Source organism: Acinonyx jubatus, chromosome A2 (assembly GCF_027475565.1).
Source record: "Acinonyx jubatus isolate Ajub_Pintada_27869175 chromosome A2, VMU_Ajub_asm_v1.0, whole genome shotgun sequence".
NCBI classification, from domain to species: Eukaryota; Metazoa; Chordata; class Mammalia; order Carnivora; family Felidae; genus Acinonyx; species Acinonyx jubatus.
This window is the reverse complement of record NC_069383.1, coordinates 102,548,114-102,836,471: the sequence shown is the minus strand read 5'-3', so window position 1 is coordinate 102,836,471 and position 288,358 is coordinate 102,548,114. Positions and strand designations below refer to the sequence as shown.

Here is a 288,358-nt window from a genome sequence, read left to right as displayed (position 1 = left end):
TGTTCCTTCTCTTTGTGAGAAAACATCTAATTTCTTCACAGTAACTATAGTATTAGCTGTACATTTTTGTAGATACTCTTCACCAAGTTCGAGGAAGGTTTTCTCAAGTTCTGTTTTGCTGAGAGTTTTTGTGATAATTGGGTATTGAATTCTGTCCAAGGCTTTTTCTTCGTCTATCGATATAATCGTGTGATATTTCCTCTTTAGTCTGGCGAAGTGGTGGGTGAAACTGACTGAATTTCAAATATTGAGCCAGCCTAATCAGGACACGTCATAGTTGGTAGAATTATTGTACAATTCTTTTTGGACAATAATAGATCTGATTGGTCAACAGTTTGTTCAGGGTTTTTTTGTTTGCTTTTCACGAAAAATAGTCATCGACAGATTTCTTTTCTCATAATGTCTTTATTTGGTTTTAGTATTAGTGCGATGCTGGCCTCATGCAATGAGCTAAAAAGTGATCTTTCTGCTTCTGTTTTCTGGACGTGATTGTGGAGAAGTGGTATTGTTCCTTAAAAGTGTGGTAATAGCAGTGAAACCATCTGGACCGTGTTATTTCTTCAACCTGTTAGAAGGTGAGTCATTTCTAATTTAAATTATTTTATACACTTAGCCCTTTTCTGATCATCTCTTTCTCCTTGCGTGGCTTTTGGAAACGTATACATTGCAAGAAATGATCCCATTTCAGGTAAGTAATCAAATTTATAGGCAGAGAGTTGTTTATAGTATTTCTTTATTAGCCTTTCAATGTCCATGGGATCAGTAGTGATGACATCTCTTTCATTTCCGCTATTAAAAATCTGCGTCAGCTCTCTTTGTCTCTTGGTAACCTGACTAGAAGTTTCTCATTTTATTGATCTTTACAAAGAGCCAGCTTTTGGGTCTCTTGATTTTCTCCAGTGTTTTCCTGTTTTTAATTTCATTGATTTTTGCTTTAATTTACATTTTTATTTTCTTTTCCTTCCTTTACCTTAAATTGCTCTACTCTTTCACTACTTCCCTAAAATGAAAGCTTAGATGATTGATTTTATATGTTTCTTCTTTTCTCATAAATGCCCTCGATACTATAAAATCCTAAGCACTGTTTTCCCTGTCTCCCACAAATTCTGATACGTTGTGTATTCATTTCATTTAGTTCAAGGTACTTTTTAACTTCTCTTGAGACTTCTTTGACCCATGTGTTATTCAGAAGTGTGTTCTGTAATCCCCAATGAATTGTGGACTTTCCAGCCATTATTATGTTAGCGATTTCAAGTTGAATTTCACCATGGTCTGAAAACATAGTTACTGTGATCTTCATTCTTTTACATTAGTTAGGGTGTCTTTTATGGCCCAGGGTATTGGCTGTTTGGATGACTGGTTTATGCATTCTGCTCTGATTCTCTGATTGGCTGGAGTATTCTATAAATATGAGTTAGATCAGGCTGATTGATGTACTGCTCATGTCCACTCTGCCCTTACTGATTTCCTCTCTGTTCGCTCTATCCATTACTTAAGAAAAGTGTTGAAATCTGTTACTTTAATACTGGATTCATCTATTTCCCCTGTTTTTTTTTTTTTTTTCCTTTCCTAGTAATTGCCTCATGCTCTGTGGTCAGGCTCACGCACAGTTAACGCCTGGTCTGCCTTAGAGAAGCAGTCCATACATCATTATGAAACGCTTTCTTTGTCTCTGGTCATTTTCATTCTTTGAAGTGTTCTGTGTATGAGATTAATACAGCACTCCAGCCCCCTTTGATTTCTGTAATCAAGGTATGTCTTCCCCCTCACTTTACTTCAGCGTAACTGAATCTTAACATTTAAAATTGGTCTCTCCCTGGGTGGTTCAGTCAGTTAAGCGTCTGATTCTTGATTTCCACTAAGGTCAGGATCTGTCGGTTCGTGGGTTCAAGCCCCGCATTGGGCTCTGCACTGAGTGTGGAGCCTGCTTGCGATCCTCTCTCTCTGGCTCTTCCCCTCCCCTTCTTGCAGTCTCTCTCTCTCAAAATAAATAAATAAACATTATACACACACACACACATATATATCTTATACATCTTATATACATATGTATATGTATATGTATATGTATATATGTATATACATATGTGTATATGTATATATGTATATATGTATATATGTATATACATATGTATATGTGTATATGTGTATATGCATATGTATATGTATATGTATATATGTATACATGTATATGTACATGTATATGTATACATGTACATATGTATATAAGATGTATAAGATATATATGTGAAATATGTATATATATAAAATAAATATACAAAATTCTTTAAAATTAGTTTCTCGGGCACCTGGCTGGCTCAGTCAGAAGAGCATATGACTCTTGATCTCAGGGTCATGAGTTCAAGCCCCACACTGGGTGTACAGATTGCTCAAAGAAATAAAACTTTAAAAAAAAAACATGGGGCACCTGGGTGGCTTGGTCGGTTAAGCGTCCGACTTCAGCTCAGGTCATGATCTCACCGTCTGTGAGTTCGAGCCCCGCGTCGGGCTCTGTGCTGACCGCTCAGAGCCTGCAGCCTGTTTCAGATTCTGTGTCTCCCTCTCTCTCTGCCCCTCCCCTGTTCATGCTCTGTCTCTCTCTGTCTCAAAAATAAATAAACGTTAAAAAAAATTAAAAAAAAGAAAAAAAACAAAATGAAAATAAAATTGGTTCCTTCTACACAATGTATATTTCTGTCTAATCTGTCTGCTTGTTTCCTTTTAACTGGTACACTGTTTAATGTGTGTATTCAGGACATCTATATATAAAGTAATTATTGATGTGGGTGGGTGAATATCTACCATGTTTCCAGTTCCTTCCTATTCATTGCATTTATTGTTTGGTTCGTTTCCCCACCCTCTTCTCTGCTTTCCGTGGTTGTCATTTAACTTCTCATACGCTTTCATTTTATCTCCTCTATTAGCATACCAACTGTATTTTAGTTTTCCTTTTTTCGTGGTTGCCCTAGAGTTTACAATATACAGCTTTAGCTAATCTAAGTCCCTATTCAGGGGCGCCTGGGTGGCTGAGTCAGTTGAGCATCCGACTTCGGCTTGGGTCATGATCTTGTGGTTCATGGTTCACGGTTCAGGAGTTCGAGCCCCACATCTGCCTCTGTGCTGACAGCTGGGAGTCTGGAGCCTGTGTCTCCCTCTCTCTCTGCTGCTCCCCAACTTGTGCTCTGTCTCTCTCTCTGTCTCTCAAAAATAAAAACATTTTTAAAAGTTAAAAAAAAAGAAAATTCTACATCACATCAGATGTAGCACTGTTACCTTATACAGAATATTCCCAATTCCTCCCATCCTTTATGGCATCATTGTGATTCATTTCACTTATCTATGTGCTATGGAGCCCCCATATCTTGTTACTATCATTACTTTAAACAGGTATCTCTACGTCAATTAAGACGTTTTAAATTACAGATTTTATTTTACCTTCTGACATTCCTTCCTTAATGACCTTCCTTTGTTTACATAGTTCAAGTTTCTGATCTATATCGTTTTCCTTTGCACTGAAGAATTTCTTTAATTTAACATATCTTGTAAAAACAGGTCTGCTGGTGATGAGTTGTGTTGGTGTATGATTACCTGAGGGATTCTTACTTTTCTCCTCACTGTGAAGGATTCACTACATGTAGAATTCTGGAGTGATAGGATGTCCCTTTCAACAATTTAGTATTTACGCCACTCATCTTTTGCTTGCATGGTTTCTAAGGAGAATTCCTGATAATTCTCACCTTTGTTGCTCTATAGGTTTTTCCTCCCCACTCTACTCTCCTTCAAGATTTTCCTTTAGTCTGTTGTTTCATTTGGTTTGGGTTTGGTTTTTGTCTTTGTTTTTGCTTTTTAAATTTTGAACATGCTAAGACTAGGGGTGGAGTTTTGGTTACTTATATATCCTGTTCGGTGTTCTCTGAGCTTCCTAGATCTTTGTGTTCACGTCGATCACTAGTTCTGGAACGTTCTTGGCCATTATTATTTTCAAATTTTTTCAACTATGCTCTCTCTTATCTCTCCTCATACATTCCAATGGCACCTATGGTACCCCTTTTGAAATCATCCCACACTTTTTAAATATTTTGCTCTTTTTTTCACCCTCTTTTTCTCTTTATTTCAGCGGATAGCTTACTCGTCAAAACTCAACAAAACTCATCAAAAGCATTCTTCATTAATGTTCCAAAGTTTGGGATTTTAGCCTTTCCTTTTGATTCTTTCTTAGAATTCCCATCCCTACGCTTGAGTTATCCATCTTTTCTTGAATGTTGTCTACATTCTTCATTAGCATCCTCTATGTATTAATAATATGTATCTTAAATTCCCTATCTTACTATTCCAACATCCACCTCATATTTGAGTCCGCTTCTGATGCTTGCTCTTCCTCTTCAGATTGTGTTTTTTCTTGCCTTTTGGCATGCCTTAGAATCTTCCACTGAAAGTGGAATATGTTGCACTGCGTAACAGAGATTGAGGCAAGTGTTTGATTTACGTTAATCAGGCCAAGAGTTCAGCTGGCTTACTGCTTGCTGTAGGTGTAGATGTCCGAAACTTCCGTTCACTTAGCATCCTTGTTTGTACGTCCTCTGTCATTGCTGAACTTCCCTGAGAATTCCTCCTTGGATTACATGTGTCTATTTCAGCTCTTTCTGATACGATCCATGTTACAACGGTCGGGGCTTGGTGTGGTGGTGATGAGCGGGGAAGGGAAAAGTCCTACAACCTGAGGATTAAATCTCACTATTATGGGAGAATGTGTCCCTGGGCTCTGACTTCATACGTGTCTCTCAGCTCTTTGTTTGCCCTCTGAATTGAGAAGGGAAGGGTAAGGGGACTAGAGCAGGAGAAATGTCGTTCCTCCAGGCGGGATAAATCTCTGATGAAGCCTTCCTCCCTGGAGTCCAGGTCTCTGTTATGCAGCATGCTCTGGGGATGTTCCAGAATGTATGTTTGCCCTCCCTCTGCCAAAGCAACAGTACTTGGGTCTTTGTAGGTCTGGGATGGAACATGGTGGGGTTCCTGGAGGCTAAACCCATGACACGTGGGGACCCAGGGGTTCTCACTCTCATGTTGGTCTACACTCAGCCTCCAGGAGCTTATTGAAATAACCATTTAAGCACACCTATGAGTTTATGGCTCCCTGAAGCACATCTCAGCTCTGGTCTCTGGATTTACCTATCTCCCAAAATTGTGGGGTGGGTATTTGTCCTGCAATTTCTAGGTTGTTGTTTTTTTTTATGGGTCCAAGAAAAATTTTTGATTTTCAATTTTCTTTAGCTTTTTCTTATTATAAGGATCCAAGATCTTTGCAAGTTGAAGCAGAAACCAGAAATCCTCTAAACTTCCCTTCCAGCCCCAAATACTTCCCAAACACATTGATATGCCATTCCTCATCTCCGTTTCTAAAATCCTAAGAACAGTCTGCATCTTTCTTACCTGGAACCTTGCAGTGGTCCCCTCACTGATCTCCACACTCTTACGCATCTCCTCCCAGCTCCAATCAATTCTACGTGCCACCCAGAGAAATGTAAAATGCAAATTAAATCAGTTCCCTCCTCTTCCTAAAGCTCATCAGAGGTGGTCGTGGAAACTGAATTGTGAGCTCGTCCATGTACGCTTTTAAAATTTTGCACATGCAAAACATGATGAAATGATAGCTAAGGAATATAAGATCCTTCCTATGGAAAGAACAGAGATGTGGAGACACAACCATGGTTAGAGATGTCATAAAATTAAAAAAAAAAAAAAAAAAAGATGGGAAACACCTGGATGCATGACAACAGTGCAAGAAGCGCGGAAAATGCTGGAAGATGGGTTTGAGGAAAAAAGGACCCTGATCACTTTTACAGGTGCCGGGATACCCAGAAAATGGGAGCCCCATGTACTCCGTGGACGATGCCAGGGTTATCAGATGGGGGTGAACACGGGAAGATTAACTGGAAGTCTACCTTAGGAACAGTTAGATACTCAGATATACTCTGCCAGTGTGAGCACCAACACAGCTACCACATCTGTGCTCTAGAGCATAAAAATAAATGTGGAAGAAATCTGATTCACTGAAGAGAATAAAGCAAAACAACATAGAATGCAGACACCCGTCAGAGCTAAAGGCAAGAATGGGGTTCCACAGAGACAAAAAGGGATTGGAGAAAAGATGTACAAACTGAGGGTCGCCTGGGTGGCTCAGTCGATTAAGCAACCGACTTAGGCTCTGATCATGATCTCCCGGTTTGTGAGTTCGAGCCCCGCATCAGGCTCTGTGTTGACAGCTCGGAGCCTGGAGCCTCCTTTAGATTCTGTGTCTCCCTCTCTCTCTGTCCCTCCCGCTCCCTCTCTCTTTCAAAAATAAATAAACATTCAAACAACAACAAAAAGATGTGCAAACTGAATTGTCTGCATACCATGTGTCTATAGGAAGAAGTAACTGAATGAATGAGGGAAAGATTTAAGTAGTCAACCTCTAAATATTTTGTGGTTTTGAGATCTTTAAAAGATTTTTAACATGTATTTATTTTTGAGAGAGAGGAGAGGGAGAGAGTGCCCGCATGAGCATGAGTGGGGGAGGAGCAGAGGGAGGGAGACAGAGGATCCCAAGCAGGCTCCGCATTGACAGCACAGAGACTGAGGCAGGGCTCGAACTCACGACCCTCGAGATCATGACCTGCATCAAAATGAAGAGAAATGAAGAGTCAGCCGCTTATGCGACTGAGCCACCCAGGTGCCCCCAGGTGGCTTTGACATTTATAATTTACCATATATTTCCCTAGAAGGAACAATTCTAAAAGTTAACTGCTACATGGAGGGCACGTCAGCAGAGGCTGTATGATAAGCAGGCAGTGAAAGACAATCACCAGGGTCCCCATCACTGTAAGGAGGTCTGTTACCACCCTGTGCATCTCCTGCAGGGTACCTGCAGTGGAGACGTGGATTAGCCCACCCCCCGGAGCCTGGCTCTCAGTGACGCCCCGCATCTGAGCTCCTCCTGCACATGCAGAAGTCAGTGATGACTCTAATAGGAGTGGCAGTTTTGTGCAGACCTTCCGCAGCCCCAGGAAGTCGTAATTCAAATGATATTCACTAGTTCAAGACACATGCTTGTCCTTCTGCCAGCACTCACGCCGCAGGCTTAATGCACTAGTTATTGCTGAGATGCTCCCATATGTCTATTAATCTCTCAAATTAATGAAGGCCAAGTACTGCTTGAGTCATTTACCTCTACCCACGTTGAACTTATTTTTAGCAGTCGCGGCATAAATCAGGGCCGGTGAACGGGATAAATAAAACACGGTTCAAGAAAGGGCCAACAGCACTTACGAATATGGATACAAAATCCTATACCTAATATTAACAAACCAAACAGTGAATAAAAAGGATGATGCATCATAATCGAGGTTTACTCCAGAAAAGTAATATGGATTTGACATTTTAAAAAGTCAATTAATATTATCAACACTAACAGAGTAAGGTCTCAAAATTTTTGTGTCATCTCAATGGATTAAATAAAAGCTTTCCATCAAACACAAACTTCACTTGAGATTAAACAGACACAAATTAATGACTCAGCAAACCAAATTAAAAAATAAAGTGCTTCCTTGACCTGATAAAGGCTATCAACCAAAAAAACTAATTGAGATTAAGGAGCAGAGTAAGAGTGCCCACTGATCTCTGCCATGAAAGATGTACTGAATGTTTTAGCCAGTGCTATAGGGCACAAAAAAGAAATTTTTGTGTTTGTGGATCAGAAAGAAAAAAAGAACTCTTTTCTACAGATGATGTGGTTATATAATAGAAAATGTAAAAGTCACCAGATAAAATATTAGAGTGAATAAAAAGATACAATAAGACAACTTAAATATAAAAGTAATATTCAAAAATCTTTTGCATTCTTACATCTCAGGAAAAAAAAGGTTTAAAAGAGATACCATTTAAATAACATCAAAAACATGAAGTGTCTAGAAATAAACCCAACAAAATATTTGCAAGATTTTTAGGGAGACCTTTACTGCTAATACTAAATGTTATTATAAAGGGTATATAAATCTATATAAATGAGACCACATAAATGTAGTAGAAGATCATGTTCATGCATTGGAAGACTCAATGTTCTAAAAACTCTATGTTTTTATGATTTGATCTATGGAGTCAATGCCACCTTCATCAAAACCCTGAGGGTTTTGGTTTTATTTTGCTTTTCTATCGCTTATTTATTAGAAGGTTTTCTTTGGGAGGGGGTGAGAGAGGTCGGGGAGAGCGTGACCAAATGAGTCCAAAATTCCTCTGCACTCCTAAAACACCACAGTTGAAAATACAGGACAAGGTGACGAGATTAGCCTTACCTAACACTAAGGTTTATTTTGAAGTGATGAGAGAACACTGTGGGTTTGGAATGAGCTCGGAGGGATTAGACATCCCAGAAACACACAGCATAGATAATAAGACACATTGGGGGAAAAAGTAGGCACGTGATCAGTTGCGATGAGACAACATGTGTCCACAGTAAGTCGAAGATCTTTCTTACACTGATTCCAGGCGGGTTAAAGACCTAATTGAAGGCAATATTTTAAAGCTTGTAGACAAAAATATTGGAAAATGTCAAGACTTTGGGGAATACTCTCTTAAGACACTAAAAGAAAACATTGTAAAACATTTGGCCACAATAAAAGTAAGAAGTTGTCTGTATCAAGATATATTATTAAGACTGTGAATGGGGCACCTGGGTGGCTCATTCAGCTAAGTGTCCAACTCTTGGTTTCAGCTCAAGTCATGATCTCACGGTTCATGGGTTCAAGCCCCATGTCGGGCTCTGTGCTGACAGTGTGGAGCCTGCTTAGGATTCTCTCTGTTCCCCTCTCTCTTTGCCCCTCCCCCGCTGGCTCTCTCTCAAAGTAAAAAAATACACTTAAAAAAAAAGACTGTGGAAAGATAAACCACCCGTGTATCCAGAACATATAAATAAGCATATGAATTAATAAGAGAAAAGGCAAAATACCCATTTGAAAGTGGGTAAAAGACTTGAATACTCACTACACAAAGAGAATATGCAAATGGCCAGTGAATAAAGGAAAATATGCTTAACATTATTGATAAGCATGAAAACACAATTTAAAACTGCAGTAAGATATTGTTATAGCCCAACTGGTTGGCAAAAATTAAGATCTCTTACAGGAATAATTGTTAGAATATAGAGCAATGGAAACTATCATATGTGGCTGGGAAATATGTAAATTGTGTAACTGCATTTTGGCAGAAACTGACACTTACATGTTCTTAAATGAAGAAAATTGCCCCCAGGCATATTTCTTGCATTCGTGCACCAGAAGAACGCTACAGCATTGTTTGTACCAGCCAAAAACTAGAAACAGCTTAAATCTCCTTCAACAGTACGTTAAACAAATTGAGGCATACTCTACGATGGAATGTTGCAAAGCAAGGAAAAGATTGGTAATGACAACCATGGGCATCGACATAGATACACCTCAGACGTGTCGAGCAAAATACACAAGTCAGGAGGATATCTGTGTATGATTTGCATTCATAGGAATTTCAAAACCACGGGAGATCAAACGTCACATCTTCAGACATTCGTGCACAGGGGATAAAATTGTATTTACAAGTGGTAAGGGACTACTTGCTAAAAATGTCAAAATATCTCTCCAGAAGAGGTAGGAATAGCATGCTGTGGGTGGTGTACCATTGGTAGCAACTGTCTTATTTTAACCTTGATAGTAGTTACATGGATTTCAGTTTATTGTTCTTTTATGTATGTCTTTTTTTTTTCCCTAGACTCTTTGGTCCCCTGTGGTCTTTCTGATGAGTGGGATCCTTATCAGATGATATAGTAGAGGGTGATATTGCATGAGTAGTATTGTCAAGGCATAAACAGTGGAATGTGGTGATGAAGGCACATGCTGATTAGGATCATTCAAGGAGACAGTGAGTTATAAAAGTGGAGGAAGGAGGTGGGACTTGATTTTGCAAAGGAACATTGCCAGCAGTGGTGAGGGCCTTCGTCGTCATCCAAGGAAACTGGACTCATGCCGTGGTCAGCTAAGAGATATCACAAGTTTCTGAAAAGAGGTGTGATGTGAAGTTATAAACTCGTCACAAATCCTTAGAGTATACACACGTGCACACACACACGTGCACACACACACACACACACATGAACATGGAACACATGGCCCTTTAGGAAGAGAATATAGAAGGTTCTTAGGTGACTCACTGGGCAGAAGGAGTCCATGAACTCTAAGCTGTCTGGTCATTAGGATAATGGAAATACATGCTCCTACAGGAACGTGTGCTAGTTTTTGACATGGCTACATTAGAGGAGCCTGAAAGATGCCCAAATGTGGCCTGTCAGGTGGTTGGAAATCCAGGCGAGGAGATGACCGAAGGTGAGAGAGAACAATGTAGACTGAGGGTACCCCTTCGTGAATGCTCAGAGAATAGGGTCCTTGAGGAATTCACGTGGTTGCGAAGGATGGAGGGACAGAGGCAGGAACCCAGCAAAACCCTAGTCATATGAAAGACGGGAGAGAAGCAGGACCCATAATGGGGCAGAGAAAGGCTGAGGCGTGGTAGGAAAATAAGTAAAATAGATTAATGACCGGACGTTGAGGAAGGCGAGAAGTCCGGGGGGAGATCCCAAAGACCATTGGGTGTTCGTTTGTTGACTGGCTGAATTATTTTCAGGAAGTTTATTTCTCCGGTAGCAGGAAGCCTCTGAAGTTGCTTCTCAGAGGGTTCACCCCTAGGCTCATGCGCAGTCACTCTAGGAAGAGAGTGGTTTTATCAGGGTTTTCTCTGTCTCTTTCCATGGTTACCTGCCTTAGATGGGCTGCATTTCCTGGCTGGAGACCCGCGCCTTATGAACGAGCCAAGGTGAGAACGAGGGTTCTCAGTGCTCCCTGGCAGGCATAGAGCCTCAGCCCCCACGTGGCCGTGGGGTGGAAGAGGAATCTGTGACATCTCAGCTGCGGTCGCCCAGAATGTAGCTTGTGCAACAAGTAGCTAGGGGACAGATGAGAAAGGCTGGTGTCTGGCCCCTCCCAGTCCCGGAAAGATTCTATAGCCCTTGACATGGAACTGGGGAATCTTTCCGGGTCATCTATTCCGGGGAATAGGAGCCAGCAGCTTTAGTCTGCACCTTGCACCAGCTGGAGTGGAGCTTCTTTTTCTTTTTCTGTTTCTTTTTCTTTTCTTTTTTTCTTTTTTTTTTTTTTTTGAGAGAGAGAGTGAGCACGAGAGAGAGCGAGAGCGTGTGCGCACAAGTGGGGGGAGGGGCAGAGGGAAAGAGAAAGAGAATCTTGAGAATCTTAAGAAGACTGCACACTCAGAGCAAGCCCAACACAGGGCTAGATCCCACGACCCTGGAATCATGAACTGAGCCGAAATCAAGAGCCAGATGCTCAACCCAGGCACCCCTGGAGCTTCTTTTACAGGAGTCCGGAGGGCAAGGGAGGGAGGAGTCACGGTCCAAAAGTAAGACTCACTGTCGTTACCGAACTGTAGTAGGTTTTCTTGGATAATTGTTTCTTCAGTTATCGTACGTCCTTAGGATGATTTCTAGAAACATCAAATGGTTGAATTTTTTTATGCTTCCCACCAATTTCATTAAGGATTTTGTCTGCCGAGATATCCTCATGTTGCCACTCTGGAAGGGGAACTCACCACCACCCTACTTTGAAAAAAAAATTTTGTCCTTATTTTTTACTAACTCTGTTAAGATTGCCATAAACTTTTGGTCTTCACCTCAAGTCCATTTGACGTGGCTGACTCTGTCCTGGGCATGAATAGGCAGCCATGTACAAGAGAATAAAGTTCAATCCCTACCTCCCACCGTATACAAAAATTAACCCCAAATGGATCATAGATCTAACATAAAACTAACAAATCCTTTGAAGGAAATAGAGGGGACAAATCTTTATGATCTTGGTCCACCAAAGATTTCTTAGATATGACAGCAAAAGCACAAGCAACCAAAGAAAAAAAGGTAAATTGTACATAGTCAAAATAAAAACTCTTTGCACTTGAAAGGACGTTATCAAGAAGATTATAAGACAACTCCCAGAACTGAAAATATTTGAAAATCATACGTCTGATGAAGACTTGCATCGAGAATACATAAAATTATTTTTGAAATTCTATCATATAAAGCCAAATAACCCGATTAAAATATGCAAAGGATCTGCGTAGATGGCTCTCCAAATAATATATACAAATAGCCAACAGGCACAAGAAAATGTGCTCAACATCATTAGTCATCAAAGAACTGCAAATCAAAACCACAATGGAATACCATTTCATACCCACTCGCATAGCTACAAGCAAAAAAACATGAACAATGGCTGTGAGGACGCGGAGAAGTCAGAACATTCATACACTGCGGATGGGAATATAAAATGTTGCAGCCACTTTGGAAAACAGTGTGGCCATTTTCTCAAAGTGTTGAACATAGAGTTACCTGTTGATCTGACAATTCCGTTACTTGGCACGGACCCAGGAGAAGTAAAAACACAGCTACATGAAAACTTGTACACAAATGTTCATAGCGACTGTCTTCATAATAGCGAAAACATGGGAACGACTCGAATATAAAACGACTTTAAAACCATGTTGTTCGGCCAGAAAAGGAGAGAGTTACTGACAAGTGCTACAGCATGGGTCAAGCTTGAAGATGTTGTGCTGAGTGATGGAAGTCACAAGGGGACACAAATTAGAGGATTCCATTTATATGAAATGTCTGTAAAAGGCAAATCTTTAGAGACAGAAAAAAGAGATTCGTGGCTGTCGAGGGCTGGGAAGATGGTGGGATTGAGGGCTGACAGCTGAATGGTATGGTGTTTCTTTCTGGAATGATGATAATGTTCTAAAATTGATTTTGCTGATGGTTGCACAACTCTGAATATACTAGAATTATTTAATTTGGTTTTCTTTTTTCTTTTAAACAGGGGCAAATAGAAATTTAACAGGGAGACAGGGTCAAATGAGGATTTGGTGTGTTTTTCTAGCAACAGTGAGCATCAGTTGATGGAGAAATATTTCTTTTTTTACATATTGGCACTCCATTCATTTCCTTGCACCAAAGGAAAGCCTCCATTCTTTATTTTTATGTCTTTTGATTCATTGCCTTTCTTCTTCCAATTTATCTATGTTCTCTTAATTTTTCTTGCATAAGATCTTAGACAATGACCATGAGGTGGGGAAAAAGAGAGACAAGTATGGAGTTTGGGGCTTCTTTTGAAAAGACATACTACCCTGGGGGTGCCTGGGTGGCTCAGTTGGTTAAGCATCCAACTTCAGCTCAGGTCATGATCTCACAGTTCGTGGGTTCGAGCCCCTCAATGGGCTCTGTGCAAACAGCTCAGAGCCTGGTGCCTGCTTTGGATTCTGTGTCTCTGTCTCTCTGCCTCTCCCCCACTCAGGCTTTTTCTCTCCCTCTCAAAAATAAGTAAACATTAAAAAAAATTTTTTTAAAGGCATACTACCCCTCTATTTAACATTCTGTGGAATCTGTTGACAGTTTACATACATACAGCTCTACGATAGTACAAACGAAGCTGAAATTGTCATTTCCTCTGCACCACATGAGTTGTTACACTTCATTTTTTTTTTAGGTTTATTTATTTATTTTGAGAGAAAGTGCACACACACAGGGGAGGGACACAGAGAGAGAGAGAGGAAGAAAGAAAACTTCAAGCAGGCTCCACACTCAGCACAGAGCCTGACGCCGGGCTCAATTCCACGTCTGTGAGATCATGACCTTAGTGGAATCAAGAGTGGAATCAACACTTAACTGACTGAGCCCCCCAGGCGCTCTGAGGTGCTACACTTCTAAGTGAAAAGATGCAGCCCCACCCACCCACCTTCTGTGTCCCCCACATGCTTCTCCGCGAGTGTCACTCCAGCGCATGCAGGGTACCTCCTGGTAACGTGCGTGGATCTCAGCTCTCCACTCTGGAGACAGTACTGCAAAAGCCATATCTACGTACTCCTCCAAATTCTCTGATGTCAGTCCCTATAGATCGCCGTGCTATTTGCTCAAGTCCCACAGCGAGAAACCTATGAGCCAACCTTGACCTTCTCCTGTCCGTATCTTTGAGGAGATCTCCATTGGCTTAACCCGTCTATCCTGCCGTCAGTGCCCCTCACATGTCATCACCTGCCTTACCATCCCAGCCTCCTCTGCAGGCTCCGCTCTGGCCACGGCCGTCTGGCTCCAGCAAGATCAGGGCGTCCACGGCACTCCTTGCTCTTTCCGCACCTGTGGGCTCCATTCCCTGGGATCTCTTTCCTCTGCCATTCCCCCACCCCTCCCCGGGTTTCCTAGAGCAGTCCTCTCCATTTTCTTTTTTTAGTTTATTTATTTATTTTTGAGAGAGAATGAGAGTGGGGAGGGGCCTAGAGGGAGAGAGAGAATCCCAAGCAGGCTCCACACTTTTGACACAGAGCCCGACATGGGGCTCCCACTCAAGAACTGTGAGATAATGACTTGAACGGAAATTGAGAGTCGGACGCTTAACTGACTGAGTCACCCAGGTGCCCCAACTGCCCAGTTTTCGAAAGCCAGCTTCCAGCTCAGAAGCCATCACCTCCTCTGATGGCTCATGGCACCCAATCTCATTGATGGTTTGTTTTGTTTTATCTTCAGCTGCTAGCATATACTAAGGCTCAAATATTTTATTATTGGAGTAAACTTGTGTTTCTCTTTCAAACTACTGCCAGGCCAGAATATCACTTCCTTAACTCATGAACAGGATCCATTGTAACAACTGTCTTAGTGAAACAACCTGAAGCATTTAAAATCATTGGGTAATCCAGGATGTACTGGATGTTTTCACTTGCTTATTTTTTAAACGTTTATTTATTTATTTTGGGAGAGAGACAGAGGTGAGGAGGGGCAGAGAGAGAGAAAGAGAGTCTGTGGACAGCACAGAGCCCCACTTGGGGCTCACTCTCACCACAGTGAGATCGTGACCTGAGCCGAAATCAAGATTTGGACACTTAACTGACTGAGCTACCCAGGCGCCCCAATGTTTTCACTTATTTAAAATCTGTGTTTTGGCACATGTATGTGCATTATGTACAGAAAGAGAAAGAGTATGAAGGATGCTAAGAGTTGTCATCCTTGAGTTACAGAATTTAGGGGGGGATTTAGCTATACTTTATACTTGGGTAAAAATGACAATTTTTGAAACGTGTATATAGCAACCTTTTCAATGTATTCTAAAGCTATTTAGAATTTAGAAAGGAACAGGTATTAACTGATGATGATTTAAAATTTCACTTAGAAGAAATGGACCGAGTACAATCCAGCGGCTTGAGTCCCTTGTCTTGTGCCAGATTTCAGCTGAAAATTTGTCCATACAAAGTAAATTTAAATCTATATTTGGGAGGAAGCTCAGGGAGATGGCGGGAGAGGAGTACCCAGAGCTCACCCCGCTCCCGTGTTTCCAGCTAGACATGGTCCACATCCAAGTCAACCACCCAGAGAGGGAGAGTGATCTGAAGACTGGCAGAGAGGGGCGCCTGGGTGGCTTGGTCAGTTAAGCGTCCGACTTCGGCTCAGGTCATGATCTCACAGTCTGTGAGTTCGAGCCCTGCGTCGGGCTCTGTGCTGACAGCTCAGAGTCTGGAGCCTGTTTCAGATTCTGTGTCTCCCTCCCTCTCTGCCCCTCCCCTGTTCATGCTCTGTTTCTCTCTGTCTCAAAAATAAATAAACGTTAAAAAAAAAAATTAAAAAAAAAAAAAAAAGACTGGCAGAGAAACTCCACCAGTAAAAATAGGGAGGAAGCTGCATCTGAAAGTGAAGGAAGGTTAGAAGAGTGGAGGGAGACTGCCCACAGCAGGGGGGAAGCTGCTTGTGGGGGAAGGGCAGGGAAACAGGAGGTCTTCACCCCAGGGAGCTCACACAGGAAGACTAATCCCCACAGCCTTTGGCCTTAAAAACCAGAGGGGCTGAATTCTGTTGAGTTTGTAAAACCAGTGGTCCTGGGAGCCTGGAGCTGGCAGACTCAGCTGATACATGGTCCTGGGCCAGCTGGGAACGTGAGCCACAGCTGGGTCACCACCCTGAAAGAGAGGGCAGCCTGCGCAGAGAGGCAGCATAAAAAATGGCAGTTTATACGATGCTGGGGGCAAGATCTGTTCTTGGTGATTTCAGAGCATGCTGGGGGACTTCTTCAAACACAAGGGAGCTGGCAGTCACCATTTTCCTCCCCTAGTCCCCAGCATAAACACAGGGCCACCAGCAGGGGACGTGCCTGCACAGACACTTGCTACATAACCTGCTGGCAGCACACCACACGCGTGAGTTCTGAGGGCTCCCTGCCTCAGCCCTGGTCTCCGGGCAACTTTCCTTCAAGAGGCACCTGCACCTGAGCGGCCACCAAGCGTATAGCCGCGACAGCACGTCATGCACATCCACCGCGGTGCCGGGCCCCACACCCCCAGCCACCATCATGTGCTGGGCCCAGCCACGCCCAGCCTTGCCCCCTCTGCAGCCCCAGCACGAAGCCCCCCCAGCCACTGCACTGTTTCGAGGGATCCAGCAGAGGAACAGTGGTCTCGTGCACATCTTCCTAACACCACTGCCACACTCCCACGTTCCCTGGCGGGCACAGCTCCATCCCCCACCAAAGCTGGCCTGCCTGGGCCCCGTTAACACCCCTGAGAGCAAGCACAACCCACGACAGGCAGAGAGTCAATGCGGACAACTTCACTGACAGGAAAGGTGACTCAGACCCAACAGCGGGACGTTAGGTAACATACCACAGGATACTCTCCGAAAGTGGCAGGAGCTGGTGGACGGGGGACACTGGACTTAGGTCTTCTTCATAAAACCACGACTTTCAAGAGCAGAAGACACAGCTGGCTTTCTTAACGCGGAGAAACATACACAGAGATACAGACAAAATAAGGCCACAGAGAGATTTATCCCAAATGAAAGAACAGGATAAGCCCACAGCCAGAGATCTAAAGGGAACAGATATAAGCAACATGTGTGATGGTGTGCTGAAAGCAAGGATCGTAAGAATACTCACTCGACTTGAGAAAAAAAGTGGGAGACATGAATGAGACCTTTAACACAGAGATAAGGAATACTATAGCAGAGATAAGGGGCACAGTAAATGAAATGAGAAATGACGTCTCTGGAATGAACATCAGAATAGAAGAAGCAGAGGAAGGAAATGATGACCTAGAAGACAGAGTAATGGCAAGTAATCAAGCTGAACAAAAGAGAGAAAAAAGAAGCATGCAAAATGAGAATAAGACTTAGGAAAATAAGTGACTCCATCAAATGTAATGACGTTCTCAGAAGAAGGAGAGAGAGCAAAGCGGGTAGAAAATTTATTTGCAGAAATAATTGCTGAAAATGTCCCTAATCTGGGGAAGGAAATGGATATCCAGATCCAGGAGGCACAGGACACTCCTATCAAAATCAATACAAGCAGAACCACATCAAAACATACAATTTACCAAAAAAAAAAAAAAAAAAAAGACATATAATTTGCAAAATATAGTGATAAGGAAAAAATTCTTAAAAGTAGCCAGACAGAAGAAGTAATTAACTTACAAGGGAAAACCCATAAGGCTAGCTGGAGACTCTTCAACAGAAACTTGGCAAGCCACAAGGTAGTGGCATGATATACTCCAAGTGCTGAATGGGAAAAGTCTGCAGCCAAGAATACTGTATCCAACAAGACTATCATTCAGAAAAAAAAAAGGAGAGATAAAGAGTTTCCAGGACAAACAAAACTAAAGGAGTTCGTGACCACTAAACCAGCCTTACGAGAAATACTAAAAGGGACCCTGAGCGGAAAGGAGAGAACAAAAGTGACAGTATAGAGGTAGGAAACACAAAAGCATCAAAAGTGAATATTTCTGTAAAAAATCAGTGAAGGAACTCACAAAAAAGGGATAGAAAATATAAAAATATATACTTAAAATTTGGGGAGGACAGGAGTAAGAATGGGTTCAAATTTAAATGGCCATCAACTTAATACAGACTGCTATATGTAGAGGAGGTTACATACAAACCTAATGGAAAACATATATCAAAAAAACAATAATAAACATGCAAAGAGAAAGAGAAAGAAATGCAGGGGAGCCTGGATGGCTCAGTCGGTTGAGCATCTGACTTTGGCTCAGGTCATGATCTCCCGGTTTGTGAGTTCCAGCCCTGCTGTGCTGACAGCTCAGAGCCTGGAGCCTGTTTCGGATTCTGTTTCTCTCCCTCTCTCTCTCTCTCTCTCTCTCTCTTTCTCTCTCTCTGCCCCTCCCCTGCTTGTGCTCTGTCCGTCTGTCTCTCTCAAAAATAAAACATTAAAAAAAAAGAAATCCAAATATATCTCTTAAGAAAATCAGCAAAACATGAAACAAAAGCAAAAACAAAAACAAAAATCATAAGAAAGGATCACAGAAAATCTTCAGAAATAACTACAAAACAAGTAATGGCAATAAATACGGATCTATCAATAATTATTCTGAATGTAAATGAACTAAATGCTCCAATCAAAGTCATAGGGTGTCAGAATGAATTAAAAAAAAAAAAAGACCCATCTATATTCTTCCTACAAGAGACTCATTTTAGACCTAATGACACCTACAGATTGAAAGTGAGGGGATGGGGAAACGTATCATGCAAATGGATGTCAAAAGAAAGCCAGAGTAGCAATTCTTATATCAGATGAAATAGACTTTAAACAAAGAGCATAACAAGAGACAAAGTAAGACACTATTTAATAATAAAAAGGACAATTCAACAAGAAGATATAACAACAGCAAACATTTATGCCCCCACCTTGAAAGCACCAAATACATAAAACAGTTAATAACAAACATAAAGGAACTAATTGACAATAACACAATAATAGTAGGGGACTTTCACATCCCACTTACATCAATGGATAGATCATTTAAACAGAAAAATCAAGAAGGAAACCATAGCTTTGAATGACACTCTGGAAGAGACGGATTTAGCAGATATAGTCAGAACATTCCATCCTAAAACAGCAGAAAATACATTCTTTTCAAGTGCACATGGAACATTCTCCAGAATAGATTACATGTTAGCCCACAAAACTAGCCTCAACGAATTCCAGAAAACTGAAGTTATACCAGGCATCTTTTCTGACCACCACACTATGAATCAAGAAGTCAACCTCAAGAAAAAGTCTGGGAAGACACAAATACATGGAGATTAAGTAACATGTTACTAAACAATGAATGGGTCAACCAGGAAATAAAAGGACAAATAAAAAGGTCCATGGAGACAAAAAAAAAAAAATTAAAACATGAAGGTCCAAAACCTTTGGGGTATACCAAAACTTCTGGGATATAGCAAAAGCAGTTCTAAGAAGGAAGTCTATAGAAATACAGGCCTACCACAAGAATCATAAAAAATCTCAAATAAATAACCTAACTTTGCACCTAAGGAACCTAGAGAAAGAAGAATAAATAAAACCTAAAACTAGCAGAAGAAAGGAAATAAAAAAGATTGGAGCAGAAATAAATGATATAGAAACTAAAAACAAAACAAACAATAGAACAGATCAAAAAAGCCAGGAGATGGTTCTTTGAAAAAAAATAATAAAACTGATAAACCTCTGGCCAGACTTAACAAGAAAAAAGAAAAGACTTAAATACATTTTAAAAGATGAGAAAGGAGAAATAACTAACACCACATAAATACAAACACTTAGAATATTATGAAAAATTATATGCCAACAAATTGGGCAATCTAGAAGAAATGGATGAATTCTTAGAAACATATAAACTATCAAAACTGAAACAGGAAAATGGGGCACCTAGGTGGCTTAGTTGGTTAAGTGTCCAACTTCAGCTCAGGTCATGATCTCATAGTTTGTGAGTTTGAGCCCTGCCTCAGGCTCTGCGCTGACAGCTCAGTGCCTAGAGCCTGCTTCAGATTCTGTGTCTCCCTCTCTCTCTGCCCCTCCCTTGCTCACACTCTGTCTCTCTCTCTCTCTGTCAAAAATAAACATTAAAATTTGTTTTAACTGAAACAGGAAGACATAGAAAATTTAAACAGACCAATAGCCATCAAAGAAATTAAATAAGTAATCAAAAAACTCCCAAAAAACAAAAATCCAGGACCAGATGGCTTCCCAGGCAAATTTTACCAAACATTTAAAGGTTAATGAATACCTATTCTTAAACTTTTCCAAAAAAAATAGAAAAGGAAGTAAAACTCCCAAATTCATTATATGAGGCCAGACTTACCCTGACACCAAAACCAGATAAAGACACCACTAAAAAAGAGAACTACAGGCCAATATTCCTGAAGAACACAAATGTAAAAATTCTCAACACAATACTAGCACAAGAAAATCAATAACAGTTAAAAACAAATCATTCACCATGATCAAGTGGGATTTATTTCTGGGTTGCAAGGATGCTTCAATATTTGCATCCACTAACATGATACATCACATCAATAAGAGAAAGGATAAGGACCATCTGATCATTTCAATAGATGCAGAAGAAGCATTTGACAAAGTATAACATCTATGCATGATATAAAAAAAAACTCTCAACAAAATAGGTATTTAACATGCATGATAAAGGCCATGTATGAAAAACCCACAGCTAACATTGTCCTTGATGGAGAAAAACTGAGGGCTTTTCCCCTAAGATCAGGAACAAGACAAGGATGTCCATTCTCGTTACTTTTATTCATCAAAGAACTGTAAGTCCTAGCTACAGCAATCAGGCAAAGAAAAATAAAAGTCACTCAAATCAGTAAGGAAGAAGTAAAATTTTCAATATTTGCAGATGATATGACACTATATATAGGAAACCTGAAAGACTCCACCAAAAAAATTGCTAGAATTGATAAACAAATGCAGTGAAGTCCCAGGACACAAAATCAATGTACAGAAATCTGTTTCATTTCTGTACAGCAATAATGAAGCAGCAGAAAGAGAAATTAAGGAAACAATCCCATTTACAATTGCACCAAAAACAGTAAGATGCCTAGGAATAAACTTAACCAAATGATGAAAGACCTGTACTCTGAAAACTATAAAGCACTGATGAAAGAAATCGAAGATGACACAAAAAAATGGAAAGACATTCCATACTCATGGATTGGAAGAATAAACATTGTTAAAAAGTCCATACTACCCAAAGCAATCCTTATGCATATACCATTAGCATTTTTCACAGAACTAGACCAAACAATCCTGAAATTTTTTTGGAACCACAAAAGACCCTGAAGAGTCAAAGTAACCTTGAAAAGGAAAAACAAAGGTGGAGGTATCACAATTCCCAACTTCAAGCTGTATTACAAGCTGTAGTGATCAAGACAGTATGGTCCTGGCACAAAAACAGACACATAGATCAGTGGAACAGAATAGAAAATCCAGAAATAAACCCACAACATTAGGGTTATTTAATCTTTAACAATATCCAATGGGAAAGACTAACAAATGGGAAAAAGACAGTCTCTTCAACAAATGGTGTTGGGAAAACTAGACGGAAGCATAAAAAAGAATGAAACTGGACCACTTTCTTACACCATACACAAAAATAAACTCAAAATGGATTGAGGACCTAAACATAGGAAACCATAAAAATCCTAGAAGAGAACACACACAGTAACTTTTTTGAAACCAGCTTAGCAACACTTTTCTAGATATGCCTCTGAGGCAAGGAAAATAAAAGCAAAAATAAACTATTGGGACTCCATCAAAATAAAAAACTTCTGCACAGTGAAGGAAATAATCAACAAAACAACCAATGAACAGAAGATAGTTGCAAATGACATATCTGATAAAGGGTTAGTATCCAAAATATGTAAAGAATTTATACAACTCAACACCCAAAAGACAAATAATCCAACTTAAAAATGGGCAAAAGACATGAACAGACATTTCTCTAAAGAAGACATACAGATGGCCCATTAACACATGAAAAGATGCTCCACATCACTCATCATTAGGGAAATGCAAATCAAAACAAGGAGATACCACCTCATACCTGTCAGAATGGCCAAAATCAACAATGCAAGAAGCAACATGTGTTGGTGAGGATGTGGAGAAAGGGGAACCCTCTTGCACTTTTGATGGGAATGTAAACTGGTGTAGTCACTGTGGAAAACAGTATGGAGGTTCCTCAAAAAGTTAAAAATAGAACTACCTTATAATCCAACAATTGCACTACTAGGTATTCATCCAAAGAATACAAGAACACTAACTGAAAGGGATCCAGGCACCCCTATTTTACTGTAGCATTATTTATAACTACCAAGATATGGAAGCAGCCCAAGCGTCAATCAACTGATGAGCGTATAAAGAAGATGTGAGATATACATATACACACATATATGTATACACATATATATATGTATACACATATATGTATATATGTATACACACATATATATGTGTATATATATATGTGTGTATATGTATATCTCACATCTTCTGTATATATATATATATATATATATACACACATACATACATATATTTAATGGAATATTAGTTGTGAAAATGAATTAAATCTCGCCATTTGCAAGTTTGTGCATAGAGCTAGAGTGTATTATGCTAAGCAAAATAAGTCAGTCAAAGGAAGACAAATACTACATGATTTCACTCATATGTGGAATTTAAGAAACAAAACAAACAAGCAAAGGGGAAAAAAAGAGGTGCAAACCAAGAAACAGACTCTAAACAATAGAGAGCACACTGATGGTTACCAGAGGGGAGGTGGGTGGGGATGAAGGAAGTAGGTCATGGAGATACAGAGTGCACTTGCCGTTATGAGCTCTGGGTGTTGTCTGCAAGTGTTGAATCACCATATTGTACACCTGCAACTAATATAACACTATACATTAGCTAACTAGAATTCAAATTAAAAACTTAAAGGTAGAAAGAAGGAAATAAATAAAATAAAATAAAATAATTAAAAAATAAAATTAAATTAAATTAAATTAAATTAAATTAAATTAAATTAAAAAGTGCCCACATCCTGGAAAAAGAGACTTATATTTGAAAATAGGGGGATTTTTCTTTTTGTTTTAATCTAAATGGATGGTACACACGAAAGTAAAGGAACTAGCAAGCATCAGTGGCTGTCTGTCTAGGACTAGGTGTTCTCATGGTCATTACATTATTTCATACTCCCAATAGTCTCATGAGGGAAGAAGTGACAATTCTGTACTACAGACAGGAAATGGCCACTTCTGGAAGGAGGAAGGATCACCATGAAAGTGGTCAAAGAAACTTCACCTCAAAATGTATATATATATATATGCTGTTTATATGTATTTGTTTATATGTATATTCATTTTACTTCTCAAAGAATTTTCAATTATTTTTAGCACTCCACCTTTCAAAGTGAGAGTTTTAAAAACTAGGTAGATGGATAGAGGATGATGATAGATAATAGGGAGAGATGATGATAGAGAGATGATTGATGGATAGATAGGTAGATACAGAGATGCATAGATACATAGATACATAGAGATGGATACATAAATACATAGATGATAGATAGATAGATAGATAGATAGATAATTGATTGACAGATTGATAGATGATAGAGATAGATAACAGATAGATAGATTAATTGATTGATAGATTGATAGATGATAGGTATAGATAATAGATAGATGATAGATAGATTGATAGATGATAGAGACAGATAACAGATAGATAGATTAATTGATTGATAGATTGATAGATGATAGGTATAGATAATAGATAGATGACAGATAGATTGATAGATGATAGATATAGATAATAGATAGATAGACTAATGGTAGACTGAATTGTGTGCCCCCTAAAATTAATAATCAAAGTCCTAACCCCTAGTATCTCAAAATGTGTCTGTGTATGGAGATCAGGCCTTGAAAGAGGTGATTAGTTGAAATGAGGCCGTTAGGCAACCCTAAACCAGTCTGACTGGTGCCCTCATAAACAGAGGTTTGGACACACAAAAGGACACCAAGGATGTGCACACACACAGGAAGAGACCACGTGAGGACACAGCAAAAAGGCAGCCATTTGCAAGCCAAGGAGACAGGCCTCAGGAGAAACAAAATCTGCTGTCACCTTGATCTTGGACTTCTGGCTTTCCGAACTGTGAGAAAATAAATTCAGGTTATTTAAGCCAACTAGCCTGTGGTGTTTTATTACAGCAGCCCCAGCAAACTGAAAGAACACGTGAGAGAGAGAGAGAGCAAGAGAAAGACATTTCAATTTTTCTGGACTCTAATTTTGCAGTTCCAATTATTTTTTGAAAAATACTATAAGGTAGGCACTCAGGGAAAGTATATTTTTAGAAGTTATCTTCTCATTTCGCTCCTAACAGCACAAATAATCCTTATTGACACATCGCCAAAGTAATTTTTGTCAGCGGCTGATTCGTCTGGAAATAATTGAGCTTACACACAAATTGTACCTACTTGCCGTATCATCCTGCTTAGGGTCTCATCTCCTGAAAACAAAGGTTTCATTCTGGTAATGTGGGAATAACAGATGTTATTGTGAATGAACCACCCTTGGGGCAGAAAGAGTTTCCCCTTAGCAAGAATCACCAGGAAAATCTCACATTCCACAATCACAGGGCAGAGGTGACCAGTAATGGCCCGGCATGCATTTAGATTTTATGAACCCGTTCGCCAATAACAAGACTTCCTCCATGGCAATTCTAGTCTAATGTATCCATTTAATGTGTATTCTTATGAAAACTTTTTTCTTACATGAATTGTTTGTGCCTGCTTTGATGGCTGTTTCTTCGTTCATCGCATTGCATTTAACCTCCTAATCCCATTACTGTTTATGGGAACTGCCACGTTAAAACCCACGAAAGCAAATTAATGTGCCCTGCGGTCCTTGGACATGACTTTGATACATTTCATACTGTTAGCCTCACTCTCAGACACATTTTACATTGTTATAAATGGACATAAGGAGACGGGATGCCTTCAGCAGGAGGGGAATGAGGGGGCTAGTCCTTAGGGGGTTAACTTGGGAGATAGCCAATCTGGAAAATTCAGGAAGGACTTTCAAAGAACGTTAGGAGTGAGTCAGTGTGGTTGTTAAAAGTCAGGCCTCCCGCCTTCGATACAGGCACGGTCTGCTGCACCTGCATGAACTATGGGCCGCTTCTGGGTGATTTCAAAGGAACCAGTGGCTGAGATCCCTTCTGTAGTAAAGTGACCTGAGCCCTCTTCCATTTCCCCAAGGAGGAAGAGAGCCCCTCAGGGGTCTTCAGAGCTGCTTTCTTTTTCAATTTTTTTAAGTTTATTTATTTTGAGAGAGAGAAAGAGCACGAGCGTGGAAGGGGCAGAGAGAGAGATGGAGAGAGAGAATCCCGAACACACTCCCCACTGTCAGCACAAAGCCCAGTGCGGGGCTCGAACTCACAAACCACAAGATCATGACCTGAGCGGAAATCAAGAGTCTGATGTTTCCCTGACAGCCACCCAGGTGCCCCCATGCTGCTCTAATCAATTTTATACACTCCTAGATCTTGCACTCAACCATGACACGCAGGCCCCTTCTGCAGGCAAAGAATTCGTGGACTTTCCGAGCGATGATTTTGGGCCTTTTTCAATGACATTCGGAAAGGAGACTTGAGGAGGAAAGCGGAAGCAGCCACCGTGGCCACCTCTCACCCGCACACCCCATCAACCACAGACACAGAACAAGCCCTGGAGGAACTGTCTACTCAGAAGGCCCTGTAGCGACGGGTCAAGGTCATTGCCAGAGCATTCCTTGGGGAGCTGCCCAGGAGCGCTTCCCACCCACCTGTGCTCCTCGGCTGTGCGGGGTCTTCTCAAGAGCACCACCGGCTCCTGTCCTGCTTCTCTACAATCTTCTTCCCCTCTCTTTCATTTTGTTGCATTGCACTTATCCGGGAGGTGAGGTAAAGACCCTTCCAGGGAAACAGAAGAGGCAGAGCCCCAGATACAGCACCGTCGACCAAGACGCCAGAATCCAGCAGGCACAGCCCTCTACGGCGTGCTGAGTGCATCGCTGCTTTGTCCTACCGGACCCCAAGAAAGGGATTATTTTCCCATGTGAAAGCTCAGAGCAGAGTGTCGCCGGTCATTTCCCGCTGTGATGTGAGATGGGCTGAAAGAGAAGTTAAATTTGCACCGTAGCCATGGGGTGATGTCTCGCCGTTGCGTCTCCAGCTGCAAATATGAGGACCAAGTCAGAGCAGCAAGACTGTGAAGGAAGGACAGGACCTTTACAGCAACGTGTCCCTTTTCCCTCAGGCGCTGTCTCGTGTACCAGTAACCGTTAATTAAGCTCCAAACACAAGCTGTCAACTTTCCTCTAAATTCGTGGAAATAAGTTCACTTTAGGACTTGTTTGAGTTTCAAAGTCACCAATAATACATGGTACTCACTGTGTGCCAGGCAGTATTCTAAGTGCATTTCATAGATGATCTAATTTAATGTTTCCTGTAATCTTTGAGGTAGATGTCATCATACATGTATTTCACCCAGGAGAAACAGAAACACGGGGAGGTGAAGAGCCAAGGTCATTGGATAAGAGGCAGGAGAGCTGGGTCTCTGCCCCAGACATTCCAGCCCCACGACCACTCCCTGAGGTACTGTCCTGCCCTCCCCACCCTGAAGGACTTCCCCAGGAGCACACGCTGTCTGGTCCACTGTGGTGTCTTCTTAAGGACTTTCTTGCTAAGTTTCACTAGCTCAAATCCTTGAAAAGGAGAGACAAATTTGGGTAAAATATATTAAACACAATGAAAAAACTGTGTGAAAGAATATTTAGGTACGGTAAGACCTTGGTGTGCGAGCATAATTTGTTTCAGGAATGTGCTCGTCATCCAAAGCGCTCATAGATCCAAGTGAATTTCAAGAACCATTGGCTCAGTTGTGATCATGTGACGTTCAGCATCATGTAGGACTCATTGCAAGACATTGCTTGTTTACCAAGTTAAAATGTATCGGGAACGTTTGTTGGTCAAGCGGAACACTCACAGAACAAGTTACTCACAATCCAAGGTTTTACTGTATTTGTCCTGGTCTCTGCCCTAGTTCCTGGCACAGAGCTCCTAAGTCACTTGGATTGTCCTGGGTGACAGTAGTGTTTTCTGTTCTGATGAGGTGACTCTTGGATGGATCCTGAATGGGGGCTTGTCACCAGAAAGACCAAGCCATGATTAGAAGTTTGCCATCTTCTCTCCCATTCCCCATCCTTCAGCAAGAGAGAGGGGTTGGAAATGGAGTCAGGAACCAATCATGTCTGCGTGAGGAAGCCTCCATAAAAATCTCAAAAGTGTGGAGTTTGGGGACTTTCTGGGCTGGTGAACACATCTATGTGCTAGGAAGGTGGTGCGCCCCAACTGCAGACCTTTCCAGACTTTGCCCTTCATATCCCTCCATCTGGCCCCCCATCTGTGTCCTTTATTGCATCCTTTGTCATACATCAGTAAACATAAGTAAGTGGTTCCCTGAGCTCTATGAGCCATCCTGAGAAACTATAGAACCCAAGCAGGGGGTCATGCGAATCCTGATTTATAGCCGATGGATCAGAAGGACGAGGACAACCTGGTACTAACTGGTGCCTGAACTGGATGGGGGCAGTCTTGTGGGACTGAGCCCTTAACCCGCAGGGTGTGACCCTAGCTGCAGGAAGACCGTGTCAGAACTGAGCTGGTGTCCAGAAGAATCACTCGATGTATGGAAACCCATGCATGTGGAGCCTGAAGTCTTGTGAGTGCCGTAGCCATAGAGAGAAGAGAAAACACACACAGGACACGTGGTTTTCCTGTACGAACTATGAAATGGAAAGCCTTGTTTATTACGCACTGATTATGTCTTCAACTTGGTACAGAAGACACATTTATGTATCTCCTAAGCATGTAAGTATATATGTATATACATAATACTTGATAGGATATATATCACATGATATGCTATACATTATTCATAAAATACATAATAATCACAATAATTATTAAAAATGGGTATATTCACCTCCATTTATTTATTTCATATCCTTTAATATGAAATATTTTTAACTTACAGAAATAGGAAAAAATCCTTGCTTACACCACCCAGATTTTTTATTTTTATATTTTTTAATGCTTTTTTTTTTTTTTTTTTTGAAACAGAGGGAGAGAGTGTGTGTGAGAGCAGGGCAGTGGCAGAGAGAGAGGGAGAGACAGGATCCCACGCAGGTTTTGCATTGTCAGTGCAGAGCCTGATGCGGGGACCCACAAACCATGAGCTTATAACCTGAGCCAAAGTCGGGCACTTAACCCACTGAGCCACCCAGGTGCCCCACAGATTCTTTAAATGTTAGCCTTATACCGTATTTCCTTTTAGATCTTTCCTTTTTTCCCTGTTCCTCTCTTCTTCCCTTCCTTTATAAATTCTTTCTTTACTTTATTTTTCCATTGGAAAATTCAAATATTACATATATAGTTGAGTTCCATCCCTGAACTGATTCACAGTCCCTAGAGTTTCTGAAGGTGGCATGTTTGTTTTCTGTACATTCGATGCTTGTGCCCTTAATAACATAGAATATTACTCTTTACTGTGATTTTTAAATTATCCCAGGATCGGATTAGCAGATCTTTATTTATTTATATGTATGAAACTTATATATATGTATGTGTGTGTGTATATATATATATATATAATTTATATACGCATATATAAAATTATTATTATGTATTATATAACATTCATCATATATATATATATTATTACACACATAATTTTATTACTGTGTGACTTTTTAAATTTTCCGAGGATCAGATTAGCAGATCTTTATTTATTTATATGTATGAAACTTATATACATGTGTGTGTGTGTATATAATTTATATACACATATATAAAATTATTATTATATATTATATAACATTCATCATATATATTATTACACACATAATTTTGTATCCATTGTGGTCCCCATTATGTACAGTTTTTTTGGTCCCCATTTTGTACAGGGAGTCATATGCACAGTGGGTCATTTTAGACACCTCTCACCAAGGTAGCCCCACTCTTGATGGGTCCCCTTCCACAAGCTGTAAGATCAAGCCCCCATTCCCATGGGCATGTGCTGGTCCCTCTCTGGCAACAGCACCCTGTGAGCTCTTGATTCTGGTTTTTAAACAATTTTTTTAAGTTTATGTATTTATTTTGAGAGAAAGAGAGAGCATGCCTGAGCAGGGTAGAGGCAGAAAGAGGGGAAGAGGGAGAATCCCAAGCAGACTCCATACTGTCAGCACAGAGCTTGATGCAGGGCTCAAACCCGCATGAACCTTGAGATCACGACCTGAGCTGAAACCAAGAGTTGGATGCTTAACTGACTGAGCCCCCCAAGGCACCCTTCTTGACTCTGGTTTTAAACTTCCTCATCTCTGGAATCTCAATACTTTCTTTCTCTCTAGCCCAGCTATGGATTTTGGTTTTGTTTCTGCTGGTATATTGTATCCTTTGTGTGTGTTTTGAACTAGAGAGATTTTGAACTAGCTCAATTTACTCTGCTGTTAGAAACAAAGTCACAGTTCCATTTTATGGATGTGAAAACGGACACTTGGTGATTTGCCAACTTTCCCCAAAAGCACTCCGACAAGCTTCTCCGGAGCTTAGAACTGGAGCCCAGCTCTGCCTCCAAAGCCCATATTCTGTCCTTGCTCCCTGTACCTGCTATAGATCACCTCCTCTTTGGGGAGGTTAAATACTGATGGTTTATTCAAAGCCGATCACTTTTTCCAAAGCTACATAAATGAGAATACTTAATTTTGGCTTTTCCAGGGCAATTGCTGAAAATGTAAATGGATATAGGCCAGATAATTACTTTTATTTGCATTCCTATCTGGGGTTTAATGGTGTGGCAATACTTCCCTCACAGACACTCATCCACAAAGAGACAAAAGCTGGGGATCCACGTCCGGGGCTATTTCTGCCACGTCACCCCCCAGAGGCCCAGGTCCTGGGGTCCTTTGCGTTCTTCTGTTCCTCCCTGATCTGCACTGCACACATCACCAACGTGTCACATCTTCCCAAACTGGAGCTGCGATTTTCATGTGAGCATTTACAGCTTCCTGGGTAAGTTTCAGGGTGCCTTGACTCTGATTTCAGCTTTTCCTTCGTAGCCACAGAATGTGACTCACTTCTTCCTGTTTCTGAGTCTTGACTGTCAAAGAAACTGAAGAAAACCCACAGGGATGGGTGAGGAGAGTCAGACTCATTAACTTGATTTTGTTAGGGCAGCCCTAACAAAATGCCTGTCTTTGAAAAATACAAAAGTGGGGCGGGCGCCTGGGTGGTTCAGTCGGTTGAACATCTGACTCTTGCTTTCAGCTCAGGTCATGATCTCACGGGTTGTGAGTTTAAGCCCCACATTGGCCCCCGGGCTGACAGCATGGAGCCTGCTTGGGACGCCGTCCCCCCTCTCTCTGCCCCTCCCCTCCTTGTTCTCCCTCTCTCCCAAGAATACATAAATAAACATTGAAAAAATAAAAGGAAAATAGAAAAGTACATATTCAGAAGAGAAAAGAATATATTCAGAGTAAGCTCACCTGTAGTGATTATCTACAAAGTACCAGGTACCGTGTTAATTAGAAAACCCACTACCCTTTTATTTTTTGAAGGAAAGCATGTCACGTGATACCTGGAGCGAGCCTTTCCACCTTAGAACAATTCGTGTCCAAGTAATTCGTTCATCCATCCAAATATGCATCCCCCAACCCCCCTCAAGCGTCTACTGTGTATCAGGCATTGTGTCTTTTGTGTCCTCTGGTGTTAGGATGGCTGGTTCAGGCATATGCCTCCTGCTCAAGGGTCCATTCCAGAAGTATATGGGTTTGCTTGGCTGCTGTGAAAAATGCCACAGACCAGGTGGCTTAAAAACAACAGATCATTCCACAGTTTGGGGGCTAGAAGTCCAAGATCAAGGCACCTGAGGCCCCTTTCTTTGGCAAATATATGGCCGCCTTCTCGTGTCCTCGTGTGGCCTTTTCTCTGTGCACCCTTCTGGTATCTCTTCCTCTTTTTTTTTTTTTTTTTATTTTTTTAACATTTATTTCTTTTTTGAAAAACAGAGAGAGACAGAGCATGAGCCGGGGAGGGGCCGAGAGAGAGAGTGAGTTACAGAATCCAAAGCAGGCTCCAGGCTCTGAGCTGTCAGCACAGAGCCCGACGTGGGGCTCGAATTCACGAGCTGTGAGATCATGACCCGAGCTGAAGTGGGACGCTTAACCAACTGAGTCCCCCAGGCACCCCATCTCTTCCTCTTCTTCTAGGGACACCTGTACCATTGGATGAGGGCCTCCCCCACTTATGGCTTCATTTAATCTTTTTTTAAGTTTATTTATTTATCTTGAGAGAGACAGAGCGCTAGCAAGTGGGGGAGGGGCAGAGCAAAGGGGACAGAGGATCAGAGTGGATTCAGCACTGACAGCAGAGCCTGATGTGGGACTTGAACTCACGAACCTCGAGATCACGACCTGAGCACAGCTCGGATGCTTAACCGACTGAGCCACCCAGGCACCCCTGGGTTCTTTTAATCTTAGTTACCTCTGGAAAGGCCCCATCTCCAAATACGGTCACATTGGGGATTATGGCCTAAACGCAAGCATTTTGAAGGGACACAATACAGTCCACAGCAATGGGTTTCTATTTCCGTTTTGTCTTGTTTCCTCCTCAATGCAAACTCAACAAACTCAACTTGGATACAGCTTGGCACATTAGAGCCCCTGGATCTCCACAGGCCCCACTGCCTACAGGCAACCTTATACCCCACCCCCCACCCCCCACCCTGCACCTCTCGGTGGGAAATCAAATAGCTAGGTCCTGGTTAAGGAGATTATAGGGAACTACTTTCTGGCCCTGCTGAAAACAGCTGACCAGTATCCAGTGAATGTATATTTAGGGGATGGGTCCTGCTTGTGCTCATGAAAGCAATTTACAGGGCTGATACTGGCACAAATATCTCTCTTATCTCTTCCATGAATGGCCTACACAATGGGAAAAAAGACCTAGCCTCTTAGCTGTTACCACAGCGGGAGGCACTCACCTACGGTTGCAAAGCCAAAGGCCCCTCATGTGCCTCGGGCCAGAAGGACAAACAGGTTCCATTCAACCCTTTTTTCTACCTGTTCCTATGTCTTTGTGGTTAAGGGACTTACTTAAGCAATGGATAGATAGTAGTCAGTCAGTCTTTTTAATAAGAGCCACTGTTAAAATTTCTCCACTTTCCATGGCATGGAAATCTTCCACACCCATTGGGCTAAAGCAATGGCCCCGAAAAGGGGAGCAATTAAAGCAAGCATTTTAAACACATTGTAGCTGCCTTCCCTGATTGTCAACAGCCACCAGGAGGACCGAAACAAGGTGTTCCCAAGACGACAGGAGAGCAGACACTGAAAGCAGGGTGGAGAACAAGAAAAGATATTCCACTGATAATAGGGTCTAAGGAATTCATGAGCACAGGCAGGACCCAAGCCCTGAATACGCTTTAACTAGATGCTGGTCAGCTGTTTTCTGCAGGGCCAGAAAGCAGTGTAATGCGTTCCCTATGACCTCCTTAACCAGGACGAAGTTGTTTGATTTCCCACCCCTCTGCTCCTAGAATTTGCCACTGTGGATGCTTACAGCTTCCTTGAGCAGGACAACAAACATGAAATTAATTTTAGAGGTGGAAAAGTGCCACTGGTCCTGAGTGTGAGACTGGAGCGGAGAGGGGGAGGGGAAGGGGAAGGAAGGTCCTAACAGACAACACCTGCATGAACAACAGGATGGCCTCAGCATGCATACATCCAGGCCAAGAGAAGTGGGCACAGACGGTGGAGACAGTCGTCACCACCAGCCCCAGTGGCCCCAGCACGGCCTGGAGTGGGGGGCTGCCACAGGCCTCAGGGCGATGGAGACCGGCAGTCTGTTTATGGATAGTGAGTCATTATAACAGACCCAGGGTCCAAACTTAATCACAGTCAACCTTTCTGTGCTTTTTGGTTGAGAGCTTGTTAAAAGGATGCAGACCAGGGGCACCTGGGTGGCTCGGTCAGTTAAGCGTCTGACTTCAGCTCAGGTCACGATCTCGTGGTTCATGAGGTTTGAGTCCTGCATCGGGCTCTGCACTGACAGAGTGGAGCCTCCTTGGGATTCTTCCTTGCCCTCTCTCTCTGCCCCTCTCCTGCTCTCTCTCTCAAAATTAAATAAACATTAAAAAAATTAAAAGGCTGCAGACTGAGCCCTCAGTCTCCTTAGTTGCAGACATGAAGGGCAGGGGCCTGAAGAGTAATGTTCTTAAGTCACATGGTAACTGTGGAAGGCCCCCGTGTCTGTGCCGTGCAAGTTCAAGGACACAGGCTTACACGTACTTGGTCCGTATCTCCAACAGAGTCATTAGCAAGTGCAACAGGGAACCAGGCAAAGGGGTATCTGTTCTGACAATCTTTGTCCAGTGATGCAAGGGCAGAGTTGGGAGGGTTTGGGAAGAGGAAGGCATAGTAGGATGAAATCTCTGTATCCCTCCAAATGCATGTGATTATTCCAAATCCCAGGATCATCCCAGCAGCTGCTTGCTAATTGCAGTAAGTTTGTGGAAAATAATTCATTGGCGCGCATGTGCGTTTTCTTGTTCCCTCAACAGAATTAAAAAAAAAACAAAAACAAAAACTCAAAGCTCTTCGACGCTGAATTGCAGGCCTGTCTGAGGTCAGCAAGACCAGAGAAATGGGAATGAGTCCAGAGCTGAGAAAGCCACTGGCAGCAGACAGGAGGCAGATGAAGAGATGGGACGATGGCAGGGAACTGGAGTCAGGTGAACAGCTCCGGGAGATAGAAGTCACTGAGGATGCCCGAGGAGTAGGGAGGCAGACGGATGGCGGGGACAGAGAAACACATTCCAGGGGACGCCAGCCTCCCCCAAAGGACCAAGAAAGGGGTGCCACACACGAGGCTGAGTCATGTGTTCCCGGTTCTCCAACAGCAAGCCCTTCCTTGAGGCTAATGAGACTTCTCAAAGACTCCGAGGCGATCTCAGGGAGGGGCAGATGTGCCCCCACTTGCAGTCTCTCCTTCCTAGGGCCTGAGCCCCGTATGGGCTGTGGAGTCAATGTTACTTCCAAGGACAAGTGCTCTGGTCCCTGCGCTGAGCTCCCTACGAGTCTGCCCAGCAAGGAGACACCCTCAGCTGCCGGAGAGCTGAATCTTTCTAGCTGTTGTCTGCGCCCCCCGCAGTTAGTAATGTGACACACTGGGAACTCCCCCCACATAGCAATCCAGGGTGGCACCTAGCATTCAAACCACCCCACTCACCTCCCTCACCACCCCCCATGAGTTGAAGTTTACCAAGGCAACTGTGCGAGCTGCCACCGACTACACCTGCTGTCCTAAGCATCCTTGGCTCCTCCCGGGGCTGGACAGGTCTCCAAGGACACACCACTTAGCCCAGTGGAGCATAAGGGAAGGAGCATGAGTTTCACATTCACTCCTGAGTGTCAGTGAAGTCCTCTCCGACCCTCAGGGCAGGGAGAAGCCCCTTAGTGATACAGGATCTCAGTAAGGGATCTTCCTCTTGATATGTAATGTAAATCAATCACTCTTATGCTTATTTCCAGCCAGTTTTCCCCAAAATTGAATTCTGATGCCCCCCCCCCCAACAAGGTAAATTTTGACGGGGTCCCTGCTTTGTTTCTAAAAGTCTCTGGTCCTCCTACCAACAAAGCGGACTTGCCTTTGTATACGTATATCCTTGCACACAGACCCCACACGCAGACCCGCTTTGGCACAGACCCCTCCCAGCAGACCTCATCACACACAGACCCAACACACCCCCTTATGCACAGACACCATATGCAAGCCTCTTTAGGCATAGACCCCTCCATGCAGACCTCCTTATGCACAGATACCCAACGCAGACCTGCTTATGCAAAGACACCCCCCATGAAGACCTGCTTACACACAGACACCCACATGCAGACCTCATTGTGCATAGACACCCCTCATGCACACACACCCCCACACACACCCTTATGCACAGACCCCCCTATGTAGACCTGCTTATGCATGGAGCACCCCCACACACACACACACACAGACCTCCTTCTACACAATATTGTCTGAATGGACATGACCCCCAGTGGAGAGCACCCCCTTCAGCTTAGCCTATACCCCGAACACCACTGTATCCTGGCATCTGGGAAGGTGACGCGGAGCCCCAGCATCTCAGATCACTAAAATGATTACAGAGTTTCATAAAACCCGTAATTGAGCCTAGTGTTCTGCTGAAAACAGGAAAATGATCGCAATCAAGCGGAAACAGCAGCTATCTGGAAGGCAGAGAGTAAAGTTTTCACTTCTCCCAAACCCCACTGAGCCCCACAATCAACAGAAGCTTCACAGAAATGTGTTTGAGTGAAAATTTTCATAACATCACAGGATCCTGTATTAATTTGTTTTCGACAGATATAAATAGAAATGAACATGTTTTTAAATCAAACCAGACCTGTCTTCAAGGATTTGAAGACTTGTTCCTCCACAGCCTAATTGGTGGCTCTTAGGAACCTGGTTCCTCATCTAGAAAATGCAAATTAGGATCAGTGCTTTGCAGAAGACTGTGACCCAAAATCGAGAGCATGTACGTGAAATTATCTCTGCAGCTGCTGTTAAAGAGGAAGCAATTACTCAACCCCAATTCCCTTCTTTCTTTCTTGGGGACACAAAGGAAAGAGAACACTCAAGTTCACTCTCTCTCCTCCAGCAGGATGTCTTTTACTGTATGGTCTCTTTTTGGAATGAGACTGCCCATAATTAAAAAAAAAAAAAACCTCAGACCAACTAATTAGTTTTTCTTCTGAGGAAAATCCATACTGTCAGATTTCTGAGGCAATAAATGGAAACTGTACCGCGGCAAAGGAATTCAATTATTTAAAGGAATGTCTCTTTCCAAATCCTAGCTTAGGAAAGATTTAGGTAAATCACAAACAGGAGAGAGAGTCTACGCAGAGGAAGTAATCTGAAAAATACAAGGACCCCCAAGAAATGTTATTGAGGTCAGGAGCTACATCACAAAGGGAACCAGATTTTTTTTTTCTTTTTTTTTTTTTTTTGCTTTTTGGCTTTTCTAATTGGAACTTGTGACCAGGCACAGAAGTTTCTCGGAGGTCTTGCCTGCTGTCCTCCGAAGGATGGCATTCTATGGCTGCTGTTCACAGTTGAACTTGACTGAGGGGGAGTTCCAAGAAGCAGCAGAAGGACGTGTTAGAAGAGGTGTGTGTAAGTATCTGGAACCATGTTCTGACCTGCAACGCGGTTCAGGAGACGTAGTCCCCCAAGGCCAAGGGGAGAGTCCGCCCAAGCAGGCATGCATTCTGATTTTCTGCTCCAGTACCCAGACTCATACGTCCAGCCAAGTCCACGTGGTGCTACCAGTGATTCTTACCATGGTTTTGAGCCTCGGCAATGTGCCAATAGCCATTCTAGGTGCCTCGCGTGCATTATCTCATTTAATCTTCAAGACAGTCCTGTGTATTGGAGATTTATCCCCATGTAATAGAGGAAGCTGAAGCTCAGAAAATTCAAGTCACTTGGGTTGACCTCGGGCTGTCTGACTTAGAAAAACCCATCTGTTTTTTGTTTTTTTTTCAATGTTTATTTATTTTTGAGAGAGAGAGATAGAGCATGAGCAGGGGAGGGGCAGAGAGAGGGAGACACAAAATCTGAGCTGTCAGCACAGAGCCCGACGCTGGGCTCAAACCCATGATCTGTGAGATCATGACCTGAGCTGAAGTCAGACGCTTAACCAATGGAGCTACCCAAACACCCCAAAACCCCTGTGTTTTTTACCACTCAGTCTTGCATCAATTTCAGAGCCCAAGTCTTTCTATTTCCCTCCATGACTGAGTGTTCCTTGATTTCTCTCCAGTAACCACGTTGCTTTGGGGCCGTGGCCCCCACCTCCCCGTCCCCAGCAACTGTAAAGAGATATCTGGACACCTGGGTCTCTCTGCATGTACCTCCCACCTTGCCCCAAACTGCCAGCTTCTAGACACCCGTCTCCAGCTGACTTCTTACAACTCAAATGGAACCCATGTTACCTAGTAAACAACATCCTCAACAATATCTCAACTGTGAACCTAGCAGTGGGCTCCATGCAGTGCCCTATTTCAGTGATCTGCAGTTCCGTCAGCGGATACAAAGCAAAGGGGCAAATAGAACTATCCAGTTTGAGGGGCACCTCACGGTTCGTGGGTTGGAGCCCCTCTGTGCTGACAGCTCGGAGCCTGGAGCCTGCTTTGGATTCTGTGTCTCCCCCTCTCTCTGCCCCTCCCTGCTCACGCTCTGTCTCTCAAAAGTGAAAAAATGTTTAAAAAAAAAAATAATAATAATAAAGAACTATCCAGTGTGAGAGAGGAGCCACTTCCTGTGTCCAGACCATGCCATCCTCTGGTGTTCTGGATGAAGCCAACAGTCAACTGGAAGTAGCTGGAGGAACGGGGCACGGAATATTCTGCAGACCACTGTCCACTAACGCGGACACGTACACTTGCTATTTCACAGAATGGGAAACACATGGCAGGGAGTTGGGGCTTACGTTCCCTGTCAAGAATCTGGGGAAAAGAAATCCCATATGGCCAGTTAAGCCTATATCTGCCTGTTGAAAGAGAGGCAGGAACAGTACTTGAATCTTCTCTTCACCTGCGTTTGAAGGCATGCGGCTTTGGGTAAGTTACAACGGGTCGGGGGAGAAGTCCCCTGCCTTTATTCTCACTGACAAAACGCGAGTAGTAATATTTCCCTCGCGGACCTATCCTGAAGCCTAAGCAAGATCATGTAAGAGGATGTATCTAGCTAATCACTGACGTTCACCAAGCCTTCAGCAGATAGATGTTTGTTGGGTCTTCATCCGGATGACCACCCTTGCACCCTACCACCGTGCACTGGTGCACCCCACGTATACATGGGGCGCCTCAGTGTCTCTTCACCTCACGAGTTTCAACCACAGCGTTTAATTGGCCAACGCTGAGTGATGCATTACATAGGCAGAGGACATTTCCATTGGAAATTTTCATCATAAATCATCTCTGCCAACATGACATTTGCTAGTTCAAGTGCAAACTGCTCCCTTTTGCTTTTCCTTGAGAACCTTACCTAATAAAAGTTATAATTAAGGAGGTTGTGGACAGGAGATCAATTGAGAAAAGTGATTGGAATTATTCATAGGGTTCTGTCATCCAAGCGTCTTTGCCAACCGGTCAGCATCTGTGTCCCAAACAAACGTGAATGTAAACTCTCAGAAGGAGCCACACACGAGTGAAAGTAAGGTGGGACTCTGTTCTCGGATGTTCCCAAATGTTAGCCCTCTATTTGGACAGGTGGATGGGGCATGTATCCTCCATTACAGTATCATAAAGAATAGGATCACTGCCTAAAAATACTTTGTGGCCTGCCTATTTTTCCCTCCTCAACCCCCAAACTCAGGTAACTGCTGATCTTTTTTTTTTTTAATGTTTATTTATTTTTGAGACAGAGAGAGACAGAGCATGAACAGGGGAGGGGCAGAGAGAGAGGGAGACACAGAATCTGAAGCAGGCTCCAAGCTCTGAGCTGTTAGCACAGAGCCCGATGCAGGTCTCAAACTCACGGACCACGAGATCATGACGCTTAACGAGATCACGGATGCTTAACCGACTGAGCCACCCAGGCACCCCAACTGCTGATCTTTTTATTGTCTCTATAGTTTTGCTTTTTCTAGAGTGTTAGATTCTTCAGCTTCTTTCACTTAGTAATATGCATTTTTGGTTCCTCCACACCCTTCCGTAGCTTGGTAGCTCATTTCTTTTAAGCACCAAATAATATTCCATTGTCTGGATGTACCACAATGTATTATCCATTCTCCTACTGAAGGACATCTTGGTTGCTTCTGAGTTTGGGCCATTATGAATAAAGCAGCTGTAAACATCCATGTGCATTTTTTTTTTTTTTTTTTTTTGGTATGCGTGGACATACGTTTTCAGTTCATTTGGGTAAATACCAAGGAGAAAGGTTGCTGGATCCTATGGTCAGAGTACGTTTAATTTTGTAAGAAATCACCAAACTGTCCACCATTTTGCATTCCCACCAGCAATGAATGAGAGTTCCTGTTCCTCCACATTCCTGCCAGCGTTTGGCTTTGTCAGTGTTCTGAATCTGGGCCATCCTAACAGCACAGTGACGGCATCTCATTGTTGTTTTAATTTGTCTTTCCCTAAGGAGATAGGATGTGGGGCATCTCTTCCTGTACTTATGGTGTCATCTTCTTTGATGGGATGTCTGTTCAGATCTTTTGCCCCCCCCCCTTTGTTTTAGTTGTTTTAGTTTGTTTTCTTATTGTTGAGTTTTAAGAGATTTTTAATAATTTTTTCGAAGTAGCCTCCACTCCAGCAGGGAGCCCAGTGTGGGGCTTGAACTCACAACCTTGAGACCAAGACCTGAACTGAGATCAAGAGTCAGCCACTTAAGTGACTGAGCGACCCAGGCGCCCCGAGTTTTAAGAGTTTTTTAAAAGATATTTTGGACACCAGTTCTCTAGCAGCTATGTGTTTTGCAAAGAATTTCTACCATCCTGTGGCTTGAGTTCTTATGCTCTTAGCAGTGTCGTCCACTGAGCAGAAGTTTTAATATGAATGAAGTCTAACTTGCCAATTTCTTCTTTGATGGATCACCAAGTTTTAGAGACACACATTTGACGTTGAGATCTGTCATCTATACTGAGTTAATGTGGGGGGGTAAATTAAGGTCTCTGTCTCGAGTCGCTGTTTTGAGTGTGAATGTCCAGATCTTCCAGCACTATGTGTTTTGTTTTGGTTTTAGTTTTTTGGGTTTTGTTTTGGTTTGGTTTTGGGGGTTTTGTTTTGGTTTGGTTTTGGGGGGGGGTTCTGTTTTTGTTTTGTTTTGATTTTAGACCAGCACCATTTGTTGCAAAGCCTATCCAATCTTCCGTTGGATTACATTTGCTCCTTTTTTTACAGAATTTAAATAATTAACTTCTCATCAAAAGTAAGTCAGCATTAGCTATTTTACAAGAGATTTGTTCATTTTACAAAGAGAGAGAGAGAGAGAGAAACAAGAGTTAGAGACTTAGGCAAAGCAATGGTCAGCCAGCAAGTGTTACAACAGGGTGCACGCCTATGTGTGAGCCCGGGAACTCCACCCAATCAGGTTTTCTCAAAGTGGAAGACACTTGCAAGAAAATTCCCTGGTGAGGCAAGTTTAGTAATTGATCCTTTATCAGGGATCCAAACGGCACCGCCCGCAGAAAGGGAGTCTCGGCGAGAGTGGACGGCAAGGGTTCCCCATACATGGTGTCGAGCGGCAGATTTGGATTTTCCCCTCCATCCTAACTCCCCTCCTACTGGGCACGGTCAGCAAAGGCTGCTCTGCGGTGGATTCCTGACGCTGTTCCGGGCACGGTGCTGGGGTCCTCAGTCATGAATCCCCTGACCCCCGAGACTCCCCCTCTAAAATGAGGACATTAGGATAAATGCATTCTCCATTCTCCTTCTGTTCTGCCAACATCTCAACCCCATAGGCTGAGCCTCCAGCCTGACATGGGTGGGGGCCTCTCCTGCAGGCCTGTGCAACTGTCTATGGTCAGCCTGGACATCACACACAGCATTGGGGCCAGGAGCCAGCCTCCTGGGTGCAGAGACAGAAAAGAGTCCCCGTGGTGCCCCTTTGTCTCCCATGATGATGAGCCTGACGTGCTACCAAAACAGGTGACCAGAAGACAGAATCATTCAGGAAGGGGGACAGCATGGCCAAGTGATGAGCAATGAAGGTGCTGGAAGGGAAAGTTAAGCCTAGGGTGAGGGAGGAAGAGACAACAGAGGAGGGACTGTGCACCACGTTGCCATTTGGCAGATGTGCCCCTGGGGTGGGGGGAGCTGTGGCATCCTCTCCCTACAAACCAAGATGGTGGTTGTGACGAAGAGGTTGTGGGTGTCGCGGAAGGAATGAGGCCTGGAAGAGTCTTCCCACCGAAGGTGCGTGCAGAGGTACCTCGAAACACGGCCAGCACAGAGGAAAAAGTGCTGGGAGCTGACCCAAACGTAGGAAGCACAGGCAGTTTGCTGAGGCCCAGAAAAGATGTTGGTTCCCTGTCCTGAGCTACGCCAAGAGGAGAGGGAAATGCTGTCCAAACCCCTCTTAACACATGCTTAAAAAAGACAGAAAACACTCACTTTCAGTGTTCTTAATGGTTAAATTCCAGTGTGCTAGAAAACATTCATTTCACTGTTCTTTATTATTTATAACCAACAGTGAGAGCATTTTTTACAATTTATTTTATTTATTTATTTATTTATCTTAATTCAAGTTAGTTAACAATTTTATTTATTTATTTATCTTAATTCAGGTTAGTTAACAATTTTATTTATTTATTTATTTATTTATTTACTTATCTTAATTCAAGTTAGTTAACAATTTTTTTATTTACTTATTTATCTTAATTCAAGTTCACAATTTTCTTTCTTTCTTTATTTATCTTAATTCAAGTTAGTTAACAATTTTACTTATTCATTTATTTATTTACTTATCTTAATTCAAGTTAGTTAACAATTTTTTTATTTACTTATTTATCTTAATTCAAGTTCACAATTTTATTTATTTATTTATTTATTTATTTATCTTAATTCAAGTTAGTTAACAATTTTATTTATTTATTTATCTTAATTCAAATTAATTAACAATTTTTTATTTATTTATTTATTTTAATTCAAGTTAGTTCACAATTTTATTTATTTATTTATTTATCTTAATTCCAGTTCACAATTTTATTTATTTATGTATTTATTTATCTTAATTCCAGTTAGTTCACAATTTTATTTATTTATTTATGTATTTATTTATCTTAATTCAAGTTAGTTCACAATTTTATTTATTTATTCATTTATTTATCTTAATTCAAGTTAGTTCACAATTTTACTTATTTATTTATTTATTTATTTATTTATTTATTTATCTTAATTGAAGTTACTTAACGTACAGTGTAGTCTTGGCTTCAGGAGTAGAACCCAGTGATTCATCTCTTACATATAACACCCAGAGTTCACCCCAACAGGTGCCTTCCTTAAGGCCCATCCCCCGTAAACCGCCCCCACTACCCCCTCCAGCAATCCTTAGTTTGTTCTCTGTGTAAGAGTCTCTTATGGTTTGCCTCCCTTACTGTTTTTGTCTTATTTTTCCTTCTCTTCGCTAATGTTCATCTGTCGCTTCTTAAATTCCACAGAGGAGTGAAATCATATGGTATTTGTCTTTCTCTGCCTGACTTATTTCGCTTAGCATAATACACTCTAGTTCCATCCATGTTGTTGCAAATGGCAAGATTTGATTCTTTTTCATCTACGAGTAATAGTCCATTGTGTATATCTATGTCTATATCTATACCTATATCTGTATCTACATCTGCATCTATATCTATCTATATCCACCACATCTTCTTTATCCATTCATCAATTGATGGACATTTAGACTCTTTCCATAATTTGGCGATTGTTGATAGCGCTGCTAGAAACACTGGGGTGCGTGTGCCCCTTCGAATCAACATTTTTGTACCCTTTGGATAAATACCTTGTAGTGAGAGCGTTTTTAATATTTTCACAAAATTTCCCAGATGTCACGAAAGAATCATATTTTTCCTGAGTGAGCATGAAGATGGCTTTGCTGGCTCCGGCTTGCACGGTCACTCTGTGGATGTCCTGTACTGCCTTCGAGCAAATCTTAAGAGTCTATTGACTGATTTCCGACTCGAAGGTAGAAATTGAAATTCAGGGTAGCGAAGTAACCTGCCAGAGGTCACAGGTGATCAGGTGTGTGAATATTTTACTTGAGGAAGTAAGACCCACTCATTTCCCAGAGAAATGGCTCCAGGGGTCAATGCACCAGCCACAGGTGAGAGACTTTGTGGTTCCACACCCTCTCCCAGAATTGACATTCCTGGACTTTTCTCTGTGCCGAGAGAAGGAGCACAAAATACTACCTCACTACGTCTTCAATTGTCACTTCTGTCTTCCCCGTTCCCCAGTGCTGTTGCACATCTGCACATGGGTTTAACTCACATGCACTTCCATTTGTTAAGATGACTGTTCAGGTCTGTGTCATCTATCAATCATCTGCGCTCAGGATGAGCCTGTCACCAGAAAAATTGCTTCCGCATCTCACCCTGAAAGAACACAGCCACGTCCAGGCTCTAATCCCCTGTGATGCCTCTCACTGGTCTTCTCTGCGAGGAGTTTTACTGTTTTCAGATTTTGGAGCAAGTCAGACTCGCACTAAAGGAAATTTCGGGCAGTTGGAGAGGGGGCGGCAGTTAGTCTGGCCCAAGACGTGTCCCCTGGACCAAAGATATATTTTAGAGCAGGTTCCAACGAGTGCTTTAGAAATTCCCAGGGGGTCAACAAGTGGAAGGAACCTCCAAGTTGGACAAGTCTGGATAGCATTTGGGTGCCAAGAGGCTCCGCGCATCGGAAAACAGCAAAAGGTCTCGTGGACGTACATTCATCACTTAGAAGCTTTGTCCACAGAACTAGGATAAGGTGAGGACAACTCCCTGGGCGGCACACTGGTGGAAGCAAGTTGATACAACACGTTCTGCCCCGAGTAGGAGCCCACAGGCCTGGTGAATGTGGGGATTAACACAAAAATCTACAGTGAGAAACGCTGACTTAATACAGAGAGTGTGGGTGGGGACGGGTTTAAGTCAAGCTAGGATTTAGGGACGCACCGGGCAGCCACCCCTAAAGCAAAAGAAGCATTTTCTCAAAGAAAAGGACTGGGTCTGATGAGCAGCAAAGGAGATTCTGGAATCCATTTTGGGTTCCAGGTGGCGCTGGTGGCTTCAGTGAAAGGTCCAAGGGTTGAAAGACAGAGCTGTTGACATAGTTTCTGGTTCATCCCAGACTGACTCAAGAACCAGTAAACCCTTATGCAGGAGGCCTCTTTTTGAGGAGGAGAAAAAGATTGTACCTTAATGAATTGTTTACACCATGCACCCACCTGGAAGTTGATTCATAATGGGAATAATCACATGGATTTCGTTTTCAACCAGTTTTTAACCAGTGCGACTTCCCTGTACTACACGCTTTACAGGGATTATCACATTTAATCTTCTTCTTTAAGTTTATTTATGTATTTTGAAAGAGAGAGCAGGGGAGGGGCAGAGAGACAGAGAAAGAGAATCCCAAGCAGGTTCTGTCCCCTCAGCACAGAGCCAGATGCAGAACATGAACGCATGAACTGTGAGATCATGACCTGAGCCAAAATCAAGAGGCAAACACTTAATTGCGGAGCCCACGTGCTTGACCGACCACCTGGTTTCTTTGACAGGCAAAGAGAGGCTCCCCCACAGCCTCCTCCTCAAAGCGTGACTCATTTTGTAATAATATTCATCATCTAAAGACGTAACGCTAAGTATAAATTCCTTTAGGTCCCGTGAAAATATCACATGGAACACATCTACAAGTAATACACGAACCACATCACCAAGGTAATATAATAGGTAAATGAGGCAGGGATGTGGTTTGGGAATAGTGAATTGCAACTGTATATCTGTGAGCCAAGCACCTGCCATGACTCAGGCCTCCTACCATTTTCCTGTATCCCAGCGACCGTGAAATGCATTACTGTGGCGTGTCATGGTGCCATCTGGCCACCACCAGGCGAAAGCACATCACTCACGCGTTAATCCACCTCGTGCTTCTCCCATCAGCTGGGGACAGTGAAAGAATTCAATGGCACCCATTCAAACATAAACACAAATCCACATGCGGCCACTAAAATCTCCTGGCTGTGATCAGGTGGAAGTTAGCAATGTCCAGACACTGGGACCCAGGTTCGAGAAATACTTTACTATGTTCTTCTGCGTCCCTCCTAACCAAAAAGGCCCGATCTCCCTGTGTGACATGTGCCAAGGCAGAGAAAAATGCCGGGAACCGTGACCCTGCAGAGGGCACCGCCCCATCTGCCCCAAGAGCATAGGAAAGTTTCCCTGACTCATGGGTGCATTCTTGAAGAGGCTGGCCTGTACACGAAGAGAAGGGTCTTCCGGGAGGAGGAAACAGTATAAGAAAAAGCAAGCAGACAAGAGATAGCATGGCGTTTGCGCAAAACAGAAAAAAAATGTAATTCAAGAGCAGGGAGAGGAGGAGGGAGACGCATCACCAGGACAGATCATGGGATATCTAGACCCTCGTGCACACCACATCTAGACCCGCATGTACTCTCTACATCTCTATCTAGAGCCACATGTTCATCTGCGTCTATGTCGACAGCCGCATCTGTACCTACATCCACATCCGCATCTGTATCGAGAGCCATAGGTACATCTGTATCACATCTATATAGCATACATTCCTATCTATATTTGCAACGCGCCCATGCCTCTGTAAGGAAAGCAAGACGAAGTCTCTAAAGAGTTGCTACATCCATTCCCTCCGCACCAGCCACAGAGAGGACACCCCGTCTGTGTTTGAGATGGGAAGATCATGACTGTGGATGAGATGATCCCTCCACGATTACCCTGGACACCCACCCGCATTGTCAGCTTCCTGCACCCTGACGTGCCAGGACTGGGGGAGTCAGGGCCTCTCCAGTTGACAAGAACAACACTTGGAACTCTTTTATTTCCCATCCCCGGAGTTGGCTCGTGTAATGCAGCCACGGTTTGCTGGGTCCTTTAAATTATATTCCCACTTTCCCATGCTCTGATCACTGCGGCTCTCGTGGCTACATTCCTTAAAGCAATAACTTTCATTTACAGTAATGTTTCTTTAATAGGGGCATGTTGGCCAATATTCATGTGCACTTACTTGCATCGCATTTTTTCATCCAAGAGCCTGTGCCAGCACTAAGTAGGTGAATTTAGGAAAAACAGAAGAGCATAAAAAAGAAAATAAACATGACCTCAAACCCCCTTCCCAGAGTTACTGCCTCCATTTGATGTGCTTTTCTCAGAGTACTCCCTTTGCAAATTGGGAACATACTGAGTTCTGGGTCTCACTGTTAACATTATAATATCACCCTGTCTACGTAACTTTGATTTTACTGGAAAAAAATTTAAAGACTGTGTACCGTGTCTTTACACCCCTTCATATCATTGTTGGCTATTGCTACCACACTTCAATCCTTCTTTGGTTTATGTATTCATTTATCAAATATCTGCTGAGCGCTTAGCACCAAACTGGACAGGGCACTGAGATGAGTAAGACGAGACACGACCCTGTCCTCAAAGAGCTTACAATCAAAGGCGCAGAAGAAGATAACAAGTGAAGAAAAGCATTGAGACCCCAAATTTAGAGGTAGTATACTCAAACTATGTACAGTGAAGATGTTTGTTTTTACATTTCATTTATGACCCACTGTCCGCATAATTTCCCATCTACGGAAGTGTGCGTAAAACATAAAGTTCAACACGTTTCGGTACCCATCACGAAGCTGAGGCCGGTTTACAAAATGGAAACACCTTTCTTAGCTAAATCTCAGATTCTTTGCTTAAAATGCCCTCTCACTTGGTTTCCTGCTCCTTGAGCAGTGTCCCTTCTTGGGATGACTGCCTGCAGGATCCACCCTCAAACCCTGTGCCTGCGGAGTCCCCTTAATCCTAAGCCCAAGGCTGGCTGGGCCTCGGCATTCTCAGCACGTCTGATGGAGCACATGAGGACTTCCAGGTCCTTTGGCTGACACGGGAAGCCGAGGGATCTGAAGGGACACCACCTGCTGCCAGAAGTGCCAACGGTTCCCTGCAGTGTTCGCTCACGGCATCGGCTCCCAGAAGTCGTTGCCAGAACACCAGCCCCAGCAGCATCTGAGAAGCTGTCAGAAGAGCGAATTCTTCCACCCCACCCAGATTCAGAAACTGCGCGGGGCACAACCATCTGCGTATTAAAGGGTTTGGAGCACGCTCAGGGAGATGCGGATGTTCCCTCAAGTTTGAGAAGTGTTGCCCTGAACTGCCCGCATCGGGCACTTGCACCAAGGTGCCTTCAATCTAAATGGCTGTATCATCTGTGCCATCAATCTCTCTGTCTCTAAAACCCATCCACCTGCCGAGGCACAATCCCAAGTAGTGGATGAAAAACGAGGCTTTCAGAAGGGGCTTGTCCCCTTCCTCCCTGCCACCTTGCACAGCTTCAGGGGTGGGCCCGGAGGCCCAGAGCCTGCACTGCACCCCCTCCACCTCCCGCTGGGAAGCAGCAAGGCTCACTCTCTTGCAGCTCGGGTGCAACACTCTGTACTTCCGCAAGGGGCGCTGTGCTATGCAGCCTCCAGCTCCCATTCTTGGATGCTCGGGGGCCTCAAGAGCTCCTCTCTCTCCCTCCTTGTACCACAGCTCTTGTGTGTCCCCCCCGAAGCCCGATTTACAATCGGACTATCCTGATATAGGTTCACACAAACAAAAAATCTACTTGACAGTCAAACTGGAGAAACTAGTTCATTGATTTAACAGGTATGTCTTCTCTCTAATGAGCGTGAAGTCTCCCAGGCCCAAAACACAAAAACAAAACAAAAAAAGTCAGAACGTGAAAATACACTGAAAAATATCCAAAAGTAATATCCCTGTTGAGCCAGCAGAAAAATCAATATGAATTCTTTTATTCGGCAAGTATTTACTGACGACCTTCTCTGTGCAGAAGCTCTTAGTCTGGGTATTGGGGAGTCAGCAGAGACACTAGCTGTTTTGTAAAACATGCTACATCATTCAGTCCTCTAAACAATCGTGTATAGATAAATCATTAGTCTATTTTTCCAGAGACGAGAAACTGGAGGAGCAGAGAGTCTAAGTTGATTGCCCAGGAGTGCTCACACGAGAAGTTCTGGCTTCCCAAGCCATGCCCTGGGCATCACCATGAGGTGGAAGGTTCTGCCTCCATCCTGGGAACAGGTTTCTCCTCGGTCCTCGACACAGCTATCATCTCTTTCAGTAGACTGACTGTCTCTGGGTCTCAATTTTATTCTCCATCACATCTTCTCTGCTACTGGTGACTGTCACATTCCTCAGTGTAAAATTATGGGTGTACATAGATGCATATGTGCACAGCAATGCATATATTTTGCTTCTTTTGTTTATCTGTTTATCTGACTTCCCTCGGTACTGTATGTGGGAGGCAGAATAATGCCTGCCCTCCCCGCCGCCATCACCAAAGATAACCCCTTCCTAACCCGTGGAGCCTGTGAATCATGTAGCCTGGCAAGGGTGAAGCTTGATAGCAGATGGAATTAAGGTTGCCTGTCAGTTGACCGTGGGATAAGATGATCCAGCGTTATCCTGGTGGGGCCAGTGTAATTCAAGGATCCTTTAAGTGGGAAGGGGAGAGACAGAAGAGTCAGCCTCAGAGTGACCCAGCGTGAGAAGCACTCAAGCAGCCATTGCTGACTTTGAAGGTGGAGTCAGCTTCTAGAAGCTGGGGAAAGGAAGGCAACCAGGCTCCCCTAGGAACCTCCGGAAGGAATGTGGCCCTGCCAACACCTTGATGTGAGTCAGGTAAGACCCATTTCAGGCTTCTAACCTCAGAACTGTGAGATGATAACTTTGTGCTATTCTAAGCATGCAGAGGCCCCCAGCCTGCCAAAGGCTGGCTAAGCTACAGTTGAAACCTGTGATTTGAATGGACAAGTAAGAGCTTGTCCAAACCGCTTCTGCAAAAGGACCTCTGGTTCCTGCATCCACCCCCCACTAATACCTTCTTTGTGCCTCACCTGCAACATGGCCAAAGCCTCGAAAATGTACTCTCTGCTTCCAGGTGGGACTTTCTAAAGGTTGGGGTCTAAGAGATGACTCCCCTGCTCAAAGACTACCAGCGGGCATTCACACCCCTTTGCACAACTTTCACAGAGGCCAAAGTGTGGCCCCGACCTACACGTCCTTCTCCCTAACTGCCAGTTACCTGCACCCAAACCCAGCCACTAGCTCTTGGCTGTGAATGCCCTCAATTTCCCACCAGAGCCCTTTTCCTGCCTCTTTTCCATGTGGCCCAACCCATGTTGTCATTCCCAGCGGGCCACAGAGCCACGTGGGAGCCCTGTTTCCTTGGCCCACAACACCACCTCCACCGTGGTGTCGGGGGGGGGGGGCCGAGGTGGGGGGCAGACATCTTTAACATCAAAGAGTTCCACCCGTGCTGGCCAAGTTGAGAACCCCTGGTCCAATTATTAGCTCTCCAGAGACCCCCACGGACCTCACCAGCTGGAATACAAAAGAAAAAAAAAATCTCTCCCTCTGAAATCCCATGGCATTTTAGTTGTACTTTTAGCGACTGGCGGTTCACACGTGTTAGCTTTCATTGCATATTTTTCTTACCCTGCCTCCTGATCTGCCAGCCCCCGAGAGGAGGAAACCGGTGTGCTTTGCAGTAGGAGCCTCTTTGCAGGTGCAAAGTACGTTTCTAAGCCCCTAAGTGGAGAAGTCAGCCAAGGAGGTTCTTGAAGGAGCCACGGCACACAAACACCACCAAGCTGGTGCTCCTCGGCCTGCACACATCATGCCATTTAATTATCCCCCACACAGCCAGAAATGCATGATTCTCAGCCTCATTTTATAGCTGAGGAACTGAGGCTTAATGACAGTCGGTGGTTTGCCAAAGGGCTTGAGACGGAACTGAAGCTGGCATCCTCTGACTGCCTGGCTGGGAGGAACGACTATTCGGACTCCTGTCTTCAGCTCAGGGAGTCTCTCCAGGTCCCGCTTCCCACCTTCCGTGCCCCACCTCCCCACTTGCACATCCCTTCCCTAATCACACCCCCCCATCTCCCCATTCTAGATTCATCCTCCGCCAGGCACCTCAGACACATGACTTCATCGCGTGCTTTCCTGAGCTGATGTTTGCCTCACACACCACCTCCAGGACTCTGCCCCTAGGGCTCCGTGCTCCCCCACAGCTCATCTGGGTGGCTCAGATCCCCATCCGGCCTGGGCCAGGAGCGCTTAACTGTTTGATGATCCCAGGGGAGGGGGACACAGCCAAAGACGGCTTCTTGCACAGAACAGGCACCAGGAGACAATCTTGCAAACCGTTCATCTGGCAAATGGTGGAAATGACATACCGTTGTGCAGATGGGTCCAGGCATGGCGAAGCATTATCCTCAAACCCCTCCCATAACACACTGTGTTGTCGGATCCATAGCCCGAACCAAGAGGCTGGAAAAATCGACAATGAAATAGAGATGTTTATGGTTACAAGGCCCACAGCTGAATTGCAAACTATCTGTTGAAAGGATATGGCCACAAATCTGGGAGTGACATAAACGAAATCGATAGCAGGCAAGGAGTGAGTTACAGAGTCAACTAGGAGCCGGAAGCAGGCTTAGCCTGTGTCCTCAGAGCATCTTGCTCCGTCCTCTGGCTTCCCACTTAAAATGCAATAGATTCAAAAGTGGGCAGCTTACTCAGCATCATGCTCCCAGTTCCCTGGGAATCATACACCGCCATCTAGTCATTAGTGTCAAAATGCATGCCTCTGGGTCCCAGCGCCAGCCCCAGCTGCGCTGGGGGCTGCAGGGAAAGCCTCCCCCATAGTCAGCAGCTTGCATCGTTTGTGTGTTTGTTTTTCCTCACTGATGTTCAGCCTTTTGCAATTAATCCATTCACTCTTTCTTTCTGCAAACATTCACTGAGCATTTCCTCTGCCTTAGTGTCACTCTACTCGCAGAGATTAGAAATGAGGGAGACAGAGCCCATGCCATGGAAAAACGCACAACATAACTGAGGGTGACCGGGGCACCTGAGTGGCTCAGTCAATGAAGCGTCTGGCTCTTGATTTTGGCTAGGGTCATGATCTCACAGTTCATTTGTTTGAGCACCACGTCGGGCTCTGCGCTGACAGCACGGAGCCTATTTGGGATTCTCTCTCTCCCTCTCTCTCTCTGCTCCTCTCCTCCTCATGCTCTCTCTCTCTCTCTCTCTCTCTCTCAAAGTAAATACGTTAACTTAAAAAAATAATAATTGAGGGTGACCACACGTCTGGGTTTGCCCCAGAACCACAATGTTTCTTCGGTCCTATTTGTCTCGAAACCAGGGAAGCCCTGGGCAGATCAGGACACCTGATCACCCCTGACAAGAGTTAAAAGGTGGGTAGATCATCATGACGGTGTCACCGGCTGAACAGGGGTATTCCCAGAGTGTTTAGGACGTCCTCACATGGTCCAGAATCTGCAGGCTGACTGTGGCCAGAATTCGGGGGCAGTCGAGGAGAATCAGGAAGGAGGCTGGAGGGCTGGAAGTACCAATGTGGGTCTGGACACCCCACCACCTGGGCGTCCGTATGGAAAACATACCATGAAGTCTATATGCAGCTGAAGGCGATGCTATTCTCTAAGGAAACGGAGAGGAAAGAAAATGCCCTCCATCTGCTATAGACTGAATATGTGTGCCCCCTCAAAACTCACATGCTGAAACCCAGTCCCCAGGGTGCTGGCATTTGGAGGTGATTAAGTCACGAGGGTGGAGTCCTAGAGACTCCCCAGAGAGCTCTTTACCTCTTTACCACTATGGCAGGACACAGCAAATAGCCGGCCATCTATGAACGAGAAGGTTCTCACCAGACACTAAATCTGCTGGAGCCTTGCTTGGACTTCCAGCCTCCAAAACAGCTGTTTCAACTGCCTGGTTGATGGTATTTGGTTATAGCAGCCCCATGGACACCATCTATGGGACGTTCACAGTAGAGATGGGAAGGACAGGTGCATAGCTGTAGAGCAGCAGGTAAGCACTATACCTGATACGTCCCCAGTGCTGGGGACGCCAGGAGAAGGAGGGACTGGCCACGGCAGCTGGGACAGGGGAACCCTTCAGGGACCTGCCCGAGACTAAAGAGTCACAAAGACAAGTCTCCATGAGGAAGGAGGACTTTGCAGGCTGGTAAGCAGGATGCAGAAGAGCATATTTAAGTTCTACAAAAGACCATAAATGAAGGACAGAATGAAAGAAAGAACAAGGGCCTCTCAGAAAGCTGGTGGGCTGGTGGGCTCGTGCAACATGTCAAGGCCCGATCAGTGGAAAGAGGAGGGGAGGCTTAGTGTGCGAGGGCATTCGTTTGCTGCAGTGAAAGCAGCCCCCAGGCGCCATGTCGCCATTGGTAAATTTCCATGACTGTGCTCAGTTCCTTCTTGGGCAACCATGCAGGTGGTTCACCTACCGGGCTGAGTTCCACCCGAGTTCTCAACACCGGCTCCCAGTTACCAGTGCACCAGGTATCCCACAAACTCGGGCGCTGGGAGCCATAGGATTGCTGGATGAATTTTTAGCAATAAATCCACAGGTTCAACTTACACGAATGAAGGGTAATTTTGTCTGTGGTGTAGAAGGATGAACTTCCATTGCGATGATGAGAATACTGGGAAACGTTCACAGGGAGAATCACCAGGAAGCTAAGGCATCCGGGCAGCGGTCTGAGACGTCCTCCTTCGCTCCTGCCCCTGGCTTCCCGCCTCTCAGCAGCGCTCGCTGTGCACACATCTTGGCCACAAAACCCAACAGGGCTCAGGCCCACCTCCCTGTTGCAAGCCCCTCCCTTCATCAGTCGGTCCCCAGATGTGAACTGGGCACGTGACAGCCCGTTCTCTACATCTGGAATCATGTCGGGATGGCCTCCGGCAATGTTTGTAGCTCACGACCCGTGCTGATATCACCACAGCTGAGTGGACACAGGACAACATCTGACTCATAAAGAACAATCGCAAAGCTAATTAAGCCAGTCAGACTCCTTAGAGGCCATCTCTGAACATGTTCAAAGAGAGGAAATGGGTGAGGGGAATTATTGAGGAACGGACCCGAAAGAGATTATGTGGCCCCTAAAAATTATTACAAAAGAGGGTTTCAGATCCCAATTTTCTTGTGGCATGGCTGGCCTGAACTTCTTAAATGAGCCAATACATACAAAAGCTTGGGAAGACCACATAGCAAGCATCAGTGCACAGTAAATATCGGCCATCGTTATTTTGGGTTTCTATGAGATTGTCTGTTGTAATGATGGAAAATAAATGTATTAGAGCAACTTAAGTGGATCCCATCTGGTCCACTACCAAAGACTGCAAACTTACAAGGCACAGTATGTCTCTTCACTGCCTGGAATCTGGAGAATTGTGAATGGTACTTATTGTTCAAATGAATCAAATACTCCCAAAGGTTGTTTTCAGGATCCACTGATCTCCAGCCACATATTAGTTTCAGTGTTTCGTTTTCTTTTTTTGTTAAGTTTATTTATTTTGGGAGCGAGAAAGCAAGCAGGGGAGGGTAGAGAGAAAGGGAGAGAAACCATACCAAGCAGGCTCCGTGCAGACGGTGCGGAGCCCGACATGGGGCTCGATCCCACGACCATGAATGAGATGATGACCTGAGCCGAAATCAAGAGTCTGACACTTAACCAACTGAGCCATCCAGCTGTCCCTAGTGTTTCATTTTTTTTTCTTTTGATTGTCCATAATATAACCCTGCTTAATTGGGTTTGGGGCCAGATCAGAGGAAATTTTATATTTTACAAGGATGGCTTATTTTTAACATCTGCCGAGCTCTTGTTAACATACATTCATCCAATGCAACTTCTGGTCATGAGTCATAAATTAAACCTGAGCAGCATAACACAGAGTTTTATTTTAATACCTATACCATAAACCTGGCAAAATCCATGACTCAGATGACTATGTTGGGCACATCGCTAAGTTTGACTCAATACAAATTACTTCCTGGAAGCCATATACCAGCAGGCTTTCGGACTTACATCTTGCCATTTTTAAAGGAAGCATTTGAGTTGTTAGTGGGTGCATAGAAGTTCCAAGATGAAATGTTGGGTGCACGTTAGGTTTAAATACTCAAAAAAGACTGGGTCAACCTAATCCAGGCATGAAGACTAACACAGAAGCTGGATGGGCCAAAGTCAGCAGAAATTAACAGGAGAAAGTCACCCGTCTATCAGACCCAGGCCTGGGAGTGACAGTCAGGGACAAGCAAGATGATGGAGATGGGGGCGCTGATGACAGGAAGGTCCAGTCCTGGTCTATTAGAGTCAGGAGCAAGGGTGCCACATGCACCTGATGTGGTTGTGACCTGTACACAGAAGGTCACCCAGTGGGGCTGAGCGGGAGCTGAATTCCAATCCCTTAGTGAGGTCTGGCACCACACATGTATACATGGTAAGAAGGGGTGCGTGTTAATTCACCCCAAGATGTACTAGTGGCCCTTGACGCCCTGGCAGGAAGTCACCATACATGTGCAAAGTCAATCAAGCAGTCAATCAACAATTAAATAAGTACTTATCAGATATAGAATCGGCTTCCAGAAGAATCTGGAAAAAATATGTTCAAAATTAAGACCTTTGAATGGAAAGAAAGAGGACGGGGAAGAGAGAAGCAAGGGACCCTCGCACGTATTATAAACTGCTAAATACTACTTATTTTATAAGTCTGTGGATAGGTTGCTCTATTTGAAAGTTCAGAACGACAAAAAGGGGTTTCTCACAAAACAGTTGAAACACAAAAGGGCCACAGGCTCAAGCGCTACCAAATCTGAAGGTCACAAATCCATTCGGTGTGAAGATGCCTCCCCCCGGAAGTCGTAACGTCTGTGGTGACCGAGGGAGCACCACCAACAGGGAGGACCTGACACACAGGTGGAATTCTGAGGCAAGAAGAACGGATTTCCGCCCCCCAGTTGCCAAATGCCAGCTGCACCAGTGCGACTGTGGTCCTCTGTCCAGTGGGAACACAGGATGTTTCATCATCAAATTACTTCGTTTTCTATTAGAATGGATGTTCTTTATTCAAATCGTAAGGTGGATAGACTCAGGAGGATGAATACAAGGATTCGTCCAGCAGATCTGATTACCAGGAACATAGGAATGGATTCCTGTCCCCATCAAACAGCAGTGGCAGGGATTTCTTTTAATTCAACTTAATTAGCTATTCTAAAGACTTTCTTGCCCTCATTTTGACCACTGGAGCCCTTAAGAGCCACGACGGAAATGTATTTTGCATTTTTTGGTAAAAGGAGTAAGGCCGGGACCTGTTGATACAAGCTGGGAAATAAGCAGGAATAGAGGGGAAAATCTATGGGGTGCGGGGTCATTTAAAATTGTCAAAAATAGATAAATAAATAAAATAGTCCATCAGTAACTTTATGTTTAACTTTAAAGAAGAGAAAATTGGAGTTAAAGACTAGGTTTTCAGTTGGCTGGCCATTTATTTTTAAAATATAAACATTTTTTAAGGGGCGTTCTGGTGGCTCAGTTGGTTAAGCGTCTGATTCTTGATTTCAGCTCAGGTCATGATCTCATGGTCCGTTGGTTCGAGCCCCGCTTTGGGCTCTGTGCTGACAGTTCAGATGCTCTCTCTCTCCCTCTGTCTCCGCCCCTCCTCTGCTCTCTCTCTCTCTTTCTCTCTCAAAATAAATAAACATTTTAAAAAAATAAATGAACTAAAATGAGATATGAACATTTTTTTAACTAAAAAAGACAAAAACAATGAGTAAAAAAGCACATAAATATTGTCTGATATACAATCAGCACCCGGGAGAATTTGACACAAAGGGTTCAAAGTGATAGCTCTTAGGTGCCAAGAAAGTATGAGGGGAGGAGGAAAAATCCTTCCCAGTTGGGAATGCTAAAATGACTTCTGTCCCCCTGAAATAAAAGTGATTGTGTATTTTATTACATTGAATTATATTTAAAGGTTATCAACCCCATGAAGGTGTCCCCATTTTATGCTTTAATTACATTACTCCTTGTATTCCAAGTCTTGAACCCCCTTCTATAGACTGATGGCCTAATCAATTCAACCCCAAAAGTGGTTGGAAAAAATGAAATAGAATATGAATTAGATAATGCTCCTTTGTTGAAATAGCTTAGGAGGAAAGAACCTAGCCTAAGAGGACCTAATAAACTGGCTCCCTGTCCTGAACCTCAACTGGTACCTACTCTCACACGGGTAAAACTCTTGTAAGCATTCAGTGATACAGCCATCCCTCCAGTCAACAAATGTTATGAGATTTTCCAGTGCTCCAGCCAGGGTCCTGGGTACTCGATTGACAGGAAGACACAAACAAGGAAAACAAAATGCTTCCAGAAAAAAAAAAACGATCCTCTGTGCTGACAGCTCAGAGCCTGGAGCCTGCTTCCAATTCTGTCTCCAGAGTCTCTGCCCCTCCCCAGCTCACACTCTGTCTCTCTCGCTCTCTAAAAACAAATAAACATTAAAAAACAAAAATTTGAAATATCTCCAGAGAAATAAATATTTCAACTGGTAAACCAGTAGATTCTAATTATTTGCACTCCAAAGAAGCAGACAGGCCCCACTACTTGGAGCAAATCCCCAAACTGGCCAAAGCAAATTCTTGAAAGTGCTTTGACCAGTAAACTTTGCTTATCCGCAGGCATTGGCATGACCTTGTATCCCTGGGCTTCTCACCTCCCGAGTGCAGTTGAGGGAAATCAGAATACAAGAGACAATCCCTCTAGTCCGTGTTAAGGTCAGAGTGTCAAGGAATCATGGCATTGTTCAAATGTATGAATCCATAAGAACTTAACGATGAATAAAGAGTTGACAACTGTTGTGGATACAAGTGATAAAATATTTTCTAGAAAGCAATTTCAAAATACGTTTACAGAACCTTAAAGTTAGGACATCCTTTGGGTCCATAGTTTGGTTTCCAGCAAAAATGTTAAGACAACTATCAAAAACACAGGCAGAGATTTATATATTCACCACACTTGTGCAAATAAGAGTGAAAAGTGGAATCTCCAACACAGAATCATGATCAAAGAAACTATAGTGGACCCACAAAGTGCAATCACCAAATGTAACTTAAAAAAAAAGTAATGATGTAGGGAAATTCAAATGATTAAAGTTTTTTTAATGTTTATTTTTATTTTTGGAAGAGAGAGAGAGACAGAGCGTGAGCAGGGAAGGGGCTGAGAGAGAGGGAGACACAGAATCCAAATCAGGCTCCAGGCTTTGAGCCATAAGCACAGAGCCCGACGCGGGGCTCGAACCCACAAACTGCGAGATCATGACCTGAGCTGAAGCCGGACGCTCAACCGACTGAGCCACCCAGGTGCCCTGGGAAATTTGTATGACTGAATATTAAATAAAGAAAAGCAGAATGGAGAATTACTCTGCAAAATGCTTTCAATTTTGTAAAAATAAATCATAACTCTTTTTCTGAGAAATGGGAATTTGATTTGATTTTTTTTTCTTTGTTACTCCTACAGTCTTAAAAAAGGTATAAAAGGAGCACATAACTCATCCACTGCTAGGGGAATTCACCCTTTTTAAGATCTTGCTTCTCCACGCCACACGCTTATATACCCAATTTTGTTAGAAAAGAAATTTTCTTTTTGCTCCTCTAAGGTCAAAGCCTGGTCACAGTTTCCAAGAGACAAGTGACACCAAGTTTCCCCACGATGCTCGTTATCCGAAGTGTCAGTTTGATGCAAACCTCTGACCTGTGTGCTCTCCAAACCTATGCACTTGCTTTAAAATCCATGTTCGTGTAAAATTGCTTCCTATTTTCTTTGGCAAAAATGGCTTCCAAGCACAGCACAAGCACCACTAATTTGCAGTCTCCAAACAACTGTCAAATTGGCAAGTCCAGCGTTTACAGCTGCTGCAGTTCCCATTTGCTTCAGGAATGTGTACATTTTAGTTTGGAAGAGACCACCAGCCACAGTGTTAACTCTGGTTTATATTTACAAATGTGTGCTATTCACAGTATCTGCTTGATGCAAACAAGCATTTCCTTGTTATTGATAGGTTACAGTCATATCATCATTTGCTCTGGAGCTTTGTAAGACTATCCGCTACGTATCGAAAGTTTTGAAGCAGTTAAGTCAAGTAGTGAAGGATCAGGTTAACACCTGTCTAATTAGGAAAGAAAACAATGCTATACTGTTATATTTTTTTAATGTTTATTTATTGTTCAGAGAGGGAGAGACAGAGCCGCCCAGGGGAGGGGCAGAGAGAGAGAGAGAGAGACACAGAATCCAAAGCAGGCTCCGGGCTCCGAGCTGTCAGCACAGAGCCCGACGTGGGGACTCGAGCTCACGAATCATGAGATCATGACCCGAGCCGAAGTCAGACGCTCACCGACTGAGCCACCCAGGCGCCCCTGTTATTTAAATCAAATTATATAGTTGCAATTATGTTGGCCCAGGAGTTGGACGTCATTGCTTTTAATCTGTCAACGACTACCTGGCATGCCAACAAGGAAGCTGATCTCCAAAGAAACTACATGATATTCCCAAGATTACACAATGCTAGTAGGATGGAGAGAAGTCTAGCAGTTCAATCCTCCTGACATCAGTCCAGTACTTTCCGCAGACTACTCCTATTTTTGAGAAGTTTATAAGGAGAAAAAACAAAAGTCAAGTGAGTAATGATGTTTTGATGACAGTCAAGAACATTAGCACAGACCACCTCTTGAGGCATGAGTATAGGACATGATAAAAAGTATTCACATACAAAAATGGAAAAATAAAGAAATCTTCTGGTCCTAAGGATAATGTCTTCACGTGAATAAAATTACAAAATACTTATTTCTTTATGTCTGGCTCTGTTCCCTCAATTACACCTGGGGTATGGGGCGTTCATTATTTATCACTTTATGATTTTCCATTGTTTGGACATATCACAATCCCTCCTGCATTTCATTGTTGAAGACGGCATGTTTCTTCATTACATAAAATTTTTGCATTCATTGAAGAAATGGATGAGTTTTCTTTCTTTTTTTTTTTTTGATTTATTTATTTATGTTGGTGGGGGAGAGAGAGGGAGAGAGACAGAGAGAGAGAGCAAGATAATGTGCATGTGTGCACGAACATGGAAATGGCAGAGAGAGTGGAAGAGAGGGAGGGAGAGAGAGAATCCCAAGCAGGCTTATGCTCTCAGAGCAGAGCCCCAACCCAGGGTTTGAACTCACGAATGTGAGATCATGACCTGAGCCAAAATCAAGAGTTGGATGCTTAACCGACTGAGCCACCCAGGCCCCCCAAGGATACATCCTCTTATTAGGAAATGCTGGAGGCTTTCTTATTTGCTTTCTCCTGGTTTACCTTTCATAATATACAGTATTACCATTTGCTTCATTCATTGTCATCAGGAGCCCCCTTCTTTCCTACATTAAGTTACATTATTCTATTTTCTATTTCATTTTATTTTCTAAAATTGTTCAAAACAATCCACTGTTTCTCAATTTTATCTTAAGTATTACTGATTAACCTTTATGCAAGCTTAATTCTACTCTTTAATTGTTCCCAAATCCAATTTAGTTAGTTAGTTGAGGTCTCCCTTTCAAGACCTTCTTTTTCTGTCTATTTATCTGGTACATAAAGTACTCTCTAATCAAATCGAAAATCAATAACAGCCACTTTATAGCCTTGTTTTCCTTTATGAAATACTTTCAAGTAGAGAATTTTCCTCACATGCCTAAACACCAATCACTGGATTATTTCAGATGATTTTCTATACATAGATTATTAAATTTGACACTTTATGGTTAGAGTGACCAATTCATTTCTAAGAGTTGACTTCAAAATCTAACTAGAGGGGCAGTTGGGTGGCTCAGTTGGTTGAGTGTCTGACTCTCGATTTTGGCTCAGGTCATGATCCCAAGGTCATGGGTTCAAGCCCCCCATCTGGCTCTGCACTGAGCATGGAGCCTGCTTAAGATTCTCTGTCTCCCTCTGCCCCTCTGTCCTGCTATGTGATTTCCCTCTCTCTCTCTCTCTCTCTCTTTCAAAAAAAGTAAAATCTAACCAGAGATGCCTGTTGTAATAGAGATACTGATTCAGCTTGAAGGGCACCCATAGAAGTAAATCGTCCCCGGACTCTTAATGCTAAGGGATAGTCCTCATTGGATTTAAGGTGATATTATTGGATATGATCAACCCCCCATGCATAAGGATTGAGCAAACATACAGAAATCACATAGGCTCAAAATTATGAGATGACCAAATGGGGAAACAGAAAGCAGCTTATATTTCTGAAGTTACTGAATGTAGATAGCCCTAGTGTCTTTTCTAGAAAAGGTCGTTATTTTTGATGATGTTATAGCTGCAAATGTTCTTTCCTTTGGATGATTTTTATGGAATCATGAGCATTCCTCTGACACCATCACAATCTAATAAAGATATTTTCACTAGGCTTTCAGCTGCTGTGTCCTACCCTGGGTGGCACTGGGCTAGTAATCAAACACTTCCCCACGACATGTTTCACTGAACTGCTATCAAATCAGCCACCCTATGGCTCACAGAAACTATGAAATAAGCAGATCATAAGCTTCAAAAAATGGAACACCAGGATACGGGGATGGCTCAGTGGGTTAAGCATCCGACTCTTGATGACGGCTCAGGTCATGATCTCACGGTTCATGGGTTCAAGCCCCACATCTGTCAGTGCAGAGACTGCTTGGGATTCTCTCTCTCTTTCTCTCTGACCCTCCCTGCTCTTTCTCAAATTAAATAAACTTTTTTTTTAAATAAAGAGGAATACTATTATATTAGCTAAGTAAGACTAGTGTTACCATAACAACAATAGATAAATCTGTTATTTAACACAACAGAATACCATTTCACTCAAGAAAGGCACAATATTGGGGCACCTGGGTGGCTCAGCCGGTTAAGTGTCCAACTCTTGATTTCGGCTCCAGGCATGATCATGGTTTGTGGGTTTGAGCCCCATGTCATGCAGAGCCTACTTGGGATTCTCTCTCTCTCTCTCCCTCTCTCCCTCTCTCTCCCCCTCCCCCACTCACACTGTCTCTGTCTCTCTCAAAGTCAATAAATGAATTTTAAAACAAAAAAATAAATTAAAAAAGAATGGACCAATATTAATGTTTCTGGCCTCATGGCAACCCTTTCACACAGTCAGTTCCTACATAACCCCATGTAACTATAAGAAATATTCCAAAATAGAGCCCAACTCTGTACTCGGGGGGAAAGGAAACAGGATGTGAGGAATCCAGAACAGTCTCTGCCACAGCCAACACTTCTTGTGCCTGGACATCCGTTCCATTCTCTTTCTCCTATGAAGAAGCGTTCACTCTTACCCCACAGAAGATACTGAGTTCAGTTCCCATCTCAGTACCACAACCAGCTCAAACATCACAACGTCTGGATGATACAACATCCACCTTCAGGTACAGATGGCTCCCAAAGGTTTGATAACTTGAAGACCAAGTCTGTTATGTGATCGTCACACATGTGCAATATGCAGGGGAGACCAGGCACCAGGCACCCAGTGTGCTCTCCATCAGCATGTGGGGAACCAGTGCTCACAAGCCCGTGAGGTGTCTACCTCCCCAGGATTGGGAGAGTTTCCTTAATCAGCTCCTGATTTTGTTTTGGGGGAAGAATGTCTACAGTCCATTATTCTTCATGCCTCATAGCCCCACAAATTTAGAGTTTCCTCCTTTCTTACACTGTGCGGTTGGTGAAAATGTACGCCCCTCAGGCCTTTTACATTTCTAACAGTTAAAGGAAGATTTGTAGAAACAAGTGAACCAATTCTCTCCAAATGATCAATACTTCATGCACCAAAAATCATGCATGGATGAAAAATTTATCCAAAGTACAAGATAGACAAAAGGATTTTAATGCATCCTTGTATGTGGAACTGATTGCAACTTTTACCCTTTAAGAAATTACTTCTTGGGGCACCTGGGTGGCTCAGTTGGTTAAGCATCTTTGGCTCAGGTCATAATCTCACTGTTCACGAGTTCAAGCCCCATGTCCAGCTCTGTGCTGACAGCTCAGAGCCTGGAGCCTGCTTAGGATTCTGTGTCTCCCTCTCTCTGCCCCTCCCATGCTCACACTCTGTCTCTCTCTCTCTCTCTCAAAAATAAATAAACATTTAAAAAAAGAAGAAATTACTTCTTGTCCAGATTTACTATAGAATCAAATAAGAATATCTATGATTTTAGCAACAGTTAATGTCTACAACGAGAAGCTGATCAAACTGCTACTCCATTTGGCGACTATGTATCTGTGTGAAGTCATATTTCTTTTCCATATACTTCAACCAAAACAACAGATTGCAACAGATTGAATATAGACACAGGTGTGTGAACTCAGCTACACCATGTTAAGTTAGACATTACAGAGGTTCCCAAACATTTAATGCCACTTTTCTCATCTTTTCTTTGGGGGGGGGTATATAGTTATTTTTCAAGAGAAATATGTGATTTATGTTTACTTATGTTAACATGGTATCTTTGTTATTTTAAAATAAACTATTTTAAATGTCTCTAATTTCTCATGCAGCAAATACCAACGCACAGAAGGCATGCACACAAAAGCATTCGTAAGGTCACCAACAATTTGTTGAAGCGTCAAGGGACCCTGAGATGCAAAATTAGCAGACCACCAGTCTGGAAGCAAGCCACAGAAGAAAGGAAAACGGGTTTTGGTGACTGCATTATGTCTCTGCTGCAAACATTCCAGAATTCATCTCTCCACATAGAATTCTCCGTTGTGAAAATCACGGCTATCTGAGGAAAGACAACAGCAAGCATCTGTGATAGAGTGTAAATCAACCAAAACTGTTCTGGGTTATTTCCTACAGAAAAGCCTCGTGGACCAGGAAAAAGCAATAGAACCCGTGAAGCTGACGCACAACTCATTATTTTACCTAACAGGGGAGTGGACAGTCCGGAAACACCCATCCTACACTGAGAGAAACAACATACATTCATATTTTCAGATGCTTTTCCATTTCGGCGGCCTAATTTCTACGTTATGCCATATTTCCAAAGTCCTGATACTTTCAGTTTGGTCTTTTAAAGGGTTCCTGGTGGGATAAGGCTCAGTGATACACAACGGCTTATTTTTCAAATATCGTAGAAATGCTAGATTCTTCTATGCCATCATTTCTTGAGGCAGACACATAGAAATGATAAATCACAAGTGGACAAGAAGGGAGAAGGCTGAACCACACCGTAAACCAAGGAGACCTGGCAGATGTCTACAGAACACCCCACCCAGCAACAGCCAGGGGGACGTGCCTCTCAGACACACCTGGAACATTCTCCAGCATGGACCCTCTGCGAGACCTGAACACAAGGATCCGTAAATGTGAAAGAACAGAGATCACACAAAGCGTGCTCTCCAACCACAGGGGCATCGAAGGAGAAATCAAGGTCAGAAGGGAATGTGGGGCCTCTGAAACCACGGGCAAATGAAAGAACACATTCTGACACGAACCGTGGATCAAAGAGCAAAAGCGAGGAAAATTGGAAAACGTTGCCTGGACTTAGGCGGCGAGTCCACACAGACCGTTGAACTGGTGATGGGTGCAACACACCTGTGTCCCCACGGGACACCTGGGTTGTCCAGCTGCACACACGTCTTTTCTCACTGTGTCTGGTGCTGCCACAAACCTCAGCGCAGCCCTGGGAGCCTAGGGTTGTGCTTGTGATGGGCACCGGGGGGCTGTGTGTGTTGAGTCACAACATTGTACCCCTGAAGCTAAGACGACACTGTATGTTAACTAACTGGAATTTAAGTAAAAACTTTAAAAAATACAAAATAAAAAAATACAAACTAAAAATTTTTAATTGCAAACATTTTAATGTTTATTTTTGAGAGAGAAAGACACAGTGTGAGCAGGGGAGGGGCAGAGAGAGAGGGAGACACAGAACCGAAAACAGGCTCCAGGCTCTGAGCTGTCAGCACAGAGCCCAAGGTGGGGCTCGAACTCATGAACCGCGAGATCATGACCTGAGCTGAAATCAGAAGCTTAACCAACTGAGCCACCCAGGCGCCCCGTAATGTAATGTAATGTAATGTAATGTAATGTAATGTAAAAAGAATCTCTATTTGTAGGTCAGGGGTCACTCTAATTAACGTCAACCAGAAATATAATCAAACAATAAATTTTCCTATCTCAAATTTAATAAGGCCATAAACAACCTATAACCACACTGATTCCATAATCTATCCCATATAATATCAGTGCTATAAACGATGTGCACTTATAACACAGTTCTTGCCGTATTTCCTAAAGAGCAATTTTCGTTGCTATTTAAACTACGGTCGACTCTTAAACAAAACTGCACGGATCCACTTATACAAGGATTATTTTTTTCAATAAATCCAGCACAGCACCGTAAATGTATTTTCTCTTCCTTATGATTTTCTTGGTAACCTCTTCTTTGCTTGAGCTTCTTTTATTATGAGAATACAGTACGTGATACATATACAAAATATGTGTTACTAGACTGTGTATGTTATCAGTAAGGCTTACAGTCAACATTAGGCTATAAGTACTTAAGTTTTTGGAGATTCAAAACTTATATGTGGATTTTCAGCTGCATGGGCAGAGGGAGTAGTCAGCACCTCCAACCCCCCACGTCGTTCAAGCCCAACTGTTTTAAAATCATTGATATTGAGCTCTCAAGCATAATTAGTTATTAAGAAATTAACATACAAGGAAAAACTCATCACCGAATCGCACTGGGATCCATCCAGAATGGTTCCCCTGCAGCCAGATACAAAGACATATAGTAACTTTTATATTCACAGTAGTCACTCGATTTTTGGAAAGAATATATTCAAGTGGTTCAAAACCAAATAGTCCAAGAAAGGAGTGAGAAATGTCGCCAGTGCTTCTGCTCGGTATTGATAAAATTATCATCCATTTCACCTTCAACGAGGTGACCAACCGCCAACCACCATTACTCTTTCTTGTATATCCTTGTGGACATACATCATGAACGTACAAACAAAAATTACGATGTCGCCTCAGTTTCCAGCTTTTTTAACACAAAGGATAGCATGTGATTCCCAGCTTGCTGCATCTTGGTTTATTAACTGCACACGCTGGAGAAATTTCCACTTACTACACCGAGAGTTCCTTTTTTTATTCTTTCCTTTTTTTTTTAATGTTTCAGTTTATAGGGGAAAAAAGGATCCGAATTAATTTTTCCATTCTGTTGTGATGAAAATGCAGGATTTTTTGTTTTGCTATTAAAAGCAATGTTGCAGGGGCTCCTGGGTGGCTCAGTCGCTTAAGCGTCGGACTTCTGCTCAGGTCATGATCCCACGGTTGACAAGTTCGAGCCCCGATTCAGGCTCTGTGCTGACAGCTCAGAGCCTGGAGACTGCTTGGGTTTCTGTGTCTCCCTCTCGATCTGCCCCTCCCCCACTTATTCTCTGTCTCTCTCTGTCTCAAAAATAAATATAAACATTAAAAAAAATTTAAAAGGAATGTTGCAATGAATAATACAATCATACACTGGTTTTTTAATGTGTAAATATATTCAGAGGATAAATTCCTATATGTAGCATCAGTGGGCCAAAAGGTATAAGCATTGGTAATTTGGATCGATATTGGTAGAATATTCTCCTATAGAAATTTTTCAGATCATAGCTCTACTAGCAATATGTGTGATTCTCAGTTGTCTACAGGCTACTAATAGAGAATATTAACAAATTTTCCATTTGTTTTTTGTTTTTGCCAATCCGACAAGAGTTTGAGGGAGCTTAACCACGTTATCTGATGTATCTCTTTATATACCAAGTAAATCAGCTATTTGTGATACGAATAGGAACATTTCTCCCCAATCCTTTGCATTTTGACTATGCCTAGTTTATTTGTTTTTGCCAAGTACATGTCTTATGGTTGTGATTCCTGCCTTTAATGTACTAGAGTTTTCGAGACTGTCTTTTCGTGGTTTGGGGATTTTAAATTATGCTTAAAAGAACTTCTCCACTGAAAGTTTATAAATAAATTCTAATTTCAATTAATTATATTTAAGTCTTTGACCCACATAGAAGCTTTCCAGCTGTTCAGTGTGAGATGGCAATCCAAATTAATTTCTTTCCAGATGGCTAGCCTCATTTTATCAATAATATTTATTGAATAGTCCTTATTTGTCCCCACTGATTTGAGACACCAACTTTAATTTATGTTAAATATATATATGTATAATGCATTTTGATCTTTTCTTTAGTCCACATATTAGTAGACCAGTGCTACGCTAGTTTAATTGCTATGTTTCTACAGAAGTATTTAATAATCTGTTACGACTCATCTACCTGCATCGATTTTCCATCCCTGTCTAGTTTGTTTAAATTTCTTTTTCAATATAATTTTAAACATCTTATATAATTCACATCAAAACAGAACTTACTGACATTTTGTTTACAATTGATAACCATATGACATAGAATTTGTAATTGATGTTATTTATAATTCGTTACATTTATAACTTGACTTAGATATAACTGATACATTTATTTTTTTAATTTTTAATGTTTATTTATGTTTGAATGGATACCCTTATCAAGTTGAACTTCCCATCCACAAAATAGTAGATATTTCTATTTTTGAAGTATCCTTTTCCAAGTATTTCGATTGTTATAGTTATTTTATTTTTTATCTTTTTAAATTCTTTATTGTTCTCTTCTCCTTGGTCTTGCACATTTTGTGTAGAGTCAATTCCTAAGTACTTACTTACATGGATAGATTACATAGATTACAATAATCTATCCATTATTGTGGTAAATAGCATGGTTTTTCTATTAATATGCGTTAATTGGGTGTGGGGTCTACTTACGAAAGCTATTGATGTATTTATACTAAGCCTGAATTCTTGGATTATCTGTTTTTCTTTTCCAGTTGGTTCTCCTGGGTTTCATTCAAATAAGTTTCACATAGCACCTATCTTAATTTCTGTTTAATTTTTGTACATCCGTTCTTCTATTTGCTAAATATTTTTGCTAGTGTCTCCAATACAGCATAAAATAATAGAAGCTGACAGTTATCATCACTACATGGTTCGTGGCTCTTACAGAAATGATGCCAGAATCCAGGATCTGGGCTGAAGCAGATACATTCTAATCCTGCCACCCAGGGATCTACCTATTTTAATTTACTAAGTCGATTGCTTCCAGACTTCTCAAAATTGTTTCCCAATGGCTTTTCAGAACATGTAGAGATGTTCACGCGATTACGTTCATTTCCGCCCCCCAGGGCTACAAATAAATGGGAGTGAGCAAAGTAAACGCATCATTCCATAGACTTACTCTATGTGGTGATGTTGTCTTCGTTTCTAATTCTGAGCATTTTCCTGACCACATCGGTAAATTATTCATCTTCTTGTCCTTATCACAAATCGACTTTAGATGTATTTAATTCAGCATGTTCCATCCTATACCTCATTGTTTTCTGCTTTTATTTCTAGTAATTCCTTCCTTTTCTTTCCTTTTTTTCATTCTGTCCTAAATCTTCTGGGTCAGACATTTCATCTTTGTTTTTTTGTCCTGTGTTTTGTTGGTGGAAGTATTTAAGGCTAAGATTTTCTGTCAGTAGTCTTCAGCTCTAGACCCACGGTTTGCGTTTTGTTCTCATTATTAGTTTTTCCTCCCCGGCATATAATTTCTACTTGGGCTTGTTTCCTCTTTGACCAAGGAGATAAGTGAGTTTACTTCAAGTACTAGGAGGAAAAAATGTGGTTGGCTTCTGAGTTTTACAATGAGTTCCTAGTCATATTCTGCATTTAATGTATGGTCAAATTTTGTGAATGTTACAGAGGCACTTATGAAAAGGAGATATATTGTTTTCAGTGCACATATTTTAATAAATACCAATCAGATAAGCCTTGTTAATTACAGTGTTTTGGAATCCCAGTTTCACTTATTTGGGGTGATTCCAATCCTTTTCTACTGACAAAAGTGAATTAATTTCTCCTACTCCTAGTGAATTTCTGTTTCTCATCTAATCTCTCAGAACATCTGCTTTTTAAAAGGCTGTAATCTACCTTTCGCCTTACAGACACGTAGATGATCTATTCATTGGCAATTGTGTCCTTTAACATGATTAAGTGTCCCTCTTTGTCTCGTGTAAAAATTTCTCATTGGAGCCCATTTCATCAGATGTAACATCATGAATTGTCCTTTCTCTACCTTTGCTTCATTTTCCTTGTCTTTGAATAGCATGTCATTGCTAAGCTTTGGAATCCTTTTGGGTCTATGACTCTTACATTCAGCACAGAGTTGCCTGTTGTTTTGTGAACCAACATGAAAAAGTTTTATTCCTTTTCCTCTTGTGAGCTAAGCCTGTTTACATTTTTACACAGGGCACATATGCAGGTTCTAAAGTTCTCATGTCTTTTAATGTTATTCTCTGGGGTTTTTACCTTAAGTCTTTTATCATGTGCCTCAGGTGTGTGTGTGTGTGTGTGTGTGTGTGTGTGTGTGTCGTGAGGTCCTATAATTTTTGCCTAGTGTTTACCTGTGTAACTATAAGTGATATGCTCTCCTTACCTCTGATTATTTGGTGTTTCTATTCTTTTTGTAACTATCTTTTTTTTTTTAATGTTTTGTTTATCTATTCTGAGAAAGGAGACAGTGCGAGCATAGAAAGTGCAGAGAGAGAGGGAGAGAGAGAATCCTAAGCAGGCTCCATGCTGCCAGCACACAGCCCGACACGGGGCTCAAACTCACAAACCATGAGATCATGACCTGAGCTGAAATCAAGAGTTGGATGCTAACCGCCTGAGCCACCCAGGTTTCCCTGTTTGCATTACTTCTAACCATGAGCCATGATGAAGCTGGCTTACCCCCTTTCGCCTTCTCCCGTCATGGTCTTCCGTCCCGTCCAATTTAACCGTGTTCTCTTTCTTAGCGTTCCCCTATGTACTGTCCCCTACACTAACCTTTTATTGGAGGATTTGTAAACTCATAGTTTTCCTTCCACTCTCGCTTTGTAAGGTGAGGTGACCAGAGAGCATCCTGCCCACCTTGTACCTCCCATCCTGTTTCAACTTCCCTGTAGTGTTACACGATGTCTCCATTCTCTGTGGTCACTATCGACAACTTTCGTCCTCATCAGCTAGTAACTGTGTTCAGTACCCACTGCCAGTTTTTTACCATAGTTTTTCCAAGAATGTTTTAGGTGGCTCAACAGTGTCTTCCTGAAAGTTTCTCAAGAAAAAGTAGTCCCTGAGTCCTTGAATGTTGAAAAGTCCTGTTTTGTAGCCTTTACTCTAGAGGAACAACTGCTGAATTTAAAATACGTGCCTCGTTGTTTCTTTCCTTGCACATATTTTGGTGTAACTTTACCATCTTGCACTGAATGCATTGCATGTTGCTGTAGAGAGTCTGGGACTGATTTTGTTTTCCATTATAAATGACTTGCTCTTTTTTGTGTGAATACCCAAGTATTTATTTATTTTATTATTTTTTTTAACGTTTATTTATTATTGAAAGACAGAGAGAGTCAGAGAGTGAGCAGTAGAGGGGCAGAGGGAGAGGGAGACACAGAATCTGAAGCAGGCTCCAGGCTCGGAGCTGTCAGCACAGAGCCCAATGTGGGGCTCGAACTCACACGCTGCGAGATCATGACCTGAGCCAAAGTTGGACTCTTAGCCAACTGAACCACCCAGGCGCCCTCCAAGTATTTATCTATACATGAGTTCCACTAACATCACTATTCTATGCCTGAATCTTTAACATTTTAGGTAAAGTTTTGCTTGGCATCTGGTATAATTTTCAGGGCATAAGCTGCAATCTCAAAATTTCTTCAATTGCCTTTAAATATTTTTCCGTTTTATTGGTTTGGTTTTGTTCTTTGGAAAATCCATTGTATACGTGTTGGATCACCTTTCCTTCTGTACTATGTTTTTCATTTTCTCTCTATTCTTCCTGTATATAAATTTTTTTTGAGAAGGCTTCTTGCCCAGGGGTGCCTGGGGGTTCCGTCAGTTAAGCATCCGACTTCGGCTCAGGTCGTGATCTTGCCGTTCGTGGGTTGAGCCCCGCATCGGGCTCTGTGCTGACAGCTCGGAGCCTGGAGCCTGCTTCGGATCCTGTGTCTCCCTCGCTCTCTGCCCCTTCCCCACTCATGCTCGACAGACAAAAAGAAGGCTTCATGCCCAGCATGGAACCCAACATGGGGCTTGAACTCATGACCCTGAGATCAAGACCTGAGCTGAGATCAAGAGTCACGTGCTTAACGACTGAGCTTCCCAGGTGCCCCTCAACATGTTTTTATTTCCAATTTCTTTTGTTTACTTTTCTCACTTTTTCCTCTATGTCTCCCAGTAGATCTTCCATGGTATCCATCCTGTCCTTTATTTATTTATTTATTTATTTATTTAAATGTTTGGTTTTTTGTTTTTTGTTTTGTTTTGTTTTTTTTTTTAGAGAGAGAAAGACAGACAGAGAGTGACTGGGGGAAATTTTCTACTAAAATTTCACACTTCAAGGCTTCTCTCCTTACCTTTCTTCTGCAACTCTTACATTACAAGTGAATGTTGTTAACTCAACACTAGGCCCTTGGAAAACATTTATCTGACTCGTGTGTCCTCTGGGCACAGTCTGTCATCCACAGTTCGGTTCGCATCCTCATCCCTTAGAGACTGGCTCCCGTGGCTGCATATGGACACCATCCCTCCAGACCTGCCGGCCAGGCTGTCCTTGACCTGCCACAGGAACACACTGTGAGCGCAGGCTGCAGAAGTCCCTTTCTTCCTTCAGTCGTTGAAAATTGGGACACAAACTCTACAATGAGCCCATTAATCGTTTCAACTAAGAGGCTGCTTAAGTCTGAGTCTGGGGCAGCCCAGTGCATGAAAACAAGAAAACATCGGGAGCAAGACAAAGTGAGTGGGAGGCAGGGAAGGAAGGAGGGAAGGAGGAATCTTGAAGCCCAGGGAGGGAGTTCAGGCTTCTGGGGGACACCCAGAGAAAGCAGCCTTCTGCCTTGTCAGACCTCTTAAGGCCAAGTCTACTTTTCGATGCAGATATCTGTGAGTTTGCTAATTACCTTTTCAGGTTTCTTTTTTTTTTTTCCTCTTTTCTTTTTTTGCTAAAACTCGAATCATCAAAGCTGTTCTTTATAAAGCATAACTCATATATACATATACATAACTAAATATACATTTTTTTTATTTTTTTTTAACATTTATTTATTTTTGAGACAGAGAGAGACAGAGCATGAATGGGGGAGGGGCAGAGAGAGAGGGAGACACAGAATCGGAAGTAGGCTCCAGGCTCTGAGCCATCAGCCCAGAGCCCGACACGGGGCTCGAACTCACGGACCGTGAGATCATGACCTGAGCTGAAGTCGGATGCCCAACCGACTGAGCCACCCAGGCGCCCCTAAATATACATTTTTTAAAAAAATAAAGTAACATGAAGACAACTGTTGAAAAAGAGGCAATAAGAGTTACAAAAAATACTTGAATTAATACAATCACAACAGAGATTCAAATTAAAGGTTAGAAAAACAAGAAAGATAATTCTTATCCTTTGCGGCGTTAACCTATGTGAAATAACTTATTTGTGCTGGTTCATTAGGCTTCGAAGAATCCTCAGCGGAGCATATTTTGCAGCATAAAATTAGAATCAAATATCACAACCTCCAACACTTTCAACCCAGCTATGAAAACCATATAGCTGTGCCTCTAAACCTGCTTACACACCCAAAACTTTAATCAGATCCTCGAGACCCCTCCAGATGGATTGATTCATCCAGATTCCCAGGCATGGGACCAACATGATTCTTTTTTCAGTCAAGTGGGGCCCCCTCTGGGGTGTAGAGCCATTATTGTTCAGGGAATATTTTTTTGGGTTTTTTTGTTTGTTTTTTTGTTTTGTTTTGGTTTTTTGGAGGTTTTTTCTTTTTTGTTTGTTTGTTTGTTTTTGTTTTTTATTTTAAAAAACAAACCAACAGGAGCCAGCACAGATGATGAGCTTCACTTCTGGTCTCTAAAAGCCACTGTAAGGCTTCAGAGAGGCTTAAATGAGATACTAAGTTCCAGCCAAGAAAGGAAAGAACTGGATACAGCCATGCCTGTTCACCCAGGGCTCAGCCCCCTGCTTTCATGCTGAATATCTCCTGCTGCCCAGCTAGGGTACGCGGGTGTGTGACCGTGCATGTGACCGTGCATGCCTGAGCCCAGCACTCGTGTGTGCACCCTTTCTCAGATGTGCCCCTGTCCCCATTTCCCCTCCTCCTGATTCAAATGCTCGGAGCTGCTAACCCCTCCGCATTCACTCAGAAGTTTGCAGCCCCTGTTTCCTTGCTGGAGTGTGAACTACCTATCAATTTAGAAAAGCTGATGTAGTGCAAGAAGAAAGCCCAGTCGCCTTCATCTGTCTCTTATTGTTTACATAAACAAATTCATTTCATTTGCATGTCCTTTTTTGGGGGCTGGGAGCTTGATGCGCACATTCCCATTGTGTTATCCGTAAATATTAACTAAAAGGCTTGCGTTCATGCCTTTTTTTTTTCCCTGTATTATTTTGGGGGTCCAAATCGTTAGTTTACAAAACAGTATTTGAAAATGGATTTCATATGCGTCGTAAAAATAAGTTGACTCTCTAGCAAAATGAAGATTAGGAGCGCCACCCACCCCCAGTCAAAAACCCCAAGTGGAAGTGGACCCAGAGAGTTGAAACCCGTGTTGTTATGCACAGCAGGCCACATACTTGGCCAGAAGTAACTGTGTCAAAAGTCCGTCTTTGTAACTTGCTTTGCCCTTGGAGCCCAGCAAACAGGATGGGGTGACCCCAGCCCCGCTTGTCTATCTAGCAAGAGCACAGGGACCATGTGATTTAATAAGGGGTGACAAATAAAGGACTGGTCTAAGGCCATTGGGCCCACTCTTTGGAATGATCACGGTATGTATTTAACATTAAGGCCATGGCTTCTCAGCTGCCTTTTTTTTTTACCCCCAGCACTTCAGCATTTTTTTCCCTAAAAAAAAAAAAATCTGATTCAAAACCCCAGTCTATAGAACAGTACAAAGTACAAAGCCGGGCTGCTCTAGCGAAAGAAGGCAGGGACCCAGCTGTTTGCTCCCGACTACCTGCCAAGAAACGCCAGAGTTGCTCGGGACACCGCCCGGAAAGAGGGGAAGAGGATCACAGGCCCTTTCCTCCCAGACGGATTCTGAAGGAAAATGCCAATTTCTGTCTGTCAGAAATTATTATTGTTTTTAACCATTATCTCAGAGACAGAGAGCTCGCGAAGGGGTGGAGGGGCAGAGAGAGGGGAAGAGAGAACCCCAAGCAGGCTCTGTGCTCAGTGCAGAGCAGATAGATGGGGGGCTCGATCCCACGACCTTGCCATCATGACCTGAGCCGAAATCAAGAGTCACATGCTTAACCGACTGATCCCCCCAGGCGCGCCATCTACAACTACTTCTAACCCCCAGACCCGATTGCTCTTCCTTTCCTCACAGTTTATAACGTGAGTCTCTGATGTTCTTTCCTAAGCACCATGGCCAGCGGTTAGCCCTCAGCAGAGGGACTGGCGTGTTCTATTCTCACCGCGACCCCCGTGTGCGTCTGGCTGCTGTCGGCCCTAAGAAAGGCCCTTCTCCCACGCGGCGGAAGGACGGGCCCCCTGACCTGCTCAGTGTGAGACCTTGAACATCAGCTCTGGCTGCCACCTGGGACATTTCCTTTTGGTTCATCTATTCGATGCCTCGTGCCTTTATGGCACCCAGACGTGATCTCTAATCAAGTAGACGTGAAGAATATCCAGGAACCGTGGCATCATGTTGAGGGTCCTGTTGGCTCTCTCCACCTTGGCTAGGCATTAGCATCACCTGGGGAGAATCTCAAAGATGCTACAGTGCCATCGACATCCAGACAAATTCAATCAGTGTGTCTGTTGGCTAGGCCCAGATGTCAGCTGTTTCAAACTCTGCTCAGGCCATTGCCACAGGCAGCCAGGTGCCACCCAGGCAAGGCCTGGCACTTTCCACGAGGACAAGCCTGTTTCTGGGAGGGTTCCCCTCCTCCGTCCAGGCTGCGCTGGATTGCATTTCTCTCTAGCAACGCTGTGTAAATTCACATCTCCCTGCCCTCTGTCCATCGTCCTTTGTCGGTTCTCCTGGGACAGCTCTGCTGGGCACCAGGCCCGTGCCTGGCTCTGCTTCTAGTCTCTTCCCTGTCTCTGCAATGAGTGAGGAAGCGGCCAGGGCAGGTCCTGAAAGGAAGGTGCGTGGCAGGGCTTATGGCTGGCACTTCGGGAGACCCCGAAGAAAACCTGTTTATACCTCCAAAGCCCGCCGTCTGCAGCTGCCCAGCTGGCTAGTCCTTCAGATATTTGCATTCCCACCTGGCCTCAGACGCCACTGGTGCAGAATGGATGAGACAGCGAGGTTGGTGGATATAAACCCACAGGACTGTGGGCTCCTGGGGGCATGAAGCGTCAGGATGATGCCTCGGCCCACGGCTCAGGGGGCAGAGGCTGCACAGATGATTCCGCCCCAGGTCCAGCCATGCACGCTCCTCGGGCCCAGGCGGGCCCTGTGCCCAACACAGAGAGGAGAAGGAAGGCTCTTCCTGTCTGCCTGGAGTGGAGCTTGGCCCCACAACAGCAAAGAGGGGAGGGATCAAACACCCCACGGGCAGGCCCCCGACGGTCACTGCCCTAGAATCACAGGGAAGCCGCCTCAGCCCCCCGCAGTCTGTGGTCAACACGGACAGCAGCTTGGGTCTGCCCCCAACTCTTTGGCTAGCTGCCGATCAGGTGTGGGATCCAAGAGGAAATAGGTTGAGGTTCAGATTATTACTAGAATCCCTTTTAGTTTTTATTTGTAAAGGTTCCGATTGCTGGTGACTTTTTTAAAATCTTTTTTTAGTGTTTATTTTTTTAAGAGACAGAGCGTGAGCAGGGGAGGGCAGAGAGAGAGGGAGACACAGGATCTGAAGCAGGCTCCAGGCTCCAAGCCCGACGCAGGTCTAGAACTCACGAAACAATTGATCATGACTTGAGCCGAGTCGGACACTCAACCGACTGAACCAGCCTGGCACCCTGCTGGTGACTTTTAGAGTTTTTCTTAGCTGAATTTTTTAAACTTTAGTCCAAACATATCCTGCTTATTGAAAAACCATAATTAAGATGGATTACTAAAATAAAATGATGGTTTTATAGGTGGCTTTTGAGATTCGCTTCAGTTTATTTTAAGTTTATTTTGTAGGACCTAGCCCCCACGGCTTGTTTTATTTAACATCTTGCAATAGAGCCACATCACCACTCAGATATTAAGATGCTCAATATGCAGGGGGCGCCTGGGTGGCTCAGTTGGTTAAGCATCTGACTTCGGCTCAGGTCATGATCTCACAGTTCGTGAGTTCAAGCCCCACTAACAGCACAGAGCCTGTTTTGAACCCTCTGTTCCCCTCTCTCTGTCCCTCTCCCACTCATTTTTTCTCTCTCTCTATTTCTCTAAAATAAATAAACATTTAAAAAAAATTGCTCGATATTCTGAAAACTATGGATCGGGAATGTACGAGGCCTTTGTTAAATCACCTAAAAAGTAGGTGCATTATTCCTACCTCACAAAGGAAAAATTAGAACACTCAAATATTTGTATTCCCTTGCTCCTTCCCACCTTCACTCTGAATGTTTTGTGGTTGATTTGTAATTATGTTTTGGACACAATAATACGGCCTTTTTTTTATCAATGCTAAAATTAGGAATTGATTTTCTAAGTGTTATGAGTTGAATACCACAAAAATTTTAATAATATGAGCTCCACTTTGCCGAAATATATTGTTGGTACATCATTTTCTTCTATTGTGTACTCTTTAATTTCTATTTGTTAACTAAAGACTCCATATTTTGAAATCTCAAGAACTAGATTTATGTCCAAGGTTTTCCTGACGTAAGAGGCATGGGCAGTGGCTTTAGATCCAGATATGGGAGTTTAAATCCAATGTGGTCGTTCCTTAGCTGTATTGTTTGTCTTCTCAGAAGCTCATTTTCCTCATCTGGAAAATGGTGATTACATCGTTTTCTTTATGAGATTATTGTGAGGACACAGTGAGGTAATGCCTATAAATCCTTTTGCACTGTGACTGGCACATCCTAAATGCTAACTTGTTCTTGGTTCCTTTTCTGCCCTCTTAATCAGACATACAAATATTTCAAGTTTGTTTAGGTAACCCCCCACGTTACTCAGGGAGTCTACTTCTCCTGACCCCTTGCCTCATGGGTGACTCATCCATCGAGTAGGGGTTGAAACTGACAACAGGGAAAATTTCTCAACTCTCTTTAAACATTTTTTAAGTTTATTTATTTATTTGAAGAGACAAGGAAAGCACAAGTCATGAAGGGTCCGAGAGAGAGAGGGACAGAAGATCTGAAGTAGGCTCCACACTGTCAACACAGAGCCTGACGTGGGGCTCGAGCCCACGAACCGCGAGATCATGACGTGAGCTGAAGTCAGATGCTAAGCCAACTGATCCACCCGGGGCCCCCAATCTCAACTCTCTTTAATGAATCAATCCAAGTCGATAATTGTATGTCAACAATAGTGATACAACAATGAAGATTTTTTTTCTCCCAAAAAATCCCACTGACATCCCACTGATGTCAAGGCCACGGAGCCCACCCCAGAGTTTCCACTGGGTCCCATGAAAGAATATAAAATTCTGTTTTTTTCCCCCATAAAGTATTTAGCAAGCTTGCATTGCATTAGACCGAACACTTGTCCATCGTGTTCTTCCTTATGAGGCTGTTTATAGTTTGGAACTCAAAAGGCAAGACAAGATCCATGCAAATGAATGTGACTCAGCCATGTTTATACGTGTGTACCAAATCCCCAATGCCTAGCCGAATCAGGGCCCTGAACAGATGAAGTCCAACTTTCATTTGTTTCTGGCTACAAACTTACCAATGTTGGCAGTGAAAGAGAAAGTCCTTACAGAATATTCAGGGTGTGAACCCACCTATCACAGAGGAATCTTCTATATCATACCTCAGAGCTGGCCCTATTTGGGTTTTTTGTGAAGGGTGATAAGACAAAAATAAAATGGCGGGGGGGAGCGCTGGATCAGCCAGATCTCAGCTCAATTCTGACTTCCCTACCTAATGCTCCAAACTGGACTGATTCACAAATTAACTCATCTGAGCTTTTGTCTCTTAAAAGAGATCGATCACGAGACCAGACCCACAGAATGCTCTTACTCTTCTGTTTCTCTGTCTTGCGTAGTTCCTGCCTGCTGTCCTATAACTCCTGCTCCTGATCTTTTTCCATACTGGTGGCTCCCTCCCCTTCTCATCCCAGCATAACCCAGGATCCTAAGTCATTGCGATCTGTTCAGATGGAAGAAAGAAAAAGTACCTCAACTATCTTACATCATAAGAGAGTTTTATCCAGCTGGTAACTGAGAAGTTTGAGGGTCTGTAGGCTTCATGCATAGTCTTCTTGACACCCTTGGCTGCTTCTCTGGGATTCCATGGGCCCCAGACCCTTGCAGGTGCTGCCCTAGCTTCCAGAAAGATGGCTGTCAGTATGCTGGGGCTTCTTATGTTCCATCTAGGGAAACCACGAGTGTCTCCTCATAGCCCAACTAACAATGTCTTCCGCTTCACTCTGTTAGGACCATCTCAAACCACGAGCCCACTCCCCAACCAACCACTAAGGCTGGGGCACTGGATGGCCCTGATTGGCCCAGACTAAACACCCACCCAGCACACAAGCCTGCCACATGCCAAGAGAGGGCTGGCGTGGCTCTGGAGAAAGAGAATAAAACTCATTCTCCTCACCGTCACCATTGCCTTCTACCTAATTCCCTGTCGCCGTTTCCTTGGCTCTCATGCCGTGCCATTCCAATCCAACCCAATCCCAGTGGTCCATTCCTAGGAACCTGATGCCAGACAACAGTGTGCTGGATGTGTTTCCAGAAGAAGGCCACCTTCCTGGCTGCCCAGTAATTGGTAGAGGCTTTGCTAAAACCGTAAAAATGTTTTATAAAACACACCTGCCTGAGAAAGTTTTCTGGCCGCTCCAACGTAAAACTCATCTACAGAAACAGACATGCATACAGGTGAGGAGACACTGCTCTATGAGAGAGGAAATTAGGAAGAAAGTCCAATAGCAGAAGAATCATTCATTAAACTTTGGTTTATGACTCACTCAGTTTACTGCAATGACTACAAAGGTGTCCAAAATGCACAGTGTCATGGAATTTACTAATTTATATTAAATTGATATTCTTTCAAGTGTATTTATTTTGAGAGAGAGCAAGAACACATGTGTGGGGGGGGAGGCAGAGAGAGAGAGAGAGAGAGAGAGAGAATCCCAAGCAAGCTCCTTGCCCATCATAGAGCCTATGCAGGGCTCAATCCTACAAACCATTTGATAATGACCTGAGCTGAAATCAAGAGTCAGATGCTTAACCAACTGAGCCACCCAGGTGCCCTAAATTGATATGTTTTAATGTAAAGTCTGTTTACAGTGTGATGATATTTATATGAAATAAACAAAAACAATGTATGTGGGGAGGTGAAGACAAAGGAAAGCATGAAAAAATTAGGCATGTCCATCGTTGGGACAAGGGATACATTTTTAATAGTGGAAAAGGAGAATACAGGTAAGTTTTTATTTTAATGCTTATTTATTTTTGAGAGAAAGAGACAGAGCATGAGCAGGGGAGGGGCAAGAGAGAGGGAGACACGGAATCTGAAGCTGGCTCCAGGCTCCGAGCTGTCAGCACAGAGCCCGACGCGGGACTAGAACCCATGAGTGGTGAGATCATGACCTGAGTTGAAGTCAGATGCTTAACCAACTGCTTGCCACCCAGGTGCCCCCAGGTAAGTTTTTAAATCAGAGCATACACTGACTGCTTCATGAATAATATCTGTTATGTTTAGTTTTTTAAAACGCCTATGCCGAATATCTAATACATCCAAGATGGTACCCGTCATCCAAGGTGGTCCTACTCAAAACTAGTTCATACGGAGTTATTTGTCATCTCTCACACTTTCAGAATGTTCTATTAAGCCCCCAGCATGCACACCATCCCTCAGAAAAACTAGCAAACATGCTCGCTCGCTCTCTGTCTCTCTCTCTAAATATATATATATATATATATCTTAATAAATTTCAAAACTTTGCAAATAAGTACAAATAGTACAAACGTCCGTATCTTTATGAAATCTCATTGTCATCCACCAATAGAGTACCACCTAACAAAAACACCTATCCCAGGACACCCTAAAATTCTATTTTTTTCCTCATGAAAAACTGGAGCCACAAGCATCTCCTTGGCTGAATTCCCAGATGCCTGCTGCTTTAGTTTTATTACAAAGCTTGCCCATTTTAATCTGATTCTTTCTTCATGATACATGAGGCCCTCCTTGCAGGGTAAGTTCATTTGGGTGCAATTCTCTCATTTCAGATTAATCGGCTGCTTTCAACATTATCCAGATTGGAGTGTTGATTGTGTACTATTTCTCTTCTTAATAAAAAAAATTAATCTGCCAAAGATACATCAAAGAAGATGGTCTGTTCTCCACTGCGAGAGATGAAGCGGTCTGATGTTCTCACTGAGAGTGACATTTGCTTCCTCGTGTTTATTTCTGGGTAGCCGTGATTTTATTTAAATGTGATTGCTTTCTGGACTTTATGTTTTTAACATTATTCCCAGAACACGCATCAGATTCACTCCAGACCTCATTGAGACAGGAACAGCATGCTGGCAGGAATGCTGAAAAGCACCTCCTGATTTCCACTTTTAAGCCAACACCCCACCCCACCCCCCAGCATCCCTATTTAGGACCACAGATGTAACACCCACACCAGAAGCAAATATTGCAAAGAGACTCTCTGGTCCTCGGAACCCTCTTCCCTCCCGCCTGTTCGGTGCGGCCCCTTCCTGATAAGTCCCTCATCATGGCTCACCCCAGCCACCTTCCTCCTTCCCAGTCTACAGTGTGGATGTGGGAAGACGTGCTCATTCATAAATGCCAGGGAGAAGCAGGGAGCACATCCACGTAAGCCTAAAATAGGAGACCCGATTCTAATTAGTTCGGGATTATGCTTACCGAGAAGTCAGGCCCACGTGTCGCAGAAGAGCGGATATATACGGTGACTTCAAGTTTAAGAGAAGTCGCGGAAAAGATCTGGGTCTTTCTTTACATCTATGCTCAAAGGAATAAATAGAGGAGATGAAGGGGTCATGGCAGCAACATTAACAGAGCCCTGAGATTAAGCCTTGCTCCTGCATCTTTCCCTTTTTTTTGAGGGGGGCAGGAGGTAGGGACAATTTATTTTTGAGGGGGGCAGGAGGTACGGACAGAGAGAGAGAGGGAGACAGAGAATCTGCAGCAGGCTCCACACTGTCAGCACAGAGCCCGACGCGGGGCTCGAACCTGTGAGATCGTGACCTGAGCCAAAGTCAGATGCTCAACCGACTGAGCCACCCAAGCGCCCCTGTATCTTTTCTTCAACGAACCCTTCAGCCTCCACCAGCACGTGCCAGGAACCAACCACAGGTCACGCCCTGGAACGCAGCTGTGAACCATACGCTCACAGCCCTGCCCTCCTGGCAGACGCCATCCACGAGTCCATTAACAGCGCACACTCTCACAGAGCCTCGTGAGGTGCCAGCCATCGTTCTGGAAGTTCCCCAGATATTCCTTCTTTCAACTCACAACGACACTGTATGGACGTTACTATCGCTGCCCCAATTTTTGCAGAGCTGGGATCCGGGCACAGGCGGGAGCGACCCCGGCAGCTGTATCGATGGCCCTGCTAATCTCAACACTCACCCACTCACCACGAGACAAAATTACAGGATCTTCAAGGCCGGAAGTCAAGGTCATCTTGTGGAAACTTCTAGAGCTTTGGAGTCAGGACACCAAAGCCCAGGGAGGGCTGCTGAGAGAGCACGCAGTCAGACCGTGTCCCCGTGTGTCATGCGACCTTCCCTCATTCAAGATTGCCTAAAGGCATGGAGGTGGTCCACTCTAACTGCATCGCCCCCCCCCCCCCCGTCCCCGCCTTCCCTGGCATGCACCGAGCAGAATGAATGCATTTGAGCAGTGCTGTTTATATTTTAATTTCAGCCTCTCCCTCTTGGCTCATCTCCCTGCCTCTCTGTGTCTCCCAATATACCCTGTGTGTGTACCTTCCACGTCTCACGTCTCGACAACAGGCACCACGGGCCATCAAGGCTCCTCACACAGTGTCCAGATCCCCCACGTGCAGCGTGATGGCTCACCCCAGATGTGCCCATCACCCTTAAGCAAGGAGCCGGCCTCCTGGAGCCCCCGAGAAGATCAAAATGAACCCAAAATATGAGTTACACTCTGAACACAGCTGGGAGTCTCTAAAATGACAGACTAGTAGAGGAATAGGAAAGCGAAGTGTAGCACAAGACGTGAGCACTGGCTGAGCAGAGAGGAGTCCACGGTCCTCTGTGCTCCACCCAATATGAGCTATGCTGTTCTCTTGGCCTGCATGCCCTCATTGTAACATGGTGATTCACAGGCTACAGTCTCTAGGGGCTCCTGGGTGCCTCAGTTGGTTAAGAATCCGATTTCGGCTCGGGTCATGACCTCCTGGTTCTTGAGTTCGAGCCCCGCATCAGGTTATCTGTTGTTAGTGTGGAGCCTGCTTAGGATCCTCTGTCTCCCTCTCTCTCTGCTCCTCTTGCACACACACACCCTCTCTCTCTCTCAAAAATAAATAAACATTAAAAAAAAAAAAAAGAAAGGAAGAGGATACAGTCTCTAGAGCAGCAACTACCTCACAGCAAGTGCTCCAAACGGTCCTTCTGATTATTAATGAGTGAGGTTTAATCCAATGTCGGTTGCTTAGGTGATTTCACTTTGCAAAAGTTTATCACTTTTGATTTGTGCACTTTGCTCTGTCCCCGAGTAAACGTGCTACGATACATGAGATCCGAAGTCACACAGACTGAGTGTAAATCTGCAGGCACTCACTCCCACCTTCTTCAATGCTGGGCAAGTCTCCTCACCTTCCCCGGCTTCCATTCATAAACAAAACCAATCAACCCCCCCCCCCCCACACACACACACAGAGTGTTCCTGGGAGAATATAAGAGTTCCACATACATAGAAACATCCAGAACACAGATGCTCCCCTGGATAATTCTCACAAGGGAAGAGACAGTGTCTTTTTCACCACCTTTTCTCCGCCCATCGCGGAACATCTTGACGAATGTCTTCCTTGAATTAATGATGATGTGATTAACTTACCTTTTTCTCAAGGAGACAGCACATGCCCTATCCACATGGCAGGAGGGTTTCATTGCAGACCGTACTGAACTGGAGAATTCAGACATTTCCTTACACGACCCAAATGGCAGACAAGATTCACTGGATAATAGTTTCTTCTCCCACCGAGGTTGAGCTCAAAGTCCTGCTGAGTTTGTGAATACGGTCCTTCAAGACCTGGCTTTAACCGGGCTGTCCCCGGCCAAGAGACATGGCGTGAGGCGAGGAGTATTTATGTATGTAATTACCTGATTTGCATAGCTAATTGCCCTCCATTGCTTGTGCCCACGGACATTGCCAGCAGTCTAGATGCAGGGCTGGGAGCCAATCACTGGCTAGTGCAAACTCTCTCTGCAATTCATTTGCTGAATGGCTTAGACAAATCACTTCGAACCTCCATATCTCCATTCCCCACTCTCTGTCACGGTGGCGGTGGCTTATACTTGTTTACCAATTAGCTGCCTTAGTTAATAAATTTAAATTGCTTTGGAGATAGGTGATATCGAGTGCGAGGAAGTATTAATTATTGTGATTTGTGAATGCTTCTTAAGTAGGGAGCCTTGTATGCAAATGAGGCAATAACGAGCCTAATTCGCTAAAAAGAGAAATAAATGCTAAGTAGGAGTTGTGTCAGCAAGTGCAAATGTTTACAGGAAAGCAGAAAGGAAGAATTAGAAGACTCTTTGGTGGAAAATTATCCTCGGACTGCCAAATTACTCTGTTGTTTGCGGCGTCTAAAATAGACCAAGGGACCGAGCGGGCTGCCGAGAGTCCCTCCCTGGACAGCAGCATTCTGAGCGGTTGGCCTGACAGCTACTCACGCTGTCCTTGGTGGGAGTTAATTACTGGATTCAATACACCCAAACCAAATGTGTGTTAGGAGCCACACACTCCGTTGGGGTGCGCCCACCAGAGACACGGGGAGTAACGAGTGATTTTCAGCCTCTGGGGAACTGATAATTTAAGGGAGAAGAATCTACACACACAAGTGATTGAAAAGCTATAATGGACACATGGATAAGAGGCATCAGGAGAGGCTTCATTTGATCGGAGCAGGTGGGTCCTGGAGAAAGAAGTAGGAATTAACCAGGAAGAGATGGGAAAAGGGGTCCTGGGGAAGGGCGTGTAGCTGTGTCTTGTGAGCAGGCCATTCTGACCATTGTGTTGAGTGTGGACAGGATAGGGCCAGGGACAGACAAGCCAGGTAGGTACTGATTACAAGAGCAGATGATGGGAGAGGCAGACGCATGGCCATGGGGAGCACGCGAGGCCATCTCACATTATCACCCAGAAACCCGAATCCTGTGCCAAAGACAGAATTTCAAGTCCACAGAAGGATCTCTTCCCTCAGTCACTGAAAGTTCCCTTTACAGCGAGCCCCGAGAAACTAAAGCCATGACAATGTAGGAAGAGACAAAAATGTCAGCTTCATGCCATTGAATGTACAACTCTAAGGAAGCCAAATGGCTTAATTGCCTTTATGTAATGAATATTTATTTCTGTAATGATTTATATGAGAGTATAACCATTTCACTCATTTCTTCACCCACCCACTGGACACACCTGACCTCCCCCTGAAACCTAGGCTTATATGGTGGATATTTGTCAATGTGGGTTTCCTGGGAACTGAAACTCTTCTATTTTTTTTATATTCACAGCCCTTGAACCAAGTAAGAAAGGAAAAAAAGCAGCCGTCTATTTATATCCACTGTGTCTTTGTCTTGTGCTTTTAATTTTCTTAACGTTTATTTATTCTGAGAGAGAGAGAGAGAGAGAGTGCACACGCAAGGGGGGAGGAGCAGAGAGAGAGGGAGAGAGAGAATCCCCAGCAGGCTCCACACTGTCCTTGCAGAGCCCAATGCAGGGCTTGATCCCACAAACCAGGAGACCATGATCTGAGCTGACATCAAGAATCGGATGCTTAGCCGACTGAGCCCCCCAGGCGCCCCTGTCTTGTGCTTTTATACACACCCTTTTATATATACCATCTCCTCTAAGCTTAGTATCCGTGTAAGGATGGCGTTATTTTCCCAGTTTCCAGAAACAGGAACCAAGGCCCAGGAAAGACAGGTGATTTGCAAATGACACAGAAACAATCCGTGTTTGCCTGACTCCCAAGCCACACACCCTTCCTTCCGGTAGTTTCTCCAAACTACAGTTACACCAGAGACAGTGAGTTTGGTTATCTGTGATAAATGTCAGCTAACAGCTTGTGCAGAAAGAGGGGTAGCATGGCAGAGCAAATTAAGAAAATGGAAGCTTCTTTTAGGGTTTTACTGTATTAGTAGCAAATGACTCCTAATATCCTACAGCGATAGAATCCGTGTTACTTTTATCTGTCCAGTGTTGAAAGAAAGAAAGAAGAAAGAAGAAAGAAAGAAAGAAAGAAAAAAAGAAAGAAAGAAAGAAAGAAGAAAGAAAGACAGACAGAAAGAAAGAAAGAAAGAAAGAAGAAAGGGAAAGAAAGATAGGAAGGAAGGAAGGAAGGAAGGAAGGAAGGAAGGAAGGGAGGAAGGAAGGAAGAAAGGAAATGGGATAAAATATTCACAAATGATATCTGATAAAGAATGTATATCCAGAATACTTAGAGCTCTTACAACTCAATAATAAAGACAACCCAATTTTAAAATAGATTACAGAGATGAGTTCTCAGTAAATATTCCAAGAAGCATTATTTGTTCTAGGTAGGTGAACTTTGGGGTGTATAATTTTTATCTCAATAAAGCTGTCCACGAGAAAAGGAATGCTATGAAGCCAATTGATAATTATGCCCTCTGACATGCTCTCCTACTCTATAACTCTAAAATTTTGTGTAATAATCGCTCCCGTCCACAGTTGACCAGCCTGAGACTGCAGAGAGCAGGTGACTTTCAGAGCCACACAGTGAACTGGTAGATGGTGTCTACACCAGATCCAGGTCGACAGCAGCAACCTCAACTGGGTCTGTACCACCCCCGCCCCCGTGATGAGGAAAAGAGCTCCATCATGTTTTTAAGCAAAGAAATATTATTCCACTGTCAGGACCCAATATATTTGGGAGACGGCATTTAATCTCACCACTTCTTTTTGCTGTCTCTGTTATGATTTCTGTTTTACAGTTGAGGAAACAGAGACACAGAGAAGACATTTCTAAATTTCACACGCGTCGTAAGTTTCCCAAACGCACATTTCCTTGACTTCCAAATGGGAACTCTTTCCTTCTTTGTACATTATGCTTCTTTAGAAGTACAAATCCCTAATAGTTAATTACTTGCTTCAAAGCTATCAAAAAGTTACGGAAAACAAAGTTATTTCCTTAACTTGCACAAAGAAATAGTCACCAAAGGACTACAAAAATTGTCAGAAGTAAATGCACTGTGTGTGAATGATGACCTTCATTCCAATTTTAATCTGGTGCTCCCGAAAATGTGTAAACAGCACAGCACTACATGCAACCTACATTTCACTTGCTTTTCTTTAATTCTTGTGAAACGTGTTTAGCCTGATTTTTTTTTCCTCTTTAAAAAAGCAACGTAATTAATGCACTCGTGGTTAGAGCACAACAACAAAAAAAGATCTTTCCATCCTACAACAGGTGTTCAATTAGCCACAAGAGGACTCTCTCGTTATATCCCAAATGTAACACAATAGAATTACAAGGAATGCATCATTAAAAAGGGAAATGCTTTTCAAACTCCTATTTGCCAGTCTAAATTAATAGCTTCTAGGGTTACTGGTCCCCAGAAGGAAACAAGCTGACTTTGTTTACTCCTCCATATGAATAATCATGTCCATCATGTTCTGTTGAAAGAAACATGCAAGAATATTGAATGTTCCTGGTTATAAGAAGTAAACAGAATGCACCATCGGAGGGATGCGGGTGGGGTGTTGAAACGGGACATGGATAGTGGAGGGTGATTCAGAAAGTTTGGGTCAGCAGATGAAGGCAGCAAGCGGTGGTAATCCAGGAGGGGAGCTCAAGTCAGTAGAAGAGAGATGTGATCCCTGTTATGCACCAACCGGCATTGAACGAGAAATATTTTCCCCCTCGGAGAGTGTAAGGTCTTCCTAATCTCGGTTCAGTAAAGTGAGCTTCCTTTTTGGGCAACAGGGAGACAGAAGCCTAGGAGATGGGAATAAGTAATTCCTAAGATAAAGTAACTTAAACAATTTTTTTTTATGTTTGTTTATTTTTGAGAGAGACAGAGTGTGAGTGGGGGAGGGGCAGAAAGAGACGGAGTAAGTGAAATCAACATTTTTTAAAACATTTTTTTAAGTTTATTTTTGAGAGAGACAGAGGCAGAGCGTGAGCAGGGGAAGGGCAGAGAGAGAGAGGGAGACACAGAACCCGGAGCAGGCTCCAGGCTCTGAGCCATCAGCACAGAGACCGATGCAGGGCTCAAACCCACAAACTGTGACATCATAACCCGAGCTGAAGTTGGACGCTCAACCGACAAAGCCACCCGGCGCCCTCGGTAAAGTACTCTTATATGGACCTCACATAAAAAGGAAAAATGCTTCACATTAGCTCATCTTAATGAGCGGGTTGACCTAGTGTAACAAGCGATCTATACGAGCGTAATATTCGTAAGAACCCTGCAAGATACCATTGTCCAGATTTTCCAGATGAGAAAACTGAGGTTAGAGTGGTTACATGCACTCAGGCTTAGCTGGTCTGTACTCACCATGCAGAGCCCTCCAGCTCCCAAAGCCAGCCTCCCTATCCTTGTGGGCATTACCTTCTCTTGGAGTTGTAGGCAAACCAAAGGCTGAGACCAATCATCACAGGCACTCCGGCCAACAGAAAAACAACAGGAGCTGACATGTCGCACTCAAGGAGATGCCAGCCTATGGAAGTCATTGGGGAAGTCACTGGGGGACAAGTGGTGGGGGGTGAAGCAAAAGAATCAGGAGGGTGCTAGGAGGGATCTGTAACAGTCACCTCTGGCTGCGTAACAGACAACCTCAGAATCTCAGTGGCCTATAAGTCGAAGCATCTATCTCTTGCTCGCATGTTAGGGTATCGCAGGGGCAACTCCCTTCCACATGTCCTTCCTCCTCCACACAGCACCAACAGGCTACAGGACTCTGTTACTTCCAGATCAATGACAGAAGCTCAAGGGAATTCACCCAATGGAAGCCCTAGGTACCATCATCTCCTACCCCAGTGGCCAAAACAAGGCAACAAGACACAGCCCATGGCTGACGGATGAGGAAGTCCATTTTGCCTTTGTGGTAGGATTACCAAAGCAACAAAGGCAAAACGTGTGGATACAGCGAGGAGTGAAGAATAGGGGCCAATAAATCAACCAGCCCCAGCATTGAAAGGAATTTGACTTCAACAAGAAGCTTCTGGGGAAGCACAGCCAGCTTTTACTTGCGACTGTGAAATAGATTTGTTTTAGGGAGAAAAAAATCTCTGGCAGAAGAAATCTTGGGACGCCTGGTGAGGGAATAACTCTTCCTCTTTCCTGAAGAATGTACAAAACAGGACAGGTTCCACCTTGGCTGAGAAGGGTGGGTGGGATCTATCTACATGCCTGAATCAAGCAGAAGACTTCTGGAATCTGAACACTTGTCAGATCTGCCTCCTGCATATACATGAATGTGTGCATTTTCCTACAGTTTTCATATACACTTGTTCAAAGAAAAAAGGTACCAGAAGGGAGCAAGGATCAGATTTCAAGCCTGCTCAGAATTAAGCAACATACTTACATCTTTATAAGTGTAGTTTTTTTTAGTTCATTTATTTATTTTGAGAGAGAGAGAGAGAGAGAGAAGGGGCATGCACAGGCAAGGGAGGGGCAGAGAAAGAGGGAGAGAGAGAATCCCAAGCAGCCTCCACACTATGCACAGAGCCCGACATGGGGCTCGATCCCACGACCCTGGCATCATGACCTGAGCTGAAATCAAGAGTCGGGCACTTAACCAACTGAGCCACCCAGGCACCCATATAAGTTCAGTTTTTATACTTTTATTCACTAGACAGCAGTTTGAGTTACCACCTGACTAATTCGTATTGAGTATATATACCTTTCTATTCAGTAAGTATGCAATCCTGGTGTCGTGTTTTTAAATTGATGTGAGCATTTTTATAGGCTGTGCCAAACCTCACCTACCATTTGAGCTTACTCTGCTCACCGAAATATGTGTGAGCCTCCCTGTTTGAAAACCGATGTTCTTCTCTTCTTTCTTGTTTTTTTTTGGGGGGGGGGGCAGGACTGGGGAGTCACGTTTCTGAGCACTTAACTTTTCTGAGCCTCAGTTTCCTCATGTTTCAAAGAGAAATACTACTACCTGCACTATAAAGACATGGTGGGTGATAATGAAAATGTGTAGCCAGCAGGGTGCCTGGTGAAATGCCTCCTTTAAAAGGGAACCACAATTACCACCACTCAGTTCAAAGCGGACACACGGTCACAACACATCAAAGACCACCGCCAATCCTTTTGAAAACACAACAGTCGAGGGGAAAAGTGTTTCTTAAAAATCCATGACTCAAGGAATAGGTTTCAAACAAACAGAAAAAGCTATAGCATTTTCTCCTTCGTGGTCAGTTTGAATGTAGCCCTGGACTAAGACTGAGAGTTATTACTGCCTGGTGGGCTGCCCTGGAGAAGGTGGGAGTCTCCATCGGGGGCTGCAGACACACGTTTCTGGTACAGTAAAATGCATGCCTTTAATGGCCAGCACTCCACAAAGATCCTGAGACAGACGAAGAACCCACGAGGCACAGTGATGTGTGGTCATGGCATCTTCTGCTGGGGCTTCGAGACACAGCAGGAGGCAGCAAGGAGACGCCGGACTTTTCTGCCTCACTCCCTTGTTTTCGGAGAGCAAACTGGGCATCTCCCTCCGGAACATCAACATTTGAGGTGAATTCTGGGCTTTAGAATCATACGATGCTAAAGGAGAGCCCATGGTAATTAAGCGTGGCCCACATTTGACAAAAGTTTTCATCCAACACACTCGCATGTTGTATATGCTATAACGTAAAAGGAACCATGAAGGAAATGAATCAGTGTAGTTGGGTTCAACCTCATAAGCACAAGAGTCTTAAATTTCTCTTAAGATCTCTTCTGAAATGTTACAACAAATACTCTCCTTGTATTTACTTTACCTTCTGTGAAGAAAATATGTGGGTTGTTTTTTCTCCATCTACATCAGAGAGTAAGACTCTACCTTTTGTCCAGATTTGTCCTACAAACGTGTCATTGATATGGATGACTATTTCGGCAACGCATTCATCATTTTTTGAAGTGGACAAAAGCCAGGATAATTAGCAAATTTACTGGATGCCGGCATCCAAATGACCTTAATAGGCAGTGGCAAAGCCAACATGATGATTAATGAGGATAAAATTCCCTCTACTGGTTTAGGAAAGGGGGGAAGAACCAGAGTTTTTTCTTGTACCTTGTTGCTCAAAAACAAAAAAAGAAAGAAACAACTACGATATTTCTATTCTTGCAGTACAGGAACGCAGGTGGGCAATGCTAGGTCAGGTCCACTGAGGCAGCCCATGCAACAGATCACTAAGAGGGCAGTAGATGGTCAAGCCAAGGAGTTCTGAATTCCAGACAGTCTGTCCAAGAAGTGCTCAATGAAAAGTCAGAAAGCGGGTCAGGAGTCTTCAGGTAAAGCTGTAAGTCAGCTTTGAAAGCATCAGTTAACTGGGGTCCAAAGCTGGAGAGAAGGAATGAGCAGGGGAAGGAATGAAGCCAGAGCTAAGGGCAAAGAGGCGCACCTTGGTTCAGGCCAAGCCAGTGCGCATGGTCTCCGTCTCGCAGTATCCCACGTGTGAAAGGCTCACACCAAACTGAGGTCAGGCTCCAAAGGGGCTCTGTTCTGCTGAGTGGTTGTGAACAAGCAATTAGTTTGAATGCCGCTATGTGAGGGTACCATAGAGTCTTCTAGAAAGACACACAATCTCACCGCACGTAATCATGAAAGGACATCACCGTTGCCGTATTGGAGAAAAGCAAGTCGCGGACCCTGCCCACCTTCGAGGTGGGAAGACAACAGGAGTGAGACCCAGGAGGTGGGGATCTTTAGGAGCTATGACATAGCCTGTCAGCCACGCTGGCCTTTCTGACCAGGGGGGCATGGGGCAAGGAAACGATGCAATAGACAAAGAAAACCCAAAACTTCAGGCCGCCTCTGTTCTATGTCACTCTCTCTTCCACCCTTTCTAAGGACTTAGAACAGGATCCGTGGAGGGCAGTGACTCAGACGAGGGCTTAGACCAGGCTCCAAGGAAGGGGGTGGGTGACCACTGGGGGTTCCAAGCAGTGGTAGAACAGCTGGTTGGTTAGGATCCCGGGAAAGGATGACATATGGGTTCCACTATACAAACACTTGATATCCAGGTTCCAATGGAGAAAATTGGAAAAGAGTTGAACACCTACTATTTGCCAGGCACTATTATAGATGCTTTACGTAGGCTTTTGGTTTTTTTCATTAAATGATAGCACAACTCCCTATCACCTCCATTTCATAAGAAAAGGAAATATGACTCAGAGAACAAAAGGAACTTTTCCAAGATTCTGTATCTAGAGAATGTCAGAGCTGGGACCTAACCAGAGCTTGTTGGGCTTTTCATTTTATTTCATAGGAGAGGTTTTGTGTTGCTTCGCCTCACAACACTACCATATTGCCCTGTACGCGCGACATTTGTGCTTGATCACAATGTGAATTCGATGGAGTCTCGTCTTTTTCTTTCATGACTAATCACACTACCCTATGAGTCAGAAAGGAAAGCAAAAAAGAGTTGCTTCTGTAGAACCGTCTCCTCACCATGGCTTGCCTGGAGGAGAATGAGAAAAGCAGAAGCTGTAAAAACAGCTTTGAGGATAGAAATAAAATATCGCACTACCTAAATAAAACCGGTACCTTTTTCCTGGCTCCCAGCTCTTCCTAAGTCAAAAAAAAAAAAAAAAAAAAAAAATGCTAACTTGGCAGGAGCCGGGAGGAGACATGTGCAAAATAAAAAGTTTTATCCTGAAGCAAGGGCAGGAACACAGAAGAATTACCAAATATCTATGTTCTTCCAGCATCAACAAAGACTCTCTCTGCCGAACTCTACAAATCCAAGGGCTTCCCTGAAGGCAGAAATTAAAATTTCCTTGAGAAGTATGATATGGGCTCTGCTGGCTGGAGAGGCTTTGGACATTCCCTAAATCCCCCTGATGGACTTCTTGATTTCTGGAGGAGTTGTCAAGACTAGCAAAAAAGAAGAAGAAGAAAGGTCTACGGGAAGACAAGAATTTCCCTTTAGCCATGTTCATAAAAACTGCAAATTGCCAAGCACTTGGCAAGGGGAGGACAACAAGAGAGTATCAGCAGTTACCATGACAGCAGAGAGGCCACAGAAGGTGAGGTGGGCAGAAGTTAAGCATCAGAAGAACAGCGAGATGGAGTGGCCAAGTTTGCACCTCCCCCCGATCTCCCAAATCCGATTCTAGAATTATCCATACTCCTTCATCCACACCTAGCCCCTGATGTGTGTTAGGCACTTTAAGTGTGAGGCATAACTCTAAATGCTGACATCAGAAATACAGCATTACTTTTCGTTTTTTTCAAGAGACACAGGACTGATGGAGGGGGCAGGCCAGCAAGTCAGTGACCAGACCCAATGTTCTAAACATTTTAATGGTGGGCCATTTCCCAGGGCAACATGATTGCAGAGAAGAGGGTGCCGTCCCGTGGTTACATGGAAGGACTGGTTCCAGCCAAGCAATGACAGCATGAATAGCCTTCTTAAGCATCGTCAATATAATTAGGTGCGTTAATGGAGCCAGAATTTAGTTTCCCGTTGCACAAGGAGGCCAAGTCCCTGCAGGCAGACTGGCTACACGTGAACCCCAACTTTAACAGTCCTTACCTATGCGACTTTGAACCAGTATTTAAATTTTCCAAGCCCCAGTTTTCTCAGCAGTGAAATGAGCACACCAATAATCGTTATCTCACGGTGTTTTTCATGGACGTCGCCAGAGATACACGTGCTTAACACGCTACCCGAAACATAGAGTGCCTTATATAAACGTTGGCAGTGATTGTCCTTATAAACAAGATGCAAAGGCTTGCATCCGTTCCCTCCATTAGGGGTTTATAAACCTCGTAATCTTCTGGATAGGAACCTCCTTCAAAGACCCAATGGGGCAAGATGGCTTTCGGCTCAGAATGCAGTCTCTTGGGGACGGCAGCCGTGCTGGACTTCCACTTGCAAAAGACTGAATTTGTTAATGACATTTTCTTGGCATGGGTGCCTTCTTTCAGGATATCTAGGACACGTGGGCTACAAAATGAAGAAACTGTCTGTGTCTCCAAGATGACCCAATAACAGTATTAATGTGTTATGAAGGGAAACCGGGTCTTGAGAAAGGAAAACCGTCTGGGCACAAAATGTGTGAACCTGGATGGGCCATTTGGGGCTTTCAGGCCCCCCGACACTGGGACCGCAACCCTGCTCATGGTGTCACAGCAGACCACTGAGTCCTCGACAATGGACAGCCAGTTCTCCCGGCTTCTGACTTTGTCATTCACGATCCTGTTTATAATCTTACCTCACCGCCTCCGTCATTATGCTTTATGGCACTTTCTCCCAACAGCATTGCTTCTCTCCTTGATGGAGCTAGAGGTTGCCCTTCAGTCTATGTGTCTGAGTGAACATCCCACCCCGTGTCTAGAGCCCTAGACAGGCAGTCCTGGCAAGGACAAGACCCCACTCTGGGCTTGGACCGCCGGTAGTTCTGAGTTGCTGTGTGTGTTAGTCAGCAAGCCTGGCCACGTTATCTGTGCGGCCCAGGACAAAGCGAAATGTCTCAATCTGGTGATAGCACCGAAACGAGCAGAGGGCCCTTCAAAGAGCGGGACCCTGTGCACCTGCATGGGGTGCACACCCATGAAGGAGGTCCAACCGGGAACACAGAGCCCCCTGTGGTAACTGAAAGGGAGACAACTGAATTCAGGGAGTGGGTTCCTCAGACATGGGAGACCTGAAAAGACAAAGGCAGACAATGAAGCCAGAGATTGGCCATATCAGGAAGCCATCATCAATGAGCCCTAGACAGAGGGGAAAAAGGAAGAGGGTTTCCAGAGCCCAGCAGCTAGAGGCATCCCAGTGGGTCTGTCTGCTCTCCCTTCCTTTCCCCTTTGCTCCCTTCAGTGCCTCCTACTGACCCAACCCTGCTGGGAGGCAGCTGACACAAGAGCCCGATTGTTCAGCCTGCATAGAGGAGCACCCCCTGTGAGACAGAGCAAAGAAGGAGAAAGATGAGATGACAATCTCAAAGAGGCATCAACCTTAAAAATATAATAGCCATTTATTTATTTTTAACCCAAGGACATCTTTGATTCATGACATTTTTTTTAAAGTAAGCTCCATGCCCAGTACAGGGCTCAAACTCACGACCTCGAGATCAGGAGTCACAGGCTTCACCGACCGAGCCAGCCAGGTGCCCCAGCAGCCAGTTATTTTACTAGAAAAAGTACTTTGAGAAGAGCAGAGGAATTGCAATTCGCGACAGGCAAACTTTGGCAAGACACAGGCAAGTCCAAAGAGTCAAAGGGAAGGTCACCTTTTATTAGGTTTCAGGAGGAAACTGGGGAGGGCTGTTTTGAACAAAAGTGCACCGGAGAAGAACAAGAGTTTGAGGTTGTGACAGTTTCTCGTTGGCTGGAAGGGGCTGTTAGTGTGGTGTTGCCGGAGCAGGGAGAGATTCTTCCTTCTCTTTCTTGAACGCAGGAGATAAAATTCCTATGTGAACAGTGTCCTCCCTTGTCAAGGTGGGAATGACTTTCCTTCCTCCTGCTGGCAATGCGGGCGGCAAGGGGTGGAACCTGTGTGAGAGCGCCCCCTTCAGGGCTTCTTGACTCCATTTTTAATGAAGTTTCCTTCACTCTGTCGCAGAGCCAAGCTCAGGACCAGCACAGCCCTTTGACTCTGCTACTCAGCCACTTACCATTGAGGGTGAGACTCTGTTCTCACCCACTTACCATTGAGGAACAATAGCATGCTTCCATGTGTCTAGAACCAACCACAGTCCAAGGACAAGGCTCTCACCCTCTTCCCTTGCTTATCACATCCATTCCAAATCCAGGAGCCCATGGATCTGCAGTTCTGCTGACGTGTGGCTGTGACTCTACTGGGTCTGATAACCTCTGAACCACCACCAATACGGCTCGTGTGGAACAGGGGTCAGGCTGTTGTGCACACAGCAAGAATCTACAACTGGTTCACTCCCCTTTTCTCTAACTGGTCAAGAGGCAGTCATTAATCTTTATCACTTCTCTCACTCACACCCATTACTGGGCCCTCTTGCCCTCAATTAGCACTTTGACTGATTCGCATTCTTCCCCTGGCAGAGTGCTTAATGGTCCTCACTTTACGGAGTCATTACCTTGGTATATGACTCCTACCATTGAAGCTGGAATTACTAAAATGCACTCTAAGTAAGAAAATCCCCTAGTTTCTAGCTGGATAATCCCTACTCTCATTGTGAGTAGGAACCCAGTATCCCCTTGATAATCAGGATCAATCATCCCAAAGAGTTCAGGAATCCCATGTGCCAATTGGTTCAAAATCCCAAGGAACCACAACTAGCCAAGTGGCCCTCTCGGTTTCCAACTGAAAGGAACTGATGTGGTATCCCCAGATGCAAGCATTCCTTCCTTGGAAACCAAGATCTCTAGATCAACAGATGTCAGGATTGGAGGGACAGGAGGCAAAGACCCTGTCAAAGTTATCCGCATGCTGGCCCTGACCCATCATATACCCCATCCTATAGAATAGCAATCCAGTCTGATGGGTGGCTCTCTCCAACAGTACCTAAACCATCAATGGACATGTAACATGAATTTATTAGGCTAGTTGTTCCTAGATGATAGAGCAAGTATCAAAACCAGTGCAGCTGATAGAAACATTCTGAGCACACAAAACAAATCTACACCAGGGAAGTGAGATCGCTGTGTCTCCCAATCCATTCTAGGAAGCTTACGATGTGAGCATAATCTCTGTTCTGAGGGAACTGGCATCCTTCTGGAAGAATCCAGAGGAGCCCAATGTTGGCCCAGCATGGCATTCGTGAGATCAGCCTCGGTCCGTACGTTGACCCCAAGCAGAGCCCCCACTTCCGGCACGATGGCTACTACACATGGGCCAGTGAGCAAGTGCCATGTGGCTGCAGACAGCAGCTGGCTCATATCCACAGGATGGATTTTCTTGATCACTTCCATTGCCAAGAACTTTTCCTGTAGCATATGACCTTCTTGAACATTTGTATGAGACACAAACATCCTCACCTCTCCCTCCATTGCAACAGTCCCAAACTCCTGTCTCCCTAAAATTCCTTCTCGCTAATTGCGGTGTAATAATGTATTTGTTCTTGTCCTTGCTTCCTGGCACAGAGCTCCTAAAACTCCAGGAGTTTTCTGAGTAGAGGAGTGTCTGATTTATCCTGAGGCCTTGGAGATCATACCACTTTATGCCGATGAATTGCTTTAGGGCAGAGTCTCTGGACAGCCTCCGGATGGGGCTGGTCACCAGAGGGCAAAGTGATCAGAAGGCTGGAACTCTCAGCCCCACCTCTTACCTCAGGAAAGGAGGTGGGGGAGTTAAGATTGGACTCTATAAACAGTCTAGAACAATGAGATTTGGACAGCCTCTGGGTTGGCGAACATATGGACAGGCTGGGAGGGTGTCTAGGAGGGTGGCTCGAACAGGAACAGCGAGGGCAGGGAAGCTCCACACCTCCCCCATACCCTATGCGTCTCTTCCATCTGGTCGCTCCTGAACATATCCTTTATAATAACCAGTAAATGCAAGTAAAGTGTTTCTCTGAGTTCTATGAACCGTTCTAAAATTCTCATACCTGAGGAGAGGCTCGTGGCAACCCTCAATTTCTAGCCAGTCAGTTTGTAAGTATGTGGGCCCAGGACTCCCAGCTGGTGTCTGAAGGGAAGACAGTCTTATGGGACCAGTCTCTTAAATCTGTGAAACCTGAGCTAACTCCAGGTAGCATCAGAGTTGACCTGAACTGTTGGACGCCCAATTGGTATCTGGAGAATTGGTTGTTGGTGCTGGAAATCACCACCCCAATGAATTCCAAATCCTTGATTAACTGTCCAAACCAGAGGTCACTTTCCATGATTAAGTTATATCTACATCTCTGGCCATTTATTCTTCCATTCCAAATGAAGAGCCTGACATTACTTCCGGAAGTCCTATACTTTGGAAGGATTGCCCATGACCACTAGTTTTCAGGGACATTCCTGAGTGGGGTTTTACTGGGGACAGCAATTCACTTCAGGCTGACGCCAGTATATTTCCACAGCATCTTTTGAAAACCAGGACTGAGATTTTGTTCCTCCTTGGTAACTGGCCAAAGAGAATTTCCCTTGAGGCCATAGATTTGGGATGAGAGAAGGTTAAGAAAAAATAAAAAGTCTTAGTCGCCTTCTCATTCAGATTGTCAATGCCTTCTAGGTCTGCCTGATTGTATGTATATACCACTCCATTTTAAAATATATTGCTGCTGTACTCTTCAGCCTACAGTTTTGTGACTGGATATTGACCGGTTCATCATGGAAACCTCAAGTCTTATAGTCTACCTCAGAGCAAGTGGTAATCTCTCCCAGATCTCACTAGCAAGCAAGAAGCGAACTATTAAAAGGGGTACAACTGTCCACAGAGGAAGGCATGGCTCTGCTCTACCCCTCAGGATCTTCCCTGTGATTCTCCTTTTAGGGATGGCCAGGGGCCCTGAAGGCCGTCTTAATTACTATAGATTTTTCTAGTTGAGCCCCATTAAATCCACTGGACTATAGGGCAGGAATGCTCATAGCATGGCCTGGACCTGCCCCCAAAGCTGTCTTTCCTTCTGGGCCCACCCAAAACTAGCAGTCTGTGGATTGTCCCATTACTGGGTTGGAGAAGAACATTCCCAAAGAGCCCAGGGCTAATACCTGATGGGAGTGTGTAAGTCTCATGAAATATCTCTCTAGACTTTGGCGGGGTTTCCAGTATCTGCAAAGTTCCTTTATTTTAGCCACCACTCACTGCAGATACACCTGTATTAACACGAAAGAGAAAAAGAAGAAGCCTAAAGAGATTTAGGATTTGGGAGGGCAGACCCTCCCAAAAGGTTTCCATTAAATATGCTGATGCTACTAATGCCTGTGATAAAGGGATCCATGATGGCTTCTTTTCTACCTTCCCTACAAGATGACAGGTTGGCCAGGTCCCTGCTCATGCTCCAATTCATTCCAAGTCACCTCAGTGTGGACGGTACAAATCATTTTCTAAAAAGGCTGCAGATCCAAGGTGGTTTAGCTGAAACTTTTGTGAAACGACTCTTAGTTGTTTAAAAAAAAAAATCTTTTCATTTTAGAACAGTTTTAGATTTACAGAAAAACTGTAAAAATTGTATAATTTACAGTATAATATAATAACAGTAGAGTATATATATTCTATTACTTTATAATAGTAGAGGATATTATTAATAGTATAATAGTCAATAGTATAATACTATTATTAATAATAACTAATAGTCTAATATTTTGTGCATAACTCTGGTACACTTCTTGCAATGAGCTGCTTTCTTTGATTTTTATTTAATGTCTTTTTTTCTGTTCTAGTGCCCTAATCAGGGTACCAGGGTTGGTTGTCCTGTCTCCTTCGGCTCCTCAGCTGTGTGATCATGATTATACTGGAGATGTGGGCTTTAGGGAGGAAGACCACAGAGGTAAGTTGCTATCTCCATCCCATGATATCAAGGGTGCACATTAGCAACACGAGCTACCACTGGAGCTCTAGATAACTGTTTCTCAGGTTTCTCCACTTGGGATTTACAATTTTCGCCCCTTTTCCCAGTGTGCTCTTTGGAAGGAGGAAGTCACTATGTACAACCTACATTTAAGAAGCAAGAGGGGCACCTGGGTGGCTCAGTCGGTTGAGCGGCCGACTTCGGCTCAGGTCACGATCTTGCGGTCTGTGAGTTCGAGCCCCGCGTCGGGCTCTGTGCTGACGGCTCAGAGCCTGGAGCCTGTTTCAGATTCTGTGTCTCCCTCTCTCTGACCCTCCCCCGTTCATGCTCTGTCTCTCTCTGTCTCAAAAATAAATAAACATTAAAATAATTAAAAAAAAAAAAAGAAGTGAGGAGTTACATTGCACCTGTTTGAGAGCAGAGAAACAACATAAAGTTTTAGAAATCCTTCTATACAGAAGATTGGACTGCTCACCCTCACTTATTTCTTTATTCAATCATTTATGTAACTGTGGGTTGCTGGATGTTTATTTCATGCTTTTGATTATAATCCAATACTATTTTATGTTTTTGTTTGCTCAAATTTTCCAGCTTTCACTATTGGAGATTTTCGGTTGTCTCTTGTGTCCCTTTGAAATGTTTTCATTGTGTTGGGGTTTAATTGGTTTGCTTTTGCTTTGTGTGTCTTGTTGTTGTTTTATTTTGTTCTGAGCACTTCCCAACTTTTTGAGCCAACAAGACAATTCTGACTCATTTTATGTATTTCCTTCTCCAATCCTGGAATTAGCCGTTTCTCCCAGGATCCTTGCTTCCTTTTATTGGAGAACGGTATTTAGAAGCCAGGATTCGGGTGTTAGGTGTGTTCACTTCAACTGGGCTGTTGCTGCTTCTAGTCCCACTCAGCTGACAGAGCTGTGTCTGTACAAACCCACATATATACATAGATCTATACACACATATCTATAAATATTTCTCCATAGAACTATTGTATCTATAATCTAAACTTTGAGCTCCTACTGATGTCTTCACCTCTAATCCGTTACAACATCTAATCCATGGATCATTCTGGCCCCTTCTCCTTGCTTCCCTGTAACACCAACTCCAACAGATACAGCTGGCTCCAACCATCTACCGTCCCATTACTTACTTATTTAATTCCAGCATACATACGTAACAGGATCAGGATTATTAAAGCATACCCCTGTGAGCAACAACCTTAGCCACTAGAGTATGATGCTTATATAAAATTACTCTTGCCTTTAGTCTTACTGACTCCATTCATTTCCAAAATAACAGGTCAGCCCCTTGTTCTCCTTCCTCCTTCAGTCAGATGGTTTCATGCATTTGTAATACAATTAGATTGCTTTGGGATTCTGCATCAGTCCTGTGTTCCCTGACCTTCTAAGTGATTGTTTGATTTTTTTCATATATTACGGGTCACTCATCGTGCTGTACATACCTGTAAGTTTCACAAGGCATAACGTCATGTATCCACCATTACAGTATCAGACAGAATAGTGCCACCATCCCCAGTGTTCCATCTAGTCAACACTTTCCTTCTCACTTCCCCCCACTTTCACTTGCTCGAATATCTCAAACAACCACTGATCTGTTTACTGCCTCTATACTTTTGATTCCTTAATGTTGTATATTTCAGTCATGTAGCATGAAGCTTTCCAGATTGGCTTTTGTTTTACTGAACAATGTGCATTTAGGATTCATCCATGTCTTTTAATTGCCTGACAGCTAATTCTCTTTTTTTGCTGCATTATATTCTACTGTATGGAGGGAAAACTGATTTTTTACCCATTCTCCTACTGGAAGACATCTTGATTGTCTCCAGTTTTAGGTGATTATAAATAAAGTTGCTATAAACATTCTCATTTAAGTTTTTGCATGAACGTTAAGTGTTCAGGTCACTTGGATAAACATCTGGGTGTGACTGCTGGCTTGTACGGGAAAGCTATGTTTAGCTGGGTAAGAAACTGCAAAACTGTCTTGCCAAGTAGCCACACCATGTGCTTTTCCGCCAGAAATGAATGAGAGTTCCTGTTGCTCCACATCCTAAATAACATTTGGTGTTGTCAGTTTTTTGGGTTTTAGCTATTCTACTGAGTGGGGGTGGTATCATAGTGGTTTTTTACCTTGCAATTCTCCAAGGACAATTGATTTTGAGCATCTCTTCTTATGATTATTTGTCATCTATATGTTGTCTTTGGTTAGATGTCTGCTCAAGTTTTTTGTCCATTATTGAAGTAGGTTGTTTGATTTCCTGTTGCTGAGTTTTTAAGAACTTTTTATATATTTTGGCTACAAGACATTACCATATATGTGTTTTGCAAATATTTTCACCCCAACAGTGGCTTGCCTTTTCATTCTTTTAGAAAGTGTTTTTTCATAGAACTGAAGTTCTCAATGATAATAGCATCCAACCAACCATACTGTCTTTGTGGATTGTGCTTTTCATCTTATTTATGAAAAAAACACCACACACACAGGGGCACCTGGGTGGCTCAGTCAATTAAGTGTCTGACTCTTGGTCTCAGCTCAGGTCTCGATCTCAAGATCTCATGGGATCAAGTCCCACATGGGGCTCCACACTGGAGCCTGCTTGGGATTCTCTCTCTCCCTCTCTCTATGCCGCTCCCCTGCTCAGACTCTTTCTCTTTCAAAATAAATAAATAAACTCTAACACACACACACACACACAAAACAAATGCTCATCACCAAGCCCAAGACCACATAGATTTTCTCCTGTGTGTTCTTGATATATTACGGTTTTGCATTTTCCATATAGATATATGATCCCATTCTCAGCTAGCTTTTGTGGGAAGTGTAAGGTCTATGTGCAGATTCACGGGGGTCCCGTTGTTCCAGCACCATTTGTTGAAAACACTGCCTTTACTCCATTGTATTGCTTTTGCTCCCTTGTCAAAGATATGTTGACTGTATTTATTTATGTTTGTTTTGAGGCCCTCTATTCTGCTCATTGATCTATCTGTCTACTCCGTATTAATTATTATAGCTTTATAGTAAGTGTTTAAGTCAAGTAATGTCAATCCTTTGACTCTGTTCTTATTCGGTCATGCATTGGCTATTACAGGCTTTTTGTATCTTCCAATAAACCTTCATTTTTGTTTGTCAATATCTTCAAAATAGCTTCATGGAATTTTAATTATGATAGCATTGACTCTATAGATCAAGTCTGGAACAACTGGCATGTTAATCCTGAGTCTTCCAATCTGTGAACATCAGATATTTATCCACTTACTTAGATCTTATTTGATTTATTTCATCAGAGTTTTGAAGATTTCTGCATATAGATCCTGTACATATTTTGTAAGACCTAATCCCAAATATTTCCATTGTGGGTACCATTGTATTTTGTATTTCAAATCCCAATTGTTCATTGCCAGTATATAGAAAATTAATTTATTTGGATGCATTATCCTTGTATCCTCCCACCTTGCTATAAACACTTACAGTTCTAAGAACTTTTTGATCAATTCTATGTAGACAATCCGATAAGCTAAGAATAAAGACACTTTTGTTTCTTCCTTTCCAATTGCAAGCCTTTTATTCCCTATTCTTGTCTTACTGTACTAGGTGGGACTCCCCTATGATGTTGAACATGAACAGTTTTTTTAGTTTTTACAAGATCCATTGCATCACCTCATGTTAGTACACAGCGAGAAGTGTATTAATAACAATTTACCAAGTAATCAAAAAAATCACACTTTCTAAATCTACCTCGTCAGCCCTTCCACTGGCCCACTGTCTGTATCTTTCCCGTTAAATCTTAGGTTGAATATAGCTGATCAACTTGAACTTACCCTATGCTTACCCTATGTCATCACTATCAAACTGACCTTTTTTTCTTTTTTTCTAATATTCTATTAAGGGAAAGAACAACTCCAAGCGCCAAGCTCTGAGCTCAGTGAGTACTCGAGTCACAGCTCACATTGCCATCATATGCCCATCCAGCCAGCCTTCCTTGTCAAGTCCAGCCACACCACCTTCCTAAAAATTCCTAAAGAAAGAGGAAGAAATAATTTTAGAAGCTAAGGATCTGAGGGACAGCTGGAATAATCAGGATATAAGAGAAAAGATTTGAGTGGGAGGAACTTAGGAACTAAGAAACAAGAGGCAGTATAGAAAGAAAAATTAAATAACAGAGAAAACAATATGCACACGTTTTAAACTTTGCTTGGGTTGGAGGAGTGAAGAACCCAGGTGTGCATTTTTCCCTCTATGCTGTGGAAGAAGCTTCTAATTTGAGGCAGCCATAAACCTTTCCCCTGCCTATCCCCCCACTTGGTGATCTTTAACATGTCCTAAGACTGTCGTTTGAGAATTACTGTAAGTGAAATTATGGGAGATCAGGGCAACAACACAGTCATATAATGAAACTGAGTCCAAAGAAAACAACAATACCTGACTGAGATGTTACTGAATTTAGTTAGGAATAGGGATCCATTAAAAGGCAGGTAGGTGAGGGACGCCTGGGTGGCTCAGTTGGTTAAGCGTCCTATTCTTGATACTGGCTCAGGGCATGACATTGCAGTCGTGAGATCAAGCCCTGCATTGGGCTCTGTGCTTAGCATGAGCTCTCTCCCTCTTCCTCTGCCCTTCCCCTCTCATGCTTTCTCTTGCTCTCAAAGTAAATATATATTTTTTAAGCCAGGTGGGTTAGCAACAAAAGCATGGGAAATGCAGGGCCAGGAAAGCAGACTTTGTAGATATCACGCCTCTCTCTTTCTATGGGAGGAGGTGCTTGGCCGTGTAGCTGAGGGTACCCTGGGGCTGGACAAAAACATACGGTGAATGTGGAAGCATCAAGTGAGCTCAGCCAATAAAACCAGCTCAGTTCTGAACTCCAGAAGCAGCTTTCTGGTTTCACAAGCTTCCCCAAGTGGCCCACTGTCTTCAAAGAGTGAAGGCACCAACATTGCATGTCATAAGAAAATGGGATCCCTTGACCAGTTTATTCCTCATTGCACACAAACTGGTGTCTGCCATATAAAATTCTTCTTGTCAACAGTTGAGTTAACTCAACCTCCCTTAAGCTCGGTCAGTTTTAGGGTTCTGACAATACTGAGTGACTCATGGGCAATGTTCAAGGGCCAGGGCCTGCGCTCAGTGAGTACTCGAGTCACAGCTCATATTGCCATCATATGCCCATCTCAGCCAGCTTTCTGTGTCGAGTCCAGCCACACCACCTTCCTAAAAATGTCAATAACCCCCCGACAATATTTTTATTCCACAAAGTTTAAAATGGTTAAGTCAGGGATAATAAAATGACATCCTAGACTGGTTCCTTCCGGGGAAGGAGTCTTCCCCTCAAGGAATAACTAGTTTTTCTTTTCCCCCAGGGGCCACACCCCTCCATCTGTTCCATCTGAGGCTGAACAGACCACCCAGCCCTCTCCCGACGCGAACCTCAGAAAGGAACCCTTGGTTAGTTACACACTGCAGTGGAAGTGCACACAGAGAAGGCCCTTGCATGGTGCAGTCCACAGACCCCAATGTGCCTTCTTAAAGAGGGCATGCCTATGGTGGGGGCAGGTAGGCAGAAAATAGCCTGAAAGAGTGAGTGACTAATGTGACAAAAACATGACTTCAGCTCAGTGCTCGAGAAGGAGGTATATGCGATCTCGCCCACTGCAGGCACGGCAAACAGCAGGCGATCTGGTGTTCCCTTGACTCCGGATAAATGATGCCTCCACTCTGCATGGTAGTCGGGACGTTTGTCTCTGAACATGATGTCCATGTTCAGATTTATGAAGGCTGACTTTAAAAGATGGATGCAGCCATATCCCTTCTTGCAGGAAAAAAAAAGAAGACGAAGAAAAAAATTCACATAAATGTGATTAATGGCTTAGGAGTGTAGGTGAGTGAATTGCATTCAATCTGGAAATAAAATACATATTCAGTGGTGTTTCTATTCTCTTCCCAAGGGAGATCTGTGATAGTGTTGGCTGTGGTTAGGGTGCTTAAAAAGTCTGCTGTCCTTGGGGAAGGAAACTTTCTTGGTATCTGAAGGGCTGGGTGGAAGGAACAGCCACCATAAGAGGACCCGAGACTCAGCAGCTACAACTTGTCACACCACACGTCTTCCTCGGGCATTGGCGTTAGCTTAGGCTGCCTGGTGGGGTGTTACTGAGCTCTTCTGAGCCTTTTCCACTTTCTTCTGATAGCTTCCTCTGAATCTTCTTCAGATAACATTGACAAAGCTCAAAATATATTTGGGGCCCCTGGGTGGCTCAGTCGGTTGAATGTCCAGCTTCGACTCAGGTCATGATCTCACGGTTTGTGAGTTCGAGCCCCGGGTCGGGCTCTGTGTGACAGCTGGGAGCATGGAGCTTGCTTTGGATTCTGTGTCTCCCTCTCTCTCTCTGTCTCTCTGTCTCTCTCTTAAAAATAAACACTTTAAAAAATATATGTGCTCAGCTCCATTTTACCTGATGAATAATAACTATAATGCAACATCTTGGAGGATCTTGAGTGCGTAAGCAAAATTCTAATGGAACTATGTACTGGCAGGAGGGGCTCTGATAAGACAAGAACCCTTCAGAACTGATGCCCGCAAGAGAAGCCAAAGGCCCCAGCAACACCTCCCTTCCCAGGCTGTATGGGTTTGAGTTGGAAAGACACAACATTCAAAACTCAGTCTGAAATAGAGTGACAGCCTCATCACATCCTAATCAATGAGTCAATATCCAAAGTATTCAACCGGATGCCAGTTATAAAAATCTGATGTAAGAACTTAACAGTAGGGACCCATGGCCATGAGAGACCCAAGAAGGTCCATGTGGAATGAAATGGGAACTTCTGGACATGCGTTAAACACAAGCTTGCATAAGTCAAATGGGAAAGGTCAGGGTTCCTGGTTGTTAAGGACTGAGCTAGAGTCACACAGAACACAGAGATCTTTGCTCCAGAAAGACGAGCTCATGAGGCAGGAAGGAGGGCCGGGAGAGGCCCCTCTCAGGCTGCAGCCCTGAGCTCATTCATGTGAGACGTGAATCTCTGTGTCAGCAGACAAGGTAAGCTCTTGACTTAACGACGTTAACATTCAGAGATTTGATTTATCACCAGCAAGTGAGGAAATCCATAATATAGCCTCAAACTTACCAGATTCTTCAGGACAATTAAAACAAATAATGTATAGAAAGTTCTTGAAACATGCTTGAACTATGTAGGTGGGTGATGGCATGAACTTTGCTTTTTGGTTTGTGGCTTCGTTGTTTTTATTTTTATTTTTATTTTTTTTAAACTAAAGGACAGGGACTATCTGCGTGCATTCCTTGTGAATGGGAAAATCAATTTTCTTTCCCACTGCCCATGAGTAGGGAGTACAGTCAAGGACACACAAGTGGGGTTGTCTCAAGATAGACTGGGCCCCCAAAAGTGTGCATAAGGGCTTCAAGAGAACTGAAGAAGCTCATACAACTCATCAAGACGTGGGGAAGTCAACGTAGTGGCTGCCGTGGGGAAATGATAGCCTGGGGGGGTGGGGGGGAGGTAAATGGGTCCGCATCAGCTTCGGTACCAGCAGAAGCATTGACGGCAATTCCAGACACAATGTCAACCACACAGTGGCAAATGTAAGACCACAAGAAACAGTCATGGCTACCAGCCGTGCGCTCCTGGTGTCCAAGCTTTCAGAAAGCCCTGAGAGGTGACAGCAGCAGTGTGATCTGGGCTCCTGACAAGTTGACAGTGAGACGTGCATGGAGAAGAGCCCCTGCTTTGAATAAGTAAGAGTTCGGGCAGTGGTTCTGGCTGATGGTTTCTCAGACGTGGCCATGAGAGTGGCTGGGAGAGATTAATAGCAAGATGACAACATAGAACTGGGAACAACACACTTCCCCAGCAAAGGTCCAGGTGGTAAATACTTTGGGCTTTGCGGACCACGTGGTCTCAGCTGCACCCACTCAGCCCTGCAGTTGTGCATGAAGCGTTATTGGAAGATATATCAGCGAGTGAGTGTGGCTGTGTCCCAACCACAGTTTTACAAATTCGGGTTGCCAGTTAGATTTGGGGGTAGTTGTTTGATGCCTGTCTTAAAGGACAGTCTTTGCATGTTTAATAAAACATTAATCTTTTATCCTCATGATTAAAAAAAAAAGCCATCATTGTTTACAATTTAGGAAAAATCAAAAAGTGTAAAAAAATATCTTAAATCACCTACATATTGCCAGGGAACCACTGAAATATCTTTATATGCATTCCACCCAGTATTTTTGCCAAACTTCTATACGAAATTGAAATCCTAACATATGAATAATCCCGACTGCCACTATTTCACTGAAAATCATACCATGTATATAATCTCATAAAAATTCCCCATAAATATTTGGATCACCCTATAATATTCTACCGTATGGATACATCAAGTTTTATTCAATCTATATAAACCAGATAGAGAGGTTGCTTCTGATACTTTGCTATTATGAACAGTTTTGTGATAACACAAAACTGTTTTCCCACAAATCTTTGACCCGTAAACCTCTCTCCATGTGTCCTATAATTTCCTCAGAATCTATTACTTGAAGTAGAATCTAAGTATGCAACCCAGGCTGTGACCTTTGGAGGACAAGAAGAAATCAAAGCAGGAGCCCCACCGCAATATTATCTACTGGCTGCTTTTACGACAGAGCAGAGAATAATTACAGAATTTTTCTGCAGTTAAAAACAACTATTATTGCTTTAAGTGGCGATTCTATCACCATGAAAATGTGAACCAAAAAACTGTGGTGTGGTCAATGACCAGAAACCGTAACACAGTTCAATTACTCAATTTCAACCGTTGCGTTTTAAATGCAGATGTTACAAAGAAGAGTCTGGAGACAGAGTTCGGGAGCAAAAACGGTTTTGAAAGTAATAATTACAATAATAATTTACATTTGCATAATGAGTGACTAGTCTTTAAAATCACTTTCACATATGTTATTTTATTTGCCTGTAGCATTAGTGCTTTCTCCAGAGGCGGGGTTTAAGACAATCGATACATGATCCCAATTAAGCAAATCTGCTCCTGAGCTGGGCACAGCAGCGACAAAGCCGAGCCACACAGATAACTGCACCATCACCAAGTCTGTCTTTGCAGGAAGGAGCTCAGGGGTGGGAATCATCTATTATTTTTTGTTTCCTGCACCTGCTATGCTCACACAGTGCCTGATTGCTTATATTTTCTTTTTGATGGCAGGCATTTGGTTCTCCTAAAGCAATTAACAGCAGGCTTGGTAAAAAGGCCAAATTAGTATCTGAATTAAATCGAATCGAGCATTTATGGAACACACTGCAATTTATAATAAAGATCCAAACAAATGTTCGGACGTGAACTATTTAACACTAAATTATGTTTTCATTCTTGAAAGTAATTATTTCCTTTAGTTTGTTCTTTACCCCAGGAATTACTGTCCATGATATGCTCATGTTCAGAAAATTATTTTGAAATGCGATTATGCTGAGTTGCATAAAGGGGCCGCCCTTTTTCAAATCCACAGAAGACAGAAAGACGGCTCAATGACAAACTCAATCTCAACCCATCCAACAATCCCTGCTGGGCTTTTCATCTGATTATCATTGTCATGAAATGTGGTACCCATGAGATCAAGGAAAACAAGGAGTTAAAGAAAAGCAATGTCTTCTAAAGTGTCACAGTTGGTTTCAATAGAGAAGTAGTCTAGAAGAAAACCTAACTCTTGCAGGAGATATTCCATGGGGACATAAATCCAAAGAAAAGAGAGAAAGTTAAACTTGACATTGAAAAAATGATTTTTTTTTTTAATTTTTGTCAAAAGTCTGATGGGGTCCCTCCTTCATGAAAAAGTATTTTTTTAAGTTTATTTATTTTGAGAGAGAGAGAGAGACAGAGAGAGAGAGTGAGCACGAGGTGGGGAGGGGCAGAGGGGGGGGGGGTGGGGAGAGAGAATCCCAAGCAGGCTTCATGCTGTCAGGGCAGAGCCCGACGCGGGGCTCAAACTCACGAACCATGAGATCATGACCTTAGCCAAAATGAAGAGTTGGATGCTTAACCAACTGAGGCACCCAGGCGCCCCAAAAGAGAAGTTTTATTGTACATAATTCATAGCCTATAACAAAACTCTTCACAACATTTTTGACAATTTCTCAGAGATCACACTTCTTTTTTTTAATTCCAGTGTAGATAACCTACAGTGTTGTATTAGTTTCAAATATACGGTATAGTGATTCAACAATTCCATACAACACCCAGTGCTCATCATGGCAAATGAACTCCTCAATCTCTATCACCTGTTTTACCCATCCCCCTACCCACCTCTTTTCTGACGACCATCTATGTGTTCTCTATAGTTAAGAGTCTATTTCTTGGTTTCTCTCTCTCTTTCCTTGCTCATTTGCTTTGTTGTTTTTTTTTTTAATTCCACATATGAGTGAAATCATACAGCATTTGTCTTTCTCTGACTGGCTTATTTTGCTTAGCATTATACTCTCCAGATACACCCATGCTGTCACAAAAGGCGAGATTTCATTCTTTCTTACGGCTGACTAATATTCCATTACATATATAGATAGATAGATAGATCTATATAGATATATATATACACCACATCTGTGTATCCATTCATCTATCAATGGACACTTGGGCTGCCTCCATGATTTGACTATTGCAGCTAATGTTGCCATAAAAATTGGGGTGCATATATCCCTTTAAATCAGTGTTTTCCTATTCTTTGGGCAATACCCAGTGGGGCAGTTACTGGATCCTAGGATAGTTAAACTGTTTCAGGACCCTCCATACTCTTGTCCAGAGTGGCTGCACCAGTTTGCATTCCCACCATCAGTGCTCGAGGGTTCCTTTTTCTCCACATCCTCGCCAACCCCTGTCGTTTCTTGTGTAGTTGGTTTTAGCCATTCTGACAGGTGTGAGGTGGTACCGCATTGTGGTTTTCATTTGCATTTTGATAATGAGTGATGTTGAGCGCCTTTTCACGTGTTCTTACATTGTTGAGGTTATCTCTCGGTCTAAACTACTATTTCCACTGAAACGATGAATGTAATGTATCAATTGTCTACAAATTCTGCACATGTCCTCTCTTGTCTGCTACACTGATAGAAAGAATCTCAGGTTACACATAGGCACAAAACAAAGAAATTAAAATAGCTAGAAAACCGACTGTCCTAAAGACGTTTTAGGAAGGGCGGAGGAGTTTATGTCTTAGCAACATGAAGAATTTTCATTTAAACAGGCTTGTTCTGCAAAGTATCTCTGTAAGGACCAGGTGTTCAAAGTGAGGACAGGCTCACAGCTGGGAGTCTAAACAGGACCCCTGTTTGGAGGTTCACACCCTCAGGTTGAGCATCACACCCTGAGGTTGAGGGTCGATGGGGGAAAAAATGCTGAAAAATCGAAAACACTAGGAAACATGTTTGTTTGTAGCTAAAATCTGGGTGAAGAAATTTTTTTTTTTTAATCTCCCTCATCAAACCTAACTAGAGTTTGTAAACTAAATCTGTGCTACCACCGTTGCCTGAGAAACCTCAAAGGAAAAATTTAACTTAATATAGTCTTTGGTCGATGGTATCATATATCAACAACAAAAGGAAGTCTCTGAAGGAAAATCATTTCAGCCCCCACCAGCGATAAATTTCCACAAATGGTTTCTCTCAAAGATAATCATTCAGAGAAACAATAAATAAATAATGAAAATAATAAATAAATAATAACAAAATAAAAATAAATAATAAATAATATAAATGGTAAAAAAACATTTAAAGAAACAAGCAGTATGAATAAGACCAACCAAGAAGAGTCTCACAATGAAGTTATCAGAATGAATAGAGACAGAACATAGGTTATGCTTAGCAAGTGTCGCAAGAGAGAAGGAGTATTCTGAAATATAAGCAAGGAGCAAGGGAACAGATAGATTCAGAGGAAAATAAAGAAATAATAGAACTTTTCAAAATTGAGGAAATAAAATTTTTGATTGTTTTAATGTTTATTTTTGAGAGAGAGACGGGGGAGGGGAGGGCAGAGTGTGAGCAGGGGAGGGGCAGAGAGAGAGTGAGACACAGAATCTGAAGCAGGCTCCAGGCTCTGAGCTGTCAGCTTGGAGCCCGACACGGGGCTCAAACCCACGAACTGTGCGATCATGACCTGAGCCAAAGTCAGACGCTTAACCGACTGGGCCACCCAGGCGCCCCTAGGAAATAACTATTAAAACTGGAGACTCAGTGACATATTTAGATCTGATTAGATACAGCTAAAGATGAAATTAGTAAATAAGAATACAAAGTATGAAAAATTTAGAATGCAGCATAGAGAAAAGAGTATAAAATATTTAGAAACATAGGCAACATAAAAAACATAAAGGAGAGCTTGACACATACAGAAGATTATTAATAAGGATCCAAGAAAGAGACTGTAAAAGGGTTGGGCAAGAGGTAATATTGGTTATGGTAATGGCTGAGAATTTTTAAGAATGGCTGAAAAACACCAATCCTCAGAATCAGAAACACAATGAATCTTTTTCTTGATGCTTTTTTATTATTTATTTTTGAGACAGGAGACAGAGCACAAGTGGGGAAGGGGCAGAGAGAGAGGGAGACACAGAATCAGAACCAGGCTCTGAGCCTTCAGCACAGAGCCCAACGTGGGGCTCGAATCCTCGAACTGTGAGATCATGACCTGAGCTGAAGTGGGACACTTAACTGACTGAGTCACCCAGGCGCCCCAGAAGCACAATGATTCTTAAAATCAGCTACAGGAATAAAGGTGTTTTACTGGGGGAAAAAAAAAAAAAGAGTTTCCTACCAAGAAATACTTAAGTAACTTCTAACAACATTCCTAATAGGGACCAATAACCCGAACTGAAAAGTCAGATAAATAAGAAAACAGCATGAGTAACTATTTTAATAACACATTAGTACCATAATCTACTAACTAGAGCAGTAATACTTCTGTTCAATTCGTGGAGTCAAACAAAACAAGGTAAAACCAAAATAGTGAACAAAAATAGCATAGAAATTAGAAAGAAATGACCCAAGTTAAGTCATCCACATGAAAATCATATTTTGTTCATGAAAACCATAAAAATGCTGATTAATATTAAATATTAGTCCATAAAAAAGACTAATATCCAATCTAAAGGACAAAGAGTTAAGCACAAAATGATAGAAAGAAATTCAAATATATCAGAATTTAAATTAGTGTAAAAGAATTAATGATTCTTATTAAGTGACAGATTTTCATGCAAGATTTAAAAATCCGGAGAGATCAAAATGCAATGGTAGAAAAAGATTGCTAGCTATATTGACCAAAACTACGATTATCATTATTACATGGAAAAATCATTATTACATAGGGAAAGAGGCGTGGCAGAGAACATTTCAAGAGACAAATAAGGTTACTATATACTTATTAAAAAGTACACTTCACCAAAAATAATCAAATAGTTGATTGTGAATTCACCAAATATTATAGCCCCAAGTTATATAAATCAAAAGTAAGCCTGACCAATAAGAGAGAAAAATTGACAAAAGAGACTTCATGAAAATTTTTTAAATACTCATCAAAAGATATAATCTAAGAAAAAGAATAGGTTCAGCCATATCCTGGGAGGATATTTTAGCAAAAAATATATCTGACAGAGGATTATATGCACCCCTTATAAAGTAAGCTTACAACACAATAATGAAAGAAGATAGCCAATAAAAAAAAATGAACGAAAGCTTTGAGTAGCCATTTCAAAGAGGCAAATATATGCCCATATGTCCCAGATGCATATAAAACATTGTTCTCCATCATTAATCATCCAGGAAACAATGATAAAAACTAATATTATTAATCACAACATACCCACCACAATACTAAGATTTCAACGTTTATTTATTTTTGGGGGGACAGAGAGAGACAGAGCATGAACGGGGGAGGGGCAGAGAGAGAGGGAGACACAGAATCGGAAACAGGCTCCAGGCTCTGAGCCATCAGCCCAGAGCCTGACGCGGGGCTCGAACTCACGGACCGCGAGATCGTGACCTGGCTGAAGTCAGACGCTTAACCGACTGCGCCACCCAGACGCTCCACACAATACTAAGATTTAAAAAGACGAGAAAATATCTAATGTTGGCAAGGGCATGGAATGCTAGGATTGTCATCCATTGCTGACTGAAATACAAAATGGTGCAACTACTCTGAAAAAAAAAAAACTGGCTGCTGTGTGTGTGTGTGTGTATTCCAATAATTCTGCTCCCAGGTATGTCCGCCCAAAAAAAAAAAAAAAAAAAGATTGTACTAGAATGTTCTTAGTAGCTTTATTCACACAATAATCCAAGATGTGTAAACAGCCCATGATTCCATCCACAGGGAAATAAATAAAATAACTATGGTGCATCCATATGTACAAAGGAAACCTATTTCATTTGTACATAAAAGCAATAAAAAGAAAGAAACACACAACGACATGGATAAATATCGAAATCACTACACTGTATGAAGGAAGCCTTAAAATAAAGGATGCCTTATGATTACACCTAAAAGAGTTACAAGTAGAAAAAACTAATCTATGCTAGAAAAAAAAAAAAATTAGAGAGATAGCTGTCTTGGGGTAGGCAGGGATCTACCAGGGAGAGACATTAAGTAGGGGTTACGGCCTGTATGTTTGCAGAGATTTTGGTTGCACAGGTATGTGCATTCTGTGAAATACACCAGAAGATATATTTAAAATGTATTCAGTTTAGGGGCGCCTGGCTGGCTCAGTCGGTTAAGCATTCAACATCGGCTCCGGTCATGCTCTCACCGTTCGTGAGTTCGAGCCCCATGTCCGGCTCTGCGCTGACAGCTCAGAGCTTGGAGCCTGCTTCGGATTCTGTCTCCCTCTCTCTGTGCCCCTCCCCTGCTCGCACTCTGTTCTCTCTCTCTCTCTCTCAAAACTAAATAAACATTAAAAAAATTGTTTTTAAATGTGTGTTTATTGTAAGTAACTTTTACCGCCAAAAAAAAGTTAACGCATAAGCAATTTTTGTTAAAGTTGTGCATGCCGAAATATTAAAGGGAAAGGGAAGGATACCACCGTTTACTTTGAAATATGTCAAAAGAATAAGCTGGATTAACATATGGAGAAAGGGAGAGCAAACTGTCACCTGAAATGTTTAGGTGGTGGTTTTACAGGGATCCCCCATAAAATGCTTTCAACTTTTAAAAATATTTATAAATATTTACACGAAAACAGTGAGGTGAGAGGTAGGCTGAACCTTAATGCAAAAAAGGGACGATCTTTTCTTTGATCATTTTTTTTAAGTTTATGTATTTATTTTGAGTGGGGGAAGGGCAGAGAGAGGATGAGAGAGAATCCCAAGCAGGCTCCACACTGTCAGCGCAGAGCCTGACGCGGGGCTCAAACTCATGAACCGTGAGATCATGACCTGAGCCCAAACAAAGAGTGAGAGGCTTAAGTGACTGAGCCCCCAGGTGCCCCAACCAGCTCTGCTCTAATTGGAGGTTTTGGCATACCTTATCTAGTCACAAGAGACCAAGCACAAAAAAGGAAACATTTAAGGCCACAGAAGATCTAAAGGAGAACCAACCTGACCTAATGAACACATCGAACCATGGAAGAATGCTCATTCCTTATCTGCCACTTTGACACATTTCTTTTTAATTTTTAAGAAATGTTTATTTATTTTTGAGAGGGAGAGAGAAACAGAATGTGAACAGGGGAGGGGCAGAGAGAGAGAGGGAGACACAGAACCTGAAGCAGGCTCCAGGCTCTGAGCTGTCAGCACAGAGCCCGACGTGGGGCTTGAACTCACAGACTGCGAGATCATGACCTGAGCCAAAGTCAGACATGTAACCAACTGAGCCATCCAGGCATACCGCCCCTACAACACATTTCAAAGCTTTGAATCATAGATACAAATTTGTCATAGATACAAAATACAAATCATAGATACATAAGAAGCTACAGTTAGGGAGTAGGGCGCCAAGATGGCGGAACGGCATGGAAGTTTTGTGTGTGTCTCGCATCCATGAAATACAGCCAGACCAACACTAAACCATCCTGCACACCTAGAAAACTGATCTGAGGATTAACACAACAATTTGCACAACCTGAACCACAGAATTCAGCAGGTACGCGGCGCAGAGAGGTGAACTTGGGGAGAGAGTAGCCGCGGAGGGCAGGGAGCCGCTTTTGTGGGTGCAGAGAGGATGGAGCCAGGGGGAGGGGGGAGGAGGGGAAAAGCACCCCTCCCCAAAAGCAGCTGGAGAGAAAGTGGAAAATTGGAAATGGCTGCAGGGACTGAACTAAAAAGGGACAAAGAGAAAGGAGAGGGTTTAAATTCCATTAAGACTGTAATAAACAAGGGGAGCTCAAAGGCTGCAACCCCGCAGCTCCATACCTGGCGGTGCTCTGGTGGGAAGGGCGAATCCCCAGGAACAGAGTGGGGTCCGGGAGGTTCTCGGGCCACACGGGGAAAAGCGGTTCCACTGCTGGAAGCCCATTTGGTGACTGTTGAGACCACCTGGTCTAGGCAGACCCCAGAGGGCGGCCACACTCACTGGTGCTGGAACAAGGTCATTAAGGGTGAAGCCTGGTGCCAGATGTGTGTTGTGATTTTCCATAATCCCTGAAACGCAGCTGCTACACTGTCGCAAACGTTTTCTGCAACGGGCTGGCACCTGGCCGTAGTCTCTGGTCATCAGCAGCAGCGTGGACCCACAAATGTTCCTGGGTACAGCCGGCACCCGGCCATTGCTCAGCGAGACCCTCCCGCAGAGGGGAGGATTGGGTCAAAGCCGAAGTCCTTTGGAAGTAGGGGGCCAGGGAAAACAGCTGCATCTGAGACAGAACTCAGGACAGAGGTACTGCCTGGGGCTTGGTCACGGACAGTGAAGAAGCAAGGAGTGGAGTGGATGAAAGCTGAAGACAGAGGACGGGTGCACGATTGCTGATCCCGGAGAACAGACTGGGTAGCTGGGTAGCGCCATTTTCACCGCTACCGCGCATGCGCATACGCACCTAGGAGCACCTAACAATCCACCCCAGTAGGCTGGGAGTGCCATCTAGTGGAAAGCAGAGATGTTACACTGAGCCCCACCCAACTGGGCCAACCTCACTCTTCAAGAACTCAAGTCTCACCGCCTACTTGGTTTATGGACTATAAACCATTACATAGTCTGACTTTTAGGGGAAAACGAGGTAATTTCAGTAGTATTTCAGTCTGTTAGCAGGTCCACCTATTCAATTTTCTTTCTTTTTTTCCTCTTTCTCACCTCTTTTTTCTTGAATACAGGAAGAGAAAAAATTCATTTTTATTTTTAATTTTTATTAAAAATATTTTTCATTAACATTTTTTACTGGATTTTTAACTTTTGTGTAAATTTTTTCAAATTCTATTTTACTTCCATCATTTTATTTTATTCTACTACAGTGTATTCACTTTTACAAATTTTCAAACGATTTTTTTTCTTTCTTCTTTTTCCTTTTTCTTTTTTCTCTTTTTTGTTTTTCTTGAATACAGAAAGAGAAAAAATTCATTTTTATTTTCAATTTTTGTTAAAAATATTTTTCTTTAATTTTTTTACTATATATTTTTATTTTTGTGTAAATTTTTTCAAATTCTATTTCACTTCCATCATTTTATTTTAGTCTACTACAGTGTATTCATGTTTTCAAATTTTCAAACCATTATTTTTCTTTTTCGTTTCTTCTTTCTCTTGAATACAGAAAGAAAAAAATTTTTATTTTTAACTTATTAAAAATGTTTTTCTTTAATTTTTTCTATATTCTATATTCTTTAGTTTCGTGTGAATTTTTTAAATTCTATTTTAAAAAAATAAATAAAAAATAAAATTCTATTTTACTTCCATGATTTCATTTTACTCTACTTCAGTGTAATCATTTTTTCAAATTTTCAAATGATTTCCTTTTTGCCTCCCCCCCCCTTTTTTCTCTAATCTATCAAGCCACTTTCAACACCCAGACCAGAACACACCTAGGATCTAGCATCATTTATTCAATTTTGTGTGTGTGTGTGCTTTTAATTTTTTAGTTTTAATATTTTTTTAATTTTAATATTTTAATTATAATTTTTTTTCCTCATTAATTCCTTTTCTCTTTTCAAAATGACAAAACAGGGACGCCTGGGTGGCTCAGTCGGTTGGGCGTCCGACTTCGGCTCAGGTCACGATCTCGCAGTCCGTGAGTCCGAGCCCCGCATCGGGCTCTGTGCTGACAGCTCAGAGCCTGGAGCCTGTTTCAGATTCTGTGTCTCCCTCTCTCTGACCCTCCCCTGTTCATGTTCTGTCTCTCCCTGTATCAAAAATAAATAAAAACGTAAAAAAAAAATGACAAAACAAAGGAATTCATCCAGAAGAAAGAGCAGGAAGAACGACATCCAGGGATTTAACTAACACAGACACAAGCAAGATGTCTGAAACAGAATTTAGAATCACGATAATAAGAATACTAGCTGGAGTCGAAAATAGATTAGAATCCCTTTCTGTGGGGATAAAAGAAGTAAAAACTAGTCAGGATGAAATAAAAATTGCTATAACCGAGCTGCAATCACAGATGGATGCCGCAGCGACAAGGATGCATGAGACACAACAGAGAATCAGTGATATACAGGACAAACTTGTGGAGAATAATGAAGCAGAGAAAAAGAGGGAGATTAAGGCAAAAGAGGACGATTTAAGAATTAGAGAAACCAGTGACTCATTAAAAGGGAACAACATCAGAATCATAGGGGTCCCAGGAGAGGAAGAGAGACAAATAGAGGCAGAAGGGTTATGTGAGCAAATAATAGCAGAAAACTTTCCTAACCTCGGGAAAGACACAGACATCAAAATCCAGGAAGCACAGAGGACCCCCATTAGATTCAACAAAAACCGACTATCAACAAGGCATATCATAGTCAAATTCACAAAATACTCAGGTAAGGAGAGAATCATGAAAGCAGCAAGGGGAAAAAAGTCCCTAACCTACAAGGGAAGACAGATCAGGTTTGCAGCAGACTATCCACAGAAACTTGGCAGGCCAGAAAGGAGTGACAGGATATATTCAGTGTGCTGAATCAGAAAAATATGCAGCCAAGAATTCTTTATCCAGCAAGGCTGTCATTCAAAATAGAAGAAGAGAGAAAATGTTTCCCAGACAAACAAAACTTAAAGGAGTTTGTGACCACTAAACCAGCCCTGCAAGAAATTTTAGGTGGGGCTCTCTGAGGGGAGAAAAGATGAAAATATAAATAAATAAATAAATAAATAAATACCAAAAGCAACAAAGATTAGAAAGGACCAGAGAACACCACCAGAAACTCCCAACTCTACAAGCAACATAATGGCAATAAATTCATAACTTTTAGTACTCACTCTAAACATCAGTGGACTCAATGCTCCAATCAAAAGACATAGGGTAACAGAGTGGCTAAGAAAACAAGATCCATCTATATGCTATTTACAAGAGACCCGCTGTAGACTTAAAGACACCTTCAAACTGAAAGTAAGGGGATGGAGAACCATCTATCATGCTAATGGTCAACAAAAGAAAGCCGGAGCAGCCACACTTATATCAGACAATCTAGACTTTAAAATAAAGACTGTATCAAGAGACGAAGAAGGGCGTTATATGATAATTAAGGGGTCCATTCACCAAGAAGACCTAACAATTGTAAACATTTATGCACCAAATGTGAGAGCACCCAAATATATCAACTAATCACAAACATAAACTCACCAATAGTAATACCATAATAATAGGAGACTTCAACACCCCACTCACAACAATGGACAGATCGTGTAAACAAAAAAATCAACAAGGAAACAATGGCTTTGAATGACACACTGGACCAGATGAGCTTAACAGATATATTCAGAACATCTCATCCTAAAGCAGCAAAATATACATTCTTCTCCAGTGCACATGGAACATTCTCCAGAATAGACCATATACTAGGACATAAATCAGTCCTAAGTACAAAAACATTGAGATTATTCTGTGCATATTTTCAGACCACAACTCTATGAAACTCCAAATCAACCACAAGAAAAAAATTTGGAAAGGTAACAAGTACTTGGAGACTGAAGAACATCTTACTAAAGAATGAATGGGCTAACCAAGAAGTTAAAAAGGAAATTAAAAAGTACATGGAAGTCAATGAAAATGATAACACCACAACCCAAAACCTCTGGGACACAGCAAAGGCAGTCATAAGAGGAAAGTATATAGCAATGAAGGCCTTCCTAAAGAAGGAAGAAAGATCTCAGATATACAACCTAACGTTACATCTTAAGGAGCTGGAAAAAGAACAGCAAATAAAACCCAAAACCAGCAGAAGACAGGAAATAATAAAGATTAGAGCAGAAATTAATGCTATCGAAACCAAAAAAAAAAAAAAAAAACCAAGAAAAAAAACAAAAAAAAAAAAAAAAAAAAACAGTAGAACAAATCAATGAAACCAGAAGCTGGTTCTTTGGAAGAATTAACAAAGTTGATAAACCACTAGCCAGTTTGATCAAAAAGAAAAAGGAAAGGACCCAAATAAATAAAATCAAGAATGAAAGAGGAGACATAACAACCAACACAGCAGAAATAAAAATAGTAAGAGAATATTATGAGCAATTATATGCCAACAAAATGGGCATTCTAGAAGAAATGGACAAATTCCTAGAAATATGTACACTACCAAAACTGAAACAGGAAGAAATAGAAAATTTGAACAGACCCATAACCAGTAAGGAAATTGAATTAGTAATCAAAAATCTCCCAAAAAAACAAGAGTCCAGGGCCTGATGGCTTTCCAGGGGAATTCTGCCAAACATTTAAGGAAAAGTTAAAACCTATTGTCTTGAAGCTGTTCCAAAATAGAACTGGAAGGAAAAATTCCAAACTCCTTCCATGAAGCCACCATTACCTTGATTCCAAAACCAGACAGAGACCCCACTAACAAGGAGAACTATAGACAAATTTCCCTGATGAATATAGATGCAAAAAACCTCCACAACATATTAGCCAACCAGACCCAACAATACATGAAAAATATATTCACCACGACCAAGTGGGATTTAGACCTGGGAGGCAGGGCTGGTTCAATATCTGCAAAACAATTAACATAATTCATCACATCAATAAAAGAAAGGACAAGAACCATATGATCCTCTCACTAGATGCAGAGAAAGCATCTGACAAAATACAGTATCCTTTCTTGATAAAAACCTTCAAGAAAGTAGGGATAGAAGGATCATCCCTCGAGATCATAAAAGCCATATATGAATGACCCAACACTAATATCATCCTCAATGAGGAAAAACGGAGAGGTTTCCCCCTAAGGTCAGGAACAAGACAGGGATGTCCACTCTCGCCACTGTTATTCAACATAGTATTGGAAGTCTTAGCCTCTGCAATCAGACAACACAAAGAAATAAAAGGCATCCAAATCAGCCAGGAGGAGGTCAAACTTCCACTCTTCGCAGATGACATGATACTCTATAGGGAAAACCCAAAAGATCCCACCAGAAAACTGCTAGAATTGGTTCATGAATTCAGCAAAGTTGCAGGATATAAAATCAATGCACAGAAATCGGTTGCATTCCTATACATCAATGATGAAGTGACAGAAAGAGAAATCAAGGAATCGATCCCATTTACAGTTGCACCATTTACAGTTGTACCATAAAGTACCTAAGAATAAATCTAACCAAAGATGTGAAAAATCTATACACTGAAAACTATAGAAAACTTATGAAAGAAATTGAAGAAGACACAAAAAAATGGAAAAAGATTCCATGCTCCTGGATAGGAAGAACAAATATTGCTAAAATGTCAATACTACCCAAAGCAATCTACATATTCAATGCAATCCCTATCAAAGTAACACCAGCATTCTTCACAGAGTTAGAACAAATAATCCTAAAATTTGTACAGAACCAGAAAAGACCCCAAACAGCCAAAGCGATCTTGAAAAAGAAAACCAAAGCAGAAGGCATCACAATCCCAGACTTGAAGCTATACTACAAAGCTGTAATCATCAAGACAGTATGGTACTGGCACAAGAACAGACACTCGGATCAATGGAACAGAATAGAGAACCCAGAAATGGACCCACAAATGTCTGGCCAACTAATCTTTGACAAAGCAGGAAAGAATATCCAATGGAAGAAAGACAGTCTCCTCAGCAAGTGGTGCTGGGAAAACTGGACAGCGACATGCAGATGAATGAACCTGGACCATTTTCTTACACCATACACAAAAATAAACTCAAAATGGATGAAAGACCTAAACGTAAGACAGAAAGCCATCAAAATCTTTGAGGAGAAAGCAGGCAAAAACCTCTTTGACCTTGGCCATAGCAACTTCTTACTGAACACATCTCCAGAGGAAAGGGAAACAAAAGCAAAAATGAACTACCGGGACCTCATCAAAATAAAAAGCTTCTGCACAACGAAGGAAACAATCAGCAAAACTAAAAGGCAACCAACAGAATGGGAGAAGATATTTGCAAATGACATATCAGATAAAGGGTCAGTATCCAAAATCTATTAAAAAAAAAAAAACTTATCAAACTCAATGCCCAAAAAACAAATAATCCAGCAAAGAAATGGGCAAAAGACTTGAATAGACACTTCTCCAAAGAAGACATCCAGATGGCCAACCGACACATGAAAAAATGCTCCACATTACTCATCATCAGGGAAATACAAATCAAAACCACAATGAGATATCACCTTACACCTGTCAGAATGGCTAACATTAACAACTCAGGCAACAACAGATGTTGGCGAGGATGCGGAGAAAGAGGATCTCTTTTGCATTGTTGGTGGGAAGGCAAGCTGGTGCAGCCACTCTGGAAAACAGTATGGAGCTTCCTCAAAAAACTAAAAATAGAACTACCCTACAACCCAGCAATTGCACTACTAGGCATTTACCCACGGGATATAGGGGTGCTGTTTTGAAGGGGCACATGCACCCCCATGTTTATAGCAGCACTATCAACAATAGCCAAAGTGTGGGAAAAGCCCAAATGTCCATCAGTGGATGAATGGATAAAGAAGATGTGGCATATATACACAGTGGAGTATTACTTGGCAATCAAAAAGAATGAAATCTTGCCATTTGCAACTACATGGATGGAACTTGAGGGTATTAAGCTAAGTGAAATTAGTCAGTCAGAGAAAGACAAATATTGTATGACTTCACTCATATGATGACTTTAAAAGACAAAACAGATGAACATAAGGGATGGGAAACAAAAATATAAAACAGGGAGGGGGACAAAACATAAGAGACTCATAAATATGGAGAACAAACAGAGGGTTACTGGGATGGGGGGTGGGCTAAATGGGTAAGGGGCATTAATGAATCTACTCCTGAAATCATTGTTGCACTATATGCTAAGTGATGTAAATTAAAAAACAATAAAATTAAAAAGAAAACTACTATTAAGTTAGAAATCAATAACAAACAGATAAAAACTACGTACACATTGGAACATTTTGAATACTGTATTCACCGATTCATAAGTCAAAGAAGAAATCAAAAAGCAATTTGAAAATGTTTATATTTGAAAAATAATGAACATTAATCCCTACCCAATGAACTGTGAAGGAACACTCAGAGTCATTAATGCTTGCATTACAGGTAAAAGAAAGCCTGCCAAAAAAGGTGAAGCATCTAACTTAGGAACCCAAAAAAGAACAGGAGAACAGCCTAAGGAAAGTAAAAGGAAATGAACAGAAGTAGGTCAGAGCAGAAATTAGAGAAATAGAAACAAACAGACTCACTGACACAAAAAGCTGTTTGTTTAAATATATTAATAATATAGTCACAGTAAACGCCCATGCTTAATACTAGGTATTGCCCTTAATACCAGAGAACCCTTAAAAATGGTTTAAGATTAAGAGCACTTGGGTGGCTCAGTCAGTTAAACATCTGACTTGGGCTCAGGTCATGATCTCGGGGTTTGTGGGTTCGAGCCCTGTGTCAGTCTCCATGCTGACAGCTCAGAACCTGGAGCCTGTTTCAGATCCTGTGTCTCTCTCGGCCCTTCTCCCACTCGTGCTCTATCTCTCAAAAATAAATAAACATTTTTAGAAAAAAAAATTTTAAAGAAAAGAATTAGTAGTTGTCAAGGTGAGGGTTAGTTGCAGGAAGCGGGGGTGTTTCTCTGACTGTAAAGGAACAGCAGGAGCATCTGTCTTCACTGTGGTTGTTACATAAATCTACAATGTGATAAAATGGCAGAGAACCGTACACTACGTCAATGTTAGCTCCCAGGGTTTCATATTTTTCTACAGTTACATAAAATGTAACCGTTGGAACAACTGTGGGAAAGGTACATGGGGACCTACCTGTACTGTATCTGTAACTTCCAATGAATCTATAATTGCTTCAAAAGGTTAGAAAAAGTTTGATGCATGGACTACATTACAATTAAGATCTTTTACTAAAAAGTTTAAAAAAAAAAACCCAAAGAGTGAAAAGTTGAACCCAGAATTTGGTAAAGATATTGCCACATCTGTAATCAACAAAGGACCATAGGAAACACATATTAGAAAAGCTTGAAACTCAGTAATAATCAGAACAACAACCTAAAAGAAACTGAGCAAACTACTTAGATAGCTATTTCAGTGGGGAGAAAACATAAATGACAAAAAAATATACATGTGAAGATAAACTCAACTTTATTAGAATTCGGTATGAATTAATTAAGCCATGATGAAGCCATTTATAACCCCTAGTGATGGAGGGAGACACAGAACAAAGCAAGTTGACAGCCACGGTCGGTCATTGGGACCATTTCTTGCCTATCCCATGATCTAGCATTTTCCTTCCCAATTGTACACCTTAGAGAACCTCTTGCATGTGTGCAACAGGGGATAGCACAATACCATTCATAGTTGATGGTCATAGGAAAGAAAAACAAAAAAGTGGAAATAAACAAAATGTCCCACCACAGGAGAATCTGGAGGAATGATGTTTGGTATTTTCATACAACAAAATTGTGGGGAAGGACTAAAACTGAATGATTACATTTTATGACAGTGGATGCTTCCTGGGAGGAAAAAAAAATAGCGAAAGAAAAAAACAAAAACACACAGACTGGGGTACATGGGTGGCTCATTCGGTTAAGTGACGGACTCTTGGTTTCAGCTCAGGCCATGATATCAGCGTTTGTGAGTGTGAGCCCCGCGTCAGGCTCTGTGCTGACAGCTTGGAGCCTGCTTGGGATTCTCTCTCTACCCCTCATCCCCTCCTAAATAAATAAATAAATAAATAAATAAACAAACAATCTTTGAAAAATATCCACAGAGTAACACTGTCCTATAAAGTTTCAAAACATGCTAACCTAAGTATAATGTAGAGGGACTGAGATAAAGCCATACAGAAAGACTAAGATACACGGTGTCCGGGATAGAGGACTCATTCCTGGGTTTGCAGACCAAGAAGGAGATGGGAGTTCAAGGGGAAACAGACTTCGCAGGGACCTGATTCTCCTCCCGCTCTTAAGGCAGGTGATGAAAATAGGGGTGTTTGGATTATTGCCCTTTTCATCATTTAGATCTCCTCTGAACACACTGGATAGTGTTTAAAAAATAATAATCTCAGTGCAACAAGTTAACCTCACTAGTCATTTGGTCATCTCCCCACTCAAGGGGATGGGCACCAGGTCCCCTATATGCCCTCATTCAGGCCACATCTCTGGCTCCCATCGCTTGCTCTTTACATTTAATAGCTTTTCCTCCCTTTACTTTATCATGCAAAGTCGTTAAGACTTTCCAGCATTCCCAAGGGCAAACCCATTTCCAAGCCCTCTCCTAGGTATTCAAATGCATCACAAAGGCAACATCCACAGGCTTCAACCCTGCTGTGGAGCAGACAGTGACCCTTTAGAATGGACACCGCGATCAGTCAGACCAGACGCTGTCCACAACACAAACAACTGTCCTAGCCAAGCCCACTGAACGAACTGCATCTCAGCCCTGGTGCGAAGCAGGTGTAGGTGAGAAGGCAAAATACTGTTGGGATGAGCACTGGGTGTCGTATGGAAACCAATAGGACAATAAATTATGTTAAAAAAAGAGAGAGAGACAGACAGAAGGCAAAATACTGACATGGTAATAGGCTTGCATCTAAGTATGTTCTTTGTAGGTGTCATCAAAACTGTGTGTCCTGCAAACATCTGTGGATTTTGCTGAGGCCCGATCATGAACGCTTTGCTCAGCTGTGCGAAGTGCCAGCAAATCGCTTGCTCGGAAATGCACCCAACCCAACCCTCAGATTCATGAGCCACTGTGCTGTTTCCACTTGTCGCCACGGCCTTGGAGGAGCTCCCGTGTTCAAAGGCATCTACAGATCTGGGAATTCCCAAGCCTTGACCCCAACGGTCCCCACCTTAGACCCCTCTATCCGTATGAGACCAGACCTCTGACAACAAATCCAAACCTTATCACCGCATCCACTGGGTGAAAATCTATTTCTCTGTCTAGTAGTCCCACACTCCTGCTGATATACACCATCTGAGGACAGTGGCTGACTCTCGTTTTCCTCCTTGTTCCTGTACCAACCATAATTTCCAAAATAAATGTGAACTGATGAGGGAGCACCCGCTCCCTCCCAGGTGGGAAATGTGTGATATTACTCGGACACTCCCCGCTGTGCAAGAACAAAGGAGAGGAAAGAAAACAAAAGATTAACTGATAGAAATCATGGTCCTATGGGACGTGGGTCTCCATCAGTTTACAAATATCTTAGGAAATTACAAAAAATGGCAATCTTACCCATAGCCTCATCTCCAGAAACCTATAGACTCAGTTTCCCGGAGCCCCAGCATCACCCTCCCCACTGTAGTGATGTGGGGAACACAGGCCAGAAGGAAATGGCAGGTGACATTATATTTCCTGAAAACCTGCAGCCCACTGACAAATATTCGAGGCAAGTACAGAGCAGAACATTTCTCCAGGAACCTCCTACTGTTATGCCCAGAATTCGTGATCCCCAAAGACCACCAGGGAGCCGAGTCCGATGCAAAAGCAAAGAGCCTTTATTTGAGCTAGCTCGAGCTCAATCCCCTACCTGCACCAACGCAGCAGTGAGATACGGGAGAGAGAGAGAGAGCGAGTTTCAAAAGCACAAGGGTTTTATAGGGATCATGGCCTTAGCCGATTGGCTGGGGAAGGGTCGTGGCCTCAGCCAATTGGCTGCCCAAGTGTGGTCCCAGATCAGCAATTATCAGCATCACCTGGAACTTGTTAAAAATGCAAATGTTGGGCCTGGTGGTCATAGACCCACTGAATCAGAAACTCTGGGGGCGGGGCTCAGCAACCTGTGTTTGAACAAGTCTTCCAGGAGATTCTGATGCACCTGAAGTTTAAGAACCACTGTGTCTGAGGATCTCTAACATGTTTGGCCTCAGTGTATACAGAACGTTTCTCACTGGTCACCTATTAACCATTGGCTGTCAGCCTTGCTGTGCTATATAAATACCTAGCACCAAACACCATCCCCAGAGACTCTGATTAATTGGTTTGAGGAGGGGTAAAATGCTCCCAGGTCATTCTAAGCCTGGACGTGGTTGAGGGCTCCTGCCTCTGGCCCCTACCTGAGAGAAGCCCTCCCTCTTCTACTCACACTTTCCATGCCTCTCACACTCCCTCTCCTCCCCCCTTAGACTTCGGAAGAATGCATCAATGGGTAGCCTGCTTTCTTAGAAAACATAAGTTACTCAAGGGGAGGAGGCGAGGTCTGAGGTTTGAGCGGGAACTTCTTTCTGAGGCCATGTCGGGGACATAGGTACTACTCGGCAGGCCTAGGTCTGCTCTTTCACTACCTCCCTGAAGTTAATGCCTTCCTGGAGGGAAAACAGCCTTAGCCTGGCAACAGGAAGGCCTCAGGGATGTTGTGAGTCCTGTTTAGCACATGGAAGTCCTTCTGGAGGCCTCTATAGAACCAGTCACTCCTCACAAGCCCAGCGCAGCTCTTTCTGCCCCCGGGTCCTGTCCCCGTGCTTTAATAAAATCACCTTTTTTGTACCAAAGACGTCTCCAGAATTCTTCCTGGCCGCCAGCCCTGAACCCCCACCGTTCCAAAAGCCCATCCGAACTGCTAATAAGCTCTGGAGTTTACTAGTTAAAAAACGAGAGTAAGGTTGTTAGCTCCCACAAGCACCTAAGGTATTTAAGGATGATCTGTGCTTGATGTCTTTCTTTTATCTTTTCCTCGACAGGAAGACAATTAAGAGAGCAGGGACGTTTTATGGCACTGCCACAATGGCAGCTGTGCAGACACTTCCCATCTCCGCTTTGGAAGGGAAACGATTTACAGTTCATGCTAGCCCATCTATAAAACGGGGCTTTCCAGATAACATTCTGTGGAAACCAGAACGCTCCTATAGGAAGAAAAAAAATCCTGGTATGGATTTCTCAGTGAAAAACAAGGTTTCAAACCACAGAACTGTAGCCAGGGCACAGGGGTGTGAGAGCAGTTGGCTCCGGGGTCCCAGACAGACCAGGTTCGGCCACTCGCCGCTCACAAAATCCAAAGGCAGAGAAATTAGGTGGTGGAGGAAAGGAAAGGAAGATATTTCAGGGAGGCAAACACTGGGAAGACAGTGGGTTCACGTCTCAAAGACTGTCTCCAAAGTGCTGAAAATAACTTCCAGGTTTAAATAAGGACAATGTGGAACAGAGGTCGGTGGGTACAGCATGCAGGTAGACAGTGAAGGTCAAGTCCATCATTGTCTTGGGGTCAATTATGAGCGGGGTCTTGCGGTCCTGATGGCTTGAAGGGGTAGTTTTAATTTTTTTTAATGTTTATTTATTTTTGAGAGATAGAGAGAGACACAGCACGAGCAGGGGAGGGGCAGAGAGAGAGAGAGACAGGGAGACACAGAATCTGAAGCAGGTTCCAGGCTCTGAGCTGTCAGCACAGAACTTGACACAGAGCTCGAACCCACACACCTCAAGATCATGAGCTGAGCTGAAGTCAGAAGCTTAACCGACTGAGCCACCCAGGTGCCCCTTCACGTACCTTTTCTAATATGTAATTATTTTATATTTCAAATAGAATTATTTTCATGTTCATGGATAGTCATGTTGACTTAGAAAGAAATCTATAATGTCCTCTCTTGTATGTCAGCCCTTTAGAGGGTTTTCCTCTGAACGCACAATCCGTGAAAGAAGCTGTCGTGAAGTTGAACCTCATTAAAATGTCTGCCCTGTGCAAGACAATGTCAAAAGAATGGGCAGACAAACCACAGACGGGGAGAAATTATTTCCACGAGACACATCTGAGAGGAGGCTGTTATTCGAAATATACAAAGAAACTTTTAGAATGCAATAATAAGAAAACAAAGAATTCAATTGAAAAGTGGGTCGGAAAACCTTAACAGATACCTCACCAAAGACATGCGGGTGGCAAATAAACATAGGGGAAGACGCTCCACGTGTCATCAGGGAAATGCAAATTAAAACCCCAGTGAGACACCACTGCACAGCTATGGGAACGGCCAAAATCCGGAACACGGACACCAGCCAGTGCTGGCCAGAGTGCAGAGCAACGGGAACTCTTGTGTGTTGCCAGTGCAAATGCAAAATGGTGCAGCCACTTCGGAAGGGAGTTTGATGGTTCCTTTTTTTGTTGTTTTTTTTAAGTTTATTTATTCTGAGAGAGAGAGAGAGAGAGAGAGAGCACGAGCGTGTGCACAAGTTGGAGAGGGGTAGAGAGAGAGGGACAATCCCAAGCGGGCTCTGCACTGTCAGCACAGAGCCAAACACTGGGCTTGATCTCACAACCCAGAGATCACGACCTGAGCAGAAATCAAGAGTTAGTGGCTTCACTGACTGAGCCACCCAGGCACCCCAGATACACTTTAAAAATAAAGGTTAATTTGAAAAGAGACATAAACTCACAGGAACAGTGGGACAAGGGGAAGGGACAAGAACAGGAGGTCTGCTAACCTAAGGGGGAGTTGGTGAGGTGGGAGCGGGCCCAGCAGACCTGAAGGAAGGGAGTCTCCAGCCAGGAAGCAAGTAGGATAGTGGGTTTGATTTACATGCAAAGTCCTGAAAGTGATACCTTCCTCCCTCCCTAACTGGACCTACTCTAGTGATGGGGCTAAACATAGAGGAGGGAGGCAGAGAGCCTCGAGCTCCTCCGCAGTGACCCATCTCCCCCGTGGGCAGACATGGGGTAGGGTCAGTCACCCCCCCCCCAGGGACTTCCAATCCCAATGGAGTAGCTCTGGATACCCAGCCAGAAGGGGGTCCCTGCTGATGTGCTGGACGGACAGACTCCAGTTGCTTCCTCCAGCCGAAGGCCGGAGGGGTCCTCCCCACCCACGCTCAGGGATGACTACCAGACCACAGCATCTGAGACCTTCACCACAAGGACTGTTCACGACATGGGGCCGCAGTACGACATTGACCAGAAGATGGTTCCACGCTGGCCAGCTGGCCTGGCAGGTTTGAAGAGTCCCTGTGCTGGTCCTCAAGGCCAGCTTAGGGGAGCTGTCCTCCATTCTTAGGGGAGCCGTCTGTCCTCCTTAGGGGAGCCAGCCGTCCTCCTTAGGGGAGTTGTCCTTCTCCATCCTCCTTAGGGGAGCCATCAGTCCTCCTTAGGGGAGTCAGCCATCCTCCTTAGGGGAGCCGTCATCCTCCTTAGGGGAGCCATCCTCCTTAGGGGAGCCGTCCGTCCTCCTTAGGGGAGCCATCCTCCTTAGGGGAGTCGTCCTTCTCCATCCTCCTTAGGGGAGCCATCAGTCCTCCTTAGGCGAACCATCTATCTTCCTTAGGGAGCCAGCCATCCTCCTTAGGAGAGCCGTCCTCCTCTGTCCTCCTGAAGGGAGCCGTCCTCTGTCTGGTGTCCCACTTGGCAAGTCAGTCCTGCAGCTGAACAGAGGACCTAGTACAGACCCAGCTCTGCATCCCGAACCAGGACCCGGGACACCCCAGACTCAGCAGGTGCAAGGAATCTGCAGAGGGCAAGAACCTGCCCCCGCCCCAGCCCCCACACCAGAGACAGAGTTATGCTCTGAACACAACACCTACCCCTGCGGAGCCCTGCAGAGCCCTGAAAAATGGGCGCAGGAGTGCAGTTACAACAGGCACCCCCACGCAGCGCCATGAGATCGCCATCGATGGACAGCATTCAGAGAGACCCAGGAAGTTTGCTGGCGTGATGCCCACTCATCTGAAGTCACTGACATGCTGCGGGGACAGCGAAGTGAACGAGGGGCACCTGGGTGGCTCAGTCGGTTAAACATCCAACCTCAGCTCAGTTCAGGATCTCAATGTCCATGAGTTCGAGCCCCACGTCTGGCTCTGTGCTGACAGCCTGGAGCCAGCTTTGGATTCTCTCTCTCTCTCTCTCTCTCTCTGCCCCTCCCCTGCTTGTGCTCTGTCTCTCTCAAAAAGTGAATAAACATTAAAAACATTTTTGTTTTTAAAAAGGGAAGATGGGAGTACGGGACCCAGTGCCTGGGGTCGGGGTAGGGGGAATGAGGGCTGGGGTTGCAGGTGCAGTGCCTTTCCATACAGCTGTCACATGTTTGCACACTTAAGGATTCACCAGATGCAATTCAGAGGTCATTTTAAGTAATTTGTGGGTTTTTTTGATATCACTCTCCTACTTCGTAAGTATGCATTTCAGTATTTCTCTGGAAAAAAACGAGGATGAGTCTGTTTCTTGGAATGCTCCGAGCATTTGCAAATCATGCGTCCACCTCATTAACTTATTTATAAAACGTGAATCGAAAATCAAGTTAACCTGCATTTGAAAAGTATTTGCCAGAAATCCATCAGATAAAAATTATCATATGTATGGAACTGGTGAGCTCATGTATTTTATGAGATTCTGGTCAAGATTGGTGCCAACAACACACAGTTAAGTAAGCTTACAGAGGATTTATAACTGCTACTAACACGGAAAATATATGAATATTTAATTTCAGATTTGAAAAGGTTTTTTTTTTGTTTGTTTTTGTCTTTTGTTTTTTGGTGTTTACAGAAGCACGTGAGTCATTGGTTATTGTCCAGAGCCCTGCCACAGGGATTGTTTCTTTCAGTGTTTTAGGCGTCCCCCCACCCCGCCCCCTGCAATGTCATATAGAACTTCAGTGATTTTCATCAATTCAATATGCCAAACAACGTATCAGTTATAGACGTAAGGTGGGTGCAGTAAATAAGTCACAGAAATGCTCACAAAATGCACAAATAAATTGGCCAATGGAAGAAAATATGAGGAGAGTAGCCTAGGGAAACAATTCTGGAAACCAAGGGACTTCAGTCAGAGTCACCGTCTGTGCGTCCCCCATCTCGCGCACACTGCCTTGTGGTGTTTGTATGTGTGTTTGCTGCAGGTGGGAGTGAAAGTGTAACCCCCGTGTGTGTCCACGGCTTCCTGCGCATGCTCCTGAATCCGCCAGGCCTCCCTCCCTCCCTCTTGGTGACGACCCCAGGAAAACAGCTTCCTGTGGCAGAGTGTCTTTAAACTTACAAAGGCTGTGTTATTCAGAATAAAAAAATAACGTTTTTAAATTAAAAGGAGGAGGAGGAAGAAGGGGGTATAAGAGGAGGAAGAGGAAGGTGGGAAGGGGAGGAAGGGAGGGGGAGGAAGGGAGGAGGAGGGGGAGAGGAAGGCAGGAGGGGGAGGAAGGGAAGAGAGGAGGGGAGGAGGGGAGGGAAGGGGAGGAGGAGGAGGGGAGGGAGGGGGAGCAGGAGGGGAATTCTACAACTGTGTGAAGGCAAGATGTGAAACAAAACCAGTGCAGCATGGACGTTCCCATTCTCTACATGGCTGGGCACCTGCCAGGAGCCTGGAAAGGCAGTGGGTAATTTCTAGCTCAACTGGAGGGCAGAGGCTGTGCTCACCACTAGGGGAGAGCCCAGTGACCCTATAGGCTGACTGTGGGATCAGAGAACCCACCCCCCACTTCGCCCAAGGAGCTCCCAGAATAACTAATGGAAATAAGGCCTTGCCCCCTCGCAGGAGATGGAAATACTCTCCTCCGGGGTAATTCAACTAACCCAATAGGAAAGGCCTAAAGATAGTGTCAGTAATTACCCTCACAAACAGCTCTAACTAGTTGAGGTCAAAACTAATGAGCCCTACTCATTTCAGAGCTTCCAATTAGCTTTTCAATCCCCTACTCTTAATTATGAGAAGATAGCCATGTATTATCATATATCTGAAGAAAGCTCTGATCAGGGAAAAGAGAGACTTCCTATTTGAAATAATAGAGAGAAAAAAAACAATTCGGAGGAAATAGAGACCATGCTGGCAGAAGAAAAGTAAAACAAAACAAAAATTGGGGCGCCTGGGTGGTTCACTAGGTTAAGTGTCCCACTCAACATCACAGAGCTTGCTTGGGATTCTCTCTCTCTGCCCCTTCCCTGCTCATGCTCTTTCTCTCTCTCTCTCAAAATAAATAAATAAACTTAAGAAAGTATTCTTCAGTATTCTTTAAATAATTTAAATAATTTATACAATTAAGAGGTTCATGTGATTATTATATATGAGATATTATCTCATATATACATTATATATTATATGTACTATATATTCCTACATATACTGATCTATTATTAATTGTATATAATTCTTAGTAAATAAGAATTCTTAATAAATAAGAATTATAGATACATACATAATTCTTAATATGTAAGAATTCTCTTTTTTTAAATTTTTTAATGTTTATTTATTTTTGAGAGGGAGACAGAGCCTGATGTGGGGCTCGAACCCACGAACCGTGAGATCATGACTTAAGCCAAAGTCGACACTTAACCAACAGAGCCACCCAGGAACCCAAGAATTCTTAATACAGAAGAATATAAATCGTATATATAATTCTTAATAAATATGAATTATATGTAAATACACATTTCACATATATATACACCATATATTTATGTCATATATATTGCATTCAGCAACAAGTAAAGAATTCATAAGCATTGAAGATATGATAGCATGAATATAAAGCTGAATAGCAGAATGTACAAAGGTCAAAGAAATCTGTGAAAAATTATTTGAAAGACTAAAAAATGGGAAATATAAAAGGTAAGAATTTTAGGTTCAAGACAGAAGCTCCCAGTAAAAGTAGTTCCAGAAAAAGATAACCAAGAAAACAAAGCCAAGACAACCACCAATGAAATAATTCAAGGAGCCCTCCAAGAAGAAAAGGACACAAAGGGTTTAATTAAAAGGCCTTGTTTCTGGTTTCCAATTAAGATCTAGGAAGCTGGGAAACATTACTCCAAACCTGCCTCCAAGGGAAAAAAATTGGATAATCTACAAAATCAGACTTGTTCTTGAACCTATCAGAGAGCCGAGATTGCAAGATAAAATCTGGAAGACAGACTTCTCACCAGAAACCTTTCCAATGAAAGGGTAGTAAAGGACACACTTAAAGTACTAAATGCAAAAATGGTGAACACAGAATTCTATACCTACTGAAAATAGCTTTTAATAAAAGGCAAAATAAAGACTTGTTCAGGTGAGCAAAAGCTTTGGGAAGCCATTAACAGTGGACTTGCACTGTAAGAATTGGTAAAAAGCTGTTCAGACACAGGTCCAGGATGTTAGGAAGAAATGTGGCACAAAGAATGAGCGTGTTACCTTTGAAGGTACACAGAGCTATTTTTTCTTAGTTTTAATTGCTTTAAAATATGATTCGTTGTGAAAAACCAACATAGGAACAACACATTCTACGTTTATAGCATATGTTAAAAGTAAAATGTATGACAAAACATCACAAATAATGGGAGGAAGAAATTGGGTGAATTCAGTTGAGATATCTTTACGTTTCAGAAAAGGTGGTATAATATTAGAAGCTTGGATGTGATTAATTCAAGATGTATAATCTAAATCTCCCCTCAAACCACCCAAAACTACATATTAAAAAAGAGGACCAAATTATAATCCAAAAGTGGGCATAAAAGGGAACCCTAAAAAAATAATTAAGGGCATCTAGCTGGCTCGGTCAGTGCAGCATGCATCTCTTGATCTAGAGTTTATAAGTTTGAGCCCCACATTGGGTGTAGAGATTACTGCCAAATAAAATCTTTAACAAAAATACTAAATTAATGCACAAAAAGGGAAAAAAGAGGAAAAAATTATAAAGAGACAGAACAAAGAAAAAATGATTAGCAAGATAATAGATCCTAATGCAACCATATCAAAAACCACATTAAATATAAATGATCTAAACACAGCATTTATAAGAAGAGATCACCAGAATGGATAGAATAGAAAGACCCAAATATTTGATATCTATGAGAGATCCACTTTAAACATAAAGACACAGGGGCACCTGGGTGGCTCAGTCAGTACAGCATATGACTCTTTGATCTTGTGATCATGAGTCTAAGCCCCATGTTGGGAATAGAGATTACATACATACATACCTATGTACATACATACATACATAAACAGACATAGATGGGTAAAAGTTAAAGGACATAAAAAGATACATTATTCAAATTTAAAAATGGAGCTTCTATATGAATATTAACTTTAAAACAGGTAGTATGGCCAGGGATAAAGAGGGTCATTGCATAATTTCCCTCATAGCAACTATGCTTCAAAATATACAAAATGAAAGAAGAAATATAGAAATCCACAATTATAATTGGAGACTTCTACACTCCTTTCTCAATAATCAATATAATAGAAAGTGTGTAGATATAGAGGAACTGAAAAACACTATCTACCAATTAACCTAATTGATATTTATGGAACACTTCCAACCATGGATTTAAGTGCCTATAGTACAATCACCAAAATAGACTTTATTCCTGGCCAAAAAACACCCCAACTCTTAACAAATTGAAGATATTGAAATTATACTAAAAATGTTCTTGGATCAGAGTGGGAATAGAATGGAAATGAACAGACAAATGTATCTGGAAAACCCCCCAAATATTTGGAAATTAAACAAAAAACTTAACCTATAACAAGATAATTAATAGGAAATATTTTTAATGTAACAAAAATAAAACCACAACACATCAAAATTCGTGGAATGCAGCTAAATCAGCACTCATGGGAAAATTTATAACATCAAATGTTTATATTACAGGGGAAGGGTAGTCTCAACTCAGTTATCTATCTAAATGGTCATTTTGAGAAAACAGGAAATGAAGAACAAATTAAATCCAAAGGAAGGAGGAGGAAGAAAATAAGAACCAAAGTCAATTAAATTTAAATAGAAAAGCAATAGGGAAAAAAAATGGTAAAACAAAAACTGGTTCTTTGAGAATAATCAATAAAATTATAAAACATCTAATCAGATTGAGCAATAAAAACAATATGAAAGAAATATAGACATTAGGAGTAAGAGTGGTGACATCACTGTACAGACTCCATATACCTTAAAGGGGTAATAAGGGAAAAGTACAAACAACTCTCTAGCCGGGAATCGAAATTCTTTAAAAGAGTTGTCTGAGGGGCACCTGGGTGGCTCAGTTGGTTAAGCATCCAACTCTTGATTTCAGCTCAGGTCATGATCTCACGGTTCGTGAGACTGAACCCTGCATTGGGCTCTCTGCTGTCAGTGCAGAGCCTGCTGGGGTTCTCTGTCACCCTCGCTCTCTTTCTCGCTCGCTCTTTCAAAAATAAATAAACATTAAAAACAAATTTAAAAATAAACTTTAAAAAAATAATAAAAACATAAAAGAATAGTCCGAATTGTCTTATATCTATTAAAGAAATTAATTTGGGGCGCCTGGGTGGCTCAGTTGGTTGGGCGACCAACTTCAGCTCAGGTCATGATCTTGCAGTCTGTGAATTCGAGCCCCGCATCGGGCTCTGTGCTAACAGCTCAGAGCCTGGAGCCTGTTTCAGATTCTGTGTCTCCCTCTCTCTCTGACCCTCCCCTGTTCATGCTCTGTCTCTCTGTCTCAAAAATAAATAAAAGTAAAAAAAAAATTTTTTTTTAATTAATTTGACAGTACACATGCCTCTATTGTCCAATTCGGACAAACACTTAAGGACGAAAAAATACCAAAAGGAATCAAATTCATCCAGAGCGCAAAAAGGGAGAACATATTTTAAGATGCAAGCCTTACTCTGATACCAGAACGAAGACAGTACCAATAAAGAAAACCACATAATAATATCACTTGCGAACCTAGATACATACGTCCTCAATAAATTCTCGCAAATAACATCCAGAAAATATGTACAAAGGATCTTACGTCACGACCAAGTTTGTTTTCCTCTAGAATGCAAACTGCCTCGACATTTGAGAGTCGATGTAATTCATCATGTATTGTAGATCTCATGTAAAGTATTTTCTCCGTAGTAAAATAAAACAATTTCTTAAAAGCATTTGACTGTTTGAGAGTAGGATTGCACTGGGAAATCTGAGGGAAGGACTACTGTTTGTGTTGCTGGGGAATAGGAATGGACATCCCAGGGGGATGTTCCTGTGATGGTGGCCCTTTGTGGGACCAAGGAGAAACCACACTATCTCCTGGGTGAATTTCCTCATCTGCGAAACAAGGTTTAAAGCAAAGAGTAGAGCTGCTGCATTTATGTCCCGCATCAATGGGCCAGGTAAGAATAACTACAGGAATTAAAACGAGGAGAGGGGACAGGTGAGCATTTATGGGCACACCTTGTTTTATTGCGCTTTGCTTTATTGTGCTAAACCGACATTGTGGGCTTTTACACATTGAAGGTTTGTGGCAAGTCTATTGGTGCCATTTTCCCAACATTTGCTCACTCGTGTCTCTGTGTCACCTTTTGGTAATTCTCACATCATTGCAACCTTTTTCATTATCAGTCTATTTGTTATGGCGATCCGTGATCAGTGATTATAGATCGCTGAAAGCTCGCATGATGGTTAGCATTTTTCAGAAACAAAGTATTTTGAACTAAGGCATGTAGGTTTATTTTGTTTTTCTTTTAATTTTTTTAATGTTTACTTATTTTTGAGAGAGAGAGACAGAGCATGAGTGGGGGAGGGGCAGAGAGAGAGGGAGACACAGAATCCGAAGCAGGCTCCAGGCTCTGAGCTGTCGGCACAGAGCCGGACGCAGGGCTTGAACTCACCAACTGTGAGATCATGGCCTGAGCAACGTTGGGCGCTTAACAGACTGAGCCACCCAGGTGCCCCAGGCGGGTACGTTTTTTAGATACAGTGCTAGTGCACACTTAATAGGTTATAGTAGAGTGTAAACACAGCTTCTATATGCACTGGGAAAACAAAAGATTCATTTGACTTGCTTTCTTGCAATACTTGCTTTATTGCAGTGGTTTGGAACCATACCGGTAATATCTCCAAGGTATGCCTATATCTTCTAAATTAAAATTTAGAAGGGAAGGCAAATTGTGGGGCATTTTACCAATCTGAAGACTCTGGGTTGTTCCCACACACATTCTTTTCCTGGAAAATCAACGAACAGAAGCACAGACCTCCCCACATGGTCTTGTTAATGAGGATTCCAAGGCATCTACTTATATTTAGGGGAGTAGGGTCTCAAATAGTCCAGAATACAGTTTTTATTTTTTAATTAAAAAAAATTATTTATTCTGAGAGAGAGAGAGCGTGTGAGTAGGGGAGGAGCAGGGAGAGAGGGAGACAGAGAATCCCAAGCAGGCTCCTTAGTGTCCACGCAGAGCGTGACCCGCGCAGGGGCTCGAACTCACGAAACCATGACATCATGACCTGAGCGGAAACCACGAGTCGGACATTTAACCAACTGAGCCACCCAGTCGCGCCCATAATACAGGTTTTAATTAAAACCAAGTATTAAATAGTTATTGCCCTTGGTTATGTAAATTATAGAGGATAAAAGTTGTGTGAACGTGCGTCTGATCTCTGACCCGGAGCTCATGATTGTCGATAGCTGTTCTGCTCTGCACCAAGCCCCCTTGGAAGGGGACGTCACAGGGGCACAGTCGGAGGTGGCAACAAAATGATAGAGATTTCTGGAAAATGGCATTCTAATAAGCACCGTTCCAGTAGTTACCTGGATATTTTCTGCTTGGAAAATGCAACGCTTTTGTTTGTCTCACGCCAACTGTGTTTTACACTGAAAAACACGTAGGGCTCATAAATTGTTGACTTCTATAGATTTTCAAAGGTCAGAGTTTTCCTTGCTCACAATATTAAATTTGGTATGGATTGGTATTCGTAATTTTCCTTGTATGTTGGTACAGCATTTAAGCAGACGACAGCTCTCCTTTGCAGGGCTTTACTTCAACTGAGAAAAGTCTTGCAGGTTGGAGACTGTCCTTGAGAAGGTACAGCTTTAAAAACAGGAGTCCTGGGGCACCTGGGTGGCCCAGTAGGTTAAGCATCCAACTTCAGCTCAGGTTGTGATCTCTTGGTTTGTGGGTTCGAGCCCTGCGTCAGGCTCTGTGCTGACAGCTCGGAGCCTGGAGCCTGCTTTGGGTTCTGTGTCTCCCTCTCTCTCTGTCCCTCCCCTGCTCATGCTCTGTCTCCCTCTCCCTGTCTCTCTCTCTCTCTCTCTCTCTCTCAATAATAAATAAACATTAAAAAAAAATCTATGTAACTAACTAACAAAAGTCCAGGGGTACCTGGGTGGCTCAGTAGGTTGAGTGTCTGACTTTGGCTCAGGTCATGATCTCACGGTTCATGAGTTCAAATCCCGTGTCGGGCTCTCTGCTGTCAGTGCAGAGCCTGCTTTAGATCCTCTGTCCTCCTCTCTCTGCTCCTACCTCACTTACACTTTCTCTCTCTCAAAAATAAATAAACATTTAAAAATGTAAAAAAAAAAAAACAAAAAACAAAAACTAAAAATAAGAGTCCAACCCTCTGTGAGCAAAGCCAGCTGTGGCTGTACCCAAGGCTTATCAGGCCCCTCAAAGCAACAGTGCCTCACACCTTGAAAACCGGATGGATGTCCCCAAATTACGGCATTTCCATTTGTTTTCATTTTAGCTGTGGCATTTCATTTGTTTCTTTTTTTCTTAATAAACTCTTGGGGCACCTGGATGGCTCAGTCGGTTAAGCGGCCGACTTCGGCTCAGGTCATGATCTCGCGGTCCGTGAGTTCGAGCCCCTGCGTCGGGCTCTGTGCTGACAGCTCAGAGCCTGGAGCCTGTTTCAGATTCTGTGTCTCCCTCTCTCTGACCCTCCCCTGTTCATGCTCTGTCTCTCCCTGTCTCAAAAATAAATAAAAACGTTTAAAAAAAAATTTTTTAATAAATAAATAAATAAATAAACTCTAATATGGTCATCATAGGAGAATAGGAAACACGGATTTAAAAAACATGAAAAAGGTCACATAGAGTCCCATATTCTAGAAGGAACCACCATTAACCTATTGGCTTATGCTCTTCTGGGTTGACATGCATACACATGTGTAATAATGCCGTCTTCCCCAATCGACCTTTTCTCTTAGAATGCAAGGCTTTCCGTGTAATCAGTAAAATGGCATTACCATTTTAAATATGCTTTGAGTATGCCATAATTTACTGAAAATTTTTTCGCTAGAGACCAGAGAAGAAGCTTTATCAATAAGGATGGACTTTTAAGGACATAAAATGGCAAAAGATCTTGGGAGACTGTGTGGGCAAGCACTTTATGTTTTAATAAATGAATCAATTTCCTAAAAACCATTTGCTGCGAATCTTCTGCACCACATGGCAGTTTTACAGGGTCTGTGAAAGAAATAAAGATGAGGCAGATAAAGATTCTGATCTCACAGGGCTTACTCTGTAAGGGGGAAAGGACAAGCTCCTCGGGTAAACATTCACTCAACAAGCAACATCACACGCCAGGAGCACTTTATGGTGACAGAACTGGGCGCGGAAAAGTGTGACACAGGGAAACAGCTATCCACAGCTGGGCGGCTGGAGAAGGCTTCGTGAAAAAGATGGCACCTACTTGGTGCTTCAAACCTAAGAGCCTCGGGTCAACATCAACTAGAGGGGTTCCCTGATTCCACTGGGAAAGAACAGTCTATGCAGAATGCACTGGGGGACTGCCTGACCGGAGAGGGGAAGGGGGCGCCCGGATCAGAGCTTGCAGTGAAATTAATCAGGAGTTCTGTGAACAAAAATCCCCAGTGCTTAAGACAGATTTCCAGGGTCAATTAAAGGGAGGATAGAAAGCATCCCCCTGTGGGGGCTTTCCTTGCAGGAGAAAACATACTCAGGAAGTCCTGAACCCAGACGCCCACCTGTCTGAAGTGGACATTACTGACTCTGTCTTGTAAATAGTGAGAAACTGAGGCTCAGAACATCCAACCTGGGGAAGTGAGGGAGGCCGGTGCAAACCTACGTTAATTAGCTTTCAAAACCATCCCCTTCGATCACCTCACTGCTGCCCTGAATGTGGTTAAATGCAAGCAGAAACCTGGAATGGACTTTGAAATAAAAGCAAGGCTCCCATCGGTGCAGGAGTCCAGGGTGGAGGTGAGGACCACTGGGGAAGGCAGAAGGGAAGCGCGAAGACGGCGTCTGGGCAGCAGCGTGGCCCGCTGACTGCTGCTTCTTCCTGACCCCGCTATCTAGATGAGGCCTGTGAGGTGCCCGAGTTTCAGCAGGACCTCTGCTCTCCTACACTGGCCACACTCCAGGCAGCACAGAGCTACCACCACGGACAGGGGCCAGCCGGGATCTGCAGGGGTGAGAGGTGGAGCCTGCCCACATCCATGGCTTACAAAGCACGGACCCGTCTGGGTCGGGATCTGCCACAGGAACTGAGCTCTGGGGCAGGGAGCTCACAGGCCAACCCCTGCCGCCTCTCCATGATCTCTCGGTAGACTGGCTGCCTCATGGTGGGTTTTTGCAAAGCAAAGGAATATCCCCAGACACTTGTCACATAAACGTATTAACTTTTAAAAAAATTTTTAAGTGTTTATTTAGGTATTTTGAGAGAGAGAGAGAGAGAGAGAGAGAGAGAAAGAACACAGGCAGGGAAGGGAGGGAAAGAATCCCAAGCAGGCTCTGTGGCTGCTAGTGCGGAGCCCAACGCGGGGCTGGAACCCACCAACCGTGAGATCATGACCTGAGCCAAAATCACGAGTCAGACGCTTCACCGACTGAGCCACCTAGTCGCCCCTTAACTTTACGCAACATAGCACAACAGAAATACTCCATGTACCAACCATCAGGAAGGCCACATATACTAACTGCACAGATGACCACAGAGTCCCCAAGAGTCACTGTCACTGCAGTAAACTTGCTGCAGGTAAGATTCATCTTCCAATAAAGAGGCATCAAAAGCTATTTCTAGGCCACGGAGATGGCCTAGCCCTACCTCTAAGAATTCCAAGATATCTTCCATGTTTGGGTCAGTTTTATAGTTCCTTCAGCAATGAACGGCCACCACCCAAGATGGCCCTTGCCCGCTCTGGCGTGGGGTGGGAACAGCTTTTCCATCTGCCAGCAAGTGACAAGGGGAAGGAAAGCCAAATACTCCCTGGACTCAAAGCTACAAAAACAAAACAAAACAAAAAAGCAAGCAAGCAATTAGCTGCTGTTACGGGAACAGATGGGTATTCAGCAAAGGGAAACCGGGAGATTCTAACTGGGAGATCTATGATCGCACGCATCACTGAGAGAAGCCAGGAGTCTGGTTTACCAGGACAAAGAGAAGAATGGCATGTTAGGGCTTCGGAATGCAAATGTATGTTTAAACATATATGTAGTCAGCGTTTAAAGTGATCTTTTCAGGCTATTTCTGTAACTATGTGTAGGGGTATAGGCTGGCAGCTTAAGGCTGAGGCAGAGTGAATCTACAAATATTGCGCGCACACACACACACACACACACACACACACACACTTCTTATATTTATATAAAGAGTAAAAAGAATCTTATCAGAATGTAAAAAGAGCCTCTCTTGGGTGGTGAATTGTTTTAAATGTATTTTCTAAGGCAAGGTTATAATTTTCCAAATGTCCTCAAATGAACATATTTTTTTGGTATTAAATGCCCTTCGTATCATTGTTAATATCAGTAAAACGAGTGTGTCCCTTCCCTCAAGGAAATTACAGTGGAATGAAAGAGATGTTACTTCCCTAAAACATTTGCTACGATCCTTTCTACAAATCCCAGGATCGTAAGTGATTTCACTGGATGTCAAAAATCTCTATCAGCAAAACTTTGTTCACACAGAAGAAAGAAGGTCAAAAAGTCATTTGGTTGTTTTTACCTTTTGATTTGGAAAAAAAAGGGGAGAGTTTCATGATCACGTCTTCTTGTAGAAACTGCTAACATAAAGAGTCGGTATTATGCAATAGAAATAGAAATAGGGTTGTAGGTTTGGCAAATAAAAATGCAGGATTCTCAGTTAAATTTGAATTTCTGATTAAACAACACACAATATTTTTAGTAGAAGTATGTCTTCTGAGGTATTTATGCCTTTTTTCTGGCAATCCCAAGTGGAAAGGGTCCAGGATAAAAAGCCTTACTTTAAAAAAAAATTGATTTATTTAAATTCAGGTTAGTTAACATCAAGTATAGTACTGGTCTCAGGAGTAGAACCCGGTGATTCATCACTTACATGCAACACCCGGTGGTCATCCCAACAAGCACCCTCCTAAATGCCCATCATCCATTTAGCCCATCACCCCCACCCCCGCCTCCAGAAGCCCTCAGTTTGTTCTCTGTGTTTCAGAGTCTCTTATGGTTTGCCTCCCTCTCTGTTTTTATCTTATTTTTCTTTCCCTTCCCCTATGTTCATCTGTTTTGTTTCTTAAATTCCACATATGAGTGAAATCATGTGGTTTTTGTCTTTTTCTGCCTGACTTATTTCGCTTAGCATAATGCACTCTAGTTCCAACCACACTGTTGCAAAGGGCAAGATGTTCTTTTTGACCGCCAAGTAGTATTCTAGTGTGTGTGTATGTGTGTGTGTTTATAATATATATATATGCACACATACATATATACGTATAACACATATATAGCACATATTCTTTATGCATTCATCCATTAATGGCCATTTGGGCTCCTTCCATACTTTGGCTATTGTTGATAGTGCTGCTATAAACATTGGGGTGCATGTGCTCCTTTGAATCTACTTTTTTGTATCCTTTGGATAAATACCTAGAGTGCAACTGCTGGGCCATAGGGTAGTTCTATTTTCAATTTCTTGAGGACCCTCTACACTGTTTTCCAGAGTGGCTACACAAATTTGCATTCCCACCAATAGTGCACGAGGGTTCCCCTTTCTCTGCATCCTCGCTGGCATCTGTCGTTTCCTGTGTTGTTGATGTTAGCCACTCTGACAGGTGTGAAGTGGTATCTCATTGTGGTTTTGATTTGTATTTCCTTGATGATGAGTGATGTTGAGCATCTTTTCATGTGTCTGTTGGCCATCTGGATGTCTTCTTTGGAAAAGTGTCTATTCATGTCTTTTGCCCATTTCTTCACTGGATGATTTGTTTTTTGGGTGTTGAGTTTGATAAAAAGCTTTTTCACAGTGAAGGAAACAAACAAAACTAAAAGACAACCTACGGAATGGGAAAAGATATTTGCAAATAACATATGGGATAAAGGATTAGTATCCAAGAAGCCTTACTTTTTAATGTTAGACTCTCATCCTGTTCCTAGGACCTGGAATTCAGTTTTCTGTATTAAATAGGACCGCTGGCTACGGACTGTCTTGATGTTCTATGTAGACGCTTACAGGGTGAGGTCATGTCCCTTAGGAAGCTCACCTCCCAAAGGCTGTCATTGACTAAAATATTTTTTTGCCAAATTTGGGCCAGAGTGTTTTGGGACATAAGCTTTGACATATTTGTACCTGTGTCATAGATTTAAAATTGTGGTTTCACTGTTCTAATATTTTTTTTAAAAATCATATAAGCAGGTTCCACTTCCAGTTAGTATTCAGAAGGATGTTAAAAAGAAAATCACGCCCATTGCACCAACAAAAAGGCAAAGGCAACTTCCTAGAGGCACTGTGGATGCAAAGAAACCTGACAGAATGAAAGTCTAGAAGGACAAGCCTGTCTTGGTGATCCAGGACTGTAGCACCCTTTCCTGTCACTACTGAGCAGGAACGGTGGGGGTATAACTCAACTGGAGAAAGCATGCTAGGGTAAGAGGAAACCATGAAATGTGCCGATACACTGCTGGGCTGGCATACCACCCCGGAATCGTGGGAAGACACAAGGGCAAAGGCAGTCCTTTCCACCCTAATTCTGTGACCCATGAATTTTGCTGAGGGTGGTAGGGGGTCAGGGTGAGGTTAGAGAGCAGAAAGAGACCATGAGATCTCCGTCTGTGAGTCTCACTCCTGCAGCATCTGGACCTCAGCCTCCTGGCCTCAGTTTCTATGGCTGGAAGTCTCAGGGTGTTCCAGATGTGAGACACTGCAGTCTGGCAGTCTCACATCTTTGAGGTGTGGCCGCCTTCCTGTGTGACTCCAGAGCCCTGGAGCACAGCAAGAGGAAGAAGCCTGGACTCCCCTCCAAAATCTGAAGTGGCAGATGAGCTGAATCTAAACAAAGATGCAAACATCAACCCAAGTCCACTTGTGTTCAAATCGAAGGTAGACATCCCTTGGTGTTTCAGGAATTTGGAGGCCAAGCTGATCAACGAAGTAGCTCTTGGTGCTTGACTTGCTGTTACAGGTAGAAACTCCATCTGACCAGTTCAACTCATGATTAGATCACACTGATCAGTCCAAATATTCTAGTTGCCAAACTAGACAAAATAGTTGCCTAAAATAAAGAGAATATATCTATATCTGTATGTGTATCAATATTTGCCTATATCTAAACTGCATCTGTCTACGCATAGAAGTATACTTTTTTCCAGCATATATTATTCTCTTAGAAAATGTTCAGCACATCAGCATGCCATAATAAATAAATATGCAATGAAATAAATGACCACGAACCACACTCTGGAGAAGTATCAATCAACAGAAACGAAGTCAGCAGATGGCTCAGATTTTAGAATCAGCAGGTAAGTACTTTATGTTTTTTTAATTTATTTTTTGAAAGAGAGAGAGAGAAAGACAGAGCATAAGCAGGGAAAGGGCAGACAGAGACAGAGACAGAACCTGAAGCAGGCTCCAGATTCTGAGCTGTCAGCACAGAGCCCAATGTGAGGCTCAAACTCATGAGCCAAGAGATCATGACCTGAGCCAAAGTCAGACGCTTAACCAACTGAGCCACATAGGTGCCCCAGCAGGTAAGTACTTTAAAATAACTATTAAATGAAAATATTTTTTGAGTATAAGAAAAGGGTAGAGATGAAGACTCTTAGGAGGAATTAAAAAAAACTACATAAATGACATCATAGAACCAAATCATGCACTATCAGAAATAAACTCTTAACTGTATAGTATTAACAGCAGATTAGACACAGAGAAAAAAAATGAAAAATGAATTGGAAGAAAAGTTAATATAAATCATCCAAACTGAATTATAGGCTGGGGAAATATTTTTTAATTGAATAGAGAAAATAAATGAAGTAGAGACTAAAAAGACACTACAAAAGATCAATGAAACTAAGAGCTGGTTTTTTGAAAAGATAGACAAAACAGAAAAAAATTTAGCTAGACACATCAAGGAAAAGAGAGATGACTCAAATAAAATCAGAAATGAAAGAGGAGACATCACAATAGATACAACAGAAATACAAATAACACTATGAACAATTAGACAACCAATCAATTGGACAACCTACAAGAAATGGATAAATCCTAGAAACATCTAACTTACCAATACTGAATCATGAAAAAATAGAAAATTTGAACAGATCAATAATGAGTAAGGATATTGAATCAGTAATCAAAAAAAAGATGTCCAGGACCAGATGGCTTCACTGGTGAATTCTACCAAACATTTAAAGAAGAATTTTGCAAACTCTTCTAAAAGATATATAAGCAGGGAACACCTCCAAATTTATTTTATGAGGCCAGTGTTACCCTGATACCAAAACCAAACAAGGACACCACACACACACACACACACACACACACGCACACACACATACACACACACACACACACACACACACACACATTACAGGCCAACATCCCTGATAAGCATAGGTACAAAAACCCTCAACAAAATATTAGCAAACCAAATATAACAATACATTAAAAGGATCACACACAATGATCAAGTGGGGTTTATTCCAGGGATGCAAAGATGGTTCAAGATATGCAGATCAAACAATGTAATACATCACATTACCAAAATTAAACATAAAAATAGTATGATCATAGGGGTGAATGGTCTGCTCAGTTGGTAGACTATGCAACTCTTGATCTCAAGGTCGTGAGTTCGAGCCATGTGTTGGTTGTAGAGATTACTTAAGGAAATAAAAATAAAATAAAATAAGGGGTGCCTCGGTGGTTCAGTTAAGCGTCCAACTGTTGATTTTGGCTCAGGTCATGATCTCATGGTTTGTGAGTTCAAGCCCTGCTTGGGGCTCTGTGCTGACAGTACAGAGACTGCTTGGGATTCTCTCTCTCCTTCTCTCTGCCCCTCCTCTATTCTTGCTCTCTCTTTTTTCACTGTTTTTTTTACTCTCTCTCTCTCAAAATAAATAAACTTTAAAAAAAAATGGGGAGCACCTGGGTGGCTCAGTCGGTTGAGCGGCCAACTCTTGATTTCAGCTCAGGTCATGATTCCTGGGTCCTGGGATTGAGCCCTGAGTCAGGCGTCATGCTGACAGTGTGGAGCCTGCTTAAGATTCTCTCCCTTTCTCCCTCTGCCCCTCTCCCTTGCCCACACACTCTCTCTTTCTCTCTAAAACAAAAAAATAGAGGCACCTGGCTGACTCAGTCAGTTAAGCATCCAACTCTTGACTTCAGCTCAGGCCATGTTTTGCACTTCATGAGATCAAGCTGCATATTCGGCTCAATCTCACAGTTTGTGAGATTGACCCTCGTGTTGGGCTTCTCATTGACAACGTGGAGCCTGCTTGGGATTCTCTGTCTCCTCCTCTCTCTGCCCCTTCCCCATTCACTCTCTATCTCTCTATCTTAAAAATAAATATTTAAAAGAAAATAATAAATCAACAATAGAAAGAAAGAAAGAAAGAAAGAAAGAAAGAAAGAAAGAAAGGAAGAAAGAAAGAAAGAAAGGAAGGAAGAAAGAAAGAAAGAAAATTTTTAAAAATGGGCAGGGAAACTGAACAGAAATTTTTTCAATGAAGACACACAGATGGTCAACAAGAAATAAAACGGTGTCAACATTACCAATCATCAGGGCAATGCAAGTAAAAACCACAACAAGATATCACCTCACACCCATTAGAACGGCTATTATCAAAAAGCTCAGAGATGAGAAATGCTGGCGAAGATGTGGAGCGAAAGGAACCATGTGCACTGCTGGTGGAAACGTAAATTGGTACCATCACTACAGAAAACAGTGTGGAGCTTCCTCTGCTGTTCTACTTTTACACACACGGTGGAAGGAAACAGTCACTATGTTGAAGTGATACCACCCTGATGTTCATTGCAGCATCATTTACAATGGCCAAGACAAACAGACAACCTAAGTTATCTACTAGCAGGTGAATAAAGAATATGTGGTTTACAAGGGTAGATGGGGGGTGGGGGAGAGGGGAAAGTGGGTGATGGGCAGGGAGGAGGGCACTTATTGGGGTGAGCACTGGGTGTTGTATGGAAACCAATTTGATCATCAATTATATTAAAAGAAAAGAATATGTGGTTTATATACACAAATGGATTATTATTCAGCCATGGAAAGAGAAGGAAACTCTGCCGTTTGTGACTAAAGAGTTGCACATTGAGGGTATTCTGCTGAGTGAAATAAGTCACACAGAGAAACACAAACACTGTGTTTCACTCATATGTAGAATCTAAAAATGCCAAGTGTATAGGCACAGAGAAGAGATTCGTGTCACAAGAGGCAGAGCGTTGCAGGCAGGTGACATGGGTGAAGGTGCGTGATCAAAACGTACAGACTTCCCGGGACAAACCTATAAGGTAAGGAAGTTCTGGGCATGTCATGTACAGCGTGGTGGCCACAGTCAATGACACTATATGGTATATTTTAAAGTTGCTAAGTGACTAGATCTTAAAAATGCACGTCACAAGAAAAATATCTGCAACTACACAAAGTGATGAATTCATTGTGGTAATCATTTTCCAATACATACATATATCAAATCATCATGCTGTACACCCAAAATGAATATGATGTTGTATGTCAGTTAAATCTCAGTAAACCTGGGGAAAAAATAATTTAAAGAAAAATGAAGAGTGCCCCAGTGACATGGGTTGTCAAGCATTTGAAATGCGTGTGATTGGAGCCCCAGTAGAAGAACAGGAGGGAGAGACAGGCCAAGAAGGAAGAATAATTTTTTTTAAATGTTGGCCAAAATGTTGTCAAACTTTATCAAAAACAGCAACCCAGATATACAGAAAGCCCCATGAATTTAATCAGGATCAATACAAATGAAAGGATAACTAGTAACAGCCTACTTAAATGGCTTAAAACCAATCATACATAGAAAATCTTAAATGAAGCCAAAGAAAAATCCAGAATAGATCCAGGGAAACGATGTTTTTTTTTTTTTTTTTTAGATGTTGGACTTCCTGGGACACCCAGGGGGCTCCGTCACTTGAGCTTCCAACTTTGGCTCAGGTCATGATCTCACAGTTTGTGAGTTCAAGCCCCACATCGGGCTCTGTGCTGCCTCCCTCTCTCTCTGCCTCTCCCCTCCTTGTGCTCTCTCTCTCTTTCTCAGAAATACATAAACACTTAAAAAATTATCTCAAAAAACACTGGACTTCTCACTCAAAACAACGGAATGTCAAAAGTATTGAAACTTTAAAGTCCTGTGGAAAATGAAAAGCTATCACCCTACACTTCAACATCCAGCAATAAGAATCTTTGATAATAAAGTCAACGGCTCCAATGAATGAAGGCTGATTTTGTCACTTTGCTGGAAGACCAGCTACTTGACATGTTTCAGGTTGGAAACAAACAGGATACCAAGTGGAAAGTGGTATCTATAGAAAGAAATTAAGAGCACTGGAAAGAGTAAGGATGTAAGTAAATAGAAATATTACTTTGGGTTTTTTCTTTTCTCATTTAAAAACATTTTATGACTGGTCAAAGTAAAAAAATAATAACTATACTTTTTTGGGGTTTATAACACAGGTAGAAGTAAGCTATATAACCACAGTAGCATGAAGAATGGGGTGGGGTGTACATGGAATTATAATGCTGTAAAGTTCTTGCATTACATATGAAATGCTGTAACATTAATCGAGGCAGACTGTGATGAAGTTAAGGGCACCTATTATAATCCCTGGGGCAACTGTGACCAAGTAATACTGACATTTAGCTAAAACCAGCCCATAAAAGACATGTAATGACATAATAAAAAAAAATAAAAAAAAAAAAAAACAATCAATCCAGAAAAACACAGGAACAAAGGAATGAAAAACATGAGACAAATACAAAACAAATACCAAGATGGTAGCTGTAAACCTGATCATATGAACAATTACAGTAAATGAAAGTGCACTAAACCCTTTCAATAAAAGGCAGAGATTTTCATTTAAAAGGCATTCAAGAAGGACCAGATGCTCATGTCTGGGGATGGCCAGGTTGGTCTTGCCCACTGTTACGCTGTTTCCAAGAGATGAACGTTAAATACAAAGGTGTGGAGAAAGATTGAAAGAAGAGAAAAAGACTGGACCAGCACCAGCAGTAAGCATAAGCAGATTGATGTGACTGTATCAGACAAAATAGAATTTCAGACCAGGAGTACTGTCCACATGAAAGAAGATTCCAAAGGGAAGCAAGCTTTGCTAAAAGTCAGGCAAATTTGTGTCCAGAGGGTATGGAGGAAGCCTGGTCCCGGGCAGGTCTCCTGTTTCAATTACCCAAACACCATGAACTTTTGACTTGTGTTAATTGCAACTTGTCAGTTGCACCTGGCCCACCTCCGGGAACACATCCTTCCACTCTGGACTGAAACAGAGATAATGCAGCATCTATTAGCTAAATAGCCCATCATGTATTAGATTGTCAGTTTAATTCTGCCAGCACCAATCATAATTCTTTCAAAACAAGTTATGTAACCTTGTGTTGTTGTTGTTGTTTTTTTTTTTTTTTTTTTGCCTTTGTAAGCCTGCATTCCCCACTTGGAATTCCCAGCACAGTCTCAATTTGGGTCAACTCTGTGTCTCCCTGATTGCAATCCCTAAGACCCCAAATAAACCCGTTTGGGTTGCTTCACAGCCTCTTTTGGGTTGACACCCGATAGGAGGAGAATCTCTTCGTGATGACAGAAAGGGCGAACAATCAAGAAGTTATAAATGTGTATGAAAATATATAACAATTCGGAAATAGATGGGGCAAAAATGGACACAACTGCCAAGTGTTAACAGCAAACACAGTCCTCGTTGGAGATTTTAGTGCCCCGTAAATGACAGAGTATTTTTACAAACAAAAACTCACTAAGAATATAGAAGATAGGAATAATATTATCAACATAATTGGCATTTGTAAAACACTACGCCCGATATCTGCAGGATGCAAAATGTTTTCTAGGCCTCAATGGATATTGAGCAAGAGAGATCATGCTGGGCCATGAAACAAGGCTTTGGTACATTTCAAAGGACTCAAATAGTAAATACTACATTCTCTGACATTGCAATCCAATTAAAATTCTCTATTAGTAATTATAAAATATGTTTTAAAAATCCAAATATTTGGAAAATTTGCAGCAGACTTTAAGTAAGAAATCGGTCCTCAAAATCCCCAGAAAAATTAGGAAACACTTTGAACTGAATGATGACAAGACATTTATAGGATGTAGGTATAGTGTTTTTTAAAGTAAAATTAAGAGCTTTAAATAGTTGCAAATATTTTTTAATGTTTATTTACATTTGAGAGACAGAGAGCAAATGAGGGAGAGGCAGAGAGAAGAGACACAGAATCTGAAGCAGGCTCCAGGCTCTGAGCTGTTGGCACAGAGCCCAAGACGGGGCTCAAACCCACGAACTGGAAGATCATGACCTGAGCCAAAGTCAGAGGCTTAACTGACTGAGCCACCCAAGAGCCCCTTTAAATAGTTATACTTTAATAGAAAATCAATTATCTAAACTTCCAGTATAAAAACACTAGGAAGAAAAGAGAGCAACATATATGCAGGGATATAGAAAACAAATTATAGAACCTATCAATGGAGCCCAACTTTCATGTTTTCAAAAGATTGATAAAATTTCAAGAGAAAAGAAAGAAAACACACGTGAGAAGGATGAAATTGTTATGACAACTATGGATTGGATTTTCCAGGTATTAGAAGGATGACAAAGGCACATCATGAGCAACACCATGCCAAAATAATTTGCCAGCTTAAATAGAATGACCAAATTCCTTGAAAATATCTTAACCAGAGTGGCGCAAACTAGAAGATCTGAATTGTTATATATTTGTTTTTAAAAGGTAATTTATAATTAAAAACCTACTCACAAGTGTTGGTTCACAGCCTCGGGAGCTTCCTGGGTGACATCTGAAACTGTCCCCGTCCCCGGAGGGCAGAGAGAGACGAAGACAGGCGGCCGCCCGGGAGGGGGAAGCAGCAGGTGTCATAAACCAGGGAACTTACGCAGAAGGCTAGCATGGGGTGCCGCAAGATGGGGACCTTTCCGCCACACCCCCACATCTGAAAGCTTCTACGGAGGCATTAACTGGGCTCAGTCACTGGACCCACATCACTGTTAAGGCTATGTCCTTGGGGCAGATTCTGGGAGCAGGGAAGGCCAGTGGGGCTCACGTTCCCAGAACAGGGCGGGTGAGGAGCTGCTGATTGCCCAGTTCTGGCTGTCGGGTCAGCCTGCAGTCACGTCCTCCTGACGACCTCCTCCCAAAACTTCCAGGCGTGGATGGCTTCCCTGGTGAGTTACATCAAACACTTAATGAAGACATCACGTTAAGCTCTTTCAGAACAGAGAGGATGAGAAACTGCGTCGCAGTTTCTTCTGTGAAGCCAGCTTAATAGCAAAACCTGGTAGAGATCTTACAAGAAAAAAAAATTACCGACTAATATTTCTCGTGCCTGCAAACATAAAAGTCCTCATTAAATATTAGCAGATTGGATCCGGCATCATGACCTAATGGGGTTCATCCCAGGAATGCAACATTTGTTCAACATCCAAAACTCCATCCATGTAATTCACACATTAAGAGAAAAATCTTATGATCAGGTTAACAGATGCAGAACAGATGGACAAAATTCAACACTTGTTCATCATAAAAACAATCAGCAAAGAAAAAATAGAAAGGAATTTCTTCAAGCCAATAAAGGACATCAGATAAAAAACCTATAGCCAGGACTGCATTTAATCATGTTATTTTGAATGCTTCCCATGTATGATCGGAGACAAAGCCCTGAGTCTTTTCTTCCACATTTTTTGGTGATCCCCAAAGAACGTAGTGAGTCATTAAAAGATAAAAACTAATAAGGACTGAAGAATAATTAAAGCTGGCTTTATGTGAAGCCCACATAATTTTTGCTTAGAAAATCTCGAAGAATCTAACAAATAATCATCAGAATAAGTGAACATAACCAGATTAACAGCAATCAAATAAAAACAGGTTCATCAATTCTCCTTCTCAGAAAAATGGAAACAAACATTCAAAGAAGAACTTGTAAAGAATGATCATATGGGTTATTATCCTAAGTGCCAGAAACAACCCAAACATCCCTTAGGAGATGAATGGGGAAGGGAAGGAAAAATAAGATAAAAACAGAGAGGGAGGCAAACCACGAGAGACTCTTAAATACAGAGAACAAGCTGAAGGGTGTTGGAGTGGGGGCTTGGGGGTGGGTTAAATGGGTGATGGGCATTAAGGAGGGCACTTTTCGGGATAAGCACCGGGTGCCATATGTAAGAGATGAATCACTGAGTTCTACTCCTGAAGCCAAGACTACACTGTATGTTAACTAACACGAATATAAATTTAAAAAAAGAAAAAGAAAAGCAAACTATGGTAAAGCCAGACAGCAGACAGCAGAAAACTACTCACCAAGAATGAGCGGTTTCCCAGTGCACATAACACACGTTAACATCTCAGAAATATCAGAGTGAGTGAAAGATCCAGATCCAGAAGGTTCTATGGTACCACAGGATGCCATGTATGGGAAGCCCTAACCTAGCAGAAGGAAAGCAGTTTTCCCGGGCCTGCCGATGTTAAGGAAGGGGTTAGCGGTCAGAGAAGGGACCCCCTGAGCAGGAACTGAGCGGTAACGATGTATATCTTTTTTTTATGTTTATTTTTGAGAGAGAGAGAGAAAGCCACAGAGAGAGAACATAAGCTGCGGAGGGGCAGAGAGAGAGAGGGAGACAGAAAATTCCAAGCGGGCTCTACGCTGCTCTCGCTGACAGCAGAGAGCCCCAAAGCAGGGCTTGAACTCACGAACCATGAGATCATGACCTGAGCCAAAGCTGACGTGGGATGCTTAAAAGACAGAGCCACCCAGGAGCCATGGTAACAATATATATCTTGATTGGTATGGTGGTCACCCATGTATATACACTTGTCAACATTCATCAGAGTAAACAAAATCCCTGTAACGCATTGTGTATAAACAGTTCCTCAATAAAGTTGTTTAGAAACCACAGTGTACGTTTGAGACCCTCAGATGACCACCTTATGGAGGAGCGTAATGTGATTTCATGTCCCGCGCGTGGTACACTTATGTTGATGATTAGGCTGATACCATGCTTGGCGCAACTCTGATACTCACAGACTTAATAAAGAACAACAACGAGCCTTTGTACATCAATGTGTTAGCTGTGTTGAGTGGAGGCCAGTGACTTTGCAAGAAGTCATGCTAATGAAGCTTTGAAGCAATCTGAATAGAGAAAAATGCTGGAGGATCCAGACCCCACCATGCCCGAGTCTTGTCCTGATGCTGAGCTCAGAAGAACAGGACTAACCAGGGACACGAGCCTCCCACACTGTGATCAGCTATGGGACTTCAGGAGGGCCCTCTCGTCTGTCTGTCCCCTTCACCAAAGGTGGTTCATTTCCATTTCATTGGTTTTGTAGTTTCTTTTATATCTGATCTGTAAATTCATTTTTATACTTGCTTAAAAGCCGTAAGCCTAAGAGTCTGTAGTGTTTTACGTTTGCATATATTTAAGTAGAATTACAATAAAGAGAATGTAAGTAAACATCGGGGGTCTGTGAGAATATTTTCTCCTTTTAAAGGGATCAATACATTATTCAAGGCTGGGAAATGCTGAGTATTTCTAAATGGTGTTATAATTGGAAGAGATCCAGAAATCTTGATTGGATGCTGGGGCTGCCAGAAAAAAAATCCAGTGGAGCTGGCAAGGGGGACTCTTTGCACAATTCAGGAACAATTCTGCCTCTGAGCACACAGAGACCGATTTGCTGGAACAGCATGAAAGGCATTCTTGTGCTAAAGGAAGCGGGGGCTTAATTTCCAAGTGAGGGGTTACTTTTGAGGATGCTCAGGGCAGGACTGAAGCCATGTACAGTCTAACCATTGTGGTGGGATTTGGGGGTCTGCAGATATGTTTGGGGCCGCTGTCTGAATTGGAGTATCAGTGAATCCAGTCCGTGAACCATTTGATTTATCAGGGCTTTTGAATTTGCCAGTGATAGAAAACTCCAACTCAAATCCCCCTGGGGGCAAAAGAGGGAGACGTTGGCCTTGGCGACTGGAGACATCAGGTGGAGCCTTCTCCAGGTTGTGAGGACCTCGCGTGACATTTTCAGGACTTCATTTGTCTTCTTTTCTTGCTTTGATTTTCTTCGGTGCTGTCTCCGTGTCAGGTCGAATCTATGGCTTGTGAAGCACCTGGCAGATCCAGCCTTGATGGTTATAAGACTCAAGTCCGGTGGGAAAGAGAAAAGTTTTTGTTTTCAGATGGTTCAAGCATGACTGTCATGGTCCTCACTGGGACCGCACGAGCACTCCTGGCCTCCCACTGTGGACCAGGGACTGTGCTCCCCAGCTCTGCTTGAGAAGCAGGTGGCTGAGAAGGGAGTAGGGCTTGGTTCTCTGCAGGAAAATCAGGTTAGTGTTAGTTGCCAGTAAAAAAAAAAAAAAAAAAGAGGGGGTAGGGAGACACTGGATGGGTGGCAAATAGTTATAAATCTATAGCATGGAAGTATCTGTACCTGCCTACAATCTCCAATAATCAGCACGAATAAGTAAACTTCAAATGGATGAACAGTGACAATACCTCTGGGGCCCGAGGAAGAAATGCATGTTTCCGATTTGCATGGAAATATAGATTGAAGGAAAGGAAGGAAAAATTCTTCCTCTACCTTTCAAGGTCATCTGGATGGACTAAGAATGAAATTTACATGAGACACATTAGCAGGAGAGGAAATCAGAATTTTTATCACGTGTGTCTAAGTCACCACCTAAAGAAACGACTGAGGCAGGCGCTTTTGATACCTTTTAGACAAGGAGACCACATGTCTGCGAGGAGTTGACTGAACACAGACAACTTACCTTTGAGAGCTTCAGTGAGTGAGGAATTCTAACCAGAAATTGGGCTGGGGTAATCCATTCATAAAAAGTAACAAGGGTTAGTTTTACAGCCTTCTTGGCTCTAAACTTCCTGTGTGTGGTGATGAGGATGTCCCTGTACCTCCTGGTACAGGGGGGCAGTGCCTTTCACGTGAGAGATTTATTTCTTGCTTCCTGGGGGAGACGGGGGTCTCAGGGTCCTTCCATAGACGGGCTCTTACGTAACTTCTGTCCAAGTGGCACGTTTGGGGGCAGGCTGCCGTTGGCCCCTACAGTGGCTTTGCAATCGTTAGAAAGCTTTATCCAAGAATACCGATTAGTGGATGGGTTTCAACCTGAAGCAAACAAGCAACGGTGTGCCGAAAGTCCCAAGCTTGACGACAGAACCTCCAAGCGGCGCTCATCCAATCTCTAGATGAAACACACGTTAGCTGGGGAGTTCATTTCCAGGGAGACTGAAGGAGCACCAGCAGATTCAGGGGCCAAACTGAACAACTGGATGTGAAGAATAAGATAAAGAAGGCTGATGTCTCGATTCTGGAGACCAATGCCTCAAGAGTGTGCCAGGGACCCTGTGCCTAATGCCCAGTCCCGGGGGACACCTCAGTCACTCTCCACTGACCCGTGGTAGGAACCAGGTGTTGAATCCCTCAACCCTCCATCCAACCCTCAACAGATTTCTTTCATGAATATTGTAAGAGAGTTAAGGTATGACCAGGATGCAGAAGGCATAGGCAGAGCAACGGAAAAAAATTCCTCTTGGCCCAGGGCTGTGGGGACATCCCAGGCCTCCTGGAGCTTGGCGCTAAAAGGAAGGAGCGTCTTTTCACAGCTGGAGATAAAACCTAACTTGCATGCTCCTGGGTGAGAGGAAGAAGAGTGGGTGCCTGGGAGAGCCCAGCGAAGGGCACAGAAAAGTCAGGAGGCCTCTAAGGGAGCACGCAGGCGCCTGGCTGTTCTCAGGATCCAGCCCGGCCTGGGGGAGGGGCAGTAGAAGGGGATGGAGGCAAAGATCACAAAGAGCACTTGGTGTCCTGTTCTTTGCATTTTTTTCGTTAATTCACTCGATAAACAGTCGCCACGGCTCGGCCACGAGCCACCGATGCCCCTGGAGCTCGGCGCTAGAAATACACAAGCGACTCCTGGTAATGACGCTGGAGCATGGGAGGGGAGAGACACGATTGAACATCATCTTACGAATGCTAAGGGGGGTAGATTTGGGAGGGAAGAAAAGACTGTTGGAGGAGGCTCCTTGGGCAGTTTGCTGGTGTCTGCCCCAGACTGGCAGGTGGATCCTGTACAGGTGTGTTCCACCGAAGTTTCCGTGTGGGGAGGAAACCTGTTCAGGTGTGCCTGGGAGTGCACCGGGGCAGTGTCGGGCGCCCATCACGCGCTTTCCACACTTCCCTTGGTCCTTGGTTTCTCCTGGTTTAAGTGCCAACCGATGGCCATTTCCTGAACAGCCTGTCCCTTCCACTTTGAGCTGAGATTTATGATTCACTCATGCTGTGTCCATCTAAGGCCCAGACGCCTGGGCGGGCCCATGTTCAGTGTCTGCGCAGAAGCCGTCTGGGGACCAGGAGGCTCATGCGAATGGGGTCAGGATTGTCACCAATCACTTGCTCATGTCTGAGCCCAAGGAGTGTCCCTGACCGACCATCTGCAGAACTAACTCCTGTAGGGTTGCCGTCACCTCAGGGAGAATGCTGAGATGCTCCAGAGGATTTCAAAGTCCCCTTGGTATACCATGGAAGGTTCCAGAAACCAAGCAGCTTGGGGCCTGGGAGAGAAGTCATCCCAGGAAGATGCATTGCCTGACTCTCCACCAAAGACACAAGTACCGCCCATTTGTGTTCTCAGTCCGTATGGAAACACCCTTCCCCTCATACGGCTATCAGCCCAGCCAGGCATGTCTGCACAGCCCGCTTTGGGGGTGCTGGGAACAGAGTATAAGTAGTGCCAGGCCTCTGGACGTGCCATGTCCGGGCCTGATGCTTGACTCTGCGGAGGACCATGGGCCAGAGAAGCAGTCATGAGAAAACATATCCTGGGGGCACCTGGGTGGCTCAGTCATTTAGGCCTCCAACTCTTGATTTTGGCTCAGGTCATGATCTCACAGTTCGTAAGATCGAGCCCCATGCCGGGCTCTGTGCTGTCAGCTTGGGATTCTGTCTCCTCCTCTCTCTGCCCCTCCCCTGCTCTCTCTCTCTCTCTCTCTCTCTCTCTCTCTCTCTCTCTCAAAATAAATAAACATGAAAAAAAAAGAAAGAAAGAAAACATACCCTGTATCAGAAGTGCTCCAGACTGGATTCCAGATTCTTGGGATGAACCCCAAGGAAATCCTGCCCAGTGTCCACATAAGGCACCCAGCACCTGCCATCAACTTCCTCCTTAGACCAATACCCGCTGATGGGCCCCTGTTTCATAACAGATTTCAGATTTGTTTCTGAAATCTTCTCAGTGATCAATGTGTCTACGGTGTGCAATGTTAATGCAGTGCACGACTTTAGCGTGTATTAATACTGGATCCCTGGAAGCCTCCTTTCAGGTTTTGCCCCTGATTTTAGAAGAAAATCTGTGAGTCATTCACTCGATTCTCTGAACAGATGCTCCTGACTTTTGGCACGACAGCAGAAGGGTGAGTCTCCGAAGTGCAGTGTGATCGAGCGGTCTGTGTCACGGGCTGGCCCCAGGAGCAGTAACTCTCAACCCCAGGCATGTATCAAAGGGTAAGCAGGAGCTGACCGGTAGCCCAATCCAGAGCAGAGCTTTAATTAGTGGCTCCCTTCACCACCAGGCTTGCTCTATGCACACCCTTAAAAAACCAGCAGAGGACCAAAGGTGGCTTCCCCCACTCATTGAGCTGAGTTACTAGTGGTCACCCTTCTGTCTGGACCGAAAAGGTCTTGCTCACCCTCGACAGCCTGGAGAAGTAGCTTTTACTCCTTTGAACCCTTGAAAGGTGACGGTTTTATTGCTCCTCCTCTTTGCTGGCCAGAGTCCAGAATTCAAGTCAAAGGCAGCTGTGCCCAGGATTTGTGCAAAATGAAAGGAAACGCTTGAGTATGGGGCCCCCGGTAATCAGTGGGAGACAGTGAGGGCTCCTCATTTTTGGTAAACAGTGTTGCAGTCACAGCCCGCCCTGTGGCCTGGGCCAGACTTGAGCTTGAGGAAGGCTATCAGTCCCAGGACCCTCCTCCGCAGCTCCTTCCCTGGCAAGGGCTGGGTGCACCGCCCACATCTGGAGCCGGCTCCGGGGCCTGCATCCCCAGCAGAGAAAATGCACAGGGCGCTTGCCCCCTCTGTGCTGGTGACCTCCAGTCCCCACAGGCCCTGGCCTCGTGTGAAGTCATCCTAAACCTCTTCCCGTATTGTATTTCACGCAGTCTCTTATCCACTCCCAAGACACATACACCTGGCCACCCCCATTCCAGAAGGTGGCTCTGTCCCTCTTTTCGAGGACCATCTCCTCGACTTGACATCCGACTGGAACCTCGGATGTGCCTCCCATCCCCACGCACCTGTTTCTTGTCCTGTCTGTCCCCCCAAGACGAGCCTGATCCTCACCACTCTTGCTCCAGATTGGAGACACTTCATCAAGTTACCCCCTTTCAGTTAGGCACTCACCAATCTGTGCCCTGATTCCTTGGCAAAAGTCATCTGAGTTCCCGGCATAATTCTAAAGCACAAGGCACTCGGGAGAGCCAGGAACTGGCCTCAAGGACGCACAGTCTGGTCTAGTCCCTTCCACATCCTCGGGGTTGTAGGGCCCAGTGATTACATCTCAGGAGTGGCTGAGTAGGGGGCTGGGGAGAAGCGGTGTGCTAAGTACTTAGCACTAAGTGACCCACAGAGGCCTCCTTGGAGGCCACCAGTGGTGCTGCGCCGGGACAAGAGAACCCATTAGAGACTGAGGTTCCCATGTTAACTTGGCTTGAGCCAAGTTGGCTGTAACCTTAGTGAACTCAGGACCTTAGTGAACTCAGGACCTCTGTGGCTTCCCATTGGCAAAATGGAAAACAATAATGGTTTCCCCGGGACTGGGGGTACTGTATGGGTGTTAATGATGCAGTGTGACCATGCGCAGCATCGTATGAGGGAGGAGTGTGTTTCTTCTGGTGTTTTCCTCCTTTGTTCTCAACCTCCTTGTCTTCCAACCTCCCTCCCTCCTCCTTTCCTTTCTTCCTTCCTCCTCCCTCCTACCCTCCTCTCTCTCTCTTTCCTTTTTCTCTTTCTTCCTTCTTTCTTTCTTTCTTTCTTTCTTTCTTTCTTTCCTCTTCTCTTTCTCCCTCCCTCCTTTCTTTCTTCCTCTCTCTCTCTCCCTCCCTTCCTCCTGTCCTTCCTTCCTTCCTTCCTTCCTTCCTCCCTTTCTTCCTTCCTTCTTTCCTTCCTCCACGTAGGCCACATAGGTCCCAGACTAAGCACAGAAATATGACCCAAATATGGCTCAAATGAGCCCCTCATTTAGGAAGAGGGTGCAGCCACCCAAGAGCTGTGAGAAAGTCAGCTGCCACAAGGTCTGTCACAGAGACACAAACTGAGTCTTGCCTGGAGAGGAAGGTAATTTTCATTATAGACATATAAAACTGTATCATATTCTTATTTAGCACAGAAGAGACAGGGCGCCTGGGTGGCTCCGTTGGTTAGGTGTCCCACTCTTGATTTTGGCTGAGGTCATGAACTTGTGGTTCCTGAGTTCAAGCCCTGTGTCAGACTCTGCGCTGGCAGGAACCTGCCTGGGATTCTCTCTCTCTCAAAATAAATAAATAAACTTAAAAAAATCAAAATAGAAGAGACAACTGAAGAGTCAACCTTGACCTTGGCCTGGAACCAATGTCCTCTGTCTGTTGCTCAGGATGGATGGGCGCTTACTCTCAGACTCACTGCTAAGTAAGCAAGGCTGTGCTTCTGCCGATGGGTTTAACTCCAGCACCCAGAAGGAAAGACGGAAGGAACATACTGGGGGCAGAAATATGCCACAGTCCCAGAGCACGCCAGGCTTCCTATCCATTTGCAGATTTTCTTTTCTTCCTTTTGAAGATGGGAAAAGCAAGCTCCTGAGACACCAAGCGATCTGTCTGCTGCCTCTTAATCTGTAGCCTGAGGAGACAGTAGACAAATACAGAAGGAAAGAAAGAATAGAAAAGGAGAAAGGCAGGAGGGAAGGAAGGAAGGAAGGGAGGGAGGGAAGGAGGGAGGGAGGGAGGAAGGAAGGAAGGAAGGAAGGGAGGGAGGGAGGGAGGAAGAAAGGAAGGAACTGAACAATTTATTGCCAATGCAATAAATTCTTCTGAAGCCTGCAAAGTCCCAGTACTTCCTTGAATTTCTCAGCTAATCAAGGCTGCATGGGTATTGTTTTTCTTCACTGAGGGCAGAAATCCTTCTAAAACTGCTTCCCCCTCCCCCCCCTTCATTCCATCCCACCACCTCTGAGAGCATCTGACAGAAAGTGGTTTGGATGCTGGGTCGCACAATTAGCTCCTAATTTTGTCAGGCTTCTTCCTGCGAGCCTCACTGTCTCATAATTGTGGCTCTCCACTGTGCCCAGGAGGCTGGGACAAAGGCTTTCTGATTCCAGGAGAACACTGATTGAGGCGGGATCGATATAGAGACATCATGATTCCCTCAATCGGACCCCCAACCAATTTTTCAGCTAGAAGTAGAATCTTGGGCACATACTTGTAGGGTTTTATTATTAGTCACCTGTACCTGGGACCACCCCCAGTGCAACCACATGACAGCAGTTGGCAAAACAAATGTGATAGTTAAAGACTGCAGAAGAATTAGCCTGGGACAATGTGACCTGCCTCTCCAGGTGAGGTGACAGGAAGAAGGGACGTTAGGGACTCTAAGGCAGAAAGGCTCAAATCATTTTGGAAGTGGTTTTTAATTTTTATTTATTTTTTGTTTTGTTTTTGTGTTTTTTTGGTTTGGGTTGTTGGGTTTTCTTTTCTTTTTTTTTTTGGTTGTTAGTTTAGTTTTGTTTTTGTTTGTGTGGTTAAGGGGAAGCAGCGTGCCCCCAGGCTTCCTGTGGCCCCCTGTCCTTTGTGGCACTCCATGTTCATCTGGTGTGGGAGAACAGGAATTTGTCTCAGTGTCCTCCTCCCCTCTCCCACCCCTCAGAGCCTGACCTTGGCGGGGAAGAGGGGTGTTCTGCACCGGAGCGGTCTCAGGGATTCTCTGGTGACGTTGCCCCGGGGAATGCACAGCCTTACAAAAATTCCATTTTTGGAGTTAATTTGAACAGGTACCTTTTTCCCCCTTTATCCAAGAAAAGTAACATTACTATCCGGTGCCCAGGATCAAAGAGCAAATCCAAGTCTGCACCGCACGGGGCTCTCTGCCTAGCAGTTGAGCATCCTTACAAAATTAACCCGAGACGTTTCTACTTGTGGCGGACAGAGAGCGAGCAGGGAAAGGGACACTGAGGGGCGGGAGAGAGGTTGGCAGAGATTCAGAAGGGACGCTGTCCGGATTTTTATGCGTTTCTTACTCTCACCCGTCTATACACCTCTGTGTCTCCGCCTGTAAAGAGGAAAATAACTCGCGACAGTCGGCTAAGCTAACGCGGCCTGCGAATTCCAAATCGAACAGTTTGGCTCGGGGTTTTCAACAGGGGCCAAACCAAGCTGTCCACAGGCAGGAAGGCCGGGGGGTGGGGGGTAATTAGGAAGGAAGAAATTGAAGAAAAGAATCAAGGAAAGAAAAAGGCGCGGATGAAAGGCGCAGTGGAGAGTGAGTGACGAGGCAGGAGAATGGCAGCCGGGGTGGGCAGGCGGCCGCGCGGGGGACTGACAGGTGGGTCGCGCTGCCGGGCGCGGGAGCAAGGGGGCGGGAGGTCCCCGACTCCCCGCGGCGCCAGGCCGACGCAGCGACGCCTGGCGAGAAATCGGGGGCCGCCGCGGAGGGAGCGGGGAGCGCGCGGGGCGGGAGGCGGGCGCGCGGGCTCCCTGGCCGGCCCGGTGCCACTCGCCCGGCCGCCCGCCCGCCGCGCTCCGGGCTTCTCCTGGCTCCCTCCGACGCGCCGCGGCGGCCCGGCCTCCGGTCACCTGGCGCGGCGACCTCCCCGCGCCCCGCGGCTGGAGAAGGCGAGGCCGAGCCCGGCGGCCCCAGGGCGCGCTCGGCGGCGGAGCCGCGGGGACGAGACCCGGGGCGGAGCGGCAGAGGGCGGCGCGGGCGCGGACGCGAGTTGGGCAGCGCGCCGGGCAAGCCCGCGGAGCCGCCCTAGCCGGGTGCACGCGCCGGGCGGAGCGCGCAGGTGGGGCTGCCCTCACCGCGCTGCGCCCCGCGCGGCTCCCCCGCGGGCAGGAGGATGGGCGCCGGCGCCCCGGGACCGCGCCCGCCGCTGCCGCCCCGGAGCCCGCCGCGAGCCCGGCGTCCCGCCCGCGCCCTGCGCTCATGTATGTAGGCTGCGCGCCCGCCCCCGGGGCCCAAGGGTGCATGTGGGGTGTCGGCGCCCAGCGCGCCGGGACGCGCCCGGGGCACCGCTCCACCCTCTGGCTGCTCGGGAGGACCCCATCCTCCCGAACCCCCGACCCCAAGTTTGTAATCTGGTGGCTCGCCCTGGGCTGCGGTCCATAGAGCCGGGGCTGGGAGTGAGCACAGGGCACGGTCGTTCCAGGTCTCCGGGAGGGGGGTTTGGGCGGTGGGAGGGGGCGGGGTAAAGACCCCCTGGAGCGCGATGGGTGGAGGGGTGGAGGATGGACGGCGAGGTGGGGAGAGGCTGGGTTGCCCGCGTCTAGGGTTCTCGTGGCCCCTTTGGGCGGCAGAAACTTTGGGATCCAGAGAGGCTTTGGGAGATGGGGAGAGTGAAAGGGACTCGCTCCCGCCCTGCACCCCCAGCTCCCCCAACGCACTGCTTGGTGCTGCCTGGGCACTTCGGGCTCCACCGCTACGACCTCCCCCCCCCCCCCCAACCCCGGGTGAAAGCGATCACGAACCCAGCGCTGCGGCCCGCTCGGGGATCTCTCGCCAACGGTCCGAGTCGCTGAGCGGCTGGCAGGGCGCGGGGGGACCCGTGGGGGAGCCGAAGCCTCCGGGACCCCCGAGCCCGCCGCCGGGGGCGGTTAGGGACATCCTCCCGAGCTTCTGGGCCAGGGGAGGAGGGCGGGGATGTGGCTTCTGCTCCCTGTCCAGCAGGCATTTAAAAAGTTGTTGGGAAATGAATCACGGGGTCCTGGGAGCTCTGTTAACCCCCTCCCTCCCCGTTCCCCAAAGGCCCCAAGGAGAGCCAGGGGGGTCCCCCCATATCCTCCCGCACGGTCTCCCGTGCCCAACTCCACTGCGGAATTCTCCATTGAGTAACCTTTGAGACCGCGTGGCTGGCACCCCAGGGGGCACACCCCGGGCTCCCGGATTATGTGGCTCCATCCGAGTTTCGCAGGGGGGCGCGGGACCGGCTCGCTGCATTCCGGCAGCCGCGGCTCCGCCACCCGCCCAGGGCCGTCCCCACCGCTAGCCGCGGCCGCGGGAGAAACGCCGCCGGCCGGCGTCTCCCGGAGACCCCGCCGCCACGTCCGCGTGCCCCATCTGTGAGGTCTGGGGGGCCGGCGGGGCCCCGACGCTGGGCATGCTGCCCCCGCCCGCGCCGCGCGGCTCGTTCCTCTAGAGCGCTGCCGGGGCCGGGCGGCGCGGGGCCGGGTGGGGGCCGGGCGCGCGCGGGCCGCGGGGCTCAGCTGTGCTGCTGTTCTCTCCGCAGGGACGGCGGCTCCCGGCTGGCGGCGGCGCGCCCCCGGGCTGTGAATGCGACTCGCCCCTCGGCCGCGCTCCCCGCCCGCCCGCCCGCCGGGACGTGGTAGGGGATGCCCAGCTCCACTGCGATGGCAGTTGGCGCGCTGTCCAGTTCCCTCCTGGTCACCTGCTGCCTGATGGTGGCTCTGTGCAGTCCGAGCATCCCGCTGGAGAAGCTGGCCCAGGCGCCGGAGCAGCCGGGCCAGGAGAAGCGCGAGCACGCGTCTCGGGACGGCCCGGGGCGGGTGAGCGAGCTCGGGCGCCCCGCGAGGGACGAGGGCGGCGGCGGCCGGGACTGGAAGAGCAAGGGCGGCCGCGGGCTCGCCGGCCGGGAGGCGTGGAGCAAGCAGAAGCAGGCCTGGGCCGCCCAGGGCGGGGGCGCCAAGGCCGGGGACCTGCAGGGCCGGGCCCGCGGGGACACCCCGCAGGGGGAGCCCCCGGCCGCCGCCGCCCAGGACGCGGCCGGCCCGGACCTGGCGCCCACGCCGGAACCGCCGGAGGAGTACGCGTACCCGGACTACCGCGGAAAGGGCTGCGTGGACGAGAGCGGCTTCGTGTACGCCATCGGGGAGAAGTTCGCGCCGGGCCCCTCGGCCTGCCCGTGCCTGTGCACCGAGGAGGGGCCGCTGTGCGCGCAGCCCGAGTGCCCGCGGCTGCACCCGCGCTGCATCCACGTCGACACGAGCCAGTGCTGTCCGCAGTGCAAGGAGAGGAAGAACTACTGCGAGTTCCGGGGCAAGACCTACCAGACTCTGGAGGAGTTCGTGGTAAGAGGCGAGCGCCCGCCGGGGCCACTTTGCACCTCCCGCCGCGGGGTGAAACCTCCCCGCGCGCTAGGCGCCCCCACTTTGAAGAAGAGGCGCGTTCTGGTTCCCAGAGGCGGACAGCGCTGTGCTCGCGTCCCCTCAACACGATCTGTCTTTTCAGAGCGGAGGTAATCTTTAAGGCAAAGTGGCCGATCCACATTAATTCCTCGGGTCTTCGCCGTGAAACGGTTTGGAGAGGGTGAGGCCCACGGCATTGAGGGGACGGCCGCCACCCCCCCCCCCCCAGCACTAACTGGCTGTGCTGTCCCTGGTAATCCGCTGCTTCTGATTTAAAAAGCGGGGCCGCTGAAATGCTCAACCTGTTTCCAAACACGGGGTAATTCGGCGTGCCATTTGGGGTATAGTCTTCTGCTAATAGCTAATTAAGGGAGACCATTCCTATAAATAAGCCATCTCCCCAGATTATGGGTTGGAGTATCATGCAAATGTCCTCAAAAGGAAAAGAAAATGCTTGCTCATTGGATGCCAAAACACAGTGGATGGCAAAAACCAGAAAGTGCAGTTTAGGGTTATTATTATTATCATCATCATTATTATTATTTTAGGGGCATACTAGTAATAGTGTTTACAGCGCTGGCCATCTCCTGAGCGCCTACTGTGCGTCAGGCTGCAGGCCGCGCTTTTCCCTTGTGTTAACGTGGTTCAACCTCGTAACATACTGTGAAACAGATGCTTACCTGTGATCTCTGGTTGATGGGGAAGAGGAAACTGAGGCACAGAATATTTAAATAACAGGGTGAAGACAAGGTTGCCGTTAAGGAGCAGACTCATGAGTCAGGCCGAGCTGTGCTAGTGCACATTGTCTGCTTTCCCCCTTACATGCTGTTATGTGAAACAGAAGCCCAGCCCCTCTGGGGCACAGGTTTGGATGGAGATGCTGGCCTCTTGCACGTGCTGGTCCCTTGGGGAACTGTAACAGCCCTGCCTCTCCCCCACTCCGTGGCCTGGGCAGAACTACACAGATCTTCATCCAGACCCCCCAAGGGAGGCCTGTCTGGACACGTGGCCTGTTGGCTGGGCAGAGAGAGGGTTTCCTGGGTGACAGGGGGCGTCCTGGGGCCTGCAGCCCCCAGCACTGAGCAGGGAGGGAAGGCAGGGGGGAAGGAATCCTGCTGGAGGCCCCCGGAGCCCAGCCTCCGAGATCCACACATTCAGGATATGCCCAGGATGTAATGGCCCCTAAGGAATTTGAAGAATCAATCCCTGGTGTGGTAGAAATAGAAAGCCAGGAAGGACTGATCTGTAGCTAAGGTAGCGAGTGTGGAAGGAGTGCTGGGATTTAGAGTAGGGAAACACAGGTGTGCATCCTGGCCTTGCCACTAACCAGCACGACAAGGACAAATCGCATCTTTCCTCTGGGGTTGTTTTCCTCATCTGATAGCTAAGGCTGGTTGGAGCTCTAACGGCCTCATGCCCAGGATGCATCCCCAGGCCAGCCTGTTTAGCACAGTTGTTCACTCCAGCCCTTCGAAGAAACAAAGACAACTTTGTCGAGAAACTCCTATGAACCAGACCCTGACCATACACCAGGAGTTAGGTAGGCGCCCTGCCCTCACAAGGCTCCCTTGCTAGTGGGAACCTGGGCACACGTCTCCCCAGGTGTGTTGGTGCTGAAGCAAAGGTCCTGGAAAAACCCAGGTACCTTCCCTACCCAGAGGTAGGTATCTACCCTGGGAAGAGGTATCTTCCCTACCCAGAGGTACTTCCATGTTGGCCTGGGCCGGGGCTGTAGGCATGGGCCCAACAAAATAATTCTCTTGAGTTTTAGGCTCATGAGAAAAATCTCTCAGGGTTATAAGAACAAAGGCAAGTCGTTACTTTTTATCGATTGCATTTGTTGGTTGCATTGTATCTTGTTTTATAGTCATTTCCTAAAAGAGTCTCACGAAGTCAGCTGCATTTCGATCTAAAAATCCCAGACACATCACAGGGTGGCCAGTCATCTGCCTGAGATGACAGACAGAGAGAAGAATTCAAACTTGTGTTGGAGTAATGCATCGCTAAGTGCTGGGTGCCACGGAGCTGCCTTTGTGAGCCGGGGAGGGGGTGGGGGTGGGGGGGACTCGTAGGTGATTCAAAAATTGGTGGTCAGGAAGCAGAATGTGTTGCAGCCTCTGGAGATGGGGGATGTTGGCAACAAACGGGAGATTGGAGAGATGATAATCTTGGGAAGAATTAAGGTACCGTGAACCTCTCTTTTGAGTGTTAAGTACATCTCTCGTCTCCAAGTGGTACTTCATTCTCAGCTTTCATCCAGTCATCAGCTGCTGCCAGGATGGACACGTGCATGAATGTTGCAAAGCTTCTACACGTTCGGTGACGCGCTTGCTCCCCTAACACATACAACCCCCTAATGACTTCATTCTGCACGATGTGTATGTCATGCTCGTTTCTGTGACTAGGGGTTGCAGTTGCGCCCAGCTGCGGTGCCGAGTGCCCGGGCACGACCACTGTCCACCTCTCTGCTCTGGAGGTTCTGGGCTTTCAGCGAGAGCTCCGCTAGTGTGGTCTGTAGTTTGCACAGCACCGTGTGCGGGCAGTGGAAAAGGAGAGCACGTTCTGTCTGAAGCGCTTTGCTCTTCTCCCAAGAAAAGGTTAAGGAAACGGGGGTTGTGGTCCGTGTGTGTCTTGCTTGGAATGCTGGTCACCGCAGCAAGGAAGGAGGGGAAAGGGAGGCCAGTGCTGGGCCTCCTTCCCTGGGAGGCACACGGGCGTCTGAGGCGTCTGCTCGGTGCTTCCCCAGAGAGAGGGAGGTAGTGATGAAGGCTGGGGGCTCACTCTGGGCATCTGTCTGGGAAACAGATCCTGCCTGGTGCCTGTGATGCTGTGCATCTGGCCTCTGCGAGGCGGCTTCCCTCTGTCTTCCTGGGCTGCTCTTTCTTGGGCACGTGGCTCTTTGCCCAATTTTCACAGTTTCGTCTTTTCCCTCCTCTCCCTGCTCCCTACAGACGCCATCACAATCCCTCTTCTTCGCAGCCTGGCTGATAATCTCGGCCAGATGTCAGCGGAAGACCTCACTCGCCGCGCCCACGAAATCCCCTTACGCTGATAATGACTAGAGTAACATCCTCATGTTTCTAGGAATGTTTGCAACTTAATTTTTACGTGTAGCCACGTAAAAATGTAGTTGCTGGTGGAGTTTTCTCCACTGCCTCTCAAATTCCACCAAGTGGCCTGTTCTTCAACTTACACGAGCAGGTATCCAACTTTGGAGGAGGAAGCCTGGTCTGCTGGTTTGTATTTTTTTTTTTTTTTTTAAACGAATGGCATTTTCACGTGTTCTCTGCTTCCTGGGACATGCTCATTTGCTGGCGTTGCCGTCATAAAGGACCACAGACCAGGCAGCTTAAACCATAGAGATTTATTGTTTCACGGTTCTGGAGGCTGGGCGTCCGAGATCAAGGTGGGGGCAGGGTTGGTTTCTTCGGAGGCCTCACTCCTTGGCGTTGTAGACGGCCGTCTTCTCCCTGTGTCCTCACCAAGTTCACGCTCTGTGTGCGTCTGTGTCCAGTCTCCTCACACAGGTCATATTAGATTGGGGCCCACCTGGATGACCTCATTTTAACTTAATTGCCTCTGTAAAGATTTTGTCTCGAAATACGGTCACAGTTGGAGGTACTGGGGGTTGGCACCTGAACCTGAGAATTCGGGAGGGAGGGCACAGTCCAGGCTGTAACATAGCCGTAACAGGTGTCAGAGGCCAGAGTTGACCTCACGTGGACGAGCCCAAGGAGATACAAGGACTGTGGCCAGGGGAAGCCTCCCTGGCAAGTACGATTGAAGAAAGAATTTATAAAGAAGGTGCAGGGGTGATTGGTGATAAACTCACTGCCCGAGAAGCATAGCCAGGCAGGCAGACCACCTAAACCACTGTCGTTCTGTGCCTATTCCATTCCGAGCGCTGTTAGGACCTACTGTACTGTTTATGGCGGTAGATCTGTGAGCCAGACACAACTAATGAGCGGCTCTCCGGTGGGGGCTCCCTGGAGCAGTTTCAGATCTGCCCCGATGACTACCAGGCAGAAAGGCAGGCAGCAGGTCAGATTTGGAGTTTACCAACAGAAAACGATCGCAGTTTGAGCCGCAAAATTAAGTTGTTCCCCTCACGGGGTCTCCTGATGCCCTGGGGGACTGTGAGGTTAGAAGCGGGGGTCTGCAAGATTGTCCCGGTGCTTTGTAGCGTCTAAGCAATTTATACAACCCCGCCTGTGGATAAGGCCCTCCAGGAACACGAACACTGCTCGCGTCTTGGCTTCTGGGTCGTGTGATGCCAGTTCCGCCTGTCCGCGGTGGCTCTCGTAGTGATCAGGAACTCTGATTAGCAATTGTGGAAGTCTTTGAAGAAAAAGAGACGCTGCATTATTAATAAGTACTGCTTGCTCGCCTGTTTTTCAAAGCGAGAGGCCTGTTGAACCAGAGGCAGCTGGACAGAGATCGGCAGGCACGGGGGTGTGGGGCCGCCGGGGAGCCCAGGCTCTCCCAGGGCGTCAGTGTCTGACCCATGATTAACCCTGCTGGAGAATCTCCTTTCCAGAAGTTTAGTAATGAAAAAACTTCCTCCATGAAATCTGGAATCAAAAGCTCCAAGTAGATCTCTATTGCAATTATGAAAAGGTGCCAGGAGAGAGACACATTCATCATATTTTTCAGTTGCATGGTATTTATTTCCGTTCTTCCGGTTGATGTTACTTAACATAAAACGATACTATTATTATTTACCTTTGCAAAGTACAATGACTCAAGCTGCGTAAAGCTAATGTTCTCTAGTCGGCCGGATGCTTGTGTTGTTGCTAAGCCTGAGTTTGCTTGGGTTCTGAGTAAGATTTTCTCAATTCTGGACCTGTCGGTTTCTGCCTTTCTTGCCCAAAGCCATTTAAACAGTAGCAGTTTGTTTTAAAATTTTTTTAATGCTTATTTATTTTTGAGAGAGAGGGAGACAGAGCACTAGCAGGGGAGGGGCAGAGAGAGAGAGAGAGAGAGAGAGAGAGAGGGAGACACAGAATCCAAAGCAAGCTCCAGGCACTGAGCTGTCAGCACAGAGCCCGAGGTCGGGCTCAAACTCATGAAGTGCGAGATCATGACCGGAGCTGAAGTCAGACGCTCAGCTGACTGAGCCACCCAGGCTCCCTAAGAGTAACAATTGTTTTAAAGGGGGAAGTCCGTATGCTTTCTCTGAAACTTTCAGATGTGGCCAGGTGTTGACCTTTAAGATTCAACATGGTTAAGTGACTTGATCCAAGTTATGGAGCTAGTAAATGATGGAACCAGGATCTGAGTCCTAGACTGTTGCCCTTCCAACTATGCCATCTTATGCCTGTGACCATATGGTCATGAAGTGGCATCTTGTGTGTGACCACGAGAATCCCAGGTACGTGGAGAAGGGAAAGCTCGAACAGGTTTGGGACACCTGCCCCACATTTGTGTCCAGTGCTGGGCCAACTTGGCCAAGGGGTTATTTTTGTGGGTTTGACTCAGGCCATCTGGAACAAAATAAGTATCTGTGTCCTTCCGAGTAGGACATCTTGAGTGTCCGCCTCCTTCAGTGTGAGTGGAGGGTCTCAGCGTCCTCTAGGACAGAGCACTTAACCCTCTAAAGATGTCTGTGTGAGCCCTTGTTCTGTTTCATTCTCGTACCCCTGAACAATTCTCAGAGCCTCCTATTTTCCAGTGGTCCAAAGTAAAGAGTATCCTGCTTATCTCTCAGTTTATGAGAAGTAAATGAGATATACGTGAAGGCAATTTGAGCCTTCAAAGCTCTGAACAAACTAAAAAAAAAAAGAGAGAGAGAGAATAAGCCTGCAGCCAGGTGAATATGGTTTCTGGGGGCTTCCCTGGTGAGCGTGCCTCTTGTGGGAGGTGACTACCCCCCTGGAGGGTTTTTAGTCCCTGGGAAGATGGACTGTGGAGGTTCAGCATTAGGGAGGGCCTCTCCGGGGTTTTCCCATAAATATTTCCTTTGGTGGAAGGTATCTCCAAATCTGATCAATCCCAACAAGAATTTCTTCTTGCATTTTTTAATTCAAAAATATTTTTTTGCGGGTGCCTGGGTGGTCAGTCGGTTAAGCGTCCAACTTCGGCTCAGGCCACGATCTCACACTTTGTGAGTTCGAGCCCCATGTCAGACTCTGTGCCGACAGCTCAGAGCCTGGAGGCTGTTCCGGATTCCATGTCTCCCTCTCTCTCTCTGCCCCTCCCCCACTCACAGTCTGTCTCTCTTTCAAAAACAAACCTCAAAAGAAAACATTTTTAAATATATTTTGGGGGGTAAATATTTGCCAGGCTTTGGACACGATCCTGGAGACATAACGCCAAACCTTGAAGTGCCCCCAGTAAACGGGCAGTGACCCCAACGTCGCAGGCAGTGACCACAAGGTGTGTGATGTGCTGTGAGAAGCATCATGGGGCTCTGCAAGGCACCCAGCTGGAAGCTGCCCATCTAGACGCTTGTCGAAGGTTTGTTTTTAAATGACAGGGCAAGCCTGGGACAGGTTTCTAGGGGGAAGAGGAGAAGAGTTTGTCTCAAAGAGCACAATTGTGAGTTTGGGTGGAAGATGATGCTTTTCCACCTAGCCTGTGTGCCCTACAGCCATCCTTTGTGGTATGCTTCTGACCACATAGCTGGAAATCCTTTTTTTGCTGTTTCTGTTCCAAGCCTGAGATCCTGCCAGCTGGATTTCACTTCTCATTCTATTTCTGTCGGGCACTGGGGTGCGGCCAGGACACGGAGTGCCTTTCGAATCTGCAGAAAAGGATGATGTCAGGCATCTGCCCATGGCCCTGTGAGTTCTCTCAGAAGCCCGAGGCCCATGGAGAAGCATAGGGATGGAAAATTAAGAAGCCGTGTGGCTCTGTGCCATAATCTCTGGTTATGGCGGAAAGGATTTTGCTTTAAACATGGTGAGACCACCCTTTGCCTGGGAATAGAGAAAACTAATAGCCCGAAAACCCAGCACTTAACAAAACTCATGAAATCCCAGATATCATAGAAAACACATCTTGGGGTGCCTGCGTGGCTCAGTCGGTTGAGCACCCGACTTTGCTCAGATCATGATCTCACAGTTTGTGGGTTCGAGCCCCACGTCTGGCTCTGTGCTGACGGCTTGGAGCCTGGAACCTGCTTTGGATTCTGTGTCTCCCTCTCTCTCTGCCCCTCCCCCACTCATGCTCTGTCTCTCTCTCTCTCTCTCTCAAAAATAAATAAACATTAAAAAAAAACCCACTCATCTTCTTAAAAGCACAGCTTAAATGGGAAAAAAAAAATTGAGAAAAATTAATCCCTAGAGGTAAAATCCAGACAGGAAAGTCAACCTTGCAGTGGTGACCATCTGAGAGCATCGTCTGATGCCTGGGATTGAGGCTGGGGTACCTGACAAGCCCATGGCCCCAGGGAGAGAGAACGTCACACTGGGGTGTATCTCATAAGACCATGCTCCCCCAAAAAGCATGTCCTGCAAAGGAGGAGTGCAGACAGACCCCCCTGGATGGGCCTCAGGGCTGAGTTGAGCTGACAGGTTTTCTCTGAACATTTGCTGTATCTAGTGCGTGTGCTGTCTTACGAGCATGAAGCTGCTTCCCTGGATGGTCCAGAAAATCCAGGTGGGGTATTTGTGCTTAAAGGTGAGGGGCGGAGGGGGGGGCATCCCTGGCTGGCAATGCCGACAGGTGTCTGATAGAAACAAATGTCCCCAGGAGGAATGCACCCTCCCCCCGGGGCCACAAAGAATCCCCACAAATAGCGTTCCAAAGAATGTGATAGCAAAATTAAAATTACACACAAGAAGGGGCATCGTAAGCAAGAGTTTGCTGAGACTAAAGTAATCCAGTGAGACCCAGATGTTGGAATAAAAATGAGACTATTTAATATGCAAAAACTCTATGTTGAAATAAAATGCATAGATAGACAAAACAAGTATATTCCCAATACTGATTGGTTTTGAAGAAGAATCAGGTAGAACTTGTATACAGCAGTATATAATAGTTTGAATTGATAATCAATGGGAGGGTTCGGCTTTACATTAGGTACAGGTTATAAGCTAATTCAACGAACTAGCAGAAAGATTTGGAGAAGTCACCCAGAGTGAAATATGGACACACGGATGGAACATAGGAAGGAGATGCTTTGTTACATGGAGGACAGAGAAGAGTTAACATGGATCAGATCAGAATTCTGGAAGAGGTAGTAGAAAATACAGGAAAAATAGAGGGATGGAATGCCAGACATTCTAGTTGAAAGACCTTGATTTTCCAATTAATGAATCCCTAGGAATTTAAAGAAAGGTAAACAGGAGCACCTGGGTGGTTCAGTTGGTTAAGCATCTGACTTCAGATCAGGTCATGATCTCCAGGTTCCTGGGTTCCAGCCCTGCATCGGGCTCTGTGCTGACAGCTCGGAGCCTGGAGCCTACTTTGGATTCTGTGTCTCCCTCTGTCTCTCCCCCTCTCCTGCTCGATTCTGTCTCTCTCTCAAAAATAAATAAACATTAAAAAATATTTAAAAAAAGAAAGATAAACAAAAATACATTCACCCATAGCCATACCATAGTGAGACTGCAGAGCACTGAAGGCAAAAGATTTTAAGAGCATCCAGAGAAAACAGACTTTACCTTCAAAATAACAGTAACTAGGCCGACAGCTGACTTCTTATCACTGGTAGAAAGACCCCAAACAGTAGAAGAACATGTTTAAAGAACAAAGAGAAAAGAAGAGTTAATCCAATTTACGTATCCAGCAAAACTATCCCTCAGGAAGGAGGCCGAATGAAGATATTTTTAAACAAAAATAGAGCACACCACCAAACGAACCATAAGTAAAGGAACTTCAAAATGCAGTGTAAAGGATGAAACTCAGGAAGGAGAACATGACCTGGGAAGCCAAGTCACAGAGTCAAGAAGGAATGGAAGAAAAGTTACTGTTCACTGAAGCATAGACCAGTGGTTCTCAGCTGAGGGTCATGTTGCCCCTGTGGGGACTTGTTCAATGGGTGCAGACGTTTTTGGTGGTCAAAACTGGGGCGGGGTGGGATGCTACTGACATCCAATGAGTGGAGGCCAGACATGCTGCCAAAATCCTACAGGGTGGAGAATGGCCCCTGATAACCAACGTCCAGAGTGCTAGAATTGAACACCTGGACTACAGATACGGATTTTGAGTTCCAACTTTATCCTTAAACAAACGGGAAATGCCATCAGATACAACTGGTAAATGTTCTTGGAAAAAAGTTATTACCAGGGCAGGGGGTGGGGGCAGCTAGCTCAGCTTTAGGCCAAATCATGCCATAGGTAAGCAGTTGCAAAGGCCCTCCTGCTTTCCAGGACTGCTGATCACAGACGCCACCAAGCTCCCTTTGCCTGTGGGTGATCATTCCTGCCCCTCCTGTAATAAAATTCAGATCATTTCGGGGCACCTGGGTGGCTCAGTCGGTTAAGCGTCTGACTTCAGCTCAGGTCATGATCTTATGGGTTCGTGAGTTCGAGCCCGGCGTCGGGCTTTGTGCTGACAGCTTGGAGCCTGCTTCAGATTCTGTGTCTCCTCTCTCTCTCTGCCTCCCCCGCTCTTTCTCTGCCTCTCTGTCTCTCAAAAATAAATAAAAACGTTGGGAAAATTTTTTTTTTAAACTTCAGATCACTTCAAGATGATACGCCCCTCCTTCTTGGCTCTCGGTACCTGTTGTCCGTGAGGCAGCTCAGAAATAAATAGTAATGTCTCTACCAAAGTGTACCAGAACGATTGGTCCTCCCATTTTGCCTTTTTGCTTTCCTCAAAGGTTGACATGCTACACAAATGTATCTCCCTTGTTCAGCTTTAAAAACAACTTCTCATATTTTACTTTTGAATGCCGTCCTTCAGTATCTCAGTAGGAGGCTTAGGGCAGAGAAAACACAAATTTAGTTTCAAACAAGCCACGACTCTTACTTATTAATTCCCGTGAAGGTATCAGAAGCTATAGCTGGGCTCCTGGTCCCACTCTTGAATCATTGATGGTTATATTCTGAGCGACACTTGGCCCTGGGCCAGTGGACAGGTTGTCACAGGGGCATCTCTGTCCCCACAGCCACGGGGCAGGGAGTCCTCAGTGGCCAGGATGCCCTGCACACGTGTTCTTTGACCCGCTGGTGGCTTAGCCATGTCACACATGCAGTCATTTCAGGGCTGGGTAGACTGGAAGAGAAAGAAATCAGACAAGGCCACTGGCTTCCCCTGGGCCTGTGAAGAGCCGGGACACAGGCAGCCTGAGGGATCAACTCGGCTCACGTCACCTCCGGCTGAGGGCGGAGATCCCCTCTGGTCCCCGTGCCCTCCAGGAAGCCAAGGAAAAAAGCTCATCTTGCACCTGGTGACCGCCAGGGTTGGCTCTCAGGGACCTAAGAGCCAAGAGGATGTCTTTGTGAGTGAGCCCTGTCATGTCTTCTCCACCGCGGACAGGGACTTCCCTATCTGGAGAAGAACAGGCTGGCAGCATCCTGTTGTAATTCCAGGACGCTCTGGAAGAGGCTCAGCTTTGGAAAGGAGCGCGGGGCCAACGGCGTGAGCCCTGGGCTTGGGCCGCGGTCCAGCACCTTCCCGGGAATCAGCAACTGCTGTGCACGGAACGGAGCTTCAGGACAGTCAGACTCTGACCTCACATGTTGTCCAGACAGGTGTCTGCGTGGCCACCTGATAGCTGGGAAGCGTGGGCCCTGTTCCTGGAGCCTGGCCAGCTCTGGGCAGAGGAGACAGACGTGCTTCTTGGGTCGTCTTTGTTCCTCCCTGCCGAGGACGAGCCTTATTCCTGCCGTCTCGAAGGAAGAATGCCAACACGGAGTGGCATGGTTCTGTTTTCTTCTGGTGTGTGTGTGTGTGTGTGTGTGTGTGTGTGTGTGTGTGTGTGTTGTTAGGATGAGATGTGCCTATGGGTTTCAGCGTGTTAAGTTTCCTAGCGTGCCCCAGTCCCCACCACTCGCTATCATGCACCTGGTTCACCACCTTGTTTTCTTATGCGACGGGCCCCTGAAAAAATTTTGAATTTGTGATCCTTCAGAGAGAACCAATCCCACATCCCGGCCTCATACCCACCTTTTAAAAGCCTACTCCTTGGAAGGCTTTTTTTTTTTTTCAATGTTGATTTATTTAGAGAGAGAAAGCACAAGCTGGAGAGGGGAAGAGAGAGAGAGAGAGAGAGAGAGAGAGAGAGAGAATCCCAAGCAGGCTCCATGCTGTCAGCACGGAGCCCCACGCAGGGCTTGAACTCACAAACTATGAGATCATGACCTGAGCCGAAATCAAGAGTCAGACGTTCAACCGGCTGAGTCCCCCACAGGCGCCCCATCTTTGAGAGATTTTTCATTTTAGTCATTTAGGTATAAAATGAGGAACAAGCCCTGTTTCTTTCTCTCCAGGGATTACTTATGTTTCACTCTTTATTCTAACACAAGAGGCTGTAGATTTTCCCATTTTTAAAACAGTGAAGTTTGGCTTTAACAACATCTTTCCCTGGGGCCCTTACCGCCCCAGTCTGGCCCCAGGCTGGCAGTGCCCAGTTGGCAATGTGTCCTTTCCATTCAGGGCTTAGTTTAGGAATCTGAATGAGCAGAGCATCTATTAATGTAAACCAACCCCCCCAAATCTCAATGGCACCCTCCTCTGAGGGTCAGAGGAGAGGGGCTCTGTGCAGACCCAGTATCCCAGCAGTGGGGGTCCCGGTCTGGCTGCCTGTGATCACGGGCTCTCCTCTCTCCCTGCCCTGCTCTGTGTGCAGCGGGCCAGGGTCTGGGGGCCAGGGGCTGGCCCACTGTGGGCACGTGTCTGCCCCCACTGCAGAAGTTTACAGACATTTACTTCTCACAGTTCTGGAGGCTGGGAGTCCGACATCATGGTACCAGCAAGTTCTGGTTCTGTTGAGGCTCAAGACGGCCGCCTTCTCCCCAGGTCCTCATATGATAGGGAGAAAGCTGACCGCGATCGCCAGGTTCTTCCTTGTATTTGAAGCACAGGAATCAAACCTTGGGGCCCCACCCTCCTGACCTCAGCTCCCATCCCACTGGGGGGGTTAAGGCTCCAACTTTAATTTTGGGGGGACCCAAACCCACACTCCATGACAGGAAGCCCGCATGGTCTTTTTCGCATCTCATCTGACCGTGTGATCTGTCAGGTCAGAACATTCCAGAATGTTCAGTGTTCTGCTAGCCAAGCTACTCAGCTGTTTGCCACCAAGCAGAATGCACCACGTAAACATGGCCAGCATTTTTTTCCCTTCTCTTAAGTGAGTTCCCTCGTCATCTGTGTTAATCTGAGGGAATCCGTCACGAGGGGATTTGAAGGACGTGATTAGACAGTCTTGCCACAAGCTAAACCACGAAGAAGGAAAAGCCACTCTCTGATGTGGCGTTGGGGTGTCAGACTGTTGTACTGTTAGTCTGTCGTGTGGTGGGCGGGGTGGTTTTCTTCCCCTCACTGAAAAGCTGACAGCTTCTGGGGAGTGTTCTTAATTAAGTCCCTTTGTGTGCAAATCCGTTCTCTGACAGAGAGTGGAAAGACAAAGAGAACAACAACACCAAAAATAATCTCTCCTGCAGGGCCTGGGGAGCAGCAGTGTTCTGTCGCTGGGTGGCCAGGGGCTTGTGTTGGAGGCTGGAAGGTGGCCAAGGATCAAGCCCATTTCACTTTGGGGAACAGAAGGCAGGGCAGAGGGGCACGCAGGTCCGAGCGCTCCGTGCTGGTCCTGACCGATGGAAGGCCTGGAGGATGCAGGCTGGCAGGCAGGTGTGTGGGTGTCCCTGAAGGACCCTGCTGTTTTCCCGTGTGGAAATGGAGCTTCGCAGGTGCCTTGCCTAGTTTAATAAGACGGTTTCAGGTAAGCGACCTGACGTAGCCTTGGGGAGAGATCTGCTTCGAGGGGACTGTGGAAAGAAAGCCGTGCCCTGCATAGCATCTCCCGGCTTCTTGCAGGGAGACCTGGGGAGGCCCGGGACGCATGCCTGAGGCTTGTACAGGAGAGGCATGGTGGTCCAACCAGACCCCCAGTTCAGGCTGCTTCCCCAGAGGTTCTTGGCAATTCACCAGACTCGGGGGTGTGTTTCACTCCCGGGAGGTGGGGGGGGGGGGGGGAAGCAGAATTGAAAGGCAGCGCTCCAGCATTTTTCTCCAGCTCCCAAATAACACAGCTCCTGGCAGTCGGAAGCTAATAAGACCCGGTGGTTTAAATAGAAGGAGACTTTGTGATTTCCCTCCGAGTGCATCACACGTTAACAAGTGTGGCTGCCTGGCACTTTGAAAGCACGCTCAGCAGCTGGAAAGGACGCTTTCGCCATCTGGTGACAAAAATGTGACAGTGACTTTGGGGAAGCTGCCGGTCATCCCCAGCAAAGTTTTTAGTTGGTGCCTCTGGCAACTTGTTGCTGAATTCAACAGGGTCGTCAGATAAATTCCGTGACAGGGTCAGGATGTGCAAACAGAACTCAGGTGCGCAAACGCTGAAGAAGTAACGCTCCTTAGTTTTAGGATCATTCCTTCCGCTCCGGGGCTCCCCGCACCTGCCGATGGTAGAAAACGTGGTTCTGTATCAGTTCAGTTGCGAAGTGTCTTAGGGGTATCTCTGTCCTTTGAGGTCTTAGGAATCTCATCACTTCTGGGTAATTACTCAGCATCTGAGGATTTCTCCCTCTTGAAAGACATTCTCCTCTACTTTCATTCTTCCTAAGACACGCTGGAAAGCTCCCGTTGGCCTTAGGACGTTGGGAAGGGCATCTTGTCCCCATGGCATCCTCTGCGTATTGGAGTTTTCTCTCTTCGCTCTCGTTCCAGCCAAAACCCACAACTTTGCCTGGAAAATTCTTTTTTTTTTTTAAGTTCATTTATTTTGAGAGAGAGCACAAGTGGGCGAGGGGCAGAGAGAAAGAGAGAGAGAGAGAGAGAGGGAGGGAGAGAACCCAAGCAGACCCTGCATTTTTAGCCCAGAGCCCGACGCAGGGCTCGAACTCGTGAACTGTGAGATCATGACCTGAGCCAAAGCCAACAGTCAGACGCTTAAACCGACTGAGCCCCCCGGCGCCCCTGCCTTAAAAATTCTTAATATGCACCCAGCTCAGCTTAGCATCTGGCACTGTCTGCTATTCTGTTAGCTTCTCTCCCGTGTGTTTATGCCCTAGCTCCCTAGCCAGACTGAGCATGGGGTGAGTGGTGGGATTTTCTTCATACCTCCCCTTGAGAGTGCAGGAGTCCGGAGGGCAGGGAGCCTGAGGGGCTGGCGATGGGACCTGGTGTCGCAGCCCCAGGACCCGTGTGTACCTCGCTCCAAATCTGCAGGTTGGACATGTCCAGATCTTACATCTTCCATAGTTGGATTTGAAAAGAAGTTTGTCCCTTGGGTGAGTAAGGGGGCCTGGATCCCCAGCTGCTCAGCACAAATCGTAGCTATTTAAAGGCAAAGAGAAGAGAACGGTAAGAAAATATGCAAGAGGAAGAGTGTGGTGTGACATCTGTGCCCTAAGTCTGGGACTCGATTGCTCCAGAATCTGGAGGCTGTGTTTTCTCAGCTCCGGCCGTGCACCTTGTCTTTTGGTTTCCAAACATTCCTTTACAAGCCCTGGGATCCCTTCTGTAAAGTCACTGCCTTAGTGTTCAACTCATTCTAGTGACTGTGTCTTCTCTTCCATTAGTGGATTAAATGTGGAATCCGAATCTTGATCCCTCTCTGTAGAGAGATTCACCTTTATTTCCTTGTCCTCGGGTGTGGGTGTCTGATCCCTGAGCGCCTGTTCATAAGGCGCCGACCGACTCTTCCTGAGGCAACGCTGTAGATTTTATTTTTTTTTAATGTTTTTCATAATGTGCTGTCCAAGTTCATTTCAGTTCTTTTCTTGAAATTTTTAAAGTTTATTTACTTATTTTGAGAAAGAGAGAGCAAGCAGAGGAGGGGCAGAGAGAGGGAGAGAGAGAATCCCTGGTACTTGAGCACAGAGCCTGACCTAGGGCTCGAACTCATGATCTGTGAGACCATGACCAGAGTTGAAATCAAGAGTCGGACGCTTAACTGACTGAGCCACTCAGGCACCCCTAACCGTCACTTTCTTGACTCAGTCAGTATCTAGTGAGCCTGGATATTTGCACCGGCTCCGTTACCGTAACAATCCCAGATGTGATGGGGACACTGCCCTGCTCTTGAGTCACCCTGGGATGAGTTGATTACTCACCGGCAGCCTGGGATTGGGGTTCTTGGTACCAGAGATTCTGCTCCAAGCCAGCGCTCCTGGAAGAATTCAAGAGGTGTTGAAGGACAGGAAGGACCAGGAGAGAGGAAAGTAGAGGGAAATCCAGATTTCAGCATCCCTCTTTGTTTTCGTGTTAATCTCACTTTGCGTCATTGCAGAACCCAGAAGTTTGGGGGTTATTACTGGAGCACCTCTGCTGACGAGGAAACAGAGAAGTGGGGAGAAGAGGTTATTTGACGTTGAATGGCTTTCAATGAGAAGGATCTATACTCAGCTCATCTTCTCTGTGTTGAAATTAATCCCATGTAGGAAAACAGGGGAAATCGTTCGGGGAGGCTGCTGCCTCCCGTTTGTCTGCTCCTAAGGAAGCATCTGCGTTTATCCCAGAGTTGCTCCCTAACCACCAGGAGCCAGTGCATTTATTTGGTGGCAGTGGGGTTTCATGGCACCTTCTCTAGCAGTCGCGGCAGAAAGTTCCAGATTGGAATATAGCGGTGGTCACCATCCAGGCAACGGGATTCAGGTGACACACAGCACTGTCTGCCTCTCACCCGGCCAGTGGCTCTCTTTGGCAGCACGGAACAGGAGGATGCGTTTAGGCCAGATTTGAGGAAAACAGGTGCCTGCCAGTGAATGGTGAACGAATCTGCCATGCGGGCAGGAGTAGGAGGAGGGGCCTGAAGTGAGTTTCTGCCTCCCAGAGTGGGAAGCGATTTGGGACACGGGCAGGACCAAGATTCATAATCAGTGTGCTTTCTGCAATATTTCGGATCCTGGTCCTTCTCGTGGTTACAGTGGTTATAATCGCAGTTACAGATCACACAAGGCAGCGCTTCGTACAGATCAGCGCCTAATTGGCACCGAGTTCATGAACGTAAGATACATGCGCTAAAATACACGGCTGCTTATGCACAACTCGTACAGAAGTTCTCCACTCCACTTCTGTACCCGTCTGGTCTAGATCTTTATGTACAGGGCACTTGATTGAAGCACTATCCACTTGTGTCGGCATCATTTCGCCTGTAAGAATTGTCCCACCTATAAATCATGGTTCCTGTTCCTACTTGCTTGTATAGAAATAGGTTCAGTCTTTAGTTCACCGTCCTTCGTGCCCGTGTACGTGTGACGCAGACACGTGTGTCATTACTGAGCATTACGAGGGTCTAACTAATTATCAGTTAGTCTCAAGTTAATCTCTCTCTGGAGCCTCTGCTGTGCACGTTGTATTTATGGTCGCTTTGTTGAGAACGTGCTCAGACAAGTCCGTCCCTCCTTACTCTGCTTCAGGTGTTAGGGTAAGTTTCTTAGATCCACTTTGAGACCTGTCATTTGCGTGAGCAGTGTTGGCCGAGGAAGCCAGGACGGCATTCCCAGACTGGAGACCCTGGATCTGAGGCCGGCCCCAGGGTGCGTGGCCGGCTGACAGTCTTCTAAACTAGTCCCAGCTCTCACGTGTGCTCTTACCTTCCAGGAAAATGGTGGAAATGGTATTGGTCCATCTGGGTTCAGGGCTCGGACAAATGAAGGAATGCCACAGAGCTTATCTTTAGTCTCAAACCCAGTTCCTGTTGTCCTTATCCAACCCATGTTCTGTCCACTCCTGGCACATAGCGGCTGCCTTGAGGATGGAGACTTTTCCTCAAATGCCCACATGTTCTTGTAGGCGATGCGTCTAAATTGCATGTGTTCATGGGGCTCCTGGGTAGCTCAGTCGTTTAAGCATCCAGCTCTTGATTTCAGCTCAGGTCATGATCACAGGGTTATGGGATGGACCCCTGCATCAGGCTCTGAGCCGAACATGGAGCCTGCTTGAGACTCTCTCGGATTTGTAACCGTTATGTTGCAAAGAAGGGTATTTCTGTCACAAGGCATGTGATACCGTATGTAGGTTGTGATTTGCTAAGTAGAGGTACTGTTGTTTTAAAGTTAGGTTGGGCCTGGCGTATTGTCTTTCCGGGCAAGGACAACTTTGGAAGGGGAGAAAGGGTTGCCACCTTTGACTCCTAAGCGTGCCTTGGCAGTCTGTGTTGCGGGTCGCAGATGCAGTCATGCACTGGGTGGGCTGACTTATGGTTTCTGCAGTGGGACAGAGAACAGGGGATGGCAGGTGGGGACACTGCAGCTTTGGGGGTGCTCAGACCTGGCGGCTAGAGTCAGAACGGCTGCTTGGAATGTAGGGGCATCACAGGGCAGGCGAACCTCCCCCAGATGGTGGGATCAGCCGCCCGCGCCTGCTAGTGGCGGGGTGGGGGAGGGGCCAACCGTGCATGTGGCACGGTGAGATGAGCCAGAAAGAGGGTCACTGTCACCCAGAATGCCCGATGGGCCCCGATGACTGCTGAGCCAAGCCCAGTGTTGAGGTTCTTGGGATCATGGGCTGTAGCTTCCGGTCTTCTTGGCGGCCTGTCCCCTTCTCTGTCGGTGGAGGGTCCCGTGTTTCCAGCACAAAGGATCCTGAGCAGGGGTGCTCTCATTAGGATACGACGGACCCCCCCGGCAGTGCCTGCGTGTGGGTGGGGGTTGCAGAGGCGGGGTGGTGCCTGGTTTGGGTTGGGGGGGTGCAGAGGCGGGGCGGTGCCCGTGTGTGGGGGGGGGGTGCAGAGGCAGGGCGGTGCCCGCATTTGGGGGGGTGCAGAGGCGGGGCCGTGTCTTTGTGTGGGTGGGGGGTGCTGCTGGGACTGGCAGCAGGGAGAACAGCTGGTCTGAGTCCAGCTGGGTCCCGTCACACCCTTCCTCCATGACCCGGTGACCCTGAACTTGTGTGGCTGCATCTTCTGCTCCTGGCTGCTGAGTTCACGCGGGCAGGTGGGTTTTTGTGGTTTGCAACTTAGCAACCTTTCCCGGGCCACCTGAGCGCTGTGACAGGTGTAATGAGAGGAGAGGCCTGGTCCTCCTGTGCTGTCCTTCCTAGAGGAGGACGTGCGAGCTGGGGCTAGAACAGGTGGAGTTCGTACAACGGGGAGCCTTTCTTGGGTGGCAGGACTGTGCTCGTGAGGCATCGACATGCAAAGCAACGGACTCGGTCGGTTGAGGCCTGGGAGCTGTCAGTACGTCAGTGTGCAGGGTCGAGGCGGGCCGGGCCGTCGGTGCCGTGAAGTCTGAGCATCAGTGATCAGGGCCACACGCCCAGAGAAGGGTGGAGGGGCCCAGCAGGACATCTGTGGGACGCCGGAGAGTTCTGTGAGGTGACCCCAGTCCCGGGCAGGGTCCCAGGGACTGGGGTTGGATGGGGAGCTCTGACTCAAATGGCATGCAGGGGCTCTTGGCCCAGGTGGGACAGCAGTGGGCACAGGGTCCCCTGGGGGCGCCAGTGGGGCTTGGCCATCTGCTCTGGCCAGCCTGGCTCTGTGTGGGGCTCGGGGGGGTTGTGCCCCCTGTGCAAACCTCGGCCTGGGGCTTGGGAAGGGCAAGCAGTGTAGGAGGTGAGGCCTGAGTGTGACCCACTGCTTCCGGTGATCCTGCCTCTGAGCCTCAACTCCTATGTTTGAGACACGAGCGAATCTCCCAGGAGTCGAGCCAGGGTTTCTAAGTATTCTGTGATAGCAAAACTCACAGTTAAATTTTTAATAAAGTTGCAGTCGGGCGCCTGGGGGGCTCAGTCGGTTGGGGGTCTGACTTCAGCTCAGGTCATGATCTCACGGTTCGTGAGGTCGAGCCCCGAGTTGGGCTCTGTGCGCTCTGTGCTGACCATGCAGAGCCTGCTTGGGATTCTCTCTCTCTCTCCCCCTCTGTCTCCACCCCTTCCCCTGCTCGTGCTTTCTCTCTCTCTCACAATAAATAAATGCACTTAAAAATCAGTCAATCAGTCAATCAATCAAAAGGAAAGTAGCAGCCCAGGCTGTGGGCGACCATGGGCTCAGGCGTGGGGACACTGGGGACCCGGTGAGGTTGTGGAACGAGGAGCAGGAAGAAATACTTCACTTCCAGACCTGCCTGGCCCGGGGTGTGCTCCCTTGTGCGGGAAGGCCGGCTCCGGTCCTGCAGCCTCTGTGACCCTCATTTGCACGTCGGTGGTCTTTCACGGAGCTCTCCTTGGGGACAGACGGGAGTCTTGATCTCCCCTTCTTTCAAATTCCCGAACCAAATGGGCTGTGTCCTGCATCCCCGCAGCGCAGCCTGGGTGGCCGTGGGGCCCAGGTCGGGCCCGTCTCTTGAGGACAGGCTCCCGTGATTCCTGACCCTCTTGTTCCTCTCGGACTATCCTGCCCTTCAGATGGGACCGTCCTGGCCGCTTCTGGGGGCAGTGAGCCTGGCTCCCCACTGTCTACTCCACCCTGTTTGCTTTCTTATGGCTTTCGTCCCAGCCCTCCTGCTGACGGCTCCGACAGGCGATGAACCTGTCTCTTGCAACTCAAGGTCTCTGCTTTTAAAACGCCACACCCTTCTCTCATCCCGCTGGCTGAGTAAATCTACCCTTGATGGGAGGATGCTACCGGCTGAAAGGGGAATTAGTGGGAAACAGAAAGTCATGAGAACAGCAGCCATAGCAAAGAGCAAAGTCCATCCTCGTACCAGAGGGCCTTGTGGTGCCAACAGCCTCCTGGAAAACGTGCCCTTATGTTGTTGCCAGACTGGTTGTGGCTTCCAGGGCTGTCGTGCAGCCCAGGTCAGATTGTGTCCTGGCGGCTCTGAGGTTTCATCCCCCCCACACTCACTCGTACACACATACACCCCACACTCACTCGTGCACACACTCATTCGTACACACACTCATACACACTCTCACCCACCCCCACACTCACTCACTCATATACACACACACTCTCACACCCACACTCACTCATACACTCACACACACCTCCACACCCCCGACACTCACTCATACACACACACTCATAAACACACACTCACTCGTACACACACCTCCACATACACACTTGTACACACACACCCCACATACACACTCACTTGTACACTCACTCATACACACACTCATACATTCACACATATACACACTCTCACCTACACCCACCCCACTCGCTCATACACACACACACCCCCCACACTCGTACACACACTCGTACACACACACTCATTCATACACACGCACCCCACATACACACTCACTTGTACACACACACTCACTCATACACACACATACCCGTACACACCCCCCCCACACTCGCACACACACACACTCATACACACACACCCCCACATACATACTCACTCATACACACACGCTCGTACGCACACACCCCACATTCACTCGTACACACACACTCATTCGTACACACACTCATACATTCACACATACTCATATACTCTCACCCACCCCCACACTCACTCACTCATATACACATGCACTCTTACACCCACACTCACTCATACACTCACACACACCTCCACACCCCCCACACTCATACACACACACACTTACTCGTACACACTCACTCATATACACACACTCACTCGTACACACACTCATACACTCATACATACACACACTCTCACCCACACCCACCCCCACACTCCCTCGTATACACACACACTCACGCCCATACACCCACACTCACTCATACACTCACACACACCTCCACACCTGCACACTCACTCGTACACACGCACTCACTCGTACACACACTCATACACTCACACACATACACACATACCCACACTCACTCATACACTCACACACACTCACACATACGCATACTTACACTCCTGCTCACACAGATGTCCCGTGACTTCCAGCCAGGCTGGCTGTGGTCTGTCTAGTGCATGAGAAAAGCCTTTAAATGGACATACAGGGGCACCTGGGTGGCTCAGTCGGTTGAGCGTCCTACTCTTGACTTCGGCTCAGGTCACGACCTCACAGTTCATGAGCCCACAGTTCATCGAGCCCTGCGTCGGGCTGTGCGCTGACAGCACAGAGCCTGCTTGGGATCCTCTCTCTCTCCCTCTCTCCCTGCCCTGCCCCCGTTCATGCACGCTTGTGCTTTCTTTAAATAGATAAATAAACATTAAAAAAAACCTTAAACACGAACTGAGTGTTTGCTTTGTGCACCAACCAGGCCATTGGGTGGAGATTTGAGCTTTTATTTCTGGCATTGGATAGACAGAGGCGCATCCGTGAGCGTCGTTGGCATTGTCCACGTCACGTGCGCTGGCTGGGTGGTGGGTGCAGCACGGTCGGTCACCTGGGGCCCCCGCCCCGGGACGCTCCGTGTGTCACCTTCCTGCTCCACGATCCTTTAAGGCACGTTTCCACATCGCCTCTGCTTCTGCATCCCACTGCTGAGTCTGCATCTGCTGTTTCTGCTTTGTCCTGGGTCAACCCAGGGGACAGATCCCCGTGTCGGGGATTTCCAGGAAAAAAATCCATCACGGTGTGGGCTGTGGCTATGGCGGGATGGGGAGCTGGGGGTGTTCAGCCTTTCCAGGAATGCTATTGTGCTTGATTGGAATGATCCAGAAGGAGGAATTTGGGCCAGTGGCCACAAGTACAGCGAGGCAAGCGCCAGCCCAGCACAGAGAGGGCCGCAGCTGCCCTGGGTGATGGACGGAGAGCCCCGGGGCAGGGGACGGGAGGGGGGACCACCTGGACTCTCACACAAGGTCCGTCCTTGGCCAACTGCCTGTCACCCAAGCCTCAGCCTCCTGATCAGCACGCGGGGCCGTGGTGCAGGAGCGGGCACCTAGTGCTGCCGTGGGGGTTAAGTGAGGTCATATCCACACAGCTCTGGGCTGGGCCAGGTCCCTCCTCTTCTTGCCCCTTCCCTTTCCTGTCTACTCCGTGCAAACATGGGAGTGTCCCAGGCTAGCCGGGTGGCACGTGGCAGGGGTGGGGGACCGCGGCTCACTTGCATGACCATGAGGCAAGAATTCGATAAGGTGAATCATCCGTTCAACGTGGAAAGAAAGACCTGTCTTCAGAAGAAAGCTGGTAAAAAGGCACAAGGTGTGGGTCACTAAGTCACGGCCTCTCCACACAGGGTTGAGAGGGACAGGCCAGGTGCCCCTGAAGGAGCCGGTCTCTGCTCTGGCACTCTGGTTTTGTTCCCACTTTGCAAACCACTGGGCTGCATACTTCTTTTTTTAACTTAAAAAAAAAATTTTATTTGTTTTGAGAGAGACAGAGCATCCAAGTGGGAGTGGAGCAGAGAGCCAGCAACAAAGAGAGAGAGAGAGAGAGAGAGAGGGAGGGAGAGAGAATCCCAAGCAGGCTCCACACTGTCATCACAGAGCCCAGCTCGGGGCTTGAACTCACCAACCTTGAGATCCCGACCTGAGCCGAAACCAAGAGTCGGATGCTTAACCGACTGAGTCTCGTAGGCGCCTCTGGATAATTTTTTACATTATTAAACCATGGTGGGGTGGGGGGTCTTCCAAGGAAGTCTGGGGGGAAGGAAGACACGAGTCTGTATGGTAAGGAGGACAGGAGGTCTGACCCAACCGTGGGCTTGTGTTCCAGGTGTCTCCGTGTGAGCGGTGCCGCTGCGAAGCCAATGGAGAGGTGCTGTGCACAGTGTCCGCATGTCCACAGACGGAGTGTGTGGACCCCGTGTACGAGCCTGACCAGTGCTGCCCCATCTGCAAAAATGGTAAGCGAGACGCCCGTCGACAGGGCCGCGTCCTGCACGTGTTTACCGCCTGCTTCGTGGTCTGTGAAACACAAAGCTGCGTGCATGAGTGAGCTGGGATGTGTGTCCACGCACCCTCGCGGGCCCAGCACGTGACCGCTGGCCCCAGGGGACAGTCAGGAGGCGTGCTGTCTCTAGTTGGGGTCGGCCCCGTGTTCTAGGGCATCGAGAAGTGCTTTGTGGAGAATTTCGATTTCCAGAGTGAGGAGAGTCGTTCATTTTAATTTAACTTTGTTTGTTCTTGCAAAGCAGTTTCTCTCCTTCCAAGACAAATCAAACAGGCCGGCCGGGCTCATTTGCTTTTCATTACTAAGTGAATTAAACCGGGAGCATAATTGAATATTTTTCATAAGTAAATCAGGCAGGAAGAGAAACCCCCTCTCCGGTGAGAGCCCGTGGTAGATCAAAAGCCTCATCTGGTTTACGGAGAAGAAACGGCAGGATGTCCTTGATCATAATTTATGAAGGGACAGCGTTTCCTCATCCTGAATAACGAGAAGTACTTTGTACCCGAAGTACTGAGCGCCGTTCTGGGCGCCGCACTGGAAGAGGGGAGGTGACAGGAGGGTGTTCCCAGGGGGAGTGGGCCGAAGAGAGATGGCTCAAGAGGACAGCGTGGTAAAGCCGTTGAGCTGGAAGTGAGCGGACTCTGGCTTCATGACCACATCTTCGTGAGTTCGAGTCCCGCCCCTGCGAGAGGACTCCAGTGATGTCTGCAGGGCCCCGGGGCGTGGCCTGAGGGCTCCTGGCCACAGCCGCATATTGGCTCAGAGAGGGGAAAGCAGTTCCCAGGCCTGAGCCTTTCAGGGGAGGGGCGTCGCTCTGGGGTTGTAGGCCCGAGATGGAAGCTGTGCGATGCGGGCTTTGCAGGTGGCCGGTGGTTACACGGGGCTGTTGCTGGTGTTTGAGACGATGCCCAGGTTCTGCAGTCGTGCCAGTCAAAACCGCCTGGGTGGTGGGGCGCCGCGATGCCCTTCGGGAGGTAGACGCAGGTACCGGACTTCACCACCATGATACACGTGCAGGAGAGGGAGTCGAGTTTCTGGGGAAGAAGGATAGTCCAGGAAGACCAAGCTCGCTGCGTTTGGGGTGGAAAGGGCCACCCTGTGGAGGCGTGGTTTGCACGGCCTTTTGAACGTAAGCGGACAGCGTTAGAGCTCTTGCAGAGCGCGCTTTCCGTGGGGTCGCGGTTCTGCGTGTGTTAATCGTGAAGAACGAAAACCACAGGACATGATGCCACGAGATTCCATGCGATCGAGCGGGAGGGGGGCCGTTTGAGCACAGACTAAGCTCTTTGCAAAATCAGGTCACACGGACAGCTGCGGGGTAGGAAGGGCATCAGTGTGGCTTTCTCTGCTAGGGTCTGTTAGAACCGGCAGGAATGGAGTCGGGGTGGGGAAGGAGAGGCTGCTAGAGAGGCTGGCGGCCCTTGCTGGGGTGTGGAGTGAAGGAAACCAGCAGAGGCGTGGGTCGGTGCCTGGGGTCCGTCGGAGATGAGGGCGGCTCATCTCTAGGCTGCGGCACCAGCTCAGGGGCTGGGTGCAGGGCTGTGTACTGCACAAGTAACCTCTTGTTGAGTCAGTGCTGTTTAGTGATTGATTTAAATATGGGTTGCCCACAGATCTGGTATCTTAAGTATCTAAGATACTCTTATTTCTCTTGCCACGCACGATCAGAAACAAAGTTTTGGAGTTTGATAGGGAATCTTTGGATGTTTCTGAAAGATGAGAAGATGGGATTTCAATCTCTGAGGAATTTTCAATCCCTGAAACTTCAAAAAAAAAAAGTTTATTTAAAGGCGCCTGGGTGGGTCAGTCAGGTAGGCATCTGACTTCAGCTCAGGTCATGATCTCTCAGTTCATGAATTTGAGCCCTGTGTCGGGCTCACTGCCATCAGCACAGAGCCTGCTTTGGATCCTCTGTCTCCCTCTCTCTTCACTCCTCCCCTGCTCACGTGCTCTCTCTCTCTCTCTGTCTCTCAAAAATAAACACATTAAAAAATGTTTATTTTGACAGGGAAAGAGAGTACACATGGGCACATGAGCGAGTAAGGGGCAGAGAGAGAGAGAGAGAGAGAGAGAGAGAGAGAGAATCCCAAGCAGGCTCTGCGCTGTCAGCACAGAGCCCGACTTGGGGCTTGATCCCACGAACTGTGAGATCATGACCTGAGCTGAAATCAAGAGTCGGATGCTGAATTCACCCACTGAGCCACCCAGACACTCCATCCAATCCATGAAACTGTATAAAGGTTTAAAACTATTTATAATGGCACAACGAACAGGTGTATACCTTTCACGATATTTACCTATAGCTAACGTTTTGCCATTTTGCTGTATCTCTTTTGACCTCTGTCTTTATCCCTGCTTTTCCCCATGTCTGTCTGTAACCCCATGCCATCCATACATCTCCTACTTTGTTCTTTCCCATAATGTACACTGGAGACCTTCTATTTATGCCATCACCAGCATGAAGCCTACTGAGTAAAGTCCAAGATCTTTCTTTGCAGTTCTTTTTACTCTTAGGATTTATCCCAGTTAGGTATAGAGTCAGAGAACTATCTTTAGAAATTATCTTTTTTCAGGGGGTGCCTGGGGGGCTCAGTCGGTTAAGCGTCCAACTTCGCCTCAGGTCGTGATCTTGCAGTCCGTGGGTTCGAGCCCCAGCCTTGGGCTCTGTGCTGACAACTCAGAGCCTGGAGCCTGTTTCAGAATCTGTGTGTGTCTCTCTCTCTGCTCTTCCCCTGCTTGCATCTGTCTCTCTCTCTCTCTCTCTCTCTCTCTCTCTCTCTCTCAAAATAATAAATACGCATTAAACAAAAGAAATTCTCTTTTTTTTCATCTCCATGACATGGATTTTAATTATTTTTAATGTTTGTTTTGTTTTTGAGACCGAGAGAGACAGAGCATGAGCAGGGGAGGGGCAGAGAGAGAGAGGGAGACCCAGAATCTGAAGCAGGCTCCAGTCTCCCAGCTGTCAGCACAGACCCCGACGCGGGGCTCGAACCCACAAACCGTGAGATCATGACCTGAGCCAAAGTCGGATGCTTAACCGACTGAGCCCCCCAGGCGCCCCTTTGACATGGATTTTATAACTGAAAGTTTGTACCTCTGGAACCCCTTCACCTATCCCTCCCAACTCCCCACCCCGCCCCTGTGGCAGTCACAGTGTGTTCTTGAAGCAATTCCTTATTGGTGTGTGTATGTTAAAATTTGAAGGATTCTTACTTTGAGAGACAGCATGGAATGGAATAAAGCAGGATTTGGGGATGGTGTATTCGAGAGTCTTAGAAGGAGCAGAAATACGCTTTTTAAAACCAGATTCAAGAAGGATTACAGATTCTAGAAGGATTTGTATTAAAAGGTTTTGATCCAATTATGTCAGAACATCAACAACTTTTTTATTTTCAGGCGTACAAGTAGGAAGAAATTTAAATGTGCCTGATCACATAAACGCTAGTAAGGTTTGCTACACCATATTCTCCAGATAGAATGTGGTTTTTCAGCCGCCAGTGGCCATAGGGTATTCTGACCTTCACAGATTAAATGGCGTTTGACATTCCTAGCAAAGAATTGACTTGAGAAATGAAGAGTTTCTAGTGAGCATGAGTTCTCTGTAATCAATGACCGAGATTAGTGAATAATTTAGAGTTCATCCCTGCCACGCACACACAGAAAACAATGTTTTTGTAAGAAAAAATTACACGTGGAATCCCAGATTCTAGGACATCAAAAACAATGCGTGGGGCTCCCAGGTGGCTCAGTCGGTTGAGCATCTGACTTCGACTCAGGTCATGATCTGATGGTTTGTGAGTACGAGCCCCGCATCAGGCTCTGCGCTGACAGCTCAGAGCCTACTTAGGATCCTCTCTTCCCTTCCTTTTCTGCCCCTCCCCCGCTTGCCCCTCCCCCACAAAAATAAACATTAAAAAATATATTAAAAAACCAGCGCCTTATACAAAATTCAATGCTTGGATAGACATAGCTTGGATGGAATAAGGAAGGTTTTAAGTCTTGATCTCAGTAAACAGGCCTTTACTCTGCATACTCTAATGTTTTGACCCATCGCCTTAAACACCTCCTTCTCCCGACAGAAGGAAAATTACAGTTGAGTTGCAAGCTGTCAAAGTCACTTGCGTCAAGGGAGCAAAAGTTTGAAACCTGGAATGCATGGGGTATAAATAAATGATCACAAATCAAGTGCACTTAATATATTCACTTTGGTGACTTGTGTAGATCAATCTTCCAAGGATTTTCTTTTGATAAAATGGTTTGGGTGGCACTGCGTTTTTTTCTCCCCCCCTTTTCGCAGTGATACAAACAGTGAATATTATTTATACGGACTTTCAAGATGTCAGGTGTGCTCTGGTAATGGGCGCACTTCACAGATGAGGTTCACAGCTCTCGTTCCAGTAAAGCCCCTTTGTCTCAGACACTTGCCACATTGGAGATCGGGAGACTCTGTTCTGCACCTGTGTGCTCCCCTACATGCATGCAAGTGGGGCATGACCTTGACTCTGGGCCTTGTTAGGATCAGCTCTGATTGTCTGAAGGGGAAGAACATATCCGAGGTAGTACAACGCACTTCCAAGAGCATAAGGCCCTGAGTACAAAGGTGGTATATCTCGCTGGAGTATCCGTGCTTCTGACAATACAGTTGACCCTTGACTGACACAGGTTTAAACTGTGGGTCCACTTGCATACAGATGTTTTCCCAGTAAACACAGGACAGTTCTATAAATGTGTTTTTGCTTCCTCGTGATTTTCTTAACATTTTCTCTTCTCCAGCTAACTTCAGGAGTATGACATTCAATACATACAGCATACAAAATATGTGTTAATCAACTCCTTGTGTGATCTATCAGTAAGACTTCTGATCAACCCGTAGGCTGTGTGTGAGTGGTGAAGTTTTGGGGGGGGAGTCAAAAGTCATACAGAGATTTGTGACTGCACAGGGGTCAGTGCCCTAAACCCCTGCACTGTTCCAGGGTCGACTAGTTTTTTGCAACCGTATTTCCACGAGAAAATAAATATGGCTTTTGGGGGGGAAGGAAATGAAAACTTTTATAAAATTTTTAAGAAAAATACTGAGACTTTAAATGATTGGAGGCACTTTTGTGAAAATGTTGTGAGAAGCACTAAGAATTAGTTTTTTTTTTTTCTCCCATGTATTTCAGAGAGTAGGAAAAGATCTTGATCAAACCACATGTAGTGAGTTGGACAGAACTGAATGGTGTGTGTGTGTGTGTGTGTGTGAGAGAGAGAGAGAGAGAGAGAGAGAGAGAGAGATACTCATACCAAGATCCTTCTTACAAGGAAAAACTTACTATCATTTGGCCTCACCATTGAATCTTTCCAAAATCTTTACCAAAAAAATAACACCAATCTCATGGAAATACTTTTAAAGTGTTTCACTATTTAAAGATAAATGATTTTGTCCATTAAAAATATAAAGGAAACTACAAATATCGGAATTAATATTTGATACAGAGTTGTTGTAGAAAATAAATATGTAAAAATCAGTGGTATTTCTGTATACCAGCAGCAAATGGAAATGAATTAAAAGGTAGTCTTTCAAGTAACATCATGAATATTAAATACCTAGAAGTAAATCTAACACAATTTGGCAAGATTGCCATGGTTAAAAATATTTTTTTAGGGGCACCTGGGTGGCTCAGTTGGTTAAGCATCTGACTTTGGCTCTGCGGTTCATGAGTTCAAGCCCCGCATCAGGCTCTGTGCTGAAAGGTCAGAGCTGGGAGCCTGCTTCAGATTCTGTGTCTCCTTCTCTCTCTGCCCCTCCCAGACTTGTGTTCTGTCTCTCTCTGGGTCTCTCAAAAATAAATGTTAAAAATTTTTTTGAAATATTTTTTAAAATTTTATTTATTTTGAGAGAGATAGAGACAGAGAGAGCAAGGGAGGGGCGGAGAGAATCAAAGAGCGAGAATCCCCAGCTGACTCCGTGCTGACAGCACAGAGCCTGACATGGGGCTTGATCTCACGAACCATGAAACCGTGACCTGAGCTGAAATCAAGAGTCAGACGCTTAACGACTGAGCCCCCCAGGCACCCCGCCACAGTTAAAAACCTTAAAGCTTTATTGAAAGAAATGAAAAAAGGCCTAAGTAAGTGGAAGGATGTACCATGTTCATAACTGGAAGAGTCAGTAATGTAAAAACGTCAGCCTGCCTCAAATTTAGCTATTGGTTCAGCACAATTCTGGTAAAAAAGCCCAGTGGTGTCTGTGCACGTGTGTGGATATTACCAAACCGATTCTCAAATCCACACGGGAACGTAAATGTTAAAAAGTAGCCAGGGAAATACTGAAGGAGAACCACAAAAGCTGGAACAGGTACACTGTGAACGTAATGAACATCCCAAAGATAAAAAGACTGACAAATGAGAGCAGGATAGAATCAGAAAAGACCCAGAAATAAAGATCATGAGATTATGCTGATACCGAAGTACTGTGGGGAATCGTTCCAACAAATGGTGCTAGGTTGATCGGGTAGAAGGTAGGAGGGTACCTTGCCTTTTGTGTCACACTGTTGAAAAAAAAAAAATTCCAATTAGCATTTAGATAGGCAAGTTAAAATAATAATACTCTTAGAGAGGAAAACATAGGAGACCGTCTTTATGATTTTGAGTAGGGAAAGATTAACTTAAGAGAACACTCAAAATACCACGATAAAAGGATTGGTAAATTGGACTTTGTTAAAATTAAGAAACGCCGTTCATCAAACAACGTTTCGTAAGCCAGGGCAAAGCAGCCCATATATTTGGGGGGAAATGGAATATATCTTTCTGATAAATGACTAAACAATTCCAACACATAGAAACCAAGTGGAGAGATAAAAAAGAGAGGAAAAAGGTGATGGGGATTCACAACTCTCTTTGGACCTCAGTGTCCTCCTCCTTCCACTGATTAGAGAGACGAGTCTTGTCCCTGAGGCTTGCATACTGAGCTGCTGTCCCCCTCATCTACTTCCATAACATTGCAGCTGTGTGACAGGGCCTACTTCTAGAGCAGACATGAGAGGGGAAAAAACTTGGATCTGTTTTAGTGAAATTAAATTAGTGTGAATCCACAGTAGACTGTGATAAATTCGGGTGCGTATTTGAATTCTTCAAACACTAATTAAAATCAACAAAGGAACTCAACATGGCCCACTAAAAATATTTATCTAACGTGAAAAAGGCAGTCAGGGAGAAACAGAGGAATACAAAGCCAGGAGACTGGCGGGTGGCTTCGGATGCACTTACCCTGTCCGTAGTCGAGCTCCCCACACACAACCGCCGTTTGATTTTTCCTCGCTTGTGCTATAGATACCTCTCTGCCTCCTTCAAGTGTTGCTTCTCCTCGTCATTCTAGACTCTTCCTTTTGATGATTCAGCTTCCCGGGACCTGGGGCTGTGAATGCAGGGAGAATGTGAGAACAGAGGTCACTGGGTGCCTGTGGGTCTCCTGCACCTACTGTGCTCTGCAGGGATCCCAGGCTCCAGGATGCACCTTTCACCCAGCTAAACCATGGTGGACATCAGAATTGCCTCCAGGACTTGCTAAAACATGGACCAGTTGGGCTCCACCCCCAGAGTTCCTGATCTGGAAGGTTTGGCCTGGGGTCTAAGAATTTGCATTTGTTTTTAAAATTTTTTAAGTTTTTATTTATTTTGAGAGAGAGAGCGAGAGCGCATGAGCAAAGGTGGGACAGAGACAGAGAGAATCCTAAGCAGCCTCTGCACTGTCAGCACAGAGCCCGACTCAGGGCTCAAACTCACAAACCATGGCATCACCACCTGGGCGGAGATCAAGAGTCTGATGCTTAACTGACTGAACCACCCAGGCGCTGTGAGAATTTGCATGTTTTTAAAGCTTTACACCCATTCTGGGGCTTGAACTCCCGACCCAGAGATCAAGAGCCACCACGCTCCTGGGTGTTTCTGTTGCTGCCGGTGTGGGGACCTCCCTTCGAGAACCACCTGTTTCAGACACAACGTTTTTTTCTCTCCTTTGATATGTCCTCCTGGTCAAGGGTAAGGAGAAAGAAGCACACAGAGGACCTGTGAGGTTTTAGACACGAATGAGATCATTCGGAGAATTGGATGCATTTCCGGATGCATTCTTTTACACTTGGTGTTTCTCTGGACATTTTAGAGTTTCTGGAAATATATAACACGTAGGAATATATTATACATTGAAACATCGGGGCAGACAGAAACGACCGCATGGCAAGTCAAAAGGCTGCCCCGATCTGTGGTCTCCACCCGCCGACACATGTGCCCCTGCAGGTGGACGGCAGGTTCAACTCTGAGCTTCCCAGCAGCCAAAGCAAGAGCGAGAAGGGTAATAAATCTGACCTGCCAAGAGGGATACGCCACAATGCTGCTTTTCAGAGGAAGTGACTTCCTAGTGAACAGTTTGCTGGAGAATGATCCATAAATGAATTTTTTTACAAATGTCCAAGTTCCATTCAAAGAATGATCCATAAATGAATTTTTTTACAAATGTCCAAGTTCCATTCAAAGAATGATCCATAAGTGAATTTTGTTTTTTAAAATGCCCAAGTTTCATTCAACTTCTGTCAGCATTTCCCAGCATAGATCAAAATGACCAGAGTGCCAACATGCCTTCTGTTTTGGCTACATTCTGGTGCTGTGGGAATAACGAGTCGGATGGCATGCCATTAATCCTCATAAAGCCCAGTGAGCATCAATTATTTATTCTGGAGGGAAGCTTTTGGACGTCCCCTGGCGTTTCTCCTCACTCCCCTACCTAACGCTCTGGGTTTGAGGTTGTACCTTCCAGGCTCAGATTCTCTGGGTCATCAGAGAAACCCCAATCCCTCCTGGGTCTTCTCCTTTCTGACAAGTTAGGGAAAGAGGAGGGATGGAGAGGGGGTGAGTGCTTGACTTCAGGAGCTTACTTCGCTTCCACTCCTCCTGAGACCTTTGCATTAGCAGCTCTTCTTTGTAAGTTTGCGAGCGGCTTAAAAGGACACGTTGGTTTGTAAACATTGGCACAGAATCTCATCTGTAAGGCGAATAAACCAAGCCAGACGCAGACCGGCCCACAGTGGTTGCTACCTGATTATTACGAAGAATTGTTTTTCTGAGTTAAGTATGCGGTACTTGTAAACTTCTAGACAGAAAGTGTATGATAGCAGATTTTTAAAAAAAAATTTTTTTTAAATTTTTGGTATGTTTCCTAAAGTCGGACTGAACTGCATTTGGTCATCAATTTCAGACAAAGCAGGGACTCGGGTCACAAACTAGTGTCCACCAGGTTTGGCCATTTCTCCTTTACATGGGACCTTTGATCTTGCTGAGGACCAGACCTGGTGTCCCTTTTTTGTATCCCTTCTTGGTGCAGACATGTGTTCAACTGTCCTCACCTGGAAAACCTTCTCTGGCCTGCTTTTTTTATTTTTGTTTTTGTTTTTTTTTTAATGTTTATTTATTTTTGAGAGAGACAGAGTGTGAGCAGGGGAGGGACGGAGAGAGGGAGACACAGAATCCGAAACAGGCTCCAGGTTCCGAGCTGTCCACACAGAGCTCTTTGCGGGGCATGAACCCAAGAACCTTGAGACCATGACCCGAGCCAAAGTTGGATGCTTAACTGACTGAGGCCCCCAGGCGCCCCTCTCTGGCCTGCTTCTTACAGAAAGTTAATTTCACTGTTGCTTCTCCAAAGCCACAGCTCCTAATCACCTTGAAGTCTGATGTAAGAATTGGGGAGACACCATAATTAAATATGTTCTTTTGTTGAATAATTGGCTCTTCTTTCAGATTATTGGAGAGAAGCGTGTGTGTGTGTGTGTGTGTGTGTGTGTGTGTGTGTGTATGCATGCGTGTGTGCCCCTGCGTGTGTTGCTTTTATAAAACCTTGAGTCAATTCCTATTTATTTTACTGCAGACCCAAAGATGAGGCAAGTTATGGTGCCTGCTTGTAATGAGCTCATAGTGTAGAGGGAACGTTGTCCTGTAAATAACTTGCGTCTGCTACTTTGCTCGGATTTATGATGACCACGGCGAGGGAGAGGGGAAAACCTGAGTGAGACTGCAGTAAACATGACCATGTGCGTGGCCCTTATTTGTTTTTGAATCATTTCAGTTGGATAAATTCCCAGCAGTGAGATGATCAGGTCAAAGGTTTGGAACATTTTTATGATTGTGATGCGTATCATCACGTTGTTTTACAGAAGGTCGTGCACATGAGCAAAAGCTTCTGGTTTTGTGATAACCTTGCTAAACCTTTTGTTAATTTAATTTATAGAAATTTTTGCTTATTGTTTTTAATAGCGGGCACCTAAACCCTGAAATGTCTCGTGGCATTTTTTTCCGCAACATGTTATGCTTTGCTGTCTTCTTAACAAGATCGCTTTGAACAGGATTTAAATGGTTCTGAAAGTCATCGATGTGAGAAGGAGTTCTTGCCCTGCCCAGTAATCCAGTGAGGTGTCCAGAGTAGAAGCTTGATCAAGCAGCTTGATTTCTCTGCACCCTTTTTGTACTTGTGTAATGGACACATGGCTACATATGTGGATATCTTGTAACAGTTACGTCACATGATGGGTTTAGAAGTGGTCATAATACTGACTGATCCTCACTGTGTGCTACAGGAGATACATTGGCAGAAGGGAAGAGTTCTGGAAACACAGATCCTGTGAGGGAACCAGGACCCCCCCGCCGCCCCTGCGGCTCCTGAGCGGAGAAGCACATGGGAGAGGAGGGAGGAGCACTCTGGGGGCTCTAGAAGCAGGAGGAACCAAGAGTTGGGGTCCTGGGCAGGAGCCAAGGCACCCGGTTAGGGGCTGGGATAGTCCCACAAGCCTTGCAGGTAGGAGAGAGCTGGGGCACAGACGAGCTCACCAAGAACCTTGCTGCCACATGCGAGGTCAGATTAAGTCCCAAAGCAGTGAGGCGCCCGAGAAGAGTCTTTAGGACGGAAGTGGCACAAATTTATTTATTTATTTATTTATTTATTTATTTATTTGGCACAAATATATTTAAACTGCAGCATTCATTCTGGGTGTGGGGCTGGGAACCCTTGGAAAAGGACGTAGTAGGGTCCATTGGAAGACAAAGGCTTTGCTCGGCATTTCAAGTGGTCAAGTGAGACTAAATGTTTTGAAGCCGCGGTGTGGAAATCCTGGCTTTGGAGCTAAGCAGATGTGACTTCCCAGGTGAATCCCTGTCCCCTTGTTTAATTTTCTTAGCGACTTCCGTTTCTTCCCCTGCAGATGGGGGGACAACCCGTAGGTGCCCTGCAGGGTTGGCGTGAGGGTTGAACACATCAACACGTTCCACGGAGCAAAGGCTCAGGACTGTTTGCGGCCTCCTAGAGCCCCACGTCCGGTTGTAACTCTAAAAAGTAAAGCCATCGCCAGATTGTTTTGCACGGAGCCCCGGAAGCTGTACCACAAGCACGGCGGTAGTTTCCCGGCCTTAGAAGAGGTTAGGTTTCCAGTGGTGCCTCACATGCAGGGCCCTCTGCCCTCTAGAAGATGATCCATTCATAGTCCTTGGCCATCATTCATCTGCTGAAAGCTGCTTGGTCATTAATACGGTGGCCTAAAATATTCCCAGCCCGTGTCCTCAGCAAAAGGGAAATCAATTGTCACAATATACAATAAAGCCATTCATTCTAAAGCAGGCAGATATCTTCACCACATCCATGGCGTGATCAATGGCTCCATTACCAGAGGTAGCTTGAACCGCATCCAGAACGCTTACATGGGATGCATTCTGGTAGAAATAGGCTGACATTGTGAGGATAAGGAGCCCCGTGGATGGCTTCCCTAATCCGTCTCCGTCTCCAGGAGAATGAGCCAATGAATATTCTCTGCGAGGACTTCCAGCGGGTGCACGAGGGGATATAAAATACTCTCTTTGTTGATCAGTAGACACATTCTGCTCTTTCGCTAACAGAAAACCCACACGTTTTATTTGTCTTTCAGGAAGATAAACTTCAGGTATAAAAGAGCCCATTACCCCAGGAGGGAGCCATAAACCACCAGTTCTGAAAATTGTATCTCATCTTTTCTAAAACAAATGCCTTCACTTAAGAGGGGTTGCAATTTGGTAACCCTGACAGCTGTGCACGGAATTTATCTTTAATCACATTTGCGGAGAGTCTACTAAAAGCACATCACCTATCATGGAGTAAAGCATTATCAGATGGGAGAAAAATATCACCAATTCTTTAATGAGAAGCAATCAGATGTCATAGATCATAAGAAATGTAGGCCCCTGAAGAGACGGTCTGTATTTTAACCTGTGTTGTGACTCGAATGCTCCGAACATCGGGGGTGGGGGGATGGGTGGGACAGTAGCCATTGTTTGAACAACTCTGTGGTCACGTGAGGAGCGGACCACGGTAGGTATATTTTAGATTCCACCCTCGAGAACCCCCAAATGCTGGTGCGTTTGCATGCAGGTCACCTCTGCGAGAAAGGCTACGGTGCGTGGGTGGCCACGGAAAGGCTGACAGAGTTGCTTCTGACTGTTGGAACAGTTCCTCAAAAGCGTCCAGAGTCCGTGGTGCCGAATTCAGGTATGGACCGGACCAGGTGACTTAGAGGGCCCTAGAGGGCTAACATTCGATTATTCTTTGGGACTAATGCATAAATGTCTCTGAGGTCATTATTCAGCAGTCCGTTTTGGGTGCACAGAAAGAACAGTGTTCTTTGCTCTGTCAGTTCACAGGTTTTCTGGTCTTTCCCATTTTCTAGCGTTAAGTCATTTTGTAAATTAACAAGATAATCGCTTAAAACAAAAGTACCCAGTTATTCTTTGCAGATCCACAGACAGAAGGCCCCCTGTCACCTCCCACTCATGCGGACCGAGAGACACATAAAAGCCGGGCAGGGGGATCTGAGAATCCCCAAGACAGCCTGGAGCCCTCAGCAGGCTTGCTGGCTTCGGTTCCAGCCACCGCGGCTGCTGACGGTTCCACCGAACACATCTGGGCCTCACTTTGCTCATCTCTAAAAGGAACCAGATCAGGGGCACCTGGGTGGCTGAATCGGTTAAGCGTCCGACCCTTGGTTTCCTCTCAGATCACGATCTCACGTCTTCGTGGGCTTGAGCCCCGAATCAGGCTCTGTGCTGGCAGTGCGGAACCTGCTTGAGATTCTCTCTCTGCCCCTCTCTCTCCCACTTGCTGTCTCTGTCTCTCTCCAAATAAATAAACTTAAAAAAGGAAACAGATCAAATGGTATGTATACACACACAGGTACCTTTAGAAAAATTTAAAACTTCTATTATTTAAATCAAAGGAAATGCCTTAGCACGTAAAATAAATGTGATTGATACAGTTGACCCTTGAACAACACGGGTTTGAACTGCACACTTCAGAGATTTTCTTTCAATAAACATGGTACAGGACTCTAATGCCTTTTCTCTTCCTTTTAATTTTCTTTTTTTTTAAATTTTTAATGTTTATTTTTGAGAGAGAGAGAGAGAGAGAGAGAGAGAGACAGAGAAACAGAGAGAGAGCAAGGGAAGGGCAGGGAGAGAGGGAGACACAGAATCCGAAGCAGGCTCCAGGCTCCGAGGCATCAGCACAGAGCCTGATGCGGGGCTCAAACTCACAAACCGCAAGATCATGACCTGAGCCGAAGTCGGACGCTCAACCGACCCAGCCACCCAGGTGCCCCATCTTCCTTACAATTTTCTGAAAAACATTTTCTTTTCCCTGGCTTACTTTATTAGAAGAATACAGTATATACTACATATAACATACAAAGTATGCATCCATCAACTGTTCATGTCATTGGTAAGGCCTTGGGTCAACAGTAGGCTCTTTGTAGTCAAGTTTCAGGAAAGTCAAAAGTTATATGCAGGTTTTCGACTGTGTGGATTGTCCGTGCCCATGACCTCCGTGTTGTTTAAGGGTCAACTGTATTTAGAAAAAGTGTGGCACATTTCCCCCTGAAAACCGCAAATTCATTTATCTCCTAGCAGTTAGATTTTTGGAGCCCTCTCAGTGGCCCCTTGGAAGGAAAGGCTCAGTGCCCACACAGCTTCCCAGCTTGTCCACAGAGCACCCCCGCCCCGTCTTCTTCTACCTGCCTTCCCCGTGGTGAATGTACACAGACCTGTGGGCACATTCCTACCCCTGCTTTTCCCTGGTTGCTCAGTTCACCTGAAATGCCTTGCAGCCCTTCTGGAAGAAGCAAACCCCGTCTGTCTTCAAGGACCAGTGCCAAAGCTCTTTACCGGCCTGTTCTCAGGCACCCCTCCCCCGGCATCCACCGCCCTGAGGAGCCATCCTTTGTTGGCGTGGTCTTTCCCAAGTGGCAGTGGACAGCCCCAGGGCTAGGGGACAGAACTTGCTCATTTCATACTCCATTGTCCCCTGCTGTGCCCACAGGTGGGGATGGCTGGGCAGACGAAAATGTAAAATATAACGTTTCTTGATTATGTATCCCCGAGGTCTTGATCCCATCTAACTAAAGTAAACTGAGAGAGACCAGCTGCCCATCCTTGCTTTGAGAGAATTACTGACCATACCATGCTTCTAGAAACCCTGGGAGGAAATTTTGTCTCTTTAGCTCTTGTGAATACTTTACTGACCCTCGACCCCATGTCTTCTCTGGGCTCTGAACCATCTTGAATGCCAGAAACATCTCTCATGAAACAGCTTCAATCCCCAGGCTCCATGAAATGATTATCACCCAGGCAGCCTGACGTTCATTATCTCAGATAAGAGCCGCAGAATAATGAAGATATTGAGTTATTCCCGCCAGGCCCCATGAGTAATGAAAAGCCTGAAGGAAGGGCTCATTCATTAAGATTTTATAAGCAGGGGAGAATAAAAAGATACTTGTTTTCAAGAAATCCATTTTTGTCCAGTCTAGTCTTAACATTAGAAGAACTTTGTAGAGAATGTAAATGTATTTAAAAAATAATAATAATTAAAAGGAAATCCAGTGCCTGTTAGAAAGGGGTCTTTTACCTACTGGTGAAATGTTGACAAATTCTAACCAGCCTGACGAGAAGTTGGGTTTTGTTTTGTGTTCTGTAGGCATGTAAGTATGTTTAATGCATATGTTGAGATGCAAGTAAAGTTCACCTCATTGGAATTAGCTCTTCTCCATGACTTAAGCTGACAGTGCCTTTACGGTTTCTAAGTCAACTGGAAGACATCAATCATTTGAAATTACCAAAAAGATGAAAATTGACAACCCTACCCCGAAGAAGCAACACAAGCCTAGTCTCATAAGTACATGTAGAAGTCTGGCACTATAGGAGATCCTGAGAACGTGCTTGATGTGCACAGAAATGAACCATCCCAGAGCCTGGAGCTGAGCGTGGACCTCTCCTGTTTTGCAACTAATCGTTTTATTAGCAATGAGCTAAAAGAGAGAGGGAGAGAGAGAGGAAGGCAAAGAATGAAATTATGAAGAAAGGGAGCATTTAGCAAATAGTATTGACTTTCTGTTTCTCGAGACTATTGATAATGGACTTGTAATTTTCACAAACTTTGTCTAGTTGGCTGATGGGGCCACAGTGAATTCACTGAACAGATACAGAAAAACTGGTACACATAAATCTGCTTAAGAAACCATCGCTTCCAGTTCAGAAGTTAGTAGTAAGTTTACGAAGACTGTCTAAAGACAGTGATTTCACATGTGTGATGATAGAAGGTGTGCTTACCTGTGCATCTCTGAACTATGAATTCTCATGGAGAGCTCACTTACTCTGGGTGAACACCACCCATTTTCCATTGCAGGGTTTTTATAGTCGTACAAAAGGTAAACCAACAGCTGTCAATGTGTTGTCTCCAATAGCAGAAGGAAAACACACCAAAAAAAATAAATAAATAATGTCCCTTTTCTATCAGTTTCTCCTATGCTTCAGATAGAAAATCAATTCAGAACAAAAACAAAGTGAGGGTTTTGTTTGTTTGTTTGTGTGTTTTGTTTCATTTTGTTTTGTTTGAAATTCCGTTCCTGGAATCAAAGCAAAACTTTTGGAAATTAATTCCATCAAAGGTAAAACATCTAAAGCAATTGCTCATTCTGTTCTAAACGTATTTTTAAAAGTTCAAGGTCGGAAGTAGAGTAATTGCTTGCTATTATGAATACATTCTTGGCAGAGCAGAGCATTATTAAAAAAAACATAATATTGTTAACTTAATAAACCAGTGGAGTCGAAATGCATTTGAAGTTCGTTGTGGCACACATATTTGTAATTGCGTCCAAGCAAACTGTGATATCCTAGAAATAAATATGGAAGCTGTAATTGCCAATATTTTAAAAATAATCTAAGCACATCATTTTGTGAATTAAAAAAAAACCTGGCAGATTCGTTGGTGCCTCTTTCACCAGTTGGATTTTCTACAGAAACAGTTTAATCTCGGAAGATCTGTAGAGTCAACGTAAGTGCCTAATGGTGTTTTTTGATGTATATTTTAAATGTTTATTTATTTTTGAAAGAGAGACAGAGACAGAGCACAAGCAGGGGAGGGGCAGAGAGAGGGAGACACAGAATCTGAAGCAGGCTCCGGGCTCTGAGCTGTTAGCACAGAGCCCGACGTGGGGCTCGAACCCACGAACCGCGAGATCATGACCTGAGCGGAAGTCGGACGCTTAACTGACTGAATCACCCAGGCGCCCCAACGTATTTTTTTTTTTAAATAACGGCATTGTCTATATTTCGGCTGTATATTTCTTTCAGAATCATTCAAAATCTTTAATCACGGTGTTCAAAAATTAGAAAAAAAACTTTAGCTTTTGGCGCTTTAGAAAGTTACCTTGTGAAAACCAAACCTGTGATCCAGACGGTACTTAGATGGCTCTGGAGAGACAGCAAATTGCACAACCGGGCCGCCACTGTGTTTGATTTAATTTTCAGACTTAATCATTGTGTGTTGGGATATATCAGTGTGTGGGAAGACTATTTTGATTGAGCTCATATGCTAAATTGGATCTCTTGATACCCTGTACAGAAATGACACAAAGTTAAGAAGCCCTGTGATTTTTCTAACATTTGAATTCAGTGAGCACTCAAAAAAATCATCAAGAGAAACAAAAATTTGGTGAATTTTGTCTTAAAACATAGGTATTGAGGAAAGTTGCTCTATGTTACTATAAAGATAGTACCTATGAAAATATTCGGCATACCCATGCAAACCATGATTAGAAATGAGCATGTCTTTCCATTTAACGTATTTTCTCTGGGTTTGTTGTGTCGTATCTCAGCATCTGTGGAGAGAATTTTCTCAACTAAAAAGATACGCTTCAGAGGAGCCAATTCAATATGCTAATAATTCCAAATTTATAAGCCATAAAATGTAACTTGACAAAAATTCCAGATAATTTTATGGAAACATTTAAAATAGTAAGACTATTAAAAAATTCTCTCACAAACGAGATTCTATCATTAACAGAATGAAGGTTGTGAACTATACCAAAAATAATTATTCCTAGTGTAGGGGAGGAAACCGTTTTCCTTGCCCCTTTTAGGATCCCCGGCTGGGTCTGAAATGAAAACTAACAGAGATCGATCAACAAGAGAAAAGCACACAAATTTTATTAAATTTGTACACATTTATGGGAGTCTTACAAGAGAACGAAGATCTGAGGACGTGACCAGTGCAGGCAGCTTTTGACCTTTTAAGCAAACAGTAGGGGCTCCTGGATGGCTCAGGTCATGATCTCACGGTTTGTGAGTTCGAGCCCCGCATCAGGCTCTGTGCTCACAGCTCAGAGCCTGGAGCCTGCTTCGGATTCTGTGTCTCCCCCTCTCTCTGTGCCCCTCCCTCACTCATGCTCGGTTTCTCTCTGTCAGTAATAAATAAACGTTAAAAAAAATGAAACAATTTGTGAAGAATTGACAAGCAGATTTGGGCTTGGGGTAGTCAGTGTTGAAGAAGTCCTAGAAGTACTACCAGTCTCGATCAGTTGAAAGAGCATGATCTCGGGGTTGTAAGTTCAAGCCCCATGTTGGATGTAGAGATTAAAAAAAAAAAAGTACTAGGAAGAAAACGGTGGCTTAGAAATACTGGCTTGTATGGATTTTCCTTCCTGGTTAAATTAGTTTTGTTTTATCATATTGATTGTATAGTGTTTTCAGTTCAGTTTTAGTGTTTACATTGTTTTAGTGGTTTTAGTTTACATGTAACTAAAAGCCCCTTTTTTTAACTGAGTAGTTTACTTTTCAGTCCCCATCATACACCTCGTTCCCAGGCAACTGTTGATCTGGTTTCTGTCCCAATAGTTTTCTTTTTTTAATATTTTCTAAAATATTTATTTATTTTTGAGAGAGAGATAGCATGTGAGCAGGGGAGGGGCAGAGAGAGAGGGAGACACAGAATCCCAAGCAGACTCCAGGCTCCGAGCTGTCAGCACAGACCCGACGCGGGGCTCGAACTCACAAACTGCGAGATCATGACCTGAGCCGAAGTCAGACGTTCAACCGACTGAGCCACCCAGGCGCTCCTTTCACTTGCTTTTTATAGAATTTCATGTGAATGGAATCATAGAGTATGAGTCATAGTGTCTGGTTCCTTTCACCTGCCAGGTTTTTGAGATTTCATCACACTGTTGTTGCAGGCATCAAATCTGTCCTTCTTCTTGCTGAGTAGCATCCACTGTGTGAATATACCACATTTTACTCCATTCCACTGTATGGATACATCAGATTTTATTGAACTCCGGTTACAAATATACTGCAGTCTATCCATTGACTGCTTGATGGATATTTGAGTTGTTTCCAGTTTCTTACTAGTGTGAATAGTGCTGCTATAAACGTTCATACATAAGCTCTCTCAGATTCCCAGGAACAGAACTGCCAAGAGTGAGTGTTTAACTTCTGTCACACACAACACAAAGGAATTTAGATAGTTGAAAGGCAGAACTCTTACAACTCCAAAGGGGAAGGCTGCCGGGTGGGGCCACACAGCAGGCTGCATCCAGGGACAGGGTGACAGCAAACTGGAGCCACAGGAGGTGCCTTGTGGACAGCAGGTGGCATGCCCTTAGCTAGGTGGAGCTACCTGGGCTTCCTGGGGGGTTGGTATTTTGAATAATTCCATGGTCCCAAATAAGGAGTGGCCATTCCTGGGTGTGAGTTACTGGGGCCTTTGGCAGCTGGAAATGTACGTATTCCAACTCCAGAATGTGAGTGCCTGATAAGGGAAGGAGCTGGAATGGGAGCTTAGCCAACTGCCTTCGAAGGGGGATTGAGTGTTCTCAGCCGTGACTTCAAAACTGGGTCAACAGCGCACTTGTGAAATATATTATACATTTACTTCACATCCTTGCCAACACTTGGCATGGGCAGTGTTTAATTTTAGAAATTCTGGCGGCTCTAGTGGACCTCCATGTGACTGTCCCGTATGGCCGGACTGATGCTGAGTACCTTTCCACGTGGTTTATACCCATTTGTATTGCTTATTTCATGAAATGCCTGCTCAAATCTCCAGCTCATTTTTCTATGGAGCTGTTTGATTTTTATAATTGGCTTAGAGAGGTTGATACACATCCATTGGTATACGTAGTGAAAATTTTCTCTCAGTCCATGCCTTTCCTTTTCCTTTTCTTAATGGCATCTTTCAAAGAGCAGAAGTTTTAAGTTTTGGTGCAGTCTGATTATTGATTTTTCTGGTATGGTTTACACTGGGTCCGATCTATGACATATTTGCCTAATTAAAGGTTATGAAAGTTCCTCTTGTGTTGTCTTCCAGATGGCTTATGATTTTAGGTCTCAGATTCATTGACCGTGGTCCATACTTCTAGTAAATAGTGGAAGGGAAAGGGTGATGCTTACTTTAATCCCATATTGATATGCCAGCACCATCTGTTGAAAAGAACATTTTCTCCCTGTTGAATTACCTTGACATTTTTGGGTCAAAAACCGATTCGTAGAAATTTGGCCTAATTCTGGATCATCTATTTTGTTCCACTGATCCACGTATTTATCTTTATGTCAATGTCAGACGCTGGACGACTGTAGAATTAACGTTAAGTCTGATACAATCAGGAGTTGGGAACAAGATTTTCAACTTTGCTTTTAAATTACTTTGGTTTTGCATTGTCATAAGCATTTTAATCAAGTTTCAGCTTGTCCAAAGAGCCTATTTGTATTTTGATTGAGAGGTGTTTAGTTTAAAGGTGAATATTAGGGAGAATAGAGAACTTAGCTAGATGGAGTCTTCTAGCCCTTGAACATGGTCTGTCCCTCCATTTGGGTCTTCTTTAATTTCCCTCAGTGATGTTTTAGAGTCTTTATTGTATAGGTCTTGCACAACTCAGTTCCTAGTATTATTTTTTCCCAATATTAAATGAAAATGTGTTATTACATCTCATTTTCCAGTTGTTTGCTGCTTTGGTATAGAAGTAAATTTGGTTTTTGTCTCTTCACTTGCGTCTTCCCACCTTGCTAAATACACTACAAATTTGTGAGTTTTTTAGCCATTATTTCTGAAGTTACTTTTCTGCTATTTTTAAAATGTTTTTTAATGTTTATTCATTTTTGAGAGAGAGAGAGACAGAGCATGAGCGGGGAGGGCCAGAGAGAGGGAGAGACAGAATCCGAAGCAGGCTCCAGGCTCTGAGCCATCAGCACAGAGCCTGATGTGGGGCTCAAACTCACAGACCGCAAGATCATGACCTGAGCTGAAGTCAGTTGCTCAACTGACTGAGACACCCAGGCGCCCCTTTTTCTCTCTGTCTTTTGTCCTTGGATTCCAGCTTCAATATGAAAATTTCTTATATTGTCCCATAAGTCTTTGAGAGCATAATCGTTTTTCATTTTCTTTCGTTTAATTAAATAATTTCTATTGATATGCCTTGAAGCTCACCGGTTCTTTCCTCTGCTGTCTCCAGTCTGCTGCAGAAGTTTACGTAGTGCATTTTTTTCATATTAGTTATTGTGCTTTTCATCTCCAGGAATTCCACTAAATTATTTTCAGTTTTCATCTCTCTGTTTTGTTTCTCTATGTGTCAAGTCACTAAGACTCATTAAGACCATATTTAGAAAACATGCACATCTCTTAATAGCTGCTTTGATGACTTTGTCTGTGGCACCCAACCCCTATATCCTCTCAGACTTGGTTTCTAGAGCCTTTTTCCTTCTGCTTGGGGCAGACCTATTTTTTGTTACTGTTTCTTTCTGTGGCTACTGATTCTTGTCTAAAAGCTGTGCATCATAAGGGCACCTGGCTGGCTCAGTTGGTTAAGCGTCTGACTCTTGGTTTCAGCTCAGGTCATGATCTCATGGTTTGTGAGTTTGAGCCCCACATTGGGCTCTGTGCTGACAGTGCTGAGCCTGCTTGGGGTTCTCTCTCTCTCTTTCTTTCTCTCTCTGCCCCTCCCCCTCTTGCTCTGTCTGTCTCTCAGGATAAATAAAAAAACTTAAAAACAAAAACAAGAACAAACCCCCCCCCCCCCGTACATTGTAGGTATGCTGCCACAACAACTCTGGGTTCTGTTGTTTCTCCTGAGGGTCGCCTTTCTGCTCCAGTGGGCACTAGGCTTACCTGGACTCACACCGTAACTGTGGACGTCCCCAGGAGTGCGGCAGCCGCACCCTGTCCTTAGTGCTTAACGACTGTTATTTTCCAGCCTGGCCCTCTTGGGTCCCACTGGGCCTGGGAAGTTTAGCGGCCAACCACGTACTCAACTTCATACTACTATTAAGTCCAACCTATCTATCAGCGTTCTTGCTTCCAAGTTTCTCTCCAGATTTCCAGCTGCTCTGCCCATCCCACCTGTGTCCTTTGATCCCTCCAGCTGATAAGGCTTCAGCTTTCTCTTGCACGAACTACACACATGCTGAGAAATGCACGTTGTCCAAAAGCAGCATATTTGCAGATGGTAGTCGATATACTCTGTCTTTCAAGGATAGACTTCTCCCTCACCTGCACCTTCCTTTTAGCTAGCTCCTCAGACTCTGTGCTGCCCATGTGCTCGCTAGGAGCACAGGTAGATCTGTACTTGGATTTTGCATATCTTTTGTGGCTCTCTTACTTCAAGTCCGTCAATTACAAGCTCTGTCTCTGTCCCTGGAGCAGTGACTGATCTTTCTGTGACTAGAGAAGAAAGGGGGTGTTTGGAGCACCTTCAAGCAAAAAGCTACAAGTCCTCATTCTTTGGCTGTGTTGTCCATGTCTGTTGAGAGTAAACACTCGGGGTTTTTCCTGCTTTGGGCGGCTTTCCAGTACCTCCTAATAGTTACTTCTCATGTCATTTTCCTCATTGGCAAATGTATGAGGGTTTTTCAACTACGCTACCATTACAGTGAGTCTAAGTTTAGTTATTTTTATTAAGTTTGTTTATTTTGAGAGAGAGAGAGAGCTCACATGAGCTGGAGAGGGGCAGAGAGAGAGAGAGAGAGAGAGAGAGAGAGAGAGAATCCAGAACAGGCTCTGCACTGCCAGCATGGACCTCAATCCAGAGCTTGAACTCACAAACTGTGCAATCATGAGCTGAGCCGAAATCAAGAGTCAGACACTTAACCGACTGAGCCAGTCAAGCACCCCATACTTTTAGCCTTTAAAATGAAGACGTGAGAATTCTTTAACAAATTCAGTAATCCACACATAAAATCTTATAGCAAAAAAAAAAAAAAAAGAAATAGCTAAACATCATAAGACTTTTAAAAAAATTAATCATATACTAGGCCATTACTAAATTATTTATGGATTCAAAAAGGTAAAGCCCATAATGAGGGAATCTATGATTGTCAGTTGTGTATCCACAATACACCAGATGTGGTTCTAAACATAGGGTAGGCAGATAAGGAAGTGCGGACAGGTGTGTGTCTGGAGGTGCAGACACATATGGCCTGAACAATTCCAATTAAAAAAGAAAAATCCTCTCCATTATTTTTAGCTTAAAGAAATAATCATACTGAAATTAAACACTGCTCAGAAATGAATGGAAATAGGGGCACCTGAGTGGCTCAGTTGGTTGAGTGTCTGACTCTTGATTTCGGCTCAGGTCATGATCCCAGAGTCATGAGATTGAGCCCCACATTGGGTTCCCCACTGGGTATGGAACCTGCTTAAGATCTCTCTCTCTCTCTCTCTCTCTCTCTCTCTCTCTCTGTCTCTCGCCATCAGTCCCTCTCCCCTACTCACACACTATCTAAAATAAAATGAAAATGAAAAAAAAATGAGTGGAAATAAATATTACCTGTCCAAAAAATGATAGTTTTTATTATTAATACTTTTGTACACTACCATCAGAAGTTTTCAGCAGGTACGTGTTAAGTTTTAGGAAAGCTCTTATACATCTGGATAGATTTAAATGCATATTTGAAACTTTGGAAAACATTGTCACAAAAACTGACCTAAGATATTTAATATAGTCTGGCACATAGTAGGTGTACTGTATAGATATCCATATGTATTTTTTTAGCAAGTACAAAATATTATTTGCCTTATGGTAAATTTAATATTATATGAATCGTGTATTTTCTTAGGCAAAGCTTTTCATCTTTAGCAAGTCAGGGAAAAATAATTTATTCACAATTATTCCTTGTCTAATGAACACTTACACCTAAGTGTATACATGTTATCCCTATAACCTTCCCTTATTTAAATATAATATTATATGTTTTCGACTATTTTTATAATTTCTTGCTTAGCATCATGTTTCATATTCTGATAATGGAATTAGACATCTCAGGTTGCACTTGTGTTTTTGAGTAGGGCTTATAGTTTTGCATGTTTAGATTTGTATGTGTTTTTCAACATTCTTGGGTTTTAATAGTCAGTTCTGATACATTTATACTCGTGCAGGTTGGTTGAAGCTTTGCGCATTCTAGAATTGTAGTGGATGTATTTTGATTTTCAGTGTCTTTGAATAGTTTGAGAAGTTGTTTGAAGTGCTTTGAATTTTATTATTCATCTTAAAGGCAGCAGTGTCTAATTTTTTACACAAGAGACCAGCCCATTTTAGTATTTTATTAATACTGAATACCATTTTCCCATACGTTCAACACTGTTGCTAGTCTTTCATTGACTCTTTTTTTTTATTGAGGTATAATTGACACGCTAGTTTCAGACATACAACATAATAATTCAGCGTTTGTATACACTGCGAGACATCACTTGTAGTAAGTCTAAGTAACATCCATCACCACACAAAGTTACAAACTTTTTTCTTGTGGTCAGAACTGTTAAGATTTACTCTGTTGGCGACTTTCAAATATGCACAATGTTATTGATTATAGTCACAATTCCATATATTGCGTCCCCATGACTTATTTTATGACTGAAACTTTGTATCTCTTGACCCCCCCTCATCCATTTTACCCACCTCCCAACCATTGCCCCCTCTGCCAACCATCATTCTCTTCTCTGTCTCTATGAGTTCTGTTGTGTTTGCTCACTTGTTCTGTTTTTTACACTCCACATATAAGTGAAATCATACTTTTTTTTGTCTTTCTCTGTCCAACATATTTCTTAGCATAATAACTTCAGATCCATCCATTTTGTTGTAAATGGCATGATTTCCTTCTTTTTATGGCTCAGTAGTGTTCAGTTGTATATATACATCACATCTTCTTTATTAGTTCATCCATCAGTAGACACTTAGGTTGTTTCTCTATCTTGGCTTTTGTAAAAATTACTGAGAAAACATAGAAGTGTATATCTCTGTTCAAATTATTGTTTTGGTCTCTTTTGGATAAATACCCAGAAGTAGAATTTCTGGCTTATATGGTAGTTTTATTTTTAATTATTTGAGGAACCTCCACACTGTTTTCCATAGTGGCTGTACCAGTTTACATCCCCACCAACACTGCACAAAAGTTCCCTTTCCTCCACGTTCTTTCTTGCCAATAGTTGTCATTTCCCGTCTTTTTCGATAACAGCCATTCAAATAGGTGTGAAGTACTATCTCTTAGTGGTTTTGATTTGTGTTTTCCTGCTGATGAGTGATGTTGACCATCTTTTCATGTGCCTGTTGGCCATCTGGATGAATTCTTTGGAAAAATATCTATTCAGATCCTCTGCCCATTTTTAATCAGATCATTTTTTCTCTTCAGTTGTGTAAGTTCTTTATTTATTTTGGATATTAACCCCTTATCAGATACATGGTTTGCAAATATTTCTCCCATTAAGTAGATTGCCTTTTCACTTTGTTGATGGTTTCCTTTGCAGTGCAGACACTTTTTAGTTTGATGTCGTCCCACTTGCTTATTTCTGCTTTTGCTGCCTTTACTTTTGGACTCCAATCCAAAAAATCATCACCAAGACCAATGTCAAGGAACTTGCTGCCTGTGTTTTCATCTACAAGTTCTGTGGTCTCAGGTCTTACATTCAAGTCTTTAATCCATTTTGAGTTGCTTTTTGTGAGCGGCATAAGATAGTAATCTAGTTTCGTGTTTTTGTATGTCGCCATCCGGTTTTCCAACACCATTTATTGAAGAGACTCTCCTTTTGCCATTTTTAATTCTTCATTCTTTTTTCATAAGTTAATTGACCATATGTCTATGAATTCATTTCTGGGCTTTCTATTCTGTTCCATTGATCTGTGAGGCTATTTTTATGTCAATACCATATTGTTTTGATTACTGTAGCTTTGTGGTATAATTGGAAATAAGTGAGCAGGATACCTCCACCTTTGTTCCTTTTTCTCAAGATTGCTTTAGCTCTTTGGGGTCTTTTGTGGTTCCATACACATTTTAGGATTGTTTTTTCTATTTCTGTGAAAAATACCATTGGAATTTGCTTAACAGAGAGAGGGGGGTGGGAGAATAAGCATGGGAGAAGAACCAGAGGGAGAGAGAGAGAATCTTGGGCAGGCTGTATGCACAGTACAGAGCTCCACGTGGGGCCTGATCCCATGAGCTTGGGATCAGGACCTGAGCTGACATCAAGAGTTGGACACTCAGGGGCGCCTGGGTGGCGCAGTCGGTTAAGCGTCCGACTTCAGCCAGGTCACGATCTCGCAGTCCGTGAGTTCGAGCCCCGCGTCAGGCTCTGGGCTGATGGCTCAGAGCCTGGAGCCTGTTTCCGATTCTGTGTCTCCCTCTCTCTCTGCCCCTCCCCCGTTCATGCTCTGTCTCTCTCTGTCCCAAAAATAAATAAACGTTAATAAATAAATAAATAATAAATAAATAAATAAATAAAAAGAGTTGGACATTCAACTAATTGAGCCACCCAGGCACCCCTCGGTTTTTCACGTTTCTTGAAGTAGGTTTGTATCACTGTGAACTTTTCCCATAGCACTGCTTTTGCTGCACCCCATAGATTTTGATATGTTGCATTTCCTTTTTCGTTTGCCTCGGTGTATTTTTTGATTTCTCCTTTGACCTCTCTGTTGACCTATAGAAGTTCATTAGCATGTTGTTTAATCTCCACGTATTTGTGACTTTTCCAGTTTTTTTCTTCTGATTGGTTTCTACTTTCATGGTAGTTGGAAAAGATGCTCAGTGTGCTTTTAATTTGAAATTTATTGAGACTTGTTTTGTGGCCTAACATATGACCTATCCTGGAGATTGATCCCTGTGCCTTAGAGAAGAAGGTATGTTCTGTATATATCTATTAAGTCCCTCTGGTGTAACGTGTTGTTCAAGGACACATTGTTTCCTTATTGATTTTTCTGTCTGAATGATCTATCCACTGATGTAAGTGAGGTGTTAAAAACTCAATATTACTGTATTGCTGTCAACTTCTCTCTTTAGGTCTGTTAATATTTGCTTTAAATATTTAGCTGCACCTATGTAGGGTCCATAAATATTCACAAATATTATATCCCCTTGTTGGATCGACCACTTTATCATTCTGTAAAGTCCTTCTTTGTTTCTTATTACGATCTTTGTTTTGAAGTCTGTTTTATCCAAAGGCACCTGGGTGGCTCAGTTGGTTAAGCGTCTGACTCTTAGTTTCAGCTCAGGTCACAGTCTCATAGTTTTTGGGTTCAAGCGCCACATCGGGCTCTGCACTGGCAGCATGGAGCCTGCTTGGGATTCTCTGTCTCCCTGTGTCACTACCCCTCCCCCCCTTGCACTGCCCCTGCCTCTCAAAATAAATAAACTTAAAAACTTAACAAAATAAAATAAAATAAAGTCTGTTTTGTCTCATACGAGTATAGCTACCCAAGCTTTCTTTCATTTCCATTTGCATGAAGCATTCTTTTTTTATTCCTTTACTTAACAGTCTGTGTATGTCCTCGCATCTGAAGTGGGTCTCTTGTAGGAAACTTATAGACGGATCTTGTGTTTTAGAAATCTGTTCAGCCACCCTATGTCTTTTGATTGAAGAACTTAGTCCATTTAAATGTAAAGTGATTATTGGGAGGTATGTACTCAATGGCTGCCAGTCTTGAAGGATTGGCCTTGGGGAGAAGAGGAACGTTATCATTCCACCTTCCCCTAGCGCTTGGTTGTCTTTCTAACCGTGGTGATTTTTGAAGGGACCTGATTGATTCTCGATAGTTCCAAGGTGTTGAGGGTGTCCGTGTTTCACAAGGAAGGATCTCGGCACCCCCTTTCAGGCTGGCTGCAAGTAAGAGGACCAACAGGCAGCAGATTATAAAGTAGGCGAACATATTCAATCCTATGAGACCACAATCGTAATGCCCGCTGGCCTCTCGCCTAGGTGATCTGGAGGTATCTTCTGAGTGATAGTTGCAAAAATCAGAGCCCTAGGCATCCACCTACCCATCACCCCGGAAAATCCCTTCGTGTACATGCCATTGAATTCCCACTCCATTCACAGAGGAACCTACTTTCTCGTTTCTATCTTTGTAGGTAATTTTTGCCTGTTTATAGACTCCGTATAAGGGGAGTCAGACGTGAGATGTTTTGTGCCTGGCTTCTTTCACTCAGCCAGTATTTCTGACCTTCTTCCGTGGTTCCGTGCTTATTTGTATATCAGCTCCTTTTTCTTGCTAAGTAGTGCTCTGTTGTACGGATATACTGTAGTCTGTAGATGCATTTCTCTGCTGACGGACATGCGGGTGTCTTCCGGTTCCAGCTGTAATGAATTCAGTCCCATGAACGGTTTTGTACCAGTCTTTGCATGGGCATTCAACTTCTGTGGCTATTAGGTGAGCAGTGAGGAGTGGGCCACGCATGAGGTCTGTGTTCAAGGTCACAAGAAATTGGGGCACCTGGGTGGCTCAGTTGGTGAAGCATCTCAGTTCAGTTCAGGTCATGATCTCACAGTTCGAGGAGCCCCGTGTCGGGCTCTGTGCTGACAACTCGGAGCCTGGAGCCTGCTTCCATTCTGTCTCCCTCTCTCTCTGCCCCTCTCCCCAGCTCACACTCTGCCTCTGTCTGTCTGTCTGTCTGTCTCTCTCTCAAAAATAAACATTAAAAAGAATTTTAAAGTCACAAGAAACGGGCGATTTTCAAGCATTTCGCACCCCTTCACACTCCTGCCAACAACGTATGAGACTCCCCGTTGCCAAACTTCTTCACCAGGGCTTGGTGTTGTCACTTAGAACCTTCAGCCTTCTTGGTGTCTGTGCGGTGGTATCTCCCGATGTCTGCAGCGTGGTGCCTCCTTGGTGGAGTCAATTCCCCACCAGCATCATGTCCTCAGGGCTTGGCCACGGTGATCCTTGTAGCCCAGTTTGACCTGAGATTGTTGTTGTTGTTGTTATATTCCCGTGGCCAGCTTTCTGAACCATCAGGGTCTCTTTCCATTTACAACCTGGCTGCTGGCTTTTTGGTCCCTGAGGGGCTCCCCTCCCCCTGCAGCTGTGCTCCTGGCTTCCTTGGCTTTGGCGGTTCCTGTCTGCTCGGTGCCCACGAGGGCATACACAGCACTCAGTTAGGGCCCAGACAGCCTCGTAGGGTCTCTTAGCTCTGCAGCCCTGCCCCAAACTTCTCCCGTGCCACTGACGAACCTGTGGAAAGGGGCAGGTGTTGGGTGCAAACCTGCTTCCGAGCTGGTGTAAAGGATCAGGCCGTCCCTGGTGGCCATTAAAGTTGGTGACCGCATGAGCCACCCCCTCCTGGCCAGTCACTCTGCCGCCACGAAGACATCTTTTCTCCCATCGAGGCTCATGTCTTTGGTCACCTGGGGCCCTTACCTCTGAAATGAGTAACACATTAAACAACAACAAGAAACCCCCTATGGTTATATAGCGATCCAGCTCCTTATTTTGGTGGGAAGGGTGGTGTCCTGAGATTTTGTGTGCTAACTGGAAGCCGAGCTTTCTAGCGGCTCATTTGCAGATTGGCAGCTATCTCTTTCATTATTGTTATTCCCTCTGGTTAATCTGCTCTCAGATCTCTGTTGCTGCTTGTGATGATTTTTACAGCCAGAGGGGTGTGTTTTACAGATTGTCCTCCAGCTACTGAGACGTTTTTCTTCCGCCTTCGAAAGAGCAGTCAACACAATGGGGTGTGGGGTTTGCAGTGGGGACTCCTCCGTCTCGTGACTGTGTTCAGCTCTTCCCTGCAGGGCCCCCCTTCTTCAAAGTCCCTGGGAGCGAATCGGAGGCATTCTCTTCCTCTCTGTTCTTGCAAGTTGTAGATCTTCGTGGTTTTTTTTTTTCTTTAAAGTGTAGGAAAATGTCTTTAGCTAGTAGAAGTCCCAGAGTAGAAGTGAAGCCATTTCCATCAGAACCGCTTCCTCCATGGGGTGCTAGGTGCTCCGTGTGGTTAGAGTTCTCTGACCTCTGACATCATGATTTCATCATAGGTGGAGTTCACTGGATGCGATTGCAGAATTTGTGAATTCGCTTTGTGTTTTACTCTTGCCTTCCTGCCCATTTGCCTGGTGATAGTTTTCCTGGACTAGCGTATATCTAACATTAATTTTTCATGGTTCCTCTCTAGTCGGTGGTTTTAACCTGGAAAGTTCATTAATCTCCATGTCTCCTGAATCCATGTTTTTTTTTTTTTTTAATATTTATTTATTTTTTAGAGCAGGCTGGGGAGGGGCAGAGAAAGAGGGAGACAGAGGATCCGAAGTGGGCTCTGTGCTGATAGCAGTGAGCCCAACCTGGGGCTCAAACTCACCAACCGTGAGATTATGACCCGAGCCAAAGTCAGACCCTCAACTGACTGAGCCACCCCCAGGTGCCCCAGAATTCATGTATTAACATGAGTGATGCAATAACATGTGTTGTCACCTCCTGTAGGGAGTGACTCTTCTTTTGTGTTGGGAGTCTGCCCATGGGTCCCAAGTGGAGGATACCTGTCCCCAGCCACCCACTCTTCTGTTACTTTTTAAAAATTTTTTGTAATATTTATTCATTTTTGAAAGATAGAAAGAGACAGAGTGCGAGTGGGAAGGAGCAGAGAGAGAGGGAGACACAGAATCCAAAAGGGGCTCCAGGCTCTGAGCTGTCAACACAGAGCCGGACACAGGGCTTGAACCCATGAACCGTGAGGTCATGGCCTGAGCTGAAGTTAGACACTTAACCGACCAAGCCACCCAGGTGCCCCTTCTCCTGTTATTCTTAACAAACTTGTTCATCATAGTGGTTCTTTGGAGTTGTTCTAATTAATTCTGAGTGAAATATTATTCTCTGTTGTGAAATATTACTCTGTGCTTTTGATTGTTGATACTTTAACGTTTGAAATTTTGTCACCCACAGTCATAGAAAGGACCATTCGCTACTGCGTGGACACCAGGATTCAGGGATGAGAGGATGAGTGTTGTATTCCTTTAATGTAATTATTTAATCTGGAGAGGAGAAGGTTTTGAGGTTTTGAGGAAGAAATGTAATAACCAAGTACTCCTGGGGAAGGAACTGGTTTTATTCCGTGTAGCTTAGAGGATCCTTGTGGGTAGAATGAATGCACAGATGACAGATTAGGGCTCAGTGTAAAGCGAGACTTGTCATAATGAGAGCTGTTCCCCATTGAAATGGACACTGAGGGGGCGGTGATCTCCAGCTGTTGGAAGTAGGTGGTCAAAGACTGGGTGCCTGTGTCTTTCTGACACTGAGAAGAAATTCTGACTACAGCAACAACCTGTTCGGTGGTGGGGGGGGGGGCATGGGTTAAACAGGTGAAGGCGACTAAGGCGACTAAGAGTGCACTTGTCATGATGGGCACTGAGTGCAGAATTGTTGAATCATTATATTGTACACCTGAAACTAATACAACGTTATGATAACTGTAATGGAATTAAAATAAAAAAATTTAAAAATTCCAACTTAGGAAGAATAGACTTTCATTCGAAAGGGTTACTGCCAGGTGGGGGGCGGGACCATTGCAATAGGCCAAAATGCTGTGGCCGTAAGAGCGACACATGTCCCCAGTTAGGCCACATAGGTTTTGTTTGATGGTGGAGAGGAAACAAGGCAGAGAGAACTGGGTGTGGGACCATGGGATGAAGGGGAGGAATCATCTTGGCCATCCAAGAACATGGCCAGCGTGGTACGGGTGGAGGCATTGCTGTCTGCTGCTGCTCGGGCTGACTGGTGGCCCCAAATTCAGGACCCTGGAGAGAGGTTGATATGCATTTCCTTCCGATTGGTCACTGGGGATGAAGCAGTTCGGCTAATCCTTCATGAGGCAAGAATGCGGATTTGAAGGCTCTGTGTCTGGTTTCATCATGGGTAAACCAGGAGTATCTGTGAAATTCACTGAAGTCATGTGGGGAAGAGGTAATCCTTTGCTGTCAGCCATTTTCCAGAACGCAGAAGGGTGTGGGGATTCCTTGACCTTCAGATAAAATTGAACGTTGTCAAGATTTCTCAAGTGTTCTTAGCTTCTTGGCAATGAGCTCTGCCCAGGAGTCATTTTCCTTTCCTAAGCCATTTACCAAATGCCCATCAGGTGTTCCACTAGCCCTGGGGTTAAAGGTGTGGCTCATAAATTGACCCTGCCCCAAGGAGATCATGCTAAAAGTGCTCCAGGGCAAAAGCCATTTCCAGAATTGCACCTATAGACTATGTACGTCTTGAGTTGGAAATGCACAAAATCCAGGAAATCGGGATGAGCAGAGCCGGGACTAAAAGCATGCCAGGAAGGTGGGGCCAGCACGATTTGCTGATGGATTGGATTGGGACATGAAAGAAAGGCGTCCAGGTGAACTGCAACAAGTTCAGCCTGAGCAGCTGGAAGAATGGGATTGATATTTGTTGATGCTGAGAAGAATGTGGATGCATCAAGATGGTGGGGGATGGGTTAGGAGTCCAGTTGTAGATGAGTTAAGCTTGGCAAGCCAGTTAGAGATCCAAGTGGTTTTATCCCGTAGGGAATGGGGAGTCTGGAACCCACAGGAGGCATCCAGGCCAGAGAGGAGGATGATCATCTTTGCATGATCATATACAAGGGCTGGAAAGTTGGCCTTGCACCTTGGGGACAGTATATTGATTGGGCAAGACTAGCAGAGGTCCTAGGGAGTCCTGGATTTGGGGGTGAGGTAGGGTTCCTATTTTGCCAAACAATCCCCTCTGATCCTTGAGCAGGGCTGTTGTGATTAGCTGAATGACATTTTTGGGGTTATGTGGGCCTTGGGGCAAACTTCAAGGTTGACTTGATGCAGTTCATTTGTATGTTGCTCTGTCCTCCATTCCTCATCCCCAGTGGCTAATTCATTTCCAGGAGGGACTCCATGGGAATCAAAGAGTTCAATTATATGGAGACTGAAGCTAAGCAGAGAACTTTCATCACGCATTAGGAAGCTCATGCTGTAAGCTCATACAAAGCTTTAAGAGTAGGATTCCAGTTAGAAAATGTATATTCATGCAACAAGTTAATGAGCAAGTTGGTTATTCAGCAAATTCATTAGTCCTACTAAATGTCAATGTATGTGAAGTATTAGTAGAAAATACAAGGGTTTCTGGCAACATGGCAGACAGAGCTGAGACTCATGAAACCCCCACAATTGCACATAAGAAATGCTGGATAGGGGTGGCTGGGTGGCTCGGTTAAGTGCTAGCTTTGGCTCAGGTCGTGATCTTGCAATTCGTGAGTTCAAGCCTCGCGTCGGGCTCTGTACTGACAGTTCAGAGCCTGGAGCCTGCTTCGGATCCTGTGTCTCCCTCTCTCTCTGCCCCTCCCCTGCTCGTGCTCCATCTCTCCATCTCTCTGTCTCCAAAATAAACATTTAAAAAATGCTGGGTAAATATGTGTTTTTTGTTTTTAAAATACGTAGCTTAGGTGAAAGAGAAAAGGTAAGTAACATCCCCAGATTAATATCAGATAGTCAGTACCACAGTGACCTGGCAGTTTGGGACTGCCTAGAGGCTCCAACAATTGGCCTCCTTGGGACAGGGCACTTGGCTATAGGTGACACCTGTAGGGGAGAAAACATCATTCTCCCTCTAATTTTATGAGTTCTTGCCCGAGGCCCCTGTAACAACAAAAGATTGAAAAAGAGAGAAGACTATACATCTCCTATCTACCTGGAGAGACCCAGAAAAACTGAGTAACTCCCCAGGATGGCCCAAGCCACCACCTTAAATAGCATCCTCAGCTACAGACAGAGATGCTGGTGCAGGGGACCCAGTTATGGGAGGTAACTAGGAAAACCCAGTAAACAAGCATAAGGTTGATCTGAGATTTAAGGCACTGCCTTCCCCAATGATAAAGAGTTTCTTGTGATTTAGCCTTCCGTCTCTTGTAGATGCAAATGGTGGTTTATAAATATAAATTTTCCTCTTGAAAGGGCACCTTCTGTTGGCAGAGACTCTCTTGTGCCTCTGTCCTTTCAAAAATGATCAGCTCCAAATAATCCTTGAGCCAAAAAGGCATTATTTTGGGGGCGGCGTATTCTGCTCCCCTTCGCACACATGGGCTTGGGGTACAGATCTTTCTGTGTATGTGGTGGGGACAGGAAGCAACCGGGTTAGAATCGTCAGGGGGCAACAGCAGTGGGCACTTGTGAAAGGGGCAAGACCGACTGTCTTCGGCCCCGTGCATCTTGGGGAGAGAGACCAGTGTAGACTGAACTCAACTCCGGGCCAAGACAGGTAAGAGGGTTTCTAGCAGAGAACAGAAGGAACAAAAGGGGCTGTAGGGAGGTGAAAAAGGAGGAGCAAAGAGGAAGTGAGGGGGCCTGGGGGAAATGGGAAGTGACAGAAGGGTGGTAGAGAGTTGGCCAGCGTGGCTTGGCTGTGGGTTGGATGGCGTAGCGTTGAGCAGTTTCGAGTTTCCTTGAGCAGAGACTCCACAAAGACTGGGGGAGCTGGGGTGGCCTCAGTGGGCCGCACAGGTGGAAGCCGGCCACAGACAGGTGGGTCTCTGCACAGTCTCAGAGGTCCTGTCCCACTTGGGAGTTCAAGACTCACAAATTAACGTTTAGACACATGGAACCCTGGTGGAAGGAAGCTCCCACCGCTCCAGGGACCTTGTCCCAAGTCAGGAACAAAGGAACCCCTGAAAATGTAAGACTGGACTGAAAATAAGATCACAATGAAAAGTAGTAATGAACTCACAAGATGGAGCCTACAATGGACAAAAGACAGGAGACCTAGCACCAACTATAATCGAGGTTGTGAACACGGTGAATAATTGTAGGCAAAAATACTGAAAAAGTAAGTGAAGTCAACATTTTTTTAAAGATTGTTTTTAAGTTTATTTTTGAGAGACAGAAAGAGTGTGCGCAGACAGGCAGGAGAGGAGCAGAGAGAGTGAGACAAATCCGAAGCAGGTTCCAGGCTCCGAGCCATCAGCACAGAGCCCGACGCGGAGCTCAAACTCACGAACCGTGAGATCGTGACGTGAGCCAAAGTCGGATGCTTAACCCACTGAGCCCCCCAGGCACCCAAAATCAACATTTTTTGAGAAAGATAAATTTCTGAAATTGATCCAAGAAAAGAATAAAAATCTAAACAGCCATGTAGACATTAAAGAAAATGGAATCTGTGATTTTGTTTTTAAAAGTTGGCTCACAAATAATAAGTCCAGGTTGTTTTACAGACTCTCAAGAAGCAGGTATCTATTGTGCTCCTATAAAGTGCGTGGTTGAATAAAGGATATGAAAGTGACTCAGCTCTTCATGAGGCAAAAAAATCCTTGAAAAAAGTAGTGTCTGAAACTCAGTCCCACAAACACAGACAAAAACAATTGTTACAGAAAATATCATCAAACCAAATCCATCAAAATGAAACAAAACCCCTTGATGATCAGGTACCATTTCCTCATGAATTCAGAGATTGGCCAAGATAAGAAAATTCGTTGAGATAATCAGTCACATTAAGGGATTAAAATGAAGGAATGTGGGATTGCTTCAGCATGCTTAAAAGAAGTTTCTGACAAAACAGTTCATATTCGTGACTAAAAAATAAAATCCAGAGACACCTGGGTGGCTCAGTCGGTTGAGTGTCAGACTCTTGTTTTCCACTCAGGTCATGATCCCAGGGTCATGGGATCGAGTCCCCCATAGGGCTTCTCACTGAGCTGGAGCCTGCTTAGAATTCTCTGTCTCTCCCTCTGTTCCTCTCCCCTGCTCAGGCATGTACGCTCTCTCTCTTTCCCTCAAATAAATAAAAATAAAAATCCACCTTAAATAAGGAATAAAAACAAAGTTTAAAATCTGATACATTATGAAGACAAAATAGAAACCTAAAGCAAATACGCTTAAAGGTGAAAGATGTTAAGACTCCTCTTCAGGGAAAAGGAAGGAATTCCCATCATCTTCATTTTTTCATTCAGAGTTTTAGTGGAAATCCTGACAAATACAATGAGACAGGTAGACATGAGGGGACAAGAATTGTAATAGGAAAGGAGGAAGGTGTTGGAACTGGACCAGCGTGAGTCCTCCCTGTGGTGAGTTGCAGCTCGTGACCACACCAGGGGGAGTCGTCACACAAAAGAAACTTTATTTGCGGCAAATGAAAAGATCACGGGGAGTAACTTGCAAAGCCGTGTCTCCGTGAGTGGGAGTGAGTGGGTTCCTTCTATTTAGAGGGTTTGGATGAATGCATACTCAGAAAGCAGAGTTTTGTCATATGTGAAGCAGGGCGTAAAGTTGCACGGGCTTACTTGGAAAACATGCCTGTACACGCATCGTATGTTGGGTTTTTTTTTAAGTTTATTTATTTATTTTGAGAGAGAGAGAGCGCATGTGGGGGAGGGACAGAGAGAGAGACAGGAAGAGAGAGAATCCCAAACAGGCTCTGTGCTTTCAGTGTAGAGCCCGATACGGGACTTGATCCCCCGAACCATGAGATCATGACCTGAGCTGAAATCAAGAGTGGGTCGCTTAACCAATCGAGCCACCCAGGAGCCCCTGCATCGTATGTTTAATGAAACTTGTGCTTCTCCTAAGGTAGACTTTATAAGGAAGCCAAGGCAACTGTTGATACTTCTTGGCTCGTTTGTGCTGATGTTGACTCGGTGGCTGAGCTCAAGCTGGTTTAGGCTGCCTTCGGCTGGCTAGTTCTTGGTTTGCCCATAGATACTGTGGGGATCTTCTGGGGTCTAAGGCCATTTGGGTTAGGGATGCAGGGCCTTGCTTGTGCATGAGCTGGAACCATATCAGTTGACCTTGAGTCCAGGCTTCTCCAGAGACAGCCTAGTGAGTTTGTTAGTGGGGTCTGGAAAGAACCAATAGGGAGAAACAATTCTCTAAAAAAACAAACTGTCAATTTTCTGTTAATTTAAACTCGTTCAGCCTATGGGGCATGGTTTCAGTTCTATTCGCAGAAGACAGAATGTAGAAAATCCAAAGATTCTAGAGATAAACCATCAGAACTAGTAAGAGGGTTTACTAAATTGTCAGTACAAAAAAAAAAAAAAAAAAATCAGTGGTTTTCCTATGCACCAAAAAAAACAACTGATTGAAAGTGAAATAAATGGGTTATGGATTTATTGTCCCTGGAAGGACATACACAAACTATTGTCATGGGCTATCTGGCTTAGACAATTACTAATAATTTTTTGTTTCCTTCTTTACAATTTTTTTCCTATTTGTTATAATGACCATAATTTTTTAAGTCAGAAGAAAGAAGACGCTGAAGCCTTTACCATTTTATGAGCAAGTTCCTTATACAAAACAGTTGAAGATGAATTAAGTTGCTTTAGACGAAAATACATTTTCCTTGGCTTTCCATTCCTGGACGTTACGTGATAATTTATAGATAATGATGAATAGAAACTGCAGGAGGAGGCTTCATTAAGTGGCTTGTTTTCATTCAGGGTTTAACAAAAGCCTGTGATGCTATTTCCAGATTAATCTAATACAGGCATCAAGCCATCACTTTAATTTGGACACATTATTTTAGCCAGATCACCCAAGAGGTGTACTGGTATGAAACATACCAGCAAAACTTTTTGAAGTAAAATGAAGAGATAAATGAATAGGTTTGATGGCTTTCATTAATATTTTTACACGTAATGTTTTTGCCTATGACTCTATTCCAACCTCCAAAACCTACACTTCAGCGTGCACAAAACTTATAAATATCTTTCTTGGGGTCTGGCAAAATATTTCAGAATTTTGATATGCCAAAGGGTATCTGTTCTTTCAAAGAGAAGTCAAATGTTTATTTAAAAAAGTTTTTTTTTAAGGTTTATTTATTTTTGAGAGAGACAGAGACAGAGTGTGAGCAGGGGAGGGAGGGGCAGAGAGAGGGAGACACAGAATCCGAAACAGGCTCCAGGCTCTGAGCTGTCAGCCCAGAGCCCAACGCGCGGCTCGAACTCACAAGCCATGAGATCGTTACCTGAGCCAAAGTCAGACGCCTAACTGAGCCACCCAGACGCCCCTCAAATGCCTATTTAGTTGTGGGTACATCTATATCATACATTCTGCTCAGGGAGAAGTCAGGTCAGGGGTTCACACTACATTTGTCCCTGCCCTTGAACAAAATTCAAAGGACATGCGAATGTGCGCACAACTAATTGCTAAAGAATATAGTCAGTAATTACTTGAAGTTTGAGTCTTTGAAGTCTAAGTTATTTGGTTTGTGTGACATGAAAAATTGGCTTTCGAGATGATATTATGTGGCAACCATTGAAGTGAGTTGGGAAACGTAACGAAAACGACCCAGTTCTTTTCAAACATTTTTATTAAACATATTCCATAGAGATGTGAAGATTTTAAATTAAGAATTGCAACTGTGATATTCAGTGAGAGAATATTTAAATAACCGGCGCTCTGAGAAACTCAATGGACCATGCAAACGTTTTTCACACCGCCTTGTGTAATCACACTTAATTAAATTCAGACATTTTTTCGAATAATGGCTGAAAATTGTGTCTGTCTTTTGCAAAAAACTGGTATTCAACGTGGGGAAATCAATAACAGGTGACCGGATCATGTGCTTTACTGTGTGAGGCGAGAGCACCTGTGAAGGACTTTTGGGTCCCCTCTTCTTGGTTAAAAATGAAGATCCTTCACTCAAAGCATTGCCTTGGGGGTCCCGAAGGCTGGGTGGGGGGCGTGGAAAAGTCCTAAACGTGTCTCCAGCCCACCCGCTCAGAACAGGAACCTCGCCAGACATCCAAACTCAGGGCAATCACTGGCATCGTGGGGAATGTGTGGAAACTCAAGTTGGGAAAGGTACATTGAAAAAGGAGCTTTGTTTTCTGCACCCCACCTCACTTCAGAAAAGACTTGCAATTGTATCTCAATAAAACCAAGAAAAACTAGAAGACCTGACAACATGCACCCAAGATGCAAAGTGGGAAAGATTTAAAATGTAAGAAATGATGTGATCTGGGAGAAAGGAGAAAAATAGATAAATCTAATAGCAAGGCCGTGACCCTGAATGCTTTCCAGAGGTCACACATACTTATTAGACACGAGATACAAATTTTGTTTTGCATTTTCTAGTACCCAAGGGGGAGAGATCTAGTCCATTACGTAATGCGTGGTGCTCGTAAGACAAAATGTATTGCTTAGGAGGATCCTATGTCTTCATTTTTTTGAGACCTCGGAGAAAGTTTCCTGTTGGTCTTTATGGTAGAACATAATGAAAAGCATCCTTATGGAAAAGGCAAGCACAAAGTCCAAGAATCTGTTTACCTCCTTCTTCCGTGTCTGTGATGGGTCAGGACCAAGCACGGCTCAGTGAAAGCAAATCGAAGACAAGCCCGAGCTCTCCAGCCCAGACATGGAGTCTCAGTCCATGGGTCTGGTTAATCCCAAGTATTAAATGTACATGTGCTGTGAGATCACGGGACTCTCCCGAAGGTTCTGTTCCATATCCCCATCCTGTGCGTGAGCCCATGATAAGAACTGGGAGACAGAGCCTGGGGTTAGCATCTTTGGTGAGTAAGTGCTGGAGGTCCACAACCAGGAAAGTTGGGGTGCTGCGTGTGACACATTTCTCACTGGAGGCTCCTGAGTGGTGTTGTGCGAGAGGCTGACAGTGTGATTTACCTGTAATCTCTTATTCAGATCCTGTCTTGGTCTGCAGGTTGGCCCTCTGTTTCACCTCCTAGGGTGATGGGTTGGACATTTGAGGGGGTCTGGCTGTTGGCAGAGGCGATCGAGCCAAGCGAGGACAGAACGGAAGCAGACTCTTGTCTCTTGGCATCTCGTCCATGGGGAAGCGCAGCCCAGGGACAGGTGCTGAGGGTGTGATGCTCACGATCCCTCCAATGGCTGGGAGCGACGGGGTCTGCGTCAGCGGGGCCCCCGGGTGTTCAGACCTGGAAACTGTGCGGTTAGTTGTATGCTGCTCCTCGAGTAGACTGTACTGTGCGCAAGCAGTGGTCTGAGGGAAGGATGAACTAACATCTTCCTAAAGTCACGATGGTCATAATAATAACTGAAGTTTTTTTAAAGACCCGAAATGTTCCAGGATTTTCTGGGAGATTTTTATTTTATTTTATTTTATTTTATTTTATTTTATTTTATTTCATTTCATTTCATTTCATTTCATTTCATTTCATTTCATTTTTTTATCTTACTTTACTTACTGTATTTTATTTTATTTTGTTTTGTTTTGTCTTCCTTTACTTATTTTATTTTACTTTGTTTTAGTTTATTTTGTTTTGTCTTTACTTATTTTATTTTACTTTATTTTTTATCTTACTTTACTTATTGTATTTTATTTTATTTTGTTTTGTTTTGTCTTCCTTTACTTGTTTTACTTTATTTTCTTCTATTTCATTTTGTCTTACTTATTTTACTTTATTTTGTTTTGTCTTGTTTTATTTTATTTTATCTTATTTTATAAGTTAAGTTATTTGAGAGAGAGAGAGTGAGAGAGAGTGTGCGAGCAGGGGAGAGGGACAGAGGGAGAAAGAGAGAGAATGAGAGAGAATCTCAAGCATTTTCCACATTAAGCACAGAGCCCGACACAGGACTCGATCCCACGACTGTGAGATCCTGGCTTGAGCCAAAATCAGGAGTTGGTTCACCAACAAAGCCTACCAGGTGCCCCAGGATCATATCATTTAAGCCTGATGGTGCCTCTACAAGAGAAATGTAATGTGCATTTTGTAAGTTAAAAAACAAAGCTTAGAAGTAGTGTAGAAAGTGCCCATTGTCACACAACTATTACGGGGTGCTACAGACTGAATTATGTCCTTTCAAAATTCACATGTTGAAGTCCTGACCCCCAATATGACTGTATTTTGGAGACAGGGCCTGTGAGGATTGTTAAAACTTAAATAGGTCGTAAAGGTGGGACACTAATCTGATAGGACTGGTGTCCTTATGAGAAGAGAAAGAGACACCAGAGCTCTCTCTGCAGATGCAAACACAGCGAGAAGGTGGCTGTCCACAAGCCGGGAAGAGGGTTCTTCCCAGAAACTGAGTCACCGGCACCTTGATCTGGGACTTGCTGTCCTTCTGAACTGTGAGAAATACATTTCTGTTGTTTAAACCACCCAGTCAGTGACGTTTTGTTAGAGCGGCCCGACCCGAAGGCAGGATGGGAATTCAGACTCTGCGTCCCCTGACGTCTTGAACTGATGCCCTGAGCTCTCGCAGGCAAAGGTGATAACTCACAAGAAGCGACATCATCCGGCACATATGGTCTAAGGCCCCAGCACTGAAGGGGAATCAAGGCTTTGCTTGTTAGGAAATGTCTGGAATCCCATCAAAATTCTTGTTTGAACTAAATCATGTGTCACATTTTGGGACTGATGTGCGGAGAAACCAGCATGATAATTGTTGAGACACCTGGCAGCTTGCACCTGGACGTGATCTGGGGAGGAGACCACTTCAATAAGGCAGGGCTGTAACATGGAAACCAGGTGCACTTTCCTTTTCTGGTGCCAAAGGTTCCTTGTGTCGTGCCCGTGGTTGGGAGGTCCGGGATGCTACGTGCCAGATCCGTGCAGGTGGGGGGCTTGGGGATGGCTGGAAACATCCTGAGAAAAAAGAGCTGCCTAAAGACAGAGTCACTTGAGAAAGGGGGGTCCTCTGACCGGAACTGAAGTTTAACATCATGGACCCCACGTTTCTCATTGTGAATTCATGTGTTTCTAGAACCTCAAGTTACAAACATTCAAAGCAGGTGTAGTGTTTTCTGAGCTAAGTATCCACCATTGTTTTCCCAGATGAATGATCCTCAGGGTCAAATCGTGTCTTCCTAAAGTCAAGGCCATGGTGAGACCCCAGGGAGTAGGGAGTAGTGTCTCCTTCCCGGAAGTGGATGCTGGGACACTTCTCTCTCACTGTATGGACCACTCAGGCCCACGTGGCTGACTGAGTTTCCTGCACAGACACCTACTTCCTCCCTCCTATGACAGTGACTCCCGGTAAGGAAGGCTACCCTGAGAAAGCTATTGTTCTTTGATTAGTGGTCAAGTAAGTCTCGGAAGTTCTTTCCTAACGTGGCTCATGGATGAGTCCATGTTTCTTTGGATACTAAATGCAAACTAGTAGAATCGCCACCATGTTCTGGAGCTGCCGAGAACCTGAGCTGGGGGAGGTCTCTCCAAATGCAGTGCAAAATAGTCCTGTAGAATATATACGGCAGCATTGAAGTTATGGTCATCATGAAGCAGCTGCTTCATGGGGGCATCAGACCTTATCAGTGCCTAGTTCTCTACCCATCCACCTGCTTGGCAGAAGTGCTACTGCTGCTTGTTAGCCCGCAGCTTCGTGGGGGGCCACTTAGTAAAACTCCAGTGCTGTGTGATAATGTTCAGCAGGGGGAGGGGGTGCTGTGGGTCACTAAGCACGATCAGAGTTAGGTGCCCAAATTAAGTACATGTTTGGGAATACCTTTGCTTTTATTTATTTTGAGAAGAGAAGGGGTATTGGAAGATTTTTTTTTCTTCCATGTAGCTCCAAGGAAAGCGCTATGCATCATAAGCTATGTATTCACTGTTTTGCTGATTTTTGTGGATCATCTGTTCTGGAAAACTCTCATGAGTTTTCAACTCCAGCTTCAATAGACCTCAGGTTCACAAGGAGCCAAGCCCCTCGTATACTTAGTTTGTTTCTCTCCACCTTCTCTCCAGCGCTGAGGCAACGTGTAGCCTCTGCACGCAGGCAGGTCAGCTCCTGGTACCAATCATCAGTGGGCCAGGAATGCACTAGAAGGGCTGGGGGAGGACAGACCGGAAAGGCATCAGGAGAACTAGAAGGAACATTTTCTTCTTGAGTGGGTCCACCCCCCACCCCCCCGAAAGGAGAGGAATTAGAAATACTTGGTCTTATTTTGAGTGAACGGAGGAGTGTGGTTTGGGATTTTTTCTGATGAGACATAATACGTGTGGGAGTGAAGCTGTCTGTTCAGGCCTGGGAAGAGTTCCAGAGAAAGTGGTCTTTATGTGCAAGCTCCCCAAAGGACCCTGACAGTTCCCTGTTGACACGGACAACCACAGAGGAGGCTCATGGCCATTTAGGAACGCTAGGTGGCCTAAGACGTTACACATTGCATTTTTTTTTTAAGTAAGAGAATCAGGCAAAAATCAATAAGCAGAATTATGAGCTCAAGGTACTGTGGGCAAGTGGAAAGAAAAGATTTGAGGGGAGAAAGGCAATGAAGCGTGTTGGTGTAATTTAAGTGAGGGATTCACCACTTAAACGTGGATGTAAAAGTTCTGCCTAAACTCAAATGAACAAGTGTCTCTTCTCTGGGACTTTCACGTCTCAGAGCACCAATATGGCAGTGCATATTAGAAATCTCCCAGAACCGGTAGAGCAAATTTCCTGAAATGATTTGGACATGGAGCCTTTTCCCTCGGACCTTCTAGTAGGCGAGATGTTCTGCGTGGCACACGGGGGAAGATTTTCAGTACCGATTTACTTAGCGTGGCTCGCTTTTCTGCCCCTCTTTCTTCCTAGTCAGTGTCCTTGTCCACAGGTCTCATAACGTGTCATAATTCATCGGGACGTTTTGCACAGAGCCTGCTTCTGTGGGAAATCAGTGCTCACCTCTCCACGTTTCTGAGCGCCAGAACCTGTCTGTGGGACGTTAGTGATCACCAGGACAAGTGTCACATTCTGCTGGATTAGAAAATGAGCCACTGTTATGAGGAGAACCTTTTATTTTTTATTTTTTATTTATTTTTTAATGTTTACTTATTTTTGAGAGAGAGACAGTGTGTGAGTGGGGGAGGAGCAGAGAGAGAGGGAGACACAATATCCAAAGTGGGCTCCAGGCTCTGAGCTGTCAGCACAGAACCCAGCGTGGGGCTCGAACTCACCAACGGTGAGATCATGACCTGAGCCAAACTCGGATACTTACCGACTGAGCCACTCAGGCGCCCCGAGGAGAACCTTTTAGAGTCCACTCTTTTAGGGGACGTCGTTAGCATTCTGTAAACAGTAAATAGACACGAAATGTTAGTTCATATGCATGCATGAATAAATAGCTATCATGACACCATAACTTACATGAGAATACTATCATTCAGGAAATGAAAAAATATTTAAAAATCTATTATCCGTCCACTTTCACTAAGGAAAAAAAAAACATGCCATGACTTACTTGTTTTTTGTTTTGTTTTCATTTTGTTTTGTTTTCCTTTACTGTGTTTTATTTTATTTTATTCTGTTTTAATTTTAAGCGGACGCCTGTTAGAGATGCTAGTTCAGACAAAACAATACGGGAGAACATAAAAACTCAGATAACATAAGAACAAAGTACTAATGTTGGGAAGGTCCACACGGGGGTACTTGAGGACATGAAATGAACGCAGACCCTCATCTATCGGATTCTTCCAGAAAAAGCTCACCCTGGACCTGTGTTAGTGAGCTTAATCGAGAAGTTCTCGTCAGAATAGCCTGTGCACTTTCATACTGATGAACTGTCACTAACGCTGTTGGGAAGAAATATGGAAGAATGCACCCTGCCAATCCAAAGAGGAAAGTCTCAGTGAATTTGGCCGTGTTGCCACCAGAGTGTGGAGGCCGGTGTGACCCTACAGGAAAGTCGTGTTTCTCCGGCTTAACAATAGATACCCCCCGTGAGATTATCCATGGGCTTTTGCTTTAAAATTTCTTGACGACTATAACCGATAAGAGATAGCCAGCATGGGACTTCCAGTCTTGGGCCCTATCCACGAAAGTTCAGATTCAAGTTGTGCTTTAAGTTTCATTTTCTTAATGGATGAGCCACTTTTCTTAATACCTGCTAACTCCAGGTCTGTGGAGGTCTTAGGCTGCAGATCAGAAACCATCAGAGCTCTGACTTGACCCAGAGTCCTGGGTCAAGAAGAGGCGTGGCTCAGGGAGGCCCAGCGACTGATGAGGTGCACATTTCTGGAGGTTCTGCGCATGTGCCTTTGTTGTCATTCAGGAAATAAGGGACCTGCTGCTGATTAATTCAGTCAACCATGATGCAGAGCAGACCACTGGCCCCAGAGCACTCTCCTACTTTCCGTCAGACTCTTGATTTCGGCTCAGGTCATGATCCCGGGGTCGTGGGATGGAGCCCCACATCAGGCTCTGTGCTGAGCACGAAGGCTGCTTGAGATTCTCTCTCTCTCTCTCTCTCTCTCTCTCTCTCTCTCTTTCCCTCTGCCCCTCCCCTGCTCTCTCTCTCTCTGTGTCAAAAGAAAAAAGCAAAAAAAAAAAAACACCCCAAAAACCAAAAAACCGAAAAACAAAAAAGTCTCTAAGAATCACCCTTCAGTGAATGATTTCAGTAGGTACAGAAAAGGTTTCCCATCCCAAGTGGCTGCACTTTACCTGCATTTGTTGTTGTTGTTGCCCGATTCCCAGAGAGGCGGCAGCCGTGAGCCGAGGAGACCAGTCGTGGGCAGTGGTGGCTTCTGCACCAGCATCGAGTGGAGGTCCCGGAACCAGGCCCGTGTTCTGGGGGACGGTGCACCTGCAGGCTCGTTCGGCGTGCCTAGATCTGGGGACCAGGACCCCTCTGAGACGGTGCGATGTTGTCAAGCAAAGCGATGCTTGTTTTGGGAAGCCACCCCAGATATGTTTTGGAAATGAGGATGCCAGATCAACTCTGCAGAGTAGAGCCGTGATTTATAATGAGTGTCACAAGGAAGCGCTCAGATCAAAATATCCGCAGGGACAGGTTTTCCAGACACAAGGGTAAAAAGTTTTCATTGGTCAATACACTAGAAGAGAAATGTGTGTGAGCGTGCACGCACACGCACACACACACACACTCACACACACACACACACACACACACACACACACACACACAGTCCTTCCCTCCTAGATGCTTCTGTCCACCGCTCCAGCATGACAGACTTCTGGAACTGTGGTCCCGCATAGAGGAAGAGAAGGCTTACTCTGTTTTGTACTGGGAAAGTGTCCTTGAGTTTCATCTTGTTAACATGTCAACGCCTTCTATTAGGAATTATAATTGGTCTCTAAAGTACCACGGAGGGTTGTTATCTTGAAGTTAGGGATTTCTGTTTGTGAAGACTGACCCCTGTCCTTGGCCCCGAAGGTTCTGTCTTGTGTTAGCATCTGACAGGTTTCATTCAGATGCGTGGCCTGCCTCTTTCTCTGTGTTCTCTCTCTTTCTCATGCATTGGCTCACTTTTGCTTCAGTCTTTTTTTATTGTTATTTTTTTTTTAGAGAAAGAGAGAGAGAGAGCTCACAAGCAGGGGAGAGGGGCAGAGGAAGACAGAGAGAGCATCGTAACCAGGCTCGCAACAACACGACCCTGGCTCTGGTCCCGATCCCCAGTTCCCCGTGTCCACGCATCGCCATCCAGCGGGCTCCGCAGCCCAACCCAGAAACCCTTGCCGTCAAATCAGCCCTCGGCGTCTCTGTCCTATCTCCTCCCATCCCTGATGTCCTTCCTTTCTTCTCCATCCATCGGGACCTTGCCACACTGGCCTCCCACCTCTGCCTTCCACTGCAGGATTGACAGATGAAATAGTATCTAAGGTGAAAATGTTCGTACGTCACTGCCCGGTGCTCGTCCTTCCCTGACGTCCCGGGGCATCAGCCATAACATGCACATGGCACCAGCTTCTCACTCAAGCACTTGTATTGGGTGGCCTCAGCCTCTGTTGCTGCCCCCGGGCCATGCTGCACCCCGGGCCTGCGGGCCATCTGCAGAATGGCCTCACCTACTCCCTCACCTCTGTCTCTGCACCTGCTGTTCCCTGTGCTCACGGTGCCCTTCCCCACCTTCCTGATTTGGCGGTGGCCCTTCAGGACTCCACTCATGCAGCCTCTCCTTAGAACGCTTGGCGCCTAAGACAACTCTCCGCTTTTATCCTCGTGACATTGTTATTACCGCCTTACTTGTTTCCTGCACGCAACTGTAGCACCGCACAGACTTTATCATCTCCGCACGCACAGGGCCTAAAAGGTTGCCGACACGTTCGTCCCTCGCTGCCTATCTGGCGACTTAATTCACGATTTCACAGCAGAGCAACACATACGCCTTCCTTCCTTGTGTATTGATACGTATGCAGATTTCCCGAGCGGTGTCTGACAGACAGAAAAGTACATTTCCTAATCACCCTGACACCTTGGCAGTTTCTCCTGGCTGAGGTAAAATATTATGATACAAATATCTGATTGTTTGTCTTTGGAAGAATAATTAGCAGTTTGACAGATTGCATCTGTGAATTATTCAGTGTGAGGCTGTGAATTTCCTGCATGCAGGATTCAGCTCTGGCTTGCACGGAGCAGAAGGCCTGTGTTACAAATTGTGGCTGCCTTTGAAAATGTTGGCTTCTTATTTGCAAAGTGTTTTAAAAGGACAGGGAGCTGTGGGGATGGTCTTGCTGTAAGAATAGACGGATTTTAAAGGGGTCACTCCTGTGCCTGGGTGGTTCAGTGGGTTAAGCATCTGACTTCAGCTCTGGTCACGATCTCGCGGTTTGTGGGTTCGAGACCCCTGTCGGGCTTTGCACTGACAGCTCGGAGCCTGGAGCCTGCTTCGGATTCTGTGTCTCCCTCTCTCTCTGCCCCTCCCCCACTCACATTTCCTCTCTCGCTCTCTCAAAAATAAATGACCGTAAAAAAATTTTTTAAACAAGGAAGTGGTAAGTGACAGCATTTTATAACATCATGACTGAGTCAGGCAATAAATTCCTTGTCTGACTGGGATCAGGTATGTGACCTCTGACAAATTATATATTGTCTGTTAACCTGGTGGACTAATGTGATCTGTGTCACGGTAGGGTGACCTGAAGCCCCGTGGAAGAGGGGTTGAGGGTGGCTCCGGACTGGCTGCTATGCTTCTGGAAAGCACACCATGGGACTTGTTTGCTACCTCTATGTAGGCAGCTGTGTAGTCCTGGGAGAGTGGTCTCTCCAGGTCACGGGGACAAAGCCCCAGAACACGGGATATAGATCCCCCCGGGATATAGGACACAGGATAGACACCCCCCCAGAACATGGGATATAGACCCCCCCAACACAGGATATAGATCCCCTGGAACATGGGGTATAGGACACGGGAGATAGATCCTCCCTGGGAACACAGGGTACAAGACACAAGGTATAGATTATCCCCCCCGAAACACGGGATATAGATTCACCCCCCTGCCAACACAGGGTACAGGACTCGGGATATAGGCCCCCTCACCCCATAACACAGGATATAGATTCCCTCCCCAGTAACACAGGATATAGCTCCCCCCCAACATAGGGTACAGGACACGGGATATAGCTCCCCCTGCAACACGGGGTACAGGACACGGGATATAGACTCCCCCCTCAGAACACGGGATATAGATTCCCTAGAACATGGGATATAGGACACCTGATATAGATTACCCCAGAAGGTATAGGACACGGGATATAGATCCCCTCAAACACGGGGTACAGGACATGGGATATAGATCCCCCCAAAAAACACGGTTATAGCTCTCCCCCAACACGGGGTACAGGACATGGGAAATAGATCCCTCCCCCCCAGGAACACAGGATATAGCTCCCTCCCTCCCAACACAAGGTACAGGACACAGGATATAGACCCCCCCACCCCCACCCGCTAACACAGGATATAGATCCTCTGTGCATCCAGGCTGATGCTGCTTGACGCACCCAGCGGGGTGCCTGTGCCTGTCGTGTGAGTGTTAGGTCGGGGGTACAGGTTGAGGTGCGGCCCGCCCCGCCCATTGGTCCTGCTCCCCGCAGTATGGGGCTCGCAGCCTCCCCGCGACCACGTGCACCCCATCCTTGCCCCCGCGGAGCACAGGAAGCCGGAGCTGTGCTCCTCCCATGGGATCCAGGGCACGGGCTCGGACGTGCCGTCTCTGGCTCCGTTTCCAGACCACCTGCCAGCGGGGCCGTGCTCAGGGGCGGGCAGCCTCCAACAGCCCAGCTCACGCCGTCACAGTTCTGGGGACCAGAGTCCAGCCAGGCTGCAGGCAGGGCTGGTGCCTTCGCAGGGTTTGGAGGGAGAACTAGCCGGACCCGATCCTGCCATCCTGCGGTCACCCTAATGCTTCGGTCCTGCAGTTTACACCCTCCCCCAGCCCCGCCCTCCTCCTTCACGTGACCCTACCCCCTGTGCGTCGTCTTCTCTCATGAGGACGCTTGTCGCTGGATTCGAAGCCCCTCAACAGTCTCAAGATTTTTAACTTAGTCACATCTACAAAGGCCACATTGACAGGTCCTAAGCGGGTATATCTTCCGGGCCACCGCGGAACTGGTGCCACAGGGCCTGGCTCATAGCAGACCAGCATTTACTGAGGCCTGACTACGGGAACAGAGCAGTGACAGCTGACACTGCTTTTATGACACTGCTGTTAATAGTGCCCAGTGGCTGTTTATCCAGAGGACACAGGAGTGCTGATTCCAAGGGGCACGCCACACAGCAGCATTATTGACAATAGCCAAAGTATGGAAAGAGCCCACATGTCCATTGACGGGTGAATGGATAAAGAAGATGTGGGATATATATACAATGGAGTATCACTCGGCAACCAAAAAGAATGAAATCTTGCCATTTGCAATGACCTGGATGGAACTGGCGGGTATTTGCTAAGTGAAATTAGTCAGAGAAAGACAAATGTCGTATGACTTCACTCATCCAAGGACTTGAAGACACAGAACAGATGAACACAAGGGAAGGGAAGCAAAAATAATATAAAAACGGGGGGGGGGGGACAAAACATAAGAGACCCTAAATACAGAGAACAAACTGAGGGTTGCTGGAGAGGCTGCGGGTGGGGGGATGGGCTAAATGGGCAGGGGGCATTAAGGAGGACACTTGTTGGGATGACCACTGGGTGTTCCGTGTAGGGGATGAGTCACTGGGTTCTACTCCTGAAATCATTATTGCACTATATGCTAACTAACCGGGATGTAAATTAAAAAAAAAATTTAAAAAATAGGGGCCCCTGGGTGGCTCAGTCCATTAAGCGTCCGACTTTGGCTCAGGTCATGATCTCACAGTTCGTGGGTTCGAGCCCCGCGTTGAGTTCTGTGCTGACAGTTCAGAGCCTAGGGCCTGCTTTGGATTCTGTGTCTTCCTCTCTCTCTGTTCCTCCCCCTCTCACACTCTGTCTCTCAAAAGTAAAATAAAAGTAAAATAAAGAAACATTAAAAAATTTTTTAATTTTCAAAATTAAAAGTAGAATTAAAAAACATTACAAATTTTTTAATGTAATTAACATGTATGAAACAAAAAAAAAAAAAAAAGGAAAGGAGAAGAAACCAAGTGAGACCAAAAGATTGTGAGTTCAATGCCACATCACTGTAAAAGTCATTATGTTATTACCTAAAAGGTGATGACAATTTATATTATTATTCACTACCTCTGGCGTTTAATAGAGAAACGTATTTCATTGTAACAGGAAATAGAATATAGGATCAGAGATTACCAACTTGCTGGCGGATTGGTGAGATCTTCTGCATGGAAATTTGGACATTAAAGAACTATGTCAACTCTTAAAAAAAAAAAGTGCCTGGTGGCTTTGGGGAGCCTGGATGCCTCAGTGGCTTAAGCGTCTGACTCTTGATTTCAGCTCAGACCATGATCTCACGATTCGTGAGTTTGAGCTTCGCATTGGGCTCTGTGCTGACAGTGTGGAGCCTGCTTGGGGTTCTCTCTCTCTCTCTCTCTCTCTCTCTCTCTCTTTCTCAAAATAAAGAAATAAACCTTAAAAAAATCTTTTTTTTTAAAGTGCCTAGTGGCTTCGACAGTGAGCCATCCGGAACCTGGGACCTAAGCCTGGGGTAAAAAGCCCATCAGTGACACCACCGGTCCCTGTACAGCTTCCCAGCCACAACACAGGGACTGAGGTCAGGCTGGCTCTCCCCCCCACCCCCCCACTGCCATTCGCAGGACGCTCAGTGGGGAAGACGTGTTCATCCCCATAGGTTGTCACCTGCGTCCCATCTTTGGCCCAGCTTCGAGTCTTGCGTGAGCTTTGGAGCAGTGAAACACAAGTACCCTGGGGAGTCAGGGCCTCGGGAAGCCAGCCAGAGGCCGGCCGCACAGCCGTGTCCCCAAGGAGGGAGCCGGTCATCCGGCCCGCGGGAATTCTCCACGCCTCGGCCCCGGCCTGGTCCCCGACCCTCCCCAGCGGAGTCTGGGGCCCCCATGGCAACTTCACAGCCTCTGCCTTTTTCCAGGTGAGTGACCCAGCTGCCAGGATGTCACCTGCCCAGTTGGTCTTGGGGCAGCACGGCAGCCTGCTGCTCTGATCCTGGAGGATCAAGGATGACCTTTGCAGATCACTTTCCGCCCGGCCAAGCAGCTGTCAGTAGCATTTGCTGATTGACTGAAACAGTGGCCCCTGTCTCTGCTTCACTCTGACACGCAGCCCAGCCCTTTTTTCTTTTTGAAGTTTTTATTTATGGATTTTGAGAGAGAGACAGAGAGAGAAAGGGATTGGGGGAGACGCAGAGAGAGGGAGAAGGCGGGAGGGAGAATCCCAAGCAGGCTCCGTGCTGTCAGCGCAGATCTGGCCCGATGTGGGGCTTGAACCCACAAATCCCTGAGATCATGACCTGAGCCGAAACCAAGAGTGGGCTCTTAACCCACTGAGTCACCCAGGCGCCCCCAGCCCAGCCCTTTAAAGGGAGATGATTTCACTCCATCCTTAAACCTTCATCATTCTCTTAAACTCTGGGAGCAGCGGCCTGAAGACACCCGAGATCACAATATTCAGCAGTTGTTCCTGTTTGTATGGTTGTCGCTTTCGTTTCGGAGGAAATGATGGTTTGAGGGCAACACGGCTCATCTGTCCTCCGTCGGAGCCTGGTCACCCTGCAGTGAGCGGACGGGGCTGGGTCTCGCTCCTCCAGACCTATGTCTGGGGGGTGTAAGTGTCTCTGGCTTAATTCACTTCCTCCAGAGCCTGGTCTGGCACAGGCATTTGGGACCTGGGCTTTCCAGGGCTTCCCCGAACTTGACTGCCCTCAGTTCTGAAACAAATGTGCCCTGGATGGCGGCGCCATCTGGTGGCGGTATCCTTGAACTGCAGGCTCAGGCCGCCACCTGCAAATCACCGCGGGCTGAGGACAGGGGTGACCAGAATAAGCGGAGGGTCATCAGCTTTCATAAAAATACAGCCCTTCGTGACCACACATCTGCTCTGACCCAGCTCTCTTCCCTCTTCCTCCTCGCCACACTCACTAAAAACAACAGGGACACAGGACGGAAGCAAAAGCCCCAGGCACTCAACCTGGCCCAGACCTTGCCCCAGCCTCGATGGGATCACAGGGGTGATGGGGAGACCTTGGAATGGGGACAGCCACTGGCGATGGCCACGGTGTCTGCTCTGACCCCTGTTGGAAGTGGGGAGCACTGACCAGGGAGGAGGGGCACCTCGCGCTCTACAGACCAGGCCTCCCATGGGCGACTGACTGCGGGCTGCGCTGGGTGGCCACGTGGCCAGTCTGTGGCAGGTGCTCCTCGGGGCACCGGGAGGACATCGAGGCACCAGAAACCCGGGCATCTGCCGTCAGGTGTCAGGCAGTTCGAGGATGCAGCGGGAGAAGACAGGTGCTGACGTTTCCTGATCCTGGTAGAACATGGTAGAACGTACAGTACTTTCAGGTGCATCTATGTTCCTATCTTTTGTTATCAGAGCCATACAGCGAGCCAGCTGCGTGCTCCAGGTGCAAGGTCCCATTCGCCACCACGCCTGGCAAGGTCCCTGTTGCTGTCCACATGTCTTCAGAGGGAAAAGCTACAGGAATTTAGCCAGTGCCACGTGCTGAAACTGCCTGGTTCCGGGGCGAGTGAGGGGACATACTTGTCTCCGTCATAAGAAAACTAGAAAGTCTGTAAAGATGTGAGGCCGAACACTGCCCTGTCTGTTTGGGAGGGATCAGGACTTCTCAGATTCCGTATTTTAACTGTTTTGATATTTATGTATTTTTGAGAGAGAGAGAGAGAGAGAGAGAGAGACAGAGTGCAAGTGGGGGGCGGGGCAGAGAGAGAGGGAGACACAGAATCTGAAGCCAGCTCCAGGCTCCGAGCTCTCAGCACAGAGCCTGATGCAGGGTTCGAACCCACGAACCGTGAGTTAATGACCTGAGCCAAAGTTGGATGCTTAACTGACTGAGCCACCCAGGCGCCCCTGCCCATTTTTTAAATTTATTTAAAAAAATTTTTTTAACATTTATTCATTTTTGAAAGACAAAGAGAGACGGAGTGTGGGGGGGTGGGGCAGAGAGAGAGGGAGACACCGAGCAGGCTCCAGGCTCCGATCTGTCAGCACAGAGCCCGACGTGGGGCTCAAACTCATGAACAGTGAGGTCATGACCTGAGCAGAAGTCACACGCTAATTGCCTGAGCCACCTAGGTGCCCCCTCAGACTCTATATTTTAAAACAGAAAAATGAGTACGTTTCTCAGTAGAGTGTGAAGTCGGGACTGGATGGGACGGCAAGAAGCACACGCACGTCAAGTTCTCGACAGTGAGTGCAACGAGCATGTTTCACGGCCCCTAAAAGGCCCTTCTTCCTTTTTTGCATGCCGTTACCTTTGACACTGGGGTGCTTTGCAATGAGTGGCTGAAGAAGACGTTGGATCGCGGTTAACTGACAGTAGATTTTCTTTCTCAGTGAAACCTCATGCTCCTTCTTACTGTCCCTGACAGCCCAGGTGCAGCAGGTGCCCCATCGTCTGTGCGTGGGTTCGTTGACTTGATGGGGACCCGGCTGCTCCGTATGGATGAGACTGCTTCACTTACATGTGTGACCTGACTGCGCAGTGCTGACCTCTGATTGGCTTGGACGTAGAGGGCCGGCAGTCTTCTGTCCCCACAAACACCGCCCCGCTGAGAGACGAGCCACACTCACGCAGGTGGACCCCCAGCTTCCGTGACTTCACGTCATGTCAGCCTGGGGTCTGCCCCAGGGTCTGTGGAGGCCGTGCTGTGGGCATCTGAGCTCTGGTTTCCACGGGCCTGTGGTGATCGTGCTCCAGGCAGAGGGAAGACCACGCAGGCCTTCCAGAACCTTCCGATTCCTCCTCCCGATGCGTCAGGGCACCGCTTCCATCTCATGTCAGTCCACACCTGAAATAGCCAGTATCCTTGGTCTCGATTCATATGATGAGAGAGAAATCACCCATGAATGTGCGGACAACATCTTAATGGGCACAGCAGCAAACACTGGTGGTCTCTGGCCAAGTCAATGTCCCTGGGGAGAGCCCCGTGTTGATTCTTGTTGATTCGCAGTGAGTTGGTGAGGGCGCGGCTTTCTATGTATGGGAGGGTCAACACTGGGCTTTGATTCTGTCGCACTGAGACGTGCGTCTGTTGCCGTGTCAATGCTCTTTCTGAATGACTGTAAATTTACACTAGTCTTGACAATTGGTGAGGCTAGTCGTTCCCCCTCAAGATGATCTTGACTGTTCTCTCCCTTTGTTCCTCCTTACCGGTGTCCTTGTGATGTCTCAACACACACACACACACACACACTCTGTTGAGATTTTCACTATAGTTGCATTGAATGTGTGGGTTAGTTTGGGGAAAGTTAGGAACTTCACCTTTTTGAGGCTTCCTATCTATGGATCACATTTATACGTATATATGTGTAATAAATCGTCAATGGCTTTCTTCAAGTTTCATGATTTTATACGTAGAAGAGTTTTATGCCACTTTGCTGTATTTTTAAAAGAGTTTTTATAGTAAAATACATGACGTAAAAATTGCCATTTTAACCATTTTTAAACTTATTTTTATTGTGATATAATTGTGTAAGTTTAAGGTGTACAATGTATTGACTGGATACATTTATGTAATTTTTTTTTTAATGTTTATTCTTGAGAGACAGAGAGACAGAGAGAGGCAGAGTGTGAGCAGGGGAGGGTCAGAAAGAGAGGGAGACACAGAATCTGAAGCAGGCTCCAGGTTCTGAGCTGTCAGCTATGAGCCCGACGTGGGGCTCGAACTCACGAACCGTGAGATAATGACCTGAGCGGAAGTTGCATGCTTAACCCACTAAGCCACCCAGGCGCCCCCGTCTTGATACATTTATGTATTGCAATATGATTGCTACTGTAGCATTTACTAACACCTCTATCACATCACATAATTATCACTTCTTTTTTAGTGGTGGTGGGGACAATTATGATCTAGTCTCTTAGCAACTTTGAGGTTTATAATACAGTATTTTTGTCTATGATCATTATGCTGTTCATGTCCAGGACTGTTTTTTAAATGCTAATTTATTTATTTTGAGAGAGAGGCGGGGGGCACGTGTGAGTGGTGGAGGGGCAATGAGGGTTGGGAGGAGGGGAGAGAGAATCCCAAACAGGCTCCACCCTGTCAGTGCAGAGCCGGACATGGGGCTCGATCTCACAAGCCGTGAGATCGTGACCTGAGCCAAAACCAAGAGTCCGATGCTTACCTGACTATGTACCTGGACGGTTTTTTAAGCATACAGTTTAGTGGCATTTTACATTCACAGTGTTGTGCAACGATCACCACTATCTATTTCCAAAACCTTTTCATCACCCCGAACAGAAACAACGTATTCCTTAAGTAATAAGTCTGATTTTCCTCTTCTCCAAGACCCTGGTAAATTCTCATCTAATTTCTGACTCTGAGAATTTGCATATTCTATTTATTTCCTATGACCGGAGTCATACGATATTTGTCCTTCTGTGTCTCATTTAATTTAGCGTTCTGTTCCCAAGGCTCGCCCATCTTATATTTTATTATTCCTTTTGGTGGCTGAGTAATATTCCATCGGGTGCTGATACTACGTTCTGTGTATCCGTTCATCTGTTTGTGGACAGTTGGGTGACTTACGCCTTCTGGCCGCTGTGACAAATGCTGCAGTGAACGCTGGCATAAACTAGTATCTTTCTGAATCCCTGGTTTCACTTCTGGGCGTGTGCACACAGGTGGAACTGTTGGGTCATACAGTAACCGTTGCAGACTGAACTGTCTACCCGCCAAGTTCACATGCGAGGACCTAGCGAGAAGGCAGACATCTGCAAACCGAGGAGAGGGGGCTGGGGAGAAACCAAACCTGTTGACACGTTTTGAGCTTGGACTTTCTGCCGCAAAAGCTGTGAGGAAATGAATGTCGGTTGTTCAGAGCACCCAGTCTCTGGTGTTGGGGACACCCATCCTAGCAAAGCAACACAATAACTTTATGATGAACTTTTTGAGGAACCACCAAACTTTTCCACACCAGCTACACAATCTGTATTTCCACCAGCAGTGGACAGAGGTTCCCAATTTGCAAGGGTTTCGGTTTCTCTGTATTCTCTCCAATAACACCTGTTATTCTTCATATTAAAAAAAAAAATCACAGCCAAATTAGCACATGTGAAGTATCTCATTGTGGTTTGATTTGCATTTACCTAATGACTAATGATGTTGAACATCTTTTTTTTTTTAATGTTTATTTTTGAGAGAGAGCACTAGTGGGGGAGGGGCAGAGGATCCAAAGCGGGCTCCGCACTGACAGCAGAGAGCCTGGTGTGGGGCTTGAGCCCACGAACTATGAGATCAAGACCTGAGCCGAAGTCAGACACCTAACTAACTGAGCCCCCCAGGCGCCCCTGCAGCATCTTTTCGTGTGCTTCTTGGCCACTCTCTTTGGAGACAGAATTATTCGGATTTTTTGCCCATTTTTGAAAGTTGGTTGTTTGTCTTTTTATGGTTGACTTGTAGGAGTAACTTTTCCTCTGGATAGCAAGCCCTTATCAGGTAGATGATTCGCCAAGATTCTCTCCCATTTGTGGGTTGTTTTTTCATGGTCTTCATACAATGGCCTTTGATGTCATGAAAGTTTTTAATTTTCATGAAATCCTGTTTTTCTTTTCTTCTGTTGCTCACGTTTTGGCATCACAGCCAAGAAACTCTTGCCAAATGTTAGGTCATGAAGATGTATGCCTTTCTTTTCTTGTAAGAATTTTATGGCTTCAGCTCTTATATTTAGGCCAAAAATCATTTTGAATTAATTTTTGTATAGTGTGTGAAGTAGGAGTCCGGCTTCATTCTTTTTCATATGGTTGTCCACCTGTCCCAACGCCATCTGCCGAAGACACAGTTCTTTGCTATTGAATGGGTTCGGTACCTTGTCAAAAATCAGTTAACTATAGATTTGTTTCTTTGAATGTATTCTTTTTATTTTAACATTTTTATGTTGAGATGGGGTTGACACACAATGCTACCTTAGTTTCAGGTATACATCCTAGTGATTCTACAACTCTGTATGTCACACGGTGTTCACCACAAGTGTTGCAACCATCTGTCACCATACGATGGTGACGTACCATGACTTATCGCCTGTGCGGTAGCTTTTGCAGCTACAGATTTTACCCTGTGACTTATTCATTCCACAGTCGCATGTCAGTCCTTCACACTCCCCTTCACCCATTTTTTCTATCCCCCCCAGCAACCATATCTCCCCTCTGGCAATCATTAAGTTTGTCCTTGGTATTTATGGGTCTGTTTCTGCTTTTCGTTTGTGCATTTGTTTTATTTTTTAGATTCCACATATAAGTGAAATAAGACGGTATTTGTCTTTCTCTGCTGACTTATTTCACTTAGTACAATACCTTCTAGCTCCACCCATGTCGCTGCAAGTGGCACAATCTCATTCTTGTTCATGGTTCGGTACTATTCCATTGTGTATGTAAATCACATCTGCTTTATCCATCCATCTATTATTGCATACTTGTGTTGCTTCCATTTCCCTTGGCTGTTGTAAATGATACTGCAATAAACATAGGGGTGCATATGTTTTTCAAATGAACGTTTTCATTTTCTTTGGGTAAATGCCGAGTAGCGGAATTATTGGATCATACGGTATATCTATTTCTCATTTTTAAAATATTATTTATTTATTTATTTATTTATTTATTTATTTATTTAATTTTGAGAGAGTGAGAGCCAGAGAAGGGCAGAGAGAGAGAGAGAGAGAAAGAGAGAGAGAATCCCAAGCAGGCCCCTCACTGCCAGCACAGAGTCCGACATGGGGGCTCGAACTCACGAACCGTGAAATCATGACCTGAGCCGAAATCAAGAGTTAGACTCTTAACCTACTGAGCCACCCTGGTGCCCCTCTGTTTCTGATTTTTTGAAGAACCTGTATACTGTTTTCTGCAGTGGCTACACCAGTTTACAATCCCACCAACAGTGCGTGAGGGTTTCTTTTTTCTCCACATCCTGGCCAACACTTACTTCTTGCCTTTTTGATTCTAACTAGCCTGACAGTTGTAAGGTTATCTCATTGCGATTTTGACTCGCTATTTGGGTTTATTCTTGAACTCTGTTTCGTTTCATTTTTCTTGTACCCCACAGCCTTTTGACTGTTAACACTTTAGAGTGTACGTTCTGAAATTGCCAAGTGTGAGTCTCCAATGATTTCCTTTTTCAAGATTGTTTTGGCTCTCTGGAGCCTCTTGCAAATTCCCGAGGAATTTAAAAGTTAATCGGCTTTTCTATTTCTATAAGAAAGGGTGTTAGAGTTTTGATGGGGATTGTGTTGAGTCTGTAGGTTTCCTTGGGCATATTGCCTTATTAACAATACTGTCCTCCAAGCCATGGATGTGGATTTTTTTTCCTACTTATTTGTATATTCTTTCATTTCTTTTAGCAGTGTTTTGCAGTCCTCTGTGTACAAGATTTTCATCACCTTCATTAAATTTAATCTCAGATAGTTTATGCTTTCCGATGCTCTTGCGAAGGGAATCGCTCTCTTAGATGTCTTTTCGGACTGTTCACTGCTGGTGTGTAGAAACACAACTGATTTTTGCATGCTGATCTGTGACTTTTGCTGAGTTCAGTGTTTAGCTGTAGTAGCTTTCTTATGATTTCTTCAGAATTTCCCATACACAGGATCGTGTTATCTGAGAATAGATAGTTTCACTTCTTCCTTTCCAGCTTGGATGTATTCTATTTCTTTTTCTTGCCTGATTGCCTTGGCTAGGACTTCCAGTGCAATGTTGAATAGCATGGTAAAAGCAGACATCGTTGTCTTTTCCCTGATTTAGGGAAGAAGCTGACGGTCTTTCGTGATTGAGCACAATGTTAGCACTGAGTTTTTCAATTAAACCATTTATCACATCGAGGAAGTTGTCTTCTTTTCCTAGCTAATTAATGGTTTTTTATGGCGAATCATTGGATTTTGTCAAATGCTTTTCTACGTCGAGATGATCACGTATGTTCCCACGCCTCATTGGTTAATGTGATCCATACCGCACAGATTGATCTTTGTATGTGTAACCATCTTTGTGTTCTAGGGATAAATCTGACTTGGCCACGATGTGTAATACTTTCAATACACCCCTGGAGTTGGTTTGATGATATTTCATTGAGAACTTCTGCGTATATAGTCATTGGGAATATTTGTCTGTATTGGTTTTAGTCCCTCTGTCCAGCTTCGGTTATCAGGACAAGGATGGCCTCTTCCAAGAGGTTGGAAATCGTTCTTCCTCTTGCATTATACAGAAAGATTTGATAAGGATTTGGGCAAATTGTGCTTTCAATGTGAAGCCATCGGGTTCTGAACTTTTCTTTCTTGGGAGGGTTTTGATGACTGAGTCAGGATCTTCACTTGTTCTAGGTCTTTTGAGATTTTCTACTTCTATGGAGTCAGCTTCAGTAGTTAGTTTGTAGGAATTTGTGCATTTCAACTAATTTGGGGGGCCGAGTATTCATGGTAGCATCTTTCAGTTCTTATTTCTGTAGGTTCTCAGTTTCATTTCTGACTTTAGTTTCTGTGTCTTTTGTCTTTTTTTTTTCCTTCGTCTCTCTAGCTAAAATTTGTCAGTAGTGTTGATCTTTACAAAGAACCAACTCTTGGGGGTGCCTGGGTGGCTCAGTCAGTTAAGCATCGGACTCTTGGTTTTGTCTCAGGTCATGATTTTACAGTTTCTAGAGTTTGAGCCCCCACTTTGGGCTCTATCCTGGCAACACAGAGCCTCCTTGGGATTCTGTCTCTCCCTCTCTGCCCCTCCCCTGCCCATGCTGTCTCTCTCAAAAATAAATAAATAAAAACTTAAAACCAACAAAGAACCAACTCTTGGTTTTGTTTACTCTCGATTGTCTCTCTGTTCTCTGTTTTATCTCAGCTCTAATCTTCATCATTTCCTTCCTCCTGTTGGCACTGAGTTTAGGGTACTCATTTTTTTCTAGTTCTTTCAGGTGTAAGTTAGGTGACGGACACAAGATGTTTTTCTCTTATAATGTATACATTTATAGCTATAAATTTCCTTCTTCCACTGCTTTCCCTGCATCCCATACATTTTGGCAACATGTTTTCATACTTTCTCATTAATTTATTCTGAAGGACTGGACGTATGGTGACCATCATGTGATAAAATCAGAGATCAGATCCCCCGGCTTCCCCCGGCGTATTGATTGGGATGCTGTGTTTGGAGGCTGTCGCTGTCAGTTTGTTTGGGGGCTTTTCTCCGCTGCTTTTGCAGAGAACGCGTCGCTTGTCGTCGTGTCACTGACGTACGCTAGCTGTTATTTGGAGAGACGTGGGAAAGGAGATGGCTCCCAGTGTCCACAGATTGGCCCCATCTGTGCCGAGCCTCTGCTGAGCCTGGGATCTGTCAGCCTGGGATGAAAGCTTAGGGTCTTTCCAGAATTCTTCTGATCGTGCCTCTTGCATTGGGTGCCTTCACGGATCTCTAGCTCCCACCTCATGCCTCATGTACCTGGGCACTTTTGAATGCCCCCACATCCCCAGTACACTTGTCCCCAGACTCCCCCCTCCGTCTCTGGGGACCCTGAGCGAGCAGGTTCTGAGCTAGGAGAAGCAGAGGCTGGTGAGGATCCTTCTGGTAGCCTCAGGCAGCTTTGAACAGACATACACACTAATTTGCAGATACACAGGGTTCTGCCTCCCCCACAACCAGGGCCAGGTGCCCACTGGGGAGCGCATAAGGGAAGGGGGGAGGAGCGGCACTTTCATTTTTCCATCGCCTTTTTCTTGGCACGGAATCCACTTGGTTGCTGTAAACCTTTGACAGTCTTCCAGTTCTATCCAGCTCCTGCTTGTTTCTCAGCATTTTTGTAGGAGGATGGGAGTGTGGGGCCGCCTGCCAGGCCATTTTGCTGGTACCTCTCTATTTATTCTTAAAGGTCCTGTTTTCCGTTGTAAATGGTACATGGTGAGTGTCATGTTTTCCGACTGAAACTTGTGTGGACATGTAATTTTGCATATTGACTTTATAAGAACATGGAATTCAGGGCGCTTGCGTGGCTCAGTCGGTTGAGCGTCCGACTTCGGCTCAGGCCATGATCTCGTGGTTCGTGAGTTCGAGCCCCACGTCAGACTCTGTGCTGACAGCTCAGAGCCTGGAGCCTGCTTCAGATTCTGTGTCTCCCCCTCTCTCTGCCCTCCCCCGCCCCTCAAAAATAAATAAACATTAAAAAAAAAAGAACACAGAGGTCAGGAAGAGGGGCCACGGGCAAGGCAGGGAGATTGGAAGCCTCTTGACAGGTTGTGATCAGAGTTGTGCTTGAAATCAGATTCCCTTGGATCAAATCATGAATTCTCTCCCATCCATTTGGTAATCTTTGATAAATTGCTTAAACTCGCAGCCTTTCAGCCCTCATTTTCCTCACCTGCTGGCTCCAAGCACCCCCACCCCATTCTTATCCAGTTCCCCACTGGTCTCCATGTTCTGGTGGCACCAGCCAGCATCTCACGGTGCCTTTGTGAAGGCAGTGACTTCATGATGCTTGGCAGCCATTTTGACTAGTCGAGGGACTCCATTAGGAGTCGCCTGAAATCTTTCTAGTCTTAGTTTTCCTTGCTGTATGTTTTTCCTGAGGCTGTTTCTTCCTCTGAGAGTCTTTCTCCAGTTGGCAACATCATTTTTCAACCCACAAATGCCTGGCTCCCTGTGTTTCCTGTAAATTCTACTTATAAAGCTAAATAGTTCCTCCTCGGGCTCACGCCTCACCCTCATGTGAGTCCCTTGCTGTACACAGCTGGGAGAGCGGCCGACTCTCAGGCACGTCCCAGAGCAAAGGAGGTGCCTTTTTTCCCTTTCGAGCTGCCCCAGATGTGACATGTGCCAGTAGTGTCACCGTCACCTGATGCTGGCTGTCCTTTCACCTGCTTTGACCGGCAGTTTCTGCACTCTAACCCTAATGCCCCACAACAGCTCGGAGCTGTTCCGTGGTGGCCTTGGGGCTGCAGGAGGAGGTGACAGGGCCAGCCCAGCGTGTGAGCCCTTGGCAAGTCCGCTCGTGTTACATTTGCTCATGCCCTGCTGGCCATGGCAGGTCACACGGCCACAGCCTGGCTCAAAAGGTGGAGAGACAGACTCCAGTTCTTCCTGGAAGGGGGCCCAGAGTCTCATCACAAAGGGGTGGTCAGGTGCCTCCCGTGGAGGATGCTGGCGAGCCGTCATTTCCCCATTTGTGGGAAGGAAGGGGTGATGTGAGCGGCTGCCTCATGGGATGGTCATGAACACTGGCTTGTAGCTGGCTCGTAGCTGGGGCAGAGCAGCTCTGCGTCAGGGTCTACGGGCCTCTGTGTTGTTGCACTGGATCCACGTGTCCTTCCTTCCCACTCAGAGATGGGGACATGCCTCGAGTGGTTCCAGTGAGGAACAGCAACCAAGCGAAGCCCCGTTTCTCTGAGGAGAAGGATCCAGAAGCCCTTCTGTGTCCTCTTCTTGCTAAGAGACTCATGAGTGAGACTTCAAACAGGAGCAGGGCTCAGCCAGAACTGATGACCCTCATTATCCTGTAACTCACTGTCGAGAGACAGATGGCTCATGAAATTTAAATAGCAGCACCCAGTGGTCCTGCAAATATGTCAGGACGGCCTCTCCGGAGTCCAATGGATAGAGTCGAGCGTGAGGAAAAGCTTCCCATTTCAGCCAACGTGCTGTGAAGGGATTCGGGCTTCATTTGTCCACATCACTTACCGATTCCACAGGAGCTTCTGTTGACCAAAATCTGCCCGAAAGATCTAGTTGGAGATTTTTCACTCCTGAAGATTGCAGGAAAGGACGAGCGATGAGAAAACGAGGGGGGCTGCGTTCTCATGAATTCATTTAGCGTCAGAATGTGTTACTTGCACCCGAACAGGAGCAGACAGGAGTGTGACGGGAAGGCACAGCAGGGCGACCACATCCCTGCCTAGGAAGCGGTGGCCCACGCTAAATACAGTAGGTCCCGTGCACTGACACTCATTTGTTAAAAATGAAGGGATGAGTGGCTTCCTTAGACGCTCTGCAGAGGGGAAGGCTCTGTGTGGTGCCTGAGAAGCTCGCCCTTCCCAGCTCTGGCTCCAGGAGGGACTCTGGGCTGAAGATCCAAAGACCACCTGTCCGTCTGCCATGCACTGGCAGTGGGAATGTCCTCCCCCAACCCCAGACACCTGTAGGGACAGTGGACTCTTTCCAGGTGCTGGTGGTCCATGTTCATTAATCAGTTTTCTGTATTTTCTGTATCAGTTTTCTTGTATTAGGAATCATTAGCAGCATGGTTTGTTTTGTTTTGTTTTGTTTTGTTTTGTTTTTTCTGGGAAAATTACATCCTAGGTAAGAAAGAGTCAGCTGATAGTCTAGTTTCCCTACAATAACGGAGTTCTTGTCTTTGGAGGTAACACTAATGACACTGCCTCCCTAGAGGTCATGGAAACATTAGGTTTAATTAGCAGGAGGCATACACTGCTTTCTTTATTTACTTTAAAAAATTTTTTTTACTGTTTTCATCTGAATTTTTTTAATGTCTTTATTCATTTTTGAGAGACAGGGAGACAGGGCTTGAACAGGGGAGGGGCAGAGAGTGAGGGAGACACAGAATCCGAAGCCAGCTCCAGGCTCCGAGCTGTCAGCACAGAGCCCGACGGGGGTCTCGAACCCACAGACCGTGAGATCATGACCTGAGCCAAAGTCGGACATTTACCTGACTGACCCACCCAGATGCCCCTAAAAGTTTTTTATTGTTTCTAAGCAGATACCAGATTTGGTCTTCTTTGGCCAAGTGAATTTCTTTTTTGTTGTTATTGTTAATAGCCTTCGTTTTTTTAAATTATTTTTAACATTTATTTATTTTTGAGAGACAGAGCATGAGCAGGGGAGGGGTAGAGAAAGACGGAGATACAGAATCCAAAGCAGGCTCCAGGCTCTGAGCTGTCAGCACAGAGTCCGACACAGGGCTTGAACCCATGAACCATGAGATTCTGAGCCGAATTCAGACACTTACCTCACTGAGCCACCCAGGCGCCCCTAGTTTTATTTACTTTTTATATTTTAGTGAGTCAATATACAATGCAATATTGGTTTCAGAAGTAGAATTCAGCGATTCATCACTTACATACAACACCCGGTGCTCATCCCTGAGCAGGCTCCAGGTTCTAAATATTTAGAAACTCCAGCTATGCGGTTAACCCCTGAAGGAGGCTGTGGTGTTATATTTGAGTAATGCATGGCATCCTGAAGCTTGGAAGAAAAGGTGGACACTGACTGACCATTCTGTTCTGTGTGATAATTGTTGTGGGTTAAGCATGTGCGAAGTACACAGTGAATGGAGAAACTCTTTCACCCAGGCTCTGGGGAGGGATGGTAGGAATTAGTATGGAGCAGGTCTGAAAGTGTGTGGCTCACCAGTCCAGGTGTCAGTCCAGGTAGAAGAGCGGTAGTCCAAGAGATGAAAGATTTTAAAAATCAGGTCCATGCAAAAAAATATATATATTTATAAATATTAATATATAATATATAAATATATATTAATATTTATATATTTATGTATTTATAAATATTAAGCTATATTATATTAATAATAATATATATTATATTAATAATAATATTTATAAGTATCAATATATAATACATAAATATATATTAATATTTATAAATTTTTGTTAATATATCTGTAAATACATATTTATAAATACATATTATAAACATATATAATATAAACATATATATAAATATAAATATATACACGTGTGTGTGTATATATACGTATATATATAATGTATATATATATATATAATGTATATATTTGCATGTGTGTGTGTGTGTATGTATATATATAACGTATATGTATATATATATACACACACACACATATATGTATGTGTGTATATATATATATTATAAATAGGCGCCTTGGTGGCTCCGTCAGTTGAAGATCTGACTCGTGATTTTGGCTCAGGTCATGATCCCAGGATCGTGGGATCAAGCCCTGTGTCAGGCTCCACCCTGAGCATAGAGCGTGCTTGAGATTCTCTCTCTCTCTCCCTCTGCCTCTCTCCCCCACTCACACACACATGCGCACTCTCTCTCGAATGAATAAGTAAGTAGGTAAATAAATAGCATAGCTTTCTATATTGATCCTTTTGCAAAACTTTAGATCCTTATTTTGATATACTTTGGTCAAAGTAATTAAAATAAGAGCCCTAAAAATGGCGATGTTCCTCACCAGAATGGCCAAATGAAAGAGCCTGGCAATAGTAGATGACGGTGAGGAACTGACTTGCGAACTTACACCTGTGCCTCCCATGGCCAAGCACGTCTGCTCTTGGTTACTCACCCAAGGGGGCCGATTGCACCTGTCCACCAAAAGACATTTAGCAAAACGTACATATCTGTTTTAGTCATAGGAGCTCAAAACTAGAAATAGCCTCGGTGCCCATCAGGAGGAGAATGGATTAACAAACTATGACAGGTTCATACCGCACAGAACCACTCAGATGTCAAAAGGAATGAACTACTTCTTATAGGCAAGACATGGTGGAATCTCAAAAATAAGATTCTGAGGAAAACAAGCCCTGAATAAGAGAATACATACTGTACGACGTTATGTATTTGAAGTTCAAGCCAGTGGGGGGCATGGGGAAGTTCTCTGGGGAAATAAATTTTCTGTTGGAGACTGGGGTAGTAGCTGCACAAGTATGCACATGTGGAAAATCTTCATCCAACCTGTAAGATTTCTATTTTTTTACTGTTGATACAACTAAAAATTTTCAAAGATGCATAAATGATAGTTGTGATAGCTACCTGGGTAATAATGGACAGGGTGTGTCTTGAGGGGTGAGATTTTCTTATCTGCCCGAGTAAGCTGAGGTTGCGGGTGCCTTGTGCACGAGGGACGCCAAACTAGGCTCCCCCTTCGGAAGAAAGGGCGGGGAAGCCATGATATTATCACGAGTAGATAAACGAAAATGTCCCCCATTAACCTGGGCTGGGATAATACACCATGATTCCAATCGAGTCCTTCACAGGAGAGGAATGTAGCTCTTCCCTCTTATTTTATACTGATCTTTGTGGGGGGGATCCTAATTCAAGAAACTATCAAAAAACTGATTAATGAGGGTGCCTGAATGGCTCAGTCAGCTGACTGTCTGACTGGCTCAGGTCATGATCTCATGCTCCATGGAGTTCGAGCCTCGGGCTCCATGCTGACAGCTCGGAGCCTGGAGCCTGCTTCAGATTCTGTGTCTCTGTCTCTCTCTGCCCCTGCCCCACTCACACACACACTCTCTCTCTCTCTCTCTCAAAAATAGATAAACATTTAAAAAAAATTTTTTTAAAAAACTGACTAATGAATGGGTGAATTCCACAGAGCCCAGGCAAAACACCTGTGTACCCGCTCCAGGATATGTGTCAGACTTTCTTAGAAGAAAATCCTTTGGAGGATGAGTTGATAGTCAAAATTGATGACACATACTAAAAAAAAAAAATACAAAGCCATGGAAAATATGTCATGGAACCCAATGCATTGGAGAGTTTACCCCTAAGGATATAGAGCTAATAGAGCATTCCAACATGGACCTCAGACAAGTGTATTAGAAATAAATAAAGGGATAAAGGATTATAGTATCCATTTATAGGAAAACTTTACTAGTAAAAATAAGATGAGTGGTAACATCTCTTGTTGGTATCTTTTTAATTTTTTTTACCTTACTTATTTTGAGAGAGAGAGAGAGAGAGAGAGAGCACATAGGCATGTGTGTGAACAGGGGAGGGGCAGAGAGAAAGGGAGAGAGAGAACCCCACACAGGCTCTGTGTTGTCAGCACAGAGCCCAACGTGGGGCTAAATCTCACAACTGTAAGATCTTGACCCGAACTGAAATCAAGAGTCAGATGCTTAACTGACTGAGCCCCCCAGGTGCCCCCATACTGTACCTATTTTAAAGTGCAGACTGGGGTGCCTGGGTGGCTCAGCCAGTTAAGCTCCTCCAGCTGTTGATATCAGCTGAGGTCTCGATCTCAGGGTCGTGAGTTCAAGCCCCCGCCCTGGGCTCTGCGTTGGGGGTATGGTGTACTTAAAAAAGTGCCGAGAGCAGACAGTTCTGAACCAGAATTCGAAGGTCATCACAGTCTCATTCCAGAATAAGGCCAGAGACGTTTTCACATTTAAGGCCAGAGACATATTCACATTCACAAGAACGAAGAGGGCTTACTCCTCCCCACCCCATTATTGCTGAAAGACACAGGGAAGGTGCATGCCAGCAAGAGCAGCATTGCTCATGCAGGAAGGGAACGTACCCGAGAATGTCCCCAGAGGAAACGATTTACAAGGTGATCCTTTTCAAAAGCCTGGCGGTAGGTATGCTGCGGTAGCTGGAGCTTTGGGGGTTAGACCATCCCTACCCAGAGAGAGGGCAGGGTCCCCGTCAGAACTCTGGAGGAGAAAGGCCCATTAGGCCAGCTTCCCAGACAGCCTCGCGCCTCGTGCAAACCTAAGTCCCAGGTGGTTTAGAAGTCTACGTGTGAAAAGTAAGTCATTGAATCTGTAAGAATTTATATCAAGGGGAATGAAAATTTTCTCCATCAAGATACAAAAAACTAAAATACAAAAAAAAAAAATACCATATGAGATTTTTCTACAATAAAATACAATAAAGACCGCAAAGGCAAGGATTTGGCATCCAAATAGACTTAAAACTGTAAATTAATAAAAAAATATTTGAGGGATGCCTGGGCGGCTCAGTCGGTTGCCTGACTCTTGATTTTGGTGCCAGTCATGATCTCACAGTTTGCGAGTTCGAGCCTTGCGTTGGGCTCTGCGCTGACAGTGTGGACCCTGCTTGGGATTCTCTCTCTCTCTGCCCCTACCCCACTCATGTGTTCTCTCTCTCTCTCTCTCAAAATAAGTAAACTAAAAAAAATTTTTATTTTTTAATATTTGAGGAAGGAGCAGATACAGTACAGGGAATATTGATGAAAACAACACTGTGAAAAAAATGTTGAAACTTGGTGGTTTTCACGGAACCGTGAAGCAATATGGGGGAAAGCGGACTCTCAGCCGGTACTGTGAGGAAGAAGGGTGACAGTGAGTGGTGAGGATGTGGACAGACCATGTTGTGCACAGCTGGTGTGAGCCTGAATCCAAAGGGCTGCTCTGGAAACAAGTCTGGTGGCGTGTTTTAAAATTCTGAGCGTGCACGGCAAGGCAACGTACCGAGATGGTGCGTTTCTGATTCTGGGTAGGTAGAGAATCCCTAGTGGACTTCATACAGGGACACTAGAACATGTGTATTTGTTAAATCACTGTTGTTAAGAACGGGGAAAGAATGGAAACCGTCTAAACAGTGGTCATCGGCCGGACGGAGAAGTGAATTATGCCACACTCCTGTAATGTACTGATATGCAGCATTTGTGTTTTCTTAAATGTTTATTTATTTTTGAGGGGGGGAGGGGCAGAGAGAGAGGGGACAGTGGATGTGAGTGGACAGTGCTGTGCTGACAGCAGAGCGTGTGATGCGGGGCTCAAACTCACAAACTGTGAGATCATGACCTGAGCCAAAGTTGGACGCTTAGTGGACTGAGCCACCCAGGTGCCCCCAGCGTTTGTATTTCTGTCAACAGGGAGAGAAGATCATAAGACGTGGTAGCTAAGTAACGATATAATAAGCAAGAGGCATTCGTATTTAAATTCAAGTTCATGTAGGGGCACCTGAGTGGCTCAGTCGGTTAAGCGTCCGACTTTGGCTCAGGTCATGATCTCACAGTTCGTGAGTTTGAGCCCTGCGTCGGGCTCTGTACTCACAGCTCAGAGCCTGGAGCCTGCTTCGGATTCTGTGTCTCCCTCTCTCTGTGCCCCTCCCCTGCTGTTGCTCTCTCTCTCTCTCAAAACTAAATAAGCATTGAATTTTTTTAAATTTAAATTCATTTAAATGTAAAAATCAACCAAATTAAAATTTGCATTATTTCGATTGGGGTGTGTGTGTGTGTGTGTGTGTGTGCACACGCGGTTTAATGCAGCCACAGCACACACAGCAGAGATTGATGGAGGTTTTCTCTGGGGCAGGGGACAGAATGAAACCAATGGAGGGCCTGGTGAGCCTTTGCCCTGCGTGTCAGGCCACGGTTTGGAAACAGCAAACCACACACCTGCCCACATCCACACACATTCAGATAAAATAGTTAGAAGACAATGTAGCCGCTAGGTCTGGCAGCAGGCCTGGGGGCGTTCGTGCTCTTCCTTTTTCTTTTCTGGAACTTACACCTTTGCTGTAAAAATGGGAAAATGCTGTCGGCAGCCCCAGGCCAGGCCGCCTTCCTTCTAAGCCCCGTGGGGCCAGGAGTCAGTCGGCCGTGGATCTTCACCTCCTTTGTGCATCCATCTCCAACCACCACTGAAGATTCCTGCCTTCCACCCGTCCCTCCCTGTAGGAGGGAATTTCCTGGACTTCCAGTTTCCCCTGGAGATTAGTTTTAACTGATGCAAAGGTGTAGTTGAAGTACTTTTATCCTTATAATGTCGTCGTCGATCCAAATGGGTAAAATAAGTCTCGGAGACAGGACTAGAGACTGTTTATGATATTGTTTCTACAAAAGAGTTTGTAATAGACAAGTAACAGGGGAAGAAATACAAGGGTTTGGATCCCATCCTTTCACAAGGTGGGGGCCCCCTGTGCCGAGCGCGAGATGCACCAGAGAGGGAGTGTCCTCGATGCTGCCCGCTCTGGTTGGACATGATGTGAGTGGTTAGTCTGTTGGTGGGAGGGGTCACGGTCTGCGGGGGCCACACGCCCCTTTCCTTCCTAGCTCCGCGGCCCGGGGTCAGCTGCTTCACCCCACTTTGCTCTTGCAAGGAGGCAGTGATAGTATGTGAGGGACTGTTTGAGAGTCGTGTTATTTCATATATATTTAGGGCAGAAGACAACTCCCAGCCTTAGTAAGTACACACAGAGGGTGGCTACTTGTTACTGTTGGTGTTGGGTAGTGTCTGTGTCTCCCACTAGGCTCTATCCCCCCAGGAGAGGAATCATGCCTGGTCTTTTCACCACTGTATGCTTGGCGTCTGTACGGTAGGCGACACGTAGCGGGCACTTGGTCGGCAGTGGCCGAAGAATGAACAGAAGGCGTCAGTGCTTCACTAACGCACTCATTCTGTACAGCGAATGCAAGTCCTGTAATATTTCCGGAAAACCACTTGACAACAGGTATGAAGTGTTAAAAATGTTCAGAATTTGTGACCTGGGGGTTGTACTTCTAGAAGCTTATCCGGAAGCAATAATCCACTTTGTAGGCCATGACCTACAGAAGCCTGGCTCAGATACGTAAGTAATCGATGAGGACCTCTGCTCCACAGCTGAGTCATTCACGACTGTGTGGTAGGGCACTAAAATGTATCATGGAAAATTGGAAAATACAGAGAATTTTTCCACGTGAGGAACAGTTATGGCTGGTTCAGTAGAGACTACATATGCCCTCCATTTATTTTTTATTTTTTTTTAATATGAAATTTATTGTCAAATTGGTTTCCATACAACACCCAGTGCTCACCCCAACAGGTGCCCTCTTCAATACCCGTCACCATTTTAAAAGACCGGATTTTGGGGGCACCTGGGTGGCTCCATCGGTTAAGCGTCCGACTTTGGCTCAGGTCATGATCTCGCAATTTGTGCGTAGGGTTCTGTGCTGACAGCTCAGAGTCTGGAGCCTGCTTTGGATTCTGTGTCTCCCTCTCTCTCTCTGCCCCTCCCCTGCTCATGCTCTGTCTCTCTCTCAAAAACATAAATAATCATTAAAAGACCAGATTTTGATTTTCTGTCTGCCACCTCGTGGCTGACGAGTTTGGGCAAGTCACGGATTACCTGTGCGCCTCAGTTTTCACATCTATAAAGTGGGAAAATAGCATCTTGTCTCACAGAGTTCTAAAAATAACTAAATGTATGCAAAAGTTCGTTTAAGACCACAGACTCTCATCTGAGTATCGTATAAGTCTTCAGGTGCATCCAGGGATACGCTCTTTACATAATTCATACTTAATGTAGTCCTTGGGCCAAATACCAACTTGACGAAACTATATGAGTATAACTGAGAGCCGCCCCAGCACAGGGGTCAAGGGACGAAGTTTCCTTTTCATGAGCCTTGACATTTCATCCTATTTTAAGATCCCCTTCCTCCTGCCTTTTTTCTGACAGTCGGTATCTGTGTTCAATCGTCACCTGTCACGGCGGTTTTATTTGGCATGCAGAAACACGGCATAATTAGCTTGAAAACGATTCTCTTAATTACTGTTGTAGAGTTGCTTTATTTGCTAAGCCTTCACGTCTGAGGAATTTGACACAACCTGCCAAGTCAACTTAAAACACAAAGTCTAAATTTATCAGCGTGGTGTTCTCGATGGGCTCATTTCCTGGTGCCTTTGCTGAATTCCTTTTGACAGGTTTGGAAGGTGTGCTTTTAACCACATTGATTCCTTAGCATGCACTGGCATTGCAGGACTCTCTCCTTGAAGGCCAGTTCCCTTCCAGAATTAGAGACGATGCCAGAAGAAACTTGGGGGGAAGGCTGCTGCTGCCTGATCCATCAGTGGTGGTGCGAAAGTCAAATGAGAAAAATACGTGGGCACACACAGACGCTTTCCTGGCGCGGAACTGGTGCTCAGATGTGTCCCCTAAGTCACGTGTTCGTTAACTCATCTTGTCCAGCTTTGCCCAGACTCGCGGGTGGACAGGTCCTGGTTTGCGACGGCTGTGGTTTATCTGTTAGTATGGGGGAGGGGAGGAGGTGAACACAGAGAGCCAGGAACTGGGGGGTTACCATCCTCCTATCTAGTCATGACTTTTATACCCTGGAGAGTCACTATCAGCAAGCTGCTTTCATTTAAGCCTTTATTATTTTTTTCATGTTTTAAGTTTATTATTTATTTTTTTGAGAGAGGGAGTGAATGAGCAGGGGAGGGGCAGGGAGGGAGGGAAGGAGAGGGAGAGAATCCCAAGCAGGCTCCACGCTGTCAGCACAGAGCCCAACGTGGGGCTTGATCCTACGAACCGTGAGATCATGACCTGAGCCAAAATTGGACGCTCAACCGACCGAGCCACCCAGGTGCCCCTGTATCACATTTTCTTTGCCCGTTAACCCGTCAAGAGACATTTAGGTTGTTTCCGTATCTTGGCTATTGTGGATAATGTTGCAGTGCACATGAAGGTGCGGATCTCTCTTTGAGACCGTGATTTTGTTTCCTTTGTGTGACTGGGTTATACGGTAGTTATACTTTACATCGTTTCAGCAACTTCCGTACCGTTTTCCGTAGCCGCTGCTCCAACTTACGTTCCCACCCACCGTGGGGAAGAGCTCGCTTTCCTCCACGTCTTTGCCGACATTTTTCTTTTTTGTTTTGTTCTAACCGTGGCCATTGTAACAGGTGTGTGGTGGTACCTCACTGTGGTTTTGATTTGCATTTCCCAGATGATGATGAGTGATGCTGAACATCTTTTCATGTACCTGTTGGCCGTCTCTATGTTTTCTTAGGAAAAAGTCTGTTCATGTCTCCTGCCAGATTTTTATTCAGGCGATTTGTTTGTGCATTTTTGCTGTTGAGCTGTTTATATATTTTGTTGAGTTTCTTTTTTTTTTGACAATGTTTGCTTATTTTTGAGAGAGAGAGACAGAGCGTGAGTGGGGGAGGTGTAGAGAGAGAGGGAGACTCAGAATCCGAAGCAGGTGCCGGGCTCTGAGCTACCAGCACAGAGCCTGACGCAGGGCTTGAACCCACTGTGAGATCACGACCTGAGCCACAGTCGGACACTTAACCGACAGAGCCACCCAGGTGCCCTGATATGCGTTTTAATATAGTTGTTGAGTTGCTTATGTATTTTGGATATTAACCCCTAATTGGATTACACGGCTTATGAATATTTCTTCCATCCTGTAGGTTGTGTTTCATTCTGTTGATTATTTCCTTTACTCTGTAGAAACTTTTAAATTTGATATGGTCCTACTTGTTTATGTTTGCTTTTTCTTTTCTTTTCCTTCTCTTTTGGTGTCACATCCAAGAAATCATCCCCAAGACCACTGTCAAGGAGCTTTTTCTCTAACCTTCCTTCTAGGAGTTTTATGATTTCAGGTCTTATGTTTAAGTCTTTCATCCATTTTGAGTTGAGTTTTGTGTGTGGTGTGAGATGGGGTCCAATTTCATCCATTTGCATGTGGTGATCCAGCTTCCCCAACACCATTTGCCGAAGCGATTATCCTTGCCCACTGTGTATCCTTGGCACCTGTGTGGAAGATGAGTTGACCATTCATGTGTTGGTTCCTTTGAGTCCATTGGTCTAGATGTGAATCTTTCTGCCAGCACCATACTGTTTTGACTACTATGGGTTTGAAATATAATTTGAAGTCAGGCAGCATGATGCCTCCAGCTTTGTTCTATGTATAGCGATGCATTAATATTGTCCTTTTCCTTGGACAGCACTCGTGTATATTAACTCACATGTTTGTGATGATGACAGTCTTTCTGAAGACTACCCTTTAGTAAGGGTCTGGTGGCAATGAATGTCCTCAGCACTGTGCATTTGAAACTGTTTACAAATACAGCCTGAGAGGGGCGCCTGGGTGGCTCAGTCGGCTGGGTGTCCGACTTCGGCTCAGGTCATGATCTCCCAGTTGGTGAGTTCGAGCCCTGCGTCGGGCTCTGGGCTGGCAGCTTGGAGCCTGGAGCCTGCTTCAAATTCTATGTCTCCCTCTCTCTCTGCTCCTCCCCTGCTCACGCTCAGTCTCTCTATCCTTCAAAAATAAATTAAAACAAAAAAACACAAATACAGCCTGAGTTCACTTATATATAGAATCTCAAAAAGTCTTCCTCAGTTTATAGAAAGAATCCTTAAAGAACGTTTGCTCAATGTGTACTTCTAGTTTTACTGTCATTTCCTTTGAAAATGGAAGATATTTTTCATTTTCTTTTACTCTCCGTGTTCAGCTTTATTCACGGTCTGCTTTTCACTCTGTTTTTCTCTGTTTGATGTTAAGATTTTGTCTTTGTGTTTTTTGGTTTTTCTTGGGCTGTGTGTTTTTGTTTTTGTTTTCTTTCTCCTGCAGTTTCATAATGATATTCCAAGATTCTAGTTTGGTTTTTATTTATTCTCTTTTACTTTGATGGAGATATTTTTAATCTCTGGCATAAAGCCTTTCATAAGTTTTGAAAATTCTCTTCCCCATCTCTTAAAAAATTGCTCAGGCATTATTTTCTAATCAACTATTGGTGATTTAATTTCACATAGGTTAGACCAGGACCTGGCAAACTGGCCGACTGGCTGAGTCCAACCCACTGCGTCTTTCTATAAATGACATTGCCCAGCTACACAGCTACACTTACTCATCTACATGTTGTGTATGGCTGCTTTCTTGCTGCCGTGATAAAACTGAGTTGGCTAGGACTGTTTAGTCCACAGAGCCTAGAATGTCTGCTCTTTGGCCCTTTACAGAAAAAGTCTGCTAACTCCCAGAGTCCCAGCTTCTTGCTATTTCCTTTATGTCAATTACATACTCTCTGTGTATTTTTTTTATGTTTATTTATTTACTTTGAGAAAGTGGGAACATGCATGCAAGTAGGGGAGGGGCAGAGGGAAAGAAAGAATCCCAAGCAGGCTCTGTGCTGTCAGCACAGGGCCCAGCTTGGGGCTCGATCTCACAACTGGGGGACTTCAGCTGAAGTCAAGAGTCGGATGCTTAACCGACTGCGTTCCACCTCATTCATTCTGTCTTCAGATGTATCTACTCTGTGTCATTCTTACCCATTGCCTTCTTAATGTTGACTATTATATTTCCAGTTTTAGAATTTCCGCTTGATTCTTTCTTAATAGTTTCTAGTCTGCTTCCAAAATTCTCAATTTTCGTCTTTTACCTTCATTAATATAGTCAGCAAACTTCATTTACATCCTGTGTCAGATAATTCCAATGTCTGAAGCAATTATGTTTCTATTCTGTACCTTTCATTCTCGTTGTCTGGTCTCGGTATTTATTCATTTTTTACTGTTTGCTGGATAGTCTCTTTGCAGAAGTTTGTAGGAATAACTTGGGACTAACGATGATGTTAACATACCCAGAGAGGGTTGGTATTTACATAGACAGATTGCACATACGGCAGGCCGATCAAGCAGAGGCTTAGTCCCGTGGACGTCATCTGCTTCTGCTTTACTCCTGCTTGCAGGTACAGTAGGTAATTCGGGGCCTGACCCAAAGGGAGTGGCATTCATCAACAGCTCTGTCCCAGTCCCAGTTGGGAAGTCCCTGGGCTGCAATCTTTGTGATCTGAAATGTCCCCTTCCTGGTACACAGTAGGTCTTTCTCTTTGGTTCTTTTTTTTTTTTTAATGTTTATTTATTTTTGAGGGAGAGAAAGAGAGACAGCATGATCAGGAGAGGGGCAGAAAGAGAAGGAGACACAGAATCAGAAGCAGGCTTCAAGCTCTGAGCTGTCAGCACAGAGCCCGACATGGGGCTTGAACTCACAGACTGTGAGATCATGACCTGAGTTGAACTCAGATGCTTAACCGACTGAGCCGCCCAGACATCTCTCTTTGGTTCTTGATTCATTTCTTTGACTAGTTTTTTGTTTTTAAGGAAGCTTTTTACCATCTTTGCTAATTTTTAGGTGTGCCTGCTATTGTCAGTGGAATATTTCTCTCCCTCTCTTTTCTGTGTACGTATTTTAAAGCCTCAGAAAGTTTCTTGGTTTTCTGAGTATCATTCTTGCTGACAGCATCCCCATGGACTCCTAGTGGCTTCTGGTGTCTGGCACAGCTGTTTTATTCCTTTGTTTCATTGTCTCTAAGTTTAAATCAAACAGTGATGACAGTGGTTTTAATTGAAATAATTTTATGCCTCATCATTCAGGAGAATAACTCCCATTAGATTTCAGTAAACCGTTCTCTTATTTAAAGGCTTTCTGCTTTTGCAATGTTTTACTAAGAGTATCTGCTAAATAATTTCATATGAAAATGGTTTTTCTGTTCTAAGTATTGATATAAAACATGATGATACATTTTCTGTTGAACCACACTTTTATTTCTCAGTCCATCATCCTATACTGGTCAATATATAATGCTGAATTCTATATATTTATATTTGCTTTTAAAATTTTGTATTTCCGGGGCACCTGGGTGGCTCAGTTGATTAAGTGTCCAACTCTTGAATTCAGTTTCAGGTCATGATCTCACAGTCGTGAGATCGAGTCCCATGTCAGGCTCTGTGCCAGGTGTGGAGCCTGCTTAAGATTCTCTGTCTCTCTCTCCCTCTGCCCCTCCCCAGATCATGCTCTCTCTCTCGGTAAAATAAAGTAAAATAAAATAAACTTTTATATTTCTATTTATGGATGAATCTGGATTTCCTTCAGGTTACCGTCTTTATCAGGCTTTGGTACTCAGTCCTCCTGGCTTCATGCTATTCCTGGGAGGCTCTTCATTTATTCCCAAGACGGAGGAGTTTAAAGAACAGCAGGATTGGAGGTTACATTGAAATCAAATGTCAGTTTACCTGGCCTTGGTGTCTTTATCGAATAGTCGAATTTCAGTCTTTTCTATGGTAACTCGCCTATTCAGGTGTTTCGCCCTTTCTGGGGTTCTCCATTCCATCCTTGGGAGCCAAGATCTTGTCCTGAGACCCATCCCTGTGCAGTTCTTTTTCCTTAAGAAGCCAGTTCTGTGTCTCACTTGTGTTCAGTTGTCCTCAGGAGTTACTGGCCCAGGATGTGACGAGGTGACGATAAATTGCTTGAGCAGAAGGAGGACAGCCTGGCTGTGTTGCCTGGGCCCTGACTCTCCCAGTTGGCTTCCCCTTTTGTTTCCCAGCTCAGGTCTTGAGCATGCCGCCTGCCTAGGAGATACTCCACCCCATCTGGTATGATAGCTTCTCCTACGGAGACTTTCAAAAGACCAGGCCTGAAATTACGTTGGGGGTAACAGCAAGTCTGGATGACAGTGAACTCATAAAATGCTTCAAAAATTAAAAGAGCTCACCCCTACACCTCTAACCATGGGCAAAACATCTCTTTGTCTTCATTTGCTGTGGATTTAGTTGTTTTTGTCCTCTTGGGAAATAATCAGAAGGAGACTCAAGATATGTGTTATTAGACCCGCAAAATGTGTGCCATAGTTTCTTTGAGAACTTCTTTTTTTAAAGCATTTTATTTTTTTATTTTTTTCATCACAACAAGTGCACTCCTTAATCCCCATCATCTATTTTCCCGATCCCCCACCCACCTCCCCTCTGGTAACCATCTGTTTGTTCTCTATAGTTAAGAGTCTGTTTCTTGGTTTGTCTCTCTTTTTTCTCCCCTTGGCTCATTTGTTTCTTAAACTCCACATATGAGTGAAACACATGGTATTGTCTTTCTCTGACTGGCTTATTTCACTTAGCATTATTGTCTAGCTCCATACACATTATTGCCAATGGCAAGACATCGTTCTTTTTTATGGCTGAATAATATTGCATTGTATGTATACGACATCTTTATCCATCCATCAGTCACTTGGGGTGTTTCCATATCTTGGCTATTGGGGTGCATGTGTCCCTTTGAATTAGTGGTTTTGTATTTTGGGGGGTAAATACCCGGTGGTGTGGTTTCTGGATTGTAGGGTAGTTCTACTTTTAACTTTCAGAGGAACCTGCATACTGTTTGCTGTGATGGCTGCACCAGTCTGCGTTCCCACCAACAGTGTAACGAGGGCTCCCCTTTCTCTGCATCCTCGCTAACATCTGTTGTTTCCTGAGTCATTCATTTTAGCCATTCTCCCAGCTGTGAGGTGGTATCTCATCGTGGCTTTGATTTGTATTTCCGTGATGATGAGTGATGTTGAGCATTTTTTCATGTCTGTTGGCATCTGGATGTCTTCTTTGATGCCTTGATGTATCAGTGGAACACATCACAATATTATTCTAGGATATATTAATTTTCCCTATATGCCTTTGATTTGGTTAAATTCCTTTTAGCATAACTACAGATAGGCTTTTGAAAGGAAGTTTTTCTTTTTGTGGAGCACCTGACTGGCTCAGTCAGGTAAGCATCCAGCTCTTGGTTTCACCTCACAGTTTCATGAGTTCGAGCCCTGCATTGGGATCCGTGCTGACGGTGTGGAGCCTGCTTGGGATTCTGTCTGCCTCTCTCTCTGCCCCTCCCCCACTCGTATTGTCTCTGTCTCTCTCAAAATAAATAAATAAACTTTAAAAAAAAGTCAAAACATCCCTCTTTTTAAAATAGTGATTGAAACTACTTTTTATCTAATAAGAACAATTTTTAGTAATTTAGTTTAGCACTATTACAGCCCTATAGTTGAATTTACGGATATATTTATAAGCAATGAACACCCATTAAAATAAAAATGTTTATTATTCACTATAGTCAATCTCTGAGTAAAGTTTTGCTATTCTTTGTTTAAAGTAGTCCTGAAAATAAATTATGTTTTTACATCATTTTATATGCCTAAGAGCAAATGAACACAGCTTCTCGATAAGCATCCAAGCACCACCTGCTTGCTTAACTGTTGCACACAGATTGTTTTTCCCATTTTAAAAATTATTCAAAACAGAATATGATTGTGCCTAAATATTTAAGAATGGATTTACACGTGCCGTAAAACTTAACAAACTGGAGGTATCATTAATATTCGTTCTGTTCTTTTATCAAATTCACGGAAAACACAACTAACGGAGCGGTAACCCCTTCCTGACGGGGAATTTGTCGAACGCTTTCAAAGGGGAGTAGGATCATCGATTCCTGAATATTTCTCTCTGTTCTGCAAAGCCTGCCCCCTGGCTCCCCACCTCATCTTGTAACATTGCAGCAATAAGAAGTAGATTAGAAAGAGAGAGAGGAAAACATTATTTTTCCATATCAATGAACTGCCACTGTGTTCTTCACCCTGTTCTCTTTTATTCTTTAACCGTGTACATCGTGTAGTTCAGATTTCCACTCTAATGGTTGGATACAACCGTGTAAGGTGGGTAGGAAAAGAGGGTGGAGGAGGTGGGGGGGAAGGAGAGCAACAGACAGACAGACAGACCCAAGCGTTGTGCTGCCACGCTGACAATTGGCTTCCCCACCCCCAGATTTCAGATGGAGAGATTAATGTGGAACGCTTGGAAATGTCACGTTCAAGCAGCATGGGAAAAAAACTTATCGTAACAGAATCGGATTCTCTGCTCTAATTCCTAAAAAGGGAATTAAGGCAATTTTTAAGAAGCAATTATGTATTTTTCTTGTCTGAATTCTGTTGCACCTCGTCCCTGCTTACTGAAGCAGCAGCCAGCCCAAGGCTCAGTCTGCCCTTCGATAGGACTGGCAGGGATCCACGTGTCCTCTGGCCTGTCCCCCGCTGCTCTGTCGCCCAGGGTTTCTCTGCCCCAGTGCGCCAGGCTGTCCCTCTGAGACAGAGAAACTAAGACAAGATCAGAGATTGGCACTCAGAGGTGTCTGGGTGGCTCAGTCGGTTAAGCTACTGACTTCAGCTCAGGTCATGATCTCGCAGTTTGTGGATTCAGGCTCTACATCGGGCTCTGCGCTGACAGCTTAGAACCTGGAGCCTGCTTCGGATTCTGTGTCTCTTTCTCTCTCTATCCCTCCGCTGCTTGTACTCTGTCATTCTCTCTTGAAAATAAATAAAAACATTGAAAGAAAAAAAAAAAAAGAAAGAAATTGATACTCAGAAAACAAACTCTTTGACCAAACCAAAGATAAAGGTCTAACTTCTAACAAGTCAGATAAAAAGAAGAAAAACATTAATTTATAAAATTAGGAGAAAAATACAAGCTATGAGTTGTGGGGCTGAATTTGTATTACTGAGGAATCCATTGTACAATTGTAAGTTTTAATACATAGTTGATTATTTAATGAAATATTAAAATCTCAAAGAAGTTAAAAAATAAATAAATAAATATATAAATAAATAAAATCTCAAACAAGTGGGATACTTCTGGGCTTACTAAAAATGTCCCAAAAGCAGAAGTAGAAAACTAGAATGGTCTTAAAAGCTTGTAAGAAATTGAAGTAATTGTTAATTTAGTTTCAGAAAAGTTCTCATGGTGACTTTTTGCAAGTTTTCAAGAAGCAAATAATAGGTATCTAGTTAAAATTAACACATAAAAGGAGAGAAAGTGTCTCGATAAATTTAATAAAATTAGGATCATTACACCACAACCAAATTAAAAAGAAAATTGCTCTGACAAACTGCAGAAAAATCCCATGTTTCGATAGAGATATGACAGTGAACTAAATATGAGCAAAATATATTCTGAAATGTAATAGCTCCCGAAATAATTAGAATTTTTTCTAAAAACTTTTTTTTTTAACTACAAGAAATGTCTGTTTCAACTCAGGCTCACGCTAAGAGTGAAATGCCAAGATACACTTTTTAAGAAAATAATACCTGTTCTCCTTTTATCTGTTACAATACAGGGGGCAAAAAGGATGCTTGTAGAGTAACCTAAATTATTCAATTACACAGGCCCCAAAATAAATTAATGGGAAGCTAACATAATACATAATAGAATTTGGTTGTTCTTTGGACCCAAGATACACTATACAAAGTGGAATTTTAGGGAAGGGAAGGAAAGACAAGCGTCCAGCAAAGGAAAGAAATTGTGCAGCTGCTGTGGGCCAGGCACGCGTCCGGACGGGGGTGCGGCGTGAACGCGGTACACAGGAACTGCCGAGGTGCCTTTCTCCTGGGGACAGATGGGAAGGGGGGCAGGAGGCAGACAGCACAGGGGAGGGATGGGCTGGCTGGCTGCTGGCTGCATCCCTCTGCCCTTCTCACCTGCAGGGACAGGGGCGGGGCCAGCAGGAGGCCCAGGGTGGCCCCGGGGGAGCCCAGAGGCCCTGAGGCTTGGAGTACTGGGGCCCCAGGAGGCCTTGGAGGCTGTGGGGAGTCAGTGGTCACCCCACGCTTTGCAGGGTAAAGCAGGTGGGGGTGCTGGTGCTTGGGGGCGGCATCTGAGAAAGAGACAGGAGTCCAAGATGCCTCTGGGTTCAGCTCTGTGCAACCAGAGGCTCCTGCCAAGGGGAGAGCTGCAGAATAAGGAAGTTTGGGGAAGATCAGAGTTAAATTTCTGATGCAAATTCGAAAAGGCCCCGGGGGTGTCCGAGGGGACCGGTGAGAGGCAGGAGCCCGGAGGCTGGGGAGCCGCAGGGGATGGAGGGCGGGGAGCTGGGTGGTGTCTGAGGCTACCAGGCTGGGTGAATGCCAAGTGCATCCTGGGCACCACCATGTGGTGATGGAAGAAGAAACCCCGGCAAACTGGGCTTGAGTCTGCGCGGCTCTGAGTCACTTTTCATAAAAGCCCTGGAGAATTCAGACGTAAAGAATGTTCGTGCTTGAAGGTGCGGGTTCGCCGTTTTAGCCTGACCTCTGCAACAATAATGGTGTTTCCTGTAGCCATAAACCCTTGAGTTAAAATGCCTCGTGTTATAGAGGCAATTTAAACTGATGTGACTGTACGTTCTGATTTTGATTCCAAATGGGTATTTCTTCAAGTATTTCACGGGCATGCTCTTTGGCATGCGTAAAGGCTAAAATGTTCTTTCTTCATTTCATTTCTATTACAAGATTTCCCTCTTCATTTCTCCGTATAATATGATGAATTGCTTTCTGTAGGAATGAGGTATTGCTTAAAATTAATCCTTCTATTTAGATTTTCTGATGGTCGATTTGTATTTATGTTCCCTGCCGGCCACCCTTTGGTTCTCTTCTTTTGGTTTTTCTTCCTTGCTTTTAACTAAGAAGATTCAGCTTTTAGTAGACACAGACATCTCCATCTTAACGACTGTGGGACCCCGTGAGACTTTGCTGCTTTATGTTTTATGGGTCCTTTTTTAGGTTAGTTTTTGTGGGTTTTGTTCAGTTTTATTTTACTTTGCTTTCAACATGTTTTGTTTGCTTTTATCCTTTCAGTGATTTAAAAAGTATCTGATTTTGGTTCCCGTTGGAGTTTCACCTCAATTTCAGGACTATTCTGTGTCCATGGCAGAGTCTGTCTGCAGGTGCATTGTTTTTTTAAAAAAAAAATTAATGTTTATTTTTGAGAGAGAGAGACACGGAGAGTTAGCAGGGGAGAAACAGAGGGAGGGAGACGCAAAATCCAAAGCAGGCTCCAGGCTCTGAGCCTGTCATCACAGAGCCTGACCCTGGGCTCGAACTCATGAACTGTGAAGTCAGATGCTCAACCAACTGAGCTACCCAGGCACCCCTTGAAAATTGAGATCCTGTTCAGATAACAATTTAGGTGTGGTATCAGGCTATAAAGTTACGGTTCTGGTATGTGCTATTCTGTTAGGACTCTAGTGGTTGTTTTTTTTTTTTTTTTTTTTTCCCTATTTCACAACATTATGATTGATCCCAGGCTTTGGTGAAGTCCCTCAGCCTTTGTGCCGGCTCGGTGGGGGGCACCCGCAGGGGGGAGGGAGGGACACACCGCTGGGACTTCGAAGGCCAGGTTGAAGCTGGGAGCCCTGTCTCAGTGCAGCCCCGGTCCCAGGGGGTGGGCAGAACTCTGAACACACAAGGACATCCCTGCGGACCTGGAACTCCTCCTCGGGGCTCCCACACGTGGCTTTTGATGTTGACCGCTGAACCTTTACTGGAAGGAAAAGTGCAAGTTGGAAAGGAATGACAGACTGAATCAACACGGCTTGTAAATAGCCCACCGAATTCCAGAAGCCTCTGAGGGTCTTCAGCAACAGCCCACACATGTCCCTGTGTGTCACCATCACTCATTCCTACTTGAGATTTTGAAACAGGGAGGCCATCTGGCACGGTAGGTAGATGGCCTCCAGAAAACTCCAGAGACAAGTTATACATTTTGCAATAGAAAGTCTAATATCTAACCTCAGCTCTACTCTCTTGATATTTCTGGGTTTCCTTTCTCTGGCCTATACGATGGTAACATCTTACCGGCCTCTGCAGGTGAACGTGCCCCCTTCCTGGGCTACCTATGATCTGTTCCTTTCTCCTTTGAGAATGGTGAGTCAGGTACACGTGGACAACAAAATTCTAAACCCGTGCTCTATTCTTAGCCATGATGAAACAGGGTGTATGAAGAAAAGTCCCACTGAGGTCAGCTCTAAGGCTGGATTGAGTATACACACATTTAAAACAAAAACAAAACAGGGGTGCCTGGGTAGCTCAGTCGGATAAGCATCCGACTCCTAAGCATTCCCAGACTCCTGAGCCGCACATGTGCAAGGCCAGGCCAGCAGAACCCAAACAGAAAGCAGCGGCGGGTGCCTGGGACTTGGGCAGAGATATTTCTGGGGATCGCAGGGCTGAGGACGGGGACGGCATCGAGGGCCCTCCAAGGCGGAGGAGCCCCCACAGGCATCAGCGGCTTTCAACTGAGACATCCCAGGGAGTGACGGGGAGACCAGCAGACCAGCCCCAACAATGCCAACAGTCTGCTGTCAGCTGGATCAAGGCACCACTTCCGTCCCCTGCCACCCGTGCCAAAGGCATCACCCACAGCCTTCACAATGTTGCCCTAACATCTAATAAAAAATGGCCAGGCAGGCCAAGAAAAAAAACCAAATGACCCAGATGAAGAGCACCACAGAATAGGAAATAAGAAACAGACTCACAGTTTATCAAGAAATATTAAATATCACATGGAGTTTTCGAAGAACTCTGTTAATGCTCAAGGAGACAGAAGAAAAGCTGGAGAATGTCCCTGAGAACCGGATCGCATTGAAAAAGTTGTAAAATTGATGGGGCGCCTGGGTGGCTCAGTCGGTTAGGCGTCCGGCTTCGGCTCGGGTCATGATCTCGCAGTCTGTGAGTTTGAGCCCCGCATCGGGCTCTGGGCTGACAGCTCAGAGCCTGGAGCCTGTTTCTGATTCTGTGTCTCCCTCTCTCTGACCCTCCCCCGTTCATGCTCTGTCTCTCTCTGTCTCATAAATAAATAAACATTAAAAAAAAATTTAAAAAAAAAGTTGTAAAATTGAAAAATGCAAAAAGAAACTCTGAATTCAGTAGAAGGTTTACTAAAAAGAGGAGGCAGAGCAGAGAGCAGGTGCTCTAGAACGTGCATCCGTCGGGGCACCTGGGTGGCTCAGCTGGTTAAGTGTCTTGACTTTGGCTCCGGTCAGGATCTCGTGGTTTGTGACTTTGAGCCCTGAATCAGGACAGCACCATGGAACCTGCTTGGGATTCTCTGTCTCTCTCTGACCCCTCTCCCCGTAAAAATAAACATTGAAGAAAGAAAGAAAGAAAGAAAGAAAGAAAGAAAGAAAGAAAGAAAATAAGGAAAGAAAAAAGGAGAGAGAGAAAGAAAAGAAAGAAAGAAAGAAAGAAAGAAAGAAAGAAAGAAAAAGAAAGAAAAAGAAAAGAAAGTCCAACCATAGAAAATACCCAGATGAGGTAGACAGAGGAAAGAGAGTGGGGACAAAAGTAATGTAAAGGGTTCATAGAAAGACAGAAGGTCTGACGCACGACTGTTTTCATCGCAGAAGGAATAAAGGGACAGAATGGAATGGGAAAAAAAAAAAAGCAACCCTGAAAAAAAGCTGGTCAAGGAAGTCCAACAGAAGTCACAAGTCCAGAAACTTTACTCACCTGGAGTAGAATAAACCCAGAGAAATCCAGCAGCAACACAAAGAGTAAAAACCCACCAAAAACCAAAGAGGAGCCCAGAAGTCTTGGGAGCGAACTGAAGGAGGGACATTTTATCTTTGAGGGAACAAAGCCCTATCCAGCACCCACGGCTCAGCGAGGGTTCTAGAGGGCAGGAAAGTGTAGCAGGGGCTTGAAGTACGAAAAGAATTCACACCTAGAACTCCACAAGCCACAGAAGTATCCTCCAGAAATGAAGGCTCCACAAAAATACTTCCAGTCCTCCTGAAAACACAACAGAAGAGAAATCGTGGGGTGTGGCCAGCGGGCCCCACACTACAGAGGCCACTCGAAGGAGCATTTCAGGCAGAAAAATATCCAAGCTAAGAGAGGAGATCAAAGGGAAGACAAGTGCAGGATTAATCCCCAAGAAGACAACAGAGGAAGAAAAAGCAATCAAAACAGATGGGACAAATGAAAGTAAGTCCCAAGGCCATAGGTTTCAGCCCAAATGTATTCAGCATTGTGTCAAATAAAAATTCAGTATGATTAAAAGATAAAGATTTTCACAGAGGTGTTTTTTTTTTCCTTTTAACTCTATCTTCTGCTTTCAAAAGATGTTTTAACTATAAGACAAAAAAAAAAATGTTGGGGCACCTGAGGGGCTCAGTCAGTTAAGTGTCCAACTCATGATTTTGGCTCAGGTCATGATCTCACAGTTGTGAGTTCAAGCCCTTGGGCTCTTCACTGACAGTGTAGAGCTTGCTTAGGACTCTCTCTCTGTCTACCCCTCCTCTGTCCATGCTCTTTTTCTCTCTCTCTCTCTCTCTCAAAATAAATAAACTTAAAAAAATTTTTTTTGAATGTTGAATGTAGACGGACCCTGTAAGCTAACCAGTGGAAGCAGTTGGTGCTACGTTGATGTCTGATAATGTATCATTTTTTAAAAAGTTTATTTATTTTTGAGAAAGGGAGATAGCGTGCATGCATGAGCGAGGGAGGGGCAAAGAGATAGGGAGAGAGAGAGAATCCCAAGCAGGCACCACACTGTCAGCTTGGAGCCCGATGCAGGGCTCAATCCCACAAACTGTGAGATGATGACCGAGCCGAAATCAGGAGTGGGATGCTTAACCGACTGAGCCACGCAGGTGCCCCTGACTTAGATTTTAAGGCAAGATCCGTCACGAGAGACCAGCGCTAAAAGGATCACTATAATAAGAACACGTCACGAATCTAAATGTATATGTACCTAATTGCATACCCTTAAAGTTGTGAAGCAAAATTTGGAAGAGCTGAAAGGAAAGACAGCAATTTCATAATTATAACTGGAAATCTGACTCGCAGTCACATATCAGACAAAGGACCCACCCGTGGGATGTGAAGATCTCTTACAAATGAAGAAGAAAATCTTGACAACCCAGCGGACACTAATGACAAAAGATTTGGATGGTACACTTCGAAAGGGAAGATCGAAGTCATCCGTGATCAGGGAAATGCAAATTAAAACTACAATCCAGTATTATGACACATCCACCAGACCTGATCAAATAGAATAAAAACTAACAGTAAAAGATGTTGCCAAGAATCCGGATGAACGGGACTTACCACGTGCCGATTCTGGGAGTCTGAATGGCACAAGTGCTTTGGGAAAATGTATATGTATGTGTTTCTGCTACGGCTGAAAGGTCACATACATGAGCACCCCACTCCTGAGGTGGGAGCACTACCAACATCGTGTCTAAGAATGTTGATAGCAGGGGCGCCTGGGTGGCTCAGTCGGTTAAGTGTCCGACTTCAGCTCAGGCCATGATCACATGGTTTGTGGGGTCGAGCCCCGTGTTGGGCTCTGTGCTGACAGCACAGATCCTGCTTGAGATTCTCTCTCTCTCTCTCTCTCTCTCTCAAAATAAATAAACTTAAAATAAAGTAAAATAGTTTAAAAAGAAAAAAGAATGTTTACACCAGCTTATAGTCCCATGACAGCTACCACTATGCTACTCTAGCCTCTACTATTGACACAAATTTGGAAGGCAAACACCTATCAATAATAGAAAGGATAAATGAACTGTAGAATATTCACAAAATGGAACATGGTACAACGGACGGGGTGGCTCAGACAGTTGAGCCTCTGACCCTTGATTTCTGCTCAGTTTATGATCTCACCATCACCGGATGGAGCCCCGAGTCGGGCTCCATGCTGAGCACAGAGCCTGCTTTAGATCCTCTCTCTCCCCTTCTCTGTCTGCCTGCCCCCTCCCGCTCGTGCTCTCTCTGTCAAAAATAAAAAATAAAAAAACCAGAATGAACTAAATACAGCCGCATGCAGCAGCCTGGGTGAATCACGTGAGCATTGCATTGGGGACAGCATGCTCTGGACGGGTGTGCACGCGATGATTCTGAGCCTACGACGTGCAGACACGGACACCCTTACAACTTCTGCTGAGCCTCGAGGCCCTGGGCACCAGGGGCTTCTCAGGTCCCAGCAGTGTCCTGTCCTGATCCTTGGTTGGCGTGGCAGGTTCAGGGGTGTGTTGACTTGTGTTCGCTACAACTAAGTGTTTGTGCATTTTTCTGGACAATGAAAAGTATGTAAAAAGGTCAACAAGACAGTACCTTCCGGAGCTTACCAGCTGAGGGTCCAGCAAGCTTCTCACACAACAGTGGGTCTGTATTGATGTTCAACAAGTAATGGTTACCTGCTGTCGTCTGTGTGTGTGTTGGGGACACGTTTTTCTTCACAGGCACGTAGAGTATTCTATTCACTGAAATCGGCGTTTTATTAGGGCCACCTGGGTGGCTCAGTCGGTAAAGCGTCAGACTTCAGCTCATGATTTCACAGTTTATGGGGTTCGAGCCCTGCGTTGGGCTCTGTGCTGACAGCTCAGAGCCTGGAGCCTGCTTTGGAGCCTGGAGCCTGCTTTGGGTTCTGTGACTCCCTCTCTCGCTGCCCCTTCCCTGCTCACATTCTGTTTCTCAAAAATGGATAATAAAACATTAAAAAAAATTAATCAGCGTTTTACTGCTTGTTGGATCGCTGGTGCACGGGCTCTGTCCCTCCCTCTCCTGCTTGTGCACCCGCCATGTATGATTTCGCTGAGGCCTTTCCTCTGCCGGTCCTCCTCCAGCATGCACCGTAGACTGTCCCCCTCACACGCTCACCGGCGACAGGACATTCCCAATCTCTTGCTTTTTTTTTTTTTAATATTTTTTTAATGTTTATTTATTTTTGACAGACAGAGAGAGGTAGAGCATGAGTGGGGGAGGGGCAGAGAGAGAGGGAGTCACAGAATCTGAAGCAGGGTCCAGGCTCCGAGCTGTCAGCACAGAGCCCGATGCGGGGCTCAAACCCACAAACTGTGAGATCATGACCTGAACCGAAGTGGGATGCTCAACCGACTGAGCCACCCAGGCGCCCCCCAATCTCTTGCTTTTAACACAGCCTTAAACACACGTCCAGTACCGAGGTCAACCCTTTTCTTCTCCTGGTTTTAATGGATTCTTACCAGTTGCTAACACGATTTATAATTCTGTAACTAAGTTCAGTAAAAATGTGTTAGAGACATTTGGGGCGGTGTGGGCTGGGAGATGGGCCTGCGGGGGGCATCCTTACGGGTGCATTGTCCTGTGCTGCCCCCCAGTGTCCACCTGGGGGCTCTGCATGCACCATGCGAAGGGGTCAGCCATCCTTTCCACACGTATTTTATTGCCTCCTGTTCCAGACACCGATCTGCGGAATAGAAACGGCCATCGTGGTATTAATAACTGTGCATAAAGGCCTTCATGGTCAAGTGAGTTTAGAACAGGCACACACGAGCCCTTCCTCCGAGCTTATCAACCTATTAGCAGAGTGAAGCCTCCGGAAAGATCTTCAGGAGAGGTACCCCATCTGAGTTGTTTAATGAAACCTGACCCCAATTTATTCAACAGTGGGGACTTTTTTTAAACAGCAAACCTTTCGCCATTTCTCAGAACTTTGGAAGATACTTCTCTCGTTCCTTCGAGCCTGCTGTATTATTTCCCCCAAAGCATTTTCTGAGAACTTTTGCTTCACTTAAAAATGAAGGAATGGGGCACCTGGGTGGCTCAGTTGGTTGAGTGTCTGACTCATGATTTCAGCTCAGGTCATGATCCCAGGGTCGTGGGATCGAGCCCCATGTCCAGCTCTGTGCTGAGCATGGAGCCTGCTTGGGATTCTCTCTCTCCCTCTGCTGCTCCCTTGAAGTCCCCTCCCCCGATTGTGTGCTCGCTCGCTCGCTCTCTCAAAAAAAAAAAAAAAAATCGAAGAACTATTTTGTTTCTTGAATTTCAATGCAGACTGGGTGGTACATGATAAATTGGATCCACTTGGAAGAACAGGAGAAAGATGACCCAGCAGTTATCCCCTAAGGTCCGGGAATCAGAATAAGGGTGGGTTCCCAGGAAGCCGAAAGGAATCATAAACCGTGTGGAACATTGTGTGTCCTCACAGCATGCGCCCGGAGCCACCCCGAGGGCAGGATATTAATTTTCCAGAACTGTTTCTTTTGAAGAAGAAGGTTTTCTACAGAGACCGAGTCTGTTTAGTTTTCATGCATAATTTAGTGCCATTTAAGATTTTTCCTTGGTTTAATTGCTCTTTTTTCCCCCACTTTCTGGTTAAAAAATGATTTTGTACTAGACCCTTCCCAGAAGAGCATGCATGTGCACGTGATCATGTATGCACACACAAACACGTGAACATATACTTGGTTATTTCATTTGACTTGGCGGGGAGATGAAAATGCATGTTAGTAAAACGGTATTTCCTGGCTTTTTGAGACCAACGCCCTACGAATCTAACATACACCAGGTATATGAGAGGGAAATTGAAATGCGTTAGATGTTGCTTCCTCTGTGCAAATAACAGCGGGAGATTTCATCTTCAGAAGTCAGATTTGTGGGGTAGGGAACACGATTTACAACAGGGTAGGGAAGACGTAGCTGTTTCAAGATGGGAAACTGATGTGGAGTTTGGTATACTTGGGAATTAATCTTATTTTAATGCATGGCTCCAAAGGAGAGAATGCCAATAGTCTAGTGTCTGAAATAAAATGAGCTGCCTTGAGCCAGTGCTGGCCCCGCTGGGCTCCTACACCGCATGGATTTCTGCTCCGTTGCCCTGTCATTCTCGTGTGCTGGGCTGTTCCTCAATGTTTGGTCTTTGATGGAAGAGAAGGAGCTATGCCTCCAGGCACCTGTGGAGACCTTTCTTCATTAATTCCATGTCTAATTGCTGCTTTCCATTGCTTGCTGTCACAATCTGAAGCATATTGGCAACTTACCCATCAGCAGAGCTGTATTAGTTTTATTTTAGTCATGTCCATTCATTATTTAATTCTAAAACTGTAACCTGATTGTGTATTTCCTGAGCTCCAGCCCTGTGCTGCCTGCAGTCCTTGACCCTGGGATGAAATGGCAGCGTAGTTGTGGCTCCTGTCCCCAGGGGCTCCCAGCCCATCGCTGGGCACTGAGGCTGTCACTGGGGAAGGCGGTTCTGTGGGAGACCCAGGAGCAGCCAGGAGGGATCCTTCATATGACAAATGTCCCAGCAGGTTCAAGCTTGATTTAGAATTTGTGAGCTTCAGCCTAAAGTATCATGAGTTTGGTACACCCTAAATGAACACCCGTCATGGGCTAATTGTGCTGGTAACCAGGGTAAAACGGGGAACTCAACACAGACTGCACTTGAAGAGATGGAGTGTGGAGGCCCTGAAGGGAATGAGATGCTCCTTCCCGTGGACGGCCCTCCATGAGCAGGCACCATGCCCGTTGGCTCTGAGCTATTCTGATTCTGTGCATCAGCCACAGAGAAGGGGGTGCACCTGTTCATGGGGTCCAGATGGTATAAACAACAGCTTTCACAATTGCAAATCCTTTGCCCTGACATCAAATTAACACAGAGAGGTTGAGTTTATCAATGTCTATCAGCTGTTAACTTAAATGGCTGTCCCAGAGGTAAGAAAAGCATTATGTACTGTGTTCATTATGAAATTAGCCATCTTTAGCCAGCGGCCTCTAATAACAACCAGGCCAGGTGAACATAATGTAATGTATCAGTAATTAACATGAGCCATGTAACTTGACTCATACTTGGTCTAAATCTTGTTTTCCATGTTTGTGAAATTTTTCAGTGTGCTTCATGTTTCTGTTAAAGTAGCATATAAATATGAAAGTTAAATTTATAATTAGATTAATTGATAAAGATTAAAAACTGTTTCCCTCTATTCCCCTAGTTACTAAGGAGGTAAACTATATGGAGGTTTATTTGCCCATGAATGATGATAGTGGCCAGAATCTATTTTTAGTCATCAGGATTCTCTGCAGTAATTTGTATTTTAGTGTACCAACTTATCATGAGCATTTTTCCCCCTCAAGATCCTTAATAGTTCTTGAGTTACAAGTCTGTAAAATTAAATGTCTCATGAAAATAAAAATACAACCCATCCACACCTGCGAGACACCAGCTGAAGCAGTTCTGGAAGGAAAACTTATCAAACTAAATGCTGACTTTAAAAAAGAGGAAAATTCTCAAGTCAATTAAGTCACTTCAAGAAGCTAGAAAAAGAAGGACAAAATAAACCGAAAGTAGTAGAAAGAAAAAATAATGAAGATGAGAACAAAAATCCATAAAATTGAAAACAGAAAATCACTAGAGAAAAATCAGTGAAACAAAAACTGATTCCTTGAAAAGATTCACAAAACTGATAAATGCCTCCAGCAAAACAAAAGATTTTAGGGGTGGAGAAGAGACAAATTACTAATAAAACAAAGAAAACAAGAGATTCCACTCTACACCCAACAGACATTAAAAGGAATACTGTCAGTAGCTCTACGTACATGAATTTCACAAATTAAAAGGTATGAACCAATTCCTTGAAAAATAAAAACTACCCCAAATCATCTGAATAGGAAATCGATAACTTATATGAAAACTATTCAGGAAATTGAATTCATCATTTTTAAAACTCCCCTCAAAGCCACTTATGTGGTTTCATTGGCGAATAATACCAAATATTTAAAAAATTGATACCACCTCAACACAATGTCTTCCAACAATAGAGGAGGGAACACTTTCGAACCCATTCAATGAAGTCCGTGTTATATCCCGCATAAATATAAACAAAATTTCTTACTACAACATTAAACAAAATACTCTAATATATATAAAGAATTTTACATTGTGACCAAGTGAGATTTATTCCAGGTATGTAAAACTGGTTCAGTCTTCAAAAATCAATCATTGCTGTTTCCAGGTGCCTTTCTATCCTAAAAACGTAAAAAGTTCAACAAACCGAAAAGTCAGTAACTCTTCTTAGACCCGCCAGAGATCTGAGGTCACAGCCTGTAACTGACAAATTGCTGGAGGTTCAGTGTGGATGAGTCTGACAGTCAAAAATGCCAGCAGGACCCGGTCCTGGGAGAGGGTTCCCATAATTTTATGCGCTCTGATGTCTTATGGAAGGTAGAGGGACCAAGTATCCATTTTGAAATCTTTCAGGTCATTCTATTCTTTTTAACAAGGTCTGCCGTCCAGGGAAAATATTTGACCAGAGCCAGCTTAACCCTCTGGAGTTTTATCAGGACATAACTGACCCGGAGTAAGGGAAATACCCAACTCCTCACTTCAGCCTTCCACATGGGAGAAGGGAAGCACCCAAGTGCAGCCCATTCTAGCCATCCTGGACAACCGAAGTGGGGGTGGGGACTAAGAAGCACTTGTAAAGTTCACAGTCCAGAGGCAAAGGCTCATGGAAAGACCGAGACCTTGTCATAGGATACAGAATGCTTCCCCTCCCTCCACCCCTTACCTTACCATCATCTTACTAAAGTTCTATTTACAGCACTTCCTTTTACCCAATATACTATGTATTTAACTGTCAAAAAAAAAAAAAATTACAAGGCATACTCAAAGGTCAAAAACACAGAGATGAGCAACCCTCAGAATCCAAGTCAGGCATGGCATGTTAGAATTATCAAACCAGGATTTTAAAATAACTGTGATTAGTATGCTAAGGGTTCTAATGGAAATAGCAGACAATGCGCAAGAATGGATGGGTAATGTAAGTTGAGTGATGGAAGCTCTAAAAATCAAAAAAAAAATGCCAGAATGCTAGAGATCAAAAACAGTAACATAAATGAAGAATTCCTTTGATGGGCTCATAAGCAGAATATCCAAGATCCATAGACCATCTACATAAGGTGTAATACATGCATGACATCAGAAGGGGAAGATGCCTAAAAAAAAAACAGAAGCAAAATTTGAGACAATGACTAAGAATTTCCCCCAAATTAATGTTACACACCAAGCACAGATCCAGGAAGCCTAGAGAATACCATGCAGAATAAATACCAGAAAACCCCCTACACCTAGGCATACCATATTCAAACTTCAGAATATCAAAGATAAGCAAAGAATCTTGAAAGAATTCAGAGGTAAAAGCACCTTTCCTACAGAGGAGCAAATACAGGGACTGCATTCGGCTACTCATAGGAAACCATCCAAGCAAGTAGAGAAAAATAGTTGGTGTTGAGAGAATTCTGCGCCTTGCAAAATTATCCTTGACAAGTGAAAGAGAAATAAAGACTTTCTCCGGCAAACAAAAATTAATGGGCCTTTCTGCCAAGAGACCTCCCTGGCAAGAAATGTTAAAAGAAGCTCTTTAGAGAGAAGGGAAATGCAGAAACTTGGATCTACATAAAGGAAGAGCACCAGAGAATGAATAAGTAAAGGCAAAACAAAAACTTCTATTTTTCATATTCTTAAATGATCTACCAGATAATAGTCCATTCCAAATGATTCAGGAGGCAATGTGTTCGGTTATGTATGCTGATGTATGTAGTTGGATAGCTATCTTTATTTATGTTTATGGAGAAGTGAAATGAATAATAGTGACGCAGTGGCTGGGAGGGAAGAATTAAGGATTATTTGTTATTGTCATTATTCACACCACTCAGGAGACACAATAACGTTATTTAAAAGCAGACTTGGATCATTTGTAAATGTATAGTGCAAACTCTAGGATTAACAGTTAAAAAAAAAAGTTTAAAAAAATACAAAAGAAGTATAAAATGTGTTTAAAAAAGAGAGAAAATGTAATCATAATAAATGCTCAGTTAAATCCAGAAAAGGCAAGAAGAGAAGGAAACAAGAGTAAGAACAAAGAATAAGGGGAACAGAAAACAACAAATCTGGTAGATAGAAATCTAATTATATCAATAAACACTTTAATTTTATTTTCCAGAGAGAGAGAGAGCATGCACAAGCAGAGGAGAGGAACAGAGAGAGAGAGAGAGAGAGAGAGAGAGAGACAGAGAATGTCAAGCAGGCTGCACACACAGTACAGAGCCAGATACAGGGCTCAATCCCATGACTGTGAGATTATGATCTGAACCAAAATCAAGAATAAGATGCTCAACCAACTGAGCCACCCAGGCACCCCTCAGTAACCACTTTAAATATTAATGGCCTAAAAGATAGAAGTAGAGTGAGTCAGAACTTTAAGACCCAGCTATCTATTGTTCATGAGAAACCCAATTTAAATATAAAACACATATATATTAAAAGGAAGTGGATGGAGAAAAATATATTATTTTAACACTAATTAAAAGAAAGCAGGAGTAGCTATATTAATTTCAAAGTAGACTTCAGAGCAAAGAAAGATATCACAGATAAAGAAGGTCTGGGGTGCCTGGGTGGCTCAGTCGGTTGGTTGTCCAACTTCGGCTCAAGTCATGATCTTGCAGTTCATGGGTTCGAGCACTGCATCAGGCTCTATGGTGACATCTCAGAACCTGGAGCCTGCTTCGGATTCTGTGTCTCCCTCTCTCTCTGCCCCTCCCCCGCTCATGCTCTGTCTCTGTCTCTCTCTCAAAAATAAATAACCATGAATTTTTTTCTTAAAAAAAAGAAGGTAATTAACATAAAGATAACCAGGTCAGTTCTCCAAGAAGACATAATAATCCTCCATGTGATACTCACCAGCAACAGAGTGTCAGAATACATGAGGGAAAATAACCAATAGAAATGTAAGAAGAAACACATGAATTCACTATTACGTTGGAGACTTCAACATCTGCTATCGGAAGTGGACAGATCCAGCAGACAGAAAATCAGTAAGGACATAGTTGAACTCAATACCTTCAATCAACTGGTTACAATTGACATCTATTGAGTATTTTATCCAACAGTGGCACAATACACATTCTTCTCAAGTTCACATGGATTATTTGCCAAGATAAACCACAGTCTAGTCCACAAAACACACATTTAAAAGAATAGAAATCCTATGGTGTCTGCCCTCAGACCACAGTGGAATTAAACCAGGAATCAGCAACAGAAAGATGCCTGGAAAATCCAGATACTTGGCAATGGACAACAGACTTCTAAATAACACCTGGATCAAAAAAGAAGTCCCAAGAGAAATTTGAAAACTGAATTTTGAACTTCATTAAAATGAAAACACAACTTAATCAGAATTTGTGGGGTGCAGCAAAAGCAGTGCTTAGAGGAGTACTTATGGCATTGAATGCATATATTAGAAAATAAGAAAGTACTAAAATCAGTCTAAACTTCATCTAAGGAAACTAGAAAGAGATGAGCTAATTAAATCCAAATAAGCAGAAGGAAAAAAATTTATAAAATTTGAGGAGAAATCAGTTAAATTGAAAATGGGAAATTAATAGAGAAAGTCAAAGAAACCAGGATTTGGTTCTTTGAAAAAAGTCAATACAGTTGAGAAGCCTCTAGCCAGGCTAACTAAAGAGAAAAGAGAGAGGACACAAATTAGTAATATTGTGAAATAGGAGACATCACTCCAGACCCCACAGATATTAAAAAGATAATAAAGGGATACAATGAATAATTCTGTGCCTACAAATTTGACAATCTACATGAATTGACAGTGTGGTATGATGACTAGATCAATAAACAGAATTGGGAACCCAGAAATAAACCTGCACACATATAGTGACCCGATCTTTGACAAAGGCGTCAACACAGGACAATGAAGATTATCTTTTTAATAAATGGCGGTAGAACTATTAGGTATCCGCATGCAAAAATATATAACCATACAGTATTTGTCTTTTTCTGAATGACTTATTTCACTTAGAATTAATACTTTTTAGGTCCATCCAGGTGGCTGCGAATAGCAAGATCTCATTCTTTTTGATGGCTGAGTAGTATTCCATTGTATATATATTCCACATCTTTTTTTATCCATTCACTTATCAATGGACTTTCAGAGAGCTTCCATATCTTGGTGATTATAAATAATGGTGCAACAACATAGGGGTTCACATATCTTTTTTTTAAATGTTCATTTAGTTTTTGAGAGAGAGAGACAGAGACAGAGACAGAGCGTGAGTTGGGAGGGAAAGAGAGAGAGGCAGACACAGAATCTGAACTGGGCTCCAGGCTCTGAGCTGTCAGCACAGAGCCCGATGTGGGGCTCAAAGTCATGGACCACAAGATCATGACCTGAGCCGAAGTTGGATGCTTAACCAACTGAGCCACCCAGGTGCCCCTGCACATATCTTTTCAAATTAGTGTTTTTGTTTTTTTGGGTGAATACCCAGTAGCAGAATACCCAGTAGAGTAGTTCTATTTTTAATTTTCTGAGGAATCTCTATACTGTTTTCCACAGTGGTTGCACCAATTTGCATTCCCACCAATAGTGCACAAGGGTTCCCATTTCTCTACATCTTTGCCAACATTTGTTATTTCTTGTCTTTTTGATTTTGGCCATTCTGAGAGGTGTGAGGTGATATCTCATTGTGGTTTTGATATGCACTGATGATGGTTGATGTTGAGGATCTTTGTATGTGTCTGTTGTCTTCATTAGAAGTGTCTATTCAGGTCTTCTGCCCATCTGTAATTGAGGCTTTTAAAGCTCAAAACAATTATATTGTTTATTCCAAGATCACATAACTATCAAGCAGTGGTATCAGACTTTGAATCCAGATTTTTCTGGAGTAGAGACCTGTAAATACCTATACCTGTGAGTACAGGTTTTCTGGGCAATTATGGTGTGTCTTCTATGTGCAAAGCACACTGACACAGTTTAGGGCAAATTAGGAGATTGTGTCCTTAAATTAAACTCTGCAAAGGAGACAAATGGAAAGAAAGCATGCCAAAGAGAGTGAGAATATAAGATTCATGGGTGTTTCACTTGCCGAGTAGGGCAGGTATTGACAAAGTGAGTCCTTCCCAGAGCATGGCCATGGCACTGGCCGGCTCTGACCTCACAGAGCTGAGGAAGCCATCCCTCCCTGAGGAGCTTGGAAGGCAGCCCCGAGTGGGTTTAGTGGGAATGTGCAGAGACAAAGGACCTCATGTTGGCCTACTGGGTGGGCAAGGGTATGTATGTGTTTAAAATATTGCAGTTTGGGGCACCTGGGTGGCTCAGTTTGTTAAGTGTCCAACTCTTGATCTCAGATCAGGTCATGAGCTCACAGTTTGTGAGATCATCATCGGGTTCTGTGCTGACAGTGCAGAGCCTGCTTGGGATTCTCTCTCTCCCCCTCTCTCTGCCCTTCCCCACTCATGTTCTATCTCTCTTTCTCTCAAAATAAATAAGTAAACTTTAAAAATAAAGAAACAGAGGGGCGCCTGGGTGGCTCAGTCGGTTGGGTGTCCGGCTTCGGCTCAGGTCATGATCTCGTGGTTCATGAGTTCGGGCCCCACATCGAGCTCTCTGCTGATAGCTCAGAGCCTGGAGCCTGCTTCAGATTCTGTGTCTCCCTCTCTCTCTGCCCTTCCCCTGTTCATCCTCTCTCTCTCTCTCAAAAATAAATAGACACTAAAAAAATTTTTAAAAATAAAAATAAAGTAAAATATGGCAGTTCACCAGAGCTGACAGAGGGGGGGGACTTGACCACCCCTGGCAAGACTGAAGCCCCAGCAGGCTGGAGACACAGGACCAGCGCTCAGCAGAGAGAGGGTTGGAGCTGCAACACGGCTTCCTCCCCAGATGGATGACTGCTAACATTTCAAGGTCTCCAAGGGAGAAAAAATGAAGTCAAGAGATGAATCCTAGGACTGGGTGGGGAGCCTGAGGGCAAGAAGAGAGCAGAGTCCCTGGAGGGAGAAGGGGTTGTGTGCACTGGGACACGGGTTCCAATGTGTGACAGTTAGGAGCTAGTACACTTTGCAGCTTGGCTAATGTGAAAAACAGTAGCCATAAAAACATGAGTTTTTCTGCCTAGAATTATTCTGTTGTGTGTGTTTTTTTTTACAACTTTCTTTTTCTTTTTTTTAAGTTTATTTATTTTAAGAGAGAGAGAAGGGAGAGAGTCCCAAGCAGGCTCTACACCATCAACAGGGAGCCTGACGTGGGGCTTGAACTCACGAACCATGAGGTCATGACCTGAGCTGAAATCAACAGCCACTTAACTGAGCCACCCAGGAACCCCTAGAATTATTCTGTTTTCATCGTGGAGCTTGTTTGGATTAGTTTATTTTTACAAATGGTGTCGGTGAATGAATGTCTTTTGTCTCTTTTATGACTTCACACATCACAGTTCAGCCTACTTTGGTAGCGGGCATATTATCAAAGACCGTGGAAGCAAAGGAAGGGAGAATGAGAATGTGACTCGCTGCTGAAGTTCAGTGCTGGGAGCCCTTGTTGAGGCCACAGTTAACTCCTGACATTTCCACTCTGGAGGGAGGTTTGGAGGCAGCTGTTCAGATCCGGATCAGCTGCGTGAACCATAACATAAAAACGGTTCGTGTCAACTCACGTTGGCAACCATTCCTTCATATCCCTGACCTTCCATAGAGCATGATGCAGGTGGCAGAGAAGCTTATGGCTGACGCTGAGATTTGTAGGGATCTTTGGCCCGCGTGGAAGCCTGGGGAAGACGCACAGGCTGGTAAACGCTAAGACGGTGGTTTTCAAAAGCGTGGGCCCCAGACCACCATTCGTGGCAGCAGCACCTGAGAACTTGTCATCAAAGCAGATCCTCTGGCCCCATCCCACACTTTGTGAGTCAGACGCTCTGGGGGTGGGACCAGCAGCCAGTGTTTCAGGAGCCCCTCAGGTCATTGGTTCGTATGGTGACATCTAGAAACTTGCCACTTGCTTATTTAAGCTCTCTCTTGTAAAGGTGCCTTGGAGAATCAGACTCAGCCTGGCTCTTTGAAAGTTGCATTTCACTAACTTTTTCCTATGATTACTTAGAATTAAATCACATGGTTGCCGGTGTGACTTACATATAAGGCCCCAAAACGGAACCGTTCGTGAAAATCACAGTATTGCCACTCGTAAAAACATGTAAATAATGCCAGTTTCATTTCACACACAAAAAAGGTGGGGGTACTTCATATTATTTAAAGCATGGGTTTCCCACTGTCATCCGTGGGACAGTGAATACAACATATCCTGTGAAGCTGACTGCCTAATTAAATACATTATAGATTAACACTCGCTGCGAGTATAACACGTTTTTCTGCGTTCCAGGTCCAAACTGCTTTGCAGAAACTGCTGTCATCCCAGCTGGAAGAGAAGTGAAGACGGACGAGTGTACCATATGTCACTGTACTTACGAGGAAGGGACATGGAGAATTGAAAGACAGGCCATGTGCACGAGGCACGAATGCCGGCAGGTGTAGACACGGGGCCGTAAAAAAACAGACGTTTTTCTAGAATATTTTACTGACGTGAACACTCTAGATGACTCTGGGGAATGTCATCCAAAAGGAGAAGACTTTTGATGAGGAGTGTGCAAAGTTGTGCGTACCTTTTGCGCTTCTCGGTAACCGTTTCCTGCAGAAGAAGGAAATGGGTCTATTTCAAAATGTCCACAAGAACTTTGGGCACAAAACCCCCTCTCTAAATAAATGTGCTATTTTCACAGTAAGTACACCGAAGTACACTATTATATATTAAATGTATTTCTATAATCCCTCTATTAGAGAGCTTATATAAATGTTTTCTATAGATACAGATTAAAAATGCTGTGTTGTCAACCGCCTTCACTGCGTACCTGCATATCTGCTTCCTTTCTGATTCCATCACACGAGGTTATTTGTGGTGGCTGATTCTGCCTCACCTCTCGGAACACTGCACCCGTCGATGGCCCATACAATGATGAAATCCGGAAATCCTGCCCCCATTCTGTTTCATCACAGAGATCGGTCTAGTGTCCTTAGGAGATCCAGTCTACTTCACATAAATATATTTCCTTCTTCTGATGACTTATAGGTTTTACCACCTCCATTTTCAGTCACTGATGAATCATTATACCAAGACAACAGGCATGCACTTTTCCTATGTTTTCGATGCTTCCGCGTTGGGGACCGTACTTGGACACACACATATGGTTCATCCTCTGTTCATTACTTTCTCTTCTGAGCGTGCCCTTTAGTCATCTCATAACTTAAGCAACCGGGTAGGCTGGACAGTTTGCATTGTTCTGTAAAGCTGAAGCATGCAGGGAGAGAGGGGGATTTCTTGACTGGGGCAGAGTGGAGGAAAACAGACCCCAGACAAGTCTACACCTGGTGCAGGGATCCCAGCTCTCCACTAGATGGACACATGTTTCTCACTGGAATGATCACCTACCCTCCATACAAGACAGAGTAAAATCAGAAGATAGCCCTGTATTTCGAAAGCAGAGTGAAGGGAGTCCCATCCAGGATGTGAAAACAAACAGCGCTAAAGGCTATGTCCACTCTGTGACTTTTGTGTTGTTAACATGTAATTCCAAACCAATTTGATTTCTCTTCAACTGCCGCCGCAAATCCTGACCCTTGCGCAGGGCCTATTAGAGAATATTTCTGCCATTAGTATCGACACTTGGCACACTAGTGAAAAGGTTTCAGTCTGAAAAGGTGTAAGGTGAAAAAGGAAAATTATAATCACGATTTGAAATCTGTAAAGTTTCCCCCCCCCATACTTTTATTTACCCCCAGAGCTTGAATTAGCACATATTAATAGTATACATTATTTGATGACAAAAACAGGAAATAAAGCATGGTTTCTCGCCTTCCTGGGCTTTTGGTCCTTGGCATGACATAGTAAGAAATTATAGTACATTGTGGCAGGAGCCCAGTTAGAGGTCAGCAAAGGGAGGTTGGAAAGCTTTCCTAAAAAGAGCAGAGAATACCAAAATATCATCCAGTATCTTAAGAAATCATTCAATCATTAAAGGTTGAATAATCAAGAAAAATTGATATATTTGTCATTAGTGAAAACGTGAGCCACTGTGCACCTTAATAAATGCAAAGCCAGCCCTAAATGAAGCCTCAAGAACTTTCCGTATGCTTACACTTAATTTTAATCTTGTCTATCAAGAACATCGTGGGCCATGTGGGCTCCACACACATAGATTTTCAAGAAAATACTCAGGGGAAGTATTAGCTAGTTGCTTTCCAAAACTTAACCTTTGCCACTAAAGCCTACTAGGCATTGGCCATCAGCATTCTATTATCCAAAGGTAGATTTTTTTTTTTTTTTGAGACAGGGTCCTACAAGTGATGGTTTTGCCAACAATGGGCACCAGTCCCCATGAGGAGGTGGGTCATTAGCTATCGCTAACGCTACACAAACAGCCTCTTCTCTCCCCATCAGTCATGCAGCCGTTAGAGACTCAGTGGATGAGGCGCAGAGCCTCTCTGCCTCCTTTGGTGATGCAGCCCCTACCCGGATGGGCGGTGAGCTCTGAAGTGATGGCAAGGGGACCTTGAGTGCTGTGAGAATTTCAGGAAACCTGGTACTTTGTTGCAGAGAGAGTGAACGGGAGACCATCTTGGGAAACTGGCTCTCACTTGCTGTAAAGGCATGTGACCCACCCTTGTCCCTGGCACGGCTGGGAGAGCTGGAGGGCAGTGGCTGTTGTTAGAGTAACTCTGTCTCTGGTTTCAACCCCACGGTCCTTTTTCCATGTAAGAACAATATGGAAACCAAACATGGCAGAACCTGGGTTGACGACACTGCATATCCTTAATATGCAATGATATGATTTGCATTTTTGTCTAAGAGAAGCTTATTACGCTTAGGTTATTTCTTGCCATTAGCATAGACTTCCACGTCTATAAAGCTATAGCAGTTCGAAATTTTATTTTCCTCTTCTTTTTTCCCATAGAACATTTTACAGAGATTTTAACAATGAAACTATTCAATGAGTTTAATAACCTTAATATGTGCATTATAAAGAGGGAAATACAAGTCCAAGTTATCTGATTGCAAAATATTCTGGTTTGGACATAGTCCTGAACAAGGAGCCTCCAAGCTCAAGTGCAGACGTTTTTGGAGAGCCGTCATTCTTAGTATTCCAATCAGCCTGCCCCACGAGTCCCGTTAATTGTTAGGGGACTTATTCACGTTGAAAGAAGAAACTGTGCTTAAAATGTATTACATGAATTTGTTCCAAATTACCCAACTTGCGTGTCTGCAAAAGGGAGGTGACCTATGTAAACAACGGGACGATTCTGGAAGTGATCTAATCTGACTTTCTGTTGAGATTCATTCTTTCAGTCACAGAATCCCTCCTGTGCCGTTGATGGATGTCAGTATTTCCACATTCCACAGAAGCTTGCGTAAT

General features: G+C 44.6%; 1 protein-coding gene across 2 annotated transcripts; it reads left to right on the top strand.

Moving 5' to 3' along the window:
• The first annotated feature begins 161,076 nt into the window (after positions 1–161,076).
• VWC2 (von Willebrand factor C domain containing 2) lies at positions 161,077–285,787 on the top strand. 2 transcript variants are annotated; one of them, XM_053218731.1, is made up of 4 exons: positions 161,077–161,523; positions 162,822–163,620; positions 186,280–186,409; positions 198,881–203,909. In XM_053218731.1, the coding sequence occupies exons 2-4, from the start codon at positions 162,925–162,927 to the stop codon at positions 199,015–199,017; spliced, it is 963 nt and encodes a 320-aa protein (XP_053074706.1). In that variant the 5' UTR covers positions 161,077–161,523; positions 162,822–162,924; the 3' UTR covers positions 199,018–203,909. The 2 variants fall into 2 exon arrangements, with proteins under 2 accessions (XP_053074706.1, XP_026901904.1); XM_027046103.2 differs by lacking the exon at positions 198,881–203,909 and adding an exon at positions 285,274–285,787 and having other exon boundaries at positions 161,091–161,523.
• The last annotated feature ends 2,571 nt before the right edge of the window (positions 285,788–288,358 follow it).

What these genes read in the sequence shown, in the direction of transcription:
- VWC2 (XM_027046103.2), top strand. Translation starts at nt 162,925, where the DNA reads ATGCCCAGCTCCACTGCGATGGCAGTTGGCGCGCTGTCCAGTTCCCTC. An exon ending in AGACTCTGGAGGAGTTCGTG is followed by an intron (nt 163,621 to 186,279) that starts GTAAGAGGCGAG and finishes CTTGTGTTCCAG; the next exon opens with GTGTCTCCGTGTGAGCGGTG. An exon ending in CTGCCCCATCTGCAAAAATG is followed by an intron (nt 186,410 to 285,273) that starts GTAAGCGAGACG and finishes TCTGCGTTCCAG; the next exon opens with GTCCAAACTGCTTTGCAGAA.